Source organism: Desmodus rotundus, chromosome 1 (genome assembly GCF_022682495.2).
Source record: "Desmodus rotundus isolate HL8 chromosome 1, HLdesRot8A.1, whole genome shotgun sequence".
NCBI lineage: Eukaryota > Metazoa > Chordata > Mammalia > Chiroptera > Phyllostomidae > Desmodus > Desmodus rotundus.
Genome location: NC_071387.1, coordinates 72,520,505 through 72,785,355, shown reverse-complemented (window position 1 = coordinate 72,785,355; position 264,851 = coordinate 72,520,505). Strand labels below are relative to the sequence as shown.

The window sequence follows — 264,851 nt, the reverse complement described above, 5'->3', positions numbered from 1 at the left end:
CTCTAATTATGGATTTGTATTTACCTTTTTAATTCTATCAATGTTTCTTTATTTGAAGGTTACTTGTTAGTTTATTCATATTTAGAATTGTTAGTGTCTTCATAAACTGACTCACTTATTTTAAATTAATATCTAGCTTTGTCTCTGATAATATTCCTTGTATGAAGTCTACTCTGATATTGTGGTGATTTTTGGAATTTATCATAGCAGATTTATTCTCTCTTCCTCATGGTTACTTATTTATTCATAACTCCACCCTAGAAAGAGCCATATAGAAGAAGAGAATCTGGAGCTCAGTACTGAAAGCTGAGGTGTTTTCCAAATAAACCATGACAATAGACAGCAGGGATTTCAGACAAGCATTTCTGACAAGTCAACTAGTAATTTGAGTCAAAACATGAAGGTGTGAAATAATATACCATGTTAGGGGAAATAAAAGTGACGAGCAAGGCTGAAATAGGGTGAGGAAGGGCTTAGCTAGAGACAAGGTGCTTTAAGCAAACTGGGCCCAGATTTGGTATGCTCTATTAAGGTCTAGAACAATGGCAAGCAAAGGTTTTATGTCAAGGAGTATCATGATCAAGTTTTCACTTTAGGAAGATATCTCTGAGAGCAATGGACATGCTAAATTTGTAGAGACTAAAGCCAGGAAAAATCACGATAGATGAATATTGCAATGTGGCATTTAAAGTTCATATAATTCTGAGCTAAGGCTATAGTAGCACCAGAGGTAGAGAGGCTTGTAAGTGTTAAGGTGATAGAAATATTAATTTTAATGACTGTTTGAGGTTGGCACAAGGAAGGAGACTAAGATAATTCCAAGGTTGCTGTTTTATATAACAACATAGATATGGTAGTATTCACTATGAAAGGGCCACAGGACATGAAGCTCACTTGTGGAGAGATACAAAATATTTAATACAAAATTCTATTATAGATACATAGGTTTCAGTTGGTTATGGGATAGCCAAGTCTTGATAAATGCTCAGTTTGCAGTGGATATATCGAAACTCATGAGAAGGATGGAGCATTGCTGTAGGAATGAATAAGATCACACAGAAGGCATGCCATGTGAAGGACCCCAGGGCAGTCTGGACCATAAGGAACAGATAAAGGAAGAGGAGTAGAGGAGTGTGTATGATAGATATGACTCTAAGAGGCAGGAAGAAATGACTCTAACAAGGGATTTGTCACTCTGTGTTATAATTCCTTATTTCCCTTCCAGGCTGACTTCTTCAGAGTCAAGACCAGGTCTTATTCATCTTTGTACCTCTAGCATTTTATACACTGCTTTACTCACAGATATTGAATGAAGTTGTGGTGTGAATACAGAAGGGCTCACATTTTAGTGGACAATTTTTGACCATTCAAAAACCAAAGTAGTACAAATGTCCTTAGAGGGCTGGAGGTAAAGCAGTTATCAAATTGCCTTTGATTCAATCCAGATATACATCATAGAAACCAGTGCTTAGAGAGTCGGTTTGTAGAAAAGCAAGTACAGGTTTCGGAATCTGTGACATGGGAATCACAGGGACCCTCTCACTAGCTATTTCACCTTGGGCTAACTCAGTTCTGTACAGCTTCATTTCCTCATCTGCTAAACGAAGGAGGGGGAAATATCTATTTTTAAATAACATTTTATTTGTGTAAAGTATCTAGAATAATGACAGCTTCTCCAGCTTTATCTGGAGCTGACCTCATTATGTCCTCTGCACTGAGGCACAATGGCCTCCTCACTGTTCCTGGAACATTCTAAACCTATAGCCCCCCAAATCATCTCCCCTTTGGAGCTTTTTGTAATAAGTTTCCCCTTTGTCTTTAAAGTTCTTTCTATTAATCACGTCAGTGAAAACTACCCGGAAGCAATGTTAGATTGTGTATCGTGTCTTCTGCCACACCTACCCATGAGATAGCAATCAGTCCATCGCCTCAGATACACACACCCACAAAACAATTGTAATGAGGAATTTAACAAAACAACTCAAAATAGAAACCAATTTTTTTTCAAGTAAGGAGGCATTTTTTTTCCTCTTGCATTTGGCAAAATACTCTTTAAGTCAGGGGCATTGAGTCTGTCTGGGCTACAAATTTTTTGATACTGGAGAGCCTGTACTTGAATTGACTTCTGAAACTGGCATTCTAGCATTACATTAAGTTAATGATGTTCATTGATGATAATTATCTGTACTTTAACCTGGATTAAAGGACAGGAAATCCATAAGTAGAAAAAATATTTAAACATTTATATGTTTAATTTAAATGTAGATATATATTAATAAGATCTTTATACCCATGCACAATGTATAAACACGTATACATACAATTCATGTTATGGAATGAATTAACCAACCTGGAGCATCTCTAAGTTGAGCAAACAAGGGTCTCCCGCAGTGTAGTATAGCATATTAATGAGACTAGGTTTCAGAATCAGAAAAGCAAACATAAAAGCCTAAACCCACCCTTTCTTAGCATGTTACACTAGATATTTAAGCCTCAGCTTTCTTATCTGTAATAGCAGTTTGAAAGTATTTACTTTGAGTGGTAGTTAACAAAGATGATATGAGATAATGTATGTACAATGCTTAGCACAGTACCTGAGATAGAGTATGTACAAAATAAATATTACTATTAATATTATTAAAGCTTTAGAAAGGAAGTTAATAGCCACCATTTGAAACTTGAAATCATGTGTCTCAGTGATTAAATTATTTTTAAAATACATTTTCGTGCTTATGTTATTACACTTGTCTCAACTTTTCCCCTTTGTCCCCCTCTGCCCAGTACTCCCATTTCCTCCAGCAAATCCAAGCCTTCATTTGTTCCTTCCTCCATGGACTCCTTAGTTCACGTCCATGGGTCATGCATGTAAGTTCTTTGGCTTCTCCATTTCCTGTACTATTCTTAACCTCCCCCTATTTTGTATGTACTAATTTATGCTTCTTACTCTGCACCTTTTCCCCTATTCTCCCCCTGCCTGCTCCAAACTGATAATTCTCCAAATGATCTCCATATCTATGATTTTGCTCTTGTTCTGGTTGTTTGCTTAGTTTGTTTTTTAGATTCAGGTGTTGATAGTTGTGAATCTCTTGCCATTTTAATGTTCATAGTTTTGCTCTTCTTTTTCTTAGAGAAGTCTCTTTAACATTTCATATAATAATGGCTTGGTGATGATGAACTCCTTTAGCTTTATCTTGTCTGGGAAGCACTTTATCTGCCCTTCCATTCTAAATGATAGCTTTCCTGGATAGAATAATCTATGTTGTAGATTCTTACTTTTCATCACTTTAAATACATCTTGCCATTTCCTTCTAGCCTGCAAAGTTTCTTTTGAGAAATCAGCTAACAGTCTTATGGGAACTCTTTGTAGAAAACTCTCTGTTTTTCTCTTGCTGCTTTTAAGATTATCTCTTTATCTTTAACATTTGGCATTTTATTTTATTTTATTTTCTCCCCACTTTATCCACCTCCCCACTGTGTACTGCCTCCCAACCACATTCCCCCACCTTAGTTCATGTCCATGGGTCGTACATATAAGTTCTTTGGCTTCTACATTTCCTATACTATTTTTAACCTCCCTCTGTCTATTTTCTAGCTACCATTTATGCTACTTATTCCCTGTACTATTCCCCCCATTCCTCCTTCCCCTTCCCCTTCCCCTCTGATAACCCTCCATGTGGTTTCCATTTCTGTGATTCTGTTCCTGTTCTAGTTGTTTGCTTAGTTTGTTTTTATTTTTGTTTTTAGGTTTGGTTGTTAATAACTGCGAGTTTGTTGTCATTTTACTGTTCCTATTTTTCACCTTCTTTTTCTTAGGTAATTCCCTTTAATATTTCATATAATAAGGGGTTGATGATGATGAACTCCTTTAACTTGACCTTATCTGAGAAGCACTTAATCTGCCCCTCCATTCTAAATGAGAGCTTTGCTGGATAGAGTAATCTTGGATGTAGGTCCTTGCCTTTCATGATTTCGAATACTTCTTTCTAACTCCTTGTCTGCAAGGTTTCTTTTGAGAAATCAGCTGACAGTCTCATGGGAACTCCTTTGTAGGTAACTGTCTCCTTTTCTCTTGCTGCTTTTAAGATTCTCTCTTTCTCTTTAATCTCGGATAACTTAATTATGATGTGCTTTGGTGTGTTCCTCCTTGGATCCAACTTCTTTGGGACTCTCTGAGCTTCCTGGACTTCCTGGAAGTCTATTTCCTTTGCCAGATTGGGGCAGTTCTCCATTATTTTTCACGTAAGTTTTCAGTTTTTTGCTCTTCCTCTTCTCCTTCTGGCAGCCCTATGATTCAGATGTTGGAACATTTAAAGTTGTCCTGGAGGTTCCTAAGCCTCTCCTCATTTTTCTGAATTCTTGTTTCTTCATTTTTTTGTGGTTGAATATGTATTTCTTCCTTCTGTTTCAAATCATTGATTTGAGTCCTAGTTTCCTTCCCATCACTGTTGCTTCCCTGTATATTTTTCTTTATTTCACTTTGGGTAGCCTTCATTTGTTCCTTCATTTTGCAACCGAGCTCAATCATTCTGTGAGCATCCTGATTAACAGAGTTTTTTGAACTGTGCATCTGATATGTTGGCTATCTCTTCATTACTTAGTTGTATTTTTTTCTGGAGTTTTGATCTATTCTTTCATTTTGGCCTTTTTTTTCTCTCTCTAACCTTTGGAATTTTAATGATGATGTGTCTTGGTGTGGTCCTCTTTGGGTCAACTCTTTGGGATTCTTTGTGCTTCCTGGACTTGTCTATTTCCTTCACTAAATTGTGAACATTTTCTTTATTTTTTCAAATGCATTTTCAATTTCTTTCTTTTCCTCTTCTCCTTCTGGCATTCCTATTGTTCAGATGTTTGTATGTTTGGAGATGTCCCAGAGGATCCTTTGACTGTTCTCACTTTAAAAAATTATTTTTTCTTCTTGCTGTTCTGATTGAATAATTTTTTTCTTTCTTTTGTTCAAAATTGTTGATTTGAATCTCAGCTTCATCCCCTCCACTGTTGATTCCCTGTCATTTTTTCTTTGTTTCAGTAATGTAAGTTTCAGTTCTCCCTGGGTCTTTTTTATGATGTTGCCATACTCAGTGAGTTCATTGAGCACCCTGATAACCAGTGTTTTGAACTCTGCATCTGATAAGTTGCTTATCACTGTTTTGTTTAGTTCTTTTTCTGGAGTTTTGTTCTATTCTTTCATTCAGGCCATATTTCTTTGTCTCCTCAATTTGGAAGCCTCCCTGTGTTTGTTTCTGTGTATTAGGTAGAGTTGCTTTGACTCCTTGTCTTAGTAGCATGGCATATTGTAGAAAAGGTGCTGTAAATTGTGTGAGGCAGAGCCTTAGGTAATTACCAGGGCAGTGCAACTGGTTCTGCTTTGTGGCTCTGTGTACAGTGAGGGCCCAGAGAGGGGACATTGCCACTGCCTGGCTTCTGGAGGTTTGCCCAGAGGAAGCTGTCTTCTGGCACTTGCCCTGTTTCCAGTCACTCCACTTTCTACTTGTATGCTACTTGTGCCCTTCCAGCTATTACCCTGGTGCTAAATCCCAGAGGTGGTGGATCTGTGTAAGTCTTAAGTCTGTGCAGGCCCTTTAGGAGGAGTCTCCTGAAAATCGGGCAGTTTCTTCCACCACTCCAACCCCCACTAGTTTTTACAGCTAGAAGTTATGGGGATTTATCTTCCTGGTGCTAGAACCCTGGGCTGTGTGGTCTGGCCTGTGGCTAGAATCCCTTGCTCCCAATACATCCTTCCCAAATTTTATCCACCACAAGTGAATGTGGGACTGCCTGTTCCACTGCCTTTTTGAGCCACACTGTGTCTGCATGCCTCTCCCCTGCAGTTCTGCATCTCTGACCCTCCTGCCCATCTGAATGAATGTGGCTACTTTAAATACTTTGTTGTTAGACTTCCTTACAGCTTGATATTCTGATGGTTCTGGGTGATATTTGCCTTGTGGTGTAGTTGTAATTTCTTCTATAGTTGTGCAAGGAGGCAAAGCATATTTACCTATGCCTCCATCTTCTCAGTGATTAATTTAAAAGACAAAAATAATTAATACAAGTAATGTTTGTGTAATTTTTAAGTGATCATATGAGAATAGAGTCATCATAAATAATTCAAGATTGCTTCTGTTTTCATTTATTTTCCCAAATAATATTTTACCAAATGTGGCTAATGCCTTCATCACCTCTTTTAGAAATAGGAAACTTTTGTTAAACCTCACTCTCCTTAAAACAAGCAAACAAACAAAAACTTCAACATATAGATAGAATTAAAAATGAACTTCCAGTTTAGAGATGGTGAATTAATCATATGCATTATCTAATCCTCCCTCTTAACATCCATTAAAATAAAGTGAATTGTTTAAGGACACAAAGCTAACCAGACAAAGAAAATGGGAAAGAAGACAGAACCCACAAAATTTTAGAACCTGGAAAACCAGTGGACCAGAGTTACCTGATCTAACAGGCACAGAAATGCTACTGCTAAGCAATTGGTGGAGGGGAAAGCAGTATACACTAGAGAACCTCTAAATGATGATAAATTAGTGGTTACTTGTACCTCTGGAAGTGGGATTAGAGTGGAATTAGAGGGATTGGATGAAAGTATGTTTAAAAACCAGTTAGATGTGATGACATACTGCTTCACACTTGCTAGAGTGGCTGTAATGAGAGAGTCAGTTGATAACAAGTGTCTAGGCTGTGGAGAACTGGAGCACTCCCTCATTGCTGGTGATAATGCGAATGGTACAGCTGCTTTGGAAAGCAGACCGACAGTTCCTCCAAAGGTTAAACGTGAAGTTATCATATGACCCAGCAATTCTACTCCTAACCCGAGAGAAATGAAAATGTGTCCATACAAAAACTTGTACACAATTGTTCACAGCAGTATTATTTATAACATCCAATAAGAAGCCACTACATGGATGGACCTTGAAAACATTATGCTAAGAATCTAGCCAAAAAAAAAAAACCCCACATATTGTTTAAATCCATTTATATAAAATGTCCAGACTAGGAAAACCTAGAGAAATAAAGTATATTATTAGTGAGTTGCCTAGGTCTAGGGAGGGCAGTGGAGGATGAGTGGAAGGGTGAGGCAAGTGACTGCTAAGGACTTGGGCTTCTTTTTGGGGTGATGAAAATGTTCTAAAATTGATGTGGTAACAGTTGCACAACTTTGTGAATATTCTAAAAACCACTGAATCATGTACTTTCAATGGGTAAATTGCATGGTATATGGATTATATCTCAATAAAGCTGTTCTAAACACTTCCCCCCGCCAAACAATGGTTAGACCCTTGAGGCAGTTCTTATACTCCACAATGTAGAGCAACCATCCCTTTCCCACTCCGTCAGGTGGGGAGTATAAAAGAGAGATTCTCTGGACTATGTAGCTGCAGGAGGTAGAATCAGACTTAAGTCCTGAGCTGAATTTAAACCTTAGGCCTTCCTTGTCCTTTTGGCTCACAGAAATCAGGCAGAAGTTTCTTACCCACTTAGGAGTTTAGCAGATCTCAGGAATATAATAGTCCTAGTACAAAAATAGTCCTAGTCTAAAAATATTGATATTTCTCCAACAGATATGTCAGTGCCATGCCTTCTACAAAACCATTCTGCTAGCTTTGCTACAGTGAGGCTCAGAGTCAATAAACTGAACTCATGCTTAGAGCTTCCCGTCAGTTTTTTGGGTCCCCATTCCCAAACAGCCAAAACAACCAGATAGTAAAGGAAAACATTCATGAGAAAAAAAAAAAAAGACGTCTACAAAGACAGCCAGAAACAAAAGCAACTTGGAGAAAATAGAGACTACTAAGAAAGAAGAAAATGTCAAAATAAAAAGGAATAATATTAATATCAGAAATATATGAAAAAACATTGTGAACATGAAATAAGGACAGGATGGTACTTTTAAAATATTTCAGATGCATCCATACAATGGAACAGTAATAAAGAGCAATCAAGCTACACGTGGATATTCATGAGTCTTAAATGCATATTAATATGTACAAAAAGCCAGTCTGAAAAGGCTACATACTATGATTCCAGTTATGTGACATCCTGAAAAAGACAAAACTGTACAGACAGTGAAACGATCAGTGGTATGGAGGGAGTGTTGAATAGGTGGACAACAGGGGATTTTTAGGACAGTGAAACTATTCAGTATGATACTGTAACGGTAGGTATATGACATTATGCATTTATTTGTCAAACCCATAGAACTTTACTGCACAAAGAGTGAACCTTAGTGCATGTAAATTTTAAAAATGTTCTTAGAAGTCCAGGGTGATCTCAGGATGTAATAAAGAATGTAACAAAAGATTGTAACCCTATTACAAATGTATGAAATAAGCTCAGTGGTGGGGGAAAAAGAAGGAAACTGCTTACTGTTTTTATCCCAGTATTCCAAACATTTGATCATGAAATTCTATTAATGTTAGTAAGGTTAGAAACTTTTTCAAGTGACATCCTCAAGTAGATCCTACAATACTCTGATAAAGATGGTAGGGCTAGTTACAACGTGTTTCTTGTGACAAAGAAATTTGACTCTTAATACAGTACCTTTAATCTTTTGAGTGCCAGTTAAGAAGTCTTTTATTTTTTAAGAAAAACACTGTTGCCCTGTCTGGTTTAGCTCAGTGGATTGAACGTGGGCTGTGAACCAAAGGGTCACGGGTTAGATTACCAGTCAGGGCACATGCCTGGGTGGTAGGCTAGGCCCCCAATGGGAGCCACATGAGAGGCAACCACACTTTGATGTTTCTCTCCCTCTCTTTCTTCCTCCCTTGCCCTCCAAAATAAATAATTTTTATAAAAAGGAATAAACTCAAAATGGATTAAAGAGTTAAATGTAATATAAACACCTTAAAAATCCTAGAAGATAACATATGCAGTAAAATCTTGGACAGTTTTTATAGCAATATTTTTCTAATATACCACCTCAGGCAAGAGAAACAAAAGGAAAAAATAAACAACTGGCATTACATCACACTAAAAAGTTTTGCACAGCAAAGAAAACAATCAACAAATGAAAAGACAACTTACTGAATTGGAGAACATGTTCACCAATGATACATCTAATAAAGTGGTGAAAATCCCAATTTATAAACAACTTAAGAAGCTCAACACCAAAAAAAAAATCTAACTAAAAAATGGGCATTTCTCCATAGAGAACATACAGATGGCCAATAGACATTTGGAAAGCTGATCAACATCACTAATTATCGGAGAAACGCAATTAAAACCACACTGTATAAAACCATTCTGACAGGTGTGAGCTACTACTTCACACCTGTCAGAATAGCCATCATCAATAAATCAACAAACAACATATGCTGGCGAAGATGTGGAGAAAAGTGAACCCTTGTGCAGTGTTAGTGGGAAGTCAGATTGGTTAAGCCACTGTGGAAAACATTATGCAGTTTCCTCAAAAAGTTAAAAATGGAGCTGCCTTATAACCCCATGATTCCACTTCTGGGAATTTACCTGAAGAAACCTGAAACACTGATTGGAAAGAATATATGCATCCCTAAGTTCATTGTAGCATTATTTATAATAGCTAAGATTTGGAAGCAGCCCAAATGTTCATCAGTGGATGAGTGGATAAAAAAAGCTGTATTCCGTTTATACAATGGAATATTACTAGGCTGTAAAAAAGAAGGATATCTTTCCTTTTGTGACAGCATGGATTGACCTAGAGAGCTTTATGCTAAGTAAGGTAAGCTAGTTAGAGAAAGACAAATCTGATTTCACTCATATGTGAAATTTAATAAACAAAGTAAACTAACAAACAAAATATAAACAGACTCATGGATAGAGAACAGACTGACAGCTGTAAGAGGGGAGGTAGGTTACAGGGCTGGGTGAAAAAGGTGAGTGGATTAGGGAAAAAATAAAAAAATCATAGACACAGACAACAGTATGCCAATTGCCAGAGGGTAAGGGGGTGGGGGAGGTAAACAGGGTACAGAGGGTATAAATGGTGATGGAAGGAGACTTGACTTGGAGTGATAAATATACAATACAATATACAGATGGTGCATTATAGAATTGCACACCTGTAAGCTATAAAATGTTATTAACCAATGTCAGCCCAATAAATTCAATAAAGAATTTTTAAAAATAAAAAAATTAAAACAATGAAGTCAAACCTATTTAGTATTTTGAAAAGATAATAATTTTTTTCAGTAATATATATATATAAATATCTTCAGGATGCCTCATCTTAGGCAGAATAATTATGATGCAAGGAGAAAATAAAATGGATGAGAAATCAAGGTACTATTCTCATTACCTCATTTCTCAATGTGTTGAGAAAGCAAACTAATAAGAATACCTAGACAAACTTATGTTCAAAAAATATATTTTCATGTTTAATTAAACACATTTTAGTAGAGTTTGAGTTATTCTTAAAATAATTTAAAATTTTGTATTTAATCAAATTTTCATCTTTATGCATGTCCTTTTTAAATGCTCATTTGGCTCTTTTCCTGTTAATCTGTGGGAAAGAGGTATTATAGTTTTAAGTTTTTACCATTTTGAACAGTTTCCTTTTAGCCAATTTTTATCTTTCTATCATATTTTCAAGCAAATGTACAGATTAAGTACATCAATCTTTCTTATATATCTACTCTGTACAGAACTCATATTTCCTTATGGATATTACCAGTGGAAAAAATTTTTAAATGCTAACTAGCCTCTATTAGTTTTCTTCCTATTAACATAAATGGTCTGATAAATTTATTTTATGATTTTTAAAAAATTCTCATGTGTAAATTATGGTATTTCATTCTCCTCCCTATAAAAATATACTGTAAACTTGGTGAATTGAGAAATTAATTATGTCAGGAGTTCACTTGCACTTGCTGAAGGACTTGAGAGCGTCATCTATACTTTCAAGTATAGCTTTTTACTCACCTTGGGATTCTGTTTCCTCCACTCCTTACCACAGAAAATTAATGAAAAATATTTAAGTAGTATATATCAGCATGCTGCACACCACAAAACATTTAGCCAAAACAGTAAGAAGGAAGCCAATGAAGTTGCAAGAAAAAGTGCGTAACAGCCACACATTATGGAGTATTACCCGGATGCTCAGACACTCTGTTTTAGGACAATGCACTTACGGAGGGAACGTAACTGACTGATGAAAGTAAACTTGGGGACTTCCGGCCAAGATGGAAGCATAGGTAGATACACTTTGCCTCCTTGCACAACCAAAAAAAGGACAATAACAAATTTAAAGCCAAAAAATAACCAGAACTGCAAGAAAATAAAACTGTATGGAAGTCCAACAACCAAGGAGATAAAGAAGAAACATTCATCCAGACTGGTAGGAGGGGCAGGGAGGGGCGGAGAGGGGCAGCTGGGGCAGAGAGGATACAGCAAGGTGGTAGCTGGTGGACAGGGCAGTGCCACATTTACGAGCTGATAAACCGGGAGGAACAACTGGGGAGCGAGACAGACTGTGCCACACAGGGTTGCGGTGCGGGAAGATAAAGCCTCAAAACCTCTGATTATAAAAACCTTTGGGGGGTGTGGGTGCGGGAGAAACTGCCAGCCTCACAGGAGAGTTCATTGGAGAGACCCACAGGGTCCTGGAATGTACACAAGCCCACCCACCTGGGAGTCAGCACCTGAAGGGCCCAATTTGCTTGTGGGTAGCGAGGGAAGTGATGGAACGCCTGCTGAGAGCCAAGCAAGTGGCACTGTTCCCTGTAGGACCCCTCTGCCACAGACAGCGCCACAACCCAGCCACATTGGTTGCCCTGCCCTGGTGAACACATAAGGCTCCACGCCTTACAAGATAACTGGTGCTCAGATACAAAAAAATATGACCAAATGAAAGAACAGATCAAAGCTCCAAAAATAGAACTCGGTGATGAAGAGATAACCAATCTACCAGATGCACAGTTCAAAAAACACTGGTAATCAGGCTGCTCACAGAAATGGTTGAGTATGGTCCCAAAATAGAGGAAAAAGTGAAGCTATGCAAAGTGAAATAAAGAAAAATATACAGGGAACCAACAGTGAAAGGAAGGAAACCAGGACTCAAATCAATGATTTGGAACAGAAGGAAGAAATACACATTCAACCAGAACAGAATGAAGAAACAAGAATTCAGAAAAATGAGGAGAGGCTTAGGAACCTCTGGGACAACTTTAAAGGTTCCAACATCCAAATCATAGGGCTGCCAGAAGGAGAAGAGGAAGAGCAATAAATTGAAACTTATTTGAACAAATAATGAAGGAGAATTTCCTGCATCTGGCAAATAATGAAGGAGAATTTCCTGCATCTGGCAAAGGAAATAGACTTCCAGGAAGTTCAGGAAATTCAGAGAGTCCCAAAGAAGTGGACCCACGGAAGCACACACCAAGGCACATAATAATTAAGTTACCCAAGATTAAAGAGAAGGAGAGAATCTTAAAAGCAGCAAGAGAAAAGGAGACAGTTACCTACAAAGGAATTCCCATGAGACTGTCAGCTGATTTCTCAAAAGAAACCTTGCATGCAAGAAGGGGCTGCAAAGAAGTATTCATAGTCATGAAAGGCAAGGACCTACATCCAAGATTACTGTATCCAAATGAGATATCTCTCATTTAGAATGGAAGGGCAGATAAAGTGCTTCACAGAGAAGGTCAAGTTAAAAGAGTTTACCATCACCAAGATGTTATTATATGAAATGTTAAAGGGACTTACCTAAGAAAAAGAAGATCAAAAGTATGAACAGTAAAATGATAACTCACAACTATCAACAACTGAACCTAAAGAAAAGGAAGGAAGGAAAGAAAAGAAAAGAAAAAAAAAGAAAAGAAAAGGAAGGAAGGAAAGAAAAGAAAGATAGAAAAGAAAAACAAACTAAGCAAACAACTAGAACTAGAACAGAATCACAGAAATGGTGACCACATGGAGGGTTATCAGTGGGGAGGGGGATAGGGGAGAATGGGGGAAAAGGTACAGGGAATAAGAAGTGTAATTGGTAGGTACAAAATAGACAGGGGGAGGTTAATAGTTTAGGAAATGGAGAAGCCAAAGAACTTGTATGTACGACCCATGGACATGAACTAAGGGGGGGAGGCTGGTGGGAGGATGCTGCAGAACAGAGAGGGATAATGGGGAGAAGAAAAAACAGGACAACTGTAATAGCACAGTCGATAAAATATATTTTTTTAAAAAAGAAAGTAAACTTGGCTCCAGATTTCTATTTCTGTAGTCTTTCTTCTTCCCGTCTCCTGTCCCCTGTACCCATCCAGTACTCAACTCCCCTCGCCAATTACACTGATATATGTAATTGTATTAAACCCTTTTTCAAAAGAGCACATATCTCAGTACAGTGTCTTTGCCTAACATTGCTACATAAGTGTAACGTACAAATGTCATTTTCTATAAAACTGACATAAAATGTTTTTACATATCTTGCTGCTGGTGGAAAGGATTTATGGCGGCCCACCAGCCAGCGGGCCAGCCTCGCGCCTCCCAGGTTGCAGCAGCTGGAGGAGCTCGGAACAGCGTCCAGACCAAGCCCCTTGGCAATACGGCAGGTCGGGTCTATGCTGGTTCATGCGAGGCGGGCAGGCGGCTGGCACAGATCTCACAGGCGGCGGCTCTGGCGGGCCTGCCGCCTGGCTTTCACGCTCTGCCTCCGCCAGCTTCTGCAAGGGGCTAACCCGCAGTCTGCACTCTGCTCCGCTCATCTTCTTCGCTGGGGCCTGGAGGCTGTGTACCAACTTGTCTGCCTCTGCCTGGTGGCTTTCACGATGCTCAGCGTCTGCCTTCACGCTGGTATGGAGATCCACTGAATACTTCCTCCGACTAACACAGGCATGTCTTGGGACTCACCGCAGAGAACGCAGGATGAGGGACGGCAGAGGGACTCTGCACTTGCCTCTCAAAAGTGCAGGTAGAGGACAGGGACAAGCTACTATGCAGCCTTTGAACACAAGAGAGCCGTCACCCATCAGGTGCACCTTCCTGGGTGAATAAGCCTGTGGTTAACATACAAGGAAATTCACAAAATGAAACGTTATCTTTGGAAAAGTGATCTCAGTGAGGCCAACCTCTTGCTTCACACTGGCACCAAAGTGCTTCTGTATTTGAAAGAATTAGTAAGAAGAAATTCCTCTTCCACAGTGGCTCAAAGCAAGACTGTGGACCTGTTTCTTGCTACCACAGAACTTTTTGCTGGGAAATCCTGTGGTGTCCAGGAGGGTCTGGTGAGGGTCTGGCTGGGAGGAAGGCCCAGGCCGCTGACAGCCAGAGGAGGGTGCAGCAGAGGACAACCTTGGGGGTCGAAAGAGGTCAGAAATGGGAAATTCTGAGGATGAACCAAGTGCTTTTCTTGACAAGAGAAGTTCCTGCTCGCCTGCATTCTGTCCGGTCTACACACTGGCACACACTGCCAAGTGTTCCCGAATGATGAGACAACAGAGTGTTTCCCCTGGCGGTTCAAAGTCCATGCTTTCAGAGCAAACAGCAGAATAGAGGAGAATGCTTCCGATTGTAAAAAGTCCCTCAAATGATCTTCCGATAACACTGGAATTTCTGGCTGTGCAAGCTTTTGTAGCAAAGCCATTATGCCATAGTAAGGTACAAACTGAGCAATAAAAATAGTAAGATTGATTTTAAAAGTTGTCTTAGAATGGTTTCTTTCCATAAGTTCCTGCTCTGGTTTGTACGTCCAAACAGACTTCAAGTAAGTGGAATTTAAACTCATGGAAAGCTGGTTGATACAGAAGGAAATTTTTGAGCATGTTTTAAATTGTGCTTGAAACACATTCAGGATTGGGAGTCCATTTGCAGGAGAATATGAATATATCCTATAAAAATATCAGACTAGACCATAAAGATTTAACATAAAGCCCTTCATATACATTCACACCCATTCTGAAGAGCTACTGTCCCTGATGCTATCACTCCATGTTGCCAGATCATCTAAAGAAGTGACTCTTTATACATGTCAGCCCCTCTGTATTTGCTCTGCCTTGCTGAGTTGGTGAACTGTTTACCATTTCTGCATTTTGTAGGATAGTTTTCATCTACAGCAAAACTTGATTTATTTTCTCACCTCCCATTCCTTCCACTACAGTGAAAGTTGCAATATTAAACTTGCCTTTAGAATAAACCTTTCTCAAACTGGGAACCCTAGCCGTGTTACCCGAAACAGAAGGGAGCCTGAGACTCAGTCAGGGAGAGGCACCTCAAACATCCCCCTATAGAAAGCTTCCAGACTCTAGGAGTTGAGGTATCTCTTACTCTAAGGTTGTTCTGAGTTAACTCCTTTGTTGTTGTTGTTGTTGATAATTTTAATAAAGGTCACTTAAGAGTTCAAGTTTTTAAGGAGTCCCAAAGTCAGATGACCATTTTCAGGATTATGGTGCATGTATCAGTGTATATTGTATGCTAGATTATTATGCCATGCACTATGTTAGTGTTTTGGGAATATTAAAAATAAAATCTGTTCTTTATCATGATAAAATATTTTTAAAAAGAAAAGATTTGTCAATATCTATGAAAATTAAAATGCATGTGTCCTCCAACCTAGTAGTCTTACTCCTGAGAATGTATCCCAAAGAAATAAACATATCAGTAGATAAAGACAGATGAGGATGTTTATTTTAGCATTATTTGTAGTGCCAACAGAAGTGGAAACAAAATAAATGCTCAACAGTTAGGGATTTCTGAGTAGACAATGTTACATCTAAATCATGGAATATTGTGCTGCCATTAAAATATGAATTCATGTTATACTCAAATGAATTGGAGAAACTTCCTTTGAGTATTGTTATATGAGAAAAAGTAATATATTCCCAAAGCTTAAGAATATGGTCCAATTTTTAAATTAAAGGATCATAAAACTTCTGTATTTACATATATATATAAGTATATGCGAAATAGGTATGCAAAGAATTATATAAATCAAGAGAAAAATATGGATGGATACATATTAAGCTGTTAACATGGATTCATGGGAATGGAAGGTAAGAAACCTGAAGTGGGGAAAAGAAGAGATTTTAAAAATTTTTTATTATAAAGGCATGTATATGATCATATTTATGCATTATTCAAAATCATATATAAAATTACATATAAATGTACTTAAAAATAAACATTTTTAAGAAATAAAAGGCTTGGGAAATAATACTTGAAATTTTGTACAAATCTATAAAAATTCATCACTGGAAACTAGAAGTCAAGATAGGAAGTAAATTGTCTGAGGCAATTTGTTCTTATGGTGAAAAAGTATTCCTTAGTACATTATAACTATATTATGATCTTAAAATGCAACTAACCTTTTAAATCTTTATATTGCTATTAAATAATATCTGGGAATATATAATAGCTTCCATGTAATGATGTTAACTGCTAACATTTATTGGACAGTTTGGTGTCAGGCACTGTGCAGACACTTCATTACATTAGTTCATTTCACCTCCGTGCCAAGAGGGGGACATTGTTTCCCTTAATGTGCAGCAGCTAAAACAGAAATGGAGAAGGCTGGTCCAGGGTTTCCCCACCAATAAGGAGCAGATCCAGGATTAACCCCTCATTTGTCTGATTCCAGAACCCAGGCTCTTGACTACTATTCTGTACATGTTCCTGATTATCCTGAAACCAGGTTTCCTCTGTATTGGAACCCTTTGTTCTTCTGGAACGGTGGTTGTAGTGATAGCCCAATCTTCTTCACTGTTGTGAAGACCAGTTGTGGGGCTCCTATGATATGTGGTGTACCCAGAAAGAAGGAAACCCCATTAACATAAATTCTATGATGAGTGCTATTTATCTAGTTTTGTTCACTATCCAACACTTTTTTTGACTATCCAACACAGAGCATAAGTTTCTTAATTCAGATTTTATGACAGTGACAAAAATAATAATTCATTTATCAAAACATCTGTTGCATGCCTACTATGTACAGAGCATTATTCTAGGTGTTACTGAGAATGAACGGATCCACATTCTGTTATATACTGATATGTACTACAAACTATGCAGGATTTATAGTAAGACCCTTGTTTCATCTTAACAAAAACTTAGTGCTTATTGGCATTTTCAAGGCACTGTTGGGTACCCAGGTGAAAAAGGCATACAAAGTCCCTTCTGTTACGGAGCTCTAATTCTAGTTTGATTGAAAGGTGGGGACAGACATTAATTAAACACTTAAGAACATACCAGAAAGAGATAAAAAGTATGAGTGCTATGAAGAGAATAAAACAGAGGATATAAATAGAGTGCTGAGAGTAGGCTTAGACTGGGTCGTCAGAAAAGGCTTCCTCAAGATCATGAAGAACAGACTTGGGGTCAGAGCAAAATGTTCAGCAGTGGGAAGCCAAAGGAGGTTTTAAACAGGAGAACAGTGGAAATTAATTTGTGTTTTTAAAATATAACTTTGATTTAAAATTTTGAATAACGATATCATATACAAAGTGAAAAGATAAGGCATAGATTGAGAGAAGATACAATAGAATATAAATGATTGTGATCCAAAAACTAGTGGACAACAGATATGAGTAGGTAATTCATAGAAGAAAAGTTAATGTCCAATAGTCATATGAAAAGACACTTGATCTTACTAGTCATCATGGAAATCTCATTAAAACAACAATTTAAAAAATTTAAAGTGTGAAAGCACTAAGTCCAGAAGTTGACTGGGAGTGTGGTGGGAGTGTGAATCAGCACAATCACTTTGGGAAGAACTAATTGAAAATGTGTATGCCCTATGAGGGCCTATGATCTAGCAATTACTCACTCCATGCCCAGGTAACGAAAGTAGTACACATGCGCACAGAGTCACACACCAGGAAGTTTACTGGGGCATCCTAATAGAGAAAAATATAAAGCACCTAAATATCTATCAATAGGGAACTTGTAAAAAAGTCAATTGTGGTTTAGTCATACAGTGAACTATAATATAGCAATTAAAATGAATAAAAAAGATCTGTAAGAATCAACATGGATAAGTTTCAACAAAGTAATGTTCAGTGGGGAAAAAAGTACTGAATGGTACTTCTATGTAAAATTTTAAAGCATACAGAACAATTTTATATATTGTTTATAAATATATATATGGAGTAAAAGTGTAAAAACAGCCTGAAAAGGTAAACACCAATTTAATGTGATTAGGTGTGGGCTATGGGAATAAGGAAAGGAACAAGGAAGATATCTCCATACTTCTAATATCTATTTATATCACATATGTAATACCATTCACACCTGTAATGACAGAATATTAATAACTTACTAATTCTAGGTGGTGAGTACACTTGTGTTGTAAAATTTTTTGTATTTACTCTTTTCTTTGAAAGAATTTTATTTATTGACTTTTAAAGAGAGAGGAAAGGAAAGAGAGAGAGAGAGAGAGAAACATGGACTTGTCGCTCCACCCACCTATGCATGTGCCCTGGTTGACTCCTGCATGCGCTCTGACAGGGATTGATCCTGCAACCCTGAAGCATCAGGGCGATGCTCCAACCAACTGAGCTACTCAACCAGGGCAATATTTTTCAATAAAATCGAAGTATTACCATGGCTGCTCTTAAAGAATCAATTATAGAGAGGCAGGAGATTAGGTAAGGTCCATGCAAAACACAATGGTGGCTTGAATTAGGATTAAAATAGAAATGGAAATAAAAAAGACTAATAAGGTGATATTTTAGAAGTAAAGTATTAGAAGTTGCTGTTGAATTGAACATAAGCGTCAAAGGAAAGGAAGGAATAAAGGGTGTCAATTTTAATTCTGTTTTGCATGCTGACTTACTTCTTGCTTAGAGTTTCATCTCGGGCAAAAACGTGGATGGAATGAAAATACTTGTAGAGTTCCATTTAATGTCTCTTGGGAAAATTACTGGTTAATCATTTCAGGCATATATATATAAGAAAATTATACTTCCAAATCTTGTTGGGAGGTGTTATATTCCCAAGTAAAGCAAAGGCTCACCAGTAGAGCTTGGTCGGCACCTGGCATATTCTAGTGAACTAGGTAAGCTTTTTGATTCACTTGAGTTCAGTCTTCTTCTTCACTTGGATTAGGCTTTCGCCCAAGTTGCCCATGGCAGTGACTAGATCTTCAACTCTCTAGTTACCTGTCTTAAAGTGACAGTACCAAAGAGTGGTTTAAGGGCAGCTTTTGAATTCCACCCCCTAATCTATATCACTATTCCCCAAATAAATATTGTGCTTGTTATTTAAACAGAGCTTTAAGATAAAGTCTCCTAGCCACATTTTCAATGAGATTACCATTCCTTAAAACCCTTTGCGCAAAGATTCTGAAGCCAACATGACCATGACATGGCATTTAGGCCAGAGGCAGATCGCAGAACAGAGGCTATAATATTCATTTATTGTTTCTTCTTTAGGAATACAATTTAAGAAAGTTGATATGAAATAGATGAGATGTCAGGTCTTGAGGAACCCCTGGAGGTTTTACTTGAATGTCTCTGGAAAAAACATGTCTTATATAGTAGCAAAGGCTTAATGAACTTGTCAGTCAGGCTTACAAAGACACACTTGGTTTAATTTTTCAGAATCAGTATTTTCATTTACCAAGAAGAGTTATCATCCTATGAAACTATATTGTTTGTTTATTGTCTATTTTCTACATTAGAATGAAAGCTCCATGTAGGAAGGCATTTTGTTGATTTTGGTCACTTCTACTTTCAGTAAATATTAGTGGAATATATTTGATAAATGGAAATGGGCAGCCTTACTTGCTGGTATGGTTGCCTTTATATACACAGATATGTTTTGCTTTCCCCATATGATGGCCTTCACACCATTAGCAGTTCCTGTTATTGGCAATGAAATTATGATAAATAAGTATGAAGATGGACACTAAAGTTGTGAAAACATAATTGCAGAGGGTTGAGGCATGTGTTGGATATGTCATTACTGTAATAAATAATTGGAAGCAACACAAGTGTATCATCTTATAGTTCTGGAAGTCAGAATTCTGACTCTCTTAGGCTAAATCCTTCTGGAGGTTCTAGGAAAGATTCTATTTCCTTTCCTTTCCCAGAGTGCCAGAGGCCACCAGCATTTCTTGCCTCATTCTACCAGCATTCTTTCCTCCACCTTCAAAGTGCATCATTCTAACATTTGCTTCTACATCTTTACATTTTATCTCATTTTGACCTTCTAGCCTTCCTTTTAAAGGGATATTTGTGATTACATTGGGCCCACCCAGGTAATACAGAATAATCTTCCCATCTCAAGATCCTCAATCACATTTGCAATGTCTCTTCTGCCACGTAAGATAACAAACATATTCACAGGTTCTGGGAATTGAGATGTGGAAATCTTATGAGGATATTACTCTGTGTACTATGGCTATTTAGAAATCTTACTTTTCACTCTTTGTTACTCACTATATTGTTGCTTCAGTGAAAAAAAAATAGAAAAATTAGAAAAATTTAGAAGTACACAGCAGAGTTTAACCCTGAATCAACAAAATTAGAAATTCATTTCTATCTCAACCAAGAAGTCCTGATTAATTTTGGTAATAAATGGGATCAGGAGGAATACTATTTCTTTTATCAATGATTTCAAAAGATTGTAATATGAGTTATAAATAATGGGTTTCAAGTAGTAAAACTAAACCTCATCTCACCCTCATTCCTTACCTTCCAAATATAATGAAATCTGCTTTTCAGTTGCATTCAAATTTGTGTTGAGCTTCAAAGCAGCAAACCTAGGAGGGAGGGCTTTTATAGCCCAAGGATGTTGCCTTTACTGTAAACATTTTTATAGCTTCTTTTTTGGAATTGTCTTTAGAGACAGTTCACCAGACACACAGGAAAACATGGCTCGTTATTTTAAGGTCACAAGGTACTTTGCCTACTCTGTCTTCTTCCCCTCCCCATTGTTTTAATCCACTCGCCTCCATCCCCACTCCTTCCTCTGCTGAGATTAGTGCCAGAGATCTGTGAGGTTAAGAGGAAGGCCTGGGAAGCCAGAGTGTGGGTGGGAAGGGGGCAGGGAAAGCTTCATGCAGAGCTCAGAGGCAGCAGACTGCAATGTAAGTATATTTGATTCAGCCTACATTAAACACTGTTAACTAACAATATTTGATAATTTGCTAATTGTCAAAAAATTACATTGTTAAAATAAATCCCTATTAAGAACTGTCTGAACTTCATCTATCTTAGTTCTCAGTGTAAATATTATTTTACATAAAAAAGTACCCTAAGTCAAATAGATTTTTCAATGTACTATTTGCTCACAGGGAAAGTAGGCACATTGAAGAAGAGGCTAGGAAAAAAACCCAAAACAATAACACTCCTATTTACAGATTTTTTTTCCGAAGGAGGTTTGGCAAAACCTCTTAGAAAGCCTCTCAGTTTAGAGACTTTCTTAGAATAGCTCCATAATTCAAAGTTTTTAAACTCTAGCAATTAAAGTTTCTATATAGGTACATGGATAAATGAAGAAAATGTTATTATAATGGCATCATATAAAATATTTATACCATATAATAATATAGGTTGCAAAATATTTTTGAATAGTGAGGGTATTAAATGTCCAAGAACAATTTACAAACTCTTTGATACTTTCAATTACTGAAGTTACAGAGGATTTGGCCAGATTCTTTCAGAAGTCCTATTTAGAAGAAATTATCTAAAATATTCCTAACTACTATGTATATTTTTTTCTTTATTAGACCAATTAAGATTACTCTTCATTGAAACATGAGTGGATTTAATAGTAACCACAGGAAATGCAAAAAGTCTTATTTTAGATTATAATCTTACATAGGAAAGGGTTTTTTCTCTTATGAGACAGTCTTCCTCATTTTAATAAGACAGCCAATTATTTGGCTTCCTCTGGTGGTTATAATCGGGATAAAAATTTTTAAATTCTAAATCTATATTGTCCATTTTGTATCTACTATCCAAATGTTGTTGAGCACTTGAAATATGGCTAGTGTGAACTGAGACCTGCTGGAAGTAAAAAATACCCATTGACTTCATAGGGTTAGAATGAAAAAAAAGAATATAAAATGTCTTAATAATTTTATGTTACTTTCATGTTGAAATAATATTTTGGATGTACTGGGTTAAATATATTATTAAAACTAATTTCAGCTGGACAAAATAAAACTTACAACTAAATTATTGAACAACCACACTTGAGAACCAACTGAAAACAAGCTGAACAGAACTCCCATAACTAAAGATTAAAAAAGCCATGTGGAGACTGGCAGGAGGGGCAAAGTGGCAGAATGGGCTGGTCCCACACCCACATGTACGGGTTAACAATTGGGAGGAATATCTTGGCTACAGAGGTCACCCTGAGGAGCAAGGAGTCCCAACCCCACACCAGGGCCCCCAGCCCAGGGTTGAGAAGTCCTCATAATTTCAGGCTGTGAAAACCAGCAGACATTATGGCTGAGTGAAACAGAAGACTTGCAGAGTAAAGGGCTCGCATGGACTTACAGACACGCTGGCTCTGGGCTGCAGTGCTGGACAGAAGCTCGAATAGCACCAGGTTACATATGGGGAGGAACTGAACAATCTGACTTCAGGGCAAGGGCTGGAGGATGCAGCTCTCTGCCATTTTCTTCCTTTGCTGAGCCCTCCACCAAGCCAGCTCACAGGTACAGATGGGTGCCAAATGTGAGTCACCACCAAACTCATCCCATCCTGGTGATTCCCTGGGAGACTGACCCACTCAGTTCATGCAGAGATCTGAACTTCTTTCAGCGGCTATTAATCATAAGCAGCTGGCCTCTACCCATGTTGTAGATTTCTGTAAAATCTCTGAAAGGTCGACAAACCCCAAACCAGCCGTGGCTGGATTTAGTGTGCCCTGTACCTCTAGGATAAGAGGCCCCCAGCCAGGCACTAGTGGTAGCTGGCCTTGATTTGCAGCATAGCCTCTCCCAGGTGTCTCTAAGTACACAGCATAAGCAATAACCATCTGCAGATCACTTTGTAGCTCCTACCAGGTGGCTCTAGAACCAATACACCCAGTGACTGCCTTCAGACCACACCAGAGCACCACTCAATTAGCTCCATAGATGACACACTCAAAAAGCAGACTCAGCAGGCACCAGAGCCCCCTAAAGTGAATCTTGCTCAGCCAGTCCCACCCATGATGTGCCAGTAGCAATCAAGTCTCAACTCCAATGAGAAGACACACACAATCCACACAAGGGACACCCATGGAGCACCTGGCTCAAGTGAACAGGGAGACTGTACCACTGGGCCCCATAGGACACCTACTATGTAAGGCCGCCCTGCCAAGACTGAAAGATATAGCAAATCTATTTAATATATAGAAACAAAGACAGGGAGGCAGCCAAAATGAGGATACAAAGAAACATGTCCCAAATGAAAAACAGGACTAAACTCCAGAAAAAGAGCTAAACAAAATGGAAACAAGAAATCTACCATGTACAGAGTTTAAAACACTGATTATAAGGATACTCAGTGAACTTAGGGGATGAATAGATGAACTCAGTGAGAACTTCAGCAAAGAGATAGTAAACATAAAAAGGACAAAAAAAAAACAAACCATCAAAAACAGCCAGTCAGAAATGAAGACTATAATAACAGAAATAAAGAATACACTAGAAGGAATCAACTGTAAATTAGATTAAGCAGAGGATTGAATCAGTGATTTGAAAGACAAGGTAGTTGGAAAACACCCAATCAGAACAGCAAAAAGAAAAAAAGAATAAATGATTATAGTTTACCCATTATGCACTTCAGGCCAAGATGGAGGTGTAAGGAGATATACTTTGCCTCCTTACATAACCAAAAGAAGGACAACAACAAGTTTAAAACAAAAAACAACCAGAACTGCCAGAAAATCAAACTGTATAGAAATCTAATGACCAAGGGGTTAAAGAAGAAACATTCATCCAGACCAGTAGAAGAGGTCGAGACGGGCAGCCAGGGTGGAAAGGATGCATGGCAAGGTAGCAGCTGGAGGACTGGGGTGGGTGAGGCAGTGGCTGGTGGTCCTGCATTTTCATGCTGATAAACAAGGAGGTAAAACTGGGGAGCAAGACAGACTATGCAACACAGGGCTCTGAGCAGGGAAATAAAGCCTCAAAACCTCTGGCTATAAAAACCTGTGGGAATTGCAGCTGCGGGTGAAACTCCCAACCTCAGAGGAGAGTTCACTGGAGAGACCCACAGGGTCCTAGAATGTACTCAAACCTACTCACCCAGAAATCAGCACTAGAAGGGCCCAATTTGCTTGTGGGAAGTGGACGAAGTGACTGAAAGCCAGCAGACAGCCCAGCAAGCAGCATTGTTCCCTCTAGGACCCTCACCCCACATACAGCACCACAACCCAGCAAGTGGGTAGCCCTGCACTGGCAAATACCTAAGGCTCTGCCTCTTACAATGTAACAGGCGTGCCAAGACTATACGTGTGTGTGTGTGTGTGTGTGTATATAATATATACACACACACACACACACACACATACATATATATATGGCCCAAATGAAAGAACAGATCAAAGCTCTGAAAACAGAACTAAGTGATGAGAAGATAGCCAACCTATAAGATGCAAAATTCAAAACACTGATAATCTGGATGCTCACAGAAATGGTTGAGTATGGTAGCAAAATAGAGAAAGAAGTGAAGGCTATGCAAAGTGAAATAAAGAAAAATACACAGGAAACCAACAGTGAAGGGAAGGAAACCAGGATTCAAATCAATGATTTGGAACAGAAGGAAGAAATACACATTCAACCAGAACAGAATGAAGAAACAAGAATTCAGAAAAATGAGGAGAGGCTTAGGAACCTCCGGGACAACTTTAAAGGTTCCAACATCCAAATCATAGGGCTGCCAGAAGGAAAAGAGGAAGAGTGAGAAATTGAAAACTTATTTGAACAAGTAATGAAGGAGAACTTCCCCAATCTGGCAAAGGAAATAGACTTCCAGGAAGTCCAAGAAGGTCAGAGAGTCCCACAGAAGTGGGACCCAAGGAAGCACACACCAAGGCACATCATAATTAAGTTACCCAAGATTAAAGCGAAGGAGAGACTCTTAAAAGCAGCAAGAGAAAAGGAGACAGTTACCTACAAAGGAGTTCCTATAAGACTATCAGAAGATTTCTCAAAAGAAACCTTGCATGCAAGAAGGGGCTGCAAAGAAGTATTCATAGTCATGAAAGGCAAGGACCTACATCCAAGATTACTGTATCCAAATGAGATATCTCTCATTTAGAATGGAAGGGCAGATAAAGTGCTTTGCAGATAAGGTCAGGTTAAAGGAGTTCATCATCATCAAGCCCTTATTATAGGAAATGTTAAAGGGATTTACCTAAGAAAAAGAAGATCAAAAGTATGAACAGTAAAATGACAACAAACTCACAACTACAACAACTGAGCCTAAAAAAATCAAAAAGAAAAACTAAGCAAACAACTCGAACAAGAACAGAACCAGAGAAACTGAGATTACATGGAGAGTTATCAGCAGGGAGGGGGGGAGAATGAGGGGAAAAGTACAGGGATAAGAAGCATAATTGGTAGGTACAAAATAGACAGGGGGAGGTTAAGAATAGTATAGGAAATGTAGAAGCCAAAGAACTTATACATATGACTAATGGACATGAACTAAGGGGGGGGAGGGATGTGGCTGGGAGGGGGATGCAGAGCAGAATGGGATAAAGCGGTAAAAAATAATGGGGCTACTTTAACAGCATGATCAAAAAATATATTTAAAAATGATTATAGTTTAAGCAATCTCTGGGACAACATCAAACATAGCAATATGCACATCATTGGGGGTACCAGAAGGATAAGAGACAGAGCAAGAAATTAAAAACTGATTTGAAGAAGTAATGACCAAAAACTTCCCTATCCTGGAAAAGGAAATAAACATACAAGTCCAGGAAGTGCAGAGAGGCCTTCACAAGAAGAAGCCAAAGAGGCTCATATCAAAACACATAATTAAAATGCCAAAACTTAAAGAGAAAGAGAGAATCTTAAAAGCAGCAAGAGAATAGCAGTTGGTTACCTACAAGGGAGCTCCCATAAGACTGTCAGCTGATTTCTCAACAGAAACTTTACAGGCCACAAGAAACTGGCACAGAATATTCACAGTAATGAAAAACATGTCCCTACAACCAAGAGTACTTTATTTATTCAGTAAGGCTACCATTTAGAATTATTGGAGAGATAAAGTCCTTCCCACACAAGGAAAGGCTAATGGAGTTAATCACTACCTAGCCAGTATCAAAATAAATGCTAAAGGAAGGAATAGAAGAAAAAAGATAAAAAATATGAATAATAAAATGGCAAAAGTACATAACTCTCAATAATTATTTTTTATTTATTTTTTTAAGAATTACTTTTTTTAAAAAAAGATTTTATTTATTTATTTTTAGAGAGAGGGGAAGGGGGGGAGAAAGAGAGAGAAATATCAATGTGTGGTTGCCTCTCATGTGGCCCCCACTGTGGACCTGGCCTGCAACCCAGGCATGTGCCCTGACTGGGAATTGAACCAGCAACCCTTTGGTTTGCAGCCCGCGCTCAATCCACTGAGCTATGCCAGCCAGGGCTCAATAATTACTTTAAATGTAAATGGATTAAATGCTCCAATAAGAAGACATAGAGTGCCTCAATAATAAGAAAAAAAGACCTAAGTGTCCATTGATAGACAATTGGATAAAGAAGTTGTGGTACATATTTATAATGGAATATTACTCGGCCAAAACAGAATGAAATAGTACCATTTTGTGACAGTATGGAGGGACCTAGAGGCTATTCTACCTAAGGGGAATAAGTCATACAGAAAAGGATGAATGCTGTATACTTTCACTTATATGTAGAATCTATAAAACAAAATAGACAACAAAGCAGAAACAAACTTATAAATACATGAGAACAAACTGAGGGTTGCCAGGTAGGAGGCGGAGTTGGAGGGGCTGGGTGGAAAGAGTGAAGGGATTAAGAAGTACAAATGGGCAGTTACACAACAATCATGGTGATGTAGAGAACAGCACAGGGAACATAGTCAATAGTATGATAACTATGTGTAGTGTCAGTGAGTACTAGACTTATCAGGGGAATTACTTCATAAATTACATAAATGTCTAACCATTATGATTTACGCCTGAAACTAACATAATATTGAATGTCAACTGTGACTGAAAAAAAACTAATTACACTTCTTTCTTTTTTTATGTCGGTACTAGAAAAATTTTAATTTACATATTTCTGCTAGACAGCACCATTCTAATTTATCAGTGCATTTATTTCCTCCTAAAGGATCAGAGAGCTTCAATCCTTAAGACATTTTTGAATGAATTGTGGTATATTTATGCATTAAAATATCTTTAATTCAACAATTTTTAAAGCATTATCTATTTAATCACTAGCTCTCTCTGAGAGATAGGTATGTCCTCTGTTTTCCAAATGCGGCTGTAGAGAGTATTAAATGAATGACAATTTTGCAAGCTGTATAGGTGACCTAAGTCTGTACCCAGATTATGTCACAATTGTACTTTCTTTGTATAGTTTCTATTTTATTTAAAAAATCCTGCCTAGAAATAACAAAAATATTGACCCTAAAAAAAGATGTCCCTTCACTCACAGTAAAAGACAAGACTAAATCAATTGCACAGTTGTCAAAAATATTATAATAAAGTTATCAAAATTCTCATCAATTCCAATACTCCACATAAAGAACTGTTTCTGCATTATATTTACAGAAGTTTTATACTTATTTTTTGCCCAAGTACAATATAATCATCTCTCTATATATCAACCTAGCTATCATCTATCATCTATCTATCATCTATCTATCTATCTATCTATCTATCTATCTATCTATCTATCTATCTATCTATCCATACATCCCTAGAGGTGATAGAAACCTGGCCTATCTTTCCATAAGCTTCAGAAATGTCCCTTTGTTTTATAATAGTGGTGAGAGACAAGGAAAATGGTTTTAGACATTCCTGTCTTTCAGCAGAATCAGACAATGTTCAAAAGGCTCTTCAGTAACTGTATCCCTCAACTTCCATTTCTACGCCTTCAATTTTTGTTTACTTTATTTATTTGAAATATATTTTACTGATTATGCAGTTACGGTGGTCCCAATTTTTCCCCTTTGGCCCCATCCACCTAGTACCCCCTTTCCCTCCAGCACTCCCCCCAGCCTTAGTTCATGTCCGTGTGTCATGCACATAAGTTCTTTGGCTTCTCCATTTCCTATAGTATTCTTAACATCTCCCTATTTTGTACTTACGAATTATGCTTCTTAATTCCTTTATCTTTTCCACCATCCTCCCCCTTTCCCCCTGCTGATAACTCTCCATATGATCTCTGTATCTACAATTCTTTTCCTGTTCTAGTTGTTTGCTTAGTTTGTTTTTTTGTTCTTGCCTTTTAGACGCAGTTGTTGATAGTTGAGTTTATTGTCATTTTACTATTTATATTTTTGATCTCCTTTTTCTTAGAGTAGTCTCTTTAACATTTCATATAATAAGGGTTTGGTGATGACGAACTCCTTTAGCTTTACCTTATTGGGAAGCACTTTATCTGCCCTTTCATTCTAAATGATAGCTTTGTTGGATAGAACAATCTTGGTTGTAGGTCGTTGCTTTTCATCACTTTGTATACTTCTTTCCAGCCCCTTCTTGCCTGCAAAGTTTCTTTTGAGAAATCAGCTGACAGTCTTGTGAGAACTTCTTGGTAGGTAACTCTCTGCTTCTCTCTTGCTGCTTTTAATATTCTCTATCTTTAACCTTTGACATTTTAATTATGGTATGTCTTGGTATGGTCCTCTTTGGGTCCAAGTTGTTTGGGACTCTCTGTGCTTTCTGGACTTGTATGTCTATTTCCTTTACCAAATTAGGGAACTTTTTTTTCACTATTTGTTCAAATAAGTTTTCAATTTCTTTCACTTCCTCTTCTCCTTCTGGTACCCCTATGATTCGGATGTTGGCACATTTGGAGATGTCCCAGCATCTTCTTCTTCTCTCCTCATTTTTTGTTTGAATTCCTGTTTCTTCATTTTGTACTACTTGACTGTTTATTTCTTCCTTGTGTTTCATATTGTTGCTTTGAATCCCAGCTTCCTTCCCTTCACTGTTGGTTCCCTATTGATTTTTCTTTATTTCACTTAGTGTAGCCTTCATTTGTTCCCTTATGTGTTTGCTGTACTGAATGAGTTCTCTGTGCATCCTTATCACCAGTGTTTTCAACTCTGCATCTGATAAGTTGTGCTCCATTGTGCTTAGTTCTTTTTCTGGAGTTTTTATCTGTTTTTTTATTTGGGCCATATTTTTTCATCTCTTCAATTTGGCAGCCTCCCTGTATTTGATTCTGTGTCTTAGGTAGAGATGCTTTGACTCCTTGTCTTCGAGCAAATGTCACTTTGTATGGTGTGGAGCCTTAGGTTTTTGCTAGGGTGGGGTTACCCCCTTTGCCACTTTGTGGTGCCATATGTGGGTGAGCGGTTGAGAGGGAACCATTCTGCTTGCTCATATCTCACCTCATTTCCAGTTATTTCCCCCACTCCATGTATGCAACTGATGTCTCTCTAGCTGCTTCCTGCTGCCTTGCTGCTGAATCCCAGAGTGGGTGTGTTTGTGTTCATTCTAGGACTGTGAGGGTCCTTTAAATGGACTCTCCTGAGAGACCAGCAGTTTCTTCTTCTGCTCCAAACCCCTACTGGTTTTTACAGCCAGAAGTTATGAAGCTTTATTTTTCTGGTGCTGGAATGCTGGGCTGAGTGGTCCCACATTCATGTGATGTGGGACCACTGGTTCTGCCACCTGTCGCTGTCACTGCCTCACCACCACCCTTTCACTGATGCCATACTGTGTCCTCTTTGCCATGGCTCCCCATCTCTGCTCTTCCTACCCATCTGAATGAATATTTTTTCTTTAAATCCTTGGCTGTCCAACTTCCATACAGTTGAATTTTCTGGCAGTTCTGATTGTTTTTAGTTTTGACATTAGTTGTGATCCTTTTTATGGTTGTGTGAGAGGGCAATGAGTATCTTCCTATGCCTCCATCTTGTTCAGAAATCTTCAAATATTTTTATCATCCCAAAATAAATACTCTACCTTTAGTTATCACCTGCTCAACTCTCCCTTCTCATTCCTAGGCAACCACTGATCAACTTTCTGTCTCTATGGATTTGTCCATTCTGTATACTTCAATAAATATAATAACATGATATGTAGCCTTTTGTGACTGGTTTCTGTTATTCAGTTCAGCATGTTTTCAAGGTTCATCCATGTTGTAGCATATGTTAGTATTTCAATCCTTTTTATGGCTGAATAACATTCTATTGTATACATAGGGCTGGGAAAAAGTAGGTTTACATTTGTGAGGATGCAAAACAGTTTATTCTTGTACAGTGGAATGTTGGCACTTGAATTTAATTCATTCCAGAAGGCTGTCTGAGAGTCAAAAACAGAATCATTTTTTCCCATTAGAAATTGAATAAATCCATTTCAGAACACCAAATACTGTTTTAACCTTTCTTATATATAGGAGATGTCTGAAGTACTGTTTAATGTATAAATAAACACTTTAAAAACAAAAATGACATGACATATAAATAAAAATTTAACAAAGAAATGAAATGTACATTATAAAATGAAAATTCATGTACACACTTGAGAGCTATTGATGAATGAATATGCAATAGATGGATGGAGGAATGTTGTTGTTTGGAAGGGGAGTCCCCTTCCATAAAAATGTCAGGTAGTTTTTCTTCTGGGGTTCTTTCTCTCTTTTGTCTCTTTGCTTCACTAGAACTTATTTCAGGCTCACTGAACATTTGTCTCAATAAAAACCTATCCAGTGATGTTTGTTTTTACCTTCATTTTAACACTTGCCTGAAGTGAAACACTGCATTGTCATTGAACAAATTTATTGCACAGATTCCCATTTCTTTGTCAGGGTGATATTTCTCAGTAAAATTTTGCATTTCTTCCCATTTATCAAGCATTTACTTGATTAGTAGGAATATCCTTTTGCTCCTCTTCTGAAGATACCTCCTCAGCTTCCATCTGTTCCTGCTCCCTTTGAAGGTCTTGGAGTTCCTTGGTGGTCAGCTCAGCGTTGTGTGCCTCCACCATCTCCTCCACATCATCATCATTCACCTCCAAGTTCATGGACTCACATTCCTACACAATAACATCAGCTTGTCCTTCACTGGCTTGTGTCCTGGCAATGACTTCTCCTGTATAATGTAGGTCCTCTTTGGCATTTTCTTCCAGAAGAGGCCTGTCTTATCACAACTGAACACTTGCTGGGGAGCAAATCCCTCTGCCTCTACATATTCCTGAGATTCTGTCATGTAATTATCAGAAGCTACTTTGTTAGAATTAGCAGCCTCCCCATGCCTCACTACACTACGAATACCACTTCTTTTCCTAAATTTATCGAACCACCCCCACCACCTTAAATGAATCACTTTCAGCACTCATTCCAGAAGAGTTGTTTGTGAGGTCAGCATGCAGCATCTTCACTTTTTCACATATCATTTCCTCTGAAATGTTATCATCAGTTAAATGCTTTTTGTTTCTCCAAACCAAGAACAATATTTCTACCTCTTTAGTTGCCTGAGGTGGTGTTTCACGAGAACTTTCACACCCTTAACAACATCAGCACTCTTGATGGCATCTTTGTATTTTAAAATTGCGCTCATCGTGGATTTCACCATGCCATACTCTGTAGCCAGATCAGACACAGGAACACCTTTATCATACTTTGCAACTATTTCTTTTTTAAACGGTATCATTGTTCTCACAACTTTCCTTTTCACTTTGTTGCTATCACTAACCTTGTTTGGACCCATGGTGACTTATTGTAAGTATTTAACAATAATAAGCAGCAGCAAAAGCAAAAAACCACAAAAATACTCACAGCACAACTTCCTGAGATGTTAACAATGCAAGGTTTAGCGGTAAACTGACTCATACTCATGCATTCTCTCCTTTGTTTGGTATCTGAGAGACACGTGACTGATTATACAGGTATCAGCATGAAAGAACTGAAGTTGTGTGCAACAACTGAGGCATTTTTTTCCATGAACAACTTGGTTGAGAACCAAATTTGAGATGGGAGATATGTGATAAACAACTTTTAACCATATTATTTATTATTGTAATTTTTTCCATGCGAACAAGTGTACACCTACTTTTGCCTATCCCTGTATATACAACCTGTTATTTATCCACTAATCAGTTGATTGACATGTGGGTTGTTTCCACTTTTTGACTATTATGAATAATGTTGCTGTGAACATTTGTGTGCAAGTTTTTGCATGAATATGTTTTCAACTCCAGCATGTACATACCTACAAATGGAATTGTTAGGACATATGATAACTCTATGTTTAGCTCTTTAAGAAACTTTCACATTTTGCAAAGAGAATCCCATGTTTTCTCAATTTGGTTTAGAGTATTCTACTCAAACTAATTCAATTCAATGAGTATTTACTGTGAGCTTATGTGCAAAATGATCTACTTGGCAGAGAGGACACAGATCACTAAAATATCATCCTTGTGTGCAAGTAGCCACAGCCTGGTGAAAGACCTCATAGTGTAGTAGAAAGAAATGAGTGGTAAGTTCTTTCTACCACCTGGTACTTGCCTTAAAGAGGGAGGAAGAAAATAGTGTGGCCAAATATTACTGGATAAGGATAAGATGCTCAAATGACCCTGGTACTTTACACAACTAGCATTCAGGACACGTTTTGTAATGGGGTTCTGTTGTTTTTATTGTTGTTACTGTGGCTTTTTATACCTTTAGATGAGGCATGTCCTAAATTCATGTTATTAGCAGTTACTGAAAATTATCTACAACTAGTGACACATCAGAAGCCTAGGGAAATAAGTAGTCTGGATCCAATTTTCATTATATTGAATATGTAGTTATCCCAGCCACAAAATCACTATCACAGTAAGAAATAGGCACATAGAGATCTTTAAGGTGATTCCAATAGCCAAGGGGAAAGAATTTATTTAATTTGGCAGCTAAAATTCCCTATGCCCCTTGTAAAAACAGAAAAGAAGAAATGCCTAGGGAAAAGAATAAAGAGTGCCCAAAAGGTAGAAAGATTAAGTGCAAGTGATGTCATAAAATGCAAAGGAAAAAGTTTCAACAAGGGAGTAGTTAATAATGTTAAACTTCTTAAGGTTTCTTATAGATGCATCTTATGATGATTGGCTACCTTATATGCCATAGGAGAGGGAAACAAGCCAACTGAACTCTTACAGTTTCACCAGATCCTCTTCTCTGACTCTGACATTTCTGGCAGGAAAAGGAACTGAGCTTCAAGGGTAGAGGCCCTGAGAAGGGCAGGGTCAACTGGCAATGTCCATTTGCCACCATGAGCAAGGGACAAGGGTCTATGTTACATTGTAAAGGCAAGAGCTTCAGAACACTGCAAGAATGCAGGCCTCATCCATCCATCTACTATTTGGCACTTTTGTTATTTCCTCCCAAGGGATGCTTGCTTTTCTCTGTAGGCTACACGGGAAGTTAGAGAGCTGGAAAAGCAATTTTCTTTTCCTCTCCTTCTTAACTATTTCCCCTAATCCTGAGACAAGGTCCCTGCTTTGTCCTTGGCAGGGGGGATGGTGTGGGGCTGGTCAACCTCTAAGGCGGCCTTCCCCTTCAGTAAACTAAGGGAAAGTTCATTTTATCAAGAAGCTAATTAAAGATTGAGAGAGGCTTTTAAAAATGAACTAGTTTCCTTTGATAAAATTCAAGTGGAGCTTATGGACTGTATTAAATATTTGCACCTTCATGTCAGTCTGGACTTCCTCTATTAGGGTGAATTTATCTGTTGAAAATGATAACACAGAAAATAAGATAATAATTCAGTTTGGTTAATAGTAGTTCTTTCTTGAGTCTATGCCAAATATAATCTTAACTAATTAAGTCTGCCTTTCTTCCATGGTATTACTTTGTTATCATTGCAAGAATACTGTTTTACATAAAGCTTTTGCAATAAAAAAGTAGTTAATTTTGAAAATGCCATTTTAGTTTTTTATATTTCTCTTGTAAAAGGCTTATCTACTTTGTCTAAACCTCTCTTAATAGAATTCTTCTTAGTCACGTGAATTCTTCTGACTCATGCTTCCTCCAAACTCTTATAAATTGGACTTCCAATGGGTGTAAGTGTCCCTCCTGTGACAGTTTTTCATATGTGTAATCACTCTGACTTATAGGCGGATAGAGAAAATGTCCAAGCAGAACAGCCTCAGTTATTGAGTCGGTTGGGTTACTCCTATTCCCTTTAAGGTTAAACAGTCAGGTTTACAGAGCAGCAGTTCATACAGAATATTATGAGAATATATTAAAACAACAAGTATAATTGGATATCTTCTAAAAATAAGCAGTAAGCATTAAGCTTTTGTTATTATAAAGTTATAATGAATATTTTAAAAGTAGAATTTTTTAAAATTGGACTTTTTAGTAAGAAAACACATTCTCCATATTCTTAATTAAAACAAAATAATTATAGCAATGGAGGCAGTTTGGTCTATTTTATTTTTAAAGATTGTATTTATTTATTTTCAGAGAAGGGAAGGGAGGAAGAGAGGGAAAGAAACATTAATTTGTGGTTGCCTCTCAAGCACCCCCTACTGGAGGTCTGGCCCTCAACCCAGGAATGTACCCTGATTGGGAAATGAACTGATGACCCTCTGGTTCACAGGCTGACACTCAATCCATTGAGCCACACTAGCCAGGGCAGTTTGGTTTATTTTAAAAAACTAAACTAGCCCTGGCTGGTGTGGATCTGTGGATAGAGTGTTGGCCCGTGAAACAAAAGGTTGCCGGTTTGATTCCTTGTCAGGGCACAGGCCTATGTTGCAGGCCAGATCCCCAGGTTGGGGGGTGTGAGAGGCAACAAATCTGTGTTTCCGTCCCTCTCTATCTCCTTCCCTTCTCTCTCTCTAGAAATAAAATCTTCAAAAAATTTTTTAAAAAAACAAACTAAATGCACCCTGGATAACACCAGTGTTGGCGAGTGTGCAGGGAAGGAAGCATTCTTGCACTTGCAAATCATGCCACCTTCCTGAGAGCCATTTGTGTCAAAAGCTTTGGGTTCTCTGTACTCTTTGACCCAATTCTGTGAGTTAAGACTATTATTTCACTATACAGATAAAGAAAGTGAAATTCAGAGAGACTAAGTAACTTCTCAAGATCATACTAAGTAATAGGAGATGCAATTCAAATTCAGTTACCTTACCCAAACCATACACCTATCCCCTGTACAACAAACTTCATTCAATAATATGAAGTTGTGCCCTGATTGGTGTGGCTCAGTGGGCTGGGTGTCCTTTCACAGAGTGAAAGGCTGCCGGTTCGATTTCTGGTCAGGGCACGTGCCTGGGTTGTGGGTTTGGTTCCTGGTCAGGCTGTATCCAAGAGACAACCGATCGATGTTGCTCTCTCACATTGATGTATCTCTTCCTCTCGTTCTCCCCCCTTCCTCTCTCTAAAAATGAATAGATAATTAAAAAAATAATATGGGGTTTTTCAGAAAGTATGCCTATAATAGAATATTTACAGCAATTTAACATGTTATACAGGAATATATAAACAATGTGGACCAATGTGTGAAAAATTACAAATAGCCAAAGTAAGTTTAAGAATATGATCTTAATTTTATTAAAAATATGTAAGTATATATACCAAGCAGACATATGTGACAAATACATAGATGCACATTTAAAGGGACTGGTAAGACCAGAAGTCAGTTATTTTCTTTTTTTTTTTTTTTTTTTTATTGTTATGCAATTACAGTTGTATGCCTTTTCTCCCCATCCCTCTACCCCACCCCAGGTGAACCCACCTCCCTCCCCCCTCTCCACCCTCCCCCTTGGTTTTGTCCATGTGTCCTTTATAGTAGTTCCTGTAATACCCTCTTCCCACTATCCCCGCCCCCACCCCCCACCCCCGCCCTGGCTATTGTTAGATTGTTCTTAACTTCAATGTCTCTGGTTATATTTTGTTTGCTTTTTTCTTCTATTGCTTAGGTTCCAGTTAAAGGTGAGATCATATGGTACTTGTCCCTCACTTCCTGGCTTATTTCACTTAGCATAATGCTCTCCAGTTTCATCCATGCTGTTGCAAAGGGTATAAGCTCCTTCTTTCTCTCTGCTGCGTAGAATTCCATTGTGTAAATATACCATAGTTTTTGGATCCACTCGTTTGCTGATGGGCACTTCGGTTGCTTCCAGTACTTGGCTATTGTAAATTGTGCTGCTATGAACATTGGGGTGCACAGATTCTTTTGGATTGGTGTTTCAGTGTTCTTAGGGTATAATCCCAGCAGCGGAATTACTGGGTCAAAGGGCAGTTCCATTTTTAGTTTTCTGAGGAAATTCCATATTGTTTTCCACAGTGGCCTCACCAGTCTGCATTCCCACCAACAGTGCACAAGGGTTCCCTTTTCTCCACATCCTCTCCAACATTTGTTTGTGGATTTGTTTATGTTGGCCATTCTGACTGGTGTGAGATGATACCTCATTGTGGTTTTAATTTGCATCTCTCTGATGGCTAGTGATGCTGAGCATCTTTTCATATGTCTCTGGGCCCTCTGTATGTCTTCCTTGGAGAAGTGTCTGTTCAAGTCCTTTGCCCATTTTTTAATTGGGTTGTTTGTCTTCCTGGAGTGGAGTCGAGTGAGTTCTTTATATATTTTGGAGATCAGGCCCTTGTCTGAGGTATCGTTGGCAAATATGTTTTCCCATACTGTTGGTACTCTTTGTAATTTGGTGCTGTTTTCTTTAGCCATGCAGAAGCTTTTTATTCTGATGAGGTCCCATTTGTTTATTCTTTCCTTTATGTCCCTTGCTTTAGGGGATGTGTCTGTGAGGATGTTGCTGCGTGGAATGTCTGAGATTTTCCTGCCAATGTTTTCCTCAAGGACTTTTATGGTGTTACGGCTTATATTTAAGTCTTTTATCCATCTTGAGTTTATTTTCGTGTATGGCGTAAGTTGGTGATCGAGTTTCATTTTTTTGCACGTAGCTGTCCAGATCTCCCAACACCATCTGTTGAAGAGGCTGTTTTTGCTCCATTTTATGCTCCTGCCTCCTTTGTCAAATATTAATTGATCGTATAGACTTGAGTTTATTTCTGGGCTCTCTATTCTGTTCCATTGGTCTATGTGCCTGTTTTTATGCCAGTACCAGGCTGTTTTGATTACAGTGGCCTTGTAATACAGTTTGATATCAGGTATTGTGATCCCTCCTGCTTTGTTTTTCTTTCTCAAAATTGCTGCAGCTATTCGAGGTCGTTTATGGTTCCATATGAATTTCTGCAATGTTTGTTCTATATCTGTGAAATATGTCATGGGTACTCTAATAGGGATTGCATTGAATCTATAAATTGCTTTGGGTAGTATGGCCATTTTGATAATGTTGATTCTTCCAATCCATGAACATGGTACATGCTTCCATTTGTTTGTATCTTCCTTAATTTCTTTCTTCAGTGTTGTGTAGTTTTCTGAGTACAGGTCTTTTACCTCCTTGGTTAGGTTTATTCCTAGGTACTTTATTTTTCTTGTTGCTATATCGAATGGGATTTTTTTCCTGATTTCTGTTTCTGCAGTTTCGTTGCTGGTGTACAGGAATGCCTTTGATTTCTGGGTATTGACTCTGTATCCAGCTGTTTTGCCAAATTCATTTATTAGGTCGAGTAGTTTTTGAGTGGAGTCTATAGGGTTTTCCATGTACACTATCATGTCGTCTGCAAACAGTGACAGTTTCATTTCCTCCTTTCCAATTTGGATGCCTTTTATTGCTTTTTCTTGTCTGATTGCTGTGGCTAGGACTTCCAATACTATGTTGAATAGGAGTGGTGAGAGAGGGCATCCTTGTCTAGTTCCTGATCTTAGTGGGAAAAGTTATTTTCTTTATTATGTTTATCTGCCTTTCTTAAATTTCCAACTTTTGTATTAAATATTGTCATTTCAAAGATGTTCACTCTCACATCTCATCCTGTGAGTCTGCAACTTAAAGACACAGCCTGCACCACCTTTTATTTAAAAAGAACATAAAATGGATGATGACAATTAATTTTAAAATTGATCACTATAGGCTTCTGGTCACAATGGCAAAGTAGGTAAATGCAGTACTCACATACTCCCACAAACACACCAAAATTACAACTGAAGTACAGAACCACCATCATTCGGAACTGCCTGAAACGTGGGTGAACAGAAGTCCTACATCTAAGGATATAAAGCAGCAGCCACTTCTAGACTGGTTGGAGGGGTGGAGACACAGAACGGGCTTGTCTCACAGCCACATATGGTGGTTAAAAGTCAGGAGAGATATCTTGACTGAAAAAGTTCCCCATGAGGAGCAAGGGGTTCCAGTCCCACACCAGGTTCCTCCAACTCAGGGTTCCAGTGCTGGGAAGAGAAGTCCCCATAACTTATGGCTGTGAAAACCAGTGGGATTGTGGCTGAGTGAGACGAGTGCTTCTGGAGTCCCAGGTGTTCCTCTTAAAGGGCCCAAACGCAGACTAACCTGGACTGACCGAGTTCTAGTGCTATGGTAGCAGCTGGAAAGGTGCCAGAAAGATACAGGGAGTAGCTGGATTGTGTGGCATCAGGGCAAGGGTTGGAGGGGTAGCTTTCTCCCAGACAGAAATTCTGGCAGAGGCCATGGTTCCTTTGTTGACCCCTCTCCCCACAGAGCTGGCAGACAGGCACCATACCTGAGTCTCTATTAACCTGGCTAACACTGTTCACCCTGGTAATTCCATGAGACACTGTCCCGCCCAACTTTTGGACCCATCCAAGCCATTCATTTTCAGTGACTTTTCCATACAATCTGCCTTGGTTTATGCTGTGAACTTTTCTAAAAGTTTTTAAATAAGCAGCATCTAGTGTCTGCATGCCTGTACCCCTTTCTGCCCAGCACAAGCAGCAGTCATTTTCAGATCACTTTGTAGCTCCTGCCAGGTGACGCTGGGCAGGACACAGGAAATGGATGACCTTGGCCTGCACTTCCCAGGAGGCTCCAGTCATTGCACCAGTAGACAGCGTCAGAACATGCTGAACTGCCATGAACAACTCTCAAGGCATGGACTTGGCAGACATGAGAGCCTTCCTGAAGCAACTCCTGCTTTGTGGGTTTGGGACCTGCACAGTAGATCCTCCATAGCGGTCATGGCTATGATTGAAGCCAATCATGGATGATTGAAGCCAGTCATCCTGGGGGTAAATCTCTCTCATTGAAGTGTAAACAGCAATCAAGGCTCAACTACAACAGGAGGGTGCACACAGACCACACAAAGGGGAGAATGGGGAGGCTGCGGCACTGGGCCCTACAGGACACCTACTACATAAGGCCATAGTACCAAGACTGGGAGACATACAAACTCTATATAATACATAGACACAAACACAGGAAGGCAGACAAAGCAATATGTCCCAAATGAAAGAGCAGAACAAAACTCCAGAAAAATAAATAAGCAACCTACCAGATGCTGAGTTTAAAACATTAGTGTAAGAATGTTCAATAAACTTAGTGGAAGAGTAAGTGAACTTAGTGAGAACTTCAACAAAGAGATAGAAAATATAAAAATAGAGACAGAAAACATTAAAAAGAGCCAATCAGAAATGAAGAATACATTACAGGAAGTCAACAGTAGAGTAGATGAAGCAAATGATCAAATAAGCAATTTGGAAGATAAGGATGCAGAAAACACCCAATCAGAACCACAAAAAGTATCCAAAAATGGGGCTAGTTTAAGGAGCCTCTGGGACAACTTCAAGCGTACCAACATTTGCATCATGGGGGTGCCAGAAGGACAAGAGAAAGTCAAGGAATTAAAACCCATTTGAAAAAATATGACAGGAAACTTCCTTAACCCTATGAAAGAAATGCATATACAAGTCCAGAAAGCACAGACTCCCAAACAAGATGAACCGAAAAAGGCCCACACCAAGATACATCATAATTAAAATGGCAAGTTTAAAGATAAAGAGAAAATCTTAAGAACTACAAGAGAAAGACAGTTATCCACAAGGAAGCTCCCACAAAATTGTGAGCTGATTTCTCAACAGAAACACTTCAGGCCAGAAGGGATCAACATGAAATATTTAAAGTAATGAAAGGCAAGAACACACAACCAAGATTACTCTTTCCAGTAAAGCTGTCGACAAAAATCAAAGGACAGATAAGAGCTTCCCAGACAAGAAAATCTAAAGGAGTTCATCACCACCAAACCAGTATTACAAGAAATGTTAAAGGGTTTTCTTTAAGAGAAAGAAGAAAAAAGATAAAAAATGAGTAATAAAATGGAAATAAACATATCTATCAATAATTACTCTAAATGCAAGTGGATTAAATGCTCCAATCAAAAGGTATATGGTGGCTGAATGGATAATAAAACAAGGCCCTTACATATGCTGTCTCGGAAAGACTCACTTTAGTTTGGAAGATACATATAGACTGAAAATGAAGATACAGAAAAACATATTTCATGAAAATGGAAATAAAAAAAACCCCCAAAGTTGTGGTAACAGTACGTGTATCAGAAAAAAGGGACTTAAAAAAAAAAGAAGCTATATAGCAAGAGACAAAGAAGGACCCAGCAATTCTACTTCTAGGTATTTATCTGAAGAAACCCAAAACATGAAATAAAGAACACATATACATCAGATGTTCACTGCAGCATTTTTTACAATAGCCGAGATATGGAAGTGACCTAAGTGTCCATCATTAGATGAATGAATACAGAAGATGTGGTGCATAAATGGAATATGACTGAGCCCTAAGAGTGACATACTGGCATGTGCAACGACATGCATGGACTTACAGCGTATTGTGCTGAGTGAGATATGTCAGAAAGAGAAGGAGAAATGCTAGATGATTTCACTTATATGTCGAATGTGAAAACAAAATAAATGAACAGAAACAGACTCATAGATACAGAGAACATCTTGATGGTTGCCAGGTAGGAGGGGGGATGGGTGAGAAAGGTGAAGGGATTAAGAAGTACAAATTGGTGGTTACAGAACAGTCACGAGGATGTAAAGTAGAGCACAGGATTATAGTCAATAATGTGGGGATGACTGTGTATGGTGTTGATGGGTACTGGACTTATTGGGGTGATCAGTTTGTAATTTATATAAATGTCTAACCACTAGATTGCCCACTTGAAATATAATATTGTATGCCAACTAATTGAAAAATAAAAAATATTGAAAAAATAAAATAGATTACAATTCTTTAGTAATCCATCTTCAATTCTTCTTACTTTAAGTCTAATCGGTCTTTATTTACAAGGTTGTTTATGTTGCAAACCTACAGCAAAAGAAAAGGGCTACAGAGAAATTGGACAGGGGACAGCCCCTTTCTCTGGGGCATCTGCTAACTGGTGTTTCTTTTCTAGCGTTAGTGACATTGCTCCATGCTCTAATCCTGTAACCCTCCACTGAAATTTATACTTTAACATGAGACCAGAATATGGTTCAAATGAGAGATTCCCTGGTTAGTGAAAAAAAGTATCAAGACTTCATGCCTATTTATTGATAAAGGATAAGGATGGGAAAAACAAGACTTGTAAGTTTCCCATGTTGATCTTTAAAAAAAAAAAAAACTACTCAGAATGTTTGTTCAGTGTGCAGTTTCTTTTCATACCACTTACAAGGTGTTGTTTTAACAGGAATGGAACTCACTGAGCAATGTGACTGACTGAGGAAGAACCGGTACATGCAGATAGTAGCCTCCAGTTCTGTCCTAGTAGAGAGAATATTCTTGTTGTATTTGTTGAAAAGCTCCAAAGGAAGGAAGAGACATTAAGTGAGAATTTCCCTCAGATAACACTGTTTTAGTTTAAAGAAATCCTGCTCAATTATGTCCCCAAATATCATATATGAGTAATTTAGAACGGAAGTTGGAAACCTTGCTTTTTTCAATACATTTTCATTTTTTCTCTGCTAAACTTCCCATTGTTATAATGCAAACACATACTGTTTATTTAATGGATAGATGATCTTTCTCCTGCTTTTCTTCTGGGTGAAGACTGGTTCAATTGTAGCTCAAAGACTACACAGTTGTCTTATTATTATATCTCCTTTCTACAAGTTAAAGTACTAACTTAATTTGAATTTTTATTGCATTTCTAAGTATTATATGTTCATCTTAGATAATTTTGAAAGTACCAAAAGTCTAAGGAAAATTACTGACAACTTGGGGAAAAAATCCTTATTATTAATAGTATAGTGTTAATAGTATATACTCTTCTTTAACTTATTGGACTTTGCATATTAAAGGCTCTGAGCAGCCAAGAATTTACTGTTGTTTAAACAATGTTTCCCAAACTTCTTTGACCATGAATTCTTTGGTGGTATAAGAACTATTAATAACCTGAGTAAAAAAGGATCTGAGGAACACATTTTAGGAATGCTACCTTAATGAATGTATCACTGTCCAGGATCTTCAGCTATACTAGTAATCCAGAGTTAACCGAACTCAACAATGTCCACCACTCTACCTAAACTCACACAGACTAAAGCTGAATAACTTACAGTGATAACTTTACTTCAAGGAAGCAACATGCATGATTTTATATTATGTAAATTATATGCCAATAAAGTCTCTTCTTTCAAAGACACCAATATGCTTGTGTTTTAGGAATACTGAGAAGCAGAGTAACCTGATGAACCTGAGAAACAGGATATCAGAACCAAAAAAAAAAAAAGGATAATTTGAAGGGTTATTTTATGAGGATCAAGGTGATTCATCCCTGCCTACAAGAGAGGATAGATCTTTAGTTATAATGATGTCTCTCAGAGTCATACTCCATAATTATACCTCTTCTAGATTTTCCTTTCAAATGTTCTGGCAAATGTTTGCAAATTAATCTACTTAAGTTCCCCTACAGTACAAAAGAGTAAATGCATGTCCCATGGTGGAAATAAACAGTAGCAGCCATATTCCAAAACAGCCCACCATAAGTGTGGCATTTCTTTTAAACTTCATGTCTTTCCTAATATATACATGTGAGGAAATGTCTTTTAAATGCAAAGGTTGTAAGTTTTTAATTTCAAATTATTAGGTGTAACTGAAAGATAAAGAATATGTGTTATATATTTACCTGTGACTTTATATGCCGTAAACACATCAAATATACTCTATTTGAGAAGTATAGCTCAAAGCTCAACACCTTCTAATCTTACCATCTTTTTCTAGAAGCAAATATTGACAAGATTGATGTAAGAGCTAAATCAGAATCATACTCTATGCATCCCTCCTACAGCTGACACATGAAAAGATCTCATTTGCTGCCACAGATCAGCGATTTTCATTCCTTGTTCCACAAGAGGTTTTAAAATGTACAACACCTGGCTATTTAGTTTGGGGCACTAACCTCTTTTCTTTTGGATTGTCAAATAAAAAAATGACAACAGCCAACACAACAATAGCCTTCCAGTGTGAATGCCCTGTCTGGACCCATAAATACATAGGTCACGTAATAGAGTTGCGTCGTATTGGTCACATCACACAATAAGGTTGCAGTTAATTCTGCAACCTGATTAGTTAATTCTTGGCACCAGAAATCTTTATATACAGGTATAGGCATCTGATTTCTTAAAAAGTTACTTTGGAGAAAAAAGGGTAGGTAATTAGTATTCTTTTGTAAATCAATCAAAATTATACCTATTTTTTGTCAGATCAGCAAAAAATATATTTTTTGGTGTGTTACAGAATTATAGTAATTAGTTTATGTGTGCCATAAGATGAAAGAGGTTGAAAATAGCTGCCATAGATGGATTATACAATGAAATGTATCTCAATGAACATTTTTCCGTTGATTATCTCTTGGTTTGTTGAGACACTTTTATCACCCACAAAAAACAAAAATATAAAAGATGATACTTTTCCTATGCAAACTATTTATTGAACGATTAAACTATTATATTTAAAACATCACTCTTGAAACAGGCCACAAAAATTAGAGCATTCAAAAATCTTAGGTAAGACTTTTTGTTTTTCATTCAGCTTGTATAAAGTTTAACAGAAACAGGATACTTCTTTGAAGACTTGCAGTTGGTTCAGACTCAGTTTCTGCTCGTGCTATGTAGAGCATCCATGATGGTTTTATTGTACTCTGCAATCTGCTTGGTCACATTCTTCATAATTGACTGGTAATCACTCTCTTGACTCTTGGTTGCTATGACTAATTACATGAGTTAAGGGGGAACACTATTGATAAAAATATAACTGCATCAGAAAGGAAATAAATCATAGTATTTTTCTTATTGAAAACTGAAGATGGTACAAAAAAGGACAATAAGAATATTTTTTAAAACAATATATTATGCTCTAGCTGGTGTGGCTCAGTGGATTGAGTGCCAGCCTGCAAATCAAAGGGCCACCAGTTCAATTCCCTGTCTAAGGCACAGGGCTGGGTTGCGGGCCAGGTCCCCAGTAGGGGGAGCACAAGAGGCAACCACACATTTGGTGTTTCCCTTCCTCCCTCTCTTTCTCCCTCTTTTCCCCTTTCTAAAACTAAATAAATGAAATCTTAAAAAAAAAAAAAAACAACCCAGTATATTATTTTAACAAATTGAACATCAATTGAAACCTAAAAGGCCAAGCAAAACTGGTTTCAAAAAAGTTCACTTATAATATAAAGCTTTTTTTTAGCCCTGGTTGCTGTGACTCAGTGGATCAAGTGACGGACTGCTAACCAAAGGGTCGCTGGTTCAATTCCCAGTACAGGGCACATGCCTGGGTTTCGGGCCAGGTCCCCAGCAGGGGGTGTGCAAGAAGCAACCACACATTGATGTTTGTCTCCCTCTCTCCCTCCCTTCCCATCTCTAAAAATAAATAAATAAAATATTAAAATAATTTTAAAAAGCTTTTTTATAGTTAGTATCTTATGTGTTTCAATTTAATTCTGGTCTCAGAACAATCAAATATTCAAAGGAATCATGTTCTCTAGAGTATCACAAAGAATTTCAGGCAAGTATCTGAACTCCACTGTTTCAAAATCACCTACTTAAAGTTGCACAAACCTAGAGCGCTATACATTAGCATATTGTAAATGGCAGTCTTGCTTTTAAACTAAGTTGCACGACCACTGGGAATAGAACTCCTAATGCATCTCATTTGGAGGTAAGCTGTAGTCCCGGCCAACCCTGACTGAGCTGAAGTTCAGCAGTGTCCTAGAGCAGAACCTATGCTGCAGTGAGTCAAGATCTAATTCACCAAGCAGAGATGTCCTTGAGTGGGGTCAAGGAAGGGAATAGAAAACTACTTTTGGGAGACGTTTCTTATAACACCATGTAATAATATATGTCCTTAGCTGCTGCTTCCTCCTATAATTACACAAAAAGATAAGCAAGAGGATGGGACACAAGTAGAAATAAGATGAAGGTGAATTAGTTGAAACACAGTTGATCTTGAAGGTCAATTTTTTCATAATACTACTTAGTTTATCTTCTTTTGCCACAGATATCCAAGTACAGCAATATGAACAATAATAAACAACCAGACACACATACATACGGTTATACATAATTCTCCCAACAATTCTATGAAAGGAATTATTAACTATATTTGAGATGATAAAATTGAGGGTTAAACAAATAATTGTCCAAAGTCCATGGCCTATAAGAAGTAAACATTTAAAATTAGATCTGACTTCATATCCTGTGTACTTAGTCACTATGCCATACCATGACTTTATTTTTTATCCTCACTCAAGGACATTTTTTCATTGCTTTTAGAGAGAGAAGAAGGGAGAGAGACACTAATGCGAGAGAGAGGCATGGATCGGTTGCTTCCCATAGGCACCTGGACTGGGGATTGTTCACGCCTGGACTGGAGATCGGACATATCCAGACTGGGGATCAACCTGCAACCCAGTCATGTGCCCTGACTGGCAATCAAACCCACAACCTTTCCATTATAGTTTCCTTATTGTAATCAAAACTCTGTTACAGGACAATAGTCCAATCAACTGAGCCATGCCATCCATGGCCACACTATGACTTTACATACTCTACTTTCTATTAGTTACCTCGCTACACACACACACACACACACACACACACGCACTCACCCTAATTACTGTTCAGTGGAAATTAAGTCTTATTCCTTTATTCCCCACATAATTTAGCTCAGTGTTTTATACATATTATGTATTTGATATTTGATGAATGTGCTGAATTATTTCATTTCGGTCTGTAAAGAAAATCCTAGAAAAAAAATCACTTGGTCAAGTTTATTTACAGCTTTTTAAAGGATACATTCTTTCATCACAAAATTATTTTGTTCATGGTGTTGCCACTTCCTCTCCAAATTTGTAAGCTAAAAACACAAAAGAAAAATGTTAACCATTGCCCATATTCACAAAAATTATTATGCAATCTTTTAAGAGGATAAGGAAAAAACCACACAATTTTTAATCTTATCAACTCCTTGCATGAGATAAAGTTATGGCAGACAAAAAAGAAATTCAGGAAATATTAAAAAATAGTAAATTCATTAACACAAGGTTGACTTTGACAACAGGTTTACTCTTATGTTTAGTTTAGTAGAAAAATATTTAAAATATTTATTATACCAATGAACATGCCAACTGAAGGACAATTTATGTTTTTTCCCTTTTGTAAAAGAACTTAAAGAAGAATGGGACATGATGGGGATCTCTCCTTGAAATCTGGAAGTGTAATGCCACAAATGTAATATATATTCTAACACTGTCAAAGGTTCAGCTATATAGAAGAAACTTCCTTATTTCCAGGGCTAAATTTCCTGTCTAATTCCACAAGCTGTGATAAGAGCAGAGCTGCAGTGTGAAGATTATAAGAGGGCTGGTGAAAAGCTGGCATGGTTACAGTAATTTCTGCATCAACAGGAAGCTAATGTGAATATTATATTGATGGTTGCTTCCTCAGAAGACAATTTTACTGTTATAGAATTAAATTGTTTTTCTGATTTAATTAACCTTGTAACTCTGGGCTATGGTCTTTCTTTTTTAAGATGCACATAGTTTTTTTCCTAAGTAAAGTATCATCTGAAAAATGAAACACAAAATGTTCTGCCTGGACATTTTCAATAAGTAATGATGATTTTAAAAAATCTGATCATTGAAGCAGTTTTAGTTAATATTTCTTCATACTCTCATGCTAAAATTATTTTTCGGGCATAAGTTTGGATTTAATATAGCATCTACCCTACTGTTTCCTCCAAAGAGACAAACCTAGAGATTAGGATGAATCATAACAATACATTATGTGAACTTTAAGTGCTGTGAGTTAACACTATTAAATCAGATCTAGCTCTCCCAGATAGGACCTTGAAGTGAAGGTGGACTCAAGGAAGCAGTCAGCACTTTTTGACAATAAATCTCTAATAACCTTTTAAAAAGTCAAGTACCAAACTTTTCCCTTTTTGTTTCACACAAAGAGATGGCCTTCTTATAAAGCAGCAGACCTCTTAAGTGCTACGTGAATAATATAAAAGCAACACTATGCTAGATGGTCAAATTCCTTCTATATTATACATCTATATTACAGACTTGCTTTTAAACCCCTGAGGCTGTCATGAACCACAAAATCTGTTTATTTCCTACAATTTATTTGAAACATCTGTTATGTTATTTATATATTTTGTATCTTAACCCCTTATAAGATATATGATTTGCAAATATTTTCTCCCATTCCCTAAATTGCTTTTGCATTTTGTTGACTGTGAAAAGGAACAGATATTTCTAGTTTGAATAGGTCCACTTATTCTGCCTTTGTTGCTTGTTGCCACACCAAAAAATTGTTGCCAAGACTAACATCTGTATGTGTTCATCCATGAGTTTTACAGTTGTTCCAGTGTAGTATGTATTTTAATGATTTCAAATAACTAATAGCCATTCATTCAAAAAAAATAGTTTGTGATGTAAAATTATTTATAGATGTCAAAAACTAGTTTTTCATAAAATAGTCGTAAAAGATAGGGAAAATAGAATTGGATTTGATTATTTGGTATTCACAAAAAGCAACAAAAATAATACACAGAAGGACTGTACATTCTGGCTTATGTTATGAATTCCAATTATCAGTATATGAAGTTAAGAATATGATTAGTACTTAATGAGGAAATAAGGTAGCTATTGGCAGGCTCTAAGAAATTGTGTTTGTCAAGTGTTTTCCTCCTAACATCATCTATTCAGTGAAAGAGAAGGGCCAAGATTCCATAAGAAATATCAATATATTCCCCTTAGAACCATTTAAGATGATGACCCTATAAACAATTTTTAGGTTTCTTCTCCTGCACCCATCCCCACTCTAAATATCTTAGGATAATTTTACCATTTATAGGTCTACATCGAGATCTGCATATTATAGAGACAGAATAACTGATACATTTGAATTATGTAAATTTGTGATTTCTAAAGTTTTAGCAGTGGTAGAAAACTCTGGTGAGCCTCTCCCCCATTCAAGAAGAGTATAGGTGTCTTTTTTTTAATAGTACATCCATACAATGAAATAGCTGATGTCATAAAATGTCATCAGAGTTTGAAAATATTTAAATAAGAAAATAAATGCTTACAAACTGTATGCATAAGATGATTTCATTTTCTTTTTTTGAAAAACAATGCAATATAGGTATATAATTGCAAAGGAAAAAGTTTATAAAATGCTATAGCAAAATGTTAACAATAAATGTCTATCATGACTATATTACTATATTAAGAAAAATTGTTAATGCATTTAGCATCAATAAACCCTAGTTGCAAATTGCTAATATACACTAATTAGATATGAGAATCACTAATCTTTATAAGACCATAATTACTGATTTTGTACATGACACACATACTTCATTTAATGCTTCAACAAATAATAATTAAACTCCTACTGTATGCCAACCACTAGCACAGTGCTGGGGAGAAAATGAATGGAACGAACATCATCTCTGCCATCTCAGACAGAGGGACTCAGGCTAGAAGACCTCAGACATTGCTCAGGTAATTATTAGTAGAATAAGTGATATGAAAAGGGGGCTTATCAGTACATCCTGTGTAAATAATCACAGATGTAAATCAAGAAGTTCAAGAACAGGAGAACTCTTTATAGCATTGAGTAGCTTTAAAAATTGGAAATAATCTAAACGTCCATTAATACAAAACTGGTTTAGTAAATTATGCTATATCCATGTAGTCTAATACTGTATTGTAAAGAATCATATTTTTAAAATATCTACAGACAAGGATGAGTACTTTTTATGTATAGTTAATGAAAAACAAGTGTATCTCATTGTAGTTTTGATTTGCATTTCCCTAAAAGTTACTGAAGTTGAGCATCTTTTTATATATCTGTGGGCAATTTGTATGTCTTCTTGGGAGAAGTGTCTATTCAGGTCCTCTGCCCATTTTTTAATTGTATTGTTTGGTTTTTTGGTGTTGAGTTGTATAAGTTCTTTATATATTTTGGATATTAACCCCTTGTTGGAGCTATTGTTGGCAAATATCTTCTCTCATTTGGTTGGTTGCCTTTTCATTTTGCTGGTTGTTCCTTTTCCTGTGCGTAAGGTTTTTAGTTTGAGATACCACCTCACACTTGTTAGAATGGCTGTTGTTAACAAGACAGGTAATAACAAGTGCTGGAGAGGTTGTAGAGAAAAAGGAACCCTCATTCACTGCTGGTGGGAATATAAACTGGTACAGCCACTATGGAAAATCCATACTATATCCAGTATGGATATTCCTCAAAAAATTAAGAATAGAGTTACCATATGACCCAGCAACTCCTCTTCTGTGTCTACCCCAAACATTTGAAAACATTTATTTGCAAAGGTATATGCACCCTTATGTTCACTGCAGCATTATTCACAGTGGCCAAGGCATGGAAGCAACTGAAGTATACTTTGATAAATGATTGGATAAACATGATGTGATACATATATAAAATGGAATATTACTCAGCCATAAGAAAAGGTGAAATACTTCTATTTGTGACAACATCGATGAATCTTGAGAAAATTATGCAAAGTGAAATAATTCAGACAAAAAAAGTTAAGAACCATATTATCTCACTCATATGTGAGATATAAAACTGAAAGCAACTCATAGACACGGACAACAAACAGCATGGTGGTTACTGGAGGGAAGGAGGTGGTGGCAGTAAAGGGTAGAAGGGACCAAATATTTGGTGACAGAAGACATGACTTTGGGCGGTGGGCACATAATGCAATATACAGGTCATGTATCATAGAAAGGTACACCAGAAATCTATGTAATTTTATTAACCAATGTCACCCCAATAAATTTAATTTAAAAAAATGAAAGAAGTTTCTAAATAACATGTATAAAATGAGAACATTTCTATAAATATATAAAAAGAAATGTGTGCTTATATATATATGTATAAAGTGTGTATATATATAACATTCATACAGACTAGAAGGACCCACACGAAATCTGGGTGGTAGAATATTAGTCATTAGGATTTATTTTCTTTATTTATAGATTTTATGATTCAGCAAAGTTTCTGCATTAAAAATACCTTACTTTTGAAAAGTTTCAAAGCTAATGGCTGTGCCCAGAACAGTGCCTAGCGTAAAGAAGGCTTTCAATAGAGGTTTATAGAAGGCAGGAAAGCAGGAGGAAATTTGCTCTTAGTGGAGATTACCTGGCTATCTACAAGACAAAAAAAATCTGGAAAGTAAAAAAAAAAACAGGTGAAAATAAAAGGAAAGGATAGTTTTGGGGTGCAAATAACAAGAGAACATGACAGATAACCTAGAGATAAAAATGAATTTCAGAGTTTTTTCCTTTTTACCTGAGAATGTGTCTCATTTTCTTGCAATTGTGTTTTTAGTGTCTCATGTTCTATGTTTAGCCTCTCCATTATTTTCTTAAAGGCATTTCTGCGGGTTGATAATATTGTTCTTTCCTGATGTAATTTCTAGGCAGATCCAAATAGAAGTAAGTAACAGGCTTTAGCAATATCTAGTAGGCCAATATAAATTAAATTTAACAAATACTTCCAATGTTATTCTGATAAAATTCTACCAAGGCTATAATTGCTCTAAAACCCTTTTGTAAATATATCCTGTGAACTATAATAAGCTAAATTAACTGACTATATTAATAACTCTCTTAAGAGTACCATATCTATTCCTACCCCACCAAATTTACATTAATGTAAATGGTAATGAAAAGCCATTGACAAGTCTTAAATAGGAACTTAAAAAGTTAGTATTTGTTGAAATGTTCTATCCCTTGTTTTTCAATTATTGCCTTTGGGTTAAAACTTAAATCATTCTAAACTCCTACTACATACGTAAACAAACACCTCTATCTTTCCCTATAAACATATATATTAAATTTGATAAAGAAAAAACTGGAACTATAATTTTGTAACACTCTTATAACATTTACCTTTTTCTTTTCTTCACCTGATGATTTTAAAGCTGGCAAATCATTAAATGTCTCTATATCAATTATCATTTGCTTAATTTTGCTTTTTAGAGAATGCTGTTCTTCAGTCATCTTACTTTCCAGGAGCTCCATTTTCTGTAGATCCAATTGTAGACGCTGACTATCTGAAACACAGGAAAATTCAAGTCCATAATTAGCCAAAACTTTATCCCTTTCACAAAAGGAAATACAATGCAACCATTAAAAATCATATTTTATAAGATTATTGGTAATAGAAACACATTCACTGCAACCAGTGGGACAATTCACGATATATCAAGAAAGAAAATACTCATCCGTCAGGTAATCAACATAACTAGATGTATAATGCATATTAGCTATACTTGTCTCCATGTTCATATGAACATATGAAAGGGGGTGCCCCCAAAACAGAATTATCTTCTGGAGGACGGACCCCTTGTAGTACTTTGCCTGCTAGGTGAGTGTTTTAGGGACCCATCTGTATCAGTCAGTGGACCAGCTGGCATGGCTGTGACAGGCTGCTTTTGGCTTTAGTGAACTTTTTTTGAAGACTCTTTTGATGTGATTGCCCATTTCATGAAGGGTGATCGATGAACGCACCTACCCACACTGCGCTGAGTTTTCAACAGTTTTTGACCAAAAGTGGCATGACCCCCCGCCCCACCCTTCGTGTTCACTTGATCTTGCCCCGAGTGACTTTTGTTTTGTTTCCCCAATGAAAAAAGTGCTCTTAGGGAAATGTTTTGCCAATGTGGAAGAGGTGAAACAAAAAAAATGCCAGAAGCACTAAAAGTCATCAAAATTGAAGAGTTCAAAAACTGTTTTGAGCAGTGGAAAAAATGTCTTGATAGGTGTATTGCATCAAATGGAGAGTACTTTGAAGGTGACTGAAATTAAAACATGTAAGAATAAATACACATTTTTTAAATAAATAAATTCCATTTTTTGGGTCCCCCTTTGTATAAGAAGACACAGTTCTCTTCTTAATAATATAACATATATTATGAGATAAAGAGCCATTATTTTAAGTAGTAGGACGACCCATCCTATAGGAGGATGACCCTATAGTTATATAGGGGGAAGCAAGCTACAAAACATTATATATAGTTGACCTTAATATTATAATTACATATACAGTGAATTTTCATTACTTGTGGTAGTCATACTCTATAAAGTCACCGTGAACACCGACTTTGCAAATACGGAACTACTGCTCCTGGGTGAGATACAGGGTTAGGTTCCTGTGAGTCTCTGGTCACAATATTTTCAACTGATTACTATATAACCTCACTTTATGTGTTTGTTTAAACACACTGTACTTAATATATTTGTTGATTTGTTACCATTGAACTCATTGCCAGCTTATACTTGAAAAAAGCTTATCTCCATAAAGCACATCAAATCACAGCCTTCTTGTGCTCAGGAACACTAGCCAACACTTATATAGTAGGCTTGGAGGTCATTTTAAGTAGCAAAATCACCACAGAAAGCATAAAACTGTGGGAAAAAGTGGCAGTAAATATGTCACAAAAGGACTCATTTATAGTATGAGAACTAAAACAAGTTTTTGCCTTATTTCATGTCCAGTTGAAATGCACACACACCAGACAATTCAAATTCTTCACCAGCCTACACCTGTGCACAAATGACCATGAAAGTGCTGCAAGTACTGATTTTGGCGTTACAAATTGATCTTAGTGAGTGGGTACATTCACAGATACAGAATCCATGAACGAGGACTGACTGCATACATTCACATGTGTGTGGGTTTCAATTCTCTGCTTCAAAAGTATTGAGCATCTACTATGTGCCAGCTGTTGAGGATATAGAGGAAACCAGCAGAGACATTACTGTGCTCAAGGAGCTATATTCTGGAAGTAGAACCAGGCAGTTGAATAGCACTTATGATAAACTGGATAACTACAATAGTCCTCCCTTATTCGTGGGGAATATATTCCAAGACCCTCAGTGGATGCCTGAAACCGCACATAATACCGAACCCTATATATGCTATCTTTTGCCCCCAACGCATATATATATTCCTATGATAAAAGTTTAATTTTTAAATTAATTTAGAATTTAATCTATACACAATAATAATTAAATAGAATGATTATAAAAATCAAATAAGGGTTACTTGAACATGAGCATTGAAACACCAAGACAGTGGATCTGATAACAGAAATGGCTAATAATGACTAACAGGCAGATAGCACACGGTGTGGATATGCTGGACAAAGGGATGATTCACATCCCAGGCTGCACAAAGAAGAATGGTGCAATATTTCATCACGCTACTCAGAAACGCGTGCAGCTTAAAACTTATGAATTTTTTATTTCTGGAATTTTGCATTTAATATTTTGTACCACGGTTGGCCATGGTTAAATTAGAACCACAGAAAGCAAAACTACAGATAAGGAAGGACTACTGTAAAGAGTAATATAGCCCTGGCCAGGTGGCTCAGTTGGTTGGAGCACTGCCCTGTACACCAAAAGGTTGTAGGTTCTAGGCCTGGTCAGGGGACATACCTAGATTATGGGTTCAAGCCCCAGTCTAGGTTCATGCAGGAGGCAAATGATCAGTGTTTCCCTATCTCCCTTCCTCGCTAAAATGAATAAACACATCCTTGGGTGAGGATTAAAAAAAAAAAGAGTATACAGGGTGCCATAAAACATGGTCAAATGGGCTCTCCAAAACCATGTTTTTTTAACTGAGGCTTTAAGGATTGGGAGTCAATGAAACAAGAGAAAGTAAAAGTGTTCTAGAGAAAACAATCAACATGTGAAAAGTTTAGAGGTAAGAAAGCATGGTACCTTTTAGCAAATAAAAGAAGTCCGATTTGACTAGAACTCAGAGATCAAAGTGGATGGTGGCAGGAGATAAAACTGAAAAACCAGAAGGATTTCAGTTCAAGAAGGACTTTTAAAGTTAAGATAGGACACTGGGACTTCATCCTAAGAGCTAGGGCAAGTCATCTATGAGTTTTAAATTAGAATGTGGCAAAATTAAATTTTAGAAAGTTCACGCCGCTTACAATGTAGATGATTAATTGGAATGGCATAACTATGTGCAGGATAAACAGTTAAAAGCTTATTCAATGATGTAGGCAAGAAATCTTATACTGGTGTAGTCAGTTTAGGAATTTTTAATAAATAATATTTATTAAATGTTTTCTATGTGCCAAACTTCTAGACCTAGAGAATACAGCAATGAATAAAGCATAGGAATATATTTATGAAATATACAGTTATGTCAGATGGAAATAAATGAGAAAATAATGCAGGAGAGATCTTGAGGGATTCAAGACAAATTAAGGATTTGGGATTAATGAAATGATTGATTGGACACAGTGCTTGATCAAGGAATCAATACAGAATTCTATTCCAACTTAAGTAAACGTGTGGGTGGTGAGGTAGGCAGAGAGAGGTACAATTTTTTGTTTGGGGAAGGGAGTAGATGATGGGTTGAAGTCAATTTAAGATATGTTGACTTTGGAATACCTCAGAAATATCCAAATAGAGATAAGATGTCCATGTATGGGCCTGTGAAGTCTGAAGATACAGATTTGGAAATAATCAGCATAGACGTGACCTGAAGCTACGTAAATGGCTGAAATCATTGAGAGAAAAGGATTCATTACCAGAAATTATATGAATAAATTGACACGAAGGATACTATAAAAAAAGAAAAATGACCAATGAAATAAGAGGAAAATCAGAAAACTTGGGGAAAGACATTTCAAGAATAAAGAAGTGGTTTGTAGTGCAGAATATTTCTTTAAAAAAGACTGCAGAGTATGTGTTAGATTTACCAACCAGGAGGACCATGATGTATCTGTTGAGAACTGATTTCTTATAAAAAAAAAAACAGGACCAAAAGGGAGAAGAAGCTTTTAAAAAATCTGGCTGTGAAACTTTTGAAAGGGAATGATGATAGCCAGGCAGAGAATATTCAGGAAAGGCTTTTTCTTTTTTTCAAGAGGGGATAAAATATAGAAAACAGACTAGAAAGATAAATACTAAAATTCTAATAGTAATAAACTCTTGATAATGGGATTACATTTTTAATTTTTCTTATTTATGTTTTTCTGTATATCCCAAATCCTCCATAATAAATATGAACTACATTTATAATGGGAAAACAATATTTTAAAAATATTGCATTCTAATAGAATTATGAGCAGAAGGTGGAATTCTAATAGAATATCCAGCTTTTGTATTTCAAAAACTTAACTTTGTGATTCTGACTTTTTAAAAAGATTTTTAAAATTTATTTTTAGAAAGAGGGGGAAGGAGAAAGAAAGGTAGACATCAATGTGTGATTGCCTCTCACACGACCCCTACTGGAGACCTGACAAGCAACCCAGGCATGTGCCCTGACTGGGAATCAAATTGGAGACCCTTTGGTTTATAGGCCGGCACTCAATCCACTGAGCCACACCAGCCAGGGTTGATCTTGACTTTTAAAAGTCCTTTATTACAGGGAGATAAAGGTAAAAGATAACCAGTATTACTGAGTACCTAAAATGTGCCTGGCTTTATATGCTATCTCATTTCTTTTCATAATAGCCCTAGAGGGTAAATGTTATTATATGAGAAAACTAAAGTTTAGAAAGGTAATTTGCCTAAGGTCACACAACCAGTCAGGCTTTGGTGCTCAGTGACATTATCATCTTATGAAATGTTCATTTTTAAGATAGCAAAAATTACTTTATGATAAAAAAAGATGCTACTATGAGCAACAGTGAGGTATGAGAAGAGAAAAATATAACACTTGGTTGACTTTGCTACTTCAGACTTCTTTCCTCAAGGCATGATTCCTTGCCTTTCCTTATAGCTAACAAATTAAAACATTATTAGAGCTAACTCAAAAATGGATGCTAATATGGAACTGAAATACCTATCCTGCATATCCAGTGAAGTAATCTCAGTTCAAATCTGCCTTGGCCAATTTCCTCTCCAGTGTTCTCAATTAGGTGTGTTAATAATCCTACACACCCAGCAGTTACTTATTGTAGACAGATGCGTATAGTAATCCATTTTCATGTTAGAATATTTTGCCTTCACTATTCCTCTATTTTAAAGTAGAGCACAGGCCAGTGTGGCTCAGTTGGTTGGAGCATCGTCCTGTAGTTGCAGGTTCAATTCCCGGTCAAGGCAGGTACCTAGGTTGTGGGTTGGATCCCTAGCCCAGATGCAAACAGGAGACAACCAACTGAGGTTTCTCCCCTCACATCGATGTTTCTCTCTCTCCCTTCCTCTCTCTAAAAGCAATGAAAAAATGTCCTCAGGTGAAAAAAAAATATACGTAGGAATATGAATGCCCTTAGGAAAATTATGGTGGTATTTTAGAATGTCAGAGCCAAACAAATACTTGCTTTTATTAGGTACAGATTTAGGAGTTAAAGATTTTTATATTAAAACAGCATATTTTGGAGTAAAATGCAAAATTAAAATTAATTTTTAATGAAAAAATTTAACCTTACAGAGAAATGTTTGTTCCTCATATATTTCTCTGGCTCCTTTCATTGTTTTCTCTTTATTGTTGCATTCAGCAGTTTGACTATGATGTGCTTAGGTGAGGGATTTTATTTTTTTATCCAGATGAAAATACTGTATTTTTAAAAATAAATTTTATTGATTATACTAATTACAATTGTCCCATTCCCCCCCTTTATTCTCCTCTGCCCTGCACACCCCCTCCCACCCTTATTACTCCCCTTTCTTAGTTCACGTCCATGGGTTGTACATGTAAGTTCTTTGGCTTCTCCATTTCCTATACTATTCTTAACCTCTCCCTGTCTATTTTGTACCTGCCATTTATGCTTCTTATTCCCTCTACCTTTTTCCCCATTCTCCTCCTCCCCCTACCCGCTGATAACCCTTCATGTGATCTTCATTTCTAGGATTCTGTTCCTGTTCTACTTGTTCGCTTAGTTTGTTTTCCTTTTTATTTTTTAAGGTTCAGTTAATTGTCGTGAATTTGTTGTCATTTTACTGTTCATACTTTTGATCTTCTTTTTCTTAGATAAGTCCCCATAACATTTCCTATAATAAGGCCTTGGTGATGATGAATTCCTTTAACTTGACCTTATCTGGGAAGCACTTATGTGCCCTTGCATTCTAAATGATAGCTTTGCTGGATGGAGTAATCTTGGATATAGGTCCTTGCCTTTCATGCTTTCGAATACTTCTTTGCAGCCCCTTCTTGTCTGCAAGGTTTCTTTTGAGAAATCAGCTGTCTTATCAGAACTCCTTTGTAGGTAACTGTCTCCTTTTCACTTGATGCTTTTAAGATTCTCTCCTTCTCTGTAATCTTGGCTAATGTAATTTCATGTGCCTTGGTGTGTGCTTCCTTGGGTTTAACTTCTTTGGGACTCTCTGAGCTTCCTGGACTTCCTGGAAGTCTATTTCAATTGCCAGACTGGGGGAGTTTTCCTTCATTATTTGTTCAAATAAGTTTTCAATTTATCGCTCTTCCTCTTCTCCTTCTGGTACCCCTATGATTCGGATGTTGGAATGTTTCAAGATGTCCTAGAGGTTCCTAAGCCTCTCCTCATTTTGAATTCTTGTTTCTTCATTCTTTTCTGGTTGAATGTTTCTTTCTTCCTTCTGGTCCACACTGTTGATTTGAGTCCCAGTTTCCTTCCCATCACTATTGGTCCCCTGTACATTTTCCTTTATTTTGCGCAGACAGCCTTCATTTTTTCATCTAATTTGCGACCAAATTCAACCAATTCTGTGAGCATCCTGATTACAAGTGTTTTGAACTATGCATCTGATAGGTCAGCTATCTCTTCCTTGCTTAGTTGTATTTTTTCTGGAGCTTTGATCTGTTTTTTCATTTGGGCCATTTTTTTTTTTTTTTTGGTCTCAGCATGCCTGTTCTGTAGTAATGGGTGGAGCCTTAGGTATACACCAGGGTGGGGCAACCCAGGTTGCTGTGTTGTGAGGCTATGTATGGGGAAGGTTCCCGAGATGGAACAATGCCACTTGTTAGCTCTCTGCATGTTTTCAGTCACTTCTGCCACTACCCACAAGCAAATTGGATCGTTCTGGTGCTGATTGCCAGGTGGGTGGGCTTGTGTACATTCTAGGACCCTGTAGGTCTCTCCGACAAACTCTTCTGTGAGACTGGGAGTTTCTCCTGCTGCCTTAACCCCCACAGATTTTTTCATTCAGAGGTTTTGAGGCTTTATTTCCCTGCATTGGAACCCTGGGTGTGGAGTCTGTCTCTATCCCCAGTTGTTCCTCCTGATTTATCAGCATGCAAAGGTGGGACCTCCCGCTCTACTAGCTGGCACCTCACCCAGTCCGCCAACTGCTGCCTTGCCGCTAGTCCTCTCCACCCAGCTGTCTATCTCCGCCCCTCCTACTGGTCTGTATGAATGTTTCTTTTTTAACTTGTTGGTTGTCAGACTTCCATGCAGTTTGATTTTCTGTCAGTTCTGGTTGTTTTTTGTTTTTAAATTTGTTGTTGTCCTTCTTTTGGTTGTGCAAGGAGGCACAGTGTATCTGCGTACGCCTCCATCTTGGCTGGAAGTCCTAGGTGAAGGTTTTATATTAATCCTGTTTGGGGTTCAATGAACTTCTTAGATCTATAAAGTTAAGTTTTTCATCAAATTTGGGAAATTTTTAGACATGCTTTATTCAACTATCTTTTCTCACCTATTCTCTGTCTTTCCTGGGACTCCTATTACATGTATGTCAGATTCCTTGAAACCTTGTCCCCTAGTCATTTAGGCTCTGTTCATTTTTATTTCATCCTCAGATTGGATAATTTCTATGGACTTATCTTCAAGTTCACCAATTCCTTTTTTCTGTTGTCTTTCAGCTTCAATTAAGGTCATTCAGTGATTTGTTTTTTCCATTTAAATCTTCAATTTCAGAATTTTCACTTGGTTCTTTTTAAAATTTTCATTTCTCTGTTCATTTATTATTTTCCTTTAAGTCCTTAAGTATAATTATAAAGTTTTAAAGTCCTTGTCTTTTAATTTCAATGTCAGGATTATCTCAGGTTCAACGTATGTTGACTGCTTTTCCCTTGACTCACATTTTCTATTTCTTCGCATGTCTAGTAAGTTTTTATAGTGTAATGGGCATTTTCTTTTTTTCCATTTTTGTTATTCTATTACAGTTGGCCTGTTTTTTCCCCCTTTGCCCTCCTCTGCCTATCCCACCCCTGCTCCCACAGTCAATCCCCACACTGTTGTCCATGGGTCATTCATACATTTTCTTTGACTAGTTCCTTCACCTCTTTTCCACCATTATCCTCCTCCTCCCTCCCTTCTGGTCACTGTCAGTCTGTTCCATATTTCTATGCCTCTGATTCTATTTTGCTTGTTTGCTTATTTTGTACATTAGATTCCTCTTACAGGTGAGATCATATGGTATGTCTTTCCACCAACTAGTTTATTTCAATTAGCCAAGGAACATGACATTAAGTAGCAAACAAAAATCAGGGAGAGTGAAATATTCTCCAGTTCCATCCATGCTGTTGAGAAAGGTAGGAGTTCCCTCTTTCTTTCTGCTACATAGTATTCCATTGTGTAAATGTGTCACAGTTTTTTGATCCACTCATTCACTGATGGGCACTTAGGCTGTTTCCAGCACTTGGCTATTATAAATTGTGCTGCTATGAACACTAGCGTGCATAGGTCCTTTTGAATTGGTGATTCAGGATTCTTGGGGTATAATCCCATCAGTGGAGTTGCTGGGTCAAAAGGCAGTTCCATTTTTAGGTTTTTGAGGAAATTCCATACTGTTTTCCACAGTGGCTGCACCACCCACCAACAGTGCACTAGGATTCCCTTTTCTTCACATCCTTGCCAGCACTTGTTTGTTGATTTATTAATGATGGCCATTCTGACAGATGTGAGGTGATATCTTATTGTGGTTTTAATTTGCATTTCGTTAGCAATGAAATTTGTTTTATGTTGGTATAACTAAACTTGAACATTTTTTTGTTCCGTCGAGGGTCTTAAGACTCAACCATATTAACATGTTATTAAAAACATATATGTTTATGGAATTAAATGTTGAGACGGTTTTGTCTAGTTGGTTTCCTATCTCTAAGGTTGAAAATGGTTGGAGTGATACTGCTTAATAGGATCATATAGGCTTCAAGTGTACACTCCTATGATACAAGATCTGTATCAATGAATTTAATACATTAAAAACATTTTTTTAAGGAAGAGTCCTGGCTGGTGTGGCTCAGTGGATTGTGAACCAACCTGCTAACTGAAAGGTTGGTGGTTTGATTTCTGGTCAGGGCACATGCCTGGGTTGTGGGCCAGGTCCCCAGTTGGGAGTGTGCAAGAGGCAACTGATCAATGTTTTCTCTCACATTTCGATGTTTCTCTTCTTCTCTTTCTTCCTTCCTTTTCCTCTAAGAATAAATAAAATCTTTAAAAATTTTAAAAAGAAAATAGTTAAGATGAGAATTAAAGTGCTAAGCAAGTCAACTTTGGCTTACAGTTTCAATGCTCTAAGTAAGAAATATACCTAGTTGACTAATTTGACTGTTTGGTGAAAACAGTTATATCAATCTAACTACAAGTTTGATTTTAAGATAAAGGAAATACATTTAGGAGCTACAGAAACTGCTTTTATTACCAAAAGGGAGAAAATGGTTGCTTGGTATAGGGTAAAGTTTATCTTCCTTTCACAGCAGGTTCTGATGAAAAGCTAAAATCTTCTCCCAGGGAAGAGACAGGAAGAGGATGCAGACCAGTTCCTTCTGATAGTCTCTGAAGCTGCAAAGTTTACTGAGCAGTGTGTACACAGTAGCAAAATCTCAGAAGGAACCACTTTGACCTGGGGAAATGTTTCTCAAATATTCTGCCATCAGTGCATTTGTTTATTCCCTGGAGTTTCCTTTCCAGGAATATAAATAAAAACTATTGCTGACAGGTTCCTTGCTTTTTTACTCATGCAATACACCAGTGTTTCTCAAACTTAAAAAAAAAAACTTTTATTGAATTTACTGGAGTGACATTGGTTAATAAAATTATATATTTCAATTGTCCAATTCTATACTACATCATCTGTATAATCTATTGTGTGTTCACCATCCAAAGTCAAGTCACTTTCTATCACGATTTATCCCCCCCTGGACTCTCTTCATATCCTCCCTCCTCCCTTTCCTTCTGGTAATGACCATACTGTTGTCTGTGTCTATGAGTTGTGTTTATTTTCTTTTGCTTAATCCCTTCACCTTTTTCAACCAGCCCTCCAACCATCCTCCCCTCTGACAGCTGTCAGTCTGTTTTCTTTATCTATGAGTCTGTTTCTATTTTACTTGTTTATTTTGTTCATTAGATTCCACATATAAGTGTAATCATACAGTATTTCTTTTTTTCTGACTGGCTGATTTCACTTAGCATAATACTCTCTAGGTCCGTACATACTGTCACAAAAGGTAAAGATTTCCTTCTTTGTTATGGCTGACTAGCAGTCTATTGTGTAAATACTCCACAGCATTTTATCTACTCCTCTACTGGTGGGCACTTGGGTTGCTTCCAAATCTTGGCTACTGATCGGTAACACTGCAAATTGAACACACGGGTGCATATATTCTTTCCAATCAGTGTTTCAGGTTTCTTCAGACATATTCCCAGAAGTGGAAATGCTGGGTCATCAGGCAGTTTCATTTTTAACTATTTGAGGAAAATCCAGTTTTCCACAGTGGCTGCACCAATCTAAATTCCCACCAACAGAGGACGAGGGCTCACTTTTCTCTGCATCCTGACCAACACATGTTGTTTGTTGATTTATTGACGACAGCCATTTTAATGAATGTAAGGTGATATAGCCCAGTGTGGTTTTAATTTGCATTTCTCTAATAATTAGTGATGTTGACCAATTTTTGGTCTATTGGCCATAGGTATATCCTCTTCGGAGAAGTGTGTATTCAGTTCCTTTCCTCATGTTTTCATTGGATTGTGTGTGTGTGTGTATGTTGAATTTTATAAATTCTTTATTAATTTTGAATATTAACCCCTTATCAGATATATCATTGGCAGGTATGTTCTTCCATTCAGTGGGCTGCCTTTTCACTTTGTTGACAGTTTCCTTTGCTGTGCAAAACTTTTTAGTTTGACATAATCACATTTGTTTATTTTTTTCTTTTGTTTCCCTTGCCTGAGGTGACATATTAGAAAAATACTGCTATAAAAAATGTCCAAGCTTTTACTGCCTAAGTTATATTTTAGGAATTTTATGGTTTTTAATCTTACATTTAAGTCTTTAATCCATTTTGAGTTTATTTTTGTGCATGGTTTAAGAAGGTGGTCCATGAAATATATCAAATCAGAAATGAAAGAGGAAAAGTAACAGCTGACACCACAGAAATACAAAGGATTGTAAGAAACTATTATGACCAACTATATGCCAACAAATTGCACCACCTGGAAGAAATGGATAAATTCCTAGAAACAAACAATAATCCAAAACTGAATCAGGAAGAATCAGAAAATCTGAACAGACCAATTACAAATAATAAAATCCAAGCACTAATCAAAAAACTCCCAGCAAATAAAAGGAAGCCCTGAATGTATGTATGTATATATGTTTGAACATTGCCACTGATGAGTCCAGACCCAGCCCTGATGCCTGAGGCCCTTTTCACAGTGGAACCCAGAGGCATAGGGAGGCCCAGGTGCTTTTTTGGAAGCCAGGCTACCACCCTGATCGCACCCGAGCAGCCCTATGTCCTGTACCAATCTGTGTGTGGAAGGGAGTTTCACATGGGGAGGACCTGCCTTGAGCAGGAACAGGCAAAGGAGGGGCCAGAAGCCTGGTCTTGTTCATACCCTAGGTCAAGGCTGGTTGGGTGGACATGGAGTTTGGGCTGCACTCTCTGCGTGAGGTTTATCCCCAGCTCTGGAGGTAAAGTTCATTTCCTCTGGATGGAGATCTCTGCAGACACAGATCTGCAGACACAGATCCACAGACACATAGGCCTGGGCTGGATTAGGGAGCAGAAGGTCCAGTGGCAAAAGCAGCAGCAACTAGGGTGGGACAGGCCTTGAGGCCTCCCAACCGGCTGCCAGTCACTGTCATTACAGAACTCAAGCCTATTCTAGACGTTTTCTATAAATGGAATCTTACAACAATAGGTGCCTTTTTTTGTGTCTGCTCACGTATTTTTACTTGTTTTTATCTGAAACCACATTTTTGTTACTGGAAATGGAAATCTCAGATGGATTAGAGGCCAAATGTAAAATGAAAAGCCCTTTTAGTAAGTGTATGTATCATCTCACTGTGACCACTGTGCTAAGTGTGACCGCAGGGCCAGAAGCCAGGCAGGCTGGCTATTCCTGTGCCCACAAAAAAAAAACGAGAAAAATGCAGAAATCTGAAAAGACAAACCACAAGCTGGAAAGCACTGCTCACAACCCCAGATCAGAGAGAGGTGTAGCATCCCTGTGGTGCAGAAAACTCTCAAAAGGTGGTGTTTTCTAAAGGGACAAAGGGCAAACGTGCACTTCCAGTGAGAGGCAGTGCACACATCTCTACATGTCAGAGATGCCTGACCTCCCCAGTAGACATAACACTGTAAACACGGGACAGAGCACTGTCACCATCAGACCACAGCCTCCTGGTCTGGTGGCGACCAGCCTGGTGGGGACAAAGTGAGGAAGCAGAGGCTCCAGCAGATCACCTGGAGAGAAAAGGAAAAGGCCCCTCTTCTGGGAGAACGGTGTGCAGGACCTGTCAGAGTCCCACAGGTGCACACCTCCACCTGGCAGTGCTCATCCTAGGAGGTTACCCACAGAAATTCTTGCCCAATTGTTCAAAGATGTATTTTTGAGACTACCCATCAGAGCACTGATGAAATAGCCAGGAATTAGAAAAAACACTAATGTCCATGGAGAGGGGATGGGAACCACACATCCTTGTCCACACGGACAAGGGAAGCTGGGCAGCCACTAGCATGGGTGCTGACAGATAAAGACCTCAAGGATCCTTTGAGACATGTGGACCAACCGTGTGCATCCAGGGTCCTACATGTTAGACCACGTATGTGTGGTTTCAACAGGTATATATACTTATATGAGAATGAGTCTGTGTGTGACAGAGACAGGAAAACAGAATGAGACTAATAGAGCCTGAAAGATACCCACCAAGCCACTCATAATGGTCACCTCTGGGGTGGAATTTGCAAATTTCACCTTCTCCTTGAGGTGATGTCTAAATTTTTTATAATGCATGTATGACTTTGATAGTTCTAAAAATATTAAAGTCATATGTTTAATGTTATTCATTTATTACAAATATGGAGGAAAATACATTATTTAGGTTTTACTTTTAAAGGACTTATAACAAAATAATAAAGGTTTATTATAGTACAATAATGCATTCAAAAGCAGTTCAGAATGAAATAAAGAACAGGAGGTGCTCATCATTCCAGTCCTTTCCCAGTGTGCATGTAGTGTTGGCACATGCATGCATGTGTCCCTGTGTTCCCATGCATGTGTGGGTGCTTGTACATGTTCATATGTGTGTATGTACACTTGTGAGTATTGGGTGCAGAGGATTCCTGGGTATATGTCCTTCCAGAACCTCATTTCCCTAGGGAAATAGCCCTGCTAGTCAGTTCTCTTCCTCTTTAGCATTTTCTGTGTCCCCATGTCAGAATTTCCAAAGACCCTGCTGTGGAACACAGGCCATTTCTGACTTTTCACTCCCATCGTTGTACTGAAGGGAACATCCATGTCCATAAATGTTTATTTAAGACAGGTCTCTAGAAGTCGAGATTCTCAGTCTAATGTAAACATGATTTTAAAGTTGTTGGGGGCAGTTCCCTATATCCAATGATACCTTGTTCACTTTGAGCCTTTTTTGAGAATGCAGGGGTACAGGGTACTGAGACCTGGGGTAGAGAGAGAGGAGGAGGGCCTGAAAGTGGAGGAGATGAAGATATCTGAGAGTAACATGCTTAGCTGGAAGGTCCCATCCATCCTACCTCTGCCCTGCCCCATGTACCCCCACCCCCAACCTCTAACCCACAAAGCCTCACCTGTTCTATAACTCAGCTGAGCTGAGCAGCCTGGCCCTGCCATTCAGGAAACAAGAGGGTGTGGGCCTGCACATTTGGGCCTGCTTCCCTTCAAGGGCAGAGACCCTTCCTCTCAGTCAGCAAGCAGGTCTAAGGAGGCTCAGCCAGTCACAGGGACCACCTGGTGAATGTGCTCTATCCAGGTAAAGTTCTCAGTTGCAAGAGCACAACACACCTGAGTTTATTCACCTTATAAGGGGACTAACAGAGGGTGCCAGATGGTCAGAGCACCAGGATCAAGGCTTTAGGACAGGCCATAGCACCCATAATCACAGAGGGCCTCCAGCAGTGATCCCTGCCCTGGCCCTGTGCCAGTCCCCAGCTCACATACCTAACACATTCAGATTCTGTGAGTGGGCTCTGCTCAGTGGGCATGAGTGAGAGTGCCCTTGTCTCCTTCGAAGTCAGGTTAGGTGAGTCCATTTGGTCTGAGGGTGCCAGGTGAGTCCACTATCAGTGACATAACACCTTGTCTGCCCAGAAATGGGACCCTCCAAGCAGATAACATGGGGACACACCGAGCTTTCCTTGGAGGAAGAGAGTGAAGCCTTGTTGATAAGGGTAGCAGGAGAGAGGGAAGAGAAGGACATTTTTGTGGAAGTCAGTCTCCTAATCAAATTTAACATAAGCCACAGACTTGAAGAAAGTTTTTAAAACACCGATCTGTTAAAGAACTGCTATAAAACCTCTTAATCCTTAACAATAAGAAGACAAACAACCAAGTTAAAAAATGGGTAGAAGCCCAGGACAGACTCACCACAGAGGACACACAGATGGTGGGGGTCCAAGACTGTGGCAGAGTAAGTGGAAGTGATATTTCTTCCCAGGACCAAATGTGAATGACAACTAAATTAGAGAACTATCAACCTGAGTGAAAGGCTAAAGCCAGAGCCATTTGCTATCGTGGCACTACTTGCTGAGCAGGCCTGTGACCTTCTTAAACATGACTCCCATCTTACTCTTGTGAGCTTGTCCCCAGGACTGGAAATTACTGGAAAGCAACAACAGAACTAACTGCTCCCTACAGCCACAGGCAGAAGATAACATTGGAACAAACTGCAGCCTCTTATTACAATGCAGCAATAGCCCAGGGGCCACACAAAGGCAACCCTGCCACCCTTTTTAATCCAATTACAATCCAATAAAAGCTCAAAGCCCCCACCCCTCAATGCTGGTGTATCTCTCCACACCATGACCCTCTCCTTTCTTGGAGAGTGAATAAAAAACTTCATTCTCTACATTTTTTTCTCTTTGTGAATTATTTCACCGCCCATGTCACCAACCACCCTAACACCAAATACCCAACTAAAGACTGCTGAACGAGGGTTTTATAACCAAGGACTTACGGAAACCGTATTGAGACTGATAGGAAGGATGGAGATGTGAAAAGGACTGGCCCTGCTCCTATGGGCAGAGGCTGAGATGGGTATCTCAGGTAAAAAGGTCTCCCCTGAGGAGTATGAGGTGTCAACCTCATACCAAGCTCTGTAGCCCAGAGGCCAGAGCTGGAAAGAGGCACACATGTAACATCCAGCTGTGAAAATCAGTGGGGATTCTGTTCACCAGGGAGACACGAGTCTACTAGAGATACAGGTGCCTTCTTAAAGGGTCAACACACAAAATCTCGTTCGCAGTCACTCACCCTGGGCTGCGGTGGAGGTAGGATGAAGCCGACTAGAGTCCTGTGAGGAGAGACTGGGGTTTGTATTTCTGGGGAGAGAGCTGAAGGGAAAGCTGCCAGATCCCTGTGCTGAGTTCTTCTCCCAAACTGCAGACATCATCTTTCTTGGGTGGAGTACTCCCCCTCCTTATGGCATCAGCCTGGGGGAATACAACAGCCCCACCCTCTGGACTTCCTGTTGCCCCCACTCTCCACAGCTCACACTGTGTTGAGGAGTCAGCTGCCTGGGCTAGGATGTAGAGGTCCAGGGGTGCAGATTCAGTGACTGAGTTTCATTGCTCTGGGGTTGGGGGCCACTCCTCCCTCTTTCCCCTAAGCCAGACCACGGCTCTCCCTCACAGAAGATACACTAGCCCCATCCTCCTGACTTCCAGTGGTCCTGCCCTGCTGAGCTCAAGCTCCCAGCAGAATCTGGGACAGACTGAGTTGTGTGGCTCTAGGACAGGGGCCCTTTTTCCTTTGCATGCCTGAAAAATGGGGCAGAGCTCTCATTTGGCTCCCATGAGCCAAATCATGGTCTCTTTGGGCCAGATAAACTCTGCTGGCTTCACCCTAAAGATTTCCTGAAATCCCAACCCACCACAAAGGTCTGCAGACTCCTGGCAGGTAGCAGCTAGACTTGGTATACCCTGGGACTTTTGCTCAGTGTCCTCAGACACAGCACTGGCACCCAAAATGAACCCATATCAGTCAGGTGAACAACACCCTCCCCTACTTGGTGACTCACTGAGAACCTTCATCATGCAATATCATTATCACCAGAGGCTCTTTCAGTGACTGAGTATAACAGTTAGCCAGTAGGTGGAGGCAGGCAGAGGCAAATCTCAGGGGGGCCTTGGGCCTTTTGCTGACCTGCCCCAGGACTTGGTGCTGGTGGGAGACAGTCTTGGTGCACTGCTTGGTGTTTCCCACATACATCCAGGCATAGCAAAGATAGCCACAAATTGTGGGCAGCTTTGTAGCTCCAAACCGGTTGCCCAGGGCCAATCACAGGCAGTGTCTGACATCGACCTACACCAGAGTCCCTCCCAAGAGGCCCTAGAACCAATACACTCAGTGAACAGCTTCAGGCAACATCAGAACAGGATCTAATTAACTTCACAAGCAGCATATCCAATGGGAGGTCTTGGCAGGCACCAGACCCCGCAGAGGTGAATTCTGATTTTGTGGTCTGCCATAAACAATAGCTCAAACACTGTGCTCAAGGTCTATCCTCACGGTCAGCCAGCCTGAGGGTTGAACCCACACACAAATCAGCCAATAGCAGTCAAGACTCAATATAACATGAGGGCTCACATAACCCCCACAAGGGACATTGCTGGAGCACCCAGATCAGGTGATCAAGGAGATTGCACTACCGGATACCAAAGAACACGTGCTACATAAGGCCATCATACCAAGACTAGGAGACATAGTATATCTAACTAATATGTAAAAATAAGCACAAAGAGACAGCCAAAATTGGGAGACAAAAAATGTTCCAAATAAAAGAACAGGAGAAATCTCCACAAATGGAACTAAATGAAATGGAGGCAAGCAATTAACCAGATCTAGAATTCAAAAATTTTTTTAATAAAGATCCTGAAGGAACTTAGTGAGAACTACAAAGAACTTAGTGAAAACTGTAACAGCATGAAAAACAACATATAAACCATAAAAAAGGACCATCCAGAAAAGAACGGAATGTATGAAATGAAGACTTTCTCGAAAAAAATTAACAGTAGGTTGGAAGAAGCAGAGGAATGAATCAGTAATTTGGAAGACAAAGTAGCAGAAAACATACAATCAGCAGCAAAATAAAAAAAATATATAAAAATGAGTATAGTTTAAGAGACCACTGGCATACAATGAAGCATAAGAACATCCAAATATAGGGGTACCAGAAAGAAAAGAGATAGAGCAAGGGATTGAGAACCTATTTGAAGAAATAATGACTGAAAAGTTCCCTAACCTTGTGTGTGAAGGAAAAAGACACACAAGTCCAGATAACTCAGAGTGCGCCAAAGAAGATGAACCAAAAAAGGCCCATGCCAAGACTCATTATAATTAAAATGGCAATGGTTAAAGACAAAGAGAGAATCTCAAAAGCAGCATGAGAAAGAGTTAGTTACCTACAAGGGAGCTCCCATAAGACTGTCAGGTGATTTCTCAACAGAAACACTGAGGCCAGAAGGGATTGGCACAAAATATTCAAAGTGATGAAAAGTAAGGACCTACAAACAAGATTACTCTACCTAGCAAGGCTATAAGTTAAAATTAAATAAGAAATAAAGAGCTTCCCAGAAAGTTAAAGGAGTTCATTACCACTCAACCAGTACTCAAGAAATATTAAAAGTAATTCTTTAAAAACAAAAAAGAAAAAAAGACAAACATAGTTAAAAGAATAAAATGGCAATAAATCCATACCTATCAATAATCACATTAAATGTAAATGGTTAAATACTCCAATCAAAAGACACAGGGTAGCAGAGTAGATAAAAAAAAAAAAAAACAAGACCCATATATATGCTGTCTATTAGAGACCCACCTCCCATCAAAAGATACATACAGACTAAAAGTAAAGGGATGGAAAAAGATATTTCATGTACATGAAAATGAAAAAAAAAGCTAGGGGCAAAATACCTATTCTGACAAAAACAGACTTTAAAACAAAGGCTATAATAAGAGACAAAGAAGAACACTACAGAATAAGTCCAACGAGAAGACATAACCCTTGTAAATACTTATGCATCTAACAAAAGAGCACCTAAATCTGTAAAGCGAATCTTGATGAACATAAAGAAAGAGATCAACAGTAATACAGTTCTATTATGAAATTTTAAAACCACACTGACATCCATTGAAAGATCTTCCAGATACAAAACAACAAGGAAATAGTGGCCTTCAACGACACACTAAATAAAATGGATCTAATTGATAACTTCATAGCATTTTACCCCAGAGCAGCAGAATATACATTCCTTTCAGTGCACATTGAATATTTTCTAGGATACCACATGTTAGGACACAAAACAAGTCTCTGAATGGGTTAACAATGAGATCAAGGAAGAAGTCAGAAGATACCTTGAAATGAATGAAAATGAGAACACAACAACCCAAAATGTGTGGGACATAGCAAAAGCAGTCCTAAGAGGGAAATCCATTGCATTACTGGACTACCTCAAGAAACAAGCAAAATTTCAAATAAAGAAATTAACTTTACACTTAAAAGAACTAAAAGAAGAACAACAAACAAAGCCCAAAGTGAGTAGGAAGAACGAAATAATAAAGATCAGAGCAGAATTAAGTGAAATAGAGTCTAACAAAATACAAAAGACCAAGAGCTGGTTCTTTGAAAAAATACATAAGATTTAAGCAGACTCATCAAGAAAAAAAACAGGACCCAAATAAATGAAATCAGAAAAAATGAGGAGAAATAACAACTGGCACCAGAGAAATACAAAGGATTGTAAGAAAATATTACAAATAACTATATGCCAACAAATTGAACAATCTGAAAGAATGGATAAATTCCTAGAAACACACATTCTTCCAAAACTGAATCAGGAAGAATCAGAGAAATCTGGACAGACAGACTACAACTAGTGAAACTGAAGCAATAATCAAAAAACTCCTCAGAAACAAAAGTCCTGGATTAAGTGGCTTTACAGGAGAATTTTAACAAATATTCAAGGAACTAACACCTATCCTTCTCATAGTATTCCAAAAAAACTCAAGAGGAGGGTAGACTTCCAAGCTTATTTTATGAGGCCAGAATTATCCTAATTCCAAAATCAGATAATCCCAAAATCAGACCAAAAAAGAAAATTATAAATTGAACTTTTTTTCGTGATTGTCCACCTAAGGAGACTTTTTAAGAATATTTCTTTTTACCCAGTTGCCTCCGTCTCATAAAATTTTTGGATTACAGATGTAATTTTTATCTATTTATGAAAGTGACCCTTTGAAGGGCCACAAAGCATAGTAACATCCAATATATTTATACCCTACCCCAAGAAGCAATTTGCCCCCTAGATGGTGATATTGCCCCATTAAGAAACATAAGAGTACACTAGGAAAATCAGGTGAGTTCTGATTATAACCTCAAGGACCAAATAGGGAGGCAATTCACAAAAGGGAAATGTAAAATTCATTATCTCTGAAAAGTGAAAAAAATATTATAAACCTCTGACTGTGATTTCCAGATACAAGGAATTTCTTGTGGGGGACGGTGTTAAGGAAAGAGGAAAAAATGATTTATGTTTGGTTAAATAAACACAAAACAGAACTGAGTAAATGAAATTAATTGTAGGAGTTAAGAAAATTTCAACCTTAATATGGGAAATTTTCAGTAAAATCTTTATTGTAATAATGAACTAAATTCTTATCTTCATTGAAACCTATTCTAATTCTTTTTCAACTCTGCATCTCCAGAGAAAATATAATGTCTAGTTTTTTAAAAGAAAATATAAACCAAAGTATAAAATTATGAAAGGAATACAAAGTCCTGATATTTGAATTCATTTCCTGGTGTCGATATTTACCTTTTTAAAAATGTATGTTTCTCAACAACCATTTACACAAAGACAGGTTCAAAGAGGCAAAAACTTGAATTAATATTGACCTTAGATAAATGAAGAACTTAAAATTATGGTCAAAAACTAAAAAAAAAAAAGATTTCTTAGATGGAGTAATAAAACATAAAACTCTTAAGCTTATAGAAAAAAAAAGAGGTAGAAATATTCAGTCGTATATACCTAAAAGAATTGAAAATAGAGTCTCAAAGAGATATTTGCACATCCATGTTCAATGCAACATTATTCACAATAGCTGAGAGGTGGAACAACCTAAAGGTCCACCACCAAATAAGTGAATAAATAAAATGTAGTATATAAATACAATGGAATATTAGCCTTGAAAAAAAGGGAATCCTGTTACAACATATATGATCCTGAAGGACATTATGACAAGTAAATGAACCATTCCCCAAAAGACAAATATTGCATGATTCCTTTTATATAAGGTATCTAAAGTTGTCAAACTCACACACAGAAAATATGATGTGGTTGGAGGGTTGTTGTTTACTGGTGTGAGTTTCAGGTTTGTAAGATGAAAAAGTTCTAGAGATATATTGCACAAAATGTACATAGAGTTAACACTACTAATACTATGGTGAAGATGGTAAATTTTGTTTGTTTTAATCATAATTTAAAAATACTCATCACCAAACCAATTACTAGGTAATAATCAAAATTAGAATTACCTCCTCTAGTTTTTTTGCATATAATTCAGATATACAAATAAAACTATGGTAAACTAGGTCTAAAATATCTGGGCAGATAAAATATACTTAAATGTGTAGAATAACAAATGTCCACTTATATCATCACTTTAAATTCAATTGTATATTAATAGCATTCAGTGTGTATTTATAGGTCCATAATCCCTTATTTAAATCTCCTAGGGAATTTGTGTTTTAGAATGCAGAATTCTTCTGATTTTAGAAACATAATATAGTGCATGTACTGATTATTATATAACTCCCACAGTAGAGTCTGAGGCAGCATCTTGTCATCAAGTACGTGAACATTGCTGCAGCGAAAACTATGAACAGTCACACTAAGTAGGATAATTAAAGACTATAAATAGCTTCATGTCAGTTCTGGTTAGATTAGGTTTTGCTGCCAAGAGCTTTTTAGATTTTTGGATTTCAGAAAAATGGACACAATGGATCCATTATTATAGTTCAAGAATCTGTCACCATTTTTAAATGTGTAAATATTAATTATGTTTCATTCCCCATGATTTCACCGTCAAAGTAATTCCAAGTAGACCAAAAAAAACCATAACTAATTCAATGTCACCACATGTGTTAGCATAAAGAACACCAATAGTTAGAATCCACTAGTTCAAAAAATGAAATATTCCATACAAGTTTTTACATAAATTTATCCTAGGCTCTTTAAGGTCAATTTTGTGTATTGTTTCTAATCTCTCTGCCTGTACTATCCAAAGGACAGCCACTAGCCACAAATGACTTTTAAGCATTTGAATGTGTCTAGTCCAAAGTTAGATGGGCTATGATTTAAAAATCTCATTGATCATTTTTATATTGATTACGTTCAAATGATCACTTATGAATACAGTGGGTTAAATAAAACATATTATTAAACTTCATCTCTCTCTTTCTAGTTTTTTAACATGGCTACTAGGAAATTTAACATTATATAGGCTCCTAAGATGGCGGCGAGATAGGTGGGAGCAGAGTCCACTTCCCCCCTGCACATGGGTGAGACACCTAGCCCATCTACTGAGGAACAAAAGTGAACAGACAACAGCACGCCAGCATTTATGAAGATAGGAGACCAAAAAATATAGAAAACACTGAAAAAACAGATGGTAAAGGGACTGCTTCAGGACAAAAAGGTCCCTGGGACCAGTGTTGGGACCAGGGCGACTGCAGCCCCAGGCCCGCCCCCACCGGGCCTGCCACAAGACTCCTGGGAGAGAGCCAAGTTAACGGCTCCCTCCCCTGCCAAACAAGGCTTGAGCAGCACCAAGAGAGGCCTGGCTGCTTGAAGTCGCAGGGAGAGGAATAATGATGAAGTGGTAAACCCACAGAGACTGTGGGCGCCGGCTGGGGAGAGCTGAGAGTTGGGCCGTGATCCAGACAGTCCCCGCTCTAGCTGGAGAGGAGGGCTGTGTGAGAGGATGGACCCTTCCTTGTACTGAGTGGCAGAATTCAGCAGGAGGAATTTCTCAAAAAGAAAAAGTGGAAAAAAAGAGAGATACTCGGGGGCAGTTTGGGGAATGCAGCAGCAGCTCCAGTCTCCTCTCCACCTGGCTGCCCGTCACTCCCACAGGGTGTGAGGGGCATTGAGCCCAAATCCAAAGCACTGGGGAGAGTACACACCTCGGAGGGCCTCCGGGCACACATCCCAGGCATCAGGGAGAGTGCACACCTCGGGAGGGCCTGAGACCACAGGCACTAGGGAGAGTGCACACCACAGAAGGCCCTGAGCACGCACCCATAGCCCAAAGGAGGCTATGGGTGCATGCTGTGGGTGTGGGGGCTGCTGGAGAGCCGGGCCAAAGGCTGTCCCAGTGCTGGTCGGGAAAGGAGAAGAGCTGGGCTAGATGCCCTGAATTGGCTGCAGCCAAAAAGACCAGCAAAACTGGCTTGGCCAATTTGAAGCCAGCAGGCTTTTTTTTTTTTCTTTAAGTAATTCTTTAGTATTATTATTATTATTATTTTCTTTTAACACCTTCTTCCTTTCTTTCCTTCTTTCTTGTTCTCCTCCTTCTTTCTCTCCCTTTATATCTCTTCTTCCTTCCACCTTTTTTTTTTTTTATCCCCACAAGTGAGACAATAAAACCTGGAACTGTGAAAAGACCAGAGCTGGACCCAAAGAGGGGGCATCCCAACAGCTGAGACAGTGAAACAGATTTCACCTTGCCTCTCCAGAGAACGTACAAGTTATTGTATTTTTGTATTATTATTTTTTTCATTACTCTTACTTCACTCATTTTATTAGTATGTTTGTATTTCTCTTCTTTTTGTTTAGTCTTCTTCACTTGACTGGTTAATTTGCATTGTTTGACTGGTTTCCCCTTGTTCTTTCTTCTATAGTATATTGTTAATTAACTGTCTTTCACTTCACTTGGGTTCCATTAGCACACTACTCTAGGACCTATACTCCCTATTCTAGTTATCCAGATCACATAGATCCTGTCATATGATTGTTGCTCCATTATTATTGTAAATAATAGCTATTCCATACATTTGTAAATACTACACAGAACCCTCCCAGATTTCAGCCCACATCACTGTTTCCTGAACTTTATCACTGGTGTGGTTAACTCTATTTTCTCACATATTACACCTATTTTCTACCCTGTACTCTCACTTTACCTCATAATCTGACCTCCCACAAGCTCACACCTTTCTAGATCCAATTCACAATCCTTCCCCACTGCAACAATAGTCCTATCTTCTTTCCACCCTTTTTAAAAAGCAGCTAGGTGGGTGAATTATCATGGTTAACACTATACATATCCAAAGTATCTCCTATCTCTTCTCTAAGGGCTGGTACTTTAAATATCATATAACACACTCCTGCTGTCTTAAACCATTTTGTCTTCCCCCTACAACCTATCACAAAATAAAGTATGTAGAAGCTGTGAACACCAGGATACCTCCTGGAAGAGGAAACCCACCAACAAAGGAACCACCAACAGCTAAGAACAGAAGGAGGTGAAGGAGGGAGTGGAAGTCACACTCACTCAAACCAGGACCTATCTGGAAATACAACTAAATAGTGGAGAAATTACTCAGGACAAACAACTGAACAAGAGCAAGAGAAAAGCCTCAAAACCTTGTACACGCATTACAATGAGCTCCAACACAACCTGCCCACACCTGCACAACAGAAAACAAGAGGTGGTGGACAGACTGACCCTCAGACAACCAGCTGGTGGGAAGGACCCACCAAAGAAAGACCCAACAACAACCAAAACCAAAGACATACACAGAGCCAACATGAACCACAGCCCATGATCTGTAAGCTCGGGAGATCAAGGAGACTGTACCACTGAAACTCACAGGTATTCTACCATGGAAGTTTACACCATAAATCCAGGGAGTCAGAACAGAGCAACTTAAGAAGCAGAGACTAACAGGAAGAGTCTCTCAAACAATGGGAAGACAAAGAAACAATCCCCAAATGAAAGGAAAGGAGGAAGTCACAGAAACAATGCTAAGTGAAAAAGAGGCAAGTCAAGTATCAGATACTGAGTTCAAAGCAATGGTTCTGAGGAAGCTTCATGAGCTCACAAAGAATTACCAAAAACTACAGGGAAACTACAATGAACTCACTGAAAACTATATCAACATGAACAAGGAAATACAAAGTATCAACAAGGGCCAAGAGGAAATGAAGAATACAATTTCTGAACTGAAGAACACAGAGGAAGGAATCAAAAGCAGGCTTGATGAAGCAGAGGATCGGATCAGCGAGCTGGAGGACAAGGTAGAAAAAAACAACCAGAATGAGCAAGAAAAGGAAAAGAGGCTCAGAAAGAATGAAGAGGGGTTAAGGGAAATGCAGGACAACATAAAACGTAATATTATCCGTATAATAGGGATACCAGAAGGAGAAGAGGAAGAGCAGAGAATAGAAAACCTGTTTGAAAAAGTAATGATGGAAAATTTCCCTAATTTGATGAGAGAAAAAGTCACCCAAATCCAGGAAACACAGAGAGTCCCAAGCAAGAGGAACCCAAAGAGGCCCACTTCAAGACACATCTTCATTAAAATGGCAAAATTCCAAGACAAAGAGAGAATCTTAAAGGCAGCAAGGGAGAAACAGGAAATAACATACAAGGGAGCCCCAATAAGGTTAGCAGCTGACTTCTCAATGGAAACGCTCCAAGCCAGAAGAGAATGACAAAAAGTATTCCAAGTAATGAGAACCAGAGGCCTACAATCAAGACTATTTTACCCAGCAAAGCTCACAATCAAGATAGAAGGCCAAATAAAGAGCTTCCCAGATAAAAGAAGTCTAAAAGAATATACCTCCACCAAACCACCTCTGCAAGAGATGCTCAATGGACTGCTTAAAGGAAAGGAAGGAAAAGAGAGAGAGAGAGAGAGAGAGAGAGAGAGAGAGAGTGGGGGGGAGAGAAAGGAACACAGGTACAAAAAAATGGCAATGAATAAGTACCTATCAATAATAACCTTAAATGTAAATGGATTAAATGCTCCAATCAAAATATATAGAATAGCTGAATGGATAAGAAAACATGACCCACACATATGCTGCCTACAAGAGACCCACCTCAGGACAAAAGACTTACACAGACTAAAAGTGAAGGGCTGGAAACAAATTTTCCAAGCAAATGCACAGGAAAAGAAAAGCAGGAGTAGCAATACTCATATCAGACAAAATAGAGTTCCAAAGAAGGGCCATAAAGAGAGACCCAAAAGGTCACTTCATAATACTCAAAGGAAGAATCCAGCAAGAAGACATAAACATTGTGAATATATATGCACCCAACATAGGAGCACCCAAATACATAAAGAAAATCTTGGAGGACTTCAGAAAGATAATGACAGAAACACAATTATAGTAGGGGATTTTAACACCCCACTATCAAAGATGGACAGATGTTCCAAACAAAATATCAACAAAGATATTGTGGCATTGAATAATGTCCTAGAGGAAATGGACTTAACTTATATAGAGAGAGCTTTTTATCCCAAAGAAGCAAAATACATATTCTTTTCAAATACACATGGAATATTTTCAAAGATAGACCACATGATAGGACACAAGACAAGCCTCAACAAATTCAAGAAAATTGAAATCATATCAAGCATTTTCTCTGACCACAAGGGACTGAAACTAGAAAAAATCTCAAGTAAAAAAACCCCAAACACTCAAAAACATGGAGAATCAATAGCATGCTATTAAACAATGAATGGGTAAAGAATGAGATTAGGGAAGAAATCAAAAAGTTTCTGCAAACAAACGAATATGAATTCACAACAATCCAAAACCTATGGGACACAGCAAGGCAGTCCTGAGAGGGAAGTTCATAGCAATACAGGTCTACCTAAAAAGAATAGAAACATTTCAAATAAACAACATAACCCTACACCTACAAGAACTCAAGGAACAACAACAAAGACAACCCAGAGCAAGTACAAGGAAGGAAATAACCAAGATCAGAGCAGAATTAAAGGACATAGAGACTAAAAGCACAATTGTAAGGATCAATGAATCCAGGAGCTGGTTCTTTGAAAAGATAAACAAAATTGATGAGCTCGTAAGCAGACTCATCAAGAAAAAAAGAGACAGGACCCAAATATACACAATCAGAAATGAAACAGGAGAGACTACAACTGATACCACAGAAATACAAAAGATTTTAAGAAATTACTATGAAGAACGATATGCCAGGAAATGAGAAAACCTAGATGAAATGGACAAATTTCTAGAAAAATATAACCGTCCAAAACTCAATGAAGAAAGCCTGAACAGACCAATGACACCTGATGAAATTGAAGCAGTAACCAAAAAGCTTCCGATACACAAAAGCCCTGAACCAGATGGTTTCACAGGAGAATTCTACAGAGCATTTAAGGGAGAGCTAACCCTCATCCTCCACAGATTATTTCAAAGAATTCAAGAAGACGGAAGACTCCCACACTTGTTTTACAAAGCCAACATCATCCTAATGGCAAAACCCGATAAAGGCATAACAAAGAAAGAAAACTTCAGGCCAATATCACTGATGAACGTAGATGCTGAAATCCTTAACAAAATATTGGCGAACCGCATCCAGCAATACGTTAAAAAGATCATACACCATGACCAAGTGGGATTCATCCCAGAGATGCAAGGATGGTACAATATTTGCCAATCAATAAACATGATACACCACATAAACAAAAGCAAAGACAAAAAACACACGATCATATCAATAGATGCAAAAAAGCATTTGATAAGGTACAGCACCCATTTCTGATAAAAACACTCAGCAAAGTGGGAATAGAGGGAGCATTCTTCAACATAATAAAGACCATATATGAGAGACCTACAGCCAACATCATACTCAATGGACAAAAACTTAGAGCTTTCCCACTAAGATCAGGAACAAGACAAGGATGCCCTCTCTCACCACTTCTATTTAAGATAGTATTGGAAGTCCTAGCCACAGCAATCAGACAAGAAAAAGAAATAAAAGGCATCCAAATTGGAAAGGATGAAATGAAACTGTCGCTGTTTGTAGATGACATGATGGAAAATCCTATAGACTCCACCAAAAAACTACTCGACCTAATATGTGAATTTTGCAAAACAGCAGGATACAAAGTCAATACTCAGAAATCAAAGGCATTCCTGTACACCAACAATGAAACATCAGAAACAGAAATCAGGAAAAAAATCCCATTTGATAGAGCAACAAGAAAAATAAAGCATCTAGGAATAAACCTAACCAAGGAGGTAAAAGATCTGTACTCAGAAAACTATACAATACTAAAGAAAGAAATTAAGGAAGACACAAACAAATGGAAGCATGTACCATGCTCATGGATTGGAAGAATTAACATCAAAATGGCCATGCTACCCAAAGCGATAGAGATTCAGTGCAGTCACTATTAAAGTACCAATGACATATTTCACAGATATAGAACAAACATTTCAGAATTTTATATGGAACCATAAACGACTCTGAATAGCTGCAGCAATTTTGAGAAAGAGAAACAAAACAGGAGGGATCACAATACCTGATATCAAACTGTATTACAAGGCTACTGTTATCAAAACAGCCTGGTACTGGCATAAAAACAGGCACATAGACCAATGGAACAGAACAGAGAGCCCAGAAATAAACCCAAGTCTCTATGGTCAATTAATATTTGACAAAGGAGGCAGGAGCATAAAATGGAGCAAAATAGCCTCTTCAACAGATGATGTTGGGAGATCTGGACAGCTACGTGCAAAAAAATGAAACTCGATCACCAACTTACACCATACACAAAAATAAATTCAAGGTGGATAAAAGACTTAAATATAAGTCGTAACACCATAAAAGTCCTAGAGGAAAACATTGGCAGGAAAATCTCAGACATTCCATGCAGCAACATCCTCACAGATATGTCTCCTAGAGCAAGGGACATAAAAGAAAGAATAAACAAATGGGACCTCATCAAAATAAAAAGCTTCTGCATGGCTAAAGAAAACAGCATTAAAATGAAAAGAGAAGCAACAGTATATGAAAACATAATTGGAAATTATATCTCAAACAAAGGTCTGATCTCCAAAACATATAAAGAACTCACACAACTCCACTCGAGGAAGACAAACAACCCAATTAAAAAATGGGCAAAAAATTTGAACAGACACTTCTCCAAGGAAGACATACAGAGGGCCCAGAGACAAATGAAAAGATATCCAGCATCACTAGCCATCAGAGAGATACAAATTAAAACCACAATGAGGTACCATCTCACACTGTCAGAGTGGCCAACATAAACAAATCAACAAGTAAATGTTGGAGAGGATGCAGAGAAAAGGAAGAAAGTACATTGTTGGTGGGAATGCAGACTGGTGGGAATGCAGACTGGTGCGGACACTGTGGAAAACAGTATGGAATTTCCCCAGAAAACTAAAAATGGAACTGCGTTTTGACCCAGCAATTCCCCTGCTGGGATTATACCCTAAGAACCCTGAAACACCAATCTAAAAGAACTTATGCACCCCAAATGTTCATAGCAGCACGATTTACAATAGCCAAGTACTGCAAGCAGCCTAAGTGCCCATCAGCAAATGAGTGGATCAAAAATCTATGGTACATTTACACAATGGAATTCTATGCAGCAGAGAGAAAGAAGGAGCTTATACCCTTTGCAACAGCATGGGTGGAATTGGAGAGCATTATGCTAAGTGAAATAAGCCAGGCAGTGACGGACAAATACCATATGATCTCCCCTTTAACTGGAACATAATCAACAAAAGACAAAAGCAAACAAAATATAACCAGTGACATTGAAGTTAAGAACAATCTAACAATAGCCAGAGGGGAGAGGCGAAGGGATAGTGGGGAGAAGGGTTTTCAGGAACTACTATAAAGGGCACATGGACAAAAGCAATGGGGAGGGTGGAAGCAGGGGAGGGAGGTGGGTTTGGTTGGGGTGGTATAGCGGGGTGGGGAGAAAATGCAGACAACTGTAACTGAACAACAATAAAATTTAAAATTTGAAAAAAAAATAAATAAGAAAAGTAAAAAAAAATAAATTTAACATTATATATGTGGCTGGCATTACATTTCTGTTAGACAGTATTGCTCTGTTCTCATGTTAAGTCATTATGGGTGAAACTAATTATATTAAAACATTACCTCCTCTAGGATACCACTCCTAACTACCCAGATGGGGGTGAACATGAGCCCTATGTATGTACTTCCATGGCTCCTATGCTTCTATCATAGCACTATTTCATTGTACTTTAATTGTTTACTTGCCATTTCACCAGGCTGAAAGTTCCTCGAAAAAAAGAGACTGGATTTTTTCTGTTTTAACCTGGAAATACTGAAGTTATCACATAGGCATAGAGAAGACAGCCCAATGAAATACTATTAAGTTGATGTGAAAAGTTAGACAAAATTCTGAGATTATAAATGACTGGAACAATAGGCACTGATAAATTATATCCTCAGTCTTTCAAAAAAAATTCAAAGAGAATGAAATTAGTAAATTTTAAAAGTTTCATGTTGTTACAAAAAAAAAAAAAAAGAGGTTGTTAAAATCTAGGTTGTTTTCTCACCTGAAGTCAAATTCCTAGCTGTACTTTGTGATTTCTGCATTTCAGTAGATTTAAAATTGAGATCATCCTGCATTATCTTCAGCTCTTGATTGGTGATAGAGGATACCTGTTTCATGCGATTTATACTCTGTATTTGCAGAGAAATAAAAATGAAAAAATTCCACCAATTTAATTCTCCAACAAACCTCTTAGAAAACACTGCTAAAGGATTGAATGTTTTGATTGGGTAGTTTTTAAAATACATCATTTATTACATACATTTTATAGAAGAATACAGTGAGATTCAAATCAGGTTTTCTCAGTAAGGAAAGGCTAAATTAAAATTCAAAAATTTTTTTATATTTGTTTTATTTAAGTGCACAAAAATGCAACAACACTATTTTAAGAACTGCTTTGAGTCTTACGACACTAAGAATATTGAAAAGAAACCAAGCATTTTTCCTCCCATGGTATCACACACTAGTCACTGCTCAATAAACATGTTTTGCTAAGTCAAGATACTCATTATATATCTCGTTCTCTTGTAGATTCTTACAAGTACAGAATTCTTTTTATTTACATTACAAATTACAGTGTAAAAAATATATTAACATTTTCCAACATCATGTATCTGGATTTTGCAGTTTATCTGTGCAAAAGCTACTTCTAAAAGTTCTGATAGATTAATAATGGAAGACAATCTTAATAATTACTCTGAATTAGTCTCACACTTACTGCTGATTATTAGTATCATATACATACATATATAATATTGACATAGGTCATCTTTTCCCTATCATCCAACTAGTTAGCTAAATTTTGCTAGAAAGACAAAAATTAATAGCTTAAGGAAATAAAATAATCATCGAGAGAATTTAAAGGAAAGAGATCATTTATTTATTTATTTAGTGTTTAAAGATTTTATTTATTTATTTATTTATAGAGAGAGGTAAAGGGAAGGAGAAAGACAGGGAGAGAAACATCAAGGCGAGAGAGAAACCTGCAACTTGGGCACCTGTCCTGACTGCAAATCAAACTGGCAACCTTTGACTTTGCAAGACTCTGCCCAACCAACTAAGCCATAACTAGTCAGGGCTAAAGGAAACAAACAGTTTAAATGTAGTAGTAAACCACTGCATTTTTGTTTTGTTGGAAAAGATAATCACAGCAAAAATAATGAGGACACCAGGACAGGTACACGGTACTTACCCGACTACTGTGCTCCAAAAGCGCAACAATGCTGGCTTCTATCTGTGCCTTCCGTTCCAGTTCCTGATTTTTAGTTTCCTCAAAAGTCTCAATAAAAGCTGCCAATTGAGAAATAATGATGAAAGACTGCTATTGACATACTGAACACCATATAAACTCTGATTTGTAGGTCTTAAGAGTACATTTTTTAAAAAAAGCAAATTTTAAACTATTAGTGTTTAATATTTTATTAAACCAAAGGTAATTAGTTACTCAATAAGTACATTTCTGCACACTTTCAAACTTTTTAAAAAATTTTCTATTTTTTAAGGATTTTATTTATTTATTAGAGAGAGGGGAAAGGAGGGAGAAAGACAGGGATAGAAACATTGATGTGTGAGAGAAACATTGATCAGCTGCCTCTGGCACACCCCCAACTGGGGCGCTGGCCACCAACCCAGGCATGTGCCCTGACCAGGAATCAAACTGGTGACCTTTCGGTTCATAGGCCAGCACTCAATCCACTGAGCCACACCAGGCAGGGCTGCATACTTTCAAACTCTTAAAAGCTTAATTTTTATGACCTTATATGATACAAGTAAACTAAACATTTATATAGGCCCAGAAGTAAAGATAAAAAGAAGATAAAAAAAAATTCTGTGTTTACATAGAATCTATTTTGATACATCTACAATTATTAACAACTATTACAAGCCACTAACTTTACTTCTGAAAATAGTATTAATTACCTATATTATCTGAAAATGTGTATTTTACTTATAATGCTGCATTAATCTCATCTAAATAATTTAATAATTTATTCAGATTATAAATATTCTAAGAAATCATTCTTTTTCTTGTCTAATATAGAACAAATATACAATTTGCTCTTATTTACATTCTTAAAGTATTTTTATGGAGCTTCCAAAAAATAAAAACTTAAGAGTTAAAAATAATTTTAAGGTTAGCATAAAACAATGAATTCTGATATAATTTTTGGAACTTGCTGAGATTTTAAAGGAAAATTGGGATATTGTTAAATCAGAGTTGTCAATTATTGTTTTATAGCATGCTTCTTTGAGGGTAACTATTGACATCAGACTTAGGGAAGCTACAACCAAAGGCTACTAAATTCAGTTAGTGACAGAACCAAGTAACAATAAATAATTAAGTAAATATAGTAAAAGCTACAAAAAAGGTGAAAGATATTAAAGGTGAACATAGTGAAACAGGTAATAAAAGAGAATATTCAACATTCAATCAGTAAGTGGTCTATATAGATTCTCTATGAAGACTATAAGTACTAGATTTAGAATCTATTCCTAAGATATACTCACATACACATACATACCTTTTCAGAATTCTTTACTTTTTCAGAATTCTTTACTTTTTCAGAATTCTTTACCTATCCCCTAACTATGCTAGATCTTTAGTAATCCTTCAAGGCAAATGCTTTGCATGTCCACACTTCTGCATCTATTAGCCATTTTATCCTCCCCAAATGAGATCTCTGATTTGGTGTAAGTGAACAGCTACCTGAAAATACAGTATTTTCATATCTATAAGACTAACACTTACTGTCCATATTTTCCTCCCTTTTTTTTAGCTCCTTGTACTTCTGATTCATTTCACCTATAAGAGATACAAAATATAACATTAATTTCAAAAACTCCAGATACAGTGCTCTAAATTAGAAATAAATCTTATGTGCTCCATATGTCATTAGTCATTGAATATTCAATATTTTCAATTAGGTGTAATTCTTGTACACTGAATGATAGAGTCTTTTAAAACAGCTATATTTGTGTGTTTGACTATTTGGAAAAAAAGGAATCTTCTGACTGGAAAGGACTTAAAGGCTTTCCAGTGGTTCTCTGTATCAGTCCCAACTTGGAGCTACTCAACCCACACAAGAACACTACTGGTGATGGGAAACAGAAGCTCCCAAGAAAGTTCATTCCATCTCTGAATAGTTCACATTGACAAGCAAGATAGCAGGCTGACTTCCCCCACAGATCTTAAAGTTTAGATATTTAAGAAGTAATTAAAATTAAAATGTACTAAGTGCTATCATGAAAAATAGAGGGTATTATATATAGAAGTACACAGCAAGGAAAATTAATTCAGTTGAGGGGTTCAGGGAAATTGTCTCTAAAGTACTATTTAGGCTGCATTATAAAGAATAAATGAATAAGAGTTACCTGGTTGAAATATAGAAGATTAATTTCAAAGTCAAAGCATTTGAAGGTGAGGATGAATAGGCTAGAACAAAAACTGAAAGAGTGGCATGGCTGACGCAGAGAATGTAAGTGAAAAAGTGGCACAAAGATGAACTAGGTTATGAGAGCTCTTAAAAGACACATATTATAAAAGTCTGGACTTCCTTCTATGGAACGAAAATTAGTGAAGAATTTTAAGCAGAGGAAAAAATGGTCATTTTGCATTTCTGAAAAATATTTCTGGTCTGAAGAATCAAAGAGAAGTAAGATGGAGATAATAAGACTAGTTAGGAGATTGTCACAGTGATCTGGGTAAAAGATGAAGGTTGCCTGGAGTGGAGTGGTGGCAAATTAGGATGTAAGGTTGTGAATATTTGTTTGAGACATTTAAGAGCCACAGTGAATGGATTTTGGTGAGGTTAGACAGGGACAAGTCAAATATGACTCCCAGGTTTCTACTTGAGTAACTGAGGGCATGGTGGTGTTGAAACGGTGCAGCCACGAGGAGGGCCCCAAATAGGGATTTGTAATGGGGTCCAGAACTCAAGGTGTCCAAGAAATACTAGAAAAATATATGCAGGATGTCCTCACCTGACGCAGATCCCCACCAGCAAGATCCGTTGTTGTGGTTGCCATATACACATACACACAGACTACAGAGATCCTGTGGGGGAAAAGGGACGGCGCGGCCACTCTCTCAAGAGGAGAGGGCCTCTGAGCGCCTTGGCTACTCCTTCAAGAGCCGAGCGCCCTGACCCTTGCCTTGACAGGCTTTTATTGTTTTTCTAGGCCCCTTACATCAAATAAGGTCCTCCTTTACTATGCAAAGGTTTGTTTTGGGTGGTTATCTTTTGCAGCCAAAGGAGAGGGTGTTGTTGAATACATCAAAGGAGGGTATTTGCAATGTAAAGGGAGAAGTGGTCTAAACAGCTAGGTTCCATGCCTGGAAGGTCTAGCCCAGATTTTAGGAAGATAAAGATACTCAGTAAACATCTGCTTGCCTCAGGGTGAGGGAGTTTTAGCAAGAGCAAGTCTCAAAGCAGTCTAGGTACAATGCAGGCCTGATTTCCCACTGGAGAACTTACCCATGGACGTGGGTCCTGCCTGCCAACCTCGCTCCCCACTGGCTTTTCCGAGTGGGGGCTGAGCCACATTTCCCATGCTTGGAACAGTTCCCCGCACTCACCCCCACAAGCCTGAGCTGGGGGAAGGGACACATGGAGCAGGGCCATTCAGAGCTATTTTGTAACAGCTGTGCAGCTAACCCCTGGTGTGGTCATTTAACATATCTATAACCTTTAACTGGTTTCATGGATATGTTAAATAGCTTTGGCCATGCTTTGAGCCAGGGGTATGGGAGTGACTTCCACCCAAGATGTAACTGGGAAGCAACTCCCCCTGGTTACTGCACCTGCATGAGAGTTTGGAGAAGATTGGCTCCATGCGATGGGGCCACACCTGCCCAGATTTACTATGGCAGCCCAGTAAAGCTGGAAGGATAGGGAATGCTGGCAGGTGTAACTGCTGGTGGGAGGAGTCAGAAATGGGGCTGTAGAAGAAGACTGGAGCTGGGATTTAAACCCGGGCACAGCAGCCCTGGAGAGGGAGGACCACGCGGTTTTGAAGGAGAGGAGAGAGGACCATGTGGTTTTGGAGAAGGAGAGGAGTACAATGGTTTTGGAGGAGGTGAGAGAGGGCCACTCAGTTTTGGAGTGCTCCTTGTTGCCACGCGGCTTAGGCAGCAGGAGAGACTTTGCCAACTTTGCCGGGAAGGAAAGGGGTGAAAGGACTCTTGCTGGTGGGCCATGAAAAGGTGCCAAATAGCTTTGGATTAACTGGAGATTGAGGCAGTCACACAGCTGATGGTGCCGGGAGCCAGAATCACAGATTTCTACTTCTTTTCCTGAGATACGGTACCCCAGACTGGCCAGAGGGAGAGGGAAGTGAAGCAGGGTGCAGCCAAGAGGAGGGCCCCAAGAAGGGATTTGTAATGGGGTCCAGGACTCGGGGTGTCCAGGAAATATTAGAAAAATGTATATAGGATGTCCTCACCCCCACAGGCCTGAACAAGGGGGGATGGGACACATGGAACAGGGCCATTCAGAGCTGTTTTGGGTAGCAAGAGCTTTGCAGCTAACCCCTGGCACAGTCATTTAACATATCTATAACCTTTAACTGGTTTCATGGATGTGTTAAGTAGCTGTGGCCATGCTTTGAGCCAGGGGGATGGGACCAAATTCCACCCAAGATGGGACTGGGAAGCAACTCCCCCTGGTTACAGGGCCTGTGGGAGAGCTTGGAGATGATTGGCTCCATGCCATGGGGCCACACCTGCCCAGACTTGCTATGGCAGCCCAGTAAAGCTGGAAGAATACAGGGATGCTGGCAGGTGTAACTGACTGTAGGAGGAGTCAGAAATGGGGCTACAAAGGAAGATGGGCACTGGGATTTAAACCTAGGCCGGCAGCCATAGAGAAGGAGAGACCATGCGGCTCCATAGTAGTAGGGAGGACCACAAGGTTTTGGGGGAGAGAAGGAGTAGACCACGCGGCTCTGAAGTAAATGGGAGAACCACGAGGCTCTGAAGCAAGTAGATAGATAGAGGTCCATGTGGTTCTGAAGTGGGGAGAAGGACCACGCGGTTCTGAAGGAGAGTAGAGAGGACCACGAGGTTTTGGAGTGCTTCTTCTTGCCACGCGGCTTAGGCAGCAGGAGAGACTTTGCAGCCATAGACAAAGGGGAGAGAGGACTCTTGCTGGTGGGCCATGAGAAGGTGCCACATGGCTTTGGATTAACTGGAGATTGCAGCAGCCACACAGCTGATGGTGCCGGGAGCCTGAATCACGGACTTCTACTTCTTTTCCTGAGACACGGTACCCCGGACTGGGCACAGGGAGAGGGAAGGACTGTGCATCTGTGGGTATTCTAAAGGACTTTAGTATCTTATTGAAGACATTAGGTCATTATTCTAAGTTTGTGTAACTTTTAAGTAAACAATTCCTTTCCTTTTCACCAGTCTCTGGCATTGAGAGACGTCTTTCCTCTGGTTGCGGGCATTGCGAACCTAGCAGGTGGGCGTGGGGGAAGGAACCTCCAGAGACAGAAAGGGGGAATCCTTTCTGTAATAATTTATCGTGAAGGAACCACCCCCTCCTTCTGCTCTGTAACAGAAGGACTGTGCATCTGTGGGTATTCTAAAGGACTTTAGTATTTTAATGAAGACATTAAGTCATTACTGTAAGTCTGTGTAACTTTTAAATAAATAATTTCTTTCCTTTTCACCAGTCTCTGGCATTGAGAGACGTCTTTCCTCTGGCGGTGGGCATTGCGAACCCAGTAGGTGTGTGTGTGGGGGGACCCCCAGAGAGAGAAAGGGGGGATCCTTTCCGTAATAGTATATTGTGAACCACACCCTCCCCCGCCCCCCGCCCCCGTCTGTTCTGTAACACCAAGGGGCTGAGTATCACCACAACCACCTTTGTCCTCACTGTCAGCATGTTCATCTGACTCTTACTTTTTTGCCACCGAATGATGTTCTCATAATTCAGGGCTTACTGAGCTATCTATTTTTTTATTGTATTTTTCCATTACCTTTAACCACCTTATCTCGCCCCTCTCCCCCATAATCACCACACTGTTGTCCCTGTCCAAGATTCCTTTTTCCTCTGTTCTCCATCCCTCCATCCCCCCACTACCCCTGGCCCCCAGAACTGTCAGCTTGCTATCTATGAGCCTGCTTCTATTTTGCTTACTAGATCACTTTTTCATTAGATTCCACATATGAGTGAAATCATATGGTTTTTGTCTTTTTCTGACTGGTTTATTTCACTTAACATAATGTTCTCCAGGTCCATCCATACTGTTGCAAAGAGTAAGATTTTCTTCGTTGTTATGGCCAAGTAGTATTTCACTGTGCAAGTGCCCCACAGCTGTTTTATCCACTCATCTACTGATGGATATTTGGGCAGCTTCCATATTTTGGCAATTGTAAATAACACTGCAGTGAACATAGGGGTGCTTATGTTCTTTGAATTAGTGTTTCAGGTTTCTTAGGATACATTCCCAAAAGTGGAATTGCTGGGTCAGAAGGCAGTTCCATTTTTAATTTTTGAGATATCTCCATACTGCTTTCCACAGTGGTCGCACCATCTGCATTCCCACCAACAGTGCAAAAGGGTTCCTCTTTTTCCACATCCTCACCAGAACTTGTCATTTGTTGATTTATTGATGATAGCCAGTGTGACAGGTGTGATATCTCATTGTGGTCTTAATTTGCATTTCTTTGATGATTAGTGATAGTGAGCATCTTTTCATGTGTCTACTGGCTGTCTGTATGTTCTCTTTGGGTAAGTGTCTATTCTTAAATTAGAATTTTTTTTTTTGGTGTTGGGTTTTGTAAATTCCTTATAAATTTTGGATATTAACTCCTATCAGAGGTATCAGTGAATGTGTTCTCTTATTCAGTGGGTTGTCTTTTTACAGTATTTTGTCGATGGTTTTCTTTGCTGTGAAAAAACTTTTTAGTTTGATGCAATCCCATTTGTTTATTTTATCATTGCCCTTGCTTGAGGAGATATATCAGAAAAAAAAATCACTACAAGAAATGTCCAAGATTTTACTGCCTATGTTTACTTCTAGAAATTTTTTGGTTTCGATTCTAACATTTAATTCTTTAATCCACTTTGAATTTATTCTTGTGTATGGCATAATAAGGTGGTCTAGTTTCAATTTTTTGCACGTATCTGTCCAATTTTACCAACGTCATTTATTAAATAAACTATCTTTAGTCTACTGTATTGCTTCCTCTGTCAAATACTGACTATAAAGGTATGGGTTTATTTCTGGGCTCTCCACTCAGTTCCATGATCTATGTTTCTGTTTTTATGCCAGTACTATGTCATCTTGATTACTATGGCTTAATAGTATGGTTCGACATTAGGAAGCATGATTATTCCAACTTTGTTCTTCTTTCTCAAGGTCACTGTAGACTACTCAGGCCTTTTGTGGTTCCACATAAATCTTTGAAATATTTGGTCTAGTTCTGTAAAGTACATCATTGGTATCTTGATAGGGAGTGCACTGAATATGTGGTTTTTATCCTTCATTTTGTTTATGTTTGTATCATATTTATTGATATGTAAATGTTTTACCAACCTTCCATTCCCAGAACAATCTCACTTGTTCATGGTGTATGATATTTTTGATGTATTGCTGCATTCGGTTTCTCGTATTTTGTTGAGGATTTTAGCATCTGTGTTCATAATGGATATTGGCCTATAATTTTTTTTTTTTGTAGTGTCTTTACCTGGTTTGAGAATTAGGATAATGCCGGTCTTGTAAAATGAGCTTGGAAGTCTACCCTCCTCTTGAATTTTTTGAAATAGTTTGAGAAGAAGAGGTGTTAGTTCTTCTTGGAATGTTTGGTAAAAGTCATACGTGAAGCCATTTGGTCTACAGCTTTTGTTCCCTGGAGTTTTTTGATTACTGCTTCAATCTCACTAGGTGCAATCTGTCTATTCAGATTCTTTGATTCTTCATGATAATAGTTTTGGAAGGTAGTATGTTCCTAGGAATTTATCAATTTTTGTCCAGATTATCTAATTTATTGGCATATAGTTGTTTCTATTTTCTTAAAATCCTTTGTATTTTTTTTTTTTGTATCAGTTATTATTACCCCTCTTTCCATTCCTGATTTTATTTATTTGCGGCCTATTTCTCTCTTTCTTGATGAGTCTGGTGAAAGATATGTCAATGTTATTTATCTTTTCAAAGAACCATCTCTTGGATTCATTGATCTTTTCTATTTTTTTTTAGGCTCTATTCCATTTATTTCTCCTCTGATCTTTATTATTTCCTTCTTTCTACTCACTTTGGGCTTTGTTTGTTGTTCTTTTTCTAGTTCCTTTAAGTGTAAAGTTTGTTTATTTGAAAATTTTCTTTTTTCTTGAGATAGGCCTCTAATGCTATGAAAGTCCCTTCTAGGATTGTTTTCCCAGTGTCCCTCAGATTTTGGTTTGTTGTGTCCTCATTTTCATTTGTTTCAAGGTAACTTTTGATTTCTTTCTTGATCTTGTTCTTGACTCATTCATTATTTAACAACATATTATTCAGCTTCTATGTCTGTGTACTTTAGCATGCATTAGAATCACCAGGAGGATTTGTTGAGACAAATTGCTAAGCCCTATCCCCAGGGTTTCATATTTAGTAGGTCTGGGGTGGTACCCCAAAATTTTTATTTCTAGTAAGTTTCATATGGTGCTGATACACTGTTCTTGAGATAATACCATCCCATGAAAGATATAAAGTGTAGTTTAACCAATCTCCAAATTGGACAATAAGCAATGATCCATTCTTCTTCATTGTATGTACATTAAGAAACTAGAATAACAATGAATATATGCCATTTGAAACTCAGAGAGCAGAAGATAAACCAAACTAAAATTAAGTAGGTTATTTTTATGTTCTGGGGAAAATGCTTTCCAAAATATGTTTTGGGACAATCACCAGGAAAGTTATTCTGAGTCATACACACATTATTCATCTAATTCTCACAGCAACTCTAAGAGATATGTGGCTACCGATATTGTCTCCACTGGAAAGATGAGGAAACTAAGGCACATAAAGGTCAAGTAGCAATTCCAAGATCAAACAGTAAAACAGCACAGCCCAGATTTGAATCCAGATATTCTGGTTGCAGAATCTGTGCTATAAAACAAAACTATTCTGTCTTTATAAATTCATTTTCATCTGAAATAAGCAAAGAATAAAAGCTTCCAACCTAGGCCTTGGAACTCTTGAGTATAAAGAAGTATCCCATAGACAATGAAAAAAGAAGTGTTATGTTTCATATTTTTACTATTCTTGAAAGAAACATATAAATTATAGAATAAATTGCAATGAGATTATTCACAGTTTACAACAGTTATGGAATGATCCTATAGCATTTTATGTATACTTCTAGTATGATACATATTTATCATACCATAGCAGTTATTTAGATATATGTATATGTTATATTAATAATCACATGATAGTCAGTTTTACAATTTAATCAATCTTTGGGAAGATACTATCCTCTAAAAATGGAGTAATTTGTGGTAAGTAATAATACCCAAAATAGTTCTTGGGGCAGTTTGTGATTATATTTTTATTAATACTAATCAAACCTTGTCTGTGTGTGTAGACATCCAGAAAACTAGCCCCACCTTGTGGATTATGGGTAGTACCACAAATTTGGGCCTTTGAGAATAGTGAATTGTCAGAAAAGTGTGTAATATCTTGACTGACAAAAACTAAGAAATTTATAACAACTAGCATTGGTAAGGAAGTACTTTCACATAGCCTTGTGGTTGTATAAAATGGTACAACTTTCCTGAAAATAAATTTGCAAAAGCAATTAAGCTTGTGAATGTAAGTAATAGTCTACTCAAAATTTCACTTCTAAAAATTAAATAAATTTTTAAATTTTCAATTGCAGTTGACATACAATATTATGCTAGTTTCAGATGTCCTATATAGTAATCATTTATATAATTTAATAAGTGAACACTGATAAGTCTAGTACCCATCAGAAACCATACATAGTTATTACAATACTGACTATATTCCCTATGCTGTACTTGATATCCCTGTGACTGTATAGCTGGAAATTTGTACATCTTATTTACCTATTAGAAATATGAAGTTAAAAAACATGCATGTAACAAAGTTATTTACTGCAGTGTTGTTCTTGGTAGTGAGAAATTAGAAGCAACCTAATGTCAATGTAGATACATCAAGTACTCTTTAAAAACAATAAACCATAATAACAACAGATGATAGCTAGTAGTTGTTGCAAGTGCTTAATACGTATCAGGCACCATTCTTAGTCTGGCTTTAAAGTCACTATGCTGTACTTTTTAGAATGAAGTACATACCCTCACATGGAAGAATGTACATTACATGTAATTAAATGAAAAGACTCACACTCAGAAGAACTACATAGTATTAGATATATATTTAAAGTATATGGTTGGCCCTGGCTGGCATGGCTCAGTGGATAGAGCGCCGCACGGTGAAGCAAAGGGTTGCCGGTTGGATTCCCAGTCAGGACACAAGCACCCAGTAGGGGACGCAGGAGAGGCAATCACACATTGATGTTTCTATCCCTCCCTTCGCCTCTCTCCAAAAATAAATAAATAATATCTTTTAAAAAATAAAATATATGCTTGCAGATATACAGAAAAAAGCCTAATAGGCTAAACATCAAATTACAAATAATGATTACCTCTGAAGATTGCATTGTGAGGAGAAAAGAGATGACTTTTATTGTACTTCATAAACTTTTGTACTGCTTAAATTGTTCACATTAAGTACAAACCAGAATCATATATAAAAGCACATAATTGTAAAAAGTAAATTAATCAGAGTCTTTAAAAATTTGTTAAAAGTTTTTAAAAAGCAGGAAGGGGTAATCTCTTACATGCTGAGACGAATTGCTCAGTTAAGGAAAGCACAGGAAAAAATTCATTTGAAGCAACACACACACACACACACACAATGAAGTACATTCAAAGTGATTCAAAGAAATTCTGGGTAAGTGAAGTTCATAACCAGTAATTTCCTGATAAAGATGGCAGATTGAACAAGCACATCTAATTCAAATCCCACTTCCCTCTGCCAAACTCTTGCTAAAATTATAGAATAAATATTTTTAAAGATAAAACTCCCGGCAACAAGGAAAATAAAAAAGAAAACAACTAATAAATTTTTGGAAGCTAGAAGCAGATGGACAAGTGATGGAAAACCTGTCCAACCCTAAGCCAGCATTGGGTAAAACAACCCAGTTTCAAAAGGCTCAGGAATTCTGCACAGAAGACTGATCACTTATTTTGTGCTCCTATTGCAGGGAAGATTTTGTAATATCTTAAAATAATAACACTATCCTTTATAGGATTTAATGTAAAATAGTGAAGAGTAAAGTAAGGGCCTGATTTAAGAGGACCAAGAAACATTTTCTTTGAGGGACCTTAACTTTCTTAGTAAACAATCACCTTATCAGAAACAAAAATTACTCAGCTATATGTTACAAGTAAACAGTGAGGTAAAAGGATTTTTATTAAAAATGGTATCATGTATTGAGTGAGAATATAAGCTAATATTGTCTATTTTTGGTTATCTTTTTTACCCAGAGCAACAATGCTTTTTCCATTACTTTACCTTTCTCATACAGATACAACATTTTAAAAAGCAACAATTAAGCAAATATTTAATGACTGGCACTTCCTCTGAGAGGAAAAATCAGGATGGGTTTGGGCTCTTCTGAAAAGTAGCATAGCACCTGCCAACAATGCTGTCCTTTAATAATGATGCAGTTTGTACCTAAACCATGCAACAACTTTCAATGGAGTCGATTTTTCATTGCTTCTAGCAAAAAGGGTAACAACAACTCCTTCCCCACTAACATAGGGCAGTATACACATTTAAACATAAATACATTTAAAACTATATAACAAAATTACCTGATCCATCAATAAAGTAAAACTACTATATGGGTGAAGTCTAGTAAGTATGTAATGTGATAGAATTAATTCCTCCAGCAAATTTTAAAAGTAATGATCTATTATAATGAATATTTTCTGTTATGAGATTATTTTATTTTTTTAAATCACTTAGATTAAGTAAAGATTTGAGAGCAAAGAAGCCTATCTAGAATTGGTCAAAGTCTAAGTGTATTTTGAGGATTTTTTTTTTGTTTTCTTCCAGATTGTCACAGGACTGAAAAAACTCAGCAACATGATACAATCAGGATTTTCATAGAGTAGTAAAAAAACCAAACAAACTGTTAACTAACCTTAGGATGTAATTACTCAAATAATTTTTGTAAATCATAACTTTAAAAACTTAATAAAGTGAATATATAATGTATTTGAGGATGCTGTTGGATTATAAGGCCACCATAATTACCTACCAGAGAATATAATTGTACCTTACCCAGTATCTACAGACACCTTTGAATTTAGAATGAATTATACAACCTTTTAAAAGTTTTATTTCATAACTAAAAGGTTGAAGGAATTGCTAACAAAGTTAGACATGTATAAACATCATTTATGGTTTCATGCTATTTTAACCAGACCCCCTACAAGATAAAGGCAGCCCAGCTGGATTAAAAACAGGTACCATAAATGGAAGAAGCCAGGTGGCATCTAAGAAATTAATAAAGAGGGCCAGAGGGAATAAAGCCAGAGGCAGAGATAAGTATGGGCCAGAAGGTCAAAATAATTTGACTATCCTCTACATTTCAAGAAGTGGATTATCCAGAATTTTGAGTCAAGGACTACCAATACAACCGATGTAGATAAGAACCTACCAATTTACTGGAAATCATCAATTCAGGGTAGATATCCTCTAGAAAGTAATGAAGTCTTTGCTGATTAATTGAACTCTCCAGATAAGACTACTTACGTATATCTGAAGAACTAGAGGGCCCAAAGAAGTGACTAGAGCCCAACTTTTACCTTAGTTCATTCCAGAATTCTTTCCCTGCTAAAATACAGGACTGTTTAGTTCATTCCACAAACACTGAGTATTTATTTTCCCAATAAGACAAGGTCCTTATCCTTTAGAATTTTGAAGGAAAGACAAGCACCTAGGGTAGATGGTGCTAATATAATGTGGTCAATGCAGCGATGCATTTATGCACAATATGCTCTGATAACAGAGGCCACTCACTTAGCCCACACTTAGCACAGTCCAGAAGTAGGTTAGGGAGAGAAGTAATGGTTATTACACTGAATGAAAGAATACTTGGGCTAGATCTTAAAAATAAGAAAATGGTAAGGTAAATAACAGCAAAAGAACATTTAAGACAAGGGAACAAATAGGAGGAGCAATGGACTGAGCAGGAAACAGTCTGGTGTATGGTAAAAGGGCTGAGGTATGGGCCACCACAAGTAGGTTATATTAAAATGTAAGGATAGAGATGATAAAGGGTGGAAGAGGAGGCTGACAAAGTACAGACCTGATTACAAAGGCTCTAAAATGCCATGAAAAAATTCTTAAACTTTATCTTGGAAGACATGGGGACCCACTGTTACGCAAAACAACACATAATCACATTTTACACTAGTCACTCTTCAGTAATGTGGAAGATGAATCTAAGAGGGGCAAGACTGGAGGTACAGAGACCAGTTAGGAGGCTACTGCAGGCAAGAAATAATGAGGACCTGACGTAACAAGTAACTTCTAACAAAATCCCCTTTGATCACAGTGTAGCAAAAGAATAAAAAACTAATGCAACAACATATATATGAACATATGCATAATTTTTATATATCATATATTTTTATATATTCTTATATATAAAAACTTTTTGCTCTTACATCACATATTGTCTTTTTCTACATTAATCAAAAAGGACAAAGAAGACTACAAAACAAAAAGAAAAACAGAACCTAAAATTCAAAGCAGGACTTCCAGTCAAGAGGCAGCATAGGCAAACATGGCTCACCCCCTTGCACAACCGCGTCAAAATTGCAACTAAAATGCAGAACAACTACCACTCAGAACCATCAAAAATTGAGTTGAGTGGGTGTCTGATAACTGTGGAATTACAGAAACTACACCCATCCAGACTGGTAGGAGAGGTGGAGACATGGAATGGGCTGGACCCACACCCACGTGTGATGGATAAAAATTTGGGAGGGGTATATCAGGAGCAAGGAGTCCCAGCCCCATACCAGGCCCCCCAGCCAAGGGCTCCAGTGCCAGGAAGAGAAGTACCCACAACTTTCAGCTGCAAAACCCAGCAGGGATTGAGTCAGTGGAAGAAACTTCTGGAGTCCCAAGCAGTTCCCCTTAAAGAACCACACACCGACTTACTCAGACTCACTTCCCCTGGGCTCTAACACCAGGGTAGCAGTTTGAAAGGCACCAGTGGCATATGGGGAGGAACTGAAGTATCTGGCATCAAGGCAAGAGCTAGAGGACTGTTTTCTCTCAGAAAGAAAGGTGGGCAGAGACAACTATCCCTTTTCTGAGCCCTCTTAGCACAGAGACACAAAGTTGATAGGCCAGTGCCATATCTGAGACTCCATCACCTGACTAACACTGTTTGCCCCACCATGGACATCCACTGAGACTCTGTACCACCCTACGGGCCCAACCAAACTGTTAACTGGGACTTTTCCCTATGAATGGTTGGTCTTGGCTCATGCTTTACAGCTTCTTAAATCCTATCAAACAAACAAGAGCTGGTGTCAGTGAACCCCCAGGCTCCCATACCTCTTGCTAAGTGGCCCCAGGCTGAGCACTAGCAGCAGCCAGCCTAGATGCACTGTTTGGCTCTGTCTGGCAATCTCTAAGCCCAGCACAAGTAGCAGCCATCTCAGTTGTTTTATAGTCATGCAGGGTGTCCCCAGGCAGGACACAGGAGGGGGCACCTTGGCCTGCACCACCTGAGAGCCTGCACACTCAGAGGACAACTATAACTACTGACCACATCAGAGCACCACCATCCTGCTCCTGCACAGCTGACCCTCCACAAAGGCCAGAGGTTGGTGGTCAGTGGTCATAGCCAGTCTCTGCAGCTGACTGGCCTGGGAAAATCCCTCCCATTGACCTGCCAATAGCAATCAAGGCTCAACTATAAGAGGAGGGTGTGTTCGGCCCATACAGAGGGGGTACCTCAAACACCCAGCTTGGGTAACAGCAGAGGCTGTGCCACTGGACCTTACAGGATACCTACTATATTAGGCCATGCTACCAAGACAGAGAGTCACAGCAGCTCTACCTAATGCGTAGAACAAACATAGAGAGGCTGTCAAAATAAGGAGGCAAAGAAACACAGCCCAAATGAAAGGACAGATCAAAACCCCAGAAAAAGAACTAAACAAAATGGAAATAAGCAATCTATCAGATGCAGAGTTCAAAATACTGGTTATAAGGATGCTCAAGGAACTTAGTGAGGACCTCAACAGCATAAGAAAGATCTACTCAGAAAACGAAGGATACAATAAGTGAAATAAAGAATAATTTACATGGAAAAAGAGTGGATAAAGCTGAGAATCGAATCAATTATTTGGAACATAAAGAAGCAAAGAACAACCAATCAGAACAAGAAGAAGAAAAGAGTCCAAAAAATGAGGATAGTGTAAGCAGCCTCTGGGACAACTTCAAGAGGTCCAACATTTGTATCATGGGGTGCCAGAAGGAGAAGAGAATAAGAAATAGGAAATCTATCTGAAACAATAATGAAAGAAAACTTCCCTAATTTGGTGAAGGAAATAAGCATGCAAGTCTAGGAAGCACAGAGAGTCCCAAACAAGATGGAAGAAAAGAAGTTCACATCAGGACACATCATAATTAAAATGCCAAAGCTTAAAGATAAAGAGAAAATCTTAAAAGCAGCAAGAGAAAAGCAGTTAGTTACCTACAGGGGCATCCTCATAAGACTGTCAGCTTATTTCTTAAAAGAAACTTTGCAGGCTAGAAGGGATTGGCAAGAAATATTTAAAGTCATGAAAAGCAGGGACATACAGCCAAAATTGCTCTATTCAGGAAAGCTATCATTTAGAATTGAAGGGCAGATAAAGTGCTTCCCAGACAAGAAAAAAACTAAAGGAGTTAATCATCCCCAAACCATTATTGTATGAAATGTTAAAAGGACTGATTTTAAAAAAAAGATCAAAACTATGAACAATGAAATGGCAATAAATACATATCTATCAACGATTGAATCTAAAAAACAAACTAAGCAAAGGAGAGTAACAGAGACAGAATCATGGATACAGAGAGCATTTTGATGGTTGCCAGACTGGAGGGGGTGTCAGGGAAATGGGTGAAGAGGTGAAGGGATTAAGAAGTACCAATAGGTAGTTATAGAATAGTTACGGCAATGTAAAGTACAGTAAAGGAAGTGGAGTAGCCAAAGACTTATACACATGACCCATGCACATGGACAATGGTGTGGGGATGGCCTGAGAGAGTGGGGTTGCTGGTTGAAGGGGGGGCAAAGAGGGAAAAATTGGGACAACTGTAACAGCAATATCAATAAAAATAATTGAAATAAATAAACAGAAATAAAATTCAAAGCATTCTATTAATCTTAGAACTGGCAACTAATAATTGTTACCCCCCAAAGGAGTTACTTTACTAAAAAAATTAATGGAATATTGCTAGAAATTTAAATTTGTAGAGAAAAATTATTTAAAATATATCCTATAAAGTATCTAAAATCAAAAACACTATCAAATTTCACATAAATATTTAAGATATTAGTAAAGAAAATCTAGAGTACTAAATCTACAGAAACTAAAAGCAGTAAGGAAAGAAAATAGCATGATCTTAACTAACATTGTGAGCTTTGCTTGCCATGTATACCATTTAATATTCATAACCCTTAGATAGGATGATTATATGCATTTTGCAGATGAGAAAATGAAATCTCAGGTGAGTTTACTTACCTAATAACTGGGTTATAAAGTTTGTCTGTTTTAAAGGCATTAGTAGGCATTTGTAAATAAAACTATGTAAGCATTTCATAAGAATATATTTGTTTCAGAAATGCAGAACTTCATATCAGAAAGCCAAGATTTACATTTGGGCAACAGAATTAAAACTTTTGGGTCAAAAAGAACTTGGTTTATATTTAGACTTTACCCCTTACTAGCTGTGGCAATTTGAATAACTTCTCTGAGCTTCAACAAGTATGAAGGGGGTTATAAGGCTTCAAAGTGTTTTGCAAATATCAGGCAATCAATTAGTAGTAGGTAGTTCTATTGTTCATAAATAAAGAAAACACAAATAATATACTGTATTTAAAATTAAAGTAAAATTTTTTTGAAATGTAATACTCTTTTTTCCTTGCTAGGAATGTTTCTTTAGCCATAACAGATATACATATACATGCACACTGTTTATGATACAACACCTAACTCATAAAAATATACAGTCAATTCCTGATAATCCAAGAGCATACTAACTGGTTCACAATTAATCTATGATTAAAGTGCCATGAGAAACCCAACTTTCCTTTACTACAGAGAAGCTGGTTAAGAAACTATAATACCCAACTTCTTCCCCTGACTATACTTACACTGTAGATACCAAATCCCCACCACAGAATTTCTACTTGTTTAGATTTCAAGCTTCCCCAATTGTTTTGGTTCCTGCCATGGCTCTTCAAATCTCACTGCTACAAAAAGTTGGAAGATTTTCAGAAAAATCAGTACTTGCTACCTCATTACTGGGTTCCCCAGAAAATGATTTCTTTCTGTATTATTTGTGACTTGATCCTCACTCCCTTCCTTAACTCTACCAGTTAACCAGGTTAATTAATAATTGACTATATTGGGAAAGTATAACTTAGAAATCTCTAACAACCTGAAACCATTTTACTTCATTCTTTTAAAACAAAATACATGTAACATCATTATATAATCATTTAAAGTTACTCCAAGTTTTTAATTGGTTTAAATAATTTAATATTAATTATATTTAGCATTATAGTTTAGTATTTTAGTAGTTAATATTAGTGATGTCATAAAGAATTAAATAATAAATCCCAGGTAAATAGTCACCAAGGTTCAAATTAACACTGTATCAATACTACTATGTAACTGTTAATATTCTTTATAAAAATATCAGAAAAATTACCTTGGTGTTCTTCTAAATCCATATCAAGTTGTCTAATTTCTTCATTAAATTGATTTATTTTTCCTTTTAAATCTGTTAACCTGTTGAAAATGTTATTTAATACATTTGTGACAGATAATATAGATATTCAGTGAAAATATTCAATGATGATATTAGAAAATCTTCAATCTTTTCTAAGCTGCATAAACAATATCTAGAAATAATATGCCCTATTCTGTGGATAATACTACAAATTTAGAGAGAAAATTTTTTTCTAGATCTTTTTTTCATGATTCACATTTGGACTGCAAGTGTATTCTGAGAATGTTAGGTTGTCTAACTTTAAGAGCAGACTATTCCCCAGATTTTGTTTTCTAGCTTGCCTTAAAACATTCAGGAAGTAAAGAATATTTTAATAACTTTCTTTTTATAGGTTCATTTAAACTGAACTAAGTTGGCAAATTAGTCTCAAAAATTGGAAAATAAAGAGAAAATTTACCACTAACAGAAGATTATATGGGTTAAAATTGTAGCAAAAAGCAGTTGTATTTATTATGCAACTAGAGTACTCATAACAGTGTCGTACAGGAATAAGGACTGATGTTTATACATACACATATATATATGTACATATATATGTGTAAATGAAATAGAATTGTAAGTCCAGAAATAAGACCTTATATCTACATATAATTGAATTTTCTCTAATCCTCACCCAAGGATTTTTTAAAATTGATTTTAGAGAGAGAGGAAGGGGGAGAGAGAGAAATATTGATATGAGAGGGAAACACCCATCATTTATCTGTTAAATGTATAACATATGACAGATGTACACCTCAAACCTATAATCTAGGCATGCGCCCTGACTGGGAATGGAATCTGTAACCTTTTGGTGTATGGAACGACTCTCAAACCAACTGACTCACCTGGCCAGGGCTATATTTGATTTTTGACAAAGGTGTAAGACAATTACATGGGGGAAGAATAATAATATTTGTTAAGAGAATATTTCAACAAATGGTGCCTGGACAACTGGATATGCACTGGATATGCAGAAGAATAAAACTGGACTCCTACCTTACACTACAAAAGTTAACTCAAAATGAATCATACATCTACATGTAAGAACTAAATTATAAAACTCAGAATAAAACATAAGCATAAATCTCTGTGACTTTGGATTAGGCACTGGTTTCTTAGATATGACACCAAAAGCATAAGAAACAAAAGAAAAAATAAATAAAAGAGACATCATCAGCCTGGCTGGTGGTGTGGCTTAGTGGATTGAGCGCTGGACTGCAAACCAAAGGGTCGCTGGTTGGATTCTCAGTCAGGGCACATGCCTGGGCTGCAGGCCAGATCCCCTGTAGGGGGCATATGAGAGGCAACCACACATTGATGTTTCTCTCCCTCTCTTTCTCCCTTCCTTCCCCTCTCTCTCAAAAATAAATAAATAAAATCTTAAAAAAGTAGACATCATCAAAATTTAACACTTTTATGCTTCTCAAAGGACACATCAAGAAAGTAAAAAGAAAAATCTACAGGTAGGGATAAAAATTTTGTACATCATTTATCTGTTAAAAGTTTTGTGTCTGGAATAAGTGAAGAAACATTAAAATTTAGTCATAAAGATAAATAACCCAATTAAAAAATGGGCAAAGGATCTGAACAGACATTTCTCTAACAAGATATACATATGGCCAATAAGTACATGAAAAGAAGCTCAACGCTATTCGTCATCATTTAGGGAAATGAAAGTCAAAACCATAATGAAGTACTACTTCACACCCACTAGGGTGACTATAATCAAAAGAGATAAACAAGTGTTGGTGAGGACATGGAAAAACTGGAACCCTCACACACTGCTGGTAGAGATGTAAAATGGTGCAGCTGTAATGGAAAATAGCCTGACAGTTCCTCAAAAAATTAAATATAGAGTTATTATATGGGCCATCAATTCCATACCTAGGTATATACCCAAAAGAAGTGAAAGCATATGTCCACACGAAAACTTGTACATATGAATATGAATATGAATATCAGCATGCTAATAGCCAAAAATGGAAATAAAATCTAAATATCCACGAATGAATGAACAGAAAGATAAATATGGTATATCCACATAATGGAATATTTGGCAATAAAAAGAAATGAAATAGTGATATATGGTACAACACAGATGAACCTTGAAAACACTACATTAAGTGAAAGAATCCAGCCACTGGACCATATATTATATGATTCCATTTATATAACATGTTCAGAATAGGCTGATCTACAGAAACATAAAATAAGAGTGGTTCTCTAGGGCTGGGATGGGGGGATGAGAGGGGTGATGATTAAGGGGTGTGGAGTAAACTTTGGGTGACTGAATTGTTCTAAAATTGAGATGATGCTTACATAATTCTGTATATATATGAAAAACCTCTGAACTGTAAGCTTAAATTATGTGAATAGTATGAAATATAGTTAAAGCTGAAAATAAGGTTGAAAGTTGCATCAATATTATCCATATGAACCACAAAGGTTACTGTAACAATATACACCTCTGGTACATTTAGAATATAATTTAAAAAATGAGAAAGGGATGCAAATGTCCAAGTATAAATGTACTTACTGTCTCTCCATGCTAGCTATTTCCTGATTATCTTCTTTTACCTGAAAAGGCATAAAAAGAAAATACCCATAGTTTTTAAAGAATTACTCATTGTTAGGCTATCTTAAAGAGAATTTCCTGCTAAGGTATGTTGCACTAAAATGTCAAATCTTGTCTCTTTCTTGAAACTTCTTAAAATTCAACCTTTGAATTTAAAAGGAATATCATTAAGGAACTACTGACGAAGTTTTATTTCTTCCTCAAAGGAAGGGTGGTGACATATTTTTGTACTAATCCACATAGTACCATGAGGTTAACACGTCTCCTGGACTGGATCAATTTGCATAAACATCTAGGATATAAACCCCAGCACACAAGTAGGCTTGACAGATTTAGCAATCCCACTGCATTTGAATTTCAGATAAACAATAAATTTTACAATACATATATATCATGCAATATGAAATATATTTATTTCTTTTTGATTATTCTTTGCTTATCTGAAATTCAAATTTATTATATTTTATCTGGCAATCCTATCCCAAGATCGCTCCTCTCCTGCCTCCAATGATTTCTTTCCAAGGAACTTCAGAGATTCTAGGTTTTAATACCTTTCTAGAATGATTCTAAGACCTAAAAAGCTCCTGGGTTGATCCCTAAGGTCTTCCAAACCCATTGGGGTCTGATGTATTTGGTCAAATGTATTTGATCTAAGGTCATAAACGAGTCCCATCTGTAGGCTCCTAACAGGTGCTATTCCCAAATACATATGCAGTTTTCCTATAGTTAGGGTATCTCAGGATACATAATAGGCTAATTATAAGTTAGTACTAAATTAAAGCCAGCCTTGGTGTAGTAAGAAAGCTACTGAATACATGTGACATAACCTAACGACACTGTGATTTAATAGAAGATTTTAATTCCATTCACTTCACGGAGGCACTGATAGCAATAACCACAAAAAGTTCATAGCCGTGGGGTACTTCATTTTCTAAATAGGAAGCCCAAAACAAATAATGGAAAGATCTTCAGTAAGATTATCTAATTATTTACTAACTAATAAAGAAGAGTTTTAAGTTCTCCTTATAAAAATCCAAAACATGAAAAAAATGGCCAAAAAATGCATGAACACCATACAAAATTAGAATGTAAGTCAAAAAACAGTTTTGTGAGGAATGTCTTTTACTAGATTTTCTTGGTCAAGTAGTTCATATTAATTTAGTGAAGTTCACTTCTCACTGCTTTTTTTTAAAGACAATAAATTGTTGGCTTTCTGTTCAACCTATATGACTTAAATAAAATAAATCAACACATTTATCAAATTCTGACATATTAAAATAAGTATGTTTGTTTTTTCTACCTGCTTAAGTAATCTCTCTCTCTCTTCCATTGGAGATCCCATGCTTTTGTCTTCAGCAATCATTTGATCTCGATGGGACTCTAACTCATCAAGTTTTTCATGCAGCAATACAGCTTCCTGTTTTACCTGGGAGTGTGCTATTTCCTGAAGAGAACAAAGAAAGAAACATGATTATTTTATTAAAAACTATTTCAAGTAGGTTTCAGTTTATAAGAATAAGGACAATTTTAAACCATGGGGATCTTTAAGTAGAGATATTAAGTACCTAGAGTACTCAATAATACTACAAAACACATTTCTAAACGAAGAAAAAAAAAAACCCTGTATATTTTCAGTCTGAGATTCACAAGAAGATGGTAGACTTATTTTATTTTCTAAATACAGGACCTGAACAGAGATAAAGATATCTCTACCAATGGGAAAATAAAGAAAATGTCACAATGTATGTGCAACTTTAACCACAATATCCAATTCAAAGAATAGAGAACTGATCTCTAGAGAAGCGATTTTCAACTTTTTCATCTCATGGCAGACATAACCTAATTATTAAAATTCTGCAGCATATCAAAAAAATATTTTTTGCCAACTTGACAAAAAATATGTATAATTTTGGTTTTTAAAAATTTAATCTTTATGGTGGTATAATTTTGATTCATTCACACCAGATGGCTATTGTTGTGTTGGCTGTTGCCATTTTTTTAATTTAACAACGCAAGGGAAAAGAGGTCAGTGTCCCTTACTAAATAGTCAGGTATTGCATGTTTTAAAAATTCCTGCAGCACACTGGTTGAAAATCACTGCTCTAGAGGAAAGATGTTTTCCCCTGAATAGGTCATATATATACTTCCCCACAATATTATGAGTGAATTGTATCCCCCCAAAAGATATATTGAAATCCTAATCTCCAGTACCTGTAAATGTGACCTAATTTGGAAATGGGGTTTTTGCAGATTTAGTCAAATTAAGATGACGTATTAGGATGGATCTTAATCTAGAATGAGATTTATGTGTCCTTGCAAGAGATAAAAACAGAGACACACAAGGAGAATGCTATGTGATGACACCAGCGCAGATTGAAGTTATGTAGCTATGAGTCAGGGAAAGCAAGCCAAGGTCTGGTAGCCACCACCAGAAGATGGCAGGGAGGGATTCTACCCAGATTATCAGAGGGAGCATGGCTCTGCTGACAGCTTGATATTATATTGGGTCGGTCAAAAAGTTCATTTGTTTTCTTCTGTAAGATGGTTCTAGTAGTGCTTAGTTGTCTCTAACTTCATTTGAAACAATTTTGTTAGAATATATTGTGACAGCTGTCATATCAGCGTGCATTAAAAAAAAAAACTCATCTAAATTGGTGAATTTTTTGTAGCCATTTTAATATTGATGGTGGAAGAAAATAAGCAACATTTTGGCATATTATTCTTTGTTATTTCAAAAAAGGTAAAACACAACTGAAACACAAAATCAATTTGCGCAGTGTATGGAGAAGGTGCTGTGACTGATCCAATGTGTCAAAAATGGTTTGAGAAGTTTGTTGCTGGACATTTCTTGGTGAATGATCCTCCACGGGCAGGCAGGCAAGATGAAGTTGATAGCGATCAAACTGAGACATTAATTGAGAACAATCAACATCATATCACATGGGAGATAGCCAACATACTCAAAATATCCAAATCAGTAAGTTATTGGTGAAAATGAAAAATGTCTTTTATTTTATGGAAAAAAACTGAATGGACTTTTTGGCCAACCCAATACTTCCAGCCTCCAGAACTATTGAGATAATTTGTTGCTTCAAGCCACCCAGCAGCATTGGGAAACTAATACACACAAGCAGAATAGTTACGGTATATTTAGCACTGCTCTACTGAACAAAGAGAAAAGGGATATGGTTTTATTAGATGACCAAAATTGCTACAGATATTGTTGTTGTTGTTGTTGTTGGTGGTGGTGGTAGTGGTGATGGTGGGGTGATGGTAATGATGATGATAATGAAAAAAGTGACATTTGAAGCTATTGTTTATTGAGCACTGTTCTGTGGCAGGAACTGCACTCCATATACTTTGTACACTATGTCTAATACTCAAAACAACTCTATAAGATAGTACTATCATCTCTGTTTCACAAGTGAGGAAACTGAGGATCTACAGTATAAATAATTTTTCTAAGTTAACCAAAATAAAAGTTAATGATGATATCTGAACCCAGGCCTCACATCATGAACAAGATCAAATTTTTAAGAGGGAGGACCTCCTTTTTGAAAGCAAGAGAAAAGGCATTTTTAAAAAAGGAAAAAGTTAATGTTTGAAAGTTCACAGGCAAAGGGTTATATGTATCAGTAATGGATTAAATTCAGGTGAAAAGGCATGACAATAAAATACAGATAAAAGAAATGCAAATATTTTGAGGTATCCCTTTTCATAGCATCTTCCCCTTCACGTTGCTTAACTATCCTATAGATTTGTTCAAGTTGCATCTCCACAAAATTGTTCCTGAAGACTCAGGTTCATGTTGATCCTTCACCTGATTTTTCACACCCCTGTAAACTGAATTAGTAATACTTAGCACAGTATTAGTGAGCCACAGTAGATATTCAAATACTACTTGATTGATATTTGGTATAATGTGTTCTTGAAGAACAAGTTAAAAAAATATAAGCAATCTGGCAAAAGTTAACTAGAATTAGTGACCTATATTTTGATTTGAGAATACTGTAAAATTCATGTTATTTTGGGCATATAAGTACTGACACCAAAAAAGAGTGGCATCAATACAAACACTAAATCTAAGGTTAGAGCTTACACCTTTCCCTGTGGAAACTAAATTCGCCAGGAGAAATAAGACTTGACTCTTTCCTACATGCCCTAAAAAATAGTAAGACATTCTGCAAGCTAGCTGTGTTAATACTAAATCCTGTCCTTATTCTTTGAAGTATATTTCTATCACTATAGAGATCCAAGAAAATAAAATTTGTGTGTACCCACATAGGGCAATCAGATACAAAAAAATCTTAATACTTTTAAGCAAACTATTTTTTAATAGCAAATTTCCAAAATAATGACTACAAAATACTCATATTCATTTCTTTTGCAAGTTAGGTGACAACAATCATGTCAATCTACAATCGTTACTAATCTTATCATCATTGCATCTCCCAGACTCCATAGGAAATCAGGAAAAGGCAGGCAAAGTTTGAGGTGCAGAGAGTACAGTGAAGTACAAAGGACATGAAAATGTAGTTCACAGAGAAAGAAATACATTGAACAACAAATATGTAAAGAGATAACTCAACTTCATGCATAAATAAATGAAAATTAAAACATGATAGTAATTTTTTCCTAATAAACCAGCAAAAGTGGAAAAGGTGGGTAATGCCTGCTGTCAGTGAGAGCAGGTGAAATAGGCACTGTCATATTTTGGGTCTAGGAATCGAAAATGCAACAACCTTTTTGGAAGGCAATTTGGCAATCTCACAACATTTTAAAAGTATGTAATCTCTGACCCTTTGCAAAAATTTATCTTGATATGCTCACATAACTTTGTATAAAATGTATGTTTTCACTGAAGCATTATTTATAATACCCCCAAACTATAAACAATGTATTCATTACAAGGCTATATTATAGTCATTCAATGTAATATAATGCAATCATTTAAAAATAACAAAGGAGCTTTATAAGAGCTATGTAAATAGACATTCAAGAGAGAATGTTAGATGGAATAAAAATGCTGCAGATGGCTCTGGCTGAGTAGCTCAGTTGGTAGGGGGTTGTCCTGATACACTAAGGTTGATCTCAGGTTAGGGCACATACAAGATGAAACCAATGAATGCGTAAGTAAATGGAACAACAAATTGGTGTTTCTCTTTCTCTCTCAAATCAATTTTTTAAAAAAGCTGCAAACAGAGTATTAAGCATGAATCCCATTTAATGTTTTCTACAACAGTAAAACCAAGTTAGGATTATATGACTGTTGTGAAGATTCAATGACAATGGTGATGATATATGCCAAGAAATCAAAAAAGCACATAGGACACAATAAATACAAGAGTAGTTCTGCTTGGAAAGAAGGCAAAAAAAAAAAAAATCAGGCATTTTTACTTTCATCTTACTCAAATTTTTAAAATTATAAACACAGTTTGTGAATTAAAATTGCTTTAAATAAACAGATAAGAAAAGGAATGCAAGCTTTTACATCTATAGAGATGAACTGATCTCTGTTGCTCTTCATTTGTTTTAGTCCTGTGTTCATGTCTTTAAATGATTACTAGATTTTACGTGCCGCAGCAGACCAAATGACTTGTTTTATACAAAGTAGGTGCTCAATAATTGAGTCTAATTTCTTACTAAATTAGGATATTTATGGTCCTGAGTGGGAAAAATTTATTATACTAGGGTAAACTGCTAAATAAATATGTATTTGAATGTGTTCCATTAATATGTTTAGCTGAATTATCTTTTATAGCTGAGTAATATAAGAACCCTTATTTGATTTTATACTTACAGCTTCTAGACTCTCTTTTTTCATGTTCAGTGAATCTAGTTGTTGCTGAAGTATATCTAATTCCTAAAGAGAGGAAAGAAAGCAAATATACGTACAAGTTACATTCAGAATAAATTTATTTATGTTTCTCAACATTTCAAATACGTAAGTGACAAAGTAAATTTTGTAAACATCTTCAACGTGTATCTTGCAATTTGATTAAAATTTATTAACATTCATTTCCATTTTTGCCAATTTCTTTTATTATTTCTAAAAATTGTCCCATGATTCACCTTTAAAAATACTGTGTAAACTCATCAGAGGTGGCCAGACCTTTTCACACTGAATCATCATATACTGTAATCATCACTTTCAGAAGCCTTCAAATTTGTTGTCATTGTTTAAAGTTACGATTTTTCATTTTGATTTTTAAGCATGTTTTCATATCTTTTGCCTAATTTGTTTTGAAAATTAATCAACTTATATTTTAAATTTTTATTTTAGTGTAGTAAGAAGACTTAACATGTCCTTAATTTCTTTTAGGGCCAAGACCTATAGCAATTTATGTGACCTCATTCCTTTAAGGGATAAGATCCTTAAACTAATTATTACTCATTTGAAAACCCCTGTGCAGCATTAAGTATATTTTGGCATTTCTGTAATACCCTTTCTTCATTGTCTCATTGTATGTTATAAATCCCATCTAAAATAAAAGTTATATTAAACTGTCAATGAACAAATGTCTGAGAAACTAGAACTACTTTCATTGTTGGCATTTGTGGGCACTAATTCTCTGTCACCTGGTTACAGGATACCTGGGCATGAAAGAACACTGTCTTCCAAGTCTGAGTTGCCGGCAAGATTGAATGCTGGGAAGATTCTCAATAAAGAATGAGAATCTTTATTCTTTTATTATTTGGGTCCCTCAGCAGGCACCCAAATCGGTTATTTAAACAGCATGACTGGGGGCAATTGCTGTTCAAATCAAGGATGTAGCAGGTAAAAGATTTGCTGCTTATTAGACAGGAAGAAAAGGAAAGAAAGTAAAATATTCATATGACTCAGCTATATGAGGCTTTTTAATGTTGCCAGTAAAAGTTCATTTAAAAAACAAGTGTTTTCATATGTCTTTATGACATTCAAAAAACGAAGGATGCATAGAACTAAACAAATTATACAGTAAAAGCTAGGTCATCATGCAGCATGAGAAAATAAAGTTTTCTAGATCAGTGTTTCTCAATTTAGTATCCATATGAATCATCTGGAGATGTTGTTAAAATGACTGATCAGTAAGTCTAGTCCAGCTCTCAGGGGATGCTGACGCTGCCCACAGCCGCAGGATTGCTACATGCCTGGCTCAAGTAATTAGTATTACCTGTAGTAATTTCTCATTTGTGGTTTTCATTTCTATGTACTTGACTTGTTTTTCAGGAGACATATTTTTGATAATGCCATCTGCTGCTTGTTTTTCCTGTTCAATTTCCTCTTCTACATTTCGAATTTGTTTCTCCTTCCTGAAATCAAAAGTATGCAATATTCCTTACTATACCGAGGGGGGAAAACCCATCAATTAATTTTATTATGTGCTGGTCTCAATTAAATAGGGTACTTAAATTCATTCAATCCTAATGCATGATCTAAAAGTCCTTACAGATGTACAAAATAATTCTATGTGAACTGTACATAATGTGGCCCCCATCAGCACAGACTCATTTTACATCTTTCTCTCCCCAACCCCCAAATGCTTCTATTTCTTTACTCTCCATTTTACTTACATTCTTGTAAGAGAACATAAAAATTTTCACAGAAAGTCATTGAAGCTTTCTACATATGAGGATGTATTTACATTTTTTGCTACCATACTCTCAAGACAATAAGTTAAATATTAGAATAGTTGTTTTCAAACATTTTTAGCCACAAAATTATTTGATCAGGTGAAATATTGTATGGAAGTTTACCATGTAAATCATATAAAGAAGCACAGCTCTGACTGAACTGGGAGTAGGGGGAGACCTATATTGCAATTTGATTTTTAAAAAAATCATAGCTTTAGATTAACATATTTTGCTTAAATCCCCCATTATGTGCTTTAATTAAAATGGTATTTCACATATTATCAACTGTATTTTAGCAAAAAACTAATTTTCCAAAAAAATAATAATCTTTATTATAAAACTGCAAAAACCGCCAGTGATGTGCTCTTATTACCCTTACTACCCAAGGTCAATTATCAATAGGGAAAAAATTCTGAAAAAACAGAAATGGTAAGATGCTAGTTATTATGTAAATACTTCAAGATCAACATATAAAAAACCTTCCTGAAGATGAATTTTAGTCCTAGTGACATAAATTTCTAAGTTTCAAAATATGATTATTCTTCTATTTAATCTCTATTATTTAAATCTACTATTTGATCTCTTTCACATGTAGACCTAACTTCCAGTTTTCACAATCACTAGCTAAGCCATATAGATCCACATATTGCCCCCTCAATCTTTACACACTCATACCCTATTAAAATAAGGTAAACTCAGAAATCTTCCTATAAACATATCATAATAATTGAATAATGAACACAGTGAAACAGAGTACCTGGAATTTTTATTTATTTTTGTCTCACTGTAGGACAAGGAGTGGTGTCTTTACTTTGAACCTCAATTACTAGTGTTTGAGGTTACAAGTATGTTTGCTGCTGCTACAATATATGGGTATATGGGCTCGTAGAATTTACAAGCAGGAAAAATTACTATTTCAAACTTTTTGTTTTATAGATTTAGGATACTGAGGCCTAGAGGAGGTAATCTTTTGAAACTAACTCATTTTGAACTCCATTATTACTCACCTCCAATAATGACTCATAACCATGTTTTTGCCTGATATATCACAGTGTAGTTAGATGGGAACTGATGTACAGTATTCTATTTTACAGAGAAGAAGTTAACAGCACAAGGAAGGTAACTGATTTTCTGAAGGCCACATAATGGCCAAGTGTCAGATGTTTTGATGTTTTAAGCACTTTGCTCCTATTATAACTTGGCAGTAAAGCACCAATGATGGTGTCATAAAAATGAATAAATAACAAAGTGGAAACTCAGAGGACTACTAAACTTGGTGGTATCTTTTCAACTTGTTTCTTTCTAAACAAAATAAAATAACTTGTTTCTTTCTAAACAAAACAAAATAACTTTAGGACTAACACGTAAATCACTTTAGCTGTATGTCTTTCAAAGTACCCATTTTCGAAATTATATGCTTTAACTCACAAAGTAAATTTGTTAATATTTAAATTTGTTAAGAGTCATTAAACACAAAGGTTACACAAACCACCTTACTTATTACTTTAAAGAAGTAAAAGATGACTTTAAGAAACTATTTTTCTAGTCAATCTTTTGCTAAGGAAGCCTAGTTTTTGTCTTTTTTTTTAAATCCTCTGCTCACTGGGTACAAAGGTTAAAACAAAGTGAAGTGCAATCATATGATATACTTTTCTTTTCAATGGTGCAGAAGAAACAGAATAGATTCCTTGAAACACCAGTCTCAGAGAGAAAAAAGAAAAGTAAAGGTAAGTCTTATATTTACAGGTTTGGTGGCTGTTGAATTTTTTAAAAAATCTTATTTGTTTGTTAAATCTGTATAAAACGTTTGCCTTTACTAAGTGATGAAAGAGCTGAAAATACGATTATATTTTCACACACTCTAGAACACAGGTGGCAAACACAAGGCCGGAGGGCTGAATCTACCCCTCCACCTCGTTTTATCTGGCTGGGCACCTTGTTTCTACCCGGCAGCAGCACTGAGATCCTTGCCCCTAGTTAAGGAGTAGTTACATTTATACAGTCCTAAAATTACATTCAGCCCTTTGAAGGCAACTGAAAGCTGATGTGACCCCCGGTGAAAATGAGTTTGCCACCTCTGCTCTAGAAACATTAAACTTAGATTGGCCAGAAAATTTTTCCTAAATAAAGTTATAATGTAATAAAAAGTGATTTTTCTTTTTCAATAAAGGTTTCACCTATCTAATCAAATTTATTAAATCTTTTTATTTTGAAATATGTTAATCACAGAGCATTCTGAAGTGACATTAAATTAAAAAACAAATTTGCATAACAAAAACATACTGGCTACCAGTACATAATTGTTGAAATTGGGTGATGACTATTCTCTTTACTCGGAGGTTTTTTCCTTAAAATTTTCCATTATAAAAGTTTTTAAACTGCAAAAAAATGTATAAAATGGTTAATCACAAGAGTGAAGTTAATTATTAACATCTTACTCCAAAATACATTTTTTTGCATAAGTATCTAAAATATTTAATGGCAAAACTATATATATTTAACACAACCAAAATAGTTACAGCACATTTTTATTTCATAGTATGTAAATCGTATAAAGCAAATAACCAAAAACTCCTAAGAAATTTGAACTTTAAAACTGCACTAAGAACAACACTGTTTCTTTTTCACTATCGACCACTTTCTCTTGTGTAAGGCTTTTTTTTCTCTATGTAGATTGTAGGCTACGTAAAAGGGTACTTCATTTGTGAAATAATTAAAAGAAACTGATATTCTATATGCTCTCTATTTTTAATCACTAAATTTAACCCCAAATTTCAAAATAAATTTCAAGTTGAGGGAAAAATCCTATGGGGGAAAAGGTAGTAACAACTCTCATCTATTTAAATCAATGTTTTATTAAATGGGGTAAAGTGACTTAACAATTTCTTCATAATCAACTGACTAGCTATTCTGCCAATCTGATTTCTTCAAGACAGCCAATAATGCTAGCAAATGTTTTTTCTGTCTTAAGATTTATCCATTCAGTGTCTCGGCCACCATCCACCCCCTCTTAATCTTTCCTCTGTCAAAAGACTCACAAATATACAAAATGCCCCATTGAACAGGGGCTCAATCAATGCATTTCATGGCTTTAGACTGTTGAATGCTTCTTGTACAGAATCAACTTAAGCTCTCAGTATATACTTCTAACTCACAAATTTATCAAAGAAAAAAAAAGATTTCTTTTCTAATCCTTCTATCTTTTAACACACTGGAGAAAATAACTATTAGTGTTGAATAGATGATAAAGCCAATAAATACAAGAGGATCCTATCTCTATTTCCACAATGGCTACAGTCCTGCCTGACTTCCATTACCTTCTTCAGCTAGTTCCATTCCATATCAACTCTTTAAGTTGTTCATTTTCTTTGTAGCCTATTTGCTTCCTTTAATGATGCCTATTTTACTTATTTCTGAAAAAAATAGCACTTCTCCCTTACTCTTCAGTGCCTTACACACACCTGCACCCTACCAGAGACACCAGTCAGATGCCTACACCTCTGGAAAATACTAAAACAAGCCAATGAAGAAGCTGCACACATTCTTGGAGATCACTAAATGTGGGTAAAATGCTTTTATGTATAATTTAGGGACCCCCTTTTGTGGGCAATGTCTGGAATAAGTGATAACTTGAACTCATTTCTGACTCTAAAAGGGATTGTATGGCGATCGACATTCAAGTTGTAAAATCTAGGAGGAACTGTGGCCTTTCCTAAGAAATCTGACTTAACTCCAGAAAGGGATAAAGTGGAAGGGGAATAAGCATCAACAGATAAACAATTGAAGGGAAAGAGTACATTAACTAGAACAGATCAGTATCAAAGTAAGTACCTCATTACTAATGAGGTAACAGACTTCAGTGAAGTAAAATGAGTCTTGCTCCTTCTGAGTAGTTTTCTACTTCCTGCTCTGGTAGAATAAACTTTTCCTTACAAATTATAAGTAACTAATTGCAACATATGCTGTAAAAAGGCTCAAAAATAAGACCTGAACTTTAGAAAAAAAAAAAAACCACTAAGGATGATACTAACAGGATATATTCACACCTTTCAAACAGATCATTTGTTTGCAGCATAGTTTCTAGTGTTGACTTTGAAAACACAGATATAAAAACAAGAAACATTAACATCATGAGTGAAATCACTAAATGGAAATTAACTATTTAGCAAAAAGAATTTACTCAAATAAATGGCAACTTCTAGTGAAAGATGGCATATTGAATGTACCCATTACATTAACACTAACTCCTGACCCAAACCTGACTAAGATGTAAATAAAAGGTAGTAAGGAGTATAAGCTTGTAAGAACAAAAATGAAAGAGGAGGCAAAAGCAATAAAACCTAGAAACTAGAAAGTTAATAGTTAAGTGGAAACTGATTGGGAAAGCTAAATTTTCCCAAGCCAGCAGTGTGGAAAGCTGAGACGCCACCTGATTTATACTGCAAGACACCTAAATTGCCCAGAAGTTGGAAGCACTAGGTGTTCTGGAAGTAGAGAAAGCGGCTAAAACAGTTGAAAGTCTTCCTCCCTGCCTCTGCCCAGTCAGGTAAAGCTTCTCTCCCACACAAACAGATGATTAAGGCTTTTCCTCTGGAGAGAATAAAATAAAGAGAATCTGGACACTAAGCACAAGTGAGTGCAAAACCTTTATGTCGAGAACAGGAAAAAATAAGTTAAATACTAATTACTGAGATAAACCCATCTATTTTACCACTCAGCTCTCAAAATGCTGGCCACTTGGCCTTATCTATTCAGGCAGTAAATCAGAAAAGTCATTTTGGGGAATCCAACTAGCCCAAGAGGAAAGATGTAAAGATAATGGCATTTAGGGATTCCCAAAGGAAACAGTTCAGTAAGGTTCAAAGTTAGTAAGACCTGCACAAGTGCAGTTTTCAATTTGTGGGTTTTTTTGTTTGTTTTTTCCCTACTCTTATCTGTAAGTTCCAAATCAAATATTAACAGCTACATGAAGACAGAAAGTCTGTAATATAAAGGGTAGTGGCCAAAATAAAGTGAAAAGCATAACATGAAGACATACAGGCCATTTGAGTAAAAATAAGACAAAACATACAAGATAATAAAATAATTTATGCCATAGGACAATATTAAAGAACATTTTTGGAGGGAAAAAAAGAGCTCATAGAATTAAAATGATTGGAAAAAGAAAACTTTGAGTTTAAAGACAAAATTGAAGATATCTCCCAGAAAGCACAGTAAAAACACACAGAAATAAAATACAGGAGTTAAGATTAAAAATTAGACAATCGTGCCAGGAGATCCAACACCCAATTAAAGGAGTTCCAGGAAGAGAAATGATACTTACAAAAAAAGGAGGAAGAAAATTATCAATATTATTATGTGAAATAATTCAGAAAATTTCCAAGAACTAAAGGGCATAGCTTCCAGTTGAAAGCACCTACCAAATGCCCAGTTTCATTCATGAAAACAGGCTCTCACAAAGGATCATGATATTTCAGAGTATTGATTTTAAAAGCTTTGAGGGTTAAGAGGCAAGTTACATAAAAGGATAAAAAATTAGAAAGACATAGCATCACAGTTCTTAACAGTAACACTAGAGACCCAAAGATAATGGGCAATGCTATCAACAATCTGAGGAAAAATTATTTCCTACTTACAATTTTATTTCTTGCCAAATTATCTTTCAAGGTCTAAAAAAATTTCCTGCCTATAGACCTTCTCAGGAAGCTATTGCAGGAAACTCCATAAAAAAAAAAGGGCAATAATCCAAGACAGGGCATTCTAGAAAACAGGAATCCAATACTAAAGACAAAAGGGAATCTCTACGATGAGGGTAGAGGGAGAGTGGAAGTCAACAGCCACGTAGAGGGCCTAGTCATCAGCTTAGGTTACAGTAAGGCAGAGGGCTCTGGGAGACATTACATAAGCAGATGACACAGATTAAATATCTAAAATGCATAAACTATTGAGTAATTTGTTAGGGAAGAATTTGGGTATAAATTCACTTTTAAAAAACTAAGCACATTAAAAGAACAGTACAATTTTTTAGTGAAAAAATATGAGCAGGAACAGAAATGTAATCCTGTTACATGGTTCAGTCATTGATAGTGTTTACACATTTGTGATACTCTGAATTCTAATCTAACCCAAATTACAAGTAACTGTTTGAAGAATGAAGAGACAGGAGATTTATATTTGTTGTTAGACATGAAGGTGGGGAGTGTTTGAAAAAGCTGAAGACTTTCATCTCCCACACTTGTAGGTAAATGGATAATACCAATAAAGAACACCTAAAACTAAAAAGATCAAGAAGTAGCAATATAAGAATATACTTAAACACATATACATAAATATATATTCTTCTGGATTTTATTTTGTATACATATGTTAACATTTTAAAGTGTACAACTACTTCAGTTGTTTTAAAGTTCCTTTCAATAGATCTAGGAACTAATGAGACACTAAAAAATAATGGCTTTCGTTCCCCATAGGAGCTTTTTAGCTTATTAAGATTAGAGTACAGGGATGGTGAAGGGACATGTAGTTGTTTCACATTTTTTATATTAAGAAAAAAACACCATTAAAAGAAAAAAGGAAATCAAAATGTCTTCAATAATTTCTAGTGTTTTAATCTCTTCTATTGAGATTAACATACTCTTTTTTGTATCAGGCCTGCAATATGAAAACCACATGCATCCCGATCTTATTTTGGCCTTTCTCCATGCTATCATTATCAGATGAAAGCAAGACTTCTAAAACAGTAAGTTTTTATAATCAAGATAGTGAAAATATTTTCAGAGGTACATTTTGAACATCCAAAAGCAGTAGAAGTATCATAATAATAATAATAATAATCTCTCCAGTTAGCTGTGTATATTCAACATCTCTTATCTCTGAACCAGATTCTAATTTGAGTCTTCATTTTTTTAAACTGAGCCTATTAAAAGTTGATTAAAGAAGAAATCTGTAAAATTTCACTTTAAAATCAGAGATTAGTTTTAAGACATAAAAACCAGTTATCACATACAAAATTTTAAAACACATTTATGAGAAAAATTAATTTTTGCTGCATTACTATTGGGAGGACATTTCAATGGCAAGAACAGTCAAAATAATTATTTCTTTGACTTTATATCCACATAAGAAAGTACTTCTTCAGTTGTCTAGCACTTTAAATTCAATACACAGCTCAATTTCTGTTATATTTTCCTTTAAAACACCAAATTTTGAGCTATTAAGCCTCTACAGTTATATATTAAACATATTTCTTAATTAAGAGCCTTGTATAGTATTGGTAGCTCTGCTGATTTTTAAAAAGTATATATTTTAAACAATGTATGGTGTCAGATGGATACCAGATAGGATGATTACTTCTTAAGTTACATAAATTTTTAATCACTATGTTGTACACCCCAAACTAATATAATTTTTATATCAACTGTAATTTAAAAATATTAAAATAGTAATACCAGAATTTAAAAAATTAAATATTCTTAAATTCCTCATTATATATGTCAATCCTGCACATTGAAATACTAAAATAGTTAACTGAATTATTATTCACCATATATTTCCACATATACAAATGGGAATACACCAAAGCTTTCTTTCTGTAATGTTTATATAATACTAAGAAGATAACTGTACGTTTCAACATTTCCTTAATCTTTTGCATTTCATCCCAATAAAGAAAGAAAAGCACTTGCTCTTCCCTTTTCAAACTATCATATTGAGAACTTAGACAGATTTTTTCTAAATGATTTTCTTCCAATATCTAAGAGCCAGGATACGAAAATTTGAAAATTCTGTTAATATTTTGATTAATGCATTTCTATTTTTTTTCTTTTTTAGGAAGTCAAATGTAGTTTCACTGAAAAGAATTATTCTTTTATTCCAGTGGATATCAACAAAAATGTTACTATACTTGATCTCAGTTATAACCAAATTACTCTGAATACTATGGACACAAGTGTTTTACAGATCTATTGTTTACTCACTGAGCTCTATTTGATTGAGAATAATGTCATCATCTTACGTAATAATAGTTTTGGTAATCTCTCCAACCTAAAAATTTTAAATATCTGTAGAAATTCCATCCATGTAATTCAACAGGGTGCATTTACAGGTTTAAATAAACTAAAACAGTTATATCTCTGCCAAAACAAAATAGTACAACTGAATCCTGATATATTTGTGCATCTCAAAACCCTGAAACTTCTGAATCTGCAAGATAATTTGATGAGCTATTTAGATGGACCACCATTGTTTCATCTGGAATTAATCATTTTAGATGGAAATCCATGGAACTGCTCTTGTACTCTATTGAATTTGCAGAACTGGTTAAACACATCAAATGTGACACTAGGTAAGCAATCATCATTTAAATTAAAACCAACTGTGATTGTTTTTTGGTTGTTTCACCCCAGAAAAGTCTCTTATTTCATTCTTTTCCTTGTAGTATTTGTTTAAATTATATTCTATTGTTTATGCCATAACAGTGGTCCCAAATTTCCCCCTTAGCCCCCCTCTACCCAGTGCCCCCACTCCCTAAGGCAATCCCTACATTACTCTCGATGTTCATCAGTCCAGCATATGTTCTTTGGCTACTCTACTCCCTATGCTGTACTTTACATCCCTGTGACTATTCTGTAACTACCAATTTGTATTTTTTAAGTATATTTTATCAATTATGCTATTAGTTGTCCTATTTTCTCCCCTTTATCCCCTTCTGCCCTGCACCCCTACATTAGCATTCCCCTCCCTTCGAATACTTCTTTCCAGCCCCTTCTTGTCTGCAAGGTTTCCTTTGAGAAATCAGCTGACAATCTTATGGAAACTCCGTTGTAGGTAACTGTCTCCTTTCCTCTTGCTGCTTTTAAGATTCTCTCCTTCTCTTGAATCTTGGGTAATGTAATTATGATGTGCTTTGGTGTGTTCCTCCTTGGGTCCAATTACTTTGGACTCTCTGGGCTTCATGGACTTGCATGTCTATTTCCTTAACCAAGTTAGGGAAGTTTTCTTTCACTTTTTGTTCAAATAAGTTTTCAATTTCTTGCTCTTTCTCTTCTCCTTTCAGTATCCCTATTATGTGAATGTTGGTATGCTTGAAGTTGTCCCTGAGGCTCCTTACACTATCCTCATTTTTTTTGGATTCTTTCTTGTTCTTGCTGTTCTGATTGGTTGTTTTTTGCTACCTTATATTCCAAGTTGCTGGTATGATTTTTGGCTTCATCCACTCTCCTTTGATTCCCTGTAAATTGTTATTACAATTAGTGTATCTTCTGTTTCTGACTGGATCTATTTTATGCTTTTGAGTCCTAAGTTCCTTGAGCATCCTTATAACCAATGTCTTTAACTCTGCTTTTCTCCATTTTGTTTAGCTTTTCTCTGGAGTTTTGATCTATTCTTTCATTTGGGCCATGTTTCTTTGTGTACTCACTCATTTTGGCAGCCTCCCTGTGTTTGTTTCTTTGTATTAGGTAGAGCTACTTTGTCTCCCATGCTTGATAAAGGGGCTTAATGTAGTAGGTTACCTGTAGGGTCCAGTGGCACAGCCTCCCGCATTACTTAAGCTGAGTACTCAAGGTGTGCCCACTGTGTGAGTTGTGCACATCCTCCTGTATTAGTTGAGCCTTGATTGCTGCTGGCACATCCAAGGTCAGCCACCACCTGTGTTCTGTCCTGGGTCACAGCGTTAGCTATAAAACGATCTGCAGATGGCTGCTACTTGTGCTGGACTTGTAGGTGTCCAGGCAAGGCCACGTTGTGGACTAACACCAGCTGCTGCTAGTGCCAGGCCTGGGGCAACTTAGTGAGAGGTATGGGGCTTGCTAAAGCCAGATGCTGCTTGAGAGAATGCAGGAAAATCTGAAGCATGGGCCAAGACAAGCCATTCATATTGAAAAGCCATCACTAGAAACAGCTTGGGTGGACCTAAAAGTTGGGGGAACAGGGTCTCAAGAAATCACCAGCATGTGAAAATAGTGTAAGCCAGGCTGACGGAATCTCAGATATGGTGCCTGCCTGCTGGCTCTGTGTGGGGAGGGCTCAGAAAAAGAACAATGGCTTCTGCCAGTACTTCTGTCTGAAAGAAAGCTGCTTCTCAGCTCTTGCTTTGATTCCAGATAATTTACTTCCTCCCCATATGTCTCTGATGCCTTTCAATCTGTTGACCCAGCACTAGAACTCAGAGGGAGTGATTTCAATTAAGTCTTTGCTTGGGCCCTTTAAGAATAATTGTCTGGGATTCTAGCAGTTTCTGTCTTCCGCAGTCTCAATCCCTGCTGGTTTTTACAGCCAGAAGGTATGCAGACTTACCTTCCTGGCACTGGAAACCCGGGCTGGGGGCCCTTGTGTAGGGCTGGGACCCCCTACTCCTGAGATATCTATCCCTCCTGATTTTTATCAGCCACCAAGGGTGGGACACCAGGCTGTTCCATGATTCTTCCCCTCCTACCAGTCTTGATATGGCTTCTTTTTTAATTCTGTAGCTGTAGGACTTCCATTCAGCCCAATTTCTGATGGTTCTGAATATGGTTGTTCTATAGTTTAGTTTTAATTTTGATGTGGTTGTGCAAGGAAGTGAGCTGTGTTTACTTACACCACCATCTTGACCAGAAGGGTCATTTCATTTTTAAAGAAAAGGAAACTACTCCTGCTTAAGGGAAACAGGAAGACACACTGAAAAGTAATTATTGAATAGATACCCTCCCTCTGCCTCTCCAGAAAAAAAAAAAAAAGAAATTTGTGTTGTACATATGTGAAATGATACTGTCCTTCACATATTAAGTTTACATTTTCAATACTGGAGAATAATTTTTTCAAGTACTTGCTTTTCTTAGGATATCTTGCCAGAGAGTAGGTGAAAACAGGTACCCTTTCTTAAATGCAAATGATGCTCTGCCTGAGATCCAGACTTCTCCAGCAAAATCTTAGTCATAACATCTTTACTAACATAAACTAAACAATAATCAGATACTGCACTTCAACTACATTTATAAAATAACTTTATATACAGGAATGTGTATCTTTTCTTTGTGTTGCTAGGCAATATAAGAGGTACTTTCTTACAGTATCTAACAATCATATATGTCAAAAAAAAGTCTGTAAAAAATAATTATAAAATGTTAACCATAATAATTTCATTTTCCATAATAAATCGAAATTTATTCCTTTTGATTTACTAGATAATGAGAACATTACCATGTGCAACTACCCAGATATCCTGAAGTGCTACAGTATCAAAACAGTACCTTATAATACCGAATGCTACTCAAAATTTCCTTTATCTGTAATGGAAGACCTTTCTATTGATTTCCAGTCCATTAACAATTCAACATTTAATAGCTCTTTGAAGAATTTAAGAAATTCAGGTAATGTATTGGCTTTGAATATTAATGTTGCTGAAGATAGCAAACTAAATAATCTAAGGTAGTGCTCATTATTTTTCTACATATTAATTTACTAAAAACAATGTAAAAGTACAATTCCTCATCTCAACAAAAGATTTACAAAATACTCGGTTTTCAAACTAGGCTCTACTAGTTACAAGCGAAATGCTACTAGGCAAATTATTTAACTTCTCAGCCTTAATTTTAACTAGTCAAGTCACAGTTCTTAACTGGTATAAATCAACAATGTTCCTAGGTGAATGGATAAACAATACCTGCAAAGGCAGGATTTATTTAGATAAAAGGTATTCTTTCATCATTGTATGAAATATTTATATTGTAGCTTTAGTAACTTTCACTTAAGAAAAATTATAAGGTACATTCATTTCTAATACCAGTATTGGGGAGTTATCAGGGTATATAATTTTTTTTTGTCAATTTAACAAAATGTCTCCCCTCTCTCATTCTCCTCTCCCATTTAAGAACATGAACCTCCTGGAAAAAGCTGGGCTTTTCTTGTTGGTGTTGTAGTAACTGTACTGATGACTTCACTCCTCATTTTTATTGCTATCAAATGCCCAATATGGTATCATTTTCTGCTCAGTTACAATCATCATCGCCTGGAAGAGCATGAAGCAGAAACCTATGAAGATGATTTTACTGAAAATCCAAGTTCTCTTTCACAAATACCAGATCCAAGCTCCGAAGATACTACAGTAACATTTGAACAAGTAAATTCATTTGCAGGAGATGATGATGGGTTTATTGAAGACAAGTATATAGATATTCATGAATTATGTGAAGAAAATTAACTTCTTTCAATGTTTGATTCTTTAAAAAATGTTATCAATTCACTCACAGTTTAAACATGGAGATTTTCACATATAACATACTGAACTATAGCTAGTAGACCTTCATATTAATTGCAACATTCATAAACATCATAAAATTCTGTTTTTCCAGTTGTTATTAAAAAAGTCCAAATACAGTGACTGACACTTCCCATTAGCTGATAGTTACAATACTAGAATTACTACTGTCAGCAGTACTCAGGAGACCATAAATACTAGTAAAAATAATGCCTAAAATGAATTTTCATGATTTAAAATAAAATGTTTCTCATATTACAAGATATTTGATGTAATTGAATCAGAGTAAGGAACAGAGACAGCTTAAACTGACAATATGCTTGGATTGACTTTTTTATGTTCAGAGAATCAATTCATAGAATGGAAAAACATTTTTTTAAAATGTTTCCTGAACTAGGTGTGGGCCAGTGGCGCAATGGACAACGCGTCTGACTACGGATCAGAAGATTCTAAATGTTTCCTGAACTAGAACAATAAATTTCCTGAAAATTTAGTACAATTTAAAGCACAGTACAATGTCCAGGCACGATCCCTAATAACTTACTACTGATTTGGGTTATAAAGAAACATTGTCACCATAATGCAGAATTGTCACAATTGAATAGTATGGTGGCTTCCTAAGTGGGTATCATAATTATCTATAAATCTCATTTTTAAAAATACATCCTTGGGGGATTTTTATTCAAATGAGTCTGTCCTGGGACTAAGAAATCTTTCGATGGTCCATGAACAGTTGTTTGGTATCCTGAAGATGAAGGAATTTTTCCCAAATTGTTTTCTAGAACATTAATTTCCAGAGAGACATTCAAAAGTATTTACAGAGGGGAAAAAAAGATACCTGGTCAAAATACTATAGAATTACTACAGTAGATAGTGGGTTTAAACAAACTGAAACAAGATTCTTTACTGTAAGACTCATCTGAAACTTTATGAAGCCTAACTACTCTCTACTCTTCAAGAGCAAAGTATTAAGAATTTTTCAACCTTACCTCACAACCAAATTTTTTCTTTGAGGGATGCCTACTAAGAGCTCACAGCACAATAAGGGTCCAAAGAATATAGTTTGGAAAACACTGGACTTAAGATTATTATAGAAAAGTCTAAAAGTGAGTTACCTGCCAATTTCTTATAATCAATCGTCTGTAATCATAATTTTATTAAATTAATGCAACAGTGACATTAAAAACTGTAACAAAATTTATATGTTGGAAGGTTAAATGTATTTATCTATATCTTTTATAGGAAAATTTCTCTAAAACACTAAAATATATTTATGGGTGAAATGATATTTTAGATTTTCATCATAAAACTGAAAAGGGAACAATGACTAAAGATGCGGATGGAGCAGGGTTGGATATGAACTGATGGAGCTAGAACATGGGTACATAGGATTATAGTACACTGTTTTATTTTTGAGTGTGTTCAAATTTCTCTATGATACAGTTTTTAAAATATGTATCTACTTGGTATTTTCTTAGAAAAAAAGACTAAAAATAATGTAGATGTATATCTCATTCTGCAGAATAGTCATTTTAAGGGTCATATCAATACTAAATTCAGTTCAAATGTGTACTGAGGAAAATAAAAACTGTTTAGCATGATATACCTATGAAGTAGAAAAACAAACTCATTTATCATGCATATTTGCCTGTATTTACTGAAACATTTTCAATAAAGAATATAAGTGCTTTACATGTAATATTTCCTAATAGATATTAACAATTACAGTTCATTGTTTTCTATCTCAATTAAGAGATAATTGAAACATGAGGCATCTTTTCCAGAATAATCTATCATTTTACCCAAATATTTCATAACTTAAGAGGCAAATATTAATATTTGAGAAACAAGAGTAAAATGAAATATAATTATAAAACTGCAAAGACTAAGTTAATCTCAAACTCAAAAGAGCCTCTTATAAATGAGTATTGAGTATCTGATAAATATCTAAACAAAATAAATAAATGGGTTTAAAATTTAATTACATGTTTTTAAAAGATAACTGATTTTGACTAATACCAAAGTAGAAAAGTATAGACATCATAACTGGAAGAGAATCTTTAGTTCATTCAGCTTTGTGAAACTGAATTAAAGCCAAGTGTCTAAGTATTTTAGTAATATATCGAGGCTATCTATTATAACAAACTTACTATGACTAGGTGTTCTGTAATAACCAGATGGTCATACCACACTAAATGGTGGCACTAAAATAGAACAGAACGCAAACAGAAGTTTTCTACGCCTGCCTTTGCTAGTATGGCATTTCCTGCTCCCTTTGAATGAGGAGTGTCAAGGTAGATGCTTGTGTTACTGAGATTTTGGTTATCTGATTAACACATAAAATAAATCTATGCTCCTGATGAATATAAAAGTAAACATCATAAAAATAACTTTTGTTGTTAATTTAAATTTCTTCTTAAAAGGGTCAGGAGAACACATTTCACTCAGCCTCAGACATTAAGTTTGAAACTGCTGACATTTTCAGGACAAACTATCGTATTTTAACAACTTTTTCTTTAACCAAATGAACCAAACAGACTAAAACCTACGACATTCTCAAACTTATAATCTGTGATTTATTATATTGGATGAAATATCTATGAAACATGTGCATATAATATTTACAAATCTGACCTGGGTATTATATAACTTTGTAGTAAATGATGAAATAAATAAGGACCTAAATGTTATAAATGCTATAAGGTCTTCAATGGGGTATAGCTTATTATTTCTTATTCTTTAGGTACCTAGGAGAGTATGTACAATAAATGATAAGAATTTACACTAAATTGTTTAAAACCAGAACGACAACTATAACAAAAAGGAAAGTTTTCATGTAAAGAGCTTGTTCCCCATGAATCGGGAATTTTCTTTGTAAAAGGGAAGAAACTTCTAGTGTGTGTTAAGGCAGCACTTTACAGCAACATCAAATGATAACTGAAGAGCGATTTCTTTGTTTTTTATCAACGCAAGAATTACATTGACCTTTCAAATGTTTTATCATTCTATTTTAACATCCTATTCTTCATTATATTTACTGTACATGAAAAGGTGACATTACAATATATTTGGTGTTACAGAATTTGGGTAATTTTGGTTAATTATCCTTGCTCTCAAAGAGATTGTTGTTGATAAATTTTGGGGACAAAATGTATGTAATATATGTATGTACAAAATAGCTCATCTGCCCCGGCTGCTGTGCCTCAGTGGATTGAGTGCCAGCCTGTGGGCCAGAAGTTCACCACTTAAATTCTGTTACCAGGGCACATGCCTGGGTTGTGGGCAGGGTCCCCTGTTGGGGGTGTACAAGAGGCAACCAATTGATGTCTCTCTCACACAATGGTATTTCTCTCCCTCTATTTCTCCCTCCCTTCCTTCTCCCTAAAAAATTAATAAATAAAATCTTTAAAAAAAAAGTAGATGAAGAAACTTATGTTAACCATTGCTATTGTCTGAATGTTTGCATCCCTCCAAAATTCATGTTAAATCCTAATCACCTAAGGTAATGGTATTATTGGGTGGGGCCTCTGGGAGGTGATTAGGTCATAAGGAGAGAATCCTCATGAATAAGATTAGTGCCCTTAAGAGAGATCCCACAGAGCTCCCTGGACCCTTCCCGCAATGTGAAGACACAGCAAGAAAGCAGGAGGTATGAACCAGGAAGAGGGCCTTCACCATAAAGGAACCATACTCATGCCTTGATCTTGGACTTCCTAGCTTCCAGAACTGTGAACAATAAACTGCTGTTGTTGTAAGATACCCAGTCTATGAGGAAGATGGCGACGAAGTAGGTGGGAAACGAGTTCACTTGCTCTGGCACCCAACTCAGACGCTTGGCTGATCTTCCGAAAAACAAAGTGAACAGCCAACAGAATCTTAGCTGATATGAGGTTTTGGAAGCCAGAGTATACAGGCTCCTTCAAAATGGGCAGTAAGGAGGTTTTCTAGGTAGAAGGGGAAAGTCCCCAGGCCCAGGGCCACTACCAGCTGCTGAGGTGCTAGCACTTGTGGATAGCCCAGGCAGATAAAGCAGCCTAAGTGGCTCCATCCCCCCAGGGCGGGAAATCTCCAAACCTATCCAGAGTGACTTAGATACATAAAATCATCAGGGAGAAACAGGCTACACACACAGCTAGCAGCACACCCTAGCTGTGGCTGTGGAGGCCTACTGGGACAGTACAAGAGAGTGGGAGAGATACTGTCTGCACCTGGAGCCTGAGAATAGAAGAGGGCCATGACTGCCCATGGCTGAGATAGACTCTTGACTTACTGGAGAGGTGGAGTGTATGGGAAGCCCAGCAGTGGCTCAGTGCTGCAGTGTGAGCACCCAGAGAGACTTGTTTAAAAAAGGCAAGCTGAGGCATGCTGGGTAGGAACTCCCACGCAGCTGCTCAACCAAAAAGGAGAAAGAATTGTAGGAGAGATTTGCTCCCACTCAGTGTGCCTGGCGGATTGATCAAAGGGATGCAAAGCTAGGTGGTTTCTCGGGCCTCAGCCCGCACAGTGGCACAGAGTGGAGAGTGCAGGCCGCAGAGTACTGTGAGGGCAGTGGGCTGGGAACTGTGCACCTGTGATTATTGAAGGCCAGAGTGAGCCCCCTTCCTTGGCAGAACCTCCAGGAAGGGAAAATTGAGCCCAATCTGCCACTGCCTGCAGGCACATGGAGGATCTGCAGAACTGGCTGTGCAGGTTTAACTACCTGCAAGTGGGCATTTCCATAAGAGTAAGACAACAAGATGAAGGCCTAAAAGGGTCCATTCTGAACTCCCCACAGGGGCACAAAGTACATTGGGTCCTTGGACCCTATTTTACTGAGGCCATCAAAGCAGTAAATTCAGAAGGTGAGCAGCAAGGGGGATCCAGGGCACTGCCCAGCCTCAGCTCGCACACAGAGCTGCAGTCTACATCAAGAAAGAAAGAGTTGACATTCTTACACAGATTGTCCCTCCACCCTGTGAAACGGACAGCTATTTAATCAGAAACTACATATTATTGGAAATAAACTGGGACAGACTAAGACGGGAGGTGTAGGGGCAGAGGCAACGTACCCACAATTTCCCCAGAAGACTGAACAGTGCCGTGGAGGGGAGACGCAGAGGCCTCAAACTCTTGATCACAACAAAAGCTCTCTCTAGAGGCAGGGGAAGGAGATACAGGCAGTGTCGCCAGAAGTTGGACTACTCCACACTAGGACCTTGAGCTTATAAAAAACCAGATGGATACAGAAATAAATCAGAAGGTTAACACCAACAACTGAGATGAATTTCACCTCACTCTTCATCAGAACTTGTATATGTCTGTTTGTTTGCTTCTTTCTTCCTTCTTTCCTTTTCTTTCTTTCTCTTTCCTTTCTCCCTCCCTTCCTTTTTCTTTCCCTCCTTTCCCTTCCTTCTTTCTTTCTTTCTTTCTTTTTCTCTTTCATATAGCCTTCTAATACTTCTCCTTTTGCTTCATGCATATTTCAACTAAACTATTCTTGTTCTTTTCTTTATTATTTTTATTCACACTATATATATTTTTTCATATTATTGTTATTCCAAATACCACATAGCACCCTTCTCTGGTCTTACTCCATTTTGCCATTTCCTGACCTTTCTTATAATTGTTATAAACTTTATTTTCTCTCAGTCTATGCCACGTTCCTATTTCTTATTCTTACTATACCTCTACCATCTATCCTTGCAAAAGCATTGATCCTTCCTTAAGGATGGTCACATTCTTTTTCTCGTCTCACAATAGTCTTATTTCCTTTCCACCTTTATAAATTGCGGCTAGTTGAGCAAGGATATCATGGTTATTGCTGTTCTTCTCTAACATAACTCCTATTTGTTCACTATTTGTTTGTACTTTAAACCCCACAGGATACTGTCCCCTGTCTCACTCCATTTTGCCTTTCCCCTGCCCTTGATTAGTTAAGTTAGGAATTTTATTTTAATTTTTTTCCCTTCCTTAGCCTGGGCTTTACTCCTTACTCTTAGTATCTTCCCCCAACCAACCTCTCAAAATCATTTTGCTTTACAGTAGACATCTCATATTCACTTTTCTCTTTTGTACAATATTCTTATTCCCTTTGTACCCTTATCAATCTTCACTCAGTTGTCACTGCTATTGATCCTGTGTTTTTTCTGCAATTTTGTTACCATTAGTTCAATACCCTTTTAATTTTACTTCAAACCTCATAGTTTACTCTTCCCTTTTCTTACTCCATTTTTGCCATCACCCTTTTGTGTATTACTTACATTTTAAATTTTGTTCTCTCCCTTTCTTCACCTCATTTCTATTCCCTACTCTTATCATTTATCCTCCGGCTCAAAGTATTTTTCCCTCCTTTAGTCATCCTATAAACCCTTTTCCTATCTGATAATATTCTTGATTTCTCTCCACCTTATTAACCTTTGCTCAATTGTCATTGATATTGAGGATGTGGAAGGGGGCTTTTTGGCTGGTATCAGTTTGGTCTTCTGGTAATATTGCTGTGTTAACCAACTCCTGTACAACAGCATACAAGATGCGGTGGGAGTGGTGACTACCAGTAAGCCAGCTGAGGGGAGTACACCAATGAATGAGCCACCAACAAGCAAAGCCCAATACAACAAGAGAGCCCACACAAAATGAATAAAGGGTAACCCCAGAGCATCCAAATAAGGAGATCAAAGAGACTGTACCACTGAGTCCCACAGAACTTCTACCATATAAAGCCACCCCACAAGGACAGGCAGGCAAAGCAGAGCATCCTGAGATGCAGACACAAACAAAAAGAGTCACCTGACATGGGGAGACAAAGAAAGAAGCCCCAGTTGAAAGGAATAAAGGAATCCTCAGAAAAAGAGGTAAACGAAATTGAGGCAAGCAATCTATCAGACACAGAATTCAAAAAAATGGTTATAAGGATGCTCGAGAAACTCAGCAACAACTTTAAGGAACTGAGTGGGAGCTAGAAGAGACTTAGTAGGAACTACAAGGAGCTTAGTGGGAAATGTAGCAGCATGAAAAAGGACTTAGGAACTATAAACAAGAACCAGGAAGAAATGATGAATACAATATCTGAAGTAAAAATACACTAGAAGGAATTACAAGCAGGTTAGATGAAGCAGAGGACCAAATCAGCAACCTGGAAGACAAGGTAAAAAGAAATACCCAGGAAGAGCAGCAAAATGAAAAAAAGACTTAAAAAGTATGAGGAGAGTTTAAGGTAACTTCAGGACAACATGAAATGTCACAACATTTGCATCATAGGAATACCAGAGGGAGAAAAAAAGGAGCAATGGATAGAAAACCTATTTGAAAAAATAATGACAGAAAACTTCCCTAACTTGCTGAGAGTGAAAGTCATGAATTTCAGAAAGCATGGAGGGTCCCAAACAGGATGAATGCAAAGAGGCCTACTCCAAGACATATCATAATAAAAATGTCAAATGTTAAAGACAAAGGGAGAATCTTAAAGGCAGCAAGTGAGAAACTGATAGTAACATACAAGGGAGCTCCCATTAGGCCAGCAGCTGACATTACAAGCTAGAAAGGAATGGCAAGAAATATTCCAAGTAATGAAAACCAAAGGCCTGCAACCAAGACTACTCTATCCAACAAAGCTCTCAATTAAAATGGAAGGCCAAATAAGGAGCTTCCCGGACAAAAGAAGCCTCAAAGAATACACCTCCTCTAAACCAGCTCTGCAAGATATGCTAAAGGGACTGCATTGAGAAGATGAAGGAAAAGAGAGAGAGAGAGGAACACAACTACAAATGGAAAAAATGGCAATGAATAAGTACCTATCAATAATAACCTTAAATGTAAATGGATTAAATGCTCCAATCAAAAGACATAAGGTAGCTAAATGGGTAAGAATATGTGACCCGCACATATGCTGCCTACAAAGGACCCACCTCAGAATAAAAGACCTACACAGACAGAAAGTGAAGGGATTGGAAAAAAATATTCCAGGCAAAAGGACAGGGAAAAACAGCTGGGTTAGTAATACTTCAATCAGAAAAAATAGATTTTAAAACAAAGGCCATAAAAAGAGACAGAGGTCACTCCATAGCACTTAAAGGAAGAATCCATCAAGAGGATATAAACATAGTAAACATATATGCACCCAATATTGGCGCACCTAAATATACAAGATAAATCTTGGAGGACTTCAATAAAGATACTGACAGCAACACACTTATAGTAGGGGATTTTATACCCCACTGTCAGCAATGGATAGATCTCCCAAACAAAATATCAACAAAGATATTGTGGCACTGAACAACATTATAGAGCAAGTAGACTTAACTGACATACACAGAACTTTTCACTCCAAGGCAGCAAGATACACATTCTTTTCAAATGCACATGGAACATTTTCAAAGATAGACCATATGATAGGACACAAAACAAGCCTCAACAAATTCAAGAAAATTGAAATTATATCAAGCATTTTCTTGGATCACAACGGCTTGAAACTAGAAACCAACCTCAAGGGAAAAACTAAAAAACAATCAAATCCATGGAGACTGAATAATATGTTATTAAACAATGAATTTGTAAACAATGAGATCAAGGAAGAAATAAAATAGTTTCTGGAAACAAGTGAAAATTAACACACAACAGTCCAAAACCTATTAGATTCAGCAATGGCAGTTCTGAGAGGGAAGTTCATAGCAATACAGGCCTACCTGAAAAAGATAGAGACATTTCAAATAAACAACTTAACCCTACATCTAGAAGAACCAGAAGAACAACAGCAAATAAAGACCAGAGCAAGAAGAAGGAAGGAAATAATCAAGATCAGAGCAGAATTAAATGACATAGAGACTAAAAGAGCAATTCAAAGGATCAATAAATTCAGAAGGTGGTTCTCTGAAAAGAAACAAAAATCAACAAACCTTTAACCAGACTCATCAAGAAAAAAAGAGGACCCAAATAAGTAAAATCAGAAATACAATACCAACACCACAGAAATACAAAGGATTGTAAGGAATTACGATGAACAACTATATGCCAAGAAATTTGAAAACCTGGGCAAAATGGACAAATTTCTAGAAACAAATATCCTCCAAAACTGAGTCAAGAAGCAGAAAGCCTGAATAGACTGGTAACACATAGTGAAACTGAAGCAGTAATCAAAAAATTCCTTGCACACAAAAGCCTGAACTGGATGGCTTCACAGGAGAATTTTACCAAATATTTAGGGAAGAGCTAACCCTGATCCTTCCAAACTATTCCAAAAAATCCAAGAAGAGGGAAGACTCCCAAACTCCTATTTCCAAAACCATATAAAGACACAACAAAGAAAGAAAACTACAGGCCAATATCACTGATGGACTTAGATGCTAAAATGAGGCAATAGAATATTGGCAAACCAGATCCAGCAATACATTACAACGATCGTACACAATGATCAAGTGGGATTCATCCCAGGAATGCAAGGATGGTACAATATACACAAATCAATAAATGTAATACATCACATAAACACAAAGACAAAAACCACATGATCAGATGAATAGATGCTGAAAATGCATTTGATAAAGTACAGCACCCATTTATGATAAAAACACTCAGCAAAGTCGGAGTAAAGGAAGCATACCTCAACATAATAAAGGCCATACATGACAAACCTACAGCCAACATCATACTCAATGGGCAAAAAGTAAAAACTTTCCCCTTAAGATCAGGAACAAGACAAGAGTGTCCACTCTCACTATTTCTATTCAACATATTATGGAAGTTCTAGCCAGTGATCAGACAAGTAAACTAAAAGGCATCCAAATTGGAAAGGAGGAAGTGAAAATGTCATTGTTTGCAGATGACATGATAGTTTACACAGAAAACCCTAAGGACTCCACCAAAAAACTGCTCAACCTAATAAGTGAATTTGGTAAAACAGCAAGATACAAAGTCAATATTCAGAAATTGAAGGCATTTTTGTATACCAACAATGAAATATCAGAAACACAATTAGGAAAAAAATCCCATTAACTATAGCAACAAGAAAAATAAAGTACCTAGGAATAAACTTAACCAAGGAAGTAAAAACCTGTACTCAGAAAACTAAATAACACTGAAGAAAGAAGTTAAGGAAAACACAAATAAATGGAAGCATATACCATATTCATGGATTTGAAGAATTAACATCATCAAAATATCCATATTACCCAAAGCAATCTATAGATTCAACACAATCCCTATCAAAATACTAATGATATATTTCATAGATATAGAACAAATATTTCAAAAATTTATATGGACCTACCCATAAATGCCCCCAAATAGTCTCAGAAATTTTGAGAAGAAGAAAGTAGGAGGGATTACAATACCTGATATCAACCTATACTAAAACGTCACTCTAATCCAAACAGTCTGGTACTGGCATAAGAACAGATCCATAGACAAATGGAACAGAATAGAGTCCAGAAAGAAACCCATGTCTCTATGGTCAATTAGTATTTGACAAAGGGGGCAGGAGCATAAAATGGAGTAAAAATAGCCTGTTCAATAAATGGTATTCAGGAGATCTAGACAAGTACATGCAACAACAACAACAACAAAATGACACTAGACCACCAACTTACACCATACACAAAAATAAACTCACGATAGATAAAAGACTTAAATATAAGTCACACCATAAAAATTCTAGAGGAGAAGATAGGCAGGAAAATCTCAGATATTCCATGCACCAATATTTCACCCATATCTCCCCCAGGGCAAGGGATATAAAGGAAAGAATAATGAAATGGGATTACATCAAATTAAAAAGCTTCTGCATGGCTAAAGAAAACATGAACAAAATGAAAAGGCAATCAATCATATGAGAAAACCATATGCCAGTGATACCTTGGACAAGAGTTTGATTGCCAAAATACACAAAGAACTCACATGACTCCACACCAGGAAGACAAAGAATCCAATTAAAAAATGGACAAAGGACCCGAACAGATATTTCTCCAAAGAGGACATACAGAGGGCCCATAGACACATGAAAAAATGCTCAACATCACTAGCCATCAGAGAGATGCAAATTAAAATCACAATGAGATATCACTTTGCACTGGTCAGAATGGCCATCATTAACAAATCAACAAACAAGAAGTGCTGGTGAAGTTGTAGAGAAAGGGGAACTCTAGTGCACTGTTGGTAGGAATGCAGACTGGTGCAGCCGCTGTGGAAAACAGTATGGAATTTCCTCAAAAAACTAAAAATGGAATTGCCTTTTGATCCAGTGATTCCACTGGTAGAATTATACCCTAAGAATCCTGAAACACCAATTAAAAAGAACCTATGCACCCCTATGTTCATAGCAGTGTTATTTGCAATAGCCAAGCGCTGGAAAAAGCCTAAGCACCCATGAGTAAATGAATGGATCAAAAAATTGTGGTACGTTTACAAAATGGAATAACACTACGCAGCAGAAAGAAAGAACTCCTAACCTTCATGACAGCATGGATGAACTGGAGAGTATAATGCTAAGTGAAATAAGCCAGGCAGTGCCCTGACTGGTGTGGCTCAGTGGACTGAGTGCCAGACTGTGAATCAAAGGGTCACTGGTTCAATTCCCAGTCAGGGTACATGCCTGGGTTATAGGAAAAAACAATGGGAAAAAATTTGAGACAACTAATTTTATTTATTGTTTTAAAGATGTTATTTATTTTTAGGGTGGGGAAGGGAAGGAGAAAGAGAGGGAAATATCAATGTGTGGTTGCTTCTCACACAGCCCCTACTGGGTACCTGGCCCATAACCCAGGCATGTGCCCTGACAGGGAATTGAACTGATCACCCTTTGGTTCGCAGCCCCAATCCACTGAGCTATACCAGCCAGAGCAGACAACTGTAATTTAATAAAAGATTTTTTTCAACACATACACACACACACACACACACACACACACACACACACAAATACTCAGTCTATGATATTTTGTTATAACAGTCTGAATGGACATCTACATATTATTTTGAAGGCATTACTGTCACTGCCACTGTCACCTTGGTATTTGATCTTTAACCAGGTTATATATAAACATGCAGATATAATCTATACCTATGATTTCGATTATTGGTATAACAATTAGTTATCAATTAATAATTGGATAATGTATAAAATAATGAAATATTATAAATAATTTGTCTTTCAATAGATTGGGGCTTAAATTTCAAAATATATATGAGTTAAAAAGCCCAGGTTAAAATTACAAATGTTAGATATGAAGATGTTTTATCCATCTTAGGATTTTTAAACACCCCAAAATAGAAATTTTATTTTTTTAATCAATATAGTACTTTTAGCCCTGGCTGGTGTGGCTCAGTGGATTGAGTGCCAGCCTGCAAATGAAAGGGTTCGATTCCTAGTCAAGGCACATGCCTGAGCTGTGGGCCAGGTCCCCAGTAGGGGTGAGCAGGAGGCAACCAGACATTGATGTTTCTCCCCCTCTCTTTCTCTCTCCCTTCCCCTCTCTCTAAAAATAAAATAAATAACATCTTTTTAAAAAATATATAGTACTTTTATTTGAACAGAATTTGGGTCCTTAATAGTAAATAAAGATAATCGATAATAAAATTTATATTGCAAATATTTCAACTCTTTTAAATAAATAATTCAACAGGGAAAAACAAGAAAATGTGTAAGGAAATAAATGACTCAGAAGTTTAAACTATCTCACATAGCTCACTTATAAATCTATTTTATTTCTGACTGGATTGTACTTACGCTTGTCTTTCAGTGAATATGATATCCATACTTTGTGTTTCTCGATCATTTTGAGCTTTAAGCTAAATAAAGAGTTAACACAGAAGTGAGGGATAAAACACTGCCATAAAACAAACTATTTCTTTAAAAATTATCCTGGTTATGAACTATGATAGATTATTATAATAATCCTAATACTACATGCAAAGTTTTTTAAAAAGTATTTGTCCGAATTAACAAATCACCATACCAGATGCAATCTTTTTCACAGGCATGGTAATCTCACATCAACAATGTTCATTTTCTCAAATAATCCAATGTAAACTTAATTTATGTAAGCGCAGTTTCAAGAATTTATTGGTTGTTCAATAGTTGATTAATAATGTGTTAAATTTAGACCCAACATAAATTTTAATCTGAAGTAATTCAGGATTTCATCTGAGCACTCCTAGTTGACTCTACCTGTGCATATTCAGGCTAGGATATGGACCAATCACAAACAAATGACAAAACATATAAAGAAGTTTTTACTTTTTCCATGTGGTATTAAAAGTTTTCAAACTGGGAATTCTTCTGTGTTCTAAAAGCCAAGAATAATTTCACTAAGTTAACAGGCTTTTAGAATTCCAACTTAGAAAACAGTCATTTTACAAATTCTATGCTTTCATAGGACTTATTTGATTACATAAAAAAATTATAAGCTATGTAAGTTATGTTATATATTATTTTTATCCAAGTCTTTATAATCAAAATAAACTAGCCACTAACATCTCATTTACCAATCAAAAGTAGTCATATGGTAATTATTTGCTTTTCTCCCTTTGTCAGAAAACTCTGTACAAGTGCCACAGTATGTCCATTGAGTATTCAGCTCCATTTGTGCATATATTAAACCAGATTGCAAACCAGTTTATACACAAGGAAATACAGATGAGACTCCCTAACTAATGCCAAGTATAGGACCAGTTCCAACATAGCCCTTAGAAAGACAATAAAGCATCCACTTGAGAGAGCCAATGAACAGGAAAAAGTTTTAAAAGCCCAATTAAGGGACTTCAATTATAATAGTGGTAATTTAGGATCAGAGATCTATCTGATAGATTATACATCTATCTCCAAGGTCCATAAAGTTTTATCAAACTATTTCTAGTTATAAATGCTTTGTTTTGGAGGATATTATCTATGTGCGCTATTGCTTATACATTTTCTTACCATGTTGTAATCATTCATTACTTCTTCCATATCAGTATTGGTATTAAGTTTATCTACCAACTAAAAACAAAAATACAAAAAAAATCACACATTAGTCTATTAATTTTCTATAATCTATAATATAGGTATTCAATCTTAAAATAATGAAATCATTTAAGTGTTAATATTTACAAGTATTTTATCTTCTAAGATAAAAAGAAATATTGAGCTACCTACGTAAGCATATACTGTGCATAAACTACAGTTTGGGGAACGTAAGAAAGTGAGCAGTAAAGAACTACTACTGTTCCTGCAGATTGTACCTTGAAGAGGTTTGCCTGCTCTGAGGAGATGTCTGAGCTTATAAAGAAGAGTCCAGAGAAGACAAAAGTTTGGGGAAAGTCATTCTCTCCCTTTCTCTCCCTCCCTACTCCCCTACCCACAGGGAAGATGGCTGTTAACAGATTTACAAATTTACACCAGTAAAAATGTAAAATGATTTCTGTGGTCATCTGAAAAGTAAATAAAATCAACAGATTACAGCACAAACAGAACACTGCTGAGCCTACTTCAAAATGTTGGGTATGACACCCTGGCTGGCTGGGTAGCTCAGTTGCCTAGAGCATAACACAGGAACGTTGTGAATTTGATCCCCAGTCACGGCACATAAAACAATCAAACAATGCATGCATAAATAAGTTGAACAATAAATCAATGTTTCTCTTTTTCCCTAAAATCAATCAATCGATAAATTAACTTTTTTTAAAAAAAGTTGGGCAATGATAGCAATAGCTAACATATTTTGTGCCAAACACTGTTCCAAGCCTGTTATATGTATTAGTTCACTTAATTTTCACAATTACTCTAAGAAGTAGGTATTATTGTCCACATTTTGCAGACATAGCAATTAGCAAAGCCCTGGCTGGTGTGGCTCAGTGGATTGAGTGCCGGCCTGCAAACCAAAGGGTTGCTGGATCGATTCCCAGTCAAGGCACATGCCTGGGTTGCAGGCCAGGTGTCCAGTAGGGAATGCACGAGAAGCAATCACACATTGATGTTTCTCTCCCTCTCTTTCTCCTTCCCTTCCCCTCTGTTGGAAGAAAGGAAGAAAGGAAGAAATGAAGAAAGAAAGAAAGAAAGAAAGAAAGAAAGAAAGAAAGAAAGAAAGAAAGAAAGAAAGAAAAGAAATTTAGCAAATTGTGGAGACAGAAATTGAACAAGAGGGCTACTAAAACCAAACTACTTTGGTGTAACTGATTCTAAAAGACTAAAAATCTTTATTAATGTAATATATGTATGTTAATACATATCACATTTTCATTTGTGATATAAATAACAAAACCTAACACTTATTGCGTGCTTACTATACATTAGAAACTTGGCTAAGCACTTTCTCAGTTATCTGTATAACAATATCCAGTAAGTATATCGTACTTTACCTAACCATTGAAAAAATGTTTCTTATTTTATGTAAAACTGTTTTTTAATAGTAGAAGTGAGATAAACACTTTTCTCTTTCATGAAGCCCAGATACCACTGCTGCCAAAATCATCTACAGATTTGGAAGAAAGAGAATTCTGACACTAGAAATTTTCATGGGGCCAAGATCACCCCATCGACTGGGGGAGTTATCAACACTGTCAAAACTATTATTTCTTTTCAAATTTCCCATGAAGAAGCATTCTTGGTAGAAATATGTTTATGTTACACACTTTATTTCTGACAGAGGCAAACACTGTATTTTAAATGAAATGTAAGAATGGAAGTACCACATCCTGATAATTAAATTCTTAATACTCCATGATGACAACACTCCATAGAAAGATAAAATGTTCTTAGCTAACATTTTAGTACCCAATAAATTTGAGTTACTTTTAAAATGATTACTTTAACACTGATTGTTAGAGCAAAATAACATGTGTGAATCGGTAGTTGTAAATAACTATACTTTTTAAAAAAAGACTGGATGAATACTTATCAATCTGTTAAGCCAAATTATTTCTGGGCAGGGAAATAAGAGAGAAAGCAAAGGGACATTTTAATCTCTTCATGTTCTATAATTTCCACCTTTCACAATATGCCTGTAATCATGTATTATTTGGTATTTAAAATAATACATTTTTTAAAGTAGTAAAAGGCAATGAAAATATTCAAAGAAAATTCTCTATGAAAAATCAAATACCATGTTGTAGTCTGCTAGTTGTCCTTGAAAGTCTTTGATTTCAACAGCTAAAGTCTCGGCTCTGCAAGCATAAAATAAATACACTCATAAATTGATAAATAAGCAAATCAACATTATGAACATTATCAACAACTACAAATTCAGTATTAAACTCCTGAAACATATAACATTAAATGTTACTAATAAAAAAGATATTACATATTTTACCTGCAAAATTACTCACCGCTTTTCATACGACAAATATACTGAATTCTCTTGATTGTACATTTCTATTTCTTTCTGAAGTTTATTAATTTCTGTCGTAAGTTCATTTATTTTACTTCTAAATGAAAACAAATTAGAAAAGCAAATTTCTAATCAAGAAAAGATATTCTAGTAAGACAAAACAATAATAGAAATGGTTTTGTGAAAGGTGACTTAAAAATAATTTAAGTGGCTTATTTGATTAAGAATGAAGTATATCCCAAATGATAAGAAGCTGACATGGATTCTCGAATTATTAAGAAAAATGACATAAGACCAGAATGGAAAATTGGTCAAACTGGTATAATCTAGAGACGGAAGTAGATGCCTAACTGTCAGGCTCACAGCTCCTGCTACCCTGCAGGACATGGTGTGTCAGGAGTGATATTACTGACATTTTAAGTCACTGAATAATACTTATGTGGGGTTTATCGGGGGGGCTATCCTGTGCACTACAGAATATTTAACAGCATCCCTAGACTGGGAGCTAACAGCGTATTTTCTGAATCCCACTCATAACAACTAAAAATGTCTAAAAATTGCCAAATGTTCCCTGAGGAGCAAAATCACCACCAGTTGAGCATTGCTCTAGAGTTTAACAATTACACAAAGAGCTAGAACTACTCTTTGATTCGGATCAGAAATCCTGAAGAAGAGAGGCAATGTAATGATGATGAATGGCTCCATTTTGTTTCCTTTGTTTGATTAAAAAGTGGCTGGATATCAAGAGATGCTATATGACAATTGTCTTACTATCTTTCTTATCGATGCTAAGGATAGATGGGGAAAACCTACATTTCTCTTTATTTACTTCTACAGGTTTGAGAATCAAAAAAAAAATCAGGTAACTGAGAAAAGAATCAAGAAGGACTAAGAAAGAAAAATGAACTTTTAAGATACAATAGAAGGTAGGGTTAAATGAAGTGGAATAAGAAAGAAGATATAGATGAGCAGCCAAGAAGAAAATACTGTAAAATGGGAACATGAAGATAAGACAGTAGAACATCAGCGGAGAAAAAGGTAGGCAGAAAAAAAGAAGAAAGTTCTTCATTTAGAACTGCATAGAGATATATAACATAGCTTATGAACTAATTAAAATTAGGCCATATTTATAGCAACTGACCAAATATATACTTAGGTAAAATTCTGCATTAATGAATGCTCATAAATAAATATATACATATTCCCTTTCTTATTAGATATCTAACTGGTGATTATTTAATAGTATAAATAATACATTTCAGAACAATCAGTGAAAAAAGGTTATATTTATCATTAAACTTTTAAAAAGTGAACTTGAAATATATAGCTAACATATATGCAAATCTATAAAATTTTAAATCTCAGCCTAATTTCATTATATGTGTATATTGTAGTATAGCCAAATTAACCCAAAATTATATTAGAATATAAAATAAATCTTAGAAATCAACATGTCTCTAATTATCTTAATAAGTACCATAGTTAAAAACTTCATAATCATGCATAGAAAAAAACATGTTTATTTAACATACCGAAGAAGCCCAAGATAATAAGATTTGTCTAAAATTTGCCTCTGGGGACCTAAAAAAATTTTTTAAGCATTAGTGTTCAGTTTATAAATGCCACCAAAATAGCAAATAAAAAGCACAGAATTACACTGTACAATTCTGACAGTCCTCATGAATGCCCCAATAAATCTGATAATCAAGAAAAATGACTGAAATGGAAAACAGAACTAATATCTTAGCATCGTAATATAATAGAAGCTTGAATTAAAAGATGGGACTACAGGTGTGGCTATTAAGACAGACTCTTCAGGTCAGGTTGACTAAATGGAAACTGGGCAAGGGAGTCTAGAATAGGGCCATCCAAGAGAACTTTCTGCAACAGTGAAGATATTCTACACCAGCACTGTCCAATAAATAAGCTACATGGGATTACTGAGCACTTGAAATGTGCCTGGTGCTATAGGGAATCTGAAGTTTTATTTTACTTTATTTTAATTAGTTTAAACTTAAATAGGTATTGACTAGCATAATGGAAAATGCAGATTTAGACTACGAATTTCTCAGTGCAAGCAAGAGATTATGATTTTTCATAATCTGTCTCAGAGACTTTTTTATAAACATGATCTTATATTTCAGTAGGACTAAGAAAGTACTCCTAGGTTAAATGTCCCATATCTTGAAAGAGGTAAGCGCCCTACAAGGCATGAGAGGAAAGGCTATGGAGGTCTAAGCAGAGAAAAGGGAGAGAATGTCTTATGAAAATGGGAAATGGGGTACTAGAACAGGTAAGAACAAAGACACAACAGATAGTGGTGCATAGTGGTAACAATCAAAACTCTTTTATGTACGGCTTTGAAGTATATTGGTAGAAACTCACCAAACGATATTGATTTTGTTTTAAAGGAGAAATTAATTCAGTATAAATATTTAGTAAATTCTTTATAGAATTTCAGTATGTTTCTACCCTTAATGTTTAATAATATTAAACACATAAACATTTCTATGAATACAGTTTTAAAGACTAAACAACTATATAATTTTGACTCATTTTTTTCCATAATATTGATAATTATTAACCAAGCTTTTCTAATAATCTATTGGTTTTTAATATTTAGTGAGATAAGTGCATTATAATATAAGAAAATTTAAGTCTCCTGAAAGGCATGACATGCTATATTAAAAAGGTAGCATAATATCTTATTGTATTTTGTACCAGTAAAATATCTTCATTCCCGATAATCATGTCACAAATACTGAAAATAAAGCACTCATAAAACAGTTCACCATGCTTTAATTTATTTATATATATATGTATATATATATATACATATATACAGACTAATTTTTTGAATCATAACATATAGTATATTGTTACACCTTTCTAAACACATACAGAGAAGCTTAATGAGAGATGTGGTATAAAACTGTGTTAGCCTTATTTCCTTGGTCTAACTTTTGCATGTCCCTTCCCCCTGTATTAATATTCTCCCTCCTATATTCCATCCAGCTCTCTCTTCAAGACTACAGCTCCCAATGTGTTGGCTTTCCTTCTCTTTCTGTAAGTATTATAACACAGTATTATTAGAAAAAGTAACACTGTTTGACTTCTCATAAATACACAACTATCTTGAGTGTAATTGTGATATAGAAACAATCAAAAAGTATTTCAGAATAGTTCCATATGGTACTAAAAATTTAATTTTCATTCTTTAGCTTTTCTTCAAATTATTTCAAATTTTTTGAAGTTGTAGCAAATCTCTATGTTCAGAAAAATGAAGATCAAAATATATGTATACAACTCTCTAGTTCACAATGTATTGTCACATTTATTCTCTTATTTAACCTTCAAAACACTTTTTGAATCAAGGAACAAGAACTGAGTAAAACAGCCTCTTTCACACTATAATTCTGATTTAGTAACATGGTACTGTAATACTTCACATACAAAATATACTCATCTTCTTGAAACATATACCTTTAATTCCAGTTTTCATTCCACTCAAACCTTGTTGTGTTACAGGACGATCTGCAACTTTAATCTGAGAAGACAGAACTCCACCGGTCCCCATGGGGCCACCACGAGAGCCTGGTCTTGCTGTTCCAGGTGGCATCTAAATAAGAAACAAGATTTCAGTTTTAATAAACTAGAAAAACACTGTATCTCTACTATTGTTAAGACTACAAAAAGAATATTTTGAAAATTTAATTCAACATAATTTGTAAAATATCCCTTTATTTTTTAACGTTTGAAATATAAAACATTAGGAAATAAAATTCTTTAAAATTTAAAGTTCTATGTGTAGACACTATTTATAATACTCCAGAACTGGAAAGGAGTTAAATGTCCACATATTTTTCCTCATATAACCATAGAAAATGATTAAATAATTTGTAATATACAACAAAATAGTTTACAACACAGTATAATTTCATTTTGTAAAAACAAAAAGTCTGGAGGATTATATAAAAAATTTTAACAATGGTTATTTCTACATGATATTGTAGTTCGTTCTTATTTTGCCATTTATGTAATTTGGTGTTTTCAGCATTATTTATGGTTAAGTATAAATATAACCTTTAAAAATTAGGAAAAAAAATTTCATTTTGAAAAAGAATTACATATATTTCCATCAGAAGATAGCCATGTAGATATTAAAGGGCTTACATTATTCAGCAAGCATTCATATTATTACTTCAGGTCTACAAAATCCAATATAATATTATACACCCTGAGGAAAGGACAAGACTCACCTTCTTGTCAGTTCATATACAATAGTATATACAGGCATGGGAAAGTATAAAAGACAACCGGAAAATATTCCAAATGATCCTTCTCTTATCTTCCTTTTCTTCTTTTCTTTTTTCCCCGACTTCCAAAGAGTCAAGTAATACGTTAAATTAAATATGTAGTAGAAATTTTATACAGGGGTTGTATACAACCATTGTCATTCATTTTGATTGTTTTTAACTGTTAGCTGGTAGCCTCTAATCCAATCAGGTGACATAGTTCTTAAGTGATTCTGAGAATTACTTGGCAATTATTTTGAGTAAAGGGGATCCAGCAACAGTGACACATTCCAGTATGTTGGACACAGAAACATTGTCAACTCCAAAATCAAGTGAAATGAGTTCAGGCTTATTCTGAATGATCCTTGTGAGAAAATGCTAAATCTCTCACTGAATAAACCTTCTAAATAATTTCTTCAGCTCTATGCAATCATAATCACAACAGCTACTCAAATAACTATGCTACTTCTTAAAAAAATTATCTAGATGAAAGTACAGAGAAGAAAGTATAAATTAAAAATGTACATATTAAAAAGAAATATATATGTATTCACATGAAAATATATCTACATGTTACTAATACATTTATGATATATTACTGAAAGTAAAGGAGAAGAATGTATATCCTATTATCTTTATTTTGGAAAATGCTAAAATCATACAATTATATATGCATATGTGTCAGTGTTTGAAAGTAGATGGAAAAAACTCTGAAAGGATACATGTCACCCTGTGGACAATGATTATACCTGGGGTAGAAGGAGGGAACTCTGACATTTCTTTGTTTGTATGTTTTATAATGAGCATCACTATTTTAAAAACAGCAAACATTAAATAGGTATGAAGCACCTGGCAAATAGTAGGTGGCCAATGTCCACTTCGTTTTATCAATACTTAATTAACAAGCATAAACTCTTAGTAGAATAATAGAAAAAGATACCCCAGCTCAGTCCTATCTATAAATTTAGAAAAATCATTTCAGTATAAGTTGATGATGATGTTGATAATATTACCTGAAACTCTAGAAAAATCTCAAAAATTTAAGAAAACTGACTTTAACAAAATTATTCCCTCCCCAAAATGTGGCTCTTGTTATGAATTAAGCATAGGACCCAACATTATCTCTATTGTCTGAGCCTGAATGCTGGATATGCACTTATGTGGTAGTTAATACCCTTTCCTGCAAGCAACAGAGAAATGACTATGAATATTTTGGTTTACTCATTTCTTTCTCTGTACATGTAAATCTACATTTCATATTAAATTGACACCGCACTGCTTTTTTCTTACACTACTTTTTTCACTTAATACTGTATTATATATATTATTTCCTCAAATATTCTTTAAAAGAATTTTTAATGGCTACCTAATAGTCTAGGATAAAGACAGACATATAATTTGTTTATGATTTATCTGTTGTAAAGCTATTTAGGTTGTATTCAAATTTCACTATTATAATTACAATGAAAATGTAATAATTACCTTTATAAGATATAGGTCTTAATTATAGTCTGCTTAGAATTATCAGTTTGTAAAGTTTATGCATTTTGTTCTAACATGGTATTTTTCTTTTACTGATTCACTGATTTATGACACTCTATCTTACATGCAAGCTCTTAATATTTATCAGAGTTCATTTCTAGACTACTGTTGCAACCAGAACATCGTTTTACTTATGGTTTATAATATATTTCATACTATTGTACATTGTTGGGGACCACTTTGTGTGGTTTCAGAGACCATAGCCCCACACAAGCAAGGCCTTGCCTATAAGTCTCGACCAGAAAGCCCGGAATGCTGGTGGCAGGCAAGACCCACCAAGCACTGAGGGTTCCCGTGGGAAATCAGGCCTGAAGAATACACTGTATCCTTTGAAGCTTGCTTTGCTTTGCTATTGCCAGCCCTGTTGGTGTAAACCAGATGTTTAAGTTCAAAGCATAAGGAGTGAACTCCTTATCTTAGGAAATACACCTTAACAACCATCTGGCACTAGCATGTCTAACAGACCTTGACTTGAGGCAGATCTCTGTGTTTCTTCAATTGTCATCTATAGATAATACCAGTTTTTTATAAATATAGCCTTTGGACATTGATTGATGAGCAATGCATGTATGCTGTATATCCCTGCACATACCAATCCCAATAAAAGCCATTTTGGAGAAAGGCTCAGGGCATCCTGCACTAGAGGGAATTGCCACCCCCTCTCCCGCTGAGAGAACAGATTGTGTCTGGGACGACTTATTCTCATCTGCAGCAGCCAGGAGAGCTCTGTGGGAGGGGACATCCCACAGTACATTCTTATTTTTGCTTGTTTATTGTCTTAGGTAAATTTTAGAGTAGTTTTATAATAATATCCACACCCCCTGCCTGCCACACATACACATACAAATACACTGTCCCTACAAGAAACCTCATGAAATTTAGATTGGTTTATAGCCTTAATATAGAAAAAGCCCTTACAGATACTGAACTCTACGTATGACATATATATTACAAATAATTTTTTTACCAGTTTATTTTTCTTTTAACATTTTTATGGTATTTTCAATTTTGTAAATTAAAATATAAAAATGCCCTCTTTTTCAGTACTTGGTGTTTCTGTTATTTTACAAAAGCCTAAGCCACACCAAGTTTATATGAAATACTTGCCTGTATTTTCTTCTAGTACATTTATGGTTTCCTTTTTTAAATATACAGCTTCTTAATTATCTCAAATTCTATGTGAGGGAGGGATTGATTTTTTAAAAACAAATGGTTTTCAGTAATTTGAGTACATTACTGAATACTCCATACTTTTTTTTTCAAATAATTTGAAATGCCACCTTAATCATTAATTAAATTCTTGCCTATTTCTGATTCTGATTCTGTCTATCCATTTCATTTGATATTAACACAAATACACTCTACCACTTGAATAACTGTAGTTTCAAAATACACTTGAATATCAGCATGAGCATGCACCTTCTCTTTATACTGCCTTTCAGACATTCTCCTACATTTATACTCCTTGATGTTTTCAAAAAACAAACATATAATATGCTCACAGAATAAAGAAATAACAAAGAATTTATTATAAACAGGCTTTCCAACTTCTACCGAGTTATATGCACAAGATTTCAATAGATTTGTTTTCAACTTACTCCAGTTGCCACTCGAACATTTCCTGATGGGGGTCTTATTCCAGAAGGAGGCCTTCCTGTCAACCCAATTCCACCTCGTGAAACAGGGCGAGCTGCTGAAGGTTTGTGATTACTAGCCATTGCTTGTTCACTTTAATCACTGTTTGGAAACAAGAAATAGTTCAATTCTCATTTGATATCTCATTTGATAGCTAGATACTAGTGCCCCACATAAGCATTCCTTCAAACATTTAATCCAAAATGATTCTTCTTGCAAATTGCCATTCTAGGTACCACTACAAGGCTGAGCCTGATTTAATTTGGTTCAAATTTGACATTAATGTCCCATTTAGAACCATGAAATCATTTATTAAAATATGCCTTCCTCATCTCCCTATAATCTCATCAAAATACCAGGCCCTCTAGATATGTCTCCTATGCTCACATCCCATACTCTAGTAAGTTTATCCAGCATCTTTGTCTTCCAATCTTTTCTCTGTGACTTCTGGTCCATGATTAACTCCCTTATATTCTCAATCCTGTTACTAAATGCAGTGGTACCTTAGTACTTATCATTAATTCATCCCAGAACTCATGTAAGTGCAAAACCAATGAGTACCAAACGCAAGGAGTGATGAAGCATTTTCTCTTGCGGGGTGGTGTCATCACTCATACACGCTCTAGCAAGTGCAAGGAGTCCCGAGTAAGCACCTAGTGCTGAAACATTTTTTTTCTCGTCAAAATGCTATGGGTACAGGGTTTGACAAATTCTAAAGCCAACGAGTACCTTAGTATGACTGTACTTCCTTTTACTCCTCCCTTTAACAGAATACTGGCTTTCCCCAAAAAACACTTTCAGTAACAAAGGCTATTTTAGCTTCTAGTGCCCCAATTCCCAAGCAAAGGAGTGCGTGGCACCCCCCTTGCCCCGCAATGTCACTTTCAAAACATTATGCCTCCAAGTCTTTAAAAAATAAACAGAATTCTCTTTCTTTGAGGACCAGGTAATACAACCATATTACCTTAGATCTTTCCTGGTTGCTTTTTACTAGGGACCACTTAATGTCCCCCTCATCTTCGCTAAGGTCTTTGTACCTCTAGTTTAGTCTCTATTCCAGTTCCACCAACATCCTGAATGACTTTCACATGGATACTGGATTCAATATCTAAATTCTAGCTTCAGTTCCCTAACCTAAATTTCAGTAACCATCTCAATCCCATTTCAGATAGCCATGGCCAGACCTTGAGTTTGTCATCAGCTGGAATTGCTTTGTCTCAAACATTTTAAGTGAAGTACTTTATTCTCTCATTTTAATCTCCTCCCCTTCTTCTCTTTATTCTCATTAGCCTCTTTTTAAACCATTTCCTTAATTCATTCATTCTCTCTCAGTTTATTGGCCTCTTCCTTTACCCATCAGAATATTATTTAAAGTTTTTGCTGAAAATTTAGGATAACATTTTTCAAATTTTGAGTCATGACCTTCTAGTGGGGTTGTGAGAACAATTTGGCAGGTTATGATGACCCATATGCTTTAAACATGAAATAAAACAAAATATAAAAGAATGCAATAAAAAAGAGTTCATTGTATAGAAACGGTATTATTTCATTACATTTTTTGTGTCAGTTATATTTATATAAACTTACATGTTTGTACTGGTCTTTAAAGTAAAATGTATATCCTGTTAGAGGTCATGTTCAAAAGACTTTTAAAGATCTGATCTAGAGAAAGAATAAGGAGAAAAAGAGTGCTTAAGACTATTGCCAGAGGAATGTCTTTGCATTCAGATAAAATACTATGACAGACTAAAAATGAGGGCCGAGAAAGTAAATAGAAAAACCAGGAGTATGTGTCACAGATGCCAAGAAAACAGCAGGAATGGTCAGCTATGCCGTTTACTGCTGGGAATTCAAATAAGATGAACACTGAAATGTCCATTGACATCTCCATTGAAGAAGCCATTAATGACCTTGGCGAGAGCAGTTTCAAGGACTTTTTTCCTTCTCTACACTAAACTACTGTCTAATGAGCACCAACAACTTAACTCATATCCTTGAACTTTACTCAACCTATCTGGCAAAATCAGATACTCTCCTCCACATCCAACCAGGTTTACTGAACATTGCTAGTAGAAGTCGTAACAACTGTATAGTCTGGAGTACTGCAAAGTCATAGTCATAAAACTTAGCTGGACCCTCATCACAGAAAACTTTACTTATCCTTTATAAATGACTTCTCTCCTTAACGATTCCAATCCTTAACCACTTTTCAAACTACACTCTGTTCCCACTACTCAGCAGATGACTCAATTTCCTACTAATTTGACAAAATTAGGTTTGAAATCCATCAAGTTTGGAGCACACAAACCCACCTAAATCCACCTTGCGCTCTGATCTCAATAGCTACCCATTCTTTTGTTTAAGGTCAATCTCTGTTCTGATTTACTCTCTTGATCCCATTTTCATTGGGACAATAGAGCCCTCCTTGTCCCCTTCCTTTCCACCCCAATTTCCTTTGGAACTATCCCACTCTTGCCCATATCTTTAAACTTTCTCCATTCTTTCAGTCTGTTATGTTCAACTCTTTTCTAACCTTAAAAATTAATTTCTTGATCTTGAAAACACTTTTAACACTATCCCATATATCCTTTTCCTATGCAGCCAAACTCTAAAAAATAGCTTACGTCCATTATTTTCTACCTTTTCAATTTCCAGCATCTCCTCATTTTCTAGGATTCCATTCAAATGGCCCCTGCCAACACAGCTAGGGATGTAAATGTCATCTGTTACTGATGTCCCCTCCCACATGAAACCATTTTCATTGACACTGCCCTCTTCTGGTTCCCCTTTTTCCGTCCTTTTGTTTTTTTCAGTTCTTCCTCTTGTAGCACCTCCTAGTCACACAAATCAGAAACTTAAGTCCTTGATTTCTTCCTCTCCCACATTTCCCATAGCTTATCACATAGTCCTGCTGATTTTATTCCTAAATGTTTAACATGTACCTCCCCTTCTACTCCTACAGTATTATCCAGGGCCTGATGGATTCAACTGGATTAGTATATTGGCCTCCTTGCTCGTCTGTTTGTCTAATACACATCTTGCCTGTTATTTTCCCTAGGAATCCTTCCACAAAAACCAGTCCAAAACCACCCCTTATTTAAACTGAACTTATAGGCCTGTCCTATATGCTACTATGCATCCTGCACACATCTGTATCTTAGTAGCCATCACACTGATTGAAATGATCTGCTTCAGTATTTCTCTCCCTTGAGGACAGGCCTGGATCTCACTCATCTTTATATCCCCAGTATTTCAGTGGCAGGCAAAAAACTTGTTCTCTTTCGTACTTTCTGAATTTCCTCCCACATGAAGGCATTGTCGATTACAAAAATTTACTAAATTATTAAAAGTGAAACGAATAATTTTTTACTAAAATAGTTTCTCAGTTTCTATACTCCCTGATCTATAATCTTTCATCCTTTTTCTTATAACTCCAACTATGTTGATGACTCATAAATCAATGTCTGCAGGTCTGTCCTTTAAACTGGGTATCGATTCTAAATTTTCAATTGTTTATTGGAAATTCTATTCAGATATGCCATTATCACTTCATATTGAATATATTCACACCAAAACTTAAAATTTTCTCCAGCTAGCTCCATGATTCCATTTCCTTGCCGTTTTGAACTCTGTGGATAAAGTAAGAAATTATTATTATTATTATTTCAAATAGAAAAGGGAGTTTCATGAAATAACTTTTTGAAAGGCAGACAATGTCGTGGTTTCTCCCAAAGAAAGTTAACACAAGAAAACTTTGATTCCAGCAGAATTAGTCAGTGTGACCCTAGCTTTCCTGATAACTTTAAGAAAATGTACAATATATCTAATTTCCACCTTTACTATCATGGTAAAAGCATAGTATTAGATCCGTCCTAGGGGATAATATAAAAAGGTGAGGTACTAGAAACCAAAATGCCTTTAACTCTGGGCTTATTCACACATACTCAGAGAAGCAGCCTGGCCTTTGGTTCAAGAAAGATTAGGGATACAAACTTGAGCTCTGACAGTTACCCGCTTTATAATCCCTTCTGGAGGTGCTTCCTCACCTGTAAAACAGAAGTGTCGCGATAGCCTCTATCTTGCAGAGCTGCTGTGAAGATTACAGATGGTATATATAAAACACCTGGCTCCTAATTATTATTACTCTCATCTTCCGTACACCAGCTATTTTAACATATATAAAGAAGTGAAAAATTGCCAAGTCCCTTAAGCTATGAACGACAGACAGAGGGAGATTATTATTTTGAGTAAATCTCAGTCCCCAGTGAATTTTTTCTCTGAAGCTCTTGAATTCTTCCCTTTGGTCTCGCTTTGGCAGGTCTCCTCCGGGGACTGATAGATATCTCAGCGCACGTTTTGCGGGGCTACAGTTTTGACTTCACTGGCTTAACGACGGCTTGAGGAGAATAGCTAAGAACCAAGAGTTTGATTTGTTTTCTTTGGAGCGCATCAGCATCTCCAAGGTGAGATAATAAGCTACAGAGTGAGGGAAGGGGAAATGAGACCCGGGATTTCTCACCTCCGTCAGCGCCGAAGGTGGGAGGTCGGAACCCTGCGGGTCGCACCACAGCGGAGCTCATCAGTCATCTCCACGTACGTGTACGCTGACTCGCGACCACCCACTCACACCAGCAGCTTTCCTGAACCCTCAGGCCTAACTTCTAGAGGCCAAGCGCCTCCGCGTATCCCGGCAACGCGGGCGGGACGGAAGAGGCCCCTCTCCTGATTGGCCAATCACCGGCCTCCGCTCCTAGTACTACTAGCAAAGCGAGACTAAAATGTTCTCGCGATACTTGAGTACTTAACAGGGCTTTTCAGAAAGAAATGGAAAGCGGCAAGCTGACGAGCAAAGAACATTTTATTTGAAAACCATTATTTTCTTTATAATCAGAACAACGCCTCTGATTGTGCCTGACGTGTACTCACTCCAGCGAGTTAAATTATATCCCTACGAAATCTCCCATCTGCTGTGGTGTAGTACGTTAACAGTTTTTATTAAGAATTGTTTGAAGTCACTCCTGGTAGGCAGGCAGCATTGTACATTTTACTTATACATTTTACTTCTAATTAGTAATTTACTTACTCTTATGACTGCACAAGTACACAATACAGCATTAAGTATGGATGCGATTCTAGTGCCGTCTGTTCCTCATTTCATTGGAAGCTTCATATCTTTAAGCTTCCTTTCAGCGTCTTGATTCAAGTTTGTGAGAAAGGCTGAATCAAATGGAAAGTGGTTTTACAAGAATTGTTTTAAAATTAGTGTTTAAAAAACAATATAAGAACTACTGCATCTCAAATCCAACTTCTCTAATAAAGTAACTTGCAGTTTGTTTTTTTCAGTTTTCCTACATATAGACAGGAAAAATATTTTGCAGTTACATTCATCACATTCATACACATTGGACTTTGAATATTTTCACATTATTTCCAACTTGCATACATTATGTATGTCCAGATTTAATCTCTTATGTGCTGGCCTGCAAATAGTTTAAAATCAATGCAATACAAATTAACGTTACGTGGCTGAATTCTCATGAAATTATAGTTTGACCCCAATTTATTTGTAGTGCTCACTTTTCCTTTTGTTACTGCACTGACGGGCAGTAGAATTTGCAACCCCAACACATGCCACTTTGGTATAAGGATTAGTTTGAGCTGAAGGCAATTGAAAAGAAGCAGATAAAAGAAAAGCTCTTTACGATTCCTCTATTTGCTTAAAAGAGTACATAAATTTTTAAAGATTTTCCTCCATATCTCTCTACTAGGAAGGGCAAAAGTGATCATCGAAGACAATTTTAGATCCATCATTAGCCTGGAGACTGCACAGGAGGAGCCTACATAACAAATTTTATTAATTGGTCTTTATGTACCATTAGTTTCTCATATATTTGTCTCCCCGTAATTTGATGCTTCTAAAGATTTAAGGTCTTTTTCTTTTTGTCACTTCCGTAAAAGTGTACTGTTCCTTTGTTTAGATGCTTTATAACCCAAGCTCCAGAGTCACCTTCGTGAGTTACTCATCCCTGAGTTTCTCTCTTGTATATATCATATACATATTAAGAAACTTCTGCAAGTTTTTCTTGTTAATCTTTTGTGGCAGAGCGCCAGCAGAAAAATCAGAAGGGTAGAAAAAATAAGATATTTCCTTTCTTACAATCTTTAACTTTCCAAGTATTCCATATATTTTCTCTGAGAGGTTACTGATATGCAGATTTCCCCTCCGTGCTTTTAGACATATGGGAGGGGGAACCAGGTTTTGTCATTTGTATACAAATGTGAAAGTTAAGAGAAACCATTTTAAATCTTTCGAATGCTTAATACAAAACACATATTTTTAAAATTACCAAGAACTCAGTTTAGTGTTCACAGAATTTAAAGAAATTGTTTCCAGTATGGCCTCAGACTCCCTCGTTTTAATGGGAAAAAAAAAAAACTTGTAAAAATATCAGGAGACCATGCAAAAGTTTGAGTAAATCGAGGTAAAGCTGCCCTAACAGATCACTCAGCAATCTCGGTAAACCACAAAGCAGCGCGCAACCCTGCAGACCAAGATTTAAAATATCCAGATTCCGCGCGCCACGAGCTCACGTCCCACTGGCGCGTGGCATTGTGGGATTTGCAGTCCCATCCCGCATTCCGTATTAGAGTAAACAGTTCAGCCAGGGATCGGAAAAAAACTCGGGCTCGGCGAGGACCGGGATTACGGTGCCTAGGCAGGAAGGGCAGTGTCTACGTCTTCCTCCACCCGCGAGCCAGAGTGCAGGAAGGAAGCGAGCCTCCACTCCACGTCGGCCTCAGCCGCCGGGACGCACACGCTCTGCGTCATGGCGGGCTGAGACCGATGATGAATTCCGGTGTGCATGTCCTGGTTGCTGTGTCACTCGGCCCGCTCGGCGCGCCCCTTCCCTGCAGCCCTTACGCACTGGCTGTCGGGCTCTTCCGGTGTCCGGCTGCCTCTCACCTGCAGGTCCCTTTTCCGCCGCCTTTCGTCGCACACCTGGCCTCCCCTGCGGACTGATCTCTCTTGGTGCCCGGGCCCCGGGTGCCAGACCTACAAGGGCCATGGCGAGCCGAGCCGCCAGGTATCGGCTGAGCTGCTCACTCCCGGGCCACGAGCTGGACGTGCGAGGCCTGGTGTGCTGCTTCTATCCGCCGGGGGCCTTTGTATCCGTGTCCCGGGACCGCACCACGCGCCTCTGGGTCCCGGACAGGTGAGCGCTGCGAGCCCGGCAGCCCTCTGGAGGTGTTGCAAGCTTCCTTCCGCGTGTGGGAAGAAAGTAACGCTTTCCGGCTCTGTCCTGCTCCTCTCCCTTTCTTCTTGGCCTTCACTCTGGTCTGCGTTGCCTCCCCATTCTTAGAGCCTTGGCTGGACGTGCAGTGTCCGAAACCAGTACGATCTGGGCGAAAGAGCACCGGATTGGGGGAACGAACAGACTTACGTTCATGTTCTAACGACCACTAGAGAGAGGGTGACCTTGGCCGAACTTACCTTTTGGGGCATAAAGTTTTTGGACTGTGATTTACCATGTTTCTTTTAGATTGAATTTTTATTGATGCCAGGTGCATCATATCTTCCTATATGATGAGGCAGTGTGAAGTCATCTGCCATGTAATTGAATTAAGAACTTAGCTCCTACCGCCTAGAATTGCTCTGTAGTCTTCCTTAAAGTTTGAGAACCTTGGTTCTCAAAAATTGCATTCCAGAAAGTTGCTTTACCTCCCGTACGTTGTCCAATTCAGAGTTTCTTAGAGTGGGGTCTATGGTGGGCTTTAGATGGAGGGGATGAAACCGCTACATGTTTTATGAATGTGTGGCGACGTGATGTTTTTTCTTGAGGACGGGAAGGCCATTGCCTTCTAACAAAACAAAACAACCCAAAAAATTAAGAAACAAGATTAAATTTCAGTCCAAATCAAATTCAATAGTTCGTCCCTGGTTTGGCTGATTGCAACAGGAAACTTAACCACATGGAGGACAGATTTCAGTTCAGAAAGAGAAAAATTGAGACGAGTTACCTTGTTAGCCTTCCATCAGTAGAGGTTTCACTCAGAGTTTGGGTTACCATCCATAAATTCAGGTAACTACTGATCGAGTGCCTCCAGTGTATTTGAGATCCTGAAGAAGAATAAGAGGACAGACAAGTTCTTTGTTTATAGAACTAGCTTACAGTTTAGGAGGGAAGATGGATCAAAAAACAGAACATACATACTTGTCATGAGTATATGAATAAAACAAATATCGATATAGAGTTGACTGGAGAGAGATGTTAAAGAAGGGAGCGTCTCTGAGGAGGTTTTTTTCTTTTTTTTAAGTCTGACACTGAGGTGGAGCTTGTCATGGGAACAAGGAATGAGGAAGGTTGAATTGGAAGAGTCCTGTAGGCCATAAGAGGAACACACACATAGGCCCCCTGGGTTGAGGAAGAAGAAAGCCCTAATATGCAGAAGGGAATGAGCTGGGAGATGAGCCAATTCTCTGGTAGCTAAGGAAGGGAGTTGGTAGGTAGAAGCCTTCAAAGGGTTTCCAGCAAGGTGCAGCATGATTTGATTTACCTATTGAGAATTGTATGCTAGCGACTGGTGGAGAATGGATTGCCAGGGGGTAAATGTGGAAGTAGATCTGTTGGTAGCTTTTGAGGAGTGCAGCCAAGACATGATAGACTAGAATAGGGATATTGGATGTACAGCACACTCCCATACTGAAATGAATGAGATGACTTCTAAAGGCCTTTTCTAATCTGTGATGTTCCAAACCACTTAGTAACAGCAATACATAACTTTTTGTATATTATATGCCCAGTAGGCAACAAACATTGCAGTAAGGAGTAGCTAAAGGGGATGCCAGTGCTCATAGCTGAATCCTGTCATTACACTTCCACATGTTGTGTATGAGTGTGCTAGGTTGACAAAAACTTTAATGACTGGAGTGGTTGCATTCACCAGGAACTTGAACTTTGGGCTGAAATGATCCTTTACTTGAAAACTGGTTTAACTCGTGTTGTGTTTTGATTTTCTTTTTCAAAATTCATTTATGTATTCACCTAACAGTGATTGAAAGCCTGCATTGTGCTAGGCACAGGACTAGATGGTGGGTGATTAGAGAGATAAGATAGTTTTACCTCTCCTTTCCAATTCCTTGGAGTAGAACATCTCACAGTCACTGGGTGATGAACCTCTGATGCATTTCAAACTGGAGTGACTCAGCCATACTTTTAATATTATAAACGTGTCCTCAAGACTGATATCCTTTGCATATTAATACAGTTAATGAAGTGCTGTAAAATGTTTGGAGCTAAGTAGTAAATGAGAAATGCTTTCTGGGGGTTCTGGATCAGGGTGGTTGATGTAGAGAAGGCCTGGAAATGATGGGGGAATTTAGTTTTGGGGAGGCAAAATAGTTCTAGGGTAGACTAAACTAGATACCTCATCTTTCACAAAAACCCATTGAGAACCCCAAAAGTCTCTGGGCCTTTTGAAGTTCCTTCGGAGAACAACATGTTCTTCTTTTCTTTTTTTCTTCTTCTTCTTTTTTTTTTGGTTGTACATTAAACTGAACCAGTCAACATGCCATTCTTTGAGACTGCTTCTTCAGGCTTCTATAAGACCACTTCAAATTAAGTTGGATTTCTCAAGTCTATCACCAGTTAGTGCTTTGCCTTTTGAAAACAACACATATTTGAAAGATGCAACCCCAGATTTTATATCATGCGTTAAATCTTCCCTGGCCATGCCCAAGTCTCATAAACACTCAGCACTTTGGGCCCTTAGTCAAGTAGTTCTATGGGGTTTGTTAAGAAATCAGAGCCAGTCCCTTCCCACTCCCCATTTCTCTTTCTTGGAGGCAAAATTTTCATCTCTCAACTGCTTATTTTTTTATTTGACCTCCCTATCTCTGTATATAAAATGCTGTATAATCACATGCTGCTTAACTAGGTGGGTACATTCTGAGAAATGTGTCGGTAGGTGGTTTTGTTGTTGTGTGAACTTCAGAGATCACTTACACTGACCTAAGTGATATAGCCCACTACACATGTAGGCTATATGCTATAGCCTATTGCTCCTAAGACACAAATCTGTACAACATGTTAATGTACAAATCCATACCAGAGTAAATCAAGCACAAGGGAAAATGATACTCTTCAGAGGCGCAGTCAACAGGAGATGTAGGAAGCTCCTGCAGTATAACACAGCACCCTGTTTTACAGCAGACTTATGTTTCTAAGTAGAAAGAGTACACGCTAAAATAACCATAAAAAGCATAGTATATTAAATACATAAATCAGTTACATGGTCTTTTATTATGATCATCAAGTACATAATTAGATGTGCCGTATTTTCTTTTTTAAATTTTTTAAAAGATTTTATTTCTGTGTTTTTAGAGAGAGGGGAAGGGAAGGAGAAAGATAGAGAAACATCAGTGTGTGGTTGCCTTTCATGTGGCCCCCACTGGGGACCTGGTTGGCAACCCAGGCACATGCCCTGACTGGGAGTTGAACCGGCATCCCTTTGGTTCACAGCCCACGCTCAATCCACTGAGCTACACCAGCCAGGGCAATATATGTGCTGTATTTTTATACAGCTGGCAGCATAGTAGGTTTGTTTACACCAGCATCACCACAAATATGAAATGCATTGCACTGAGAGCTTAGCATGGCTCTGAGATCACTAGCTGACAGGAATTTTTCAGCTCCTTTGTAATCTTATGGGACCACCATCATATATGTGGTTTATTGTTGACTGAAACACTATGCAGCTCATGACTGTATTGCTATTTTTTTAATATATATTTTAGATATTTTATTTAGTTTTTATGGTGGAATATGAGAATTTAGCTCTCCACCCTCTACCAGCCCCCATCACATATGTACTCTTTCTATGCCTTTAAATTAATTTAAACTGAATCAGTATTTCATGGTTCTCCTGAGTCTGTCTGCACATAAGCTGTGAAATAAGCTATGATAACTTTTCCTCAACAATTTTATGATCTCCCTGTGGCTACTAATTTTTTTGTTTTTGGTTTTCATTTGCTTAATTTTCTTTTTTATATTTGCTTAAATTCTATATATTTATCACCAGTTCAACTTTAAATTCATCGCTAGTTGTCTCTCTCAAGATCTTTAGACATATTGGATATTTTACAGTTTCATCTTTCTTTTAGTGAAAACTTTCTGACTGGGCCTGTCTGCCTCTGGTACATAACTAATCTGGGAGATCTCCCTTTATTGTCATTTCCTCAATTCCCATTTGGGCCTCTTGTGCTGGATTTCTGTTATCAATTTCCTTTTCCTTTCTCTTTCTTATTTTTTTCCCTTTATGCCATGTTGGATGGAGCACAGCCTCCAGGAGCTTCCTGAAGTACAGTGCATTGATAATAATGTATCAAGACCTTGCAAGTTTTAAAAGGATTTTATACTACCTTGCTGCTTGAATAATTTAAATGTTTGTATGTTTGTAGCATTCCAATTCCCAAATAATATTCCTCCAGAATTTCGAAGCCATTGCCCCTTGTATTCTAGCCTCCAGTATTACAGTTGAGAATACTGAAGCCATTCTTATTCTTGACCTATTATTTTTTTTCTGTATAAAAAGCAGTCAATATTCATCCATTGTTCAGGACCACTAGGGGACCCTTTTAATATGAAAACTCACATTCATAAGTTCTGGGGCATTTTCTCATATTCTTTGGTCTTGTCCTCTTCATTTTCTCTGTCTTCTTTGCTGGAACTTTTTATTCAGATATTGAACTTGTTTCTAAATGTCTTTTTTATTTGTCTTTCTCTCTCTCTCTCTCTCTCTCTCTCTCTCTCTCTCTCTCTCCTTTTGCTATATTGTCTCAGAAATTGCCTTGATTTTTTGTGAAATTATATTCTTATTTCATGGGTGAAATAGGATTTTTTATTGGGCTTGCTGTCTGTGAGCTTCACTGTAGGATTATCTGGATTACCTGGCTAGACCATTTCATTGGGCTGGTCTGCCTAGAGGATGAATGCCTGGTCTCCAGGGTTTTGTCTTTGGTGGTGTTGACCTCCATTATAAATGTACATGTTTCTCATACCCAAGGGCTCACCTGTGCTTTGGTCCCCACAAAGACTTTAACTTGAGTGATGAAAAAGTTCTAGACTTTTGCTGGGTGCAAGAGAGGCAGTTGTCTGGCTGAATAGTCTGGCTGCTTTTTTTTTCCCTTAGTACTTTATGTACTTTTGATTGACTCAAGAAATACTTAATCCTTCCCAAGGAGAATAATGTGCTGGGAACTTGAGAAGATAAAAAGAAGAAGCAGGTCTGGATTCTGCCATTAAGAACGTCACAGATCATTATGAAAGATGCACACAAATATCTATATTGGGAGATGCTAAGGGACACAATAGGTAGATTTCGTGGTTTACATAATAGGGATTTTTAACCATGTGGTACCTTTTAAATTTCTTTGGGCTCATTGGTAAGATGCTTTCTAAAAACACATTTAAAAAAACCTGCCAAAATAAAGTAGACACATTAAAAAATAGCTACTATCAAATACCTTCCTTTGAAGATTTTTTTCATATGATTTAACTTCTGACTGATTCCAAAGACTTTCATCTAGTCTTCCTTATTGATTTTAGTGCCTACCTTTTTTTGGTCCCCATTTTTAGAGGTACATAAGTAGTGCCACTAATTCTTGAGCTTTGGGGATTCATTGGTAGATTGGTTCTCTATTTCCCCTGCTGCCTAGATAGATATATACATACACACACATATATCTATATGTGTATATATATGTTTTCTAAGAAAGGCATAAACCCACAGGCTAGGAAGAATGAGAAAAAAGAACAAGGTTATAACTTTCAGTGCTGAAGCTCATAGAGAAGTAGTGAAGGTCTTGGGACATATGAGAAAAATGAGTTCTAAGCAGGGAAAGTAGAGAACTAATTTGCCAGTGAATCCTCAGAAGTCTCAAGAATTAGCAGCACTACTTGCCTCCATGACTGTGTGTGTGTGTACACACATGCACACGTGCACACATACCAGGTCTGTTTGGAAAAAGTCCAGCCATTGTTCATATGAGGATGGTTTTCACTTTATCTATATAACTTGGCAGCCAAGGAGAGAGGACTGGAATGCTCATGTGTGAACAATGACCACTTCACTGTCCTAGTCAGCAGAGGCAGTAGATGCCGTTGAGAGAGCATGTGTACTGTGGCTGTCACATTCAAAATGACTGAGTGAGCAGAGGAATGAACCTGCGTCAGATTTTGCGTTAAGCTTGAGCATTCCTCAGCAGAAACTACTCGGATGATTCAGGAGACCGCAGCTATGGTTAACTGGTGATTGGCAGCTTCATCACCACAACACATCAGCTCACGCATCATGTCTTACACATCAAATTACCCAGGTGACTTGGCCTTGCTACAGCCCAGATTTGGTGCCCTGTGACTTTTGGCTTTTCCCTAAACAAATCACCTTTGAAAGGGGAGAGATTTCAGACCATTGATGAGATTCAGGAAAATACATCAGGGCAGCTGATGGCGATTAAGAGAACTGTGTGAAGTGCCAAGGTGCCTACTTTCAAGGGGGCTGAGTCATCATTGTCCTGTGTACAGTGATTCTTATATCTTCTTCAATAAATTTTTCTGGTTTTCATATTGCATGGCTGGATACCTTCTGGACAGACCTTGTATATTGTTTTAGTGGTGTTTGGGGAGTGAAAATAGATGAGTGTGTTCAGTCTTTACCCAGGAGTCTTAATGTCTTTATGTGTACTTCTGTCATCTCTTTCAACTAGACTGCAAACTCTTACTTGCTTGAGTCAGGTATATAATTATTTATATCCCTCTCAGCAACTAACTGCCTTCCATGTAGTAAATCATAATCTGTTGTTTGACTTGTTATGTAAGGCCATGATACTAAGTGACTGATGTGTATAACAAATTGGTAATCATTCTAATCCGTAGGGAGTTGATGTGCTATGTCTTAGAGCAGTCATTTGGTCCTTGCTGTATTAGCTCTTTTAGTTTCCATATTGAGAATGATTGATATTCTGTGTAGATTCACTATACTAATGGGTATGAGGTTAATGTTTCATAGTGTGAAAATGTCCTCACTATCTATGTTTAAGGCTTATGGATAGTGGAGTCCATTATCCTAATTTCATGAAAGTTTCTCTTCACCCCGGATTTCCTAGGGTAACAGTTACTGAGAAGTAGAAATGAACATGGAGGATGAGGAAAAGCACTTAAGATATTTGTTTCCCTCCCTTTTCTTCCTGTTCTTCTTGTCAATTAACATACTATTATCAGTGAAAACCTAATTAAACTTTTCCTAATCTGATGTAAACCTTTGTAGTAGCTGATATAAACTAGGTATTTAATAGATACTTGACATAGTATGTACTCTCTACAATTAAGTTAAACCATGGCCCTAAAGAAAATGAGTACTTTGACACTATGTCCTAGGCTAAGTTAGGGAACCAATTATGTCTTATTTATTATGTCTTTCCAGTCCTAACAGGGGCTTTACAGAAATGCACTGTATGAGTGGCCACTCCAATTTTGTGTCGTGTGTGTGCATCATACCTTCAAGTGACGTATACCCCCATGGACTAATCGCCACTGGAGGAAATGACCACAATATTTGTATTTTCTCACTGGAGAGCCCAGCACCACTTTATATACTAAAAGGTCACAAAAATACTGGTGAGTAGAGTGCTTTAGTGTTTTTCTATTTGAAGAAAATTCATCCTTTTGAAAGTAAAATTTACATACACATTTTTCCTGGTTTCCTGGTATACATTCTCCTATAAACTGTTATAGATTTACTCTTATGCTCAGTAAAGTTTTTCATGCTTATACAGGTGTGGGCAAAAGTAGGTTTACAGTTGTAATACAAATATTACAATAATTAATAATAATACCTGAATAAGCTCTGTGTTCCCATACTCACAACTGTAAACCTAATTTTGCCCACCCCTTTCTATTTAAAAAGTAAGTGATCAGTTATAAAAGGAAGAGTCTCTATAATTTTGATACACTTTGTGATTTTGGTTTTTCAACTATTTTGTGAAAAGAACTTATGCAGGAAAACTAAGAGCATTTCTTTATGTTTTGACTGTTATGTCTGTATTTATACAGGAAATTGAATGTGTTTAGAGTGATGGTATTATTTTTAAGGAGGAATACTGTTGAATATTCCTTTTCCCTGATTTGTGTATACTATTTCTGATTCTCCTAATACTCCTGGATTTGTGTATGTCTTAGCAGCTCTTCGTTATAAAATGTTAAGCTTATTCAGTATAAATCAGTGTAGTATGTGTCTTTATTTTTTAATGTATCTGGAATACTTTAGGACATACGTAAGCAAATAGTATGGCCCATAAACACTTCAAACTGAATTTCTTCAAGGAGTTTGGAAAATGCTTTGTATGTATGTGAAATCTTTGATACAGAGTGGTACATATTTTTTAACTTTATTATAGAAATCTTCAATACATGTAGAAGTAGAGACAGTAATTTATATTGAGTTATATATACCCATATCTTGTATGGAATAATGATTTGTTCCACCCATGTATTTTACATTGCTTGAAGGATTATCTCCATAAGCTCTATCTTGTTTCATCTTTCCCCTCTTCCACAACATTATTTTAAATGAAATTTTCAATATACTGTTGCATTTGTAAATACTTCAGTATGCAGCTGTAAAATAGGATTTGGCAAACTTTTTCTGAAAACAGCCAGATAGTAAACGTTTTAGGCTTTGCAGGCCATATGGCTGCTTTTGCAACTGCTCAACTCTGCCGTTGTGTTCAAAAGCAGCCATTGCCAAATAAATGAATGAGCCTCTCTGTGTTTCAGTAAATCTTTGTTTATGGACACTGAAATTTGGAAGTTACATGATTTCCACGTTAGGAAGTATATTTCGATATTTTTCCCTAACCACTTACAAATGTAAAAACCATACTTAATTTGTGCACTATACAGTACAAGTGGCTCACAGGCCATCGTTTGCTGACCACTGTAAAAGATACGGATTCTCTCTTTCTTTTTTTTTTTTTAATAATATCATTATCACACCTGAAACAAAACAAAACCTCATTTCTTATTATCACATATCCAGTGAATGTTCACATTTACCTAGTTATCTCATAAATGTTGTTTTCTAGTTTAGTGACCCAAACAAGGTCCACATATCTTTCATTGTCAGTTTCTTACTCCCTCCACTTAAAACCAGCTTATTTTACTTGTAGAATTTCCCACAATCTGAACTTTGCTGACTAGAGCCTTTTTGCTCCCTTCAACATGTTCCTCAGTACACTGTATGTCCTGTACGCTATTAGTTAGATCAAGTTTTTAATATGAATACTTTATAGGTAGTATTGTGAACTTTTGTGTAGGACATTAAGAGGCATGTGATACCTCTTCTTTGTGATGTTCAGATTGATCAGTGGGTTTAAGTGTTGTACACCCATTTGTTACAACATTCCCATCAGTCTTGAATAATGATTTTTAGCATCAGTTGATAATCATTGCATAGATCCAGTATTTCATTAATATTTTCAAAATGATTATACTCTGATTCTACCATTATTTCTGCATTTAATAGCTGGCATTTTTCTATATAAAACTTTCCCACATCAACTCTTTGGTTATTACCATGGAAGTGTTTCCTTGCCCCCTCTCCCACATCTTTTACTGAGTTTAAAAATGAGTGGGTTTCCTAACATCTTTTTTTCTTTTTGATTCTCAAATTGTCCCATATCAGGCCATTGGAATCCTCTTAAATTGGCTCCTGTGACCAGAGAATAAACCTCCATCTCCTGCAGTGAATGAGGATGCACTTTGCTGACACTGTAGGCTGAGAGGAGAAATCTATTGTTTGACTGTGTCTTATGCAGACTGTGAATCACTCCTATTTTTTCAAGGCCTCTGCTTAGCTCCATCCTTCGTGAAATACTGAGTCCCATACTGAGTCCCATAGTTGTGGGCCCAGTCACTGTGCTTCTCAATTCCTCTCCGTGGGTGTTTAAATTATAACTTTCCTCCATTTTGCTAAGTCAGTTTTCAGTTGCTTTTGTCCTTATAGATCAATACCATTTATAGCATTACTCTAAATAATCTGCTATTTTTAATGAGAATTCGGGGAGGGGGGAGTTGTGTTTCCATATTTTTAGATGATTTTTCATTTGTAATTTTTAGCCTGTATAATTTTACATTAATGAAACATTTAACTGTTCCATTACTGTTGAACATTTAGCTTCGCTCTGTTTTTTTTTTTTTGTCATTTCAACTAAAGTGACAAATATCTTTATTAATAGCATTTCAGAGTTGTCTAGCACTGGCCAGGTAGCTGAGTCGTTTTGAGCCTTGTCGCAGTATGCCAAGATTGCAGGTTATATCTCCTGTCAGAGGGCACATACAAGAAGCAACCAATGAATGCATTAATAAGTGGAACAACAAATCGATGTTAGTTTGTCCATCACTCTCTCTCTCCCCCCTCTAAAATCAATTTTTAAAATTGTATTAAAATCATTTACATTGTCTTCCCATGTAGTTTCTTAGAACTAGAAGGGATTGTGCAAGCCACGTAATCCTCTTCCCTCATCCTGCAGATGAGGAATCTCAGGTTAAGTAATATCCTTGTGGTAGACCGCCCATACGTGGCATCTCTAGTACTTGCATCCAAGCAGTCTAACAACAGAGTCATAACCACTATACACACTTCTGCATCTCCATTGAGTTATGTGTTTTTAACATTGCAATGCTTTAATAACTAACAAGATTGAACATTTTTCTATATGAAAATATGTTCACTAATGCCTTTTTTCCCTTTAGTTTGTAGTCTTTCATCTGGAAAATTTGGGACATTACTTAGTGGCTCATGGGACACTACTGCTAAAGTGTGGCTGAATGACAAATGTATGATGACTTTACAGGTACAGTAGTTCTGTGTGAATATTCTATAATTAAATATGATGACTTTGTGGCAACTTAAATTAATACCCATTTTACTCACAGGGCCATACAGCAGCAGTGTGGGCAGTAAAGATCTTACCTGAACAGGGCTTAATGTTAACTGGATCTGCAGACAAGACTATTAAACTGTGGAAAGCTGGAAGATGTGAGAGGACTTTTTCAGGTAATATCAGAGTATATACCTCTTAGCATCTTATTGCTTCATATTTATTCAAGTGGTCTTTTTCTCAAAGGTTGAGAAGCTTGAAAGTGATAGTTGAAAAATAAAAAGATACACATGTATCTTTTAAAAAGATATTTTGAAACCTCTCATTAAAACCCAGATTGCACTAATAAATAGGTACTTCATAGCCTATAATTTCTGAATGTGCTTCTCTGAACTATATGTAACTTGTGGTATGCGGTTACATTTTTGCTTGTCCTTTGAACATGTTCAGTCTGAACCTTGATGGCTCAGTAGTGTTACCTTCACATGTGGAGGAAAACATAAGTGCTTTCATTAATATTGAAGTATGTTGTTCAATAATACATTTCAGGCTCTATTTATTTAGTGGTTTAGGTGGGTAGTCTTTTTAGTAAAAGGCGAAAGATTTATACCATCTAAAGAGAAACCGGAGTATATACAATCTGAAGAGAAACCGGAGTATAGGGGTGGGTACTCTTTTTAAACCTCAGCTATGAAATAACTCCTACACTGGTGTGAATTTTTTTGTTGTTGTTTTTTCTTCTATTTACTTTTAAAGTTGATTACCACTGTGGAGGATAACACGGTGAGAAATCCCTATGTGAAGATAAAACTATCTATACATGGAAAATGGACAATGAGTTCTAATAAACATCTCTGTTTTTGTTTCCATGTATACATTTATGTATCAAGTTGTTACTAATCTGTGATAGACAATTAACTTAGCAAATACTGAGCGTGGGAAAGGTTTTGACTTCTGATTTTTGTTACTAGATTAGAAGCTTCAAAGAATGTTTTGTTCTTTAAAAAATTGTAGTGACATTTTCTACAAGGCTTCAAGGGATATTGAAATAAATTGAATTTTGTCAACTGTATCTCCAGTTACATAATTAAGAACATTATGTAGGAAGTTTATTGCATAAATTCTTGCTGTTTTAAAAGCTCAGTAATCATTGGTTTTTAGTTTATCTTTTTAATGCTTACATTTATATAAGTTATGAAATGTTCCCCAAAATAAATCAGTAATGTTTGGCTTTATATTTGCATTTTGGTTGAATCAAGAGGTACAATAATTAGTCAGAAAATTTGAATTCTTGTTTTAGCATTGCCACTGATTAGGTGGTTGTAGAAAAATTAATCTCTCTCAGCCTAGTCTTGCATATTTTAATAAAGTTTACTTTTTCTGTATGCATTTAATATTTCAAACTTAAATTTTTGCAATCTTTTGTAATCTTAGTTTTTCTTAATTTTAATTTTCTATGGTGTTTTGTAAATATTAATTTTAGTATTGTGTGGTAAAAAACTTAAGGGATATTTATACCTTGTTATATATTTCAGTTATGTTTGAATACTGTGTATGGTTTGAATTATTTTTGCTATTGGGTAAGAAAATTGAATTGTCAGGTAAAACAGGAGAATAGCGGGAATCAAAGTTATGTTTCTGGAGGGTTTTCAGAAAAAAATTGCAGGCTTTCTGGCCAAGATGGAAGCATAGGTAGATACACTTTACCTCCTCACACAACCAGAAAAAGGGCAACAAATTTAAAAACAAAAATAACCAGAACTGCCAGAAAATCAAACTGTATGGAAGTCTGACAACCAAGCAGTTAAAGAAGAAACATTCATCAAGACTGGGAGGAGGGGCAGAGACTGGCAGCCAGGTAGAGAGGACTTGCAGCAAGGCAGCTGCTGGAGGACCAGGGCAGGCAGTGGCTGGCAGAGTGGGTAAGGTAGCAACTGGCGGAACGGGTGATCCCACGTTTGTGTGTGGATAAACCAGAAGGAACAACTGGGGAGTGAGACAGGCTGCACGACCCATGGTTCCAGCACAGGGAATAAAGCCTCATAATCTGACTGAAAAAACCTGTAGGAGTTGAGAGAGCAGAAGAAACTCCCAGCCTCACAGGAGAGTTCATTGGAGAGACCCACAGGGTCCTAGAATGTACACAAACCCACCCACCTGGAATCAGCACCAGAAGGGCCCAATTTGATTGTGGGTAGTAGAGGAAGTGACTGAAAGTCAACAAGAGCTAGCTGAGCAAGTGACATTGCTCCCTCTTGGACCCCTGCCCCCCACACAGCACCACAATGCAGCCACATGGGTTGCCCTGCCCTGGTGAATACCTAAGGCTCCGCCCCTTACAATGTAACAGGTATGCAGAGACAAAAAAAAGTCACAAATGAAAGAACAGATCAAAGCTCCAGAAAAAAATACAACTAAGGGATGAAGAGATAGCCAGGTTATCAGAGGCACAGTTCAAAACAACTGGTCATCAGGATGCTCACAGAAATGATTCAGTATGGTCACAAAATAGAGGAAAAAGTGAAGGCAATAAAAAGTGAAATAAATGAAAATATATGGGGAACCAACAGTGAAGGGAAGGAAACTGGGACTCAAGTCAACGATTTAAAACAAAAAGTAAGAAAGAAACATTCAACCAGAACAGAATGAAGAAACAAGAATTCAAAAAAATGAGGAGAGGCTTAGGAACCTCCAGGACAAATCTAAATATTCCAACATCCAATCATAGGGGTTCCAGAGGGAGATGAGGAAGAGCAAGAAATTGAAAACTTATTTGAAAACGTAATGAAGGAGAACTTCCCTCATGTAGCAAAGGAAATAGACTTCTAGGAAGTCCAGGAAGCTCAGATTCCCAAAAATGTTGGACCCCAGGAAGCACATACCAAGGCACATCATAATTACATTACCTAAGATTAAAGAGGAGGAGAGAAGCCTAAAAGCAGCAAGAGGAAAGGAGACAGTTACCTACAAAGAAGTTTCCATAAGACTCTCAGCTGATTTTTCAAAAGAAACCTTTCAGGCAAGAAGGGGCTGGAAAGAAGTATTTAAAATCATGAAAGGCAAGGACCTACATCCAAGATTACTTTATCTAAATGAGATAATCTCTCATGTAGAATGGAAGGCCAGATAAGTGCTTCCCAGATAATATCAAGTTAAAGGAATTCATCATCACCAAGCCCGTATAGGAAATGTTAAAGGGACTTAGTTAAGAAAAAGAAGATGATCAAAACTATGAACAATAAAATGACAACAAACTCACAGTTATCAACATCTGAACCTAAAAAAAAACAAAAACGAACTGAGCAAACACCTAGAACAGGAACAGATTCACAAAAATGGAGATCACATGGAGGGGTCTCAGCAGAGAAAGGGATGGGGGAGAATCGGGGAAAAGGTATAGGGAATAAGAAGCATAAATGGTAGGTACAAAATACACAGGGGGAGGTTAAGAACATTATGGGAAATGTAGAAGCCAAAGAACTTATATGTATGACCCATGGACATGATCTAAGGTGGGGGAATGCTGGTGGGATGGGGGTACAGAGCAGAGGAGAATAAAGGGGAGAAAATAAATGGGGCAACTGTAATAGTATAATAAATAAAATATATTAAAAACAAAAAATACTCAAAAACAGTTGGAGAAGATTAAATAAATATAAAATACTGTATTTTGCCATGTATAATGTGCACCCATGTTTTTGGTCCAAACTTTCAGGAAAAAAAAATGTTTTAAATTTTTAATTCAATTTTGTATTTATTTATACTTAGAAACAAAAGCGATTATTGTATTCCAAGGTATTATTTTCCATACAGATATCCTTATTGCTTTCTAGAGTAATACTTTTAACTCATAAACATAAAGAATTTATTTATATAGATATGGAATTAGTGTACTACCCACATATAATGAGCACCCTTATTTTTCCCCCCAAAAGTTGGGCAAAATGTGCACATTATACATGGCAAAATACCGTAATCTCTTAAGACTGGTGATGAAAAAGAGATTGCTGAACCAAATTTTGGTTACCCAGCTTTTCTACAGAAAAAAATGAGTTTCTGGTCAGATTTTACTATTCACTGATGTGTTTTACCATATGTTGATGAACTACATAGAGCCATCAACCACATGACGTATTTTATTGATTTATACTATTTTTTTTAATACAGGGCATGAAGACTGTGTAAGAGGTTTGGCAATTTTGAGTGAAACAGAATTTCTTTCCTGTGCAAATGATGCCAGTATTAGAAGGTGGCAAATCACTGGAGAGTGTCTTGAAGTATATTATGGACATACAAATTATATTTATAGCATATCTGTCTTTCCAAATTCTAAAGGTAAGATTATATTAAACCATGCATTTTTAAAATTTTGTATTGACCATTGTTTTTTCGCATTCTTAAGGTGAGGGAATGAGGGCTGATGACTTAAATCAATTTACTACTATAACTTGAATAATTTATTAACTTTATTTATAAGTATTTTTTTCTAAAGGAGAAAATTATACGATCATCTTTATATTAATTTGCATTTGATGGTTTTGTTGTAAAAAGTTCTCAGGTATCAGGAAAGTACGTCTAGGTGTAGTAAGTAAGATGTGAAATGTATAAAACCATGATTTTTAGCCCTACCTGGTGTGGCTCAGTGGATTGAGTGCAGGCCTGTGAACCAAAAGGTTGCCTGTTCGATTCACCGGGCTCATGCCTGGGTTGTGGGTCAGGTCCCCAGTTGGGGGCATGGGAAAGGCAGCTGATTGATGTATCTCTCATCGATGTTTCTCTTCCTGTCTTTCTCCTCCCTTCCCCTCCCTTTAAAAAGAAATAAATAGGTGATTTTTAAAGTTGCATAAAAGTGACAAGTGCATAAAATTTAAAACTATAATTTTAAAATATTTTCTGGATTAGAAAAGATCAGCCTGTCTAGGAAGATGGTTTGTATCAATGTACTTAGTTTTATTTATTCAAACTAAGTTTTCCTGAATTCATTAATTTTAGATTTTGTGACAACAGCAGAAGACAGGTCTTTGAGAATCTGGAAACATGGAGAATGTGCTCAAACAATCCGACTTCCAGCTCAGTCTATATGGTGCTGCTGTGTGCTAGACAATGGTGACATCGTGGTTGGTGCAAGGTATTTATATTCTAGTCAATCAATAAGTAATGTGTTTAGGACTTGGGCAGGCATTAGAGTGTGCAGAGATAAGCCATAAGGAATTCCATGTGAATTGGAGAGACCATATGCACAAGTCTGTTACTGAATAACATAGTAATAGGTATAATAGCTTTTATTACACTAATGATGTAGGAAATATTATTCCAGTATTGTTCTGCAAGTTGTGCAGTTGAAACACTGAACACTGAATGCAAAAGAAGTTGGAGAAGGTAGAGATTGGTGTAGGGAGACATTCTGGAGAAGAAATTTGGATGGGATTTTGAAAGATAATGAGTAAGAAGGGAAATGAGAATTTTTATCAAAAGAGTAGAAGTAAAGATGTGGCATGGAAATGAAAGTGATGTTTTAGGAAAAGATGGAAAACGGTAGAGGACTAATGCTGGGGAAAAGTGGATAATAGGTAAGGTGGGCTTTATTATGGAGACCCTTCAATGCCAGGCATTATTTAGATTCAGTGCTTAGGGTTAAAGGGTTGTAGTTGTTGAGCAAGAAGTGATATGATTAAAGCAGAACGTGTGAATTATTAAATATGTGGGTTTTATTTAGTTAGTGTTGACCATGGGAAGGAAGTCCAATCAGAAAGCAATTACAGTGTTAAGGGTGTGAAGTTAGGAAATGTGCTACTGGATGAGAGACTAAAAATGAGACAGTGCTGAGGAAAATGATCAGAAATGGGATGAAAGAAAAGGATAAAGCGTCAAACTTCTGGTGACTGGAAGTCTTCATTAATAAAAATGGGTACGTAGGAGAATTAGTTTGGTGGAGCAGGTAATGACTTTGGTTTTAGATTTTATGAATCCAAGTAATCAGCCACGCTCCTGCCAGTGCATCATGGGCAGTTGGACTTGAGCCTAACAGTTGAGACCGAAGATAAAGATTTTCATAAAACTGCCAAAGTCAAGTAGTGGGCCCACCTTCCTCTGAGGAAAGAAGCATAGTGGGGGAGGAACAGAAGACTAAAGACTGAATTTTGTGACATGCTGTGGGCAGAGAAAAAGAAGCCTGTATCTTAAGCAGAAAAAGAAATCCAGATGTCGAAATTCAAAGGTGGTAAAAGGGAGCTTTTGGCAGGAGATTGTGATTAGTGTTAATAAGTACATGAGGAATTCAGGATGGAAAGTTGGAAAAGCTTTTGCATTTGGTTTAACAGATGTTACTGAGTTGCACATCAGATTTTGGTAGAAAATGATAGAAGAAGGTAAATAAGAGGCAACAACGGGTGAAGTATTATAGCCTACTCTGGCATTGAAGGCAAGAAGAAAAGCAGTAAGGGATAGATCAGCCCTCAACCTTTTGGGTACCAGGGATCAGTTTTGTGGAAGACCGTTTTTCCACAAAGTAGGGTAGGGGCACTTTATATCTTGCCACCAAGATGCAGCTTAATTGTCACTTGCCTCTCACTGATAGGGTTTTGAAATGAGTCTGCAAGCAATTGATTTATTATGGTCTCTGTGCAGTCAAACCTCTCTGCTAATGATAATTATTTGCAGCCCCAGTGCTGGCATCACCACCTCAGCTCCACCTCAGATCACCAGGCATTAGATTCTCATAAGGAGCACACAGCCTAGATCCCTCACATGCACAGTTCACAGTAAGGTTCATGTTTTTAGGAGAATCTAATGCCTCCTACCCCTGATCTGACAGGAGGGGGAGCTCAGGTGGTAATGCAAGCAGTGGGGAGTGGCTGTGAATACAGATGAAGCTTCGCTCACCTCCTGCTGTGCAGCCCTGTTTCTGACAGGCCATTGGCTGGACCTTGGCCTGGGGTTGGGAACCCCTGGGGTAGAGATCTAATAAAGTGGAGCTGTTTTGCTTTGTGGCTGAGCTTGCAGTTGATTTACTGGCTTATTTCCTCCCTCACCACACACACTCCCACCCTTAGCATATTTAAAGTTGAAGAAATATAAATAAATTGAAAGGGTGAAATTGCTGTTTAGTGGAAGGTTATGTAAGAAACAAAGTTTTCTGTAGAATTGAGTAGGGTTAGTAGAGTTGAAAGTTGCTAACTTGCCCCCCCCCGCCCCCCCCCCCCCCAGAATTTAGAATTGAGAAATCATGGTAATGAAGTCATTTTTCTGAGAATAGAGGTTGGGGTTGCCACCTACTCCAAAGGTGAAGCTGGTTTTTTCTTAATTGGGGTTACATTGCTAGTTAATGGCATACTAAAGGCAGATTCCATGGTTCCCTAAGAAACAGAGATTGAGCATCGGCTCTTTTTTAAGTCTTATGTTGGGTATTTGAGCCCTTAATAAACTAAACCACACCACTATCCTTCTTTATATCATAACACTTATATAATATTGACTTTTAAAATGTACACTTTATCACAAGATTTTCATGGTAAATATTTAACTTGGAATTGAAAATTGTGTTAAATATATATTTCTCAGTCCTTCGCCAGTAACTTTTCCCCAGTTTTTTTCCACCCTATATGTTGCTTTAGAAAATAATAGAAGGCAGTGTGTGCTTAAGTCTGCATAGTGCTATCCTCAAAAATAAGTACATAGTAATGTTTTTCATATTCACAAATAAAGATTATTTTTGCTTTGGATCATTCAGGTGTGATAATGTTCTACACTATGGCAATGACTTCAAATCAGTTTGTTTTTCCTTATAGTGATGGTATTATTAGAGTGTTTACAGAATCAGCGGATCGGACAGCGAGTGCAGAGGAAATCAAGGCTTTTGAAAAAGAACTTTCTCAGGCAACCATTGATTCCAAAACTGGTGATTTAGGGGACATTAATGCAGAGCAGCTTCCTGGGAGGGAACATCTGAATGAACCTGGTAAATATTTCATTGTATCCAGTACTAATAATTGTTACCAGTTATTCCAAGATTTTGGAATAAAGCGATAAGAAAAAAGGTCGATATGCTAATTATTTACTGAAAAAGTCAAATAACACTGTATTAATGATCGCACTTGTGGTGAAAAAGCAATGGTGGGTAAAACTGCTGGCTCCCTAGTACAGCAAGGCAGTGGCATCACACTGTCCAGTAGTCACATGTTCTTTATCGACACAGTTGTAGTTAAAAAAAAACGCCATATGCCCTCGAAAATGTCCTTGATGGAGCATGAAAATTTTATTTTATTACATTTACATCCCTTTAGTACATTTTAAGAAATAGATTCTGGGTGACAGAATGCACATTACACATACAGTAAACCAAAGCACTCTCGTGTCTGAAGGATACGTTCTGCATTTAATTTGCAGGCTGAACTAGTCCCTTTATCATGGAGTGGCATTTTTATTTTGCAGAATGACTATTTATTCAGGCTTAGGTATATTGGCAGGCATTCTTTAAAGATGAACATAGTGAGCTTGTCACTTTAAGGAAAACAACTGACAATATTTGTTGCCAAAGATATAATTCAAACTTTCAAGTGTGAATTGAAATTTTAGAAAATCTGTATCCACCACCAGGAGCTTGACAGTTTCCCACTACTTACAAGTCTGTTCTAATGATATCGGTAGCACTATTAGCAAGTGTGATTTTTTTTTTTGATACTGAATAATGTGTAGATGTGGAAGATCTGCATAGCTTATTTAATCAATATTTTCCAAATGCCAGTTCATGGTGTTATAAACTGTTCAATGTATAAGATAGACCAATGGATTTTAGCTTAATAGTGTACAACAAATTAATTGATATGGTTTTACATTCTAAATTATAACCTTTAAGAACTACTACTTGTATAATATTCACATTTTTCTGAAAAAACTGTTAAACTAGTCTTCTCTTTTTCAACATTTTTGTTATACACACACACACACAAACACACACACACACCCCACCCCACCCCCCGGCCAAAACAACACATGGCAACAGATTGATTGCACAGGCAGGTATGGTAAATCCAACTGTCTTCTTTTAAGAAAGACAGTACAGTGATTTACAGAAACAGAAAACAATGCCAGTCTTTTCATTAAATTTCTAAAAATAAGATATTTTTCATTAAAATATTTATTCAAAATATAATGGATCTATTACTGTTTTCCATGAAGTAAATATATTGTCATTTTCAACTTCAAATCTAATAAATTAGTTGGTATAACCCACACTAAAGAAAGCTCTTTGGGCTTCTGAATAACTCTTATGACTACAAAGAGATTTTGAAAACAAAACTTTGAGAAACTGCATTAATATCATGTTTTAATATTTTTATAATTCTTTACAAAGTGTAGTCTTTTTGTCACTATGTATATGCATAAATAAATATTTACTAAGGGCCTTATATGTGCTAGGCATTGTTCTGAGCTCTGGGGATACAGCAGATAACAGAACAGACAAAAATCTCTATTCTCACACATTTATGTTCTACATGAAGAGATGGGTAATTAAAAAAGTAAATAATATTTAACTATGTCAGATAATGATAAGTACTGAGGGAAAAATAAAGCCAGGGTTATGGCTATTTTATCACTGTACATGCAGTGGCTAGGGAATGTGTAATAGGATAGCAGTAGCTGCTATAACACGTAAACACAGATAAATCCTAAAATCTCAGTGGCTCCACACAAAGTTTACTTACTGCACATTTAAAGTTCAGTTGATGGCAGGGTACATTGGAGCATGTTTGTAGAGTAATTTTGCTCCTCAGGGTCATGTAGGGAGCCAGGCTGATGTAAACCACAGTCTTCAACATGTGATGTCAAAGATTCATTGGGTGTAGACTTTCACCCACCAAACAAAGTAATAAGGGAGTGTAGAAGATGATAGAGTAGGCCTTGAAATAGCCTCTATCACACCCACCCAGATGCCACCAGGTGTATACTCAGTATGTAACATCTAGGGCCTGCAAGGTGCAAGGGTGCTAAATAGTGTTATCTCTTACTAGACAGCCACAGCTCTACTGTATGGAATAGAAGTGATCATTACTATGGAGGGCAGGTTGACACTGAAGGCTTTGCTGAGAATGTGACATTCAAGTAAAGTCCTTGAGGCGGCAAGGGAGCAAACCTTGCCAGCACCTGTGTGAAGAGTGTGGAAGGCAGAATAAATAGCTAGTTCAAAGACTCTAAGGCTGAAGAGGGGCTGAGGGAAGGACTAGAGGAAGATTAGGTAAGAGAAGATAGTAGGGGCAGATTATATTTGGCCTTGCATACTACTCCATTGACATAAGCTTTAATTGATGGTGAGTTGGGAAATCATTGAAGGGTCTCAGCTGAGATGTGTCAGGAGCTCCTTAAACTTTTGAAATAATTTCTGGGATTGCTGTGTTGAATATAGACTGCAGGGCCCAAGGTAGGAATAGGAGGCCATCGATCATTCCAACCGAGAAATGATGGTGGCTTGTACCAATGGGTAGTGAAGGAGATGGTGAACAGAGGTCCTTCTAGATACATTTTAAATACAGAGCTGATAGAATTTTCTAAAGGATTGGCTGTGGGGTTGCAAGAAAGAAGAATCAGACTCCTCCATACATTTTGGCCTGAGCAGCTAGAAGAATGGAGAATCATTTACTGAAATGAAAATGTTGTTGGAAGATACTCAGTAATAAACCTTGGGTTAATTTTCATGGGCTTGCTACTTTCTAGAATCATTTTTTAACCTTCCTTTATTTAATAAAGTTTCAGTTTAATCACTTTTTTACATCACTTTTCAGTTAATTATATTTTAAAATCTTTCATTTGATAAAATTTTCTACTAAACCTAAGTACAGATTTTTTTTTATATATAAATTTTACTGCTAACAATTTCCTATCTAAATGTTTTTGAGTTTAACCCTGCCATTTAATCTTTGATTCTCAAAATTTTTATTTTAAGGTACTAGAGAAGGACAGACTCGTCTAATCAGAGATGGGGAGAATGTCGAAGCCTACCAATGGAGTATCAGTGAAGGGAGATGGATAAAAATTGGTGATGTTGTTGGCTCATCTGGTGCTAATCAGCAAACATCTGGAAAAGTTTTATATGAAGGGAAAGTATGTTAATTTCTGCTATTTAATTACCTTTATTTCAAAGCATTCGATAAATTAAATGTTTTCTTTTCCCTTTTCTCCATGCTAATAACAGTTTTTTTAGTGTTTGCCATTTAAAATAACATTTCCATGGGGGAAATTCTCTCTTTTTCCCTGTCTTGAATTAGATTTTTCAAGAATCTCTTTCCATGTAGGGAAAGCTGCATTTCTTTTTCTTTTTTTTTTTTTAAGATTTTATTTATTTATTTTTAGAGGAGGGAAGGGAGGGAGAGAGGAAGAGAAACTTCAATATGTGGTTGCCTCTCCTGTACCCCCTACTGGGGACTCAGCCTGCAACCCAGGTATGTGCCCTGACTGGGAATCAAACCAGGAACCCTTTGGTTTTTCAGGCCGGCATTTAATCCACTGAGCCACACCAGCCGGAGCGGAAAAGCTGCATTACTTAGACAGATTAGGCATTATTTGTCTTTTAGTAGTTAGCATAATTTGTTTCCAACCATTTTGGATTAGGAGCTTCTGTACCACCTTTCATCTAATGCTTCCTGCCTATATATAACTTGACAAGACATGAGGAACCCTACGGGGAATGCTTATGATGCCAGAATGTTGGTGAAGGGGCATGGTGCCAGCTAATATTTTAGCCTTGAGATCAAGCCATTGGAAATTCTCCTTTGGCTTTAGGATTAAAATGTAGTTGTAATCCACCCCCCACCTCCACTCCCCGATGAAATACTAATCTTGTAGCACATGCAAGTGGTTGCTCTTAATTATATGCCAAGCGGAAGATTTTAACATTGCACTTTGGAGAAAGTTTAAGTACTATAATTATTAAAATAAAGAACATATAACATCTGACTATATATGTCGTTAATACACATGAGCAGAAAACTTAGTAATTATCTCCTTTTTATATTCCTATTAAAGGAATTTGATTATGTTTTCTCAATTGATGTCAATGAAGGTGGACCATCATATAAATTGCCATATAACATCAATGATGATCCCTGGTTAACTGCATACAACTTCTTACAGAAGAATGATTTGAATCCCATGTTTTTGGATCAAGTGGCAAAGTTTATTATTGATAACACAAAAGGTCAAATGTTGGGACTTGGAAACACGAGTTTTTCAGATCCGTTCACAGGTGAGTTAGGGTTTGTATTAAGTCTTAATGTGCTTCCATTGGTTTTGGTTGATTTTCCTTGTTTGATATGTTTAAATGCCAATTATGATGAGCTGTTTAAATAAAAACCAAGATCTACAGTAGGTTTTTCCTTCACATGCATATTTGTAAGCCCCAAATTATAGTAATTCTGTGTTCATAAAATTATTATAAATTGTTCTGTTACAAAAATGTCACACTATAAACTAATAAAATTAAATTCTCATGTAGTAATTTGAAATAAAAAGAAACTTCTGTGTTCCTTTCCATAGTACTTCTTTTTAAAAATACATTTTTTGGTGAAAAATTCTGTTTTCACGTGAGGCTAAATTGATTAGTTGTGCATCACATCTAGGGCTGAACTGTGGGTAGTTTTATATGTTACTTATATTACACATGTTCATTTTAAGTCAGCTCTTTGTAATATACAGTGTCTCAATTTTTATAAATGGGATTTGGTTTTCATGCCAGTCCATAAATTATAATCCTAGCAGTATTAGTCTGAACCCTGACTTCTAGGAAATATATTATAATTCTAGCCTGAGTATAAGCCTGAGTTCTGAGCCCCAGGAACCAAAACCATGGTACAGGACGAAATAAAATGCTTCTTCCTTTCTTAGGTATAGGGCAAGCTGTAAATAAAATTTTGAAATTGGTACTGTATTATTAATGTTTTGCTGTTGTCAGTTTTGACTCCATTTTTAATTTGCCACTGTTTTTTCTTGTTTTATAAGGAAGGATCCCATATCCTCTTCCTGTTTCAAGGCCTTGTAGAGATGTCTTTTTTTTCTTCCTTGACAGATACTTCATGCTCCCAAATTATCTCCTCTTTCTATATTTCCACTGCCAGTTCACATAATAAAACTAATCTCATCTTCATGTTGAATTAAAAAGAATTTTGAGACTGGCTCACTACTGAACTATAAATGATGCAACCTTCCCAAAAGTTGCACTTTACCAGAAAAGGAGGGCCGGGAACATTTTTATTATCTGGATATTTCTGTTGGTGGACTTTCAGTGTGCAGTGCAAAGGTGAACACGTGATAGCAGTATTGTGTAAGCTATTTTATGGGACCGAGGACAGATATTAAAACAGCTAGTTCCATCTGGAAATACAGCAGCTATTTGGAATTTCTGCTTTTCTGAAGCTCTAACTTTATGAACATCCTTACGTACATCTTTTTGTAGATGTCTGTGATTATTTCCCTAGAGGTACTAATGAAACATACATGCACACATACCACACATTTGTAAAGGTATAAACAGAAGACTGTTTCCTTTGTAGCACTCATCCCCTTTGTAATTCTCTTCTTCAGTAGGTTGTAGGCTTCAGTGGATACAAGCAATCATGTTCTCTGCTGGATCTCTAGCACTAAATGCAAGTTTGACACATGAATTAATGAACTCAGTGGTCCTCTAAAAGATTAACAATTGATGCCTGTGGTTTTGATAGGAAAAACAACAGCAGGAATTCTAGTGAATTTGTATAGGAATGGGAATTGATTGTATGTATGTATTATTTAGGCCAGAGACCACCCACAATTTCTCTTTTTATATTTGAATTCCTAGTTAATAAAGTATTAAAGTTAAGAAAACAAAGTTTGGAGAAGCATTGAAATTTTAGTTTCTTACTAGTCTTTTCAACTGTAACATTTTTTTCCATAAGCTCTGTTGTTCTCCCATGTAACAGCCTTGCCCTTCTCTTTTCCTCCAAGCTTAGGGTCTTCTAGTGTAAGCATTGTGTGACTTACAAAATTCAAAATTGTGGCATACTTCAGTCTTTCCTTTGTTTGCATGCACAGGTGGTGGTCGGTATGTTCCAGGCTCTTCATCAGGATCTTCTAACTTACCGCCTGCAGCAGATCCTTTTACGGGTAGGATGCAGATTTGATTAATGTATCTTCACTGAATGTATATTACATTATATGGCTTTTCATTTTAGAGATATCACTCAATAATTGATACTTCCCTTATTTATATGTCTAATTTTAGTGGATCTCCTTTTCTTTAACTTCTAATTTTTGCTTTTTCTTAGAGTACTTTTGTGACTTTCCTCATGACTTTTAAATAGCATATTATTATAGCTCATCATTTTCTCCAGTGGTCCTTCGTGCCTGGAGAGTCATTAAGAGGATAGGTTTTAGAGCCAGACAGACCTTGGTTCAAAATTTGGCTATACCACTACTTGCTATGACAAGTTGGCAAGTTACTGAACCTGTCTGAGCCTATTTTTTTTATCTGTGAAATTAGATAATAGGGGAGACCACCAACCAAGACACAGCATGAGTGCTATCACTGGGGAGATGCTACCAATCATGAGCAGAGAAGGAGCCATGTGAGTCCCTGATATTGGATGGAGCAGTGCAGTCAAGAAGTCTGCCCAGGCACATTTGCCTTAGTGTGGAAGGAGACAGTTCACCAGCTACCCAGGATTAGTCTTCCTAATCTAAGTTATTAATTGCCTTCATGAAGCCCTGAAAGTGTTGGTGTGTCTCTTCAAAGTGACTATTTACCAAGGTATGCATGCCTCAGCATCAACAATACTGGAAAGAATGGCCAAACTTGGAATTCAATGCAGCTGAAGAAGTCTATTTTCAGACTAGTTTTTGATACATTTTATGATGCTGTTGTTGGATCTTCAGCCAGAGTTCCTGGACAATATATCAATTTTGGGAAGAGATTTATAGCGTTTATGGTATTCATTGGTCTTGCCAACTGTATGTCCTCTCTAAATCATAGATTGGACCAACAGACAGCCTTGGGTCAGTGTCATGAAGTTGTGAATTGCTCTCATGAACTCTTTCTCCTGTGAATGTATTGGTGGACCAGATGCAAATAGCGGTACCCTGAGCATTGATACTTAGCATATGACAATAACTAACTATAAAGCTAAATCTTATGACAACAAATGCAATTTGAAAAGATAGTGAGGATCTGAAGAGTAGATAAGATGATGACTCTATCAGTAGATTCAGGCACAGTAATGCACTGAAACTTAGAACACCATAGTTTCTAAATCTCATTGGCAGATCTTTTTTGGAACAGAAGGAACATAAGAAGCTTCAATAACAACAAAATCAAGAGAACTTCATCATAACCAGAGTACGTGTCACTGTTGCACAATGTCAATAACTCAGAAGATGCAGTGATCATGGAGATACGCAAGACAGCATACTAAATGTCCAAGAGAATTAACAGCATTATAAGGACAACTGAACCAACTATTATAAAAAATAGATAACAGCACCTACCAAACTGAAATATTATGAAAATTAAATTATCTAATACATGTAAAGTATTCTAGGAGGAATATATTTAAGCCCTCAGTAATATGTTAGCTATTATTACAGTTGATGTTGTTCCCCCAGTTTTACCAATATCACTGGGCCAAAAGGTTTGCCCGTCTGGCTTACAACTTAAGGTCCATCTTAAGTCTTTTTTATTTTTTCCAATGTTCATTAGAATCATCTGGGATGCTTGTTTAATTACTTATGACATGGTCCTTCCCACAGATCTGGACACATTAGGATTGTGAGGCGGTTAAAAAATACCATTGCCCTTATCCCTCACCCATGGATTCTGATTAAATTAAATGGTCTTGGGTGTGGTTTACTGTTAGGTTTGTGTAAAAGCTCACTATAGGTTTGCAAAGTGAAGCCAGTTTGGAGAACCACTAGGCTAGTATGGGTAGCTCCTGGGAATCTGCATAGTGAACAGGTAACTTTAAATGTCAGAGAACCATATTTAGAAAAGTGTGAGATTGTACTCTGCCTCATAATGCTTTGGGTAAGTTGTTCAGCCTTCCTGTAATAACTACTGTGAGTAATAGTGGTATCTAATTAATATTTGAATGAGTACATGCTTATAAGATGCCTAGCATGGCATATAGTTAAAGCTCAAATCCTGTTATTTTGTGTTATTATTTTAATTCTATTGATGTATACATCTGTGTAATTTTCTTTGTATTTTAGTTTTGCTTGCTTTTTCTTCATCTATTAACACTGGTATACCAACTCCTAGATGTTAAATTCTGGGGCTAAAACCATAGCTCATCTTTCTTCTTCCTACACAGGCTAGTCTAGGGCTCCAAACTTCTTCAAATTCTGCTGATTCTCTCTACACTTGTTGTTCATATTCCTTTCTTTTGATGTTCAGTGAGACAGCCACAAGTATAATTTAAAATGTGAGACTGAGCTATTGTCACAGCATCCGTAACTCTCACCTGGTCTCTGTTCTCCTTGTAGTTAGTCCTGTTTCTCCATTTCAGTAGAATAGTTTACACATTTCATTATGGAAACCTTTTAATTTCTTTCTCCAATCCACTGATGTTTTCATAATTCATTTAACTTCTATAACTATAATGTGTAAGGCATCTAATGTTCATTTTATAACTTGAAGATTACTTTCCTAGTTAACACTTATGGGGCACTAACTGGATGCCAGGCACTGTTCTAGCATTTTTCTGTATTAAATTTACTTCCCATGGATTACGTATAAAGATACCATTTCAAAGTATGACTAATAATGAAATACATTGTTGTATGTAAAGAGGGGCAGTTTGAACTTTACAATTCGTAGTTACCTTTGCTTACTCAGAGTATTGCATTTTAGGTGGAGGTCGTTATGTGCCAGGGTCTGCAGGTGTGGGAACTTCCGTGGCTGGAGTTGATCCATTCACAGGTATACACTTTTCATTTCTTTCTTTTCTTTTCTTTTTTTAGATTTTTTTTAAGGTTTATTGCAACATTTATTTTTTAAAAGATTTAAGAAAATTGGTGTCATTTTAATTATTGGAGAACTTTTTATATAGTAAATCAAGACCAAACTTCTTGGCTTAGTTTTTAGAGTGTATTCAGCATTGTCATTGCTGCACATGAGAATCACCTGGGGAGCTTTAAAAACGGTACTTCCACCTTATCCTGAGAGATGCTCACTTGGTCTAATATTGCTCTGGGTTGGTGTCCTGGCAAGGGCAGTTTCATAATTTTCCAATGTATATTCTAATGTACAGTCAGGATTGAAAACTGCTGTAATAATTCTGTTCTGCTGTGCCTTATTTCCTCAGTACCCTTACCAAATCAGAGTTTCTTTCAGTCTCTCATTCGTTCTTAATGTGTTGAAAATGTTATTCATTACATTGTTCTCTTCAGGGACTCTGAAAGGAATTTGCTTTTATAATTTAGGCCTAGAATATTTGGCCTTCTGAGGAACTAATTTTTTTTTATCCTTCATACCTAGCTTAGAGTCTGCCACATATTACTTCATCACTGTTGAATATATGCAGGCCTGCTTTCCGCTATACTGGGTGCCATTAAAATGCAGGACTAAGTTTGTAATTTACCTCTTGCAAGTTTAACAGACACCTTGGCATATATTTCCCCCTACTTATTATTTTGTATATAAGAGAATATATATGATATATGTTATTAAGCATAATAAAATAAATAGCTATAAATTCTACTTAAGAACTAACTTGATGTGTGATTTTGTAAGCTATTTTTTTCCATCTTGAGAGTACCATTGGCTGGCACTATTGAACATAGTAATTAAGATTAAGGACTCTGGGGTAAGGAATGCTTAGAGTCAAATCTCAGTTCCATTACTTTTTATTCTGTTTGACCTTGAGAAAGTCACTCTTTCTCTGCATCTCTGCTTTTCTTACTTATAAATTTGAGATAATATCTCTTAGAGTTGTTTAGAGCTCAAAATTACAAATTATATGTAAATCACTTTATACAGAATAAGTGCTTAGTAATTGTTAGCTATATGTGTTGTATTTACAAGAGTCTGAAGTTAACATTCCTTCCTCCCATTTACAGAAGTCTTTGATAGTCTTTAACAGTTCGGTGTTTATCCTGGACATATATTTACCTTTGTCCAAGCTATTGTTATCTTTCACCTACACCAATGAAATAATAGTCTCCAAATTGGTCTCTTCATGGTTCATACTGCAGTTAACAATCTTATAAAGTCTAACTTGTTTATGCCCTTTCCTTAATTTAAAACCCTTTTAAGGCTTCCCTTGGAGTATTTCCTCGTGCCATGTATTCCATTTTTCTCTGCCTGGCCATACTGGCCTGTGTCAGTGTCTTGAGCATGCCATGCTCTTTTCTACCTCAGGAGTTTTGGAATACTAGGATTCTTTGTTTCTTAGACCACAGATTATTTTTTATTTGTTTCTCCTTTTTCTTTTTTACTTATTTTACAATATAGTATTTATTAAATGAACTCAGTGAAACTTTTCTGCACATTCATATAGATTACCTACTCTCATAAGCTTTCATTGCACCGTATACTTTTCTTCAGAGAGTTTTGTATCATATTTATTTGGGTGATATTTGATTTTTATTCTCCTTAACACAACTAGAATCTGGTAATTAGAAGTACCAGCAATGTCTGTATAACTCACCTTTGATTATATCAGTAAATATTTTATGCTGTGTAAGCAATTAGAATTAATTTTGTGTGTTTATCTCATTACTTGTTTTAACTATCTTTCCTCCTTGTATTTGTAATATACTCAAAAGATTAAAATGTTTTATTCATCTTTATGCATACCTTAATTTTTCATTGGAATAAAAATGTAGAAAATAAGATTTGAAATGTAAGTAGGATATAAATTAGAAAAAAAATATGCTTTAGTTGAAGTAGTTTTGGGGGGTTTTTTAAAGATTTTTATTTTATAAAAATAAATATACATTTATGTAAGATAAGTGTAAAAAATGTAAATAAATGTAAAAATACATATATTTTTAGAGAGAGGGGAAAGGAAGGAGAGAGAGAGAAACATCAATGTGTGATTGCCTCTTGTGCATCCTCCACTGGGGACCTGGCCTGTGACCCAGACATGTGCCTTAACTGGGAATCAAACCAGCGACCCTTTAGTTTACAGGCTGGTGCTCAGTCCACTGAGTCATACTAGCCAGGGCTAGGTGAAGTAGTTTTATTCACTGTGAATGAATTTCATCCTCATTTTTTTTAATCATCAGATACTGAGTTTCAGTTATTATAATACGGTGGACTTAAGTAAAATAATATAAAAGACTAAAACTCTTGACTTTCAAGAACCTAAAACTTGAGGTGATTTATAAAAATAATGTAGGAAATGACAGTGCCTACTACATCATTTGGAATAAGCAATAAAAGACAAGAGAAGAATGAAATTAAGAGTAGATGGGAAAATTTCATAATTGTGTATCTTTGATCTTAAAAATTTATAGAAAATATGAAACAGAAAAGCTTTGTTTTACATTAAGTTCCCATTCTAAAAAACTAAAATTTATTACATCAAATATAAAGAGTATATCAACATCTTACATATGATTTTTTTTCTTCTTTTTTGAGGTTGCTTGTTATTGAATGCACTGAGTAGTTACATATCTTAATTGTGAAAATAAAGTCATACAGTTAGAAAACTCTCATTTTTTGACCACTCCTTATGATCTTCAACATCTTCTGCTTTGTGAATAGGTAATAGTGCTTACCAATCAGCTGCATCTAAAACAGTGAATATTTATTTCCCTAAAAAAGAAGCTGTCACTTTTGACCAAGCGAACCCTACACAAATAATAGGTAAGTATATTTTAAATACTTTTGTCATATATCCAGACTCTTTACCATGCACTCAACACCATTTCTCCTCCTAACATGAGCTAGGAACAGGGGACTTTCATGATAGAGACTTCTGTTGTGGTATTACACAAATATGTGGACTATGAATGCACAATCTCATAATGGACCCTTAATACTTTGTAAGAATCCTTAAGCAAATATAAGGTAAATGCTTTATGATAACTTTAATGAGAAGAATACTGAAGGGGGGAAAAATATAAATCCCATCCTCTAAGCTCTTAATGTTTTTTAAGAATGAGTATAGCATATAAAAACTAAAAATCTTAGCTTTAAAAAATTAATAGCCCTTAAAATAATGAGAGGCGGTTTAAATTTACCATTAGAAAAGAAACTTCTCAGTTGACTTTGAGTGTTTTTTCTTCTAATTTCTTTTTCTCAAAACCAAATGATTGGTTGGGGGGGGGGATATTTTTAAACCAAGAGTACTACAAGCTCTGTTGGCCAAAGACTATGAGAGAATTATTTGAGATAACATACATAACGAAAGGTAAGACCAGTGATTTTTTTTGTGTGTGTGAAAATTATCCTTTATACTATCCTTATAAAAACCATTCATAAGTGTTTTCTTAATTATTTTATTTTGAACAGTAAAGAAGTATATGTACACTTAATGGACAACTGGACATTTTTCAACTCATGTACTATACATACAAGAGGTCTCTTTTTGCATTTCTTAAATAAACTTTGTTTTCTATATTCTGATAGTGTTAAAATTTTCAATGCCAAAAATAGTGAAACATGTCCAAATGTCCAGTTAGGATGGATAAAAATTTGTAAATTTGGGTAATTTATGTTCCTAATACTTTTATAGTGGAAATTTGGGCTTTCTTATGTTTTGAGATAAAAATTTTTGAGGAAACAGTGTTAGATGACTCAAAGTAGCATTAGTGATGATGAGGATGCTCATATTGAAGAGACCTGTGAAGAGTTTAAAACAAATTGTTTAAAGAAATATGAATATGATGCGACAATTATTTCCATTAAGTATGTTTAAAATAATGTGATGTCAAAGGTACATATGGAACTAAGTCAATAACTTATTACAAATAAGCATTTAAGTTTTCGAATGTTTTATTGACCATCATAGAAATCAATATATTGGACTTCTGGCCAAGATGGAGGCGTAGGTAGACACACTGTGCCTCCTCACACAACCAAAAGAAGGACAACAACAATTTAAAAACAAAAAACAACCAGAACTGACAGAAAATCAAACTGTATGAAGTCCGACAACCAAGGAGTTTAAGAAGAAACATTCATCCAGACCGGCAGGAGGGGCAGAGACGACTCTCAGCAAGGTGGCAGCTGGCAGACCCAGCGAGGTGGCGCATTGTGGAGCAGGGTGGGCAAAGCTGCAGCTGGCTGGCAAGGCAGCAGCTGGTGGACCAGGTGACAGACCAAGGAACCCACGGTTCCAGCACGGGGAAATAAAGCCTCAAACACTGACTGAAAACACCTGTGGGGGTTGAGGCTGCAGTGGGGGAAACTCCCAGCCTCACAGGAGAGTTCCTTGGAGAGACCCACAGGGTCCAAAACATACACAAACCCACCCACTTGGGAAACAGCACCAGAAGGGCCCAATTGGCTTGTGGGTAGCAGAGGGACTGACTGAAAACCAGCAGAGAGTGGAGCAAGTGCCATTGCTCCCTCTCGGACCACTCCCCCACATACAGCATCACAGTGTTGCCACCAGTGTCACCCCACCCCAGTGAACACCTAAGGCTCCGCCCCTTTACATAATAGGTGCGCCAAGATTAAAAAAAAAAAAGTGGCCCAAATGAAAGAACAGATCAAAGCTCCAGAAAAAATGCAACTAAGCAACGAAGACATAGCCAGCCTATCAGATGCATAGTTCAAAACACTGGTAATCAGGAAGCTCACAGAATTGGTTTAATTTGGTCACAAATTAGATGAAAAAATGAAGGCTATGCTAAGAGAAACAAAGGAAAACATACAGGGAACCAATAGTGATGGGAAGGAAACTGGAACTCAACGTTGTGGACCAGAAGGAAGAAAGAAACATCCAACCAGAAAAGAATGAAGGAACAAGAATTCAAAAAAATGAGGAGAGGCTTAGGAACCTCTAGGACATCTTTCAACGTTCCAGCATCCGAATTATAGGGGTACCAGAAGGAGAAGAGGAAGAGCAAGAAATTGAAAACTTATTTGAAAACATAATGAATGAAAACTTCCCTAATCTGGCAAAGGAAATACACTTCCGGGAAGTCCAGGAAGCTGAGAGTCCCAAAGAAGTGGGACCCAAGGAGGAACACACCAAGGCACTTCATAATTACATTACCCAAGGTGAAAGATAAGGAGAGAATCTTAGAAGCAGCAAGAGAAAAGGAGACAGCTACCTACAAAGGAGTTCCCATAAGACTGCCAGCTGATTCCTCAAAAGAGACCTTACAGGCAAGAAGGGGCTGGACAGAAGTATTCCAAGTCATGAAAGTCAAGGACCTACATCCAAGATTGCTGTATCCAGCAAAGCTTTCATTTAGAATGGAAGGGCAGATAAAGTGCTTCTCAGATAAGGTCAAGTTAAAGTAGTTCATCATCACCAAGCCCTCATATGAAATGTTAAAGGCATTTATCTAAGAAAAAGAAGATTAAAAATATGAACAGTAAAAATGAAAGTTATTAACCACCACACCTAAAACAAAAATAAAAGCAAACTGGGCAAACAACTAGAACAGGAACAGAACCACAGAAATGGAGATCACATGGAGGGTTATCAACAGGGGAGTGGGAGGGGGAGAGAAGGGGGAAAGGTACAGAGAGTAAGTAGCATAAATGGCAGGTAGAAAATAGACAGGAAGAGGGTAAGAATAGTATAGGAATGTAGAAGCCAAAGAATTTATATGTATGTATGACCCCATGGACATGAACTATAGGGGGGAAATGTGGGAGGGAGGGGGTGTGCAGGATGGACTTGAGTGAAGGGGGCGAAATGGGACAACTGTAATAGCATAATCAATAAGGTATATTTAAAAAAAAGAAATCAGTATACTGGGTAAGTTGGCTAAGAGATAAATTTTCTTCTTGAGAAAATAAGGGATCGACTTATATGTGGCTATAGTATGGCATGATGCTACTTTGAAAACCATTCAAAATGATTTCAAATATGATATACTTTAAAATATTCAAAGCATAAAGCTTCAGAAGATATTAGAAAATAAAAATCATCACAGTAAATTTTCAGCTTAAAAATACTCACAGACCTTATCCTTAAATTATGGTCTTCAGTAATTGCCCTGAAAAGTCTTAACTTCCCCATAGTGTATGCTAGAGTACTTACTGAAGATTTGGCATTTATGTATTTTATCTGGCTGATGACAGAATTTTGAAGGTTTGGTTTTGGGTTCTAGGTAAACTGAAGGAACTTAATGGAACTGCCCCTGAAGAGAAGAAGTTAACTGAAGATGACCTGATACTTCTTGAGAAGATACTATCTCTAATATGTAATAGCTCTTCAGAAAAACCCACAGCCCAGCAACTTCAGATTTTGTGGAAAGCTATTAAGTGGCCTGAAGGTACAGGAACATTCTTTAAAATGTAACTAGAAAGCAAGAAGTATGTTTTTTCATGTCTGTCAATATTATTGGTGTTTGTAGATTAAATAAAAGTTAACCTGAGTAGTTATAATTCACATTATAAAAAACTTCACAGAAAGGATGCACTATAGCACTATAATTCATAGTCTTATTTTGCTTCCATGTGTTGTGAGAATCTGAAGGTAATGCGAAGACCCCGACACATACACCAGTTTGTATTCCCTTTCAGAGCATTTGTGGATCCCCTGCAAGCCACCCAAGAAACTCTTTGTGACCTGTTAACCCTAGACTACAAACATTTGCTATAAGGATTTTTGCTTTAATTTTTCTCTTTATCTTTTTTAAGTAAATTCATTTAGTTTTTATTTTTAAAATTTTACAATTTTATTTTCTTTTGAGGTAACATTGGTTTTTATAACATTATATAAGGTTCAGGTGTACAGCGTCACAATTTGGTATGTGTATACAGTATAGTGGGCTCACCAACAAATATCTAGTTTCCATTCATTACTATACATTTAATTTTTAATTCTAAAAATGTCTTCTCCCCTGTTATTTTTCTGTGCTGTTGAGATATTAGAGAAAAAAAATCATTAGTCCTACAAAATGTCCCATATTGTGGATTTGGCTGATCACTCAATTTAATTGAATGTGGTGTTCTATTTCTGTAGTCCTTGCTATACATAATAAGATTCTGGTTCAATATATATTTTTTAAAGATCTTTATAAATGATACTGTGAACTACTTTTATATCACAAGGCACATAATTTCTGGTTTCCTAACTTTTAGTGATGCTTAAGATTGTTTAGGGAGTGCATTTCTTCAGATCGTGTCTATGCTGTCCCTTGAATATAAAGTTCTCCACCAATCTATAAGCATCCTATTAGCATTTGTCAACTGGAATTCTTCTATAAAGAATGTTCTCTCTTTAACTCTTTGGTCTTGTTATGCGATTTTTAAAAACAAGGTCGTAATCCCATTCATTCCATAAAGAGTAATTGAAAATTCACTGTGTTCTATCTGATTGATAACCCAAGAGAGTTACATTACTATTGAAGCATATATGATCTTGTACCAGCAAGTCCAGTTTCTATAAATATGAAAAATCAACACAGTTTTAGAAATATATGTATTTTAAAGCAGGTACATGATTTTTAACATTTTCTGAAATGAGCGTGTGTTAATTTTGTAAAAGGAAATAAAATCCTTAAAAATTGAAAAACATTCATAGGAATTTTCTGGATTTCCATAATTATTCATGAATTTTTCTTCTTAACAGATATCGTCTTTCCTGCGCTTGACATTCTTCGATTGTCAATTAAGCACCCCAGTGTGAATGAGAACTTCTGCAATGAAAAGGAAGGGACTCAGTTCAGCAGTCATCTTATCAGTCTTCTGAACCCTAAAGGAAAGCCAGCAAACCAGCTGCTTGCTCTGAGGACTTTTTGCAATTGTTTTGTTGGCCAGGCAGGACAAAAGCTCATGATGTCCCAAAGGGAATCACTAATGTCCTATGCAATAGAACTGAAATCAGGGAGCAATAAGAACATCCACATTGCTCTGGCTACCTTGACCCTGAACTATTCTGTTTGTTTTCATAAAGACCATAACATTGAAGGGAAAGCTCAATGCTTGTCAGTAATTAGCACAGTCTTCGAAGTTGTACAAGACCTAGAAGCCATTTTTAGACTTCTTGTGGCTCTTGGAACACTGATCAGTGATGATTCAAATGCTCTACAATTAGCCAAGTCTTTAGGAGTTGACTCTCAAATTAAAAAGTATGCCTCAGTATCAGAACCAGCTAAAGTAAGTGAATGCTGTAGACTTATCCTAAATATGCTGTAACAGTGGGGCAGGGGCTGAGGTTTTAAATTGATTAGTGTTTTTTTTTCCTCACATTTTACGTGACTGATAACAGATCATTTTTAAAAAATGATGTGGATTAAGTAAAATTTCAGATCTTGTAATGTGGGGTGGGGGGGAACAAAAGAGAAATAAAATTTTTACACTGATGAACTGTGAGATTTTCCTGTATAATATGGGTAGGTTTTCAAGATTTATAAACAAATTAAGAATGAGCTATAATCAATAACAGCTGCAGTGGCATAATTTCTCTACTTTAGCCACACAAGAGAAAACGAGTGCTTTCATTTATGTAATGTTTTTACTACTGATATACCCCTAGTTATTAACTGTTGATAGTTGTCTTTTATTGAATTTCTGCTCTACTCATTTTCATTGCTGGGTTCTTTCAACAACACTGATACAAGGTCTTGTTTAGAATATTTTAAAAATTAAGTTCGTTGTGAATGATTCCATATATTGAAAAGATATAAAATAGCTTATTTAAGTTATTTGTAAATAGAAAGTGAATTTGTTTGATGGCTCATTTTTAGATAAAGTAAAAGTAAATTACTAAGCTATGCTAGGTTGTGTTATCAATTCAGACAGATGGGACGTCAAGTTAACTCGAGGCTTATAAAACAGTTTCTTTTGTCCTTCACTATTTGAGGTAATTTCATTATTCATTCCAGTTTTAAAATTTCATTTTTGGTCATTTCCATGATCTTAAAGGGAATTTGGGATGCACTGAATTTTAGGCAATTGAGCAAGTAAGACTACATCAAACTATGTTATTTACCAGTCTAGAGCCTGTCCTGTGAAATAAGTATTTTTTGAGCCCCTAACATAGTCCAGGTGTTGTGTTAAACATGATGATGTTTAATTCCCAAACCCTTTAAATGAATTGTGATGCTATCTCTTTATTTTCAGAAGTAAAGATGATGGGATGAATCACGATAGGAGAGAAAAAGAAAAATGCATACTTTTCTAGAGAAGGGGTCACAAATTTGTGAACATCCTAGGAACACAAAAAAGGAACCCTATTAATTACATAATATATTGTGTCTGAGAGAACTTGTTAAGATAAGTGTAACTTTCTATTTTAAAAAGTGGGAAAGATCTTTTCATAGAGGACTTTGCATAAAACAGTGAGCAATATTCTCATCTGTGTTATATAAAACCATGAATTTCCTGGCTTTAATGCCAAGTTTTAGTCAAAGAATTCCCCAATAGGGGAGGAAAGGATTCTGATTGTCTATATTAATCCAAGGAAAAACTTGGAATGTCATAAAAGAATGGGTAAAATATAAATACAAAGGACATGTTTTTTTGCTAAGTACTAATTGGAGCTTTCTGATGTATATCCAGACTTGATTCTATTTGCTGGTTCCATTATGAACCTACCTATGCTTTACTCTTTTTGATTTGAAATTTAGGGGTTTAAGTCAAAGTTAAATTGCAAAGTTAAGAGTTTAGCCCAGGTCAGCCTGTTTCTACTACATTATAATGCTTCCTTTCTTTTTTTTTTAAGATTATACTTGTTTTTAGACAGAGGGGAAGGGAGGGAGAGAGACAGGGAGAGAAACATCAATGTGTGGTTGTTTCTCACACGCCCCCTACTGGGGACCTGGCCTGCAACCCAGGCATGTGCCCTGACTGGGAATGGAACTGGCGATCCTTTGGTTCACAGGCTTGCGCTTAATCCACTGAGCCACACCAGCCAGGGCACAATGCTTTCTTGTTAGCATGTTACAAACAATTTATCTACAATACTTTGAAATACTAGTTACCTTTGCACATACAGTCTTGGTTAAGAATATGCATTCACTTTTCAAAATATAAAAGGTGACATATTATAAACAGTTTGCTTTCCATTAGTATATAAATCTTTAGAAAAACTTTTTATTATACCAGTATTTCATATTTATTGAAAAGATACAGTTTAGAAAAAAAAATCCCATTTGAAAGATGAGTGTTAAATGGTGGTTTAGTAATATTTTAAATATTTTTTCTTTTCCAATTAAAGGTTTCCTCATGATTTCCAAAGTGTTTTTTTCTGAATATAAAAGTACGTATTTGTTAAATAAAGACACACACCAATAAAAACTGCCTGTAATCACACTACCCAGACAGAACCATTCTTAATGCCATATGCATAGGTATGTGAAGTTTTTTTTAAAGGAATGATACATTGTTAAATAACCTGACTTTTAAACTTGACATATATTAGTATACTTACCTCTACCTTAATAAATATACAAGTGTACCCATTTCCTATTATCTGATATCGTTTCCAGTGTTTTTGCCAAAGTGATTATCAAATTTTGTTTAATGTTTAAAATTAGGGTGATTTTTTTCTGGGGGTACTAAGAAAGGTAGGATCTTGACTTTGAAGGCAACAAGTAAACCATTTTGGTGCCACTCGTGGAGGAAAATAGTTTTCAGAATACAGTGAGTAATGGAAACCTTAAAGAGAAGAAAGCTGACAAATACCTTTCCACAGAATACATATGCTGATATTAGTCCTAGGCCAAAGCTGAGGTTTTAAAGCTGAGGGACTTAAAACTTTGGGGTTCCTGAACACATTGTAGTAAATCAGAAAAGTAAAATATTAATGGCAATGATATTTTTATCAAATTTAAAGTCATAGCAATGTCAAAACAATGTTTTGGAACTGGATTTATTTATTTTTAGAGAGGGGAAGGGAGGGAGAAAGAGAGAGAGAGAGAAACATCATTGTGTGGTTGCCTCTCACATGACCCCTACTGGGGACCTGTTCCTGCAGGCATGTACTCTGACTGGGAATTAAAACAGTGATCCTTTGGTTTGCAGCCCACACTCAATCCACTGAGCTACAGCAGCCAGGGATGGAATTGGATTTAAAGAAAACCAGTTAAGTATCATGGTAAAGAACAGATAATTTACATAAATAGGTCACATGCATTAAACAATTACTTTATACTCAGGTTTATCCTCATCCCTATGCTATCAATACTATAATAAATCTTACTTTTACAGGTGAGGAAACTGAAATATGTAAGGTAAATCTTTTTTTTAAATGTATTTTATTATGCTATTACAGTTGTCCCATTTCCCCCGCCTCCCTCCCAAATTTCCCCCCTATAGTTCATGTCCATGGGGTCATACATACATATAAATTCTTTGGCTTCTACATTCCTATACTATTCTTACCCTCTTCCTGCCTATTTTCTACCTGCCATTTATGCTACTTACTCTCTGTACCTTTCCCCCTCTCTCCCCCTCCCACACCCCTGTTGATAACCCTCCATGTGATCTCCATTTCTGTGGTTCTGTTCCTGTTCTAGTTGTTTGCCCAGTTTGCTTTTATTTTTGTTTTAGGTGTGGTGGTTAATAACTTTATTTTTACTGTTCATATTTTTAATCTTCTTTTTCTTAGATAAATGCCTTTAACATTTCATATAATGAGGGCTTGGTGATGATGAACTCCTTTAACTTGACCTTATCTGAGAAGCACTTTATCTGCCCTTCCATTCCAAATGATGGCTTTGCTGGATAGAGTAATCTTGGATGTAGGTCCTTGACTTTCATGACTTGGAATACTTCTGTCCAGCCCCTTCTTGCCTGTAAGGTCTCTTTTGAGGAATCAGCTGGCAGTCTTATGGGAACTCCTTTGTAGGTAGCTGTCTCCTTTTCTCTTGCTGCTTCTAAGATTCTCTCCTTATCTTTCATCTTGGCTAATGTAATGATGATGTGCCTTGGTGTGTTCCTCCTTGGGTCCCACTTCTTTGGGACTCTCAGCTTCCTGGACTTCCAGGACTTCCCGGAAGTGTATTTCCTTTGCCAGATTAGGGAAGTTTTCATTCATTATGTTTTCAAATAAGTTTTCAATTTCTTGCTCTTCCTCTTCTCCTTCTGGTACCCCTATAATTCGGATGCTGGAACGTTGAAAGATGTCCTAGAGGTTCCTAAGCCTCTCCTCATTTTTTTGAATTCTTGTTCCTTCATTCTTTTCTGGTTGGATGTTTCTTTCTTCCTTCTGGTCCACAACGTTGAGTTCCAGTTTCCTTCCCATCACTATTGGTTCCCTGTATGTTTTCCTTTGTTTCTCTTAGCATAGCCTTCATTTTTTCATCTAATTTGTGACCAAATTAAACCAATTCTGTGAGCTTCCTGATTACCAGTGTTTTGAACTATGCATCTGATAGGCTGGCTATGTCTTCGTTGCTTAGTTGCATTTTTTCTGGAGCTTTGATCTGTTCTTTCATTTGGGCCACTTTTTTTTTTTTTAATCTTGGCGCACCTATTATGTAAAGGGGCGGAGCCTTAGGTGTTCACTGGGGTGGGGTGACACTGGTGGCAACACTGTGATGCTGTATGTGGGGGAGTGGTCCGAGAGGGAGCAATGGCACTTGCTCCACTCTCTGCTGGTTTTCAGTCAGTCCCTCTGCTACCCACAAGCCAATTGGGCCCTTCTGGTGCTGTTTCCCAAGTGGGTGGGTTTGTGTATGTTTTGGACCCTGTGGGTCTCTCCAAGGAACTCTCCTGTGAGGCTGGGAGTTTCCCCCACTGCAGCCTCAACCCCCACAGGTGTTTTCAGTCAGTGTTTGAGGCTTTATTTCCCCGTGCTGGAACCGTGGGTTCCTTGGTCTGTCACCTGGTCCACCAGCTGCTGCCTTGCCAGCCAGCTGCAGCTTTGCCCACCCTGCTCCACAATGCGCCACCTCGCTGGGTCTGCCAGCTGCCACCTTGCTGAGAGTCGTCTCTGCCCAGCTGCCCTTCTCCGCCCCTCCTGCTGGTCTGGATGAATGTTTCTTCTTAAACTCCTTGGTTGTCGGACTTCATACAGTTTGATTTTCTGTCAGTTCTGGTTTTAAATTGTTGTTGTCCTTCTTTTGGTTGTGTGAGGAGGCACAGTGTGTCTGCCTACGCCTCCATCTTAGCCGGAAGTGTAGGTCAGGTAAATCTTTATATAAGAAGCAGTGGTAACAAAACGATGGAGAAGAAAATGATATTTGATAAATGACGTTGCTAAAATTGGCTGTCAATATGGAGAAAAATAACTTGTGGTAGCCACTTCACTATGCTGGTAGAGGCATGTAAGCTGTATACATAGAGCAGAAGGTGTCTTGAAGTAACCCTCTAAAACACATTTTTTTTTACATCATTAAAAATTTTCACTAGTGAAAGGCACTAGAGATGCAATGTAATATAGTGAAACAGTATACTGGCTTTGATGTTCAAAGGCATACATTTCAGTGACATTTCCACTACTTGCTAATGAATTAAGGCAAGTAAGTTCCTTAACCTCAGCCCCATTTTAATCACAGGTACAACTGGAACTTCAAAAAATAGAATAAGGTAAGATATTTATATAATGGCCTAGCAAAATGCCACATACAGCATTCCTTTCAAACAAGACGTCTACCATCTTCATTAACAAAGTGCTGTGTGCAAAAAATGTTCAAAAGGTAAAAAGGATAGGAACACTAATAGGCCAACAATATTTTATCCCTATTCCCTTCCTATCTCACCAACATAAATTACTGTATATTTATAAAGTCAACACACTGATTTCAGTAAATTGTTAAACTTAATACCAGATGATTTGATGATGAGGAAATAGTGTTTCAACCAGTGGGGAAGTATTCATTGCAAATCAAAAATTCAAGTTAAAAATTAGTATCTTCATACATTACCACAAATTTATAAGAAGATTTCAGTGTATGGGTGACATTTTAATTTAGTTCGGTCTTCCAAGGAATCGATTAAATAGAACAAGAGAAATAAGATGTTGATATACTTTTATCAATATCTTTTGGAAGTACAAGGTATCATGGGGAAATGCACATTTTTTCTTAATCTGCTTATAGCTTCATTATTCTGAAACATGATAGAATGTCAACAACCTAAACACCAGGTTTTGAAAATTACTTAGAGAAAAGACAATGAAATACTAGCGCCAAGTGCCTTTAGAAAAGGAATGCTTACAAATTAGTGTTAATGGAAAAACAATGAAACACAATTCCTGTACAAAGCCCTAAAATACATTTTGTAAAAATGTGCCCAGTCGGTGATGATATTTCCTGTAAACTCTGTTGCAGTGCTATTTGCGTCATAAAAATTGGAAGAAAAATGAAGTCTCAAAATCAAAAACTACACCTTTACCTGTGAATTTGTACAAAGCAGTATCAGTAAGGCAAAGAGCTATTGTAAAGGCCGTCTTCTGGCCTTTGTACGGGTAAAAAAAAAAAAAAAAGAACTACCAAAAACTGACTAAACACCTACCCAACAGTGATGCAAACAGACCCAGCTCCGCGACTCTTGGAGGCGGTGCTATTAGTCCGGGCCCCGCCTGCAGAAACTTCTCGCGATGTCTGCCACGAGCTCGGAAGTGACGTAAATCTGCGACTCAGGCCCCTGTTGTGGACGCTGGGCGACGGGTGGAGGTTTAGATCCTTTCGAAGAGGGCGGGTTTTCTTCAGATGGTTACAGCGAAAGGATCATGACGGGGAAGAAATCTTCCCGGGAGAAGCGGCGTAAAAGGAGCGGTCAGGACGCGGCCGCGATGGTCGCGGCGCCGGACCAGGGACCCACCCTCGCCAGCAGTGGCAGTGGGAGCATCAGCGGCTGCGGGAGCACTGGCGGTTGCGGGAGCTTCACCTGCTGCGGGAACACTGGAAGCGTCCCCGGCGTGGGGAGCGGCGCGGAGCGCAGCGAGCGCCGCAAGCGGAGGAGCACTGACTCATCTGCCAGTGTCTCAGGCTCCGTGCAACAGGTGTGTGGGCGCCCTTCTCGCTGATCTCCCAGCTGCTGCATTTTCGGAGGAATGTGGGTGACGATCGGCAAGGGCGCCGGCTGTAGTCCACTGTTAGCATTGCCAAACCAAAATTACACCCGTGCTTGAGGTTCCTGTTCCGACCCCGGTGAACCTCACACTCCCATGTTCTGAACTTCAAGTACCTGCATTTGCTGGTAGCTGACTCATTTTGCTCTTGGCCCCCTCCACTCCTGTGGTCTCCTCAGTCTCCCTAAAAAAGTATGAGTTAGGGGCCCAGCCTTTAGTGCACTTGCAAGCCACGCTTTACTTCTCTTCGCCTTTAACAGGTTATGGTTAACTGCACATTACAATGTGAGGAAACTGAGACTCAAAGAGGTTATGGAAGTTTACTCACCGTCACAGTTTGTTAACAACGCCTAGATTTGTGTCCAATGTCTGCCTTTACAAAAGACATATTCTTTATGTCCCATAGACCTGTGTAAAGATAGAGCTGTTTAAAAAAAGTTTCCTTGTAGTATATTATAAAACGTGCATAAATACACACTTAAAGTTTTACAGCACAGAAATAAAGGGAAAAGCTTCGCAGTCTCTCTCTAAGCCTCCCTCCCCATTAATAGTTTGATGTGCAGCCTCTTCATTAATTCTTATCAGATATGTATATTTAAGTTTCTACACATAAGCTTTATTGTGACAGTGCCCCCATTGAATTGGAGGATACGGCTGCATTGTTGGGATAAGGGATCTTTATACATGCAATACCTTATTTTTTAATGACTGCACGATATGTCATTGTATCTTTATTGATGAATATTTAGGCGTACAGTTTTCTTGCTGTTGCAGACATGATACAAAAGTGAACATCCTTGTACATATATCTTCTGCAAGAATTACTTTAGGTTGGAGTCTCAAGTGAAATTGCTGGGTCAATGTTTATGCATTTTAAAAAAATTGGTAAGCACTACCAAATGCTTCCCAAAAAAGCTTTACTGATTTATGAACCAGAAAATTTATAAGAATACCCATCTCTGCAAATTTTCACTACATCCATTTTTTATAATTTTGTTACCTTAATGGGTGAAATCAATGTTGCATTTGTTTTACTTTATATTTTTCTGATTAATCATGAGATTAATATTTTGATATTTTTGTCATCTGATTTTTTATGTAAGTCAGACATATTCTCTGCGTTTTTTGTTTTCAACTTTTTACTGACAGGTTATGAATTTCTCTACATAAGGTCTTGGTTCAAATGCTTTGTATAGGTATATTGCAAATGTTTCTATAACTTTGGCCACGATGTACTGAATATTTTGATTTTGTTGTGGTCAAGACTCATTACTAATTTCCTATGATTTTTGGAACATGTGTTTTCTTGAAGGGTCTTTTCTAATTGAAAATTATAAAACTATTCTGTGTTTTTTAACATTACATTTTAAAATTGGTAGTTGTGGAAGAATAGAAGGCCATTTATTTTTATTTTCTTGTATCTAGCCACATTGTTAGTTTGAAGTTGACTCACAGAAGAAATTCTGCTAACAGTGAGAGTTTTATCTATTTTTCAGCACTATACAGGGGTGGCAAAAGTAAGTTTACAGTTATAATACAAGTAAGTAATATAGTAATTAAGTAATACAAGAATAAACTATGTTTCATGTACTCACAACTTTAAAACTACTTTTGCCCACCTCTGTATTTCTCTTTTTTTGGTCTTTTTTTGGTATTATGTAGTGTTCAACAAAAGCAGTGATAGCAGACATACTTTACCCAATCCTTTGTTTAGTTGGCACATTTGTAATGTTCTACCAGAGTATATTTGCCATGGGGTTTGAAAGATACCTTTGATCAGGTTAAGGAAATTTTCTTCAATTCCCAGTTCAACGAGGACTGTAGGGTTTTATCAGATGCTTTTACGGCACTCTGTCGAGATGATGGCACAGTGTTCCTCCAGTAATCAGGTGATGTAATTTTATTGATAAATGAACTAGTATTGAACTGTCCTTGCAGTCTTGAGATAGACCCTGTTTGATATATTGGTTTGGTTGTACTTGGCTGGAATTCAGTATTTTTACTTTTAATCCAATCTATATTTCTAAGTTAAAGCAGCCTTTGGGGTTTGTTTTTGTGGTAGTCTCTAGTTTTGGTATCAGGATTCTGCTAGCCTCATGGATTGTGTTAGGAATCTTTGCTTTTGTGTATGTGTATGTGTGTGTTCTACAAAAGTTTGTATCTTTTCCCCCAAGATTTGTCTCAACTTGACCATTGAACCATACAGCATACATCTGTCTGGGTCTGATAGTTTGTTTCTTTTTTTCTCTTAACTCTGTTTTCCAAATACTTTGATAATTATAGATCTACTCAGTTTTCCCACCCCTTCTAGATTCAATTTTGGATATCACCATTCTTATCTTAAGTGGTCTCTGTATCTTTAGTACTCAGTATTATGATGCTTAGACTAGTAAAGCTAAGTCGTAAACATTTACGTACAGAACTACACCCTATTTTTTTACCCTCACCATTGGACATGCTTATTAATTTTAGAAAAGGGGAATGGAGGGAGAGGCAGAGAAAGAGAAACTTAACCTAGGCAAACCCACCACCTTTCGGGTTACAGGATGACGCTCCAACCAGCTGAGCCACACTGGCCAGGACCTAAAACCTATTTTTAATGAAAAGTAAATGTATTTGTGAAGGGAAAAAAAGAAATTACATTTTAGGCTTATAGATAACTTTAAGCTCAGAATTCCCAGAGTGCTATTATATTTCTTGTATATGGAGTTCCTATTTATTTAAAACAGCTTTATAGAAATATTGTATCCCATACTTCACCCATGCCAAGTATACAGTTCATTTGTTTTGAGTATATTCACAGAATTCTGCAACCACCACATTATCATCAATTTGAAAATATTTTTATCACTCCTTCCCCCAAAAACCCCTTGTATGTACTTTTTAGCTATCCCCGCTAGACACAGCCTCACCTTGTTCCCTCTCTAGGCAACCACTAATGTATTTACTATCTCTAGAGATTTATTTATTCCCCTGTCGTGGAATTTTATATGATAGAATCGTGTGGTATGTGGTCTTTTATGACTGGCTTCTTTCACTTAGCAGGTTTGTTCAAAGTTCATCCGTGTTATAACACATATCACTACTTCTTTTTATGGCTGAATAATACCACATTTGGTTTTCCCATTTGTCACTTGGTGGGACACTTGGATTGCTTCCACCTTTTGCCTTTTATGAATAGTAGTGCTATGAACATTTGTGTACAAGTTTTGGGGCAGGAATATGCTTACATTTATATTGGATATATATCTAGGGATGGATTGCTAGGTCATACAGTAACTTCTCAAGAAACTACCAAACTGTTTTCCAGAGTGGCTATACCATTTTATATTCTTACTAGCGGTGTATGAGGGTTCTAGTTTCTCTATATTGTTACTAACATTCGGATTACTTTGCATGCCATTAGAATAAGAGTTGATCTCCTTTACTTACTCAGTCTGATAGTTTCCTTTAAAATCGGCTTTTTAAAAAACTACTTTTTAAAGAAATTCATTAGAAAATATAACAAGGGTATCTACCTAAACTGTATAGTTAGGATTTTTCAGAGAAAATGACTTTGAATTGGTATCTGAATTTGTTAATCTTGGGAGAATAGTGTATATGTTATGGGAAATAGGTGGGGCTGTTTGTTCCAGGCAGAAGAACAAACAGTGTGTACAAAAGTCCCACCGATGTAAGGTGAAGGGAGAACAGGATATATTAAATATTTGAGTAATTCACAGAAGGTCGTTGAATTTGAAATACAAAGAATGAGCATGAAGGGCCAGATAAACCATATTTCCCTAAAAGGAAGTCATTCAAAAGTTATAAATAGGAAAGATGAATATTATGTACCTTTTATTAAATCCATTCTGATAACAGTATACAAAACAAGTCGGAGAAACCTCCTTAGATGCAGCAAGTATAGTTAAGCAGCTATTGAAGTAATATAGGCAAAAGGTAATGGTACCTTGGACCAGGAGTATGGCACTAGCTTTGGAAAAACTGGATACATTTGGGAGGTAGGTAGTAAAATTGACATAAATGGTTTAAATTCCTTGGCTACTTTGGCTGTGATAAAATAATGTAACAATTTTAAAAGTGATAAGAACTCCAGGTAAGAAGTGATACATTAGTGTATAATATTTGTGATTTGTAATATTTTTGCTACTCTCCCCTTTTTTATATAAACTTAAGAATAATGGCAATATATGCATAAAACTTTTGGGTGAATGGAAAACTAGAGGAATATTCTAATTCTTCAGAAGACTAAAACTGTAGGATATCATTCAATAACATATTCATTTGTGTCCTCATTTGTGTGTTTTCATTTGTGTCCTCAGATATTATCTCTTCATTTTATATAAATTTAATGAGCGAATTGTGGTTTGGAGAGTAAGTTCAAAGAATACTGAACAATTAAATATTCTTTCCTATGGTTTTAGATACTGTATGTAAACCAAGAATTTGGAAATACTTAATGAAGAAGAATTTATTCAATGAAAATATGACATTATATACGTATTCCATATACTTTAAGTAGTAGTATTTAATGGTTCTTTCTCTCCTTTAATTTTAGGAAACCAAATATCTTTTACCAACTTTGGAGAAAGAATTATTCTTGGCAGAGAACAGTGACCTTGAAGAAGGTGGTATGGACCTGACTGTGTCATTAAAACCAGTTAGTTTCTATATATCAGACAAAAAAGAAATGCTTCAGCAGTGTTTCTGTATCATAGGAGAGAAGAAGTTACAGAAAATGCTTCCTGATGTGTTAAAGGTACTTCATTATATAGATTATCAGATTATACACATATATAGAAATACACAAAAACTTTTTAATAGCAGATTTGCTTAATGCAAATTATAATTGGATGTTTTGTTTTTTTACACTTTAAAAAAATTTTTATTTATTTGTTTTTAGAGAGAAGGGAAGGGAGGGAGAAAGAGTGGGAGAAAGTATCAATGTGTGTTTGCTTTTCATGTGGCCCCCACTGGGGACCTGGCCCACAACCCAGGCATGTGCCCTGCCTGGGAATCAAACCAGCGACCCTTTGGTTAGCAGCCCGCACTCATTCCACTGAGCTACAGCAGCCAGGGCTATATAATTGGATGTTTTTAACTAAAACAAGCTAAGGCATTTTAGAAATGACTTTGTATGTGTAGAAAATTACCAAGAAAAAAATGGCGAAATTTACTGTGCTTAGGTAAGGATTTCATTGACCTCCTGGAAATAATTCTGTTAAATGCAGGCCGTGTTAATAAATAAACTAGAGGTATAACGATTCTTTCTGGTGTTTGAAGAAATGATATACTGCTGTGTAAAAATATACAATGATGTTTGGTAGCAGATTATACTTCATTAAATTTACAAATGTTTTCATGTATTTATTTCTGAAAATTATTCAGAGAAATATGTGGTATTCTAATATTGGACAAGTTAGGCCCAAAATCATAGATCTGAGATACATAGAGCCAGGGCTTGAATATTCAAACCTTTAGAGGAATTACCTCACATGAATAGGGTGCTGTTAGGAATATCTGGGATCCTGACACACTCTAGTTTGTTTCATGATGAACATGACTATAGATTCTCATCAAGTCTTGTGATGTTCATGTGCTAGCTGGCAGTTCATCAGATTTCATCCCATGAAAGGATTTATGTGGCTTTTTAATTTGTTTTATTGTAAGATTTTGGCAACTGGACTTTTTCTGTGATTTCTGTTTTCTAATGTACATTGGCATTGTATTTCATAAATGTACTTTTTAAAATGTCATTTTCTTTAGAACTGTTCAATAGAAGAAATTAAAAAACTATGCCAAGAACAGTTAGAGCTCCTGTCTGAAAAAAGAATCTTGAAGATTCTTGAGGGTAAGAATACATGGTTCTACATTCTGAAAACTTTTTAGTTAATATTATATTCAGAATACATTCTGAGGCATTTTTTCTTACTTGACTATTACTTTAATTTCATTATTGAGTAATCATTGAAAAGTATTTTTACCTCTATTTGTACAGAGAAGTACAGTTTAGATATCAGAATAGCATTTTAAGAATAGACTTTTTGTTGTATGCATGGTTTTTCCATCTCAAGGGTATAGATAAGAGCATATTTGTATATAATAATAAAATGAAATGAAAAATGTTTAACCAGATTACTATAAAGCTAATTTTTGAAAAGCAAAGATTTCTCATAAATAATTTTTTATTTGCTGCTTTATATTCTCATTGTTTTTAGTTACCTGTAAACTATAAAGTTCTTTAATCTGCATCACGTTTAAAGACAACACTTCCTGTGTAATGATTAAAATTAAATTCCTCTGACATTTTATAAGCGTGCTTTCAGTAGTTTATTTCATTTATAAGGTGACAGTGCCATGGACTCGGATATGGAAGAGGAGGCAGATGATGGCTCTAAGGTGGCGTCTGATTTAGTCAGTCAGTAAGTTAAAACTTTTTCATTTTCATTTCAAAAAGTTTTTGTTATTTCTTTGCTGATTTGCTACCTCAAGAATGTGATTGTTTTTCTGAATATTTATATAAATTAATTCCACAGTACAGAAAAATTGGTTTAGTTACTTGTAATGATTGGTTCTTTTGGTGTATGTAAGTCTCAAGTTTATTGCTCTCAGGATCAAGTGATTTTCTTAAACTGCTACTCATATGTAGGACAAGAGCAGTGCCAACTTGAAGCAGAATCACATTTTTTATTTGGAATTTGAATATTGTACTGGTGATACCCACTATTTATTAAGTTCTTACTCTACTAGGCATTATGTTAGTAGCTTAGAACACTTTATTGCACTGAATTCTTCTGCATACTTATTAATGTTTTATTTAACAGGTATGATAATAAGGTGTTTTATTTCCTGTAGGTACATAAAATTTGACAGTAGTGATATACAATCCCTAAAGTTTTGGAATGTTGACTAATCAAGAAGCAACATGCTAAATATTTTTCTAGATTATTCTTCTCGCCGGTCCTAATTTTAGCATCTGTTGATAATTTTTGACTAAAACAATAATTTTTTTGGTAGTTGCCAAAGACTGGCTTGAATCTCTCTTGGAAAAGGTAGTAGCACAAATAAGAAGAGATTACCTGGGGCAGTAGAATAGGTAAGTAGTGCATAATTAGCCTGAAATCTTGAGGGGTTTTTTTTTAATCTCTTACAGAAAGTTATAAGGCAAGTATCACCAAATAAGGACAATTTCATTTCACGTTATAACTTCTCACCTCCAGAACTGTGAGAAATAAATTTAATTTTAATTTTTTTTAATTTACTTTTAGAGAAGGGGTAAGAAAGAGAGAAAGGGAAACATCGATGTGTGGTTGCCTCTTGTGTTCCGCATACTGGGGACCAGGCCTGCAACCCAGTCATGTGCCCTGACTGGGAATTGAACCAGCGACTCTGGTTCACAGCAACTCAGTGCACTGAACCACACCAACCAGGGCAGAAATAAAATCTCTGTTTAAGTCAGTCTGTGGCAGCCCTAGCAAACTAATTATATGTATAAATATAAACATACACACACAAACATGCATGAGTATCCTTGTGAAATTTCCCACCCAAACTTTTTATTTTGGAAAAATTCAAATTTACATGAAAGTTGAAAGGATGATCTAATGAACATCCATTTACCCTAGATTCAGCAACATTAACATTTTCCATTTTTGCTTTCTCTTTTTATATTTATGTTTTTTCCCCTTAAAGCTATTTGTATTAGTTTGATAGGACTTTCATAGCAAAATACCACAGACCAACTGTCTTAAACAACAGAGATTTACAGAGTTATAGAGGTGGCAAGTTCAAGATCAAGATACTGGAGCAGTTGCTCTCTTCTGAGGCCTCTCTTCTTGGCTTGCAGTCAGATATCTTCTTAACTGCCTCTTTACCTGGTTGTCCCTCTGTGTTTGTACATCCGTGGTATCTCTCCCTGTGCCCCAATCTCTTATAAGGACACCAGTCACATTGGATTAGAGCCTACCATAATGGCCTCATTTTAGTTTAATTACCTCTGCAAAGGCTGTGTCTCCATAACAGTCACATTCTGAGCTTCAACATATGAATTTTGCAGTGAAGAGAAACAGTTCAACCCACAAAACATTTAAAAATAAGTTGTAGATGTCATAACATTTCATGCCTAAACAGTTCAGTGTGTGCTTCCTAAAAATAAGGACAGTCTCCTACATAGCCTCAAGGCCAGCATCATTCATAAGAAAATAAACAGTAATTCAAATAATATAATCTAATATACTGCCATATAAAATTTCCCCAATTACTAAAAAAAAATTATAGTATTTTTATTTATTTTAATTAACTGGTTGATTCCAATCCAGGATCCATTTAGAATTCATGTATCCCATTTGACTAGTAATATCACAAAGCTGAGTTTAAAGAAAAGATTTAGATATAGAGGTAAAAACTTTGTAACTAGTGCAGGAACTTAGTACACATCTTAAAGGAATTAAAAAATAACGAACCAAGAGAAAGTTGGGAAAATGAAAAACAAAGGTAGATATTAAAACTAATGAAATAGAAAACAAAAACAAAAAGGGTAAATAAATCCATAGACTTGTATGGTCCTCATTTACTATGCCGGGGTTCTCTTCAGTTAATTACCTTTTACATATAACAAAGGAAAAGATGTTGCTAATACAAGGGGAAAAGTGGTTGAATAGGTTACACTCCATCCTTGGGGATTTAGCACAGACTTTAGGAAGTTACTTTAAAGATATGCAGTAAACATTTGCTGCCTCAATTCAGGGTGAGGGAGTTTTAGCAACAAGCAAATCTCAAAGCAGCCTAGGTACAATGCAGGCCTGGTTCCCCACGAGAAAACTGATCTGTGGGCCTGTTCATATGTGCTCACTTGCTCCCACAGGTTTTCCAAATTGGGCTGGGCTACATTTACCACTGCCGTGCGGATTGGTTCCTTATAAACTTGTCCTGACCTGTGTGGCTCAGTTGGTTGGTTGCCGTCCTGCAAATGAAAGGTCGCTGCCAGTTTGATACCTGGTCAGGGCACAAGCCTGGGTTGTGGGTTCAGTCACCGGTTGGGGCGCATACTAGAAGCAACTGATTAATGTTTCTCACATCAATGTTTCTCTACCTCTTTTCTTTCCTTCCTTCCTTCCTTCCCCCTCTCTAAAAATCTTTTTAAAAAGAATATATCAAGTGGAAAAAGAGACTTTGCTGATGTGATTAAATCAAGGATCTTGAGATCAGGAAATTATCCAGCATTATCCAGATGATACCAGGTATAATCACAAGAATCCTTATACGAGGGAGGTAAGAAGGACAGGCAGAAAGAGATGGCATGCTGGAAGCAGAAGTTGTTGTGATGTGCTTTGAAGATGGAGAAAGGAATCACAAACTAAGAAATGCAGGTGGCCTCTTAGAAGCTGGAAAAGACAAGGATATGTGTCCTCCCCAAGAGCCTCCAGAAGGAATGCAGCACAAGAAATTTTTGACAATATGCTACTTTGAAACTTGAAATTCATGAGTATTAATGGAACAGTTTTTATAGGAATGAGATTTAGGAACTATGAAGATATAACATCTATACTTTCTAAATACTTTCATTTTAAAAAGGGTGAGGGATGGGACTGTCACTTTAGTTCACTTTAAGTAAGCCAATGAGCAAGTTTGTAAAACAATCTACAGATACTCAAAAATCTTCAGTGTCTGTAATTTTGTAGTGTTTTAAAACTGTTAGGTATTGTGTCAAGATTGGAAAATGTTATAGATTGTGACCGTTGCTTAACAAAAATAACAATTTTAAGTAAATAAGGTCATAGGGAGGCCTGGGATTAGGGTGTTACTCATTTGTAGATGTGCTGGGAAAGCAGCTTTATTATAGCTAAAATAGCACTAAAAGTGAGAACAGGTGTTAGCTTGGCTTATAATGTGAGGTGATTATGCTCCAAGGAGTATGTTTATAATGAAGTTTAAGTCCTGAATAGTGCCATAAAAGAATCAGGATTGAAGTTTTATGTATAAAGAGTAAAAATATAAACACTATAGGGAAATCTTAGCAATATTTTAGAATTGCTCTAATAACTTTTTATGAATTTTAAATTAATATACTTTTAGTAAGTGATATTGAGGGAGATGTCAGTAGAAATGAAGCTGTATTTCCCAACAGATAATAAGCACTGTTGAGATAATATCACAGTTCTAGAAGATAAATTTAAAAATCTAGGCTCTTACAGTAAGGTACAGTGCAAAGCAGGTTCTTTGTGAATATCCTTGAGATATTTTTTCTAGTCACTCCTACTTTCTTTTTCTTTCTTCTTTTTTTTTTTTTACTCCCACTTTCTTAGCAGAGGATGGTCATGTTCTAAAATAGTATTATTCAGTTCCAATTTTGGAAGATTAACTTTTAAAAAAATAAAATATTTCTAAGTGGGTCTTAGAGATCTCAAGTAATACACAAGTGGAACTATTTTGTGTTTACGAGGATATTTAAATACCAAGTACAGTTCACAGGGAATTGTTTTGTAAAGTGAAGAATTTTTGGTAGGGATTTTTTTAAATCTCCATTTAATTACCAGTTTTATAAGTCTGAAATGTTCTTAAAATGTAAGTGGTTGAAAAGAGCAAGTTGGTGTCATTTAGAACATGCTACTTCTTACAATGTACTCATTATTATTAGTTAGAGTATACTAGATTCTAATGTATTGTAATAGGTCTATTTCTTAAATGGCCTACAAGTTATTCCACCCTTTAAAATGAGTAATTTCCTGTTTTCTGTTTATAGTCAGCTTAGGCACTTTAGAGATGATAGAGTGAAAGAAGAGCATACATAGTGTGTAAAGATAGAGGGATAAATGACTATTTTGCATTGCGATGTTTATTCTTGAAAATAGTGAGCTATTTCTCTGGCTTGAGCAGTTGTCTCGTTGAGAGGAACAATAGGAATTTTTAAAAATTACATTTCATTGATTATGTTATTAAACTTGTCCTGATTTTTTCCGCTTTGCTCCCTTCCTCCAAGCACAACCCAACCTCAGGCAATCCCTGCCCCCGTGTTCCTGTCCATAGATCATGTATGTAAGCTCTTTGGCTACTCCCTTTCCTATACTGTACTTTATATCTACATGGCTATTCTGTAACTACCTATTTGTACTTCTTTTTTTTAAAGTATATTTTATTGATTATGCTATTACAGTTGTCCCAATTTTTTTCTCCCCTTTAATCCCCTCCACGCTGCTTCCTTGGGTCCCACTTCTTTGGGACTCTCTGGGACTTCTTTGGGACTTCTTTGAGCTTCCTGGACTTCTGGAAGTCTTATTTTCTTTGCCAGACTGGGCAAGTTCTTCTTCACTATTTTTTTCAAATAAGTTTTCAATTTCTTGCACTTCTTCTTCTTCCTCTGGTACCCCTATGATACAGATGTTGGAACATTTAAAGTTGTCCCAGAGGTTTCTAAGCCTCTCCTCATGTTTTTGAATTCTTATTTCTTCATTCTGTTCTGATTGAATGTTTATGTCTTCCTTCTGGTCCAAATCATTGATTTGAGTCCCAGTTTCCCTCCCCTCACTGTTGGTTCCTGGTACATTTTCCTTTATATTACTTTTCATAGCCTTCACTTTTTCCTCTGCTTTGTGACCATACTGAACCATTTCTGTGAGCATCCTGATGACCAGTGTTTTGAACTCTGCATCTGATAGGTTGGGTATCTCCTGGTTGCTTAGTTGTTTTCCTGGAGTTTTGATCTGTTCTTTCATTTGGGCCATGCTTTTTTTTTTGTCTCAGTGGGCCTGTTACATTGTAAGGGGAGGAGCCTTAGGTATTCACCAGGGGCGGGGCAGGACCCACTTTGCTGCATTGTGGTGCTTTATGTGGGGCAGGGATCCGACAGGGAACAATGCTGCTTGCTCAGCTCTCACCCTGCTATCTGTTACTTCCCCCTCAACTCACAAGCCAGTTGTGCCCTTCTGGTGCTGAGTTGCAGGTGGGTGGGTTTGTGTACGTTCTAGGACCCTGTGAGTCTCTCCAACGAACTGTCCTGTGAGGCTGGGAGTTTATCCCACTGCCACAACCCCCACAGATTTTTACAGACAGAGGTTTTGAGGCTTTATTTCCCCGCACTGGAACCCTGCATTGTGTGGTCTGTCTCGCTCCCCAGTTGTTCCTTCTGGTTTATTCGCATGCAGATGTGGGACTACCCAGTCTTCCAGCCACTGCCTTCCTGTGCGTCCTCTCTACCACTCCTACCGGTCTGGATGAATGTTTCTTCTTTAACTCCCTGGTTGTCAGACTTCTTCTATACAGTTTGAATATCTGGCAGTTCTGTTTTTGTTTTTAATTGGTTGTTGTCCTTCTTTTGGTTGTGCAAGGAGGCAGCGTTTATGTACCTATGCCTGCATCTTGGCCAGAAGTCTAACAATTGGAATTGTGTGTATGACCACTGTTGCTGAACCCTGTCAGTGATGTGTGGTAGAGCTCCACTGCTGTTTGTTAGTTTATTAAAAGCCAGTGATTAACAGCTGCATTATTTTTCTACTGAGCTATCATGACACAGATGCTTACCACCTTTTGTTTTTAATAAGAATAAAACATCCATGTCCTTTTGGGTGGATTAGAGCTGTCCGGTGGGTTCAGCTCCACTGTCATTAAGAATTTGATCTGTTTCAATAAGTAACACATACTTGAATGTGTAAGTATAAGTAACTTTCAAATGGTTAATGGCATTCAGCCAAATGCTAAAGTCTCAGTAAGTGTCAATAAAGTGAGTTTTGGAATAAAAGAGTCCTCCCCAAACTGCTGCTATTATAGTTCAGTGGCATAAAATATTTGAATAAAATTTATAGTGCTCTGGAAAGTTGGATTAATGGATAACACAATTCTACAGTACATAATTAAATAAGCATTTTTATCAATAGATACAAAACTAGGCCTCTGGTAGACCCAAGCCCTGGGCTTGGTGGGAATGATACACTTCAGAATTTGATCTGTGATTTACCCAACTCATATAACCCACTCTGTAATTTATGTTGTTGTTTTGTACCAGTTACTTACTTGTTTGTTTAACTCTATTATGGAAATTTTCAATGTACATTGCATACCTTTCACCCACTATGTCCCTTCCTATGCCCTGTCCTTCCAAATTCTTCCAGTTTGATATCTTTGAAGCCAGTCTTGACCTAATTACTTTAAATGTTAAGCAGACGGGCACCTCTCCAGAATCTCAAGAACATTCCTTGGAATGCAACAGAGTGAGCTTCTCAGGTTTTAGATGGGATCTTCATTTGAACTGCAGTGAAGTTTCCCATGGGGGAACTTTGAGGGACTTAAGAAGCAGTGTTTTGTAACTGTCCCTATACATGCACACACAGTTTTTGTTGTTTTTATTACAGAAACCTACCTGTGATTTTGAAACTATCTATTGTCACTTTTCTGTCAGTTACTGCTTCACCCTGCTGCTTAAGCACAGGGTTAGAAGTTAGTTGGTAGTTTTCTTTTTTTTTCCTGCTATTCCCTCATCAGTGTTTTAAAAATTTTAAGATTTTCTTTTTTAAAAATATATTTTATTGATTATGCTATTACAGTTGTCCCATTTCCCCCCCTTTATTCCCCTCCACCCTGCATACCCCCTCCCACCCAGATTCCCCTCCCCGCTTTAGTTCATGTCCATGGGTCACGCATATAAGTTCTTTGACTTCTCCATTTCCTATACTATTCTTAACCTCCCCGCGTCTATTTTCTACCTACCATTTATGCTACTTATTCTCTGTACCTTTTCCCCCATCCTCCCCCTCCCCCTCCTCTACTGATAACCCTCCATGTGATCTCCATTTCTGTGATTCTGTTCCTGTTCTAGTTGTCTGCTTAGTTTGTTTTTGTTTTTGTTTTAGGTGTGGTTGTTAATAACTAAGTTTGTTGTCATATTACTGTTCATAGTTTTTATCTTCTTTTTCTTAGATAAATGCCTTTAACATTTCATATAATGAGGGCTTGGTGATGATGAACTACTTTAACTTGACCTTATCTGGGAAGCACTTTATCTTCCCTTCCATTCTAAATGAAAGCTTTGCTGGATAGAATAATCTTGGATGTAGGTCCTTGCCTTTTGTGACTTCAAATACTTCTTTCCAGCCCCTTCTTGCCTGCAAGGTCTCTTTTGAGAAATCAGCTGACAGTCTTATGGGAACTCCTTTGTAGGTAGCTGTCTCCTTTTGTCCTGCTGCTTTTAAGATTATCTCCTCTTTCATCTTGGCTAATGTAATTATGATGTGCCTTGGTGTGTTCCTCCTTGGGTCCAGCTTCTTTGGGACTCTCTGAGCTTCCTGGACTTCCTGGAAGTCTATTTCCTCTGCCAGACTGGGGAAGTTCTCCTTCATTATTTGTTCAGATAAGTTTTCAATTTCTTGCTCTTCCTCTTCTCCTTCTGGCACCCCTGTGATTCGGACGTTGGAATGTTTAAAGATGTCCTGGAGGTTCCGAAGCCTCTTCTTATTTTTTTGAATTCTTTCTTTCTTTCTTCCTTCTGGTCCACACCATTGATTTGAGTCCTGGTTTCCTTCCCATCACTGTTGGTGCCCTATACATTTTCCTTTATTTCACTTAGCATAGTCTTCATTTTTTCATCTAATTTGAGACTATATTCAACCAATTCTATGAGCATCCTGATTACCAGTGTTTTGAACTGTGCATCTGATAGGTTGGCTATCTCTTCTTTGCTTAGTTGTATTTGTTCTGGAGCTTTGATCTGTTCTTTCATTTGGGCCATTTTTTTGGTCTTGGCACACCTGTTACATAATAAGGGGTGTAGCTTTAGGTGTTCACCAGGGCGGGGTAACCCAAGTCACTGTGTTGTGGTGCTCTTTGTGGGGGAGGAGTCCAAGAGGGAACAGTGGGGCTTGCTCAGCTCTCTGCTAGTTTTCAGTCACTTCCCCCACTACCGAAAATCAAATTGGGCCCCTCTGGTGCCAATTGCTGGGTCAGTGGGCCTGTGCACACTCCAGGACCCTGCTGGTCTCTCCAACGAGCTCTTCTGTGAGGCTGAGAGTTGCACCAACCGCCTCAGCCCCCACAGGTGTTTTCATTCAGAGGTTTGCGGCTTTATTTCCCTGCACAGGAACCTTGGGTTGCTAGGCCTGTCTGGTTCCCCAGTTGTTCCTCCCGGTTTATCTCCATGGGAATGTGGGACTGCCCACTCTACAATCCACTGCCTTGTTGGGTCCACCAGCCACCACCTTGCCACAGTACTTTCCTCCCGGCTGCCCATCTCCACCCCTGGTACCAGTCTGGATGAATGTTTCTTCTTTAACTCCTTGTTTGTTGGACTTGTATACAGTTTGATTTTCTGTCAGTTCTGGTGGTTTTTTGCTTTTCAATTGTTGTTGTCCTTCTTCTGGTTTTGAGAGGAGGCACAGTGTGTCTGCTTACGCCTCCATCGTGGCCAAAAGTACCAAATTTAAGTTTTTTTTAACCACTTACATAATTCATTGTATTAATTGCCCTTTCTGTTTCATTTGAAAAATAAATTCACTAATGTTGAGTGTGCTAAACTTCTTAATGACTCTTCTCTACTCCTGTGTACTACCCCCACCATTTTAATTGCTTGCTTGCCAAGAGTCACTCATGTTTGTTTCCAATTTAGTGAAATGCAGGAACAGATAAAGTATCAATACGAAAAGGGCAGTTGATTCAAGTAGAATGCTTTGGAAAAACTCAAGGAGAAGTTGCCAAAAAGTTGTCAATTAGCTATGTGATAACAACAATAAAATTTTGGGGGACATTGTATAAATATAAAGTTTTACTTTTTTAAACTCATGTTTTTGCTATTTAAATAAGCCAAAAGTAGAAATGGCTTATATGAATAGGTTAAGACTGACCTCTTTTGCTATGGATTCATATTAAACGTAAGGCTGTGGCCTTAAATCAGAAGATTGAAAAATGAAGGTACTTTTCTGTTCTAAATGTTAATCTAAAATGCTTAAATTATACATGAAACTTTTAAAAGTGTTTCTCTGCATTAATGAAAAATTTTCAGGGTAAATGGCATTACCTATCTGAGATAAAAGGGATTTCACTGTATTTTTTTTTCCTTTTTATTATGAGACCTGTCAAGTATATAGAAAAGTAGAATAGTGTATTGAAATCCCTGTATATACCTATTGCCTAGATCTAACATTTATTACAACTTCTCATATCTTTTTCTATTTTCTTGAAGTATTGTAAAGTGAATTATAGATATCTTTTTTTTTTAGATTTTATTTATTTATTTTTAGAGAGAGGGGAAGGAAAGGAGTAGAGAGGGAGAGAAATGTCAATGTGTGGTTGCTTCTCACATGCCCCCTTCTGGGAACGTGGCCCACAAGCTAGACATGTGTCCTGATTAGGAATCGAACCAGCAACCCTTTGGTTCGAAGGCCCCTACTCAATCCACTGACCTACACCAGCCAGAGCGAATTATAGATACCTTGATTCTAAATATTTATTTTAGAATTTCCAGAAAATAAGAACATTTTCCCAGGTAGGCATTTATCTATTGTCTGTTATTAACAGCTAATTTATTGGAATGATAAATGCATATACATAGTACAAAATTTTTAAAAGTATATGGTAAAAATAAGTCTCTCTCTTTTTGCTATTCCTCATTCTCCCTTGTAAGAAACCATAGTAAACCAGTATCTTGTATATCCTTCCAGAACTATTCCATACATTTACAAATATATGTGTGTGTGCAGTTTTTCTTTTCCACAAGTGGTGGTGCACTATGCACACTGCTCTATAGCTTTTTTCACTTAATTTATTTTCCACATAATACTATGTCGTCTTCTTGGATTTTGTTCTACCTAGTACGTATAAGGCTTCCTGTGTATACCTGTATGCTAACTATTCCATTGTTGGATATAGCAAACCATAAACAGCCTGTCAGCAGGCATTTAGGTTATTTACTTTCTTTTGTTACTGCAAATCCTATAAATATGTCTTTATATAAGTAATCTTGTTCTTCTGCAATTATATGTAGCATAAATACCTAGAAGTTAATTGTTGGTTCAGATGTGTGGGCCTTTGAAATTTTGATAGGTATTGCCATACGCCCTCACATAGAGTTTGAACCAGTTCATACTCCTCCCCTTCAGATGTGGAGTACATGCTTTCGTATCCTTTAGCCAATATGATGTTACCTGGCATGTTGATTTTTGTTCATGTGATAGGTTAAAAAATAGTAGCTCATTGGAATTTTAGTTTGTATTCTATTATTTATTTATTTATTTATGTTAAATACTTTTGAGATTTTACTGTTGTTCAAGTACAGTTTTCTGCCTTTCTCCCCCAACCTCTCGCCACCACCCCAGCCCTCCCCACCTCCCTCCCCTGTTTCCACCCCCCCCATATTCTCCTATCGTGAGTGAACTTGACCATCTTTCCATTTATTGCAGAGCTATTAAATTTCTGTGAACTCTTGGTCGTTTATTTACTCTGTGTATGTATGTGGAGAACCTTGGTCTTAATTTGTTTGTGATATGAGTTACATTTATTCTTTTGCTTGTTCCTTTTTCTTTATGGCTTTTGTTTGTTTGTTTGTTAATTTTTACCTGCATAAATATTTCATGTTAACGTAGTTTAATTTTATCAGCCTGTTATGGTTTCTGGGTTTTATATCTGGAAAAGGCCTTTTCTAGTTGGAAATTATGAAGAGTATTTTTCATACTTTCTTAATACCAACTTTATGGGTTTTTTAATGTTTAAATCTTTGATTCATCTGGAATTTTTTTGCTATAACTTTTACCGTAGGGGCTCTAAGTTCCTATTTTAATTTTTATCTTGCCATATTTCCCTTTTCAACTGTCAAGGGTTCACATAGAATGTTATTTTTAGAGTTCTGATTAGACTTCAAATATTCAGTAAATTTGTTCTGTACATTTATCTTCTGTCAGCTGCTTTTACCTTTTATTTCATCTTTTTCCTCATATATACTATTAACTGTTTTTAATAAGTAGGCAAATACTTGGACATAGTTAAAAAATTGAAACAGTATAAAATTATACAAAAAGATACACAATTAGAAATGTTGATTTTCAACCTTTTCACTCCCAATTTTCTCAGGCTATTTCTTGAAGATTATACCTCTTTTGTAGTTGTTTAGGTCTGTCTTTCTATTGAAATTTTCAACTTTTAAAATAACAATTCTGTCTTGATGATTTAATAGCATATCTTAGTTTCCCCGATAAGAAAGAAGTATTTTCCCCTGGCGCATTGAGGTCAGATTCTGAGTAAAAACTCACTGTGTACTTTGAGATATACATAGCCATGTGTATCTAGGCTACGTATATGTCTACATATAGTTTTTATATATTACTACTTGGAGAGCTATTTCTGTAAGTAATAGAAAGTCTACATAAATGTAAAGAGTGAAGGTTCTAGAGTAAAACTGCCTCCATTTTTAACAGGAGAACTCCACAGCTTACTGTCTCTGTGAACTTGCAAATTACCTAACCTTCCTGGGCCTCAATTTCCTCTTCTGGAGAACGGGGGTAATATCAGTGCCTATCCCGTAGGATTGTAATGATGTGAGAAGAAGATTTAAGGTGCTTAGAATAGTACCTGTCTTACGGTAAACATTGGAAAATGTTGTATTTGCTTTGGAATTTTTGTTCTGAATCTGTTAACAGTAACTATTCCTAAAATTCCACTTTACACTGAGTATTGGGGATTTTCTCCTCATTCCTTTTATGAAAACCTAAAAAAAGTGAAATAATCCACTGTGATTTTTAATTGTTACTTATTGTGACTGCTATTTAAAAAACAATTTGTTGCTTGTAAGTATCTAATTTTTCATTTATTATAAAATGTTTAAATCAGGAGAATTAAGTACATAAAGTTTAAAGCATAAAAGGATTTTTCTCACAAATGTGATTAATTTATTGACATTACTACATAAGCTAAATTATCTTAAACATTGATGTATTATAGAGAGCTTTTAGTCTGGTAAAGGGTAAAAAATTGGTTATCTACTCCACTTATGTTTTCATGTCCTTTATATGTTGCTGTTAGGCTATAATACTTAGAGTATTCTACACAATCGGTTAAGTTTATCAGAACAGGATAAGTTTTTTAGAAAACCTTTATAAAAAGTATTCCGAGTCATTGACAACATAGTGAACTAATGCTTAGATAGGTCTCCACATTCAAAGTAGTAGGATGTTTACACCTTTAAATGTTTACAATGTAAATTCATGCTAATTTTTGAAATGTAAAAAGATTTGAAAACATAGGAACATAGGGATAGAAGAAAGAGGACTCCTTTGATTTCCTTCAGTTACTCTCATATAGAAGAGAGCCCCCCATTTAGGGGATTTCCTGTTCACAAAAAACCTGGAGTTGTAGGGGAGCAGATCATACAGTGCGTTCTTAAGACAGTCGTAGATCAGGGAAAGGTAGAATGGTAACTGATTCTTTGAATTATATTATTTGGGGATAGGAAATAGAAATAGGGGTTAAATTTTGCTATCTTTTGTTTAAGAAGGTTTCCAAGGGACACAATAGAGATGTGGATTCATTTGTTCTTTGGAAAGGCCATTTGAGAAAAAATAAGATTATTTTGCCTCATTCCATAGTGTTTGAAATTTATACTTTACCACCGTCTGATTTTATGTTGCTGAATCTGTTCTAAGCCTTTTGTTGTGCCCCAATTTAAAAAATAATGTCTAATTTAGATACAGTAAAATTCACCTTTTTTACCATACAGTTCTGCATATTTGGACAAATGGATTTATCTACCATCACAATCACAATATCGAAGAGTTCCATCACACCAGAAATTTCCCCCAGGGCTTTGTATCCCCAGCCCCTGAAAACCACTGATCTGATTTCTGTCCCCATACTTTCTTTTTTCCAGAATGTCACGTAGATGAAATAATGTAGTGCATAGGCAGTACAGTACAATACTGTTGAATCTAGCTGCTTTCACTTAGCATGAAAGCATTTGAGATTCATTCATTTTGTTGTGTGTATCACTGGTTCCTTTGTCTTTATTGCTGAGCACATAGTATTTCATTGTGTGGATAAACTTAGTTTGTTTATCTGTCCCCCACTTGAGGTAATCCGGGAGCAGAATAATGACTCTGCAAAGATGTTTACCCTCTAATCTTTAGAAACCAAGAATCTGTTGCTTAATGTATCAAAAGGAGTTTTGAAGATTTGGTTAAGGTTAAGGACTTTGAGATGGTAGGATTATCCTGGGTAATCCAGATTATCCCAGTCTAATCACATGATTCTTAAATTTGGGAGAGGAAGACAGAGGAGAGTAGGTCAGAGAGGTGACGTGAAAAGGCCTTAACTGGAAGCTGGGAAAGATTCATGGTTTACATTCGGCAAAAAAACAAAACAAATCAAAAACAAAACAGCAACATTGATCCTACAACCTCGAGGAACTTAATTCTGCCATCGTACTGAATGACCAGGAAGTGCATTCTCCTCCAAGCCTCCAGAAAGAACTGCGTCCTACAGGCACTTTGATTTTAGTCTGTTACACCCATGCCAGGTTTATGGCCTACAGAACTGTAATATACTACATTTATGTTGTTGTTTTAAACTGCCAAGTTCGTAGTAATTTGTTTTGGCAGCAATAGAAAACTAATGAAGGGACGTTTGAGTTGTTTACAGTTTAGGGTAATTTCACATAAAGCCACTATAAATATTCAGGTAGAAGTTTTTGTATAAACATAAGTTTTCCATTTTCCTTGGCCAAGTACCTATGGGGTCACTGGGTCATGTCTGTATCCTTCCTGATACTATGTATGAGAGGTCTATTTGCCAGTGGTTTTGATTTAAGTAGTCTAATAGTTATGTAGTTCTGGTTTTAATCTGCTTTTCCTTATAACTAATGATATTGAGCATGTGTTGATTTTTTTTTTTTTAAGAGAGGGAGAAGGCGTGGGGGAAGAAAGGGAGAGAAACACCAATGTGCAAGGCAAACGTTAACTGATTGCCTCTGGCACACCCCCACCCGGAGACCTGGCCTGCAACCCCGGCATGTGCCTTCTTGATTGGGAATCAAACTGGGGACCTTTCAGTTTGCAAGATGACATTCTACCCACTGAGCCACACCAGTATTGTGTTTATTTGCCACCTGTATGTCTCCTTTGATTAAGTGACTATTAATTTTTTAACAAATTTTGAAAATTGAATTCTTTGTTTTATTAATGTGATTTGGGAGTTCTTTATATATTCTGGATACAAATCCTTTATCAGATATGTGACTTGCACATATTTTATTTCCCAGTCTGTGATGTATCTTTTATTTTTTCACCATCACTTTAGAAGAGCAGATGTTTTTAATTTTGATGAAATATAACTTATCCATCATTTTCTTATTATAGATAATGCTTTTGGTGGAATCTTTGCTTAACCCAAGGTCACAAAGGTTTTTTTTCCTTCCAAAAGTTTTCTGTGTTTACATTTTTTTAGGTCTGTGGGGTTTTTTTTTAATCTTTTATTTTTATTTTTTTAAATCTTCATCCAAGGATCTGTCCCTTGATTTTTAGAGAGAGAGGAAGGGGAGAGAGAAAGAAAGAGAGAGAGAGGTATCCATGTGAGGGAGAAACATCAATTGGTTGCCTCCCCTATGCACCCTGACTGGGGATCAAAAGTGCAAATTAAGTATGTGCACTGACTGGGAATCGAACCCATGACCTTTTGGTGTAGTGGATGATGCTCCAACTGACTGAGCCACACCAGCCAAAGCTGTGAATATTTTGAATTAACATTTGTATATAGTGCAAACTGTGGATTGAAAATTATATCTGTATATATATCCAATTATACCAGCATCATTTGTTCAATTCTACTAAATTGCCTTTGCAACTTTGTTCAAAAACTGTTTCCTATATATGTATGTGTCTATTTCTGTACTTTATTGTGTTCCAGAATTCTATTCTATTAATTGATGCTTATTCTTTCTCCAATATTACAGTAATTTTATAGCCTTGAAATCTGTTAATGTGCATCCTTCAATTTTGTTGTTCTTTTTCTGAATTGTTTTGGCTACTCCAGTTTCTTTGCCTGTCTCTTAATTTTTAATAGGAGTAAACTCATGGGATGGTAGGTGGCTTCATTCAGGCTCTATTTTTACTCCCAGGAGAGTGAAGATAATCAGTTAATATCTTTTGTTATGCCAGTTAACCTGTTCTCTCAGCTGACTAGCTATTGTAAAATGGGAAGAATCTGGCTGGTTTGGTCCTCTTTATCCTTCTGTTGAGGTATCCTCCCAGTATTTTTCAATTAGACAAGAAATTGACTTTCTTTTTCTGTTTATAAATATATTTGAAGCCTTTAGTAATTCACATGGTTGTTCTTTAAGATCTGCAGGTCTCCTCAGTGTATTACTTCGATTTAAAAAAAAATTCATTGAGTCATAGAAAGGATCAAGAGTGGAAATGTATTTGGAGTAAAAGAAAGAAATTTGGACTGATACTGGTTTGAGCACTTAAATCCCAGCGATAGGTATTGGACTCACAATTTAAGTCCAGGATTGTAAATTAAACTACTTTTAAAAGGAGCATTGCAGATAGGAGAAGGCAATTGGAAAAATAAAAATAATGAGCTTTTTTTTCTTAATGGAAAGAGGTATAATAAAAACCATTGTAAGAGTCTTAATCCAAACCAGATTTATTAGTGTTCTCTCTTCCTTCCCCCCTTTCTTTCTCTTTCTTCTCTCTTCCCAGTTGTTATAAGATTCTTATGGATTAAACTATTTAACAGAAATATTTAAATATATATTTTTTTAGTTTTCCTGACAGTGACACCTAGTTTGTTTTATTATCTGGGGCTGATTTTTTTTAAATTTTCATAAAACTAGAAATAAAAAGATTTCCTATGTACATGTAGTCTTCTTGTAGTTTAAGACATTTCCTTTCATATAATGAGAATGGTTTGTGCTATATCAATGTAACTAGGCAGCCAAGGAAAGTGGTCTAGAATGTGCATGTGTGAACAATGATGACTTCACTGTACTAGTCAGTGGGGGAGAAGATGCCATTGAGTGAGCATGTGTACTGTGTGGCTGTCACATTCAGAATGACTGAGTTGAGCAATGAATCTGCATCAAAATTTGTGTTAAGCTTGAACAGTCTCCATGGAAACTATTTGGATGATTCAGAAGGCTGCAGTTAGGGGCTACTGGTGATTGGCAGCTTCATGACAATGCATCCACTCATGCATCACATCTCCTACAGAGTTTTTTGGCAAAACATCAAATCACCCAGGTGACTCAGCCCCCATACAGCCCAGATTTGGTGCCCTGTGACTTCAGGCTTTTCCAAAAAACTAAAATCACCTTTGAAAGGGAAGAGATTTCAGACCATCAGTGAGATTTAGGAAAATAGAATGGGGCAGCCGATGGCAATTTGGAGAACTGTGTTAGGTCTCAAGGTGCCTACTTTGCAGGGGACTGAGGCATCATTGTCCTATGTACAATGTTTCTTATATCTTGTATCTTCTTCAAGAAATGTCTCCATTTTTCCTATTAAATGGTTGGATACCTTCTGGATGTGTGTGTGTGTGTGTGTATCTTGCCTTTCATGTTCTTGGGTGAAGATCTTTAAATTGTATTAGAGAACTCTGAATGTAGCAATGATGATTTTAGTTTAAAAGTCTATATCTTGGAAAAATAGCTAGATTTTAAAATTTCAAACGATTTTCTGAAATTTTTTTCAACTTCAGATAGTACTGATGTAAGATTATCTGCTTTTTCACTTTTCAGACACAAGGTGGTGTGCTATACCTACAGTCTGAAACTCTTTTGATGACTTTCTCCAATAGCCTGATAAAACCCAATTTAAGATAAAACAGAATGTTATAAAGGTTTACTTTGGTCACTAATACACATTTTTTTATGAAAGCAGATAGTTTTTTTTTAGAGGAATCCAGTTTTATTTGAAGGGACTCTGAGGGACTTTGACAAAGAAAATAAAATAATGCATTTTACTGCATTACTATGAACGGGTTTTGTTTGAAATAATTTGTCTTATTAAAATGTCACAAGAATAAGAGTAGTACAAGAAACTTCCATATACCCTTTACCTAGATTTACCTATCATTAGTATTTTATTCTATTTGCACACCCCTGTGTGTGTGTATTTCAAACATCTGAGGCTAAGTTACATACATCAAGACACTTTACCACTCAGTATTACATTGTGCTTTTCCTATGCATGGCGGTGTTCTATTTTATACAACCACAATACAACGTAACTTCAGTAATTTAACATTGATACAATACTTTCATCCAGTCTCCCATTGGTATTTTGACTTAGTAAAGTCCTTTACACTGTTTTCCCCCTTCCAGTTCAGTACTCTCAAGTCAAATCGAACATTTAATTGTCATGGCTCCTTTAACCTGGAATATTTCCGCAGCCTCTCTTTGTCTTTTATAACATTGACATTTAACTCCTCTCTCCCTTTTTAATAAAACATTACTCATTGCCATTTGGGGTTTTTCTGATGATATAACCTCATGATATAGGTTGTACATTCTCACTAGAATATTGTATGGGTGATGTGTCTTTCTTAGGGTATGTCATATGCTCGTGGTCCTTTTTTAATGGTGATGTTACGTTACATTTTTGTTCAAAACATTTTTTGTAAATTTAGTTGTATATGTTTAGAAAAAGAATTCAGTGTCCATTGAGGAGGTATAAGAGCAAACATTTTCTCTTAAAGAAAGATACTTAGATTAGTGCTACTAAGTAGGTTAAAATCTAATTTGACTGTAAGGCTTGAGGTAGCACGTTTTAACTTATTCTTTGGAAAGTTCTTAATGTAGTATATTGGCATTCACTCTGCCCTGGATTGACAAGAAATGTTGTTGGTACCCTCCTTGGGATCTGCCAGTCACTCCAGTGGAAGAAAAATATTCGAGTAGATGGCATTAGACAGAAAGAAAGACGCAGTGCAGAGCTATCTCAATTATAAGTCTCTTAGACATTATAGTTAATACCAAATTTAGATTATTTTGTAACATCTATTCGAGTTCATGCTTGTATTAGTAGGCATGTATTAGTAGAGCTTTAATATAGAACAAACATGTAGGTTCCAAATATGTTAACTGGAAATAATATTGTAAACTTCTCAATGAAATGATTATGTCTTCATTTTTTGGTTATTAAGGAATCTTTATTAAGTAGAGAGAGAGTTTTGTGAGCCCTGAGCAGTATGGCTCAGTAGGTTGAGTGTCATCCCAGAAAGTGAAAGGTTGCAGGTTCGATTCCCACTCAGCGCGTATGTGTGGGTTGCGGGACCAGTCCCTGGTTGCTTAGGGTGCATGAAAGAGGCAAACAATTGATGTTTCACTTGCTCATTGATGTTTCTCTCCCTCTCTCCCTCCCTCCCTTCCCCACTCTAAAAATAAATAAATAAAATCTTTTTTAAAAAAGAAATAGTTTTGCGAGCAGGGAAATTTCCTAAATACTCTCAGTATGCTAATTTTAAGATATGTATGTATAAAAATTCTCAGAAGGTAATGGATATTTATTTTAAAGAAAACAATCATTTTGAGTATTTGAAATTAATTAAGTTGACTATTGCTGAAAACTACTTGTAGTGTCAATATTAAGATGGTATAATGCCCTCTCAGAAAGAACATTAGTTCAGTTTGCAGCCCTGTTGCAGAACATGGTAAGTCAAAACTTTTTTAGCGCATGATCTTGAAGTTAATCTATTTGCTTTGATTGTATATGCATATGAGGTATAAGATATTTATTTGGCCAAGTACTGTAGACATCAAAGCATTTGAGATACAAAATTAGATGAATGTAAAATAGTTTGCAAAATAGCCATTAAATTTAATAGTTGAAATTGAAAAATTATTGGGTTTATCTGTGATTTCTCCCATTAGCTACTATGAAGGATATTGGAAGGGAGAAAAAAGTACCTCCATATTTTTTTCAGGTTTGCCCCTTGGTTTTACAAAGAAGTATACTGCCTACATTGGTACTAGTTTATAGCTGCTTGCCTACATTGGTACTAGTTTATAGCTGCTGTTTCTGACACTTGTGTAAAGGTTTCTGAGTTTCCGGAGTGCACTAAATGGTACCCTGGGGGCTTAGAAGAATTCAGTGTGTCTTTCCAAGTGTCTTAACTTAATTCTTGGATATTACCTAATTGAATGTCATTTTAAAAATTATTTTTATTTTTATTCCTCAGACAAGATATCTGTATAGATTCTACTTCATCCCTGAGAGAGAACAAGCAACCCGAAGGTTTGGAACTAAAACAAGGTATGAATCAAGAACTTAATTTTTATGTAACATTTACCTGAAGATTATAAGCATTTACCAATAGTAAATTTTCACAGTGTTTCAGCTTACCCTCATTTTACAGATAGGAGAAAGAAAAATTGATTTTACCCAAGATCAAAGGAGTAAAGGTTACATCCTGTATTTGATGAGTCCTTTGGCCACGGGAGTAGTTCTGCCTCAGTGATGTGTGGTTACAGGTGCCATCAGAAAGTTGTCATCTTAGTTTTAATTTGGAATCTTTATTAAATATCCTTAGCTGTAAGATATTAGAGATCTGTTAACTGGGTAGCTTTGGGTTGTATGTGGAAAAAAATAAGTCTTATGAGATAACTTTCTTTTTTTTCTGTTGCAGAGATGTTTTATCCTTGTTTACTTCCTTATTTATTGTTTTCTATAAATGAGTGTTTAGCTTTGCCAGTTACCAGCAGTGGCAGTTTGTGATTTATTCAAGCCAAGTAAATCAATAGAGCTAATTTTTTAGATGTATTTTTTGTTTGTTTCCACATCCTAGTTGAGGAAGTTGAAAGTAAAATAAATTTTTATTAGTTGCTCAAGAAACACATTTTTCCTTTTTCCTGCTGAAATTATTACAGAGCAGTGATAACCTGTTGCAGCCAAGAGATTTGTTATTATATACGTAACTAATCTTTGATAACTTAGAATAGTTTCTCTAAGACTTGAGTTATAGAAACTTATTTGGCAGAGAGAAGCGGGTTATCAGTTTATTTAGGCAGAATTTTTTTTAACTGGTCTATGTTACTAATGCTTAATTAACAAAATGAAAAAAAGTTAAACAATTTTGTGCTTTATCCAGTGTATACATAGAGAGAACAAAGTCTAGATATTCTGTAATTCTAACTTATATACTGTTGGGTTTATAAATATTTCTGATCCTCTTGAGAATTCCAGTGATTTCAGAAGTTCTGTTTTGTTAGCCTCCTATCCGGCCAGATAAAGTTACGTCTTTGTATTTGTACTATTTCAGAGCACCCTCCACAGACAGAAACTCTGATTTGTAGTTTTCATTTACATTGATTTGTCATATATGGACAATACTAAGCACACATCATTTTTATAAAATGTAGTCCTAGTCTTATAGCTCTTGTATCATGTGTATAAATAACTGGACAACGTTGCTGTTGTTTCTGCCTTTGTTTTCATTCTTTGCATGAAATGAGCAAGCTGTGTAGATCACACCATTAGAACATCTGTGGAGAGAAGAATGTTAGGTAAAGGACAGAAAAAAGCTAGAATGGACAGGCTGATTCTAGTTCCTAGGGAAAAAGGAGTGGAGACCTCATTGTACAAAGTTGCCAGTGCTGCCCTATAAAGGAAGATCTTTTCTGCTCCCACGTTCAGGCACCTGGAGCTCTTTAGAACTCCCTTCCCAGTGTCAGCAGCCTGTTTCGCTTTGATTTTTCTTATGGTAACTTAAGTCATTTGAAAACCAACCATAGAGGCAAAGACGGTGAGAAAAACGACTAAGAGTAGCCAGATACCACAAAGCTTTTATACGTAGGAGGTTTTATAGACCACCTTTAGGTTCTCACCTAGGCATCAGAACGGTCAAAAACACACTGTCATCAGTAAGTGACGGTAAGCAGAGGTGAGAAAACATAAGCACAGCAGTACCCTTGTGCAATACAGTTCCAGTTGTGAGTAACTGTGTAGAAAATAGTTAAATTGAGTTTCAACTCTTTTTTTAAAGAAAACGGGGAATTAAGTAAAGTCTTTTAGAAAAATGTCTATGAAAATGGTTAAAATATAAAATGTTTTATTGCATAATGTGATAAACATAAATTACCTAGACTATTCAATTATGTAGAACATGTTCCAGATAAATATTTGTATAGTTGAAATATGAACCAGCTAGCAAATAACTTGCTTGGAAATAGGAATTCTGGTAGGCTCAATAAAAATTACTGCCTTTTGCTCTGGCTGGTGTGGCTCAGTGGATTTGAGTGCCAGTCTGCGAACCTAAAGGTCACCAGGTCGATTCCCAGTCAGGACACATGCCTGGCTTGCAGACCAAGTCCCCACTTTGGGGTGCGCTAGAGGCAACCTATCAGTGTTTCTGTCCCTCTCTTTCTCCCTCCCTTCCTCTCTCTAAAAATAAATAAAATCTTTAAAAAAAAAGACTATTGCCTTTTTTCTAAATGAATTAAAATGGCCTATTCTTAATATGCAAAACTTTCAAAATTTATTTAATATTTTCTTTTTCTTTCTTTTTTTTTTTTTTTGCATAGCAAGCTATTCTTGCTCTTAGTGAGGCCCATAAAGAATATAATGCTCCTTGTGAATGCATTGTCATTTTATTTAATGGCTTGGTTGTTTAAGAAAATTCACTGAAGCTTACTTAGTAAAGTAACCCTTTGTTCAGTAGACCAAAGTATAAAGCAGCATTAAATTTTATCTGCTCTTTCAGAATAAAATAAATCTTACTGTGGGACCTATTAATGGTATATGATGCTGACAGGTTATTTAAATTACATTTTCAGTTTTTTTATTTTCTAAAACACTCAAATATTGATAAATATTAACCATGAGTTAATTGAATTTGGCATTTCTTTGTTTAGTACTGGTTTAACTTATCTTGTTGATAGTAAATAACATTAATGAAACTGGTTGTGCTGAAGATGAGTATCAGATTGTATACTAACTTCTATCACACTTTAAAAATGGATTAATACCTGAAGATTTACCTTGTTATGCAAATGTTATTTAAATGTAAATATAATCTACTGGTTGGTTGGTTGATTGGTCCTGTAGTAAAACAGAAATTCTTCTGTTGGGGTTATTTTCCTGAGTTGTTCATTTTTAGCAAGGGAACAGTTGTAGAATAAACACCAGGTGTCGCTTTGCTCTTCATCTTAGCACAGCTGTGTGTGCACGTGCACATGCACTTATGCAGGCTGGATATCTTGTGTTAATTTGTAGATGGTTTGAAGGCTTGTATTGTTGAAAAGATTTAGCTCAACTTTTATTTATTTCTTTTTTAATTGTATTTTTCCATTGCCATTTATTCTCCTTATACCTCCCTTGCCCCCAAATAGTCCATGTCCCTGAGTCCTTTTTCGTTTTTGTTTAATCCTTCCATGCCCTAACTGCCCTCCCCAACCACAGCTGTCAGCCTGCTCTCTATGAGTCTGTCTGTTTTTCTTGTTAGTGTAGTTTTTTCACTAGATTCCACATATGAGTGAAAACATACAGTATTTGTCTTTCTCTGACTGGTTTATTTCACTTAGCATAATGTTCTCCAGGTCTATCCATGTTGTCACAAAAGGTAAAATTTCCTTCTTTTTTTACAGCCGAGTAGTATTCCATTTTGTAAATGTCCCATAGTTCCTTCCTTCATCTACTCATCTACTGGTGGACACTTGGGCAGCTTCCATATCTTAGCTATTGTAAATAATGCTGCAGTGGACATAAGGGTGCTTATGTTCTTTTGAATCAGCATTTTGGGTTTCTTTGGATATATTCCTAGACGTGGAATCGCTGCGACAAAAGATACTCATTTTTAATTTTTTGAAGTATCTCCATACTGCTTTCCACAGTGGCTGCACCAGTCTGCATTCCCACCAACGGTGCAAAAGGGTTCCCCTTTCTCCACATCCTTACCAGCACTTGCTTGTTGATTTATTGGTGATAGCCTTTCATTTAAAATAATAATGATTTTTATAATTTTTAAAAATTTAGTTATTTGTGCTGTAGTTTACCAAATGAAAACTACTATTTGTCACAGGTATTAAATTTGTAGAAAATATTTTTAAAATATCAAACCTTTGCTAATGCTCATGAGTTTTTCTGTACATTTCTCTGTAAACAAATTAGCTTCATTCAGTAATATTAAAATAACAGTCTATTTAAATTGTTGCTTTATAGTTTCCAACTGAGGGATATGTGTAATTCTGAAAATTATTCTCTTTTGTAACTTCAAGAATTAAGCTCTTGTGTTTGCATTTCTTCTTAGAAATTTTTAGGAGAAATTTTTTTAACTATAAATAAGAAATAACCTAAGTTAAATGTGGGTACTTAGGTTGAAGATAAAAGTTGAGGTCTCTTGAAAATACTTGAAGGGCTGTCAATGGAAGAGTCATTAGGCTTGCTTCATATTGCCTTTGAGAATAAAAATAGGGCCAGCAGATAAAGTTATTTTTTGGTTGTTTCAAAGAATCACAAGTAACCAAGTATGGTGGGCTGCCTTCTAAAATATGTTCCTATTGCTAAAGGTGATTGAACATATGTTACATAGACGGCCACTTGGTGGCACTGTTGTAGAGCTGATTCAAACAATGTTTGGCTGTTTGGTCTTGATCCTGAAGTTCCTTTCTAGCTGTCAGACTTTGTAAATACCAGTGCCTAGTGCAGTGTCTTCACTTGAGAAGAGTGCTTACTAACTGTTTTCTTAGATTGTGTTTAATGGAACCAGAATCAAATATACAACTTTCTGTAGCACTACTTATTTTTTTTAGTTCTGTTAGTGCAGAAGACTTGATTTAGTCTTTAAGGCATATGATGGTTCCTTGAGAGGCATACATTTGAATATAATCATAAAAACAAGTACATAACCCTATGGTATATAAAATGATCAAAATCAGTAAGACATTTACTACATTTTACTCTGAATGTTCTACATTAGCTTTCTCAGGCAGAGTTTTGCTGTGGTTAGGCTCAAATTTTGCCACTTTTTCTTTTCTATTGAGATAACATTGGTTATAACTGATTTTCAGCCTTTTTCATGTTATGACACACATGTACTAATTACTGAAATTCTGGGGCACACCAGATGTGACAAAAAATTAGGTGTAGTTTTGATTTATTCACACTGGATGGCTGTTGTGTTAGCTGTTATCATTTTTTTTATTTGATATTCTAATGGCAAAGAGGTCAGTGCTTCTGACTAAATAGTCCAATATTACATGTTTTAAAAATTCTTGTGGCACACTGGTTTATAGCATTATATACGTTTCAGATGTACAGCATTATATATAATTTGACATCTTGTTTTTTAAAAAATGTAGTCACCTCATGGGATTATAGTTTGGCATTCTAGTTCATGAATTACTGAATCATCTTTGAGAATTATCTTCTTAACGGTAGCTTCAAAAAAATGAAAAGTAGAGTTTAATAGGAGAAAGACGTTTTCAGTGACTAAACTGTGTGATGAAAGTTTGGAATAGATATTTTCTTGGGCTTCTTTTAGCCTTTCAGAACACTAGTCACCAAAGTATGATTATATACACTCCCAGAGAATGAAGAAAGAAAACACCAGAGCTTATATAGTACATGAATATATATAAAGTCATGTATTTAAGTCTTTTTAAAAATTTCTGATTACATATATATGATTGTAATAGTATGTATTAATTTATTAGTAAATAAAAATATAGTGTGGCAGGTACTTAACATTGTTTTCCCTGGTAGGTTTATTTTGATAGTGAAGTTGAGATCACTTTCTTAGGCTTTCATAAAGAATTGATAATGTCCATAGCTTACATTTATTAACTCTAAAAAATTAAATGTGATATGAGATTTTTGCCATCATGTAGCAAAGGTGTTAAATGTAAACCTATATGAAACTATTTGAATCCTCGAGGTGAAGGATAAATGCAAAAACCCACTTAATTCTAGTGCTTGTTGCTGTTGTTACTGTGTTAAGATAGTGCTGCACCAAGGGAGGCAAAGGGAGGTAAGTGGAGGGACTAGAATAAAAAGAAATTAATTTGCAATTAAAAAGATGTTGAGTTTTGCTGAAAAGAACTTCACAACCATACCTGAAAGAATAAATACACTTATAAAAAATTAAAAAGATAACGAGAAAAATACCATCAGAGACTTTTGCTGCTTTGCAAAGATAGAATAAAGATTATCAGTTAATTAAGCAGCATTTGTAGGCCAAGAGTATTCCATGCCGACTGTGTATGTATTGCTGAGGAAATCTCTGGATTGGCAGATGAACTCTGTGCTGCTGCTTCCTCTGTACCTCTAAATGTAGGCATGAGTGCTAGAAAGCTGTGGGGGGCTGAAAAGAAGGTGTTCACAAGGCTGTCTGGAGTTGGAAGCAGAGAAGCACATGTACCACTGATAAACTATGAGTCTAATTCCCTTCTTCCTAACCTTGTTTACCTTCTTGACTGGCTGTAACAAATAGGCATTCACAGAATGCAACTTCTCAAAATGAATTAACTTCTTTAAAGGATTTTTAAAAACTCGTTCTGGAGAAATGCTGTCCAGTTCAGCAATTGGTAAGGGAAAAGTGGTATAACTACAGTGCTCCTTAAGAATTTACATTTCTTTTCTCATTCCTTTGAGCTTTTCACAAGTTATTACCAGCAATGACACCAAGTGGGTTCCTCCCTGCTTTTTAATTTGTCTCTTTCTATGAGTAGTAGTTATATGAAAGGGTGAAAATTGCATTTTGTATGGCAGATTAGCCCATACTGTTTCTGTACCTTTTGAAGGCCCCTCTGTTGCATTGAAATGACAGACTTCTCTATATATTTTTTTTTTTTTTTTGGTAAGTAAATTGTTGAGGCTTTTGGAAAACATGCATAATGCCCTGCATGTTTTATTAAGAATGCAATTACAAAGGATTTGATTCACTATTTTGAGAGAAGTATTATTTCCATTTTTTAAAAAACTATACACATTTTAGCACTGGCTGGTGTGGCTGAGTGGATTGAGTGCTGGCCTATGAACGAAAGGGTCATGATTTGATTCCCAGTCTAGGGCACATGCCTGGGTTGTAGGCCAGGGCCCTAGTAGGGGGCATGAGAGGGGCAAAAACACACATTGATGTTTCTTTTCCTCTCTCTTTTCCCCTCTCTAAAAATAAATAAATAAAGTGTTTTAAAAAATTACATGCATTTTAAACATTGTATCTTGTGATGTATTTCAAAGGCTACTAGATATACTCTTAGGGCAACTACCTTGAAAGTTACATGCTCCAAACTTTCATCAGATGTTTAGATCCTCTGTGCATTCCAGTCATTATGTTCTTGGCTAGTTCATTGAGAAAAGTACTTACTTGTATAGAAGTGCAACTACCAAAGGAATAGTAAACATTAGGCTTGAAATTAGATTTTGTTCTCAGTTCTGGACCTTTTACACATCCCATACTCTAGTCTTTGATTTAATTAGCAGTTTCGGTTATCACATCATATAGTTGACCCAAGTGGAGCTTACAGATAGCAGACTTGAATTTTTTTTAAAATTAATATTCCTTAATTTTTTGAAACACCTTTAGGTCTGCAAAAAAATTGAGTGAAAAGAAAGTACAGAGTTCCTGTATACTGACTTACCTCCTCTCTCCCAGTTTCCCTTATTACTTATCTTGCTTTATTGTGGAAAATTTGATATAATTGATGAGTCAGTATTAATACATTGTTATTGACTAAAGTCCATTGTTTACATTAGGGATCATTCCTTGTGTATCATTTTGGGGGGGGGGTTCCATAACTGTATAATAACCTGTATCCACCATTACAGTATTATGTAGTATATTTTCTGTCATTCATCTCTCCCACTTACCCTCCTCCAGACTGCTGGCAAACACTGATCTTTTTACTGTCTACTTTTGTCTTTTCTGGATGTCATACAGCTAGAATCATATAGTATGCAGTCTTTTTAGATTGTTCGATGTGTATTTGAGGTTCATCCATGTCTTTTTGTTGCTTGATAGCTCATTTCTTTTGTTGCTGAATAATCCTCAATTGTCTGAATGTACTATAGTTTGCTTATCCACTCACCTATTGAAGGACATCTTATTTGCTTCTAAGTTTTGCCAGTCATAAATAAAACTGCTATAATCATTTGTATGCAGGTTTTTGTGTAGATATAAATGCAACTCTGGGTAAATACGAAGTTTAGTTTTGTAAGAGACTGCAAAACTGTCATCTTTCAAAGTGCTATACCATGTTCCATTCCTACCAACAGTGAATGAGAGTTCCTGTTCCAAGTTCTTGCTAGCATGTGGTGCTCTCATTGTTTTGGATTTTGGTCATTCTAATAGGTGTATAATGGTAGCTAGTTTTATGTTGCAATACCCTAGTGACATGTGATGTTGTCTTTTCATGTTTCTTGCCATCTATATATCTTATTTGGTGACTTACCTCTTCAGCTCTTTTGCCCGTTTTTAAATTGTTTTGTTTGTTTTCTGATTGTTGATTTTTTTTAAATTATATCTTATTGATTATGCTATTAACAGTTGTCCCAATTTTTTCCCCTTTGCCCCCCTCAACCCAGCATCCACTACTCCCTCAGCCCATCCCCACAGCATTGTTTGTGTCTATGGGCCATGGGTTTAAGTACTTTGGTTACTCCGTTTCCTATACTGTACTTTACATCCCCATGGCTAATCAGTTACTACCTGTTGGTACTTCTCAATCCCCTCACATCTTCACCCATTCTCCACATCCCTCCCATCTGGCAACCATCAACGCACTCTCCGTATCCATGATTCTGTCTCTGTTCTTGTTTCCTTAGTTTGTTTTTTAGATTCAATTGTAGATATATATATATATATATATATAAATTGCCATTTTACTGTTCATAATTTTGATCTTTTTCTTAAAAAGTCCATTATTAAATTTCATATAATAATGATTTGGTGATGATGCACTTCTTTAGTTTTTTTTTGTCTGGGAAGTTCTTTATCTGACCTTCTATTCTAAATGATAGTTTTTCTGGGTAGAGCAATCTTGGCTGCCCTGCTTCTCATGACTTTAAATATTTCTCGCCAATCCCTTCTAGCCTGCAAAGTTTCTTTTGAGAAATCATCTGACAGTCTTATGGGAACTCCCCTGTAGGTAACTAACTCCTTTTCTCTTGCTGCTTTTAAGATTCTCTCTTTTTTATCTTTAGCCTTTGCCATTTTAATTATGATACATCCTGGAGAGGGCCTATTTGTATCCATCTTGTTTGGGACTCTCTCTGCTTCCTGGACTTCTATGTCTATTTTCCTTCACCAAATTAGGGAAGTTTTCTTTCGTTATTTTTTCAAATAGATTTCCAATTTCTTGCTCTTTCTCTTCTTCTTCTGGCACCTGCATGATAGGAATTACGGAGTGCTAGAAATTGTCCCAGAGGCTGCTTATACTACCCTCATTTTTTTGGATTCTTTTTCCTTATTCTGATAGGTTGTGTTTTGCTTCCTTATGTTCCAAATCATTGATTTGATCATTGGCTACATCCACTCTATTGTTGTTTTCCTGTGAATTGTTCTTTATTACAATTAGTATATCCTTCGTTTCTGACTGTTTTTTTTTTTTTTTTTTGCTGTTGAGGGCTTCACTAATTCCCTTGAGCATCCTTATAACCAGTGTTTTGAACTCTGCATCTGATAGATTGCTTATCTCCATTTTGTGTAGTTCTTTTTCTGGAGTTTTGATCTGTTCTTTCATTTGGGCCATGTTTCTTTATCTCCTCATTTTGGCAGCCTCCCTGTGTTCGTGTCTATATATTAGGTAGAGTTGCTTTGACTCCATGTCTTGGTAGCATAGCCTAATGTAGTAGGTGTCCAGTACTGTCCAGTAGCACAGCCTCCCGTATCACCCAGCCTGGGTACTCGAGGTTTGCCCTTTGTATGGGCTGAGTATGCCCTCCTCTTGTAGTTGAGCCTTGATTGCTATTGGCAGGCCAATGGGAGGGATTTATCTAGGCCAGTCAGCTTCAAGGAGACTGGCTATGACCACTGACTACTAACCTCTGCCCTCCATGTAGGATCAGCTGTGCTGGGCAGGATGTTGATCAGACAAGGTTTATAGCTGTCCACTGGGCGCACAGGCTCTGGGGTTTCCTTGGTGTGTAGGCTAAGGTCAGCCACTACCTGTGTCTGTCCAGGGCCACCTTGCATGAACAATAAGGTAGTCTGAGATGGCTGGTACTTACGCTGGGCTTAGAGATTCCCAGATAAAGCCAAGCTGTGAATCTAGGCTAGCTGGCTGCTAGTGCTAATCCTGGGGCCATTTAGCAAGAGGTAGGGGTAGGGGTTGGTACTCACTGAGGCCAATTATTGCTTGTTTGAGAGGATTTAGTAAGTTGTGAAGCATGAGCCAAGATCAGTCATTCATATGGAAAAATCACTGTTAATAGTTTGAGTGGACCAGTAAGTTGGATGGGAGGGAGTCTCAGGGAATCTCCAGGGTGGGGCAAACAGTGTTAGATTGCTGGAGTCTCAGATATGGCACCTGCCTGCAAGCTCTGTGGCTCTGTGCAGGGAGGGTTTAGAAAAGGGACAATGGCCTCTGCTCACCTTTCTGTCTGAGAGAAAGAAAACAAGTCTTCCAGCTCCCGTCTTGATACCAGCCACTTCAGTTCCTCCCTGTATGCCACTAGTGCCTTTCAAACTGCTACCCTGGTGCTGGAGCTCAGAGAGAGTTAGTCTGAGTGAGGCTGTGTGTGGTTCTCTAAGAGGAACTGCTTGGGACTCCAGAAGTTTCTTCCACCAATCCGCTGGTTTTTGCTGCCAGAAGTGAAGTGGACTTATTTTCCTGGCGCTGGAACCTTAGGCTGGGGCCTGGTATGAGGGCTGGGACTCCTTGCTCCTGAGATATCCTTCCTGAATTTTTTCCTACCTCTTGTGGATGTGGGATCAGCATCTCTACCCCTCCCACCTGCTGGATGGATCTCGTTTCTTTAATTCTGCAGTTGTCGGACTTCCATTCAACTCGATTTCTGATGGTTCTCAGTGATGGTTGTTCTACATTTTAGCTGTAATTTTGATTGATGTGGTTGTGCAAGGAGGTGAGCTGTGTTTGTCTGTACCATCATCTTGACCCATAGTGCCCTAATTGTTGAGTTCCTAAATAACAGTTCTTATTTAGTTTGGATATGAGTCCTTTATTGGATGTGTTTTGTAGATGTTATCTTAGCGGCTTGTGTTTTCATTCTCTTACTTATTCATGTTTACCACATACTTTTTAGGTCTATGTCTCCTACATACTGTATGTTCAAGTGGGCTTAAGGGACCTATGAGAAGAAGATATATTCAGCCTGAATCAAAATTCTGATCCATGAAGCTTGTGGTCATTCTGATTCTGTTAAGATCCGGGAGGCAGAACAGAATGTTTAAATGCATAGATTTTCAAAATGTACTCATATTTGATTTTTGGTTCTGCCATTTTAGTTTTGTGGATGAGGACAAGTTACTTAAACTCTCTGTCCCTCAGTTTCCTCATTTATAAAATGGGGATAATAAATATGAGTGTCTATTATTATGTTGGCATAAAGATTAAAAATAATACATGTAAAGTTCTTTAGAGAAGTACTTAGTAATGATAAGTGCTCAATCCTGTACTCATCTTCTAAAGAGTGAGTGCCCCAGGATTTACTCTTTGGACTTTTTCTCTTTCTACATTTTCAGGTGGTGATTTTATGTAGTTCCAGGTCTGGCAACTGCAAATTTATATCTACAATTCAGACCTCATTCCAATACTTATGTAGCCACTTTATTTTAGATGTTGAGTAAGCATCTTAAAAGTTAATACATCCCACCTTGGTGACTTCCAGCCAAGATGGAGGTGTAGGGAGACACACTGTGCCTCCATGCACAACCAAAAGAAGGACAACAAATTTAAAAACAAAAAATAACCACAACTGACAGAAAATGGAGTTGTATGGAAGTCCGACAACCAAGGAATTAAAGAAGAAACATTCATCCAGACTGGTAGGAGGGGCGGAGACAGGCAGCCAGGCAGAGAGGACTCGAGGCAAGGCAGCAACTGGAGGACCGGGGTGGGTAAGGCAGCGGCTAGCAGATTGGGTGGTCCCAAATTCACATGCAGATAAACCGGGAGGAACAACTGGGGAGTGAGATAGACCACAAGACCCAGGGTTCCAGTGTGGGCAAATAAAGCCTCAAAACTTCTGACTGAAAACTCCTGTGGGGGTTTGAGGCGGTGGGAGAAACTCCCAGCCTCACAGGAGTGTTCATTAGAGAGACCCACAGGGTCTTAGAGCATACACAAACTTACCCACCCAGAAATCAGCACCAGAAGAGCCCATATGATTGTGGGTAGCAGAGGAAGTGACTGAAAACCAGCAGAGAGCCGAGCAAACAGCATTGTTCCCTCATGGACCCCTCCCCCACGTACAGTACATCACAAAGCAGCAACTTGGGTTTCACCATCCTGGCGAATACCTAAGGCTCAAGCCCTTACTACATAACAGGTGCACCCAGACAAAAAAAAATGGCCCAAATGAAAGAACAGATCAAAGCTCCAGAAAAAATACAACTAAGCAACGAAGAGATAGATGACCTATCAGATGCATAGTTCAAAAAACCGGTAATCAGGATGCTCACAGAATTGATTGAATATGGTTGCAAATTAGATGAAAAAATGAAGGCTATGCTAAGTGAAATAAAGGAAAAATGTACAGGGCACCAACAGTGATGGAAGGAAACCGGGACTCAAATGAACGTTTGGATCAGAAGGAAGAAAGAAACATTGAACCAGAACAGAATGAAGAAACAAGAATTCCAAAAAAATGAGGAGAGGCTTAGGAACCTCCAGGACATCTTTCGACGCTCCAACATCCGAATCATAGGGGTGCCAGAAGGAGAAGAGGAAGAGCAAGAAATTGAAAACTTATCTGAACGTTATCTGAACAAATAGTGAAAGAATTTACCCAGTCTGGCAAAGGAAATAGACTTCCAGGAAGTCCAGGAAGCTCACAGAGTCCCAAAGAAGTTGGAACCAAGGAAGCACACACCAAGGCACATCATAATTACATTAGCCAAGATGAAAGAGGAGATAATCTTAAAAGCAGCAGGACAAAAGGAGACAGTTACCTACAAAGGAGTTCCCATAAGACTGTCAGCTGATTTCTCCAAAGAGACCTTGCAGGCAAGAAGGGGCTGGCAAGAAGTATTCCAAGTCATGAAAGGCAAGGACCTACATCCAAGATTACTGTATCCAGCAAAGCTATCATTTGGAATGGAAGGACAGATAAAGTGCTTCTCAGATAAGGTCAAGTTAAAGGAGTTCATAATCACCAAGCCCTTATTATAGGAAATGTTAAAGGGACTTATCTAAGAAAAAGAAGATAAAAACTATGAACAGTAAAATGACAACAAATTCACAGTTATAAACAACTGAACCTAAAACAGAAACAAAAACTAAGCAGACAACTAGAACAGGTACAGAATCACAGAAATGGAGATCACATGGAGGGTTGTCAGGGGGGAGGGGGGAGAATGGGGAAAAAGGTACAGGGAATAAGAAGCATAAATGGTAGGTAGAAAATAGATGTGGGGAGGTTAAGAATAGTATAGGAAATGTAGAAGCCAAAGAACTTACATGTATGACCCATGGACTGAACTAAAGAGGGGGAATGTGGGTGGGAGGGGGTGGGCAGGTCAGAGGGGAATAAAGGGGGGGAAATGGGACAACTGTAATAGCATAATTAATAAAGTCCACTTTTAAAAAATACATCCCAACTTGGGGTGGTGAACACACAATACAATATGCAAATGATGTATTATAGAATTGTACACCTGAAGCCTATATAATTTTATTAAACAATGTCACCCCGATAAATTCAATAAAAAAGTAAAGTTAGTATGGCCCAGAATGAATTCCAGATCCTCTCCTGATGCCCCCAAAGAAAGAAATAGCAATTACATTCCTCTTGTTGTCCAGGCCAAGAACCTTGGAATTATTCTTGAGTCCTTTCTTCTCTGTCAACAAAACTTACTGGTTCTACCTTCAGAATATTCTAATTCAACCACTTCACACATTGTAGCCATATTATTCTGGTGTTGATTTTTATAGCATCCTAATCCCTCCATTCCTGTCGGTGTGGTGTTCTTCTGTAGTGTTCCCCACCCACACAGCAGTCTGAACGATTATTTTAAACTATAAGAATGGATATGTCTCTATTCTTATCAAAGCCTTCCGGTGGCTTCTCATCTTAACACAAAATCCGAAGTCCTTCTGTCCTACGTGCAGTAATATGGCCTGTCACTGCGCCCCTTGCTCACTGTGTTTCTTCCTCCTTGCTTTCCTCTAGCATTCCATGCACTCTGTCAGAGTCCTGACTTTTGTTCCTCCTTACGCCTGCCTGTTCCCTTTCCAAGATAACCATATGAGCCTTCCACACATCATTTAGATCCCTGGTCAGAATTTACCTGATCTATGCAAACTAATTAGTGTTACTTTTTTTCAGAGCTTTTAAAGCTCTTAACGAACCCCGAGTTTTACTGGGAATTGATACCAGGTCTACTGTACTGTGTAGTTTTATAGAAGTCATCTTCTTGTGATAACCAGAACTGTGTTTATCAGTGTGTCTGGTTGACAGCATATCTCAGAATACAGATGGAAATCTATGAGTTGTAGAAGTTCTAATATCTGTCACTGCAGTTTATTTAAATCTGAGATTTATACCTCATTTATGCAAGTGGTGTCCTCTTATTTAGGTCAAGCTACTTGTCCTTTAGGATCAAACCTCCAAATTGGTGAGGCTTTCCTTAACCTACTTCTGCTAACCTCACCTCTTCTCTCAGTGCTCTCTATAAAAATTGATATGACCTAGTTCATAACAGTATTGCCTGTTTGTTTACTTCTGTTAAATCACACTTAATAATTGTTTCAACTCAAGAAACACTTATGACTACCTAAACACTGCTTTGACGTGGTCTGTAGCCCTAAGTCCCTTCATTCTGTGTTAGTTCTCTTTGTTTACATGTGACTGTCATCTTTAAGCGGAGAACTTCTATAGGCAAAGGATCAGGTATGTCTTAGGATCCTTTGAGTCATCAGGGCTTGTCTATAGTGGACACGGAAATTCCTTTGAATGAGTAGGTGGATGAATAGATAACTAAAAGAATCCCTTTGTTCTTTTCTACCTTATCCAGTGTGTACATTATTCTTAATACAGGGGATGGAAGCAAAATAGAGTATTAGTTAGTGTCACCCATTATTATTCTAGCACCTGCCCCAGAGTGTGTATTGCTTCAGAGCTTGTTTTTCTTTCTGGTCTAAACAAAACAGACTCTTTTTGTTTATTTTTCTTACTTACATAGATTCATACCATTCTTTTATATTAATTATTGATTATGTGCCCTTTGTAAAATATGTGGTCATCATAGATTCCTCAGTAGCTTATAATTCTTTGGATATTTCCTCATTTGAGTAATGTCTGGATAGAGTTTTATTTTTGAGGATCTTTCTACACTCTTGAACTATCCTTCCCCATGAGATTTTACCTTTTCTCCTACCATTTTGAAAACATACAGGACACTTTTTACTGCATTTTCCACCTTAACCATCATACTCTAAGGTGACATAGTTATTCTTTCCAAAGGCTCTCACTACTTCCATTTCATCTATTTTCGATTATGGGAAGAATTAGAGGTTAAACTGACAGTCTTTATTAGGTTTCCTACTTCTTTAATAAAAGTGTTTTTAATTTTAGGGTAGGATTTCTATGTTTTATAAATACTGCCACTGTTTTGAGTAATGACTAGCTGCTCACTACATAAGCATATGAGATACTTTGGCATTATCTAAATTAGAATCGAGTCTGTAGTACCTCTTTCTGAGCTTTTAGAAGCCCATGCCCCAGGAAACAGGACAGTTTGTGAAATAGACAGTGAGTCTGAGCAAGCCTTCCTTGGAAGGGCACAGTGTGCAGCACTGCGATGTTACTAGCAGAAGATATTTGAGCGCCATTCCTTTTAAATGAGTAAGTTCCAACAGGTTGTTCAGGGTGGGTGCAGTTGCCTCATTCTAAACTCATTCTAGTGCTTATAAATATGGATATTGAAATAGCTATTTCATCTTCACTTTTTCCACTTTGCACACTTTCATATTTATTCCTAGATTTTTTTTTACTAGATCACTAGTTTACCATAAAAGGATATGATAAAGGATACTGATGACCATTCAGATGGAAGAGGGGTACATAGGGTAAGGTGTGTGGGTGGGAGCTTGGAGCTTCCATGTGTTCTTTGAACGCAGCCCTCTCCCCAAATATGCATATATTCACCAGAGCTCTCCACTTCCTGTCCTTCTGGGATTTTTAGGAGGCTTCATTACATAGGTATGACTGACTAATTATTGTCATTGATGATTGACTTATCCTCCAGCCCCCTTATCTCCCCAGAGGCTGGGGGGCGGGACTTAAAGTTCCAGTCCTCTTGTTCACTCGGTTAGCCCCACTGGCACAGCCCCCATCCTTAGTACTTTCCCTAACATCAGACTTTTATTCTAAGAGAAGCCTTTTTAATCAGATGGAAAGAAAATGATAAATGACATTTTTAAAGGTTTTCTTCCTGTTTACTTTTAAGTTAATAGAGGAAAGATATAGTCAGGAATCTCTCACGTGTCAGCCTGTTGTTGTGCTCCAGTGGGACCCCAAAGCAATTACCTGACTGATCCATTGTAAAAGGCTGACAGGAGGTCCTTAGTGTGTGTTCTGTCCTAGAACAGTGGTCTTCAGAGACACTAATTTTGGATGCTATCTTTTTATACTCCTGTGGGCACTTTGTTCTTGGTAGGACCACATAAATCTGTACTAAGCTTAGATCTAGCACTTTGCCTCTGTCCACTTGTCCCTCACACTTGGCCATATACCTGTTAACATTCTAAGGCCTACTTCATATCACATATCTATGATGATCTCCTTCACTTTTCCCTATTGCCTTACACATTCTGAAATTCTTTTATACTTTATATTGTACAATTAGGCACTTTAAAGTATGATTTTCATATTTCAAGCAGACATAAGCACCGAAGGTAAAAACTATGTCTTAATCATGTCACAAATACTTAGTCTACCCCACCTGTGGCATTTTATAAAGCCTACCTTTTCAGCGGCCCCTTACAGCATCATTGTGGCATATGTAATCGGTACTGAATGAATATTTGTTGATTCTTGGAGTAATTTCTTGATGTATGATTCTTAAAAGTTAGGGTTACAGGCTAGTGGACACTCACGTAATCTGGAAGTCCAGTGAGGGTTTTGGTAGAATATTAGACAGGATTTCTATATTAAGTTGTTTGCATTTTCTCCTTTACTAGAAGCAATCATTTATGCCATGATTAAATTTTGAATACAAGGTCCAGCACAAATAATGCCCCTTTTTTATTACAAAAACATAAGCATGTAATTCTGTAACGTAACAATATCACACTCAAGCACACCATATAACATTTTAGGTGAATTATTCAAATTAAAACTACAAATTATTACACCCATATTATTACTCTACCAACCACACTCAAGCAGGCCTTACTTCTGTTGTACTCGTATGGTGGTAACATGATGCGCTTAAAAGTAAATCCATAGTTTAAAATACTATATGAGAAGAATAGTCAAGTTTTGTTAGTTTTGCTGAGAGGAAGATCGAAGGCCGCTATGGAAAGGATTCTCAGACATTACAAGAATAACTGTTTCAGAAAATAAGTTCTCATTTCTTGAAAAGATGGGAACTCACTAAAACTGTTAAAGTTATCAAGCTGACTTTCTACATTTAGAATACATTAGAAATGTGTTCTTTATGACTTAAAATTTAGTAAAACCGAAATTATCTATTGTCTTAAGAAAAGAACTCCATGGAGGCGGAGCATTGCTGTCCAGTATAGAGTGTATCATAGACTTTGTTGTCAGAGAGACTCAAGCAGATTCATAACACTGGAGGCCTTGGAGAGCCAACATCCAGGACCTAGAGAGGAGGAGGGTGAACTATGTTCCTCTAAGTCTCATAACCACTGAATGTGAATAACTTAAAATCAGGTATAAAATACTAGTTAATTGAGAATACAAATAATTTAACCCTTTTTATAACCACCTCTATGACTGTCTGAAGGAAATACTGAGTTTCAGTTTTTTCATGTTTTCCAGGATATACGCATACTTGTTTTTAACATTTTCAAAAATGTTTAGTTCTCTTAAGTGGAAATTAACTTTTTAAAAAACTTTATCAGAAATTTTCAAACAGAAATAGAAAAGAAAGCAGAAACAGTAACTTCCTTACTCAGCTTCACCTTCAGCAATTACTCACCTATGGCAATCTTTTTTTTGTTTACATCTCTAACTGCTTCACAGCCCCAGATTATTTTACAGCAACTCTTAAATATTTTTTCAGTTCATCTGTAAATGTTTTAATATGTATGTGTCTCTTAAATATGAGATCTCATTTTAAACATAATCATATCTTCTTAAAAAAGTAACATTTAATGTCATCAGATATTCAGAAAAATTCAAATTTAACCTGGTCGTATTCATTGGTGGTATTGTGGTATGAGGATTGATTGATTGGCACTGGACAGTGTGGTTCAGTTGGCCGGAAGCATCGAGAGGCAACCCATAGATGTTTCTCTGTCACATCTGTGTTTCTCCATCTCTCTCCCCCTTACTTTCTCTCTTGAAAATCAGTTAACATATGTTTTAAAGAAAGAATGATTGGTTCAGGTGTTGTCAATCTTATACCTAAGGGTTTTAGAGGCTGTTTATTATGGTCTAGATCCATTATTACCTTGGGGTTACAGAGTAATGACTGAGATATATATATATTTTTTACGTATATTTTATTGATTATGCTATTACAGTTGTCCCATTTTTTTTCTCTACTTTATTCCCCTCCACCCTGCGCCCCCTCTCTCACCAGCATTCCCCCACCTTAGTTCGTGTTCATGGGTCGTACATATAAGTTCTTTGGCTTCTACATTTCCTATACTATTCTTTACCTCCCCCCGTCTATTTTGTACCTACCATTTATGCTTCTTATTCTCTGTACCTTTTTTCCCATTCTCCCCCCTCCCCCCTGATAACCCTCCATGTGATCTCCATTTCTGTGATTCTGTTCGTGTTCTAGTTGTCTGCTTAGTTTGTTTTTGTTTCTGTTTTAGGTTCAGTTGTTAATAACTGTGACTTTGTTGTCATTTTACTGTTCATAGTTTTTATCTTCTTTTTCTTAGATAAATGCCTTTAACATTTCATATAATGAGGGCTTGGTGATGAACTCCTTTAACTTGACCTTATCTGAGAAGCACTTTATCTTCCCTTCCATTCCAAATGATGGCTTTGCTGGATAGAGTAATCTTGGATGTAGGGCCTTGCCTTTCATGACTTCAAATACTTCTTGCCAGCCCCTTCTTGCCTGCAAGGTTTCTTTTGAGAAATCAGCTGTCTTATCAGAACTCCTTTGTAGGTAACTGTCTCCTTTTCACTTGATGCTTTTAAGATTCTCTCCTTCTCTGTAATCTTGGCTAATGTAATTTCATGTGCCTTGGTGTGTGTTTCCTTGGTTCCAACATCTTTGGGATTCTGTGAGCTTCCTGGACTTCCTGGAAGTCTTATTTCCTTTGCCAGAGTGGGGAAGTTTTCTTTCTTTTTTTTTTTCAACTAAGTGTTCAATTTCTTGCTCTTCCTCTTCTCCTTCTGGCACCCAAATGATTCAGATGTTGGAATGTTTAAAGTTGACTGGGAGGTCCCTAAGCCTATCCTCATTTTTTTGAATCCTCGTTTCTTCACTCTGTTCTGGTAGAATGTTTCTTCCTTCCTTCTGCTCCAAACCATTCATTTGAGTCCTGATTTCCTTCCCATCAATGTCGGTTCCCTTTATTTCACTTTTCATAGCCTTCTCTTTTTCATCTAATTTGCAACCATAGTCAGCCAATTCTGTGAGCATCCTGATTACCAGTGTTTTGAACTGTGCATCTGATAGGTTAGCTATCTCTTTGTCACTTAGTTGTATTTTTTTCTAGAGCTTTGATCTGTTCTTTCATTTGGGCCACATTTCTTTGTCTTGGCACACCAGTTACACAGTAAGAGGTGGAGCCTTAGGTATTTGCCAGGGCTGGGTAAGCCACATCCCTGTGTTGTGGGGGAGGGGTCCAAGAGAGAAAAATGACGCTTGCTCAGCTCTCAACTGGCTCTTTCCACTCTTTCCACAAGCAAATTGGGTCCTTTTGGTGCTGATTCCCGAGTGGGTGGGTTTTAGTACATTCTAGGAGCCCATAGGTCTCTCCAGGAACTCTCGTGTGAGTCTGGGAGTTTCTCCTGCCGTCTCAGCCCCCACAGGTTTTTATAGTTAGAAGTTTTGAGGCTTTATTTCCCTGTGCTGGAATCTAGGTTGTGTGGTCTCTCTCACTCCCAGTTGTTCCTCCTGGCTTATCTGCCTTCAAGTCTGAGACCGCCCTGTCCGCCAGCTGCCACCTTGCCTGTCTCCACCCCTCCTTCTAGTCTGCATGAATGTTTCTTCTTTAACTCCTTGGTTGTTGGACTTCCATACAGGTCAATTTTCTGGTGGATCTGGTTGTTTTTTGTTTTTAAATTTTTTGTTGTCCTTCTTTTGGTTGTTGAAGGAGGCGAAGTATATATACCTATGTCTCCATCTTGGCCAGAAGTTCTAATTATATATATTTTTAATCCTCAGATATCCAGTGTTCAGATTTCTGATTGTCCTATACTTTAAACTATATGTGGATGAATGAGGCTCTAGATAAGGTCCCTATTGCAGTTGGTTGATAGTAAATATCTTATTCTATATGCTTCTCCTTCCTCTTTCCTACCCTCCCTCTCTCCCTCTCTTTGCTGTTTATTCGTTGAAGAAACTGGGTATATGCTAGTTGCTCAGTCTGAATATTGATGATTACATTTCCTTTTTTTAAGTATATAATCTTTATTATATTTTTTTCATTACCATTTAGTCCCCTTAACCCCCTCTCCCTGCAGCAGTCACCACCTTGTTGTCCATGGGTGATTGCATTCAATGTTTCATTTAACATTCCTTTATTTTCTGTAAATTGGTAGTTAAGTATAATGACTTGATTATATTCATGTTCAATTTTTGGACAAGAATATTTAGAAGCAGAATTATATTCTATAAGGAGGCATTTATTACTTCTCTGTTGGTGTTGTCATGTTAGTAGCCACTGGGATATGTTGTCCACAGTGGCTGATAATACTCGTGATTCCTTGAAACTAGCTTTAGTTGATAATCTAGGTTTCTTCTCCTCTCGGCACTACTGAGAATTAAAAAGAAAAAAAGATTCAATATCAAGTTGTGGTATTTTCCTGGATGCAGCCTAGGTCTGATGATGTGCACTTTGGAAGCCCTTTTTCTGTGTGAAGACCTCCTTCCCCTTAGATCACTTTTCTTCTAGATTAGTTTTATTTTCTTATTTCTTTATTTTCCCTCTCCACTGTCTCTTTATTGCTTTTTGACTTGTTCTGTCACTTTATACAAGTCTCTGCTCAAATGTTACCTTATCAGATCACAATAATCACTCTGGGAAGGTATTCTCCTACTACCATCTTCTTTTCCTGCTGCATTTTTCTTCACAGCATCTGATATTTGTTTGTTTATACTGTCTGTCCTATGATTGAGAGGTAAGGCAGGGACTGTTTTTTTATTCACTGCTGTTTCCTTGATGTTTAAAAGTTTCTTTCATATAGTGGGTGCTCAGTAATATTTGTGGAATTAATATATTATGTTGGATTCAGCATTTATCCTCAACTTTCTACTTGTGTTGCTTACTTTAAATATATATATATTTTTTCTACATTTTGAAAGTTCTTTTTAACATTATCTTCCAGCAGCCATTGAACATTTGCTTTTGATAACTGTTTATAAATTCTAACATTTCTTGTTCTCTGTTTTTTTTTCATTGCACTGTGTACTTGTTTCATGACTGCTGTGTGCACTTGTCTCTCTGAGGCTGCCAAGTAAACTCTCCCACCTCGCCTTTCCCGCCAGTAGGTTATCTTCCGATCCCTAAATTTTCTTTATTTCTTCCTTTGTTCATCTCGGTCGCCCATTTCTTGAAGCTGAGTTTCCCTGCTCCTGGTTTCAGCTTCTTCATTAGTTGTTTGAATCCATTCCTCTAATAGAGCTCTTTCTTTAATGTAATAAAAATAGCATTCCCATTAGAGTGTTTGGACATGTGGCAGGAAAAGGGAAGGTAAGAAGGGAGAGTTCAGATGGCTCAAAAACTTTGAAATTAGTTTTAATTGCATTGCTTGTTTGTCCTACAGCAAACTCTTCCTTGCTTCCAAGACCTTATCTGTGGAGTCTTTGACTGTGGTTTTGCTTTGCTTTTATTTTTCTGTCAATTTCATTCTGACTAACTATATTTTTTAAATACCCTGAAAGTTTTCTTTTTAGATGACACCCTTTCTTGTTATCCAATATCTTGTTATCCAATACCATGATTTTATTTTTTCTTTTTAAACTTTTTACAAGGTTATTATACTGGAACTTATTTAAGAAATACATGATGTTCACAGAGTGAAATTGGAAATCTTATTTTCTTCTCTCTCCACTTTTACTCCCCTCCACAGAAGTAACCACTATTAATAATTTGTTATTTTTAACATAGATATGATTATCACTCTTTATCTTTTTTGATTTGAAAGTATATCTTGAACATTTTTCCATCATATCAACTTACTAATTATTTTCCAGATTGATAAAATTCCTGCTTTTTACTGAGTAAAAGGTAATATCTTACTGTTTTAATTTGCATTTCCTTCATTAGAAAGTTCACTTGTTGAGCGTTTTCTCATTAATTTTAAGATGGGACAGACAATTTTAAAATTTTAAAAAGGACAACTTTAAGAATATATACAATGTCTAGATATATTTAAGAAATAACTAAAGACATAGACAAAGGATAGAAACAGATCAGCATTTCACATATATAGTATAAATCCTCAGTTATCTTACAATTTTTATACTGTTATTTTAAAATACATCTCATCTGTCACTTCAGTGGGTTCTTGGTAAGGAGAGGAATTAGATATGTGTGCTGAACTTGCCCTATTTAGCAGGAATTTAGACAGATATTTAATTATTCCATGTTCTAGGGTTTGTCTTGCTTAACTTATGAAGCCATATCAAGAAGTCATAAGCATGCAGTCACTTACAACATTACATATGTTTTCATTTTATGCATCAGAACTACAAGGGGGAACCCCCAAAAAACAGAATTAATCTTCTGGTGGGCGGATTCCTTGTAGTACAGGCTTCCCCCACTAAGTGAGTGTTGTAGGAACCCATCTGTATCAGTAGACCAGCTCTCGTTGTTGTGAGAGGCTGTGTTCGGCTTCCGTGAATTATTTTTGAAGACTCTTTCAACACATTTTCCCATTTCTTGATGGGTGATGTACAGGCACACTTGCCCACACCAGGCTGAGTATTTGGCAGTTTTTGATGAAAAAAGGCATGACCCCAATGCCCTACCCTCCCTATTCACCTGATACTGCTCCAGGTGACCATTTCTTTTGGTTTCCCCGGATTAAAAAAGTCCTCACATGGAAACATTTTGCCATTGTGGAAGAGGTGAAACATAAACCAGCAGAAGCACTAAAAGACATTGAAATCAACAGGTTCAAAAACTGTTGTGAGCAGTGGAAAAAATGTTTCAATAGGTGTATTGCATCAAATGAAGAGTACTTTGAAGGTGACTGAACTTTAAACTTGTAAGAATAAATACACAATTTTTTATAAATACATTCCAGGTTGTTTGGGTCCCCCTTGTATTTCTGATAGCTTGAATTATTGACAGGTAGGATCTTATAGGCCTTATTGAGGTTTAGTTGGACATAAGAGATATCATAGAACAAGTTGCCTTAATGTTTACAAACTGTGTAAGGTAAGGGATTTGCCCATAATCACATACATAATAGCAGAGGAAGGTTTAGGACTCAGGTATCCCAGCTTTCTGTTGTTCCCTCTCTCCCCACCCACCCATTATATTACTTTTCTCTTCATTGTCAAGGAACAACTTCTAGTCTGAAGAATAATCACATTTTTTTCAAAAACGTATGTTTTAAATTCTTGTAAACAGACTGCAGATTTTCATTCAGAAATGGTGACTACAGGTATAGAATTTCAGATTAAAGCCTGCTAGGCATGAAAATTAACTTTTGAAACTCAGCATTTTTTTTAATTTATTTTTTTTATTGTTGTTCAGTTACAGCTGTCCCATTTACACCCCATTGCTCTCCCTTGCCCCATCCAACCTCTGCTCCCAAAGACAATACCCACCCCATTGTCCTTGACCATGGGTCCATTGTACATGTTTCCCTTCTTTCCCCTGTTATCCCATTTCCCCCTCCCCTCTGGTCCTGGTCAGTTTGTTCTTTATTTCCATGTCTCTGGTTTTTTTGCTCATTTGTTTTGTTGATTAGGTTCCATTTATAGGTGTCATCCTATGGTATTTATCTTTCACCGCCTGGCTTATTTCACGTAGTGTAATGCTCTCCAGTTCATTCCACACTGCTGCAAAGGGTAGGAGCTCCTTCTTTCCTTCTGCTGCGTAGTATTCCATTGTGTAAATGAACCCGTTTTTTGATCCATTCATTTACTGATGGGCACTTAAGTTGCTTCCAGCACTTGGCTATCATAAATAGCACTGCTGTGAACATTGAGATGCACAGGTTCTTTTCAATTGGAGTGTCAGGGTCCTTACCATATAATCCCAGCAGTGGAATTGCTGGGTCAAAAGGCAGTTCCATTTTTAGTCTTTTGAGGAAATTCCATACCGTTTTACATAGTGGCTGCGCCAGTCTGCATTCCCACCAACAGTGCACTAGGGTTCCTTTTTCTCAGTCTGGCCAGTACTTTTTCTTAAATTTGTTTTTATCTCACATCAGAATACTTATATAAAGCATTTTTTTTTTTTTTTACATAGAAGGCTATTTGGAAATAAATAGCTATTTGGGAATACTTGTTGCTTTGGAAGGATATGTAAAATGTTCTTTGGAACCAAATAATTAAAATTGCAACTTTTTTTTAAACAAGTTCTGTTGTGGACACAGATAGTTTTTTGATTCATTTATTATAAAACCAATGGAGTAGAATCATTAATGTTCTTCCTACACATTCTTTTACCAGAATTTTCCATCTCTCAACCTGTTTTGTAAATAAGGTTTTTCTACTATAAGGAAGTTAACATTTTGGTGATCCTAACTTTTTTTTTAAAGATTTTGTTTATTTGTTTTTAGAGAGAGGTGAAGGGAAGGAGAAAGAGAGAGAGAGAAACATCAGTGTGTGGTTGCTCTCACGTGACTTCTAATGGGGACCTGGCCCACAACCCAGGAAAGCCCTGACCGGGGATCAAACCAGCGATCCTTTGGTTCGCAGGCCAGTGCTCAATCCACTGAGACACACCAGCCAGGGCGGGATCATAACTTTTTTTTAACATATTAGAATTTAAAAGGTAAATTAATTGGAGGTATAAGTGAGCACTCACAGTTTTAAATGCCACCTGGATTTGAGTAATGTCCAAGGCTACAGTGGTTGAGAATCTATAATCTGCATTTATATTCATTTTCTTATCAGTTATAAAAGTTTTATAACAAATGCATTTTTAAAATTGATGGTGTGTTATTTATTAATTAAAATCCTTTTAATGAAAAATTTACTTTATCTTAGAAAATGGCCTTAGGCATTCTCCTTTAATTTATTGATTTAGTACAAAGTGAAAAAGCATATGAAAAGACTTGGGATAATTGCAATGTATGTGGTATCCAGCTTACCAGTGATATTTTTGCTTTTTTTTAGTGTGTAAAGCACAGTGTTTTAAACTCTTTCTAGAGTGGAATTTTACTTCAGTAATAAACAGTACCCTATGAAAAGGGTTTCTGGTGACAGTTTTCACTTTGTAATGTAGAAGCGTCACTGTTTTGCAAAGTGTTATGACATTTTATTTAGGAAAATACACCATGGAACTCCATATGATGGTATAAATTCACAACGTTCTCATGTTCTAAGTTGGAATGAAAGATACATTAACATTTAAATTAACTTAGATCTGTTTTCAAAGTTGAGGAGTCGGTAGGAAGGGCAGTAGGATGGAGATTACAGAATGTGTTTGGGACTCTGTGGTGGGTGGTAGGGTCAAAGCAGCCCTTTAGTCATAAACAGAAAGGACATTTTGACCAGGGCAATTAGGTTATATGACTCTTTTTCCCTTTTTGTTTTTTATTTGTTATAGGCAAAGGGGAAGATAGTGATGTGCTCAGTATAAATGCAGATGCTTATGACAGTGACATCGAAGGCCCATGCAACGAAGAAGCAGCTGCTCCGGAGGTTCCAGAAAATACAGTCCAAAGTGAAGCTGGTCAGATAGATGACCTGGAGAAAGACATTGAGAAAAGTGTGAATGAGATTCTAGGACTGGCAGAGTCTAGCCCAACGGAACCCAAAGCAGCCACCCTAACTGTTCCTCCACCAGAAGATGTTCAGCCTTCTGCACAGCAGCTAGAGCTGCTAGAACTTGAGATGAGGGCAAGAGCTATCAAAGCCCTAATGAAAGCTGGTGATATAAAAAAGCCAACCTAGTTATTTAACTTGAACCTGAATTTTTGGTGTGTTTGAACAAAGCCACATGATATAATTTTGTATCTAATGTTTATTTTGAGTCTTACATGGTATTTCTCATATAAACCTTATTAGATAATATGTTTTTTTCATTGATGTGACTTGATGTGACTTTTATATTAAATATGTGTTATTGTTTTATAAGTTCATGACAAATACCATTGAATAATTGAATATTTTGTTATATAAACTGCAGGTTAATATCTGAAAAGCCATTAGCAAAGAGTCCTGGTAAATTTTTTTCTTTATTTTTAAATGTTTGGGCACCAAACCTAAAAGGCTAAGAAAAATTGACAAAGCATGTTGCTCTTAAGGTACCCATATTTAGCAGTGAAATAATAAATTATTGCTCCTAGATTTGTTAACAGAGTAAGAAATTCAGTTTTGCTTATATGCACTTTGAAAATATGAATTGTCTTGAAGATGCATACCTTATATGGTTGTGGATTTACTAGTAAAAACCGAGTACCATTTTTTACTGTAAGGTTTAGAGGTTTGAAATGGCTGAGAAAAAGCTTAGAAAAAAGCCTTAATGTAAGGTAGTTTTTAACAATGTAGAGTAATTGCCCAACTTTAATTCCAGCAGACAAGCCATTCTAACAGGCATTTGATATTATTGGACACTTTGTTCAAGTGTTTTTCTTCACTAAAAAGGGAACACATTTTCATTTTCATTCCAAGCTATCAGGAAAAGGAGAATATTTTATCATACAGGCTTTCGTCTATTGTTTTTGCTTGAAGATCTGATGTGCTAAAATTCCATGAATTAAAAATAATAAAGACTATCATTCTGCATTTGAAGACTTTTGGTACATTTCCAAAAGCAAAATTAATTTCAGGAAGCTTTGTTAAGTTGATGTTATAATCTGATTTTGTATAGTTTTTGTAAATAATTAACATCTTGCCACCATTAAGGATGCTTTTTGCCCTATCACTAATTATAGTTGTTTAATATCAAAATAAATTTAGGTAGAGATACTTAACTTAAAATAAATTGTTTTTTTTCTCTAAAATATAAATCTGGAGCTGTTGTTTCTATATTTGCCACAATTATAGTATATTTTATTTATAAGCCATTCTTTACTGATGCTGTACGAGGATTTTCCTCAGACACTGAACATGCTGAGATTGTGTTTTGGTCATTGGATTAATTGTATATAAAAATTGTAGAAGATTTATTATGGAAATAGAGATTATTTATAAAACATTGGAGTTGCAGTTACAAATTCTTTTTGTTGTTCCTGAACATGCCTTTAAATAACCTTGTCATTTTCCTTTACTCCCTGAATCTTTCTGATGAAGCAGAGACCTGTATCATTTGAAAAGCTTATCCTAGGCTAGTAAACATGAATATGATTTAGGTAGTGAGTTCTTGTAGTTAATCGCCTCAAGATAAAAAAACATTGATTATGGTAAAATAATTTTTCTCTTTTCAACTTAAACTAAAAGTTAAAGTAATAAAGTAGTGCAGAATAAATTTTAATGCTGCTTAGTAATTATAAAATGCAGTAGATGACATATGAGTGATTAAACATAGAGGAGTAGGAAAAGGTCTGAGTGCTTTGTAACCGATTAAAGTCACACCTTCATGAAGCGTTATGTGTCTGCTGTGTTCAGTATGCGGAATGGTTTAGAGAACATTTCACTAGAGGTGGTATGTGAGGTAGAATAAACTGTACATATTAGAGGCTACTTAGAGTCCTGCTTGGAAAATCAACTTTTCCTCATTTTTTTTCTTTTTTAATGTTGAAAGACAGGAGAGCTTTTTGAAAATGAATGGCTTTAAAGAATAGGAATAAGTTTGTATTGGACATGCCTAAGTAATGAGAAAATAACATATATTGATCCAATGCTGTTATTTAAATTATCAGCTCACAGGTATTTATTGATTACCTTTGTGGTGGTTAGTCTTGTTCAGAATCTTAAACTCAGGGATGATACAGTATAGATTTTAGTGTGTAATAGACTGAGTAAAAAAGATACGGATGCTGCTTCCTTTTATGTCTAATTCTTCCTCTTTCCAAGATAAGGACAATTTCTAAACAATGTTTAATTAAAATTAAAAGAGAAAAAAATTGGCAGCCTAATTTTCCACTTAAAGCAATCCTGATATTTGACTAGGAACTTGACCCAAATCTTGAATGGTAGGTGGCAACTGACAATGGATCCTCTTCATGAGACGTTGGCCATTTTTCAATGTCCCTACTAATTTACACACTTAGATGGATCTTAAAAATCCTATTACTATGTTACCTGTGTAACATCCTATTGAAAAAATCCCCTAAACTCCCCAAATCCTTTTGCTGGACACTTATAAGTCCTTAAAACTATCAGGCAACATATTCTTTTTAGCATATCTTGTTGCCAAAACCTACTTTCAACAAATCATTAGATCGTAGGGCATGATTAGCTACCTGAGGAGAGGTGTTCAGAGTCTTTTGAACAGTAATACAAATTGCAATAAAATATCAGGGTGGGGCAAAAGTAGGTTTACATTTGTATGGAAAATAATACAATAGTTAATAAATAATGCAAAACTAAACTTTCATGTACTCACAACTGTAAATCTCCTTTTGCCCCAATCTTTATGTACTTTTTATTTTTTAAATATTTTATTTATTTATTTTTAGAGAGAGGGAAAGGAGGCAGAAAGTGAGGGAGAGAGACATTCACGTGTGAGGAAAACATTGATCGGTTGTTTCATGTATCCCCAAATGGGGACCTGGCCTTCAGCCCAGGCACACGCCCTGACCGGGAATCGAACTGGCAACCGTAGGGTCCGCAGGCCATTGCTCAGTCCACTGAGCCACAGCAGCCAAGGCTACATATTTTTTACATGCCATTTTCAGGATAGATAAAACAGCAGCGAACCCGTAGTCTGGGCCGAAGATAGCTGGCAGCCTAAAACTTCTAAAAATTCTCAGTTCTGTTTTCATTATAAAAAATAGAAGAGAGTTCAGTTATAGATACTTCTTTATTATATCTGTTAAATTCTTTAAAAAGACCAATATGCTTTAACTTAAAACTGCTAGATATCTTTACATTTTCTTTATCTTCAAGTAGACTCCCTTTTTAAAACAAAAGTGCTAATGAATGAACAGTAGGAACTCACATACATTTCCTTGGTATTTAATCATTATTTTTAAAAGTGTGATGCAGTGAGAGTTGAAAGCAGAAAGTTCTGAGTCCAAACCAGGTGTGTAACCTTGGACAAATAACTATAAAATGGGGGAAACAAATTGTTAACCAATATATAATATTTTTTTCTGAGATAGTATTTTTAGGCTTAAGTACAGATTACCATAAAAATTTGGAAAATTTAGGGAACTTGTAAGTTCAAATATTTCTTACCTCTGCCCTTATCCCCACATTTCAAATTGAGCTAATCCAGTTCATTTCTCCTTTCTTTTTCTTTTTCTTTTTTTTTTCTTTAACAGGATCACTTGGTAAGTACACTGCCTAGAATTATTCACTTTGGCCCATAAATTTAGGTTATTTTTAAGTCGTTGTTTTATTTCAAAATAATACGTAAATATTAACTAAAAAAAGGTTTTTCCCAAGACTTACAATGAAAAATAGTACTTTTCTTCCCTATTCTTTTTGCACCAGCTTTTGCTACTGAGAAGTAATCACTTTCAAGTCTTTTAGCCATTTTTTCCCATATAGGTCTGTATGTTTAAGTAACATAATCATTATCTATTTCTTGACATTTTAGTTTTAGTTTTATCTATTGATCTATTTTGGAATGTGTTTAGGCAGGTAATATGTTCCTTTTACCTGCCTAAACACACACCTTCCTCCCTCATCCTTCCATACAGTGTAGCTACAGTGTACTTTTGGTTAAGTTAGCATTTAATATTTATACTTTTTGATTATGTAAATGCTATTCTCAACTGGGCTGTGTGGTACCTGTAATTCCTTTTTTGGTCCAATTTTTGTTTTAAATTTTTTTGGAATTAATAACTACCTTATTATTTCATTTGCTCAGTGTTCTCTGTAGTAGACATTAATTTACACCTTGTTTTCCAGAAGTAAAAATCTCTTCAGTAGGATGAAAAAATCATATCTTTTTTCTTCTCATGAAGACATTCCTCCTGGAGCTCTCTCTCTTCCTCACTAATCTGGGTTGGTTGCTCTTCACCTCTCATGTTGCATATTCCATTTCAGAATCCTCTGTCTTCCTCTTTTAGTTTAGTCCCTCATTTTGGTGGCATACCTGTTTCTAGACTCTGTTGAAACACTGTGTGAGTGTTGACATAGAGGCTGGAAATCATTGTCCTGAATTTTACAGCATTGCACCAGCGTCTCCAACTTTTACTGAATCTATTGAGAAGTCGTTTGTCATTTTGATTCTTTTTACTTACATGTGTCCTGTTTGTTTCTTTTTGGAAACTGTTAGGATCTTATCTTTATTCCTAGTATTCTGAAATTTATTGATGATGTGTCAGGGTTTTTTTTTGTTTTAAGATACTACTCCTGGCCCCCTTTTTTTCTGTCTCATACCCTGACCATGTGAAAACCTGCCAGACAATGCTGGGGGGAGCCTACACCGGAAATGATCAGATTCACCTTTTCTCCAGGCTCCATCCTAGACCTCAGGTCAGAAACTGTTAGATGGGTCTTTTTCCCTTCACTGAGTTGATCATTGGTGGACTCTTCAGGGGGAAAATTTATGTCATTCAGTTCTGAGAAGTTTTTAAATACTGCTTCTCAGATAAGCTCCCTTCCCTCTACTTTTTTCTAATCTGTTTCTGGAACTCCTTTTATTAAGATATTTAGGCCTAGTTATGTCCGCATGCCTGTGGGACAGTGACTCCATCCTGATGCCCAGTGACCTCACGCATACCCCATCAGGCCACACAGGCAGTGTTCGGAGGGCCCATCACAACATTTTCATTTTCTCATCTACCTTTTTATTTTAAATCCTTACTCATGCGCACGCCCTGACGGGATTGAACTGGCAAACCAGGTGAGTGCCCTGACCGGGAATCAAACCCTTAACCTTTTAGTTTATAGGACAGTGTTCTAACCAACTGAGCCACACCAGCCAGGGCTATCTTTTTTTCTTGAGTGAGGCTCCCTGTCTTGCCATAGGATGTCTTGAAGCAGTTTTTCCATCTGCCTCTGGCTCCTTTGAGATAGGAGACTGCGTGTTGTCCAACTTAGGGCACAGCTGCAGGCTATAAAATTGCTCAGCTGCATTAGCTCCTTAGCAACAGGGTGTCCCACCAATTCTCTTCCATCTTTTAGTTTGTTGATACCCTGCACATAGGCTGTGGGATGTGGCGCCTTTGACTACTATTTTTTTTCGTTGTCTATGCAAGTAATAAGCTGCCTGAATCTAAAAAGAGCTCATTGCTTTTCTTTACCAGCCAAGTCTGTCAGGCCTTGCTTGGCCCTGGCCTTAGCCTTTGCTTGACAGTTCCATGGATGTAACATTTTACCTCTGGGGATGTTAATTTTAGTGCTTATTTTCAAGTTTTCTTTTATTTTTTGCCTTCTATTTCCCTCAAGTTAATTATTTTTTTCTTGTTTTGCTCTCTCGCTGATGTTCTCAAATTTCCTTATCTCTTTGGTGATGTTTGGCTGCTTTCATATATACACATACACACACACACACACACAGAGTCATACCTTGGTATTCACTGGCTTCAGAACTCATCAAACCCTGTACCATCTCATATTGATGAGAAAATAATGTTTCAGCACTGAGCTCTTGCTCAGGTTCATCTCACTTGCTAGAACTTGTGTGAGTCATGACACGCACGCCCTGCAAGAGAAAATGCTTCATCGTTAAGGTACTCACCGGTTTCGGCACTCATCACGAGTTCTGGTATGAATTAATGATGAGTACCGAGGTACCACTCTGTCTGTGTAGGTAAGGTACTAAAAAGCTGAATGGAAGCTCTCTATGGATGAGGCTCATTAATTGGTAGAATTCCCTTTTCCCTTGAGTTGGCTGAGGAGATCCACAGTTCACTCTGAAGACTTTTTACTGAATCCCCATGTCATAGACTAACCCTGGCCTTAGCTCTATTTGGTATGTCTGAGTTTAGGATCTCATGCAACTTTGCCAAAGTCGTCTGTGGAGTTGGTGAATGAAGACCAGCACTCATGTGTTACCCACTGTAGTCTATCTGGAAGGAAAGTGGGATCTTCATTACTGAGCATTACTTGGGTTTGTGTTTAGAATCAAGTTGCTTCTTAGTTTCCTATAGGCCCTTAGGTTGCAATCTTCATCAGCTAGGTCAATTCCATTCATTTATTTGTGTTTCAGCTTCTAAAATGTTTTTATTTAAAAAAATTATTACTTATTGACTTTAGAGAAGAAAGGAGAGAGAGAGAGAGAAACATTGATTTGTTGTTCAACTTATTTATGCATTCATTGGTTGATTCTGCATGTGTCCTGACCGAAGATTGAACCAGCAACGTTGGTGTATCTGGTTGACACTTTAACCAACGGAGCTACCCAGCTAGTACTCCAAAATTTTCTTAACCAGTCTGCCTTCTCTTTTCTGTCTATCTAAATGAGTTAGTCCTTTCAATCTCTTTACATGTCGTTTTAGTGGATTTTCATAGGGGAACAGTGGCAAATATGGTATTTAGTATTCTCTCTTTTTTTAAAGATTTTATTTATTTATTTTTAGAGGGGAAGAAAAGGAGAAAGAGAGGGAGAGAAATATCAATGTGTTGTTGCCTCTCACGTGCCCCCTACTGGGGGCCTGGCCCACAACTGAGGCATGTGCCCTGCCTGGGAATCAAACCAGTGACCCTTTGGTTTGCAGCCTGCGCTCAATCCACTGAGCCTCTCCAGCCAGGGCAAGTATTTATTATTCTTTATTTAAGCGAATGTTATTTGGTTCTTTTTAACCTGATTGTCTTTGTCAGTCTTAAAGTAATTTTCTTCTTTCTAACTCCAGGTTTAGTGGAGAATCTTGATCACAAGTGGAAATGTGTGAGAGAAAGATAGACCAAGATAACAACAGCAGATTGGAATCAGTGATACCTGAGGAAAGCAATGACTCTGTTGCTTATATAGGTAGCTAAGTGATGTTTACTAGAATATGTGTTGGTGTTATTCAGTGTTCATATTCTCAGATATGCAGTATGCTCTTTCATTATGTAATTTCATGTTCTTTTCCTTTTAATTTCAAGAACATTGACTTGAATTATTACTGTAGTATTTATTCTTTTCCCTTGCTTTGGTTTTCTTCTGGATTTCTTTTTTCAAATTATATATTATTGATTACACTACTACAGTTGATTTTTCTCCCTTTGGCCCTCTCCACCCAGCATCCACTACTCCCTCAGACAATCCCCCCACCATTGTTCATGTCCATGGGTCATGCTGATAAGTTCTTTGGCTACTTCATTTCCTATACTGTACTTTACATCCTCATGGCTATCGTGTAACTTCCTATTTGTACTTCTTAATCCCCTCACCTTTTCACCCATTCCAGAACATCCCCCTCCCATCAGGCAACCATCAAAATGTTCTCTGTATCCATGATTCTGTCTCTGTTCTTGTTTGCTTAGTTTGTTTTTTAGATTCATTTGTTGATAGATATGTTTTTATTGCCATTTTATTGTTAATAGTTTTGATCTATTTTTAAATGAGCCACATTAACATTTCATATAATAATGATTTGGTGATGATGAACTCTTTTAGTTTCTTTTTTGTCTGGGAAGCTCTTTATCTGCCCTTTGGTTCTAAGTGACAGCTTTGCTGGGTACAGCAATCTTGTCTGTAGGTCCCTGCTCTTCACGACTTTAAATATTTCTTGCCAATCCCTTCTAGCCTGCAAAGTTTCTTTTGAGAAATCAGCTGACAGTCTTATGGGAACTCCCCTGTAGGTAACAAACTATTTTCTCTTACTGCTTTTAAGGTTCTTTATCTTTAACCTTTACCATTTTAATTATGATGTGCCTTGGCGTGTGCCTGTTTGCATCCATCTGTGTGGGACTCTGCTTCCTGGACTTGCATGTCTATTTCCTTCACCAAATTAGGGGAGCTTTCTTTCATTATTTTTCCTAATAGATTTTCAATTTCCTGCTCTTTCTCTTCTCCTGGAACCCCAGTGATGCGAATGTTGGACCTCTTGAAGTTGTCCCAAGGCTGCTTATATTATCCTCATAGTTTTTGGATTCTTTTTTTTCCTGGCTGTTCTGATTTTGTTGCTTTTTGCTTCCCTGTGTTCCAAACCTTTGATTTGATTCTTGGCTTCATCCATTCTACCGTTTTTTCCCTGTAAATTGCTCTTTATTTCAATTAGTGTACCCTTTGTTTCTGACTAGATCTTTTTTTTTGCTGTTGAGGTCCTCAGTAAGTTCCTTGAACATCCTTATAACTTGTGTTTTGAACTCTGCATCTGATAGACTGCTCATCTCCATTTCTTTTAGCTCTTTTTCTGGAGTTTTGATCTGTTCTTTCATTTGGGCCATGTGTCTTTGACTCCTCATTTTGGCAGCCTCCCTGTGTTTGTTTCTATGTATTTGGTAGCTGCTTTGACTCTGTGTCTTGGTAGTGGGGCACTACATAATCTAGTAGGTGTCCTCTGGGGTCCAGTGGCACAGCCTCCACTATCACCCAAAATGGGTACTTGAGGTGTACCCTCTGTGTGGCCTGAGTATATCCTCCTCTTGTAGTTGAGCCATTGTTGCTGTTGGCAGATCAATGAGAGGGATTCACCCAGGCCAGTCAGCTGCAAGGATTGGCTGTGACCACTGACCACCAACCTCTGCCCTCTGTGGAGGATCAGCTGTGCAGGGGCATGGTGGTGGTGCTCCAGCTTGGTCTGTAGCTGTCCACTGGGTACATTGGCCATGATGTTTCCTTGGTGTGCAGGCTAAGGTCAGCCCCTACCTGTGTTTTGCCTGGGGCCACCCTGCATAAGCCATAAAGCAATTTGAGATGGCTGCTGCTTGTGCTGGGCTTGGAGATTCCCAGGTGAAGCCAAGCTGTGAATCTAGGCTGGCTTGCTGCTAGTGCTAAGCCTGGAGCTCACTGAGGCCAGCTATTACTTGTTTGATAGAATTCAGGAAGTTGTGAAGCCTGAGCCAAGACCAGCCATTCATATGGAAAAGCAGCTTGGGTGGGCCCATAAGTTAGATGTGGCAGAGTCTGTGGGTTCTCCCAGGTGGGTCAACAGTGTTAGCCAGGCCTACGGGATCTCAGATATGGCTCCAGCTTGCTGGCTCTGTTAGGGGAAGGTTTATAAAAGGGACAAGGGCCTCTGCTTGTCTTGGTGCCAGCTACTTCAGTTCCTCCCTTTATATCTTGGTGCCTTTTAAACTGCTACGTTGGTGCTGGAGCTCAGAGGGAGTGAGCCCGAGTAAGTCCATGTGTGGGTTCTTTAAGAGGGACAGCTTGGGGCTTTAGCAGTTTTTTCAACTGACACAATCCCCACTGGTTTTTGCAGCCAGAAGTTGTGGGGACTTATCTTCCTGGCACTGGAACCCTGAGCAGGGGGACCTGGTGTGGGGCTGGGACTCCTTGCTCCTGAGATAATACCCATCCCAAATTTTTATCCACCACCCATGAGTGAGGACCAGCCCATTCCACGTCTTCACCCCTCCTACCAGTCTGGATGGATGTGGTTTCTTCAATCTGTAATTGTCAAAATGCCATTCATCTCGATTTCTGACAGTTCTGAGTGATGGTGGTTCTGTAGTTCAGCTGAATTTTGATGTGGTTGTGCAAAGAGTTGAGCGTGTCTGCCTACACTGCCATCATGACCTGGATTTCTTGTTATTTGCATTGGGTTTGCCTATTTTCAATATACATCACTTTCTTGTGAATCTTTTTTGTTCTCATTTTGAATTAAATTTTTCACTTTTTACCTATTTCTCTTAAGGTATTATATGTTGTATTTATTCACTCCTGTGTTCCTTCTAGTTTAGTTTCCATTTCTGAAGTGATTTTTTCCTTTTATTTCTAATTCTCTATTCCTTACCTAATTCTCATTCATGTGTGTGTGTGTTTTTTAAGGATTTGTATTATTTTCTTAATGTCATTAATCTAATTTAAAATGCAAGGTAATAGTTTTATATGTTCTGTGTGTCTGACTTTTCTGGTGTACTTTTATTGACTATTAAGATATTCTGGTCCTTATTCTCTCTTTCTCTTTTTTATTTATAACAATGTTGCATAGAATGTGACCTTGATATTTTTGGTTCTCATTTTTTTGTGAGCTCATTTTCCTGAACTTTTAGAAGGAACCGGTTCAGTTTGGTTTTTCTACCTTTATGCTCTTTTGTCTTTTTTTGTTCTCTAATGTTCAAAATATGCTGACTTGCCTTTTGAGATATCCTGACTCTTCCCCTCCCCTCACTTTTACCTGGACTTCCTTTTCCACCCTGTTGGTTTTCTCTGTCCTGCTCATTTAGATTTGAAGACCAGTTGATTGCTCTTTGTGTGGCACTCTGTCCTGGAAGGGAACCCTCCTGCTCAGTTTCAGGAGTTCTTTGGGGCTAGACTGTTCCAGCTCTTTTCAGACCTTCTTACACCTTGCATTCACCTGCTATTATTAGAGGCAGATCCCCTCCCAGTTTAGGTTGTCACAAATTAGCTTGTCAACATTTCTACTTCTTTTGGGTTTCTTCTGTTATCAGGTCTATAAGATAGCAATTGGCTTCTATTTTATTTCTCCCACAGAAGTGCTGCTGTTATGAAGGTCTTATGACTTGGTGGTTTGTTCTAACATGCTTATATTTGGGGGTTATGGAGATACCTATGCTTTGTTTTATTTTAAATGTGATGTTGTCTATGGATATTGGTTTCTATTTCTGTTGCTCTGACTGGTTTATATAGGGATTTAGAGAGTTAAAAAATCTGCTTTGCCCTGGCTGGTGTGTCTCAGTAGATTGAGTACCAGCCTGTGAACCAAAGGGTCATGGGTTTGATTCCCAGTCAGGGCACATGCCTGGGTTGCAGGCCAGGTTCCCAGTAGGGGGCATGCAAGAGGCAACCACACATTGATATTTTCCTCTCTTTCTCCCTCCCCAGCTCTCTAAAAATAAATTTAAAAAAAAATTTAAAAATAAAAGCTCTGCTTTTGCTACCACTACCTTCCAGGATACTCACATGCTTTTACTTTAAAATACATATTCAGTTTTTATTACATAAAAATAATAATGTATTTTATATCAAGGACAACTATTTTTATGAAAATATCTTACTGAGTTATTTACAAAGTATCCTTAAAATTATTTTGTTAATTATGACATGTCTTAAGTTTTTTTAAATTTCTTTTTTAAATATTTTTTTAAATTTTAAAGCCAAAGCCTGTTTATCGTACTTGGTAGAAACATTTGTTACCCTGAAGGTAAAACAAGTCTGCTCCTTAATAGCAAAGGAATTTATCATTATTAGGTGGATTCTTGTGATAATGTCATTTTAAACATTTTTTATATTTCTATTAAAATTAAAACCCATTTATATAAAAAGATATATAACATTATAGAACCAAAGGACCAATATTTTAATGTTGTTTTAAGACTTTTTCAATGTTTAAAAAGATACATTGTTTTTTTCCTTTGAACAATATATATTTATTTACTATTATTCTGTTTTAATATATCTTCTCCGTCTGGAATGTATTTCCTTGAAGTCCAAAAGAGGATGACTACAAGTTTTGGTAGGTACCAGATTTCTTCCTTCTAATTACATTTGATGTAGGATTTTTAATGAGAATCTGTTTTTAGTATGGTATTTAAAATCACCACATAAATGGAAATTTGATGTTCTTTTTTATCATGTTTACCAGTCTATTATAACACGGTAGCAAAATAAACAAAAAAACACAAATGAAAAACCTTTGCCTGAACTGAGCTTCAGAAAGTATCAGTATATTAACTACCACCTAAAGTTTTTCCCTTATAGCTATAAAAAATTGTTTTGGTATTAAACTCCTGTGTAATAACTTATTTGTGAGATTTTTTCTATTAGTAAACATGGAAGAAGAGAATATGATATCAAAAACACTATGATATCAAATTAAAATCTGATTATGAAGTCCTTTAACTTATTTATGCTTATGTGAACCATTCTGTTTATTTCTATGACAAATCTGCAGTAAGAAAAAAGTGTTTATTATGTTTACCTTATTTATAGCCAGATTTAAATGTTAATATATTGCATTTGTTGGGTCAAGTTTTGTGAAGTGTAAGTTCTTGCCATTCACATTAAGAATGTAAATCTAACAATTATACCCTCCGATGCCTGCAAAAAAGGTTTTGCTGCTCACTAACTAATACATTGCAGCTGTAGTCATGGGAGAAAGAACCAAAGACTATAACTGTAAATATGAGGGGGGACCCCCAAAATGCAATTTATTTATTAAAAAATTGTGTATTTATTCTTACATGTTTGAACTTTGGTTACCTTCAAAGTACTCTCCATTTGATGCAATACACCTATGGAGACGTTTTTTCCACTGCTCAAAACAGTTTGTAAACTTCTTAATTTTGATGCCTTTTAGTGTTTTTGCCATTTTTTTGTTTCCCCTTTTCCACATTGGCACAACGTTTCCCTTTGAGGACTTTTTTCATCTGGGGAAACAAAAAAGTCACTCAAGGTGAGATCAGGTGAATAGGGAGGGTGGGGTGTGGGGATTATGCCATTTTGGGTCAAAAACTGCTGGTCCCTCAGTGAGGTTTGAGCAGGTGTGCTTTGTAAATCACCCATCATGAAATGGGCACACGCGTTCAAAAAAAAATTCATGGAAGCCGAATGCAGCCTCTCAGAAGAACACCAGCTGATACAGTTAGATACACAGTGTACAGCTGGTACACTGATAAAGATAGATGGGTTCTCAGAACACTCACCTAGTGGGGGAAGCCTGTACTACAAGGGGCCCACCCTCTAAAAGATAATTCTGGGTGTTTTGGGGGGGTCCCCCTTGTACAGCAAGTATATGAAACTGTGGAGGACAAGTAATCATCCCTGTTTGTTCTTTAAGTACATATTCATACAATTGGCTATTCTCTTTTAAATACACATTAAGATACCATCTTTTTTTACTTAATCTGTAGACTGTCAGAAGTTAATGTGAATCTTAACCTGTGGCAAAAATGTCTTAAATAACTTATTGATTTCCATGTTGAGTAAATGAATCAGTCCCTCCTGGTTATAGGACATGGTTATGTCAGCATATGCCAACTCTAAAAACCTGGTTTTCATATTTCCATTTATGTATTAATGTTAATTGATGTTTTATCAAAAGCATGCCAGCCTTCAGTGAAGGATAGGTATTTTGTTGATAGATAGCTTTAGAATACTAAAATGAACCTTTATTAGGTGTATCAATTTGGAATTCAGGAGTCTTTATAGTTCTTCCTCGAGTATTTAAACATTGTGAGTTGCCAGTCTTTTTTTTAAATTAAGTTTATTGGGCTAACATTGGTTAATAACATTATAAATTTTATCTGTACAGCTTTATAATACAACATCTGTATACTGCATTGTATGATTACTACCCATAGTCTAGTCTTTTTCATTGCCATGTATTTGACCCCCTTTCTTCTCTTCATCCTTTGCCTGTTCCCCCTTCCCTTTTGGTGACCACTATTCTGTTATCTGTATCTGTGAGTTTGTTTTGTATGTTCATTTGTTGCTTTTTGTTTCATATCCCACATACGAGTGAAATCTTACGGTTCTTCTCCTATTCTGTCTGACTTATTTCACTTACTGAAGATCCATCCATGTTGTAAATGGTGGCAACATTTCACCATTTTTTTTTATGGCTGAATAGTGTTCCATAGCGTGTGTGTGACATCCAGAAGGAGGATTGCTGGGTCATATGGTATCTCTTAATTTTTTGAGGAGCTGCCATGCTGTTTTCCATAGTGGCTGTACCAGTTTACATTTCTACCAGCAGTGTGCAAGCGTTCCCTTTTCTCCACCATCTCTCCAACACTTATTTCTTGTCTTACTGATAATAGGCATTCTGACAAGTGGGAGGTGCTATCTCATTGAGGTTTGGATTTGCATTTTCCTTATAACTAGTGATATTGAGCATCTTTTCATACATTTATTGGCCATCTGTGTTTTGTGTTGTATGAGTTCTTTATATATTTTGGATGTTAGCTCTTTATTTTTTAAAGACTTTATTTATTTATGTTTAGAGAGAGAGGAAGGGAGGGAGAAAAAGAGGGAGAGAAACATCAATGTGTGATTGCCTCTCACACGCCCCCTACTGGGGACCTGGCCTGCAACCCAGGCATGTGCCCTGACTGGGAATTGAACCGATGATCCTTTGGTTCACAGGCTGGCACTTAATCCACTGAGCAACACAAGCTATTAGCTCCGTATTGAAGGCATCGTTTACAAATATCATCTTTTAGTTCGTTGACTTTTTGTTTTGTTGATGGTGTCTTTTGCTGTGCAGAAGATTTTTAATTTTTTTTATCCACTCCCAAGGACACTTTTTCATTGCTTTCTAGAGAGAGAGGAAAGAAGAGAGAGAAACATCAATCTGAGAGAAAAGCATCAATTGGTTGCCTTCCAGATGCATCTGAACCAAGGATCATGTGCACCTAGACCAGGGATTGTACATGCCCAGGCAGGGGCCAAACCCACAGGCGAGCTATGTACTCTGACCTGGAATCATACCCATAGCCTTTCGGTTACAGGATGATGCTCCAGCCAACTGAACCACGCTGGCTAGGGCTGTGCAGAAGCTTTTTAGTTTGATATTCATTTTTTTCAGTTATTTTTGCTTTTATTTCCCTTCCCTTTGTGGTCAAGTTCACATAAGCCTCTCTGAGAATAAGGTCCATGAGTTTAATGCCTATTTTTTTTTCTATATATCTTTATTGTTTCAGGTCCTACAATATATTCAAGTCTTGAATTCATTGTGAGTTAATTTTTGTGTATGGTGTCAGATAACTGTCTAGTTTGATTCTTTTGCATGTGGCTTTCCAGTTTTTCCCACACCATTTATTGAAGAGGCTTTCCTTCTCCATTGTCTGTTTTTGGCTCCGTTGTTGTAAATTAGCTGTTCATATGTATGTGGGTTTATTTCTGGGCTCTCAATTCTGTTCCTTTGGTCTGTGTGTCTGTTTTTCTGCCAGTACCATATTGTTTTCATTATTGTAACTTTGTAATACAATTTGAAGTTGGGGAATGTGATGCCTCTGGCTTTGATTTTTGTTTGTGCGTTTGTTTGTTTTCCCTCAGCATTGCTTTGGCTATTGAGGGTCTTTTGTAGTTCCATAAAAACTTGAGAATTATTTGGTCCTATTTCTTCGAAAAATGCCATTGGGATTTTGATGGAGATTGCATGAAATCTGTATGTTGTGTTAGATGATATACCCTTTTTAACAATGTTAATTCTTCCAGTCCATGAACACATAATATCTCTCCATTTCTTTATATCTTCAATTTCTTTCAACAATGTCTTATAGTTTTCAGTGTCTGGGTCTTTCACTTCCTTTCTTAAGTTTATTGCTAGCTTTTTGATCCTTTTTGTTGTAATTGTAAGTGAGATTGGATTTTTTCTTTTCTGATATTTCATTGTTAGTATGTAGAAATGCAATGATTTGTGAACTATAAGCACATTTTATTATGAAT

At 36.7% G+C, this 264,851-nt stretch overlaps 5 protein-coding genes across 9 annotated transcripts; 4 read left to right on the top strand and 1 right to left on the bottom strand.

Moving 5' to 3' along the window:
• Window positions 1–13,842: 13,842 nt before the first annotated feature.
• Window positions 13,843–14,592, top strand: FAM220A (family with sequence similarity 220 member A). The gene is given in 4 exon segments (XM_053911377.1): window positions 13,843–13,862; window positions 13,864–14,019; window positions 14,021–14,201; window positions 14,335–14,592. Coding segments are annotated over 4 exon segments (615 nt in total).
• A 29,232-nt stretch (window positions 14,593–43,824) lies between these two features.
• IFT74 (intraflagellar transport 74) lies at window positions 43,825–151,365 on the bottom strand. 2 transcript variants are annotated; one of them, XM_024558309.4, is made up of 21 exons: window positions 151,182–151,365; window positions 148,250–148,324; window positions 146,626–146,764; window positions 142,674–142,809; window positions 140,723–140,771; window positions 139,189–139,287; window positions 138,966–139,026; window positions 136,805–136,864; window positions 135,614–135,675; window positions 110,222–110,360; window positions 108,868–108,930; window positions 104,368–104,511; window positions 103,029–103,069; window positions 100,433–100,512; window positions 84,156–84,209; window positions 82,599–82,696; window positions 81,411–81,537; window positions 51,338–51,501; window positions 50,736–50,861; window positions 46,206–46,266; window positions 43,825–44,128 (listed from the first exon to the last, which is right to left on the bottom strand). In XM_024558309.4, exons 3-21 carry the CDS (start codon window positions 146,743–146,745, stop codon window positions 44,010–44,012), a joined length of 1,803 nt encoding a protein of 600 aa, XP_024414077.2. In that variant the 5' UTR covers window positions 146,746–146,764; window positions 148,250–148,324; window positions 151,182–151,365; the 3' UTR covers window positions 43,825–44,009. The 2 variants fall into 2 exon arrangements, with proteins under 2 accessions (XP_024414077.2, XP_024414079.2); XM_024558311.4 differs by lacking the exon at window positions 148,250–148,324.
• LRRC19 (leucine rich repeat containing 19) lies at window positions 112,257–126,363 on the top strand. 3 transcript variants are annotated; one of them, XM_045193662.2, is made up of 6 exons: window positions 112,295–112,408; window positions 114,108–114,241; window positions 117,331–117,420; window positions 118,512–119,025; window positions 121,847–122,032; window positions 122,534–126,363. In XM_045193662.2, the coding sequence occupies exons 3-6, from the start codon at window positions 117,340–117,342 to the stop codon at window positions 122,860–122,862; spliced, it is 1,110 nt and encodes a 369-aa protein (XP_045049597.1). In that variant the 5' UTR covers window positions 112,295–112,408; window positions 114,108–114,241; window positions 117,331–117,339; the 3' UTR covers window positions 122,863–126,363. The 3 variants fall into 3 exon arrangements, with proteins under 3 accessions (XP_024414081.2, XP_045049597.1, XP_053780966.1); XM_053924991.1 differs by having other exon boundaries at window positions 112,312–112,408; window positions 114,129–114,241; XM_024558313.4 differs by lacking the exon at window positions 114,108–114,241 and having other exon boundaries at window positions 112,257–112,408; window positions 122,534–126,362.
• Window positions 151,366–153,319: 1,954 nt separating the features above from the next.
• PLAA (phospholipase A2 activating protein) lies at window positions 153,320–190,059 on the top strand. Of its 2 annotated transcripts, none has more exons than XM_024558349.2 (14): window positions 153,320–153,876; window positions 161,144–161,337; window positions 164,473–164,573; window positions 164,656–164,776; window positions 168,768–168,935; window positions 169,593–169,728; window positions 172,388–172,557; window positions 175,540–175,697; window positions 176,619–176,838; window positions 178,659–178,730; window positions 181,468–181,536; window positions 184,327–184,428; window positions 187,857–188,021; window positions 189,323–190,059. In XM_024558349.2, exons 1-14 carry the CDS (start codon window positions 153,728–153,730, stop codon window positions 189,886–189,888), a joined length of 2,391 nt encoding a protein of 796 aa, XP_024414117.1. In that variant the 5' UTR covers window positions 153,320–153,727; the 3' UTR covers window positions 189,889–190,059. The 2 variants fall into 2 exon arrangements, with proteins under 2 accessions (XP_024414117.1, XP_045049619.1); XM_045193684.3 differs by having other exon boundaries at window positions 153,343–153,876; window positions 169,608–169,728.
• Window positions 190,060–196,275: 6,216 nt separating this feature from the next.
• CAAP1 (caspase activity and apoptosis inhibitor 1) lies at window positions 196,276–250,487 on the top strand. Its single transcript, XM_024558345.3, has 6 exons — window positions 196,276–196,642; window positions 201,270–201,470; window positions 202,478–202,562; window positions 203,058–203,133; window positions 222,854–222,927; window positions 248,895–250,487. Exons 1-6 carry the CDS (start codon window positions 196,370–196,372, stop codon window positions 249,239–249,241), a joined length of 1,056 nt encoding a protein of 351 aa, XP_024414113.1. The 5' UTR covers window positions 196,276–196,369; the 3' UTR covers window positions 249,242–250,487.
• The last annotated feature ends 14,364 nt before the right edge of the window (window positions 250,488–264,851 follow it).

What these genes read in the sequence shown, in the direction of transcription:
- LRRC19 (XM_024558313.4), top strand. Translation starts at nt 112,322, where the DNA reads ATGATATACTTTTCTTTTCAATGGTGCAGAAGAAACAGAATAGATTCC. An exon ending in AAAGCAAGACTTCTAAAACA is followed by an intron (nt 117,421 to 118,511) that starts GTAAGTTTTTAT and finishes TTTCTTTTTTAG; the next exon opens with GAAGTCAAATGTAGTTTCAC. An exon ending in CACATCAAATGTGACACTAG is followed by an intron (nt 119,026 to 121,846) that starts GTAAGCAATCAT and finishes TTGATTTACTAG; the next exon opens with ATAATGAGAACATTACCATG.
- IFT74 (XM_024558309.4), bottom strand. Translation starts at nt 146,745, where the DNA reads ATGGCTAGTAATCACAAACCTTCAGCAGCTCGCCCTGTTTCACGAGGT. An exon ending in CAAATGAGAAATTACTACAG is followed by an intron (nt 108,931 to 110,221) that starts GTAATACTAATT and finishes TCCTCTCTTTAG; the next exon opens with GAATTAGATATACTTCAGCA. An exon ending in TTTTGGAGCACAGTAGTCGG is followed by an intron (nt 81,538 to 82,598) that starts GTAAGTACCGTG and finishes CTGCAAATACAG; the next exon opens with AGTATAAATCGCATGAAACA.
- PLAA (XM_024558349.2), top strand. Translation starts at nt 153,728, where the DNA reads ATGGCGAGCCGAGCCGCCAGGTATCGGCTGAGCTGCTCACTCCCGGGC. An exon ending in TGTCTTTCCAAATTCTAAAG is followed by an intron (nt 168,936 to 169,592) that starts GTAAGATTATAT and finishes CATTAATTTTAG; the next exon opens with ATTTTGTGACAACAGCAGAA. An exon ending in TGCAGCAGATCCTTTTACGG is followed by an intron (nt 178,731 to 181,467) that starts GTAGGATGCAGA and finishes ATTGCATTTTAG; the next exon opens with GTGGAGGTCGTTATGTGCCA.
- CAAP1 (XM_024558345.3), top strand. Translation starts at nt 196,370, where the DNA reads ATGACGGGGAAGAAATCTTCCCGGGAGAAGCGGCGTAAAAGGAGCGGT. An exon ending in GCGTCTGATTTAGTCAGTCA is followed by an intron (nt 203,134 to 222,853) that starts GTAAGTTAAAAC and finishes TTTATTCCTCAG; the next exon opens with ACAAGATATCTGTATAGATT. An exon ending in AGGTTTGGAACTAAAACAAG is followed by an intron (nt 222,928 to 248,894) that starts GTATGAATCAAG and finishes TATTTGTTATAG; the next exon opens with GCAAAGGGGAAGATAGTGAT.